The following is a 281,947-nucleotide window of genomic DNA, read 5'->3' as shown; positions in this document are numbered from 1 at the left end:
TCCATGTTATTAGCACATAATCTCGTCCTGGAATGTAAAACGCTACTGAAATGTTATGTTTAGTATGTTTCACCATTATATTTCACATGGGATCTATAGTACTGGTATTTGGTTATACTGTAGCAAATGCAATGTAATATTGAAGGAATTAATTTTTTTAAAGATTAAGGAATTTTCTAGAATCACCAACACATCTGAGAGGTATACTACAAAGCAGGCTCAATGAGTTGGCCAAGCTAACTTTGATAAAACAACTTATATTACTATTAAATAAATATTGAAAGCTAAGCTTAAATATGTGTTTTTGGTTTTTAATCAATTAGACCATGCCCTTGTCAAGCTTATCTTTCCAAAAAATAAGTAGGTAGTTCAGAATATTTTGGCAAGTTAGCTGGCTAACTCATTGATCCTGCTTTGTAGTATACCCCTCAGGATATCTTGTCAAGAGTCCATTAAGCCCCAGCCGGACCTAGGCTTTAAACCACACCCATCTGTGGTTTTTGGTTCCTCCCTGGTCCCCATTTACTCAATAGCACCACTCCTGTTTGTTAAACAGTGCTCACCCAATAGCACAATGCCAAAAGTTGGATAGCCATCAGCTACCTCTGATAAACTTTGATACAAACTGATATACTTTATTAATCTGGTCTGTTCTATCACAGCTGTAGAATCAAATAGGAGGGGAAGCCCACATGAACATGCACAATTTCAGACACATCCACTACACGTGTTTCTCAATAGCACATGATACGATCCCCAAGCACGTGTGGAAATTCAGTATAGGCTTACTTGCACACAATCTTATATTTGCTTCCATAAAAACATACATTAAAGGCCCAGTGCAGTCAAAAACGTGATTTCCTGTATTTTAAATACACTTAAGTGTTCAACATATTTGTAATATAAAATATATAGCCTCAATTTGTCAGGGCATGGACTCTACAAGGTGTCGAAGGCGGTCCACTGGAATGCTGGCCGATGTTGACTCAAATACTTCCCACGGGTGTCAATTTGCCTGTGAAAAACCCAGCAGCGTCGCAGTTCTTAACACAAACCGGTGTGCTTGGCACCTATAACCATACCCCGTTTAAAAGGACTTAAATATTTTGTCTTGCCAATTCACCCTCTGAATGGCACACATTCACAATCCATGTCTCAAGGCGTAAAAATCCTTCTAGATTGATTTAAAGAGGATTTTAACAAGTGACCCCAATAAGGGATCAAAGTTTTCTCCTGGATTCACTTGGTCACTCTGTCATGGAACGAACAGGTGTCTTTAATATTTTGTACACTCTGTATATTTCCACACTATGAGGTTGGAATAACACTGAAATTGTACGAATTATAATGCCCTTTAGGTTTAAGAGCGGTTTGAAAAGACAACCTGAAATTTCAGCCTGTTTTGGTGGGATGGAGTTTTGGCGTTTGATGGTGATATCATCATGCGGTAAATTACACTGAACAAAAATATAAACGCAACATGCAACAATTTTAGATTTATTTCAGATTTGACTGAGGTACAGTTCATATAAAGAAATCAGGCATTTGAAATAAATTCATTAGACACTAATCTATGGATTTCACATGACTGGGAATAGAGATATGCATCTGTTTTTGGTCACTGATACTTAAAAAAAAAAGTAGTGCATGGATCAGAAAACCAGTCAGTATCTGGAGTGAACACCATTTTCCTCTTGCAGCACGACACATCTCTTTCTCATAGAGATGATCAGGCTGTTGGTTGTGGCCTGTGGAATGTTGTCCCACTCAATGGCTGTGCAAAGTTGCGGGATATTGAAGGGAACTGGAATACGCTGTGGTACACGTCGATCCAGAGCTTCCCAAACATGTTCAATGGGCCGTGCATTATCATGCTGCAACATGAGCTGATGGCGGCGGATGAATGGCAGGACAATGGGCCTCAGGATCTCATCATGGTATCTCTATGCATTCAAATTGCCATTGATAACATGCAATTGTGTTTATTGTCTGTACCTTATGTCTGCCCATACCATAACCCCACCGCCACCATGGGGCACTCTGTTCACAACGTTGACATCAACAAACCACTCCCCCACACAATGTCTGCTATCTGCCCGGTACAGTTGAAACTGGGATTCATCTGTGAAGAGCACACGTCTTCAGTGTACCAGTGGCCATCAAAGGTGAGCATTTGCCTACTGACATCGGTTACGAAGCTGAACTGCAGTCAGGTCAAGACCCTGGTTACACAGGGAACAGCTCTGGTGGACATCCCTGCAGTCAGCATGCCAATTGCACACTCCCTCAACTTGAGAGATCTGTGGCGTTGTGTGACAAAACTGCACATTTCCATGTGACTTTTTATTGTCCCCAGCACAAGGTATACTTCTTGATATGCCACACCTGTAAGGTAGTTGGATTATCTTGGCAAAGGATAAATGCTCACTAACGGATGTAAACAAATTTGTGCCTATATTTTTGAATGAAATAAGCTTTTTGTGCGTATGGAAAATTTCTGGAATATTTTAATTCGGCTGATGAAACATAGGACCAAGACTTGTTGCGTTTATGTGTTACGTTTATATTTTTGTTCAGTATAGGTAATCCACCAACGTTTAGAACGCTTTTACAACATGGCTGAAAAATGCTGAAACTATGGATACAACTTTTTTTGCCAGTGGGGGAGGCTGCCATGCAGATTATATTTGTTTTGCCCTCCTACAGACGTCTATATTTGTCTGCTAATACAGGACTAGTAAAGGCCAAGTGCACTACTTTGTGAAAAACATGTAAACTAAATGTATTTGTTTATGAGTGGTTACCAGCATTTGGAGGCATGCTGAGGTCATATTGAGCTTCTTACTGCATTGCTGTGGCAACCCAAATTTTGTTGCAATGTGGAGGGCTCCGTATAGAAATTATTGGTTGATGGTAGGTAGAGGCGGGAGGTCCAGTATAAATACAAACTCACTTCCTTGACAACAGCTCTGACTTCTGCAGAGGCCGTATCCCAGTAAATGCTGTACGGCCACTGCAGACATCGGATTGACCACCTTTTATTCAGAGAAACATAAAACGTAGTGAGTGCATACTTTTTCGTACTGATGCCACATGGGAGTCGAACCGAAACCCATAGCATTGCAAGCACCATGCTCTACCAACTGAGCCACATCATCACAAACCACTTTATGTGTCAATGTACTCAATTACTGTATTGTGCATTGTTCTTCTTCATGCTGATGGAAAGTCTACAGGGACAAACCTTGATGACCAGCCTATGTACTATACAGTAATGTACATTTACATTAAGTGAGTTGTAAGGATGGTAAATTAATAATGCACATAAAGTGGTTGTTTTCCATGTTATTTGATCAAGAACAAATATTTGATGTGGATGTTTTGGGTCTTTGCCATAACCTTGCACCTTTTGATGTACATTTTTGAGGACAGGGTTTTGTTCTTTCTGGATTCCATTAGAATGATGATCGCAGAGAAACGGAGAGAGCAACAACTCTTACAAATCCGACTATTGAATCCTGCAAGATACTGTTCTTAATTGTACATCTGCCTTTTTTTTTACCAAAACGGAGATGCTGATTAAAAATAAAAATAAATCTATGCTACAGACATGTATATCACTCAGCTAATACAGGACTAGTAATATATTTTTCATTCCGATTTTTCAGGGGGTACTGCAGCACCCTCAGCACACCTACTTCCAGCAGCTATGTGTGTGCCACTAGAAATCCCTGTATTAGCATGTTTCTGTTAGCTGATAAATCATGACAAAATACACACCATATTACTGTCCTGCTAATGTGACCTTGTAGGCTAACTGATCCAAATGGTTTCCCAATAAGGCAGACAAGATGCAGTTATTTAGAAATTAATATGCATTCAAAACACCAGGTTTTTGAGCTAAATGTTTTTTTTTACATTTTTTTAATTTAACTCTTATTTTACCAGGTAAATTGACTGAGAACACATTCTCATTTACAGCAGTGACCTGGGAAATAGTTACAGGGGAGAGGATGGGGGATGAATGAGTCAATTGTAAACTGGGGATGATCAGGTGACAGTGATGGTATGAGTGCCAGATTGGGAATTTAGCCAGGACACCGGGGTCTTACGATAAGTGCTATGGGATCTTTAGTGATCACAGAGAATCAGGACACCCATTTAACATCCTATCCGAAAGACGGCAACTTACACAAGGCAATGTCCCCAATCAAATCAAGTCAAATGTATTTATATAGCCCTTCGTACATCAGCTGATATCTCAAAGTGGTGTACAGAAACCCAGCCTAAAACCCCAAACAGCAAGCAATGCAGGTGTAGAAGCACGGTGGCTAGGAAAAACTCCCTAGAAAGGCCAAAACCTAGGAAGAAACCTAGAGAGGAACCAGGCTATGTGGGGTGGCCAGTCCTCTTCTGGCTGTGCCGGGTGGAGATTATAACAGAACATGGCCAAGATGTTCAAATGTTCATAAATGACCAGCATGGTCGAATAATAATAAGGCAGAACAGTTGAAACTGGAGCAGCAGCACGGTCAGGTGGACTGGGGACAGCAAGGAGTCATCATGTCAGGTAGTCCTGGGGCATGGTCCTAGGGCTCAGGTCCTCTGAGAGAGAGAAAGAAAGAGAGAATTAGAGAGAGCATATGTGGGGTGGCCAGTCCTCTTCTGGCTGTGCCAGGTGGAGATTATAACAGAACATGGCCAAGATGTTCAAATGTTCATAAATGACCAGCATGGTCGAATAATAATAAGGCAGAACAGTTGAAACTGGAGCAGCAGCACGGCCAGGTGGACTGGGGACAGCAAGGAGTCATCATGTCAGGTAGTCCTGGGGCATGGTCCTAGGGCTCAGGTCCTCCGAGAGAGAGAAAGAAAGAGAGAAGGAGAGAATTAGAGAACGCACACTTAGATTCACACAGGACACCGAATAGGACAGGAGAAGTACTCCAGATATAACAAACTGACCCTAGCCCCCCGACACATAAACTACTGCAGCATAAATACTGGAGGCTGAGACAGGAGGGGTCAGGAGACACTGTGGCCCCATCCGAGGACACCCCCGGACAGGGCCAAACAGGAAGGATATAACCCCACCCACTTTGCCAAAGCACAGCCCCCACACCACTAGAGGGATATCTTCAACCACCAACTTACCATCCTGAGACAAGGCTGAGTATAGCCCACAAAGATCTCCGCCACGGCACATCCCAAGGGAGGGCGCCAACCCAGACAGGATGACCACATCAGTGAATCAACCCACTCAGGTGACGCACCCCCTCCAGGGACGGTATGAGAGAGCCCCAGTAAGCCAGTGACTCAGCCCCCGTAATAGGGTTAGAGGCAGAGTATCCCGGTGGAAAGAGGGGAACCGGCCAGGCAGAGACAGCAAGGGCGGTTCGTTGCTCCAGAGCCTTTCCGTTCACCTACCCACTCCTGGGCCAGACTACACTCAATCATATGACCCACTGAAGAGATGGGCCTTCAGTAAGGACTCAAAGGTTGAGACCGAGTTTGCGTCTCTGACATGGGTAGGCAGACCGTTCCATAAAAATGGAGCTCTATAGGAGAAAGCCCTGCCTCCAGCTGTTTGCTTAGAAATTCTAGGGACAATTAGGAGGCCTGCGTCTTGTGACCGTAGCGTACGTGTAGGTATGTACGGCAGGACCAAATCAGAGAGATAGGTAGGAGCAAGCCCATGTAATGCTTTGTAGATTAGCAGTAAAACCTTGAAATCAGCCCTTGCTTTGACAGGAAGCCAGTGTAGGGAGGCTAGCACTGGAGTAATATGATCACATTTTTTGGTTCTAGTCAGGATTCTAGCAGCCGTATTTAGCACTAACTGAAGTTTATTTAGTGCTTTATCCGGGTAGCCGGAAAGTAGAGCATTGCAGTAGTCTAACCTAGAAGTGACAAATGCATGGATAAATGTTTCTGCAACATTTTTGGACAGAAAGTTTCTGATTTTTGCAATGTTACATAGATGGAAAAAAGCAGTCCTTGAAATGGTCTTGATATGTTCTTCAAAAGAGAGATCAGGGTCCAGAGTAACGCCGAGGTCCTTCACAGTTTTATTTGAGACGACTGTACAACCATTCAGATTAATTGTCAGATTCAACAGAAGATCTCTTTGTTTCTTGGGACCTAGAACAAGCATCTCTGTTTTGTCCGAGTTTAAAAGTAGAAAGTTTGCAGCCATCCACTTCCTTATGTCTGAAACACATGCTTCTAGCGAGGGCAATTTTGGGGCTTCACCATGTTTCATTGAAATGTACAGCTCTGTGTCATCCGCATAGCAGTGAAAGTTAACATTATGTTTTCGAATGACATCCCCAAGAGGTAAAATATATAGTGAAAACAATAGTGGTCCTAAAACGGAACCTTGAGGAACACCGAAATTTACAGTTGATTTGTCAGAGGACAAACCATTCACAGAGACAAACTGATATCTTTCCGACAGATAAGATCTAAACCAGGCCAGAACTTGTCCGTGTAGACCAATTTGGGTTTCCAATCTCTCCAAAAGAATGTCGTGATCGATGGTATCAAAAGCAGCACTAAGGTCTAGGAGCACGAGGACAGATGCAGAGCCTCGGTCTGATGCCATTAAAAGGTCATTTACCACCTTCACAAATGCAGTCTCAGAGCTATGATGGGGTCTAAAACCAGACTGAAGCATTTCGTATACATTGTTTGTTTTCAGGAAGGCAGTGAGTTGCTGCGCAACAGCCTTTTCAAAACATTTTTAGAGGAATGGAAGATTCGATATAGGCCGATAGTTTTTTATATTTTCTGGGTCAAGGTTTGGCTTTTTCAAGAGAGGCTTTATTACTGCCACTTTTAGTGAGTTTGGTACACATCCGGTGGATAGAGAGCCGTTTATTATGTTCAACATAGGAGGGCCAAGCACAGGAAGCAGCTCTTTCAGTAGTTTAGTTGGAATAGGGGCCAGTATGCAGCTTGAAGGTTTAGAGGCCATGATTATTTTCATCATTGTGTCAAGAGATATAGTACTAAAACACTTGAGCGTCTCTCTTGATCCTAGGTCCTGGCAGAGTTGTGCAGACTCAGGACAACTGAGCTTTGAAGGAATACGCAGATTTAAAGAGGAGTCTGTAATTTGCTTTCGAATAATCATGATCTTTTCCTCAAAGAAGTTCATGAATTTATCACTGCTAAAGTGAAAGCCATCCTCTCTTGGGGAATGCTGCTTTTTAGTTAGCTTTGCGACAGTATCAAAAAGGAATTTCGGATTGTTCTTATTTTCCTCAATTAAGTTAGAAAAATAGGATGATCGAGCAGCAGTAAGGGCTCTTCGGTACTGCACGGTACTGTCTTTCCAAGCTAGTCGGAAGACTTCCAGTTTGGTGTGGCCATTTCCTTTCCAATTTTCTGGAAGCTTGCTTCAGAGCTCGAGTTTCTGTAAGGCACTTTGTGACATCTGCTGACGTAATAAGGGCTTTATAAATAAATGTGATTGATTGAGTGAATATATCCAGTCAATTTACACGGCGAAAGAAAAAAAGGTGTATCACGTAACGACATAGGGAGCCTAAACTATGTGCGCTCCCGAGGTTGAGCTAATTGCGCACATTCCCAGTCCCCGGTACACAAATGTAAAAGCTACTTTATTGTAAAAAAAAATTTAGGGACAAGAAATGTATCCTACCTAGGCTACAACAACACAATGTAATAAAGAACGTTATTGTTTTCAAGTGAGCACAAAACTCTAGTCTAGGCTATAAACTGCAGTGAATGTGTGAGTGGCTATTCAAATTAGCCTACATCAGTTTACAATAATTATGTATTATATAACAATAATACATTCCTCATTGCACTGTGTTGTTGTAGCCCAGGTTTAATAATTTTATTTTCTAAAAAAGTAAGCCTAGGCCTAATCAATTGTGAAGCTTTGAGCGCAGCCTGGAGGAACGCCCTACAAATTTGTAATTTCATAATCTGTTAACTGTTATTTTTCTTGGATTTTGACAGGTAAATGTTTAGCCTATAGCCCTAATATTTAGTTAACGAATAGCCTAATATCTAGATCATATTTAGCTTCTTACTTCGGCTACACATCTCTAGCCACTCTCTTCCAACTGTTCCCGTGCCCAACAGGCTATAGGCTATGCAAGCCTTTCCAATAGGCATTCCTCTTCTCGTGAAATCCCAGGAAAAGCTATAGGCTGCAAAAGCTACAGGACATTTATTTGTATATTTTTTTAATACTAGGCCTAATAGCCTATTTGGGGAAAGAAGCAGGCTTGCTCTTGCTAATTGCTGAATGTGGCCGCAGCATAGAACATGTATGTTGGGGAAAGTTAAGGAGAGAACGTGTATTGGTGTGATCACTTTTGTCAGGTTATGATAACATTGTTTTTTTTATAAAGGGGTGGATCAACTTAATATTGCAGAAAGAATGTTGCTTCCAATGTAATTGTCTGCATCATTTCCAATCCCCCATATTTTTTTGCTAAATATATATATCCATACACACATGCATACATATACACATATACACATACCTATATAGACATACATACATACTTTTTAAAAGAATATACCTTTATTATTATTCCCCACAAACCCTACCGCCGATCCCCCAAATGGAGTAAACTAATAAACACTTTTACCTTCAATTTCTACATCTTATACACATTTTACAGACACAGTCTACTTTACAATAGTTCTCTCTTGTTTGTTCTTAGTCCTTCCTCTATTTCTGATGTCCACCCAGTTTGATTTCAATTTGTAACTGTGCTATTTCACAGAAGTTCCGAACCTATATACATTTTACAGATCCCGTATGCTTTACATTGTTTATCTTGTTATTAGTATATTTTTCAACTGTGCTGTGATGCTTCACAAAATAATTGAACCTTCCTATTCTCATAGCTTCTACAGATTGTAAATTAAAAATAATACAGATTGTAAATTGCTAAAATAATTATATTATTGATTGATTGACTATGGCTTTTCAAATCACCCAGTATTGCTATCTGTAGCGTTAGTTCTAGGCAAATGTTGCCCCCATATATATAACATTCTATTAGTTGCAAGAATTTTGTATAGTAATTTAAATTGAAAAACTCAAAGTTTTGAATCCGGCGTTGTTTTGCGTATCAATTCATAAACCATTTGCCATGGAATGGGTACATCGAAAATCTCTTCCCAACTATTTTGCAATTTATATGACACATCTGTCAGTTTTTTGGTCCTTAAATGAAATTGGTATATGTTTTTATTTATCACACTTCTTTAACCATTTATGTACTTTAATACAGTGCCGACATACAAGTTCCTTACTTTTTCCCCCTTCTATGATAACATTGTTGCACTGATGCATTGCAAATATTCTGAACAAAAATATAAACACAAGTTTTGGTCCTATTTTTCATGAGCTGAAATAAAAGATCCCAGAAATTGAGCATTTCTCCTTTGTCAAGATAATCCATCCACCTGACAGGTGTGGCATATCAAGAAGCTGATTAAATAGCATGCTCCTTACACAGGTGCACCTTGTGCCAGGGCCAATAAAAGGCCTACCTAAAACATGCCGTTTTGTCACACAACACAATGCCACAGATGTCTCAAGTTTTGAGGGAGCCTGCAATTGGCATGCTGACTGCAGGAATGTCCACCAGAGCTGTTGGCAGTGAATTGAATGTTGAATTATCTACCAAAAGCTGCCTACCAAAAGCTGCCTCCAATGTTATTTTAGAGAGTTTGGCAGTACGTCCAACCGGGCTCACAACCACAGACTACAAGTAACCACGCCAGCCCAGGACCTCCACATGAAGCATCTTCATCTGTGAGATCATCTATGATCAGCCACCGCTGACAGCTGATGGAACTGTGGATTTGCACAACCAAAGAATTTCTGCACAAACTGTCAGAAACCGTCTCATGGAAGCTCATCTGTGTGCTCAATGTCCTCACCAGGGTCTTGACCTGACTTCAGTTCGGCGTCGTGGCCGACTTCAGTGGACAAACACTCACCTTCGAGGGCCACTGGTACACATTGGAGAAGTGTGCTCTTCACAAATAAATCAATTTATTGCCTTACATAACTTATCCTACCTCATTTGCACATGTTGTATATAGACTTCTACTGTATTATTGACTGTATGTTTGTTTATTCCATGTGTAACTCTGTGTTGTTGTATGCGTCAAACTGCTTTGCTTTATCTTGGCCAGGTCGCAGTTGCAAATGAGAGCTTGTTCTCAACTAGCCTACCTGTGTAAATACAGGTTAAATAAAAAAATAAAAATCCCTGTGTCAACTGTTCAGGGCAGATGGCAGACAGTGTAAATGGCGTTGTGTGGGAGAGCAGTTTTCTGATGTTGTAAACAGAGTACCTTTATGGTATGGGCAGGCATAAGCTACAGACAACAAACACAATTGCAGGTTATCGATAGCAATTTGAATGCACAGAGATGTCGTGATGAGATTCTAATGCCCATTGTCGTGCCATTCATCCGCCGCCATCACCTCATGTTTCAGCATGATAATGCACAGACCCATGTTGCAAGGATCTGTACACAATTCCTGGAAGCTGAAAATGTGGCCTGCATACTCAACAGACATCAAATCAAATGTTATTTGTCAAATGCGCTGAATACAACCTTACAGTGAAATGCAAACTTACAAGCCCTTAACCAACAATGCAGTTTTAAGAAAAGAACCCAAAAAAGTAAGAGATAAGAATAAGAGTACAGAGTCTATGTGTGGGGGCGCCGGTGTAGAGATAATTGAGGTAATATGTACATGTAGGTAGAGTTATTTAAGTGACTGTGCATAGATAATAACAGAGCGTTCCAGAGGGGTTGGCAATGCAAATAGTCTGGGTAGCCATTTGATTAGCTGTTCAGGAGTTTTATGGCTTGGGGGTAGAAGCTATTTAGGAGCCTCTTGGACCTAGACTTGGAGCTCCGGTACCGCTTGCCGTGCGGTAGGGAGAGAACAGGAGCACCCCCCATCAACATCGACGGGGCAGTAGTGGAGAAAGTGGAAAGTTTTAAGTTCCTCGGAGTACACATCACGGACAAACTGAAAATGGCCCACCCACACAGATAGCGTGGTGAAGAAGGCGCAACTGGGACCAAGAGACTCAAAAACAGCATATATCTCAAGGCCATCTGACTGTTAAACAGCCAACATTAACATAGAGAGGCTGCTGCCAACATACAGACTTAAATCTCTGGCCACTTTAAGACATGGATTTAATTAAGGTATAACTAGTCACTTTAAATAATGCTACTTTAATCATGTTTACATATCCTCCATTACTCATCTCATATGTATATACTGTATTCCATACCATCTACTGCATCTTGCCTATGCCACACAGCCATCGCTCATCCATATATTTATATGTACATATTCTTAATCATACCAATACATTTGTGTGTATAAGGTAGTCATTGTGAATACGATAGATATTACTGCAATGTCGGAACTAGAAGCATAAGCATTTCGCTCCACTCGCATTAACATCCGCTAACCATGTGTATGTGACCAATAAAATTTGATTTGATTCGATGACTAGGGTGGCTGGAGTCTTTGACAATTTTTAGGGCCTTCCTCTGACCCCACCTGGTATAGAGATCCTGGATGGCAGGAAGCTTGGCCCGGTGATGTACTGGGCCATATGCACTACCCTCTGTAGTGCCTTGCGGTCGGAGGCTGGGCAGTTGCCTTACCAGGCAGTGATGTAACCAGTCAGGATGTTCTCGATGGTGCAGTTGTAAAACCTTTCTAGGATCTGAGGATCCATGCCAAATATTTTCAGTCTCCTGAGGGGGAATAGGTTTTGTCATGCCCTCTTCACGACTGTCTTGGTGTGCTTGGACCATGTTAGTTTGTTGGTGATGTGGACGCCAAGGAACTTGAAGCTCTCCAAACGCTCCACTACAGCCACGTCGATGAGAATGGGGGAGTGCTCGGTCCTCCTTCTCCTGTAGTCCACAATCCTCTCCTTTGTCTTGATCACGTTGAGGGAGAGGTTGTCGTTACTGCACCACACGGTCAGGTCTCTGATCACTTCCCTATCGGCTGTCTCATCGTTGTCGGTGATCAGGCCTACCACTGTTGTGTCATCAGCAAACTTAATGATGGTGTTGGAGTCGTGCCTGGCCGTGCAGTCATGAGGGAACAGACAGTACAGGAGGGGCTGAGCATGCACTTCTGAGGGGCCCCCGTGTTGAGGATCAGCGTGGCGTATGTGTTGTTACCTACCCTTAACACCTGGGGGTGGTCCATCAGGAAGTCCAGGATCCAGTTGCAGAGGGAGGTGTTAGCTTAGTGATGAACTTTGAGGGCAATATGGTGTTGAACACTGAGCTGTAGTCAATGATCAGCATTCTCACTTAGGTGATCCTTTTGCCAAGGTGTGAAAGGGCAGTTTGGAGTGCAATAGAGATTGCATCATCTGTGGATCTGTTGGTGCGGTATGCAAATTGGAGTGGGTCGAGGGTTTCTGGGATAATGGGGTTGATGTGAGCCATGACCATCCTTTCAAAGCAGTTCATGGCTACAGACGTGAATGCTACGGGTCTGTAGTCATTTAGGCAGGTTACCTTACTGTTCTTGGGCACAGGGACTATGGTGGTCTGCTTGAAACATGTTGGTATTACAGACTCAGACAGGGAGAGGTTGAAAATGTCAGTGAAGACACTTGCCAGTTGGTTAGCGCATGCTCAGAATATACGGCCTGGTAATCAGTCTGGCCCTGCGACCTTGTGAATGTTGACCTGTTTGAAGGTCTTACTCACATCGGCTGTGTGATCACACAGTCGTCCAGAACAGCTGAGCCTCTCAAGCATGTTTCAGTGTTACTTGCCTTCGAAAGCGAGCATAAAAGGGATTTAGCTCGTCTGGTAGGCTCGCGTCACTGGGCAGCTCATGTCAGGGTTTCCCTTTGTAGTCCGTAATAGTTTTCAAGCCCTGCCACATCCGACGAGCGTCAGAGCCGGTGTTTTTTGATTCAATCTAATCCTGTATTGATGCTTTGCTTGTTTGATGGTTCGTCTGAGGGCATAGTGGGATTTCTTATAAGCATCCAGATTAGTCTCCCGCTCCTTGAAAGCGGCAGCTCTAGCCTTTAGCCCGATGTGGATGTTGCCTGTAATCCATGGCTTCTGGTTGGGATATGTACGTACAGTCACCGTGGAGACGACGTCCTCGATGCACTTACTGATAAAGCCAGTGACTGATGCAGTGTACTCCTCAATGCTATCAGTAGAATCCCAGAACATCTTCCAGTCTGTGCTAGCAAAGCAGTCTTGTAGTTTAGCATCTGCTTCATCTGACCTCTTTTTTAATGACCGAGTCACTGGTGCTTCCTGCTTTAATTTTTGCTTGGAAGCAGGAATCAGGAGGATAGAATTATGGTCAGATTTGCCAAACGGAGAGCAGGGGAGAGCTTTATATGTGTCTCTGTGTGTGGTGTAAAGGTGTTCTAGAGTTTTTTTTCTTCTCTGGTTACACATTTATCATGCTGATAGAAATTAGGCAAAACTGATTTAAGTTTCCCTGCGTTAAAGTCCCTGGCCACTAGGAGCTGTGTGGTCTACAGCTTATCATGAGATACTCTACCTCAGGCGAGCAAAACATAGATATCGTGCACCAGTTGTTGTTCACAGGAAGGAAGGCAGGGGCAGATTAGCCACCCGTCACCTGATCCTCGCAAGGCACCCTGATCTTTTTCCAGTACATCTCAGTTTCCTACTCCAGGGAATCACAGGGATCTGGGCCTGGTCGTGTATCTGTAGTAGTATATCCCTCCCGTCCGACTCATTGAAGAAGAACTCGTCGTCCAGTTTGAGGTGAGCAATCGTAGTTCTGATGTCCAGAAGCTCTTTTCGGTCATAAGAGATGTTCCATGTCACCCATTGAGCATGCTTTGAGCATGTTTGCTCTGGAACAAAGTGTACGACAGCGTGTTCTAGTTTCTGCCAATATCCAGCAACTTCGCACAGCCGTTGAAGAGGAGTGTCACATCTACCCTGATTTCTCCCCCTTTATTTAGCCCTCAGTTGTCCTCAGTCCTTAGATGTTATTGGTTTTCTCTCACGTTCAGCACACTTCCCATGTTTGTTCTTTTGTATCTGTTCAGTTTTGAACTCACCTTCTGCACCTGCTTTCTGACTCCCGGTGTATACGTTATACCTACCTTTTTTTAAGGTATCTGTGACCAACAGATGCATATCTGTATTCCCAGTCATGTGAAATCCATAGATTAGGGCCTAATGAATTTATTTCAGTTGCTTAAGTTGCTTAAGTTCCTTATATGAACTGTAAAATCTTTGAAATTGTTACTTGTTGCTTTTACATTTTTCTTCAGTCTATAATTTCCCAATATCACTTGTTTGAAGGAGTTTATCATTGTCCCAACTGAGCTTGAGAGAGAAAATCCCAGCAACATGCAAAATCCACATTTCCAAGCATCATATATAGTGGGGCAAAAAAGTATTTAGTCAGCCACCAATTGTGCAAGTTCTCCCACTTAAAAAGACGAGAGAGGCCTGTAATTTTCATCATAGGTACACTTCAACTATGACAGACAAAATGAGAAGAAAAAAACAGAAAATCACATTGTAGGATTTTTAATGAATTTATTTGCAAATGATGGTGGAAAATAAGTATTTGGTCAATAACAAAGTTTATCTCAATACTTTGTTATATACCCTTTGTTGGCAATGACAGAGGTCAAACGTTTTCTGTAAGTCTTCACAAGGTTTTCACACACTGTTGCTGGTATTTTGACCCATTCCTCCATGCAGATCTCCTCTAGAGCAGTGATGTTTTGGGGCTGTTGCTGGGCAACAGGGACTTTCAACTCCCTCCAAAGATTTTCTATGGGGTTGAGATCTGGAGACTGGCTAAGCCACTCCAGGACCTTGAAATGCTTCTTACGAAGCCACTCCTTCGTTGCCCAGGCTGTGTGTTTGGGATCATTGTCATGCTGAAAGACCCAGCCACGTTTCATCTTCAATGCCCTTGCTGATGGAAGGAGGTTTTCACTCAAAATCTCACGATACATGGCCCCATTCATTCTTTCCTTTACACGGATCAGTCGTCCTGGTCCCTTGGCAGAAAAACAGCCCCAAAGCATGATGTTTCCACCCCCATGCTTCACAGTAGGTATGGTGTTCTTTGGATGCAACTCAGCATTCTTTGTCCTCCAAACACGACAAATGTAATTTTTACCAAAAAGTTATATTTTGGTTTCATCTGACCATATGACATTCTCCCAATCTTCTTCTGGATCATCCAAATGCTCTCTAGCAAACTTCAGACGGGCCTGGACATGTACTGGCTTAAGCAGGGGGACACGTCTGGCACTGCAGGATTTGAGTCCCTGGCGGCGTAGTGTGTTACTGATGGTAGGCTTTGTTACTTTGGTCCCAGCTCTCTGCAGGTCATTCATTAGGTCCCCCCGTGTGGTTCTGGGATTTTTGCTCACTGTTCTTGTGATCATTTTGACCCCACAGGGTGAGATCTTGCGTGGAGCACCAGATCGAGGGAGATTATCAGTGGTCTTGTATGTCTTCCATTTCCTAATAATTGCTCCCACAGTTGATTTCTTCAAACCAAGCTGCTTACCAATTGCAGATTCAGTCTTCCCAGCCTGGTGCAGGTCTACAATTTCGTTTCTGGTGTTCTTTGACAGCTCTTTGGTCTTGGCCATAGTGGAGTTTGGAGTGTGACAGTTTGAGGTTGTGGACAGGTGTCTTTTATACTGATAACAAGTTCAAACAGGTGCCATTAATACAGGTAACGAGTGGAGGACAGAGGAGCCTCTTAAAGAATAAGTTACAGGTCTGTGAGAGCCAGAAATCTTGCATGTTTGTAGGTGACCAAATACTTATTTTCCACCATAATTTGCAAATAAATTCATAAAAAATCCTACAATGTGATTTTCTGGATTTTCTTGCACATTTTGTCTGTCATAGTTGAAGTGTACCTATGATGTAAATTACAGGCCTCTCTCATCTTTTTAAGTGGGAGAACTTGCACAATTAGTGGCTGACTAAATACTTTTTTGCGCCACTGTATGATAAGTCAAGATAGTAAGGGGTTCATTGTAACAATGAGACCTATTTTTTGTTAGTTTTCTTCAACATAAGACTGTTGTTGTAGAGTATGTATATGTAAAAGTGTGTGTGAGGTCCTGTGTGAGGTCCTAGCCACATGACCCTTGCCCTGACTCCCACAATGCTCCAGGGATGAGATCTGTCTGTTGGTTGTACGGTCTATCCAGCTGTCCAGTTGTTACAAATTATGTACATGTTTAAAATTTTTTTTTTATAGATAATGTTGGACTGTAATTTTGGCAAAGTGGTGTATATTAATATTAGTGTGAGAGATTGGAAGTTTTTTTGTCTCACCAAGTGTAATTCATGTGTATCTTGGAGGGTACCAATGAACTACAAATATTTGCAGAAGAAAAGGGCTGACAAATATTGAAGTATGGACACCCAGCGGAGACTGTGTAATTGCATACGCAAACAGACGTATATGTTAAGTGTTTCACCACATAAGGTCTAATGTCCAGAACTGTTGCAACAAATCTGAGTCACTGCTTCCTGACTCTCCCTGCGGGCAGCCACTCCACCTGTGTATCTAGAGGTAGGTAGAACCAGTACCTTGTCATTAGTGATAGAAGCCAAAGTACGAACATGTGCTCGAACATTCCACAATTCCTCAAACAATTTGAGGTTTCTAAATTCTTTATAGCTACATATAAGTATGTATAGCAAAAACTCTTTTAAAAAAACGAACATTTGAAGAATATTGTTACTTCTTGGGAGATTAACAAAGCCTTGCATAGTATTACTAATTAATTTTCTGCATACTAATTTAGGTAACAGCAAAGTGGGAATGAAAAGCTCCCCCTTGTAAAGTTAAGATACTTTTTCAGTTGTGAACATCATAACTGGGAACATCATAACATCATAACATCACACCAAATGTAGCGTATGTAGCTACCACACTTTGTTTAGTTATGGCTACACATTGTTTTGTCTGCTTGGTTACAATAAAGACATAGACTAACGCCCAGGTTTGTCTGGCTCTCAGTGACACGCAATGTACACTGACAATCTCCTCCCAGAAAGCAATCCCCACTCCACCCATTCTAACCACAGACCTATGGGTTCTAACTGTAAAATGAAAAGCTCTGCGTGCAAAATATCGGAGAGAGGGACACAGTGCTAATAATTCCTAAACTGTAAAACAAATATGTATGAAAATACCCTCAAGGTGACATTCTGTACTATTGCCTCATGTAAAACATTTGATCTCAAATCCAGAATGCTGGAGTATAGAGCCAAATTAACAATTTTAGCTTCACTGTACAAATAAATACAAAGGGGAGTGTAAATACACTACCAGTCAAAAGTTTTAGAACACCTACTCATTCAAGGGATTATCTTTTTTGGTTACTACATGATTCCATGTGTTATTTCATAGTTTTGATGTCTTCACTATTATTCTACAATGTAGAAAATAATAAAAAGAAAGAAAAAACATTGAGTAAGTAGGTGTTCGTAAACATTTGACTGGTAGTGTATATCTTTTTTGCTTTACAGCAGAATTGATTAAATAATTATCCTTTGCACTGCTCTTGAGAAATTGTTGTTCTAATAACTCATGGCTAAATATAAGGCCTACTGACCTACATATAAGGGAGGACTCCCATCAAATTATTAATTTCAAATTATAATTATATCACATAAATGACATTAACTACAGCTTTATTACGTATTAAATGGACATGTATTCATGAGTGCCTGGATCCAGATCCTGTTCTTGGAAACGTAATGCTTACACGTTCTGGCACCGCAACCATTGCTATGACCAGCGTAAATATTTACCCTGGTGAGTCTGAGTGGCAGTGAATGAAGTGGGAATGACCATTTAATGGCCATTTTTCAGGTGATTAATGAGCTGTAGATTGCTACACCTTTCAATTAAGAGGTTAGGGCGTCATTGCAGAGTCCAAATTCTCTTGTCTTACATGGCTAGATGGGCTGACATTTCCTCCTATTGATTAAATTAAAATGTTGATATAATTTCAAGATTAATTGAAAGCTGCAATACAGTACATACAGCAAGACATAAAGTTGTTAGATGGTTCCTCATCCAAATAGTAGTCTGTGGGCCAGGAGAAACTGTAATCCATTCTCTAAACAGCCACTGTAAATGTCAGCTAACTTTTCTGGTGTCCTTTTTGCAAGCCACTGCTTGCAAAAAAATTGATGGAACTGGTGGGTGCATGTGTGCAATTGTCAAAATGTCACAGTCAAATAAACGGAAATAATCATCATATTTGGTTTGATGTTAATAAAAGGGGATTTGGGTCATATGAGGCTCAAACCCAGGACTTTGTGAACCTGCCTTTCAGGAGGTTCAGCTGCCTTGTGAACCTCCTGAAATGTGAACCTCCTGAAATGCATTACCGTGCAACTGAGGACACTTCAGGCTGAGGAGTAAGTTTCACACAACCCCATGTGCCTTACACATGTCTCTTCCATTGATTGTTAGTTAGTGGTGGCTAATGTTAGCTGAAGTTTGTAGTGGCTGTTTAAAGAAAACCGAAGCATGAAATACATTTTCTCCTGGCCCATAGACTACAGTTACATTTGGGTATGTCTTCATGCGGAAATTGAAATTGAAAAAAGTAACGGGGTAGCTGTAAGAGGCAAATTATAGTTTTGGCAAGTCTACTTTGTGCATGACACAAGTAATTTTTCTAACAATTGCTTACAGACAGATTATTTAATCTATAATTCACTGTATCACAATTCGAGTGGGTCAGAAGTTTACATACACTAAGTTGACTGTACCTTTAAAAAGCTTAGAAATTTCAAAAATATTATGTCATGGCTTTAGAAGCTTCTACTTGACTCAATTGGAGGTGTACCTGTGGATGTATTTCAAGGCCTACCTTAAAACTCAGTGCCTCTTTGCTTGACATCATGGGAAAACAAAAGAAACCATACAAGACCTCAGAAGAAAAACTGTAGACCTCTACAAGTCTGGTTCATCCTTGGGAGCAATTTCCAAACGCCTGAAGGTACCATGTTCATCTGTACAAACAATAGTACGCAAGTATAAACACCATGGGACCACGCAGCCGTCATACCGCTCAGGAAGGAGACGTGTTCTGTCTCCTAGAGATGAACGTATTTTGGTGCGAAAAGTGCAGATCAATCCCAGAACAACAGCAAAGGACCTTGTGAAGATGCTGGAGGAAACAGCTACAAAAGTATTATATCCACAGTAAAATTAGTCCTGTATCGACATAACCTGAAAGGCCTCTCAGCAATGAAGAAGCCACTGCTCCAAAACCGGCATAAAAAAGCCAGACTACGGTTTACAACTGCACATGGGGACAAAGATCGTACTTTTTGGAGAAATCACCTCTGGTCTGATGAAACAAAAATAGAACTGTTTGGTCATAATGACCATCGTTAAGTTTGGAGGGAAAATGGGGAGGCTTGTCATCCAAAGAACAGCATCCCAACCATGAAGCACGTGCGTGGCAGCGTCATGTTGTGGGGGTGCTTTGGTGCAGGAGGGACTGACGCACTTCACATTATAGATGGCATCAAGAGGAAGGGAAATTCTTTGGATTTATTGAAGCAACATTTCAAGACATCAGTGTTAATCAATGTTAAAGCTTGGTCGCAAATGGGTCTTCCAAATGGACAATGACCCCAAGCATACTTCCAAAGTTGTGGCAGAATGGCTTATGGACAACAAAGTCAAGGTATTGGAGTGGCCATCACAAAGCCCTGACATCAATCCCATAGAAAATTTGTGGGCAGAACTGAAAAGCTTGTGCGAACAAGGAGGCCTACAAACCTGACTCAGTAACACCAGCTCTGTCAGGAGGAATTGGCCACAATTCACCCAACTTATTTTGGGAAGCTTGTGGAAGGCTACCTGAAACATTTGACCCAGGTTAAACAATTTAAAGGCAATGCTACCAAATACTTATTGAGTGTATGTAAACTTGTAACCCACTGGGAATGTGATAAAAGAAATAAAAGCTGAAGGTGTACCTGTGGATGTATTTCAAGGCCTACTTTAAAACTCAGTGCCTCTTTGCTTGACATCATGGGAAAACAAAAGAAACCATCCAAGACCTCAGAAGAAAAACTGTAGACCTCTACAAGTCTGGTTCATCCTTGGGAGCAATTTCCAAACGCCTGAAGGTACCATGTTCATCTGTACAAACAATAGTACGCAAGTATAAACACCATGGGACCACGCAGCCGTCATACCGCTCAGGAAGGAGACGTGTTCTGTCTCCTAGAGATGAACGTATTTTGGTGCGAAAAGTGCAGATCAATAACAGAACAACAGCAAAGGACCTTGTGAAGATGCTGGAGGAAACAGCTACAAAAGTATTATATCCACAGTAAAATTAGTCCTGTATCAACATACCCTGAAAGGCCTCTCAGCAATGAAGAAGCCACCAGTGTTAATCAATGTTAAAGCTTGGTCGCAAATGGGTCTTCCAAATGGACAATGACCCCAAGCATTCTTCCAAAGTTGTGGCAGAATGGCTTATGGACAACAAAGTCAAGGTATTGGAGTGGCCATCACAAAGCCCTGACATCAATCCCATAGAAAATTTGTGGGCAGAACTGAAAAGCTTGTGCGAACAAGGAGGCCTACAAACCTGACTCAGTTACACCAGCTCTGTCAGGAGGAATTGGCCACAAATCACCCAACTTATTGTGGGAAGCTTGTGGAAGGCTACCTGAAACATTTGACCCAAGTTAAACAATTTAAAGGCAATGCTACCAAATACTTATTGAGTGTATGTAAACTTGTGACCCACTGGGAATGTGATAAAATAAATAAAAGCTGAATTGAATCATTCCCTCTACTATTATTCTGACATTTCACATTCTTAAAATAAAGTGTTGATCCAAACTGACCTAAAACAGGACATTCTTACTAGGATTAAAAGTCAGGAATTGTGAAAAACTGAGTTTGAATGTATTTCGCTAAGGTGTATGTAAACTTCCGACTTCAACTGTATGTCCTGTTTTGTTTCATGCCAAATTAACTGCATAGGCCAACAGCCTAGGACTGATTTTGCAACCATTTGGTTCAGTTTGGGTGTATTCTCGACAGTTTAGGTCTGTCCAGAAAGGTACATTAGCAGGCCACTCATATCGTGTAGACCTATTTTGTCAGGATTTAGTCCGTGTGTTAAGAAAGGCCTACTGTAGGTAAATATGGACCTCTCCTTCAACTTCCCGCCCATTAATGCGTATCTTGGAGGGTACCAATGAGCAACAAATATTTGCAGAAGAAAAGGGCTGACAAATATTGAAGTATGGACACCCAGCAGAGACTGTGTAATACACTAACAGATGTATATGTTAAGTGTTTCACCATGTCTTCTGTCCAGAACTGTTGCAACAAATCTGAGTCACTGCTTCCTGATGCTCCCTGCGGACAGCCACTCCACCTGTGTATCTAGCGGTGGGTAGAGCTTTTGAACCAGTACCTTGTCATTGGTGATAGAACCCAAAGTTTGAACTGATGCTCGGACGTTCCACAATTCATCAAACACTTGTTTGAGGTGTCATGGCGTTGGCCTGGGGGATAGGTTTATGTCATAAATACCTCTTCCCCCCTTTTCCTCTCTCTACCCTACTGATGTTACATTTGCAAACCCCTTTGATTAACATAGAGATTCTGGGAGCATCAGAAGGTGAGGGGAAATTAACTATATTCTGGTAATCCGACCAATTGAACATATGCGGTGGTACTTAATGAATATGATGTCAGTTCGGTTGTCATCTGAGACATTCTCATCAATGATAAGATGACATAAACTCTACAGTGGAAAGTCTACACATCAGAGTTATCGGATTCACATGGAAATGTTGTTCAATTTAAATGTTTGAATATGAATTTATTCGTGATGGGATGAAATATGATTTTAGATTCTAAAATGTGAGATTTGGGTTTTCATAAGGTTAGGGCTATGCCCCTGTGAAGGGACATGGACTATAAAACTTCTGGGCAGCACGGCCTTCCATCTACCACCAACCTACTGCAGCACAGCTCAGAGTAAATATTTATTACATTTTCCTTTTCCAAATGGGCGGTAATTTAGAATGCATAAGATACTGTATTTACGATAGCACAGCTTCTCCCTGTGTCCCTCAGTCTTCCCGCTCTTTCACTCAACCCCAGCCCCTTTTCTTTTGCGTAACCAGCTGTCATATCTGTTCTGCCCGCTAGGGACGTTTTCCTTTATGATGTAATGTGTAATGAAGTTATGATTAATTATGTGTATGTGTAATTCTGTGTGAGTTAAACCCAATTTTGTATTTCTGATTCAACTTGTTAGCCAGGGTTCGTGCAGATAACCAAGAATTTACAACTTTCAGATGAGACTGAATTAAGGTGAGGATTAATATTGACTGCTTTTGATGTAAAATATTACTAGGTCTTTAAGAGTTTATTCGGAAGATAACAGCTCTATAAATATTATTTCATGGTGCCCCGACTCTCTAGTTAATTACATTTACTTGATTAGCTCAGTCATGTCATATTAATTACGGATAAATTATTTTATAGAAAAGCATGTCATAACACTTAATCCGGCATAGCCAAAGACACGACAGAGGTTTTTAAATTCTTTATAGCTACACATATGTAAAGAAAATCTTTTCACACATTTTTTTAGGATATTGTTACATCTTGAGAGGTAAACAAAGCCTTGCATTGTATTATTAATTTATTTGCTCAGAATTAATATAGGCAACGGCATTAACATCTAAAGTGGTAATGAAAAGCTCCCACTTGTAAAGTTAAGATATGCAAGCAAACAGAGTTTTTTTTAGATGTCAACATCATAATAACATCACACCAAATGTAGCATAGTTAGCTACCACACTTTGTTTAGTTATGGCTACATATTGTTTTGTCTGCTTGGTTACAAAAAAGTCGTAGACAAACGCCCAAGTTTGTCTGGCTCTCGGTGACACACAATGTACACTGACAATCTCCTCCCAGAAAGAAATCCTCACTCCACCCATGGAGATCTAGCCACAGACCTATGGGTTCTAACTGTAAAATGAAAAGCTCTGTGTGTAAAATATCGACATGGTGTGATGAGAGGGACACATTGCTGATCAGGGTTTTCACTTAGCAAATGTTGTATTAGGCTGAATTTATACTCCCCTAGACATTCTCAGTAGAGACTTTGTGACATCACCTTTCACTACACAGAGGGCTAAGTACAGAGATTTTGGTGCATGCCGTAAGTTAAAGCTTTAAGTACTGGTGTCTTGCTACGGTGAACGTTTGGTGTATAAAGTATAAACCCAGCCTCAGTCACATATTTGTTTAAAATACTTACGAAACCTTCAAATGGGGGGACAATATACATCAAGTTATTTAATTTCTAAACTGTTAAACAGATATGTATGAAAATACCCTCAAATAGAAGGTGACATTCTGTAGGCTGGACAATAGAACGAGTCAAAATTCACCCAAGGCTGAAAAACGGCATTAGAACGTTGGCTAAGCTGTAACACTAGCGTGAGCCTTGGAATCGAAAGTTCGCAGAACCTGTTTTGACTGGAATGATTCTTAGATTTCCATTTAGCCTAAATGGCACAAAAACATTTAGCCCTTTTTATTTTACCAGTAAAATCTGTTCGCTGGACAAAACTGGAAAAAAACAACTTGTGAAGAAAGTGAACATCCGCACTTTGATGGTGTCAACTGTGCTTCTGCCTGCGTAATGAGTTGGGAAAAAGGAAAACTTCTGACTATTTCTGGTCTCGCTGCCCAGACTTACAGAATTACAAAGAGGAGATTCTCTTGATTAGAATTGTGCCAGACTTGAAAAAATCAAAATATATACATTCTGAGATATTTGGCGAAATACACCGGCATGCCTCTCCATAGGAAAACAATGGGGGGAGCTCAGCGTTCCAAGGGCAAAAAGTATTTGGGGGCTAGCATTTGATGTCAACCGAGCTCGCTGCCCAGACCTACATAATCAGAAAGAGGAGATTCTCATGATTATAATGGCGTCCAACTTGAAAAAATCTAAATATACACATTGCTATATTTCCCCTATAGGAATTAATGGGACGACCTCAGAGTTCCATGTGTCATTTTTTGTTTTTGTTTACATTTTAACTATAAACAACGTGAGCAGGTCTCATTCCCAACAATAGCGAAGCAGGCATTGTGACGTAGAACAATAAGTTGGGAATAGAATGTTCGGAATGCAAGTTGGTGCCACGGTGCTCAAATGAACTAATAGGAGCTGGCAGGGTGAAAAATACCCTAAAATAAGGCCTGTTTTTAAGTAATTACTTCAAAATGACGGCAAGCAGCAGGGAATATGGTCATATTATGAAACTGGGCTCCATGGCGGATGCAATGAACTAGTTTTTATCAGAAAAATGTCACATGTCCAGCCTACATTCCGTACTGTTGCCTCATGTAAACATTTGATCTCAAATCCAAAGTGCTGGAGTATAGAGTTAATTTAAACATTTTAGCTTCACTGTACAAATAAATACGAAGGGGAGTGTATGTCTATATATTTTGATTTACAACAGGATTGATTGAGTCTCTGTAAGACTGCCAAAGCGATTCTCCTTTGAACTGCTCTTGAGAAATTGTTGTTCTGATAACTCATGGCTAAAAATAAGGCCTGCTGACCTACATATAAGGGAGGTCTCCCATCAAATGATTAGTTTCAAATTATAATTATATCACATCAATGACATTAAATACAGCTTTAATACTTATTAAATGGACATGTATTCATGAGTGCCAGGATCCAGATCCTGTTCTTGGAAACGTAATGCTTACACATTTTGGCACCGCAACCATTGCTATGACCAGTGTAAATATTTACCCTGGTGAGTCTAAGGAGTGGCAGTGAATGAAGTGGGAATGACCATTTAATGGCCATTTTTTCAAGTGATTAATAAACTATGGTATGATTATATTGCTATATCATTCAAATAAGAGGTTAGGGCGTCAGTGCAGAGTCCAATTTCTCTGGTTAGATGGGCTGACATGTCTTCCTGTTGATGGAATTAAAATGTTGATATAATTTCAAGATTAATTGAAAGCTGCAGTACAGTACAATCCGTTTTGTCACCAAAGCCCCATATACTACCCACCATTGCGACCTGTACGCTCTCTTTGGCTGGCCCTCGCTTCATACTCGTCGCCAAACCCACTGGCTCCATGTCATCTACAAGACCCTGCTAGGTAAAGTCCCCCCTTATCTCAGCTCGCTGGTCACCATAGCATCTCCCACCTGTAGCACACGCTCCAGCAGGTATATCTCTTTAGTCACCCCCAAAACCAATTCTTTCTTTGGCCGCCTCTCCTTCCAGTTCTCTGCTGCCAATGACTGGAACGAACTACAAAAATCTCTGAAACTGGAAACACTTATCTCCCTCACTAGCTTTAAGCACCAACTGTCAGAGCAGCTCACAGATTACTGCACCTGTACATAGCCCACCTATAATTTAGCCCAAACAACTACCTCTTTCCCTACTGTATTTCATTTATTTATTTATTTTGCTCCTTTGCACCCCATTATTTTTATTTCTACTTTGCACATTCTTCCATTGCAAAACTACCATTCCAGTGTTTTACTTGCTATATTGTATTTACTTTGCCACCATGGCCTTTTTTGCCTTTACCTCCTTTCTCACCTCATTTGCTCACATCGTATATAGACTTGTTTATACTGTATTATTGACTGTATGTTTGTTTTACTCCATGTGTAACTCTGTGTCGTTGTATCTGTCGAACTGCTTTGCTTTATCTTGGCCAGGTCGCAATTGTAAATGAGAACTTGTTCTCAACTTGCTGGATGGATCCTCATCCTAATAGTAGTCTGTGGGCCAGGAGAAACTGTAATCCATTATCTAAACAGCCACTGTAAATGTCAGCTAACTTTAGCCACCGCTTACAAAAAAATTATGTAACTGATGGTGGCATGTGTGCAATTGTCAAAATGTCACAGTCAAATAAACTGAAATAATCATCATATTTGGTTTGATGTTAATAAAAGGGGATTTGGCTCATATTGAGGCTCAAACCCAGGACCTCTGCTTTGCCAGCCCTCCCGAAGTGCATTTCCGGTCGGTACCATGCAAAAAGCTGACTATTTGCTTGTGCAAGTGGCGACACTTCTAGCTGAGGAGTAAGTTTCACACAACCCCATGTGCCCTTCACATAGGCTTCCATTGATTGTTAGCTAGTAGTAGCTAAAGTTAGCTGAAGTTTGTAGTGGCTGTTTAAAGAAAACTGAAGTAAGAGTTACATTTTCTCCTGGCCCACTGACTACTTTCAGGGAAAGAACCATCTAACATCAAGTTGTAAAATACCGAATTTCTAATGTGAGGTTTAGCCAAGCCTAGGTTGCACAATTGGGACTATTCCATTAGATACATTATAACAGGCAAGTTAATCTAGTGCAACTCAAATATTTGACAAATGTATTTGACCCAGGTCTGGTATTTTTCTTGCTTCAACTTTGACCCAGCTAACTTTGGGATCACTAGAAATGTCCTTGTTTTCCATGAAAACATACATAAAATGAGTTGCAAAATGAATAAGAAATATAGTCAAGATGTTGACAAGGTTATAAATAATAATTTTAATTTAAATAATAATTGTGTCCTTCAAACTTTTATTTCGTCAAAGAATCCTCAATTGCAGCAATTACAGCCTTACCGACCTTTGGCATTCTAGTTATCAATTTGTTGAGGTAATCTGAAGAGATTTCACCCCATGTTTCATGAAGCACCTCCCACAAGTTGGATTGGCTTGATGGGCAGTTCTTACATACCATATGGTCAAGCAGCTCCCACAACAGCTCAATAAGGTTGAGATCCAGTGATTGTGCTGACCACTTCATTATAGACAGAATACCAGCTGACTGCTTCTTGCCTAAATAGTTCTTGCATAGTTTGGAGCTGTCCTTTGGGTCAATGTCCTGTTGTAGGAGGAAATTGTCTCAAATTAAACGCCGTCCACAGGGTATGGCATGGCGTTGCAAAATGGTGAATTTCCTTCCTTCTTCAAGATCCCTTTTACCCTGTACTAATCTCCCACTTTACCACCACCAAAGCACCCCCAGACCCTCACATTGCCTCCACCATGCTTGACAGATGGCGTCAAGCACTCATCCAGCATCGTTTCATTTTTTCTGCGTCTCACGAATGTTCTTCTTGTGATTCGAACACCTAAAACTTAGATGTGTCTGTTCATAACACTTTTTCCCCCCAATCTTCATCTCACCAGTGTCTGTGTTCTTTTGCCCATCTTAATCCTTTCTTTTTATTGACCAGTCTGAGATATGGCTTTTTCTTTGCAACTCTTTGCAACATCCCGGAGTCGCCTCTTCACTGTTGTTGCTGAGACTGGTGTTTTGCGGGCACTATTTAATGAAGCTGCCAGTTGAGGACTTGTGAGCCGTCTGTTTGTCAAACGAGACACTGTAATGTACTTGTCCTCTTGCTCAGTTGTGCACCGGGGCCTCCCACTCCTCTTTCTATTCTGGTTAGAGCCCGTTTGAGCTGTTCTCTGAAGGGAGTAGTACACAGCGTTGTATGAGATCTTCAGTTTTTTTGGCAATTTCTCACATGGAATAGCCTTAATTTCTCAGAACAATTATAGACATGAGTTTCAGAAAAAAGGTATTTGTTTCTGGCCATTTTGAGCCTGTAATCAAACCCACAAATGCTGGTGCTCCAGATACTCAACTAGTCTAAAGAAGGCAAGTTTTAATGCTTCTTTAATCAGAACAACAGTTTTCAGCTGTGCTAACGTAATTGCAAAAGGGTTTTCTAATGATCAATTAGTCTTTTAAAATAATACACTTGGATTAGCTAACACAACATGCCATTGGAACACAGGAGTGATGGTTGCTGATAATGGGCCTCTGTACGCCTATGTAGATATTCCATAAAAAAATCTGCCGTTTCCAGCCACAATAGTCATTTACAGCATTAACAATGTCTACACTGTATTTCTGATCAATTTGATGTTATTTTAATGGACAAAAAATTTGCTTTTCTTTCACAAACAAGAACATTTCTAAGTGACTCCAAACTTTTGAACGGTAGTGTATATGTTGTATATGTTAGGGATGCAATGGTACAGTGGGCCCACGGTTCGGTATGTATCATGGTTTGTGGGCCACGGTATGGTTTTGGTGTCTTTATATTTAAGAAAAGTGTGTGCTTGTATGAATCTCATACGAGTTTGCAACACGTAGCTCTTCATCTCCCAATCCAGTACATAGTGAACGGTCACAGTGAGGTAGGTTCCAGTACATTGTGAACCATCACAGTGAGATAGCTTCCAGTACATAGTGAACCATCACAGCTTTGAGTTGCTCTGGAGGTCCAACTATCAATGGTGTGAGCTAGATAGGGTGTCTGTGTCAATTCGTTTTCAATTTCTCTTTGTGATGTTTCATAGAGTTTGGGAATTACTTTGCTGTTGAAATGTGTACTGGAGAGGACATTGTAACGCGTTTACATTTTTAGCATCAGGTGATGAAATCCCGAGTCAGTAAACCACGAATAGGGCTGCAAATCTTTGGCTATGAATACTCCCACTGCTTTCGTTATTTTATTATGTTTTTCTGAACTTGTTGGAAATTGTTGTTGGAAGGCAGCAGCGAGAAATTGTTGTGTTTTCGCTATCGAGTGAACTCTCCTAGCTCCAGCTCCACCTGCAAGGGATATGGCCGGGTGATGGTGACGTAAATGACACATTATGTTAGAAGTGTTTCCACTCGAGTAGAGGACAGCGTCAAAGCAATGCTTGCAGACTGTACTTTGTTTGTTTACGGTCTTTTTACCCTCGTCATCGTATTGAACGCTGAACGCTGAATCCAAAATGTTCCCACACAGCGGACTTGAAAGACGGCGGTGCCTCTTCAAATTTGCTTCTCTCTGTCTCGCTAGCACTCGCCATTGTCACGTTGGAGCTGAGAGAATATTTGTTTTTAGTTTCCCATATCTTCATGGGGCCCCTTTAGGGAGGTTTCCTACTGAGATATCATTGCACGTCGTCCATTGGTTGTTTAATGGGGAAGGGGTTGTGGTCACTGCGGTTGCCACATTTTGAGACATTGCTGTGGAGTAAAGTTTGTCACCCCTCAGGAGACCCCTAACGGCCTGTGGCCCCAAGCAGTTGCCTGCCAAGCCTGTTCACAAACTCTGCTTCTGGTTCTGTGGATCTGAATGTACAAAGTGTATGTAGTCTGCAATGCAATAAGCAAGTTTTGGAAATTATCGGAAAATGACAGGCATAACGTAATTCCGTGGTTCATGTGTGCGTATTGAACCGTAGGAGGCGTACAGAACGGTCCGACTACATACTGTGTACCGTTGCATCCCTAGTATAAGTACCGTCCTGGATATCTGTACCGTTGACCCAAAATAATTATTAAGTTCATTATTGGCCATAGGGATATACAGCACAGAGCTCTCTGGTTGTTGTGTCCAGTTCTAAATGACGCTTCTAGTGTGTCGTCTCCATGGCACTGTGCGCTAATGACTAAAAACCAATTATTTTGCAACATGTTATGGGGTAATTACGCATTATTCTTCTTGTGGCGTTAAAAATGAATACTGGTATAATGTACAAACTGATTTATTTGGTAACACTTTACTTTAAAGTAGGCTACACATACAGTATAAATCAATTATTTGTAGTTTATAAGTGTGTATATAAGTAGTTAAAATGCCTTTATTGTGTCTTATTAGCGATATATTAGGCTCTGGTTAAGTGTTTTCTAATTCAAGTATTATAAGTCATGTGTTAGCCATAATAAAGACAATATTATTTAATAAAGAGAAAGTTACACAAGAAACATACTTTTTGTAGACCTTCTCCCATTCCTCTCTTCCCTCATCAACTCCTAACCCTAACCCACCCCTCTGACTTCAAAATGGCCCGAGTTGCTTTCCTCCTCAAGAAACCATCACTCATCTAACGTCAAAAACTATATACCTGTATCCCTACTTTCTTTTCTTTCCAAAACACATGAGTGTGCTGTCTCTGATCAACTTTCTCGTTATTTCTCTCCGAACGACCTTCTCGACCCTAACCAGTAAGGCGTCAAGACGGGTCACTCAACCGCGAATGCTCTCTCTTCTCTGTTTCACGGAGGCTCTCCGCACTTCCAAAGCTGACTCTCTCTCCTCTGTTCTCATCCGCCTAGGTCTATCTGCTGCCTTCAACATCGTGAACCATCAGATCCTCCTCTCCACCCTCTCAGGGCTGTGGGTGTCAGGATCTGCACACTCTTGGATTGCATCCTACCTGGCAGGCCGCTCCTACCAGGTGACATTAAGAGGATCTGTGTCTGCATCACATACTCTCACTACTGGTATCCCCCAGGGCTCGGTTCTAGGCCCTCTCCTCTTCTCTCTATACGCCAAGTCACTCGGCTCCGTAATATCCTCACATGGTCTCTCCTATCATTGCTACGTTATGACACTCAACTACTTTTCTCCTTCCCCCTTCTGACACCCAGGTGGGGGCACGCATCTGTGCATGCCTGGCAAATATCTCAACGTGGATATCAGCCCACCACCTCAAACTCAACTCAACAAGATGGAATTGCTCTTCCTCCAGGGGAAGGCCTGCCTGCTCAAACACTTCTCCATTACGGTTAACAACTCCGAAGTGTCGCCCTCTCAGAGTGCAAAGAACCTTGGCGTGACCCTGGACAACATCCTGTCGTTCTCTGCAAACATCAAAGCAGTGACCCGCTCCTGCATGCTCTACAACATCTGTAGAGTATGACCCAAGTTCTCTCATGTTACCCCGCTCCTCCGCACACTCCACTGGCTTCCAGCAAAGCTTGCATCCACTACAAGACCATGGTGCTTACCTACGGAACAGCAATAGGAACTGCCCCTCCCTAACCTCAGGCTATGTTCAAAACTTACACACCAACCCAAGCACTCCGTTCTGCCACCTCAGGTCTCTTGACCCTCCCATCCCTACGGGAGGGCAGCTCCTGCTCTGCTCAGGCCAGTCCAAGCTCTTCTCCTCCCCACTGAAAGCTATGTTATTGAGGAAAATGTTACTTTCTATGCCTGTGATATGTGGTTGTCCCACTGAGCTATCTTAAGATGAATGCAGTAACTGTAAGTCGATCTGGATAAGAGCGTCTGCTAAATGACAAAAATGTAAAAAATATGCAAATCTATTAGCTGTCTCAATGTGGAAATGATAATGACATAGTGTGCTACTTGCAGAAATATTGTCCAGAAATTACCTCAATGGGCAGATCAAATACATATGAAGAGCATCACTGTACATCACTGTACACTAGCAGCAAATGCTAATACATAGAGGTCATTCTAATTTAAAGATTCTATCAAAGTTGTTTGCTAATTGTTATTAGATTCTTATGTACATGCTTTTGAGTACTTAAAAATAACTTGTTACCATTTACTTTCAAGGATACGACTGTATGTTTAAATTACAAGATGGTATCAATATCCTTAATAATCTTGGCAAAGGTCTAGTTGGGGATACAGTTTATGTAGAATCTTTCTAACCCTTGTGTGAAATTCATGAATAGCTCAGTGACAATTGCATTTTCAAATCATCAATCACATGATGCTTTGCAACAAGAACACAGTTTTCAACAATACCTTCCGTTCAATCACAGTTTTAATGGCTGTATTTTTAATCCTAAAGGGGGTTTTCATGCCAAAACACTCATTTTGAACCTCAGTTCTGGGTCGTTCCATTTGATTTCATTCACTTTTTGTCCATACCCCTTTTGATTTGAACAAAACCTTCCATAAATATTTGCCCATGGTAGAAGTGGTCAGAAAGTGGAGCTAGAATTGCTCAAAGTTGACCTATTTTGCATACCCCATCTTACCATGTCTTCAGCACTGGAAAGGGTAAATGGTTGAGTATGTCATCATTTAAAACCTTGCAGACAGTGTTGTAAGACTATTTCAACTGAAATAGGAATGACTGTTCTATTATCTATATTTCTATGATTTCAATAGGTTTGTATGGAAGATTGACAAAACAATTTAAAACAACTGATGTTCCCATTCAAGTCAACATTCTCTGATGTGGGGACCTCTAACCATCTTTGTGCTGCCATTTGAAAGTAGAAATGTTGATTTTATCAGTAACAACATAAACACCTCAGATGTTCTAAAATACACTCTTAAGCTACAACATATGCGTAGATTGGAGTACATGCATTTTTAGATAATTGATGTTAGAGGTAAAAAATGTATTAAAATATTTTTTTAAATATATTTTTACATATTGCCTCTTTCTGTGCAATAATAAAATAGTTTGACTACCCTGTTTGCAAGCTTTTAAATAATATCAAACTAAACCGTTGATCTTTTCCAGTGATGAAGACATGGATGTCTCATGGTAGGGTGGGGTATGAAAAAGGGGTCAACTTTGAGCATCTCTATCTCCTAAATGTTTTGGCATTCAGGTCCAAAGGGTTACTTTCTGACTACTTCTACGATGGGCAAAAATGTATAGAAAGTTTTGTTCAAGTTAAAAGAGGTGCAGTCAAAACGTTATTGAAATCAAATGGAATGACCCTTATACAAGAATATTGATATAAGGACATGAGGTGGTGGAGCTACATTCCACAGCACCACATTGTGGATTACAACAATACTAATGGCATTTTGAAAACGTTTCATGTTTATAAAACAATTCATTAGTAATGTAACCAAGGGTTTTCCTTCATATCAAGTCATGAGCAGCATTGCCATTGTGTGTAAAAACTCTTTGTGATAAGAGAAACAATAAGAAATCGTAGCCTCAGTGTAAGGACAATAGATTGAGTCAGTAATCACTCTTATCAGAGGAACACACCTGCAGCGTGTTATGTTGGTCTGTTGAATGAGTCATCAAAATATAAACAAAACATATTAACACAAACACTTTTTGACCTGTTTTGGTGTTTATTCAGTCCATATATATATTTTAATAAATAAATAAAATAATTCTAATAGATAACTAATGCAACAATAATGGTTATGGACAGTGTCTCCTGAATGATGGGTCAGGGATATATCCTCCTGGGTTGTGGCTCAACTCAAGACTAGGTTGACACATACATTTGGTTTATTTGGTTGGTCTCAATAAATATTGGAACTTGGTCACAAGGTAAACAAATCTAGGAACCACTTGTTGATGACACCTCTTTCTGTGCAATGAGCAAATGGGGTTTAAACCTCTTATACTGAATTGAGAGGGCCATGAACTCCTTTGGATGGAGCCAATCCTTCTGCCACACCTTGACGTCTATTAGAACTTAAGACCCTCCTTTCACTCAGGTGGTATAAAACCAAGCTAAATACCTTTCTCATACCACCTGTGTTCACTACCCAGAGGATGACCATGGGGACAACACAAACACCCACATGGGTGTTAATATGGATGTCTCTGGCGATTGGTTTAACTGCCTCTCAAAGTGGTAGGTAGAATCCGTGATTTTGATTTACATGAAACCTTGTACTTTAGTGTTGACAGGGCTAAACTGTATGTTACTGTATGTCATAGCGCTCTCATAATAGCTCCAATGTTTATCTCATTGGACAGCCTAACAATGAGGCAATATGCTCATTCCTGCCTTTATGTGCCTTTTAAGCATGGGTTATGATTGATGAACAGGTAAATTTAGGATTGGCAAGAGAACTATACATAACAGAGCCTGAAATACACAGGATTCCATAATGATTTACAGTAAAACTTCATGTAACGTAATAACATATACTTTATTTCAGAGGATACATCAAAGGCCACAGTTAACATCATCCCCTCAATGTCAAGGATACCTGAGATTGCAGGTAAGCTTCATAATACATGTGCTATACAGATGCATGAGCCCTGAGGATGGTGACAATGATTAACACTGCAGCCTTACATATCCACAGACAATGGTGAAAGGACAATAACCATGATGGAGACAGTCATAACAAGTAGTGCAACAGGTTTTGTGGATTAGCTGCGGTTTAAAAGCAAGAAGTAGGCTAGCTCATTCATTTATGTTTCAAGTTCATAAACATAATAGACATTGGATGTACTTTGAAAAGTCTTGGTATTTTAGTTGATTAAATATTGAATTTGGCATTTACTACTATAGCCCATAGAAACGCATTGAATAACACATTTATAAATGCCATAAATCTCTGGAGACATAAGAAATCTCAGGAAACATTTGTGTTTTTTTTACAAATATTTAACCCCTTATATTTTGTTGGCACAAAACTACCTCCATACTTCCATTAAGTTGTATGGGTTAACTTCAGACGAGTCCCGTGACACTTGTGGGGGTCGTAGACCAAACGGTTCGAACGAAGTTGGCACATCGGCGGTACCGACATCAGATGAGTTCTGTGACACCATAGAGTGGTTATATTAGCTAGTAGGCAAAATCGTTTGGACGCTAAAGACGTTTCGGTGAGAATACCGATTTTCAGGATGTCCCCTGGTGTGACAAACAGCTCTGTGCCTCTGCTACTTTCAACCGCAGATGCGGAAGGTTGACATATGTGGATGCGGTGGATTGAGACTCAGACCCATGCAAAACAGATATCCTTAGCTTAAACTGACAGATTTTTATGAGGATTTTGTTATTATGTTAATTAGATTGACACACTGGTGCGTCAGTAGACTCTTTTGTGAGTGAGTAAAGCATATCTAGCAGTCAACCAATGGACTCCTAGTTAAAAGCAAGGTTTTACAAGGGGCAAAAATGGGAAATAATATCTGCTCCCCGTTACCTATTCATTTCTTTCTAAATATCTAAAGATTAAACCTGCTGAATTGTATGCTATCATAACTGAAATGGTTGCCCTTTCCCCCAGGAGTGAGTCCTATACATAATGGCCAAGTCTGCAGTACGTGGGGTAACTACCACTTCAAGACCTTTGATGGAGACATCTTTCAGCTCCCCTCCACCTGCAACTATGTTGTGACCTCACTGTGCCATAGCAGTTATGAGGATTTCAACATCCAGATGAGACGGCAGGTGGTGGACAACCAGCCCACCATTAGCAAGATCACCATGAAGCTGGATGGCACAGTGGTGGAGCTATCCAAGGGTTCCATTGTTGTTAATGGGAATAAGTAAGTTCCTCAATAATTTCTCATGGAACTGTATTTTTTAATCAGTGTTCAAGTAGTTGGATGTCTTATTGTTGTCCCAGTCGCATTGATTTAACAGATTAGACTCAACCTTATACTGTGTAATTATGCTCAAGCACATATTTACAGTGAAAGAGATGATAATGTTGTTTTTAAAGTACCAATGAAAATGTCTCGAAATGAAGTCAATTGAGCTAATGTAAAATTGGTTGGTCTGACTAAGTTCTAGTTGAATCTAGTGCTTTGTCTTCCTCTTCTTCCAGTGCCACCTTACCATTCAGCCAGTCTGGTATTCTCATTGAAGAGACTCCCTCCTACATCAAGATCAAAGCAAAACTGGGATTGGTAGCCATATGGAACCAGGATGATTCCTTGTTGGTAGTACAACAATTATGCATTTATGAATATTTCTAGGTGGAGTTAGGTTTTTGCGGTGTGGTCAATGTCTACATTTGAAGGCCTGTGCTGTGGTGGGCACTGTGTTAACAACAGTTAAGGTAGTCCTAATCTATAGTTATTTTAATAAGGAATAGGTTGTCACTCCTGTTAAATCTTTGTTTTGTTACAGTCATTTCCCGTTTTTGTCGAGTGTTATGCGGTTATGGAGGGAAAATGTCGCCCTAAAATGTCTAATGGTCTTCTATTTCAGGTGGAGATGGACATCAAATTCAGAAATAAGACCTGTGGTCTATGTGGAGATTTTAATGCAATTCAGCAATTTGATGAGTTCTATAGCCATGGTACATTTTCACTGACAATATATCAAAAATGGCCTATTATTTGGAATACAGTTGACATTTAACAATAATTGGATGTATTTTTATGCCAAAGGTATGAAATTGTCCCCTGTCGACTTCGGAAACTTCTGGAAATTGGATGGTCCCACTGAAAGCTGTACTGAAAACACACTACCTTCAAATCAGAAATGCCCCAATCTGGTAGGTTACACTTTATTGCTTATGATAAGAACAGGGATATTGGCTAGGCTGCTGTGTACTTAACAACATGTGGGGTCCGAAATGACTGACTCCCTTGATAAAGATTTGCAAAAATGACTGTATACTGCTACAGTATATTGTGTGCTCCATTTCTTTGAAAATTATATTATTTTATACTAATACAATTGCTCTGAGAAAGAGATTTTGTTTAAATATTTTCATATTTTCTTTCTCTCCAGTCAAAATTATTGACACCCATGTTTTCAATACCTTTCAATACCACACCTTGCAAATAATGGCACTGAGCCTTTTTCTAAAATGTTTTATGAGTTGGAGAACACATTCTGAGGGATTTTAGACCATTCCTCCATACAGAATCCTTCAAAATCCTTGATATCCTTTGTCTGTGCTTATGGACGGCCCTCATTCAAACCACAGATTTTCAATGGGTGTCAAGTTCGGAGACTGAGTTGATTTATATAAATATATATAAATATATATTTATTTGGGGATTTTGACGTGTGCATGGGGTTATTGTATTGCTGGAAGATCCACTGAAGGCCAGGTGGCAGTGGCAACAAGGTTTTGGCAAAAATGTCCAGGTACTGGGTAAAGTTCATGATTGATCTTTACAAGAGCCCCCAGACCAGTGGAAGCAAAATAGCCCCTTTTTGCAATGGCCATCTCAGTCTCTCTTTGAAACCCATTGAAAATCTGGGGTTTGAATTAAAGAGGGCAGTCCATAAGAACAGACAAAGGACATCAAAGATCCTAAACAGTGAAGGCTGCTGAGGGAAAGACGGCTCGTAATAATATCGGGAACGGAGTAAAGGGAATACCATTCCACTAATTCCGCTCCAGCCATGACCACGAGCCCGTCCTCCCCAATTAAGTTGCCACCAACCTCCTGTGGTCCTAATTTGTTCTCCAACTCCTAAAACATTTTGGAAAAAGGATTATTGCAGTTGTCCTCACAAGATGAAGTACTGAAAAAGACAGTGAAAATAGGGATGTCAATCATTTTGACCCCTACCTTTCTGAGATTATTTTTATTTACTTTTTAAACAAAATCTCTTTCTAGAAGCAATCGTATAAATATAAAATAATATATTTGACCAAATCTGTTTTGCATTTATTTTATACAGTAATTTCTGCTCTTCTTTATCAAGGGTGTCAATAATTTCAGACCTAATTATAACATCTCTCTGTTTTTGTTTGATAGAAACCAGTTTGTGAGCAGTTGCTCTCCGGTCCTGCCTTCAGCAGCTGTAAGGACTTGTTGGCCATCGACTCATTTGTTGAGGCCTGTGTATCTGACCTGTGCCACTGTGATAACAGCACCAACTCCTTCTGCCTGTGCAACACTATCTCAGAGTACTCCCGTCAGTGTGTTCATGCAGGGGGGAAGCCCAAACAATGGAGGACTGAACAGTTCTGCTGTAAGCATGCCCTTACTCCCCGTATCAACATTCAAATCGCACATTGGTTGGTTGCAACAGAGTACTCATATTTTGACATAACCTTACCTTTGCAGATAAGACATGCCCCTTCAACATGGAGTACCAGGAGTGTGGAAATCCCTGTGTTGACACCTGCTCCAACCCTGAGAGAGGCCAGCTGTGTGAGGAACACTGCTCAGATGGCTGCTTTTGTCCTCCAGGTAGGCAGACATATTTAAACGTTCTCTGCACATCCTCTTCTTCAAAGAGATGTAATAAAAATCCATTGGAATGGAGCAGACTGTATACTGATAGAATGCAAAGCAATTGATTCCATATTGTAGACTGGAGTCTGTTGCGTTACAAAGGCAATTACAAGTTTGTTTTTTTGTAATGGCCAGGTATACTATCTGAATCATGTGGTATTTAGTTCCTGACACAAGAACAAGCCAGTTGATCATAATAAACACATGTATGCTCTCACCCAAAGGAACCGTTTTTGATGACGTCAACAAGAATGGTTGTATCGCCTTGAGTCAATGCTCCTGCCGCCACAATGGAAAAACCTACGCACCCGGAGAGACTTATTCAAGAACTTGTAAAGATTGGTAAGAAAACCAGGCTAAGAATTCTGACTTGAGTCTAAAAGTTATTCCAGGGGTGACAATTTGTAAGTTCCATTGAATAATTTATATTTCGACCCTTAGTTCTTGTGCTGGTGGTCAGTGGAACTGTGTGGACAAGGACTGTCCTGGCACCTGTGCTGTGGAGGGAGGATCCCACATCAACACCTATGATGGAAAAACCTACACCTTCCATGGGGACTGCTCTTATGTTCTGACCAAGGTACAGTACAGATTCCTCACGAAAGCTCTGTGTGCATGAATCTAATTCACATAAAATACATTTGGAAACTTGCTACCTTCTTTGTAGTTATTATGTCTGTATTACAGCTTTGCCTCCATCTTCTTTACTTTTCTTCTGATATATCCAGTTTTTATGATGAAAATTGTAATATAGAAAAGGGCTTTCCAACCATGTTCCCGGAGTGCTACCTCCCTGTAGGTTTTCACTCCAACCCTAATTTAGCATACCTCATTCTAATATTAAGCTGGTTGATGAGCTGAATCAAGTTAGTTACAACTGCGGAATGAGCTAGAACCCACAGGAGAGTAGCTCTCCAGGAACAGAGTTGGGGAGCCCTCATATAGAGCAGTACTAGTCATCTTGCATTGATACATTTATCTATGGAGAAATGTGGGTTGTTCATGTTTACTCTGTCTCTTGTTTTACACTGAGATATTCCTTTTTCAAAAGAATTCGAAGGATATTTCCTTTCATGAAGGGAAATATTTGTAACAACTTATTTATGTTTTTTTCAGGACTGTGATGGGATGCAATTCACTGTACTGGGTGATCTGGTGCAGTGTGGGCTTTCTGACAGTGAGACTTGTCTAAAGGCTGTTACCCTGTCCCTCTCAGAAGGAGCCACTGTAAGTATTCTTTGACTGAAATGCTATCAGCCTTTGACTGCAGTAAATGTTTTTTCCCTAGTGTTGTTAGGTTTTAGACTTGAATGTATAATTTGAATATCATGAATAAGCATATGGTTAAACAATGACCCTCTATGCAGGTGATCAACATACAACCCAATGGAAAAGCCTTTGTAAATGGAATCTATTCTCAGCTGCCCTTTTCTGCTGGTAAGTTACAGTTGCACATTAAACATACAGTACAATCAATGTAGTCATGACTAGGCATACATGAAACTTGTGTCCTACAGTTAAAGCACATCATTGTATGGGGAATACATAATGATACATGGGAATGTTGTGATGGTGATGCAGCTTTATCATTCAACACTGACACATATATATTACTTAAAATTAAATTCTGAATCTTACTCATTCCTTCCTCTTCCCTTTGTTCCTTATAGCTGGAGTAACTATTTTCAGAGCCTCCTCATTTTTCATCATTGTCCAGACCACCTTTGGCCTCCAGTTGGAAATCCAACTCTCACCAATCATGCAGGTCTATATTGCTGCAAGCACCGTTTGGCAGCAGAGAACTTGCGGTATGTCTCATCATCCATTGACCAACCACCAGAGTCCACTGAGGTGTTCATGTTCTGGGAATGATTTATTTTCCCTGTATATAAATACATGTTCACCCTACAGGTCTTTGTGGAAACTTCAACAACAACCAAGGAGATGATTTCAAGGTCCTGAGCGGAGTGACTGAGGGCACAGCCATTGGTTTTGCAAACACCTGGAAAACACGAGCCAGCTGCCCAGACATCAAGAGTAGCTTTGAAAGCCCCTGCAGTTTAAGTCTTGACAATGGTATCTGCATGGTTTATCACCTTTCCATGTCTGTTTTAATTGTTATGGAGAACGGTGCAAGTGTTTCTTAAAGTTGGCCTAACTGTGGTTTATTTTTTCACTTTTTCAGAGAAATATGCCCAGCACTGGTGCTCTCAGCTGGCTGATCCTAAAGGGTTGTTTGCTAAATGCCACACAGCAATAAGCCCAGACATATACAAAGAAGTGAGACCATTTCACCATACTATTCATTTCACACAATTTCCTGAGCATAACTAATTCACAAATGTATGTAACGTGATGCCAGCTGTTATGGGGAATTTGAGAATTACGTTGCTTGCTGTTAGTTATTGTGTATCTGCACAGAATTTGTGCATATTATACACACACAATTAATTAAAACTATTGTACAGTATAATATGGATGCTGTTCTGACTGTGGTTTTCTATTCAGAACTGCATGTATGACAGCTGTAACTGTGAGAAGAGTGAGGACTGCATGTGTGCTGCCGTCTCCTCTTATGTCCACGCTTGTGCTGCCGAGGGTATCCAACTCAGCGGCTGGAGAGACACTATCTGCAGTGAGTGACAATCACACCATAATACCTAAGAAGATGTGTCAATTGTGGGAGAATAAGATACAAATATTATAAATATTTACATCAAACACTAATTGCTGCCTTCCCCAGACAAATACTCCACCTCGTGCCCTAGCACCATGGTCTACAGCTACAGCATAAAAAGCAGTGATCGCTCCTGCCGCTGCTACAGCGACTCTGACTTTACCTGTTCAATCACCTTCGAGCCTGTGGATGGGTGTGTCTGTTCTGAGGGTTCCTACCTGGATGATGAGGGCAAGTGTGTTCCACCAGCCAGCTGCCCTTGTTATTACAAGGGCTCAGTGGTGTCCCCTGGAGAGGTCATCAGCAAGGATGGAACCATGTGGTATGGACCAAGTTATTTACCTACCTATACTCAAGCTGTATATCAATGTAATTCACTACACATTTTATTGCATATTTTTGAAACTTTATGAACCAAGAGCCTTGGGCCTTGCTTTCCCGTAGTGAGCATAGCGACATTCAAGTACCATTAACAACATTTTATTTCAGCACCTGCAAGGAGGGAAAACTCCGTTGCATTGGAGATTCACCCGATCAGCCATGTAAGTTCATGTATATTAATTGTCAAAACAACTCACAATTCTGAGCTATTGTACTGTGCCAGGCAACACTGAATTTGAAATAAGTCCATTCTTTGAAAATGTCCACACAAACAAAAATGTATGTTAAGGATCAATGCACAATAAACAGTGATTGTATAAAGCTGAATAATGACACTAAATTCAGGACTTGCGCAATATAGGCCTTATACTTGGTACATGAAACATACCGTAATCAACAGTAAGTGCAGACTCAAGACAGACTCCACGCATTTGAGCGGAAGTTAACACAATGGCAATCTTCCAAATCCTATATACATTTATGGTGTGTGGTAATAGTATGCCATTGGCAACAGAATCAGGCTATGTGCATTTTGAAATATTATCTCTCCATCCTAGTACACATTGTACAGAGCATATTGATTTGGTGAAAGACACAACAGAGTCATGACACATGAATTCCCTTTATTTTCACAGCATGTGTTGCACCAATGGTTTTCTTTAACTGCTCCAATGCAAGCCCAGGAGTGAGAGGGTTAGAGTGTCAGAAGAGCTGCAACATTCTGGATATGGCCTGTGTAAGTCCCCTATTCACCTCGTCTCCAGGCCATTCTGCACAGCGGATATAAGCTTGTGTACAAAACATTAAAAACACCTTCCTAATATTGATATTAATACGCAATCCGTCTCAATTGTCTCAAGGCTTGAAAAATCTTCTTTAACTTTCTCCTTCTCTTCATCTACACTGATTGAAGTCGATTTAACAAGTGACATCAGTAAGGGATCAATGCTCTCAACTGGATTCCCCTGGTCAGTCTATGTCATGGAAAGAGGAGGTGTTCTTAATGTTTTCTACACTCAGTGTATAGTCATATAATGCCCGTAGGATTGTGAATAGAAATTGAGTGTAAAATATAAACTTTCATTTTTTTTTAATATATATTTTTATATTAACATACAGGTAACCTCATATCCAAGCTATTGCACACAGAACATTTAAGCTTGGTACATCAATGATTTAATGTTGTCCTTAGTGGGAGTAACCATATACTTCCATGGGAGTAGCTTTACTGAGTAAAGTATTTGTTATCATTTAATTTGAGCGAACCATACGACTGCTAGGCGTAGCTCTGTGCTTGTGGTGTGCTAACGTATGGGGGAGGGTTAGGGGGAAGGTGTTGTGGGAGATGATTGGTTGGTAGATTAAGCTGAATAAGCCAATGCCTATGCCCTGGGAGTTTCTCCTGGTCTTTCTGTATTGGCTAATGGCTAATGAAGTTTGACCTTCTGGTCCACCAGACTCCACGCATTTGAGCGGAAGTTAACACAATTTTTACACAGCAGATTTTCAAATCAATAATTTTCACTTTACAGATCAGCACAGAGTGCATATCAGGCTGTATGTGTCCCTCTGGACTGGTATCCGATGGAAAAGGAGGCTGCATCAAGCCAGACCTTTGTCCTTGTTCTCACAATGGAGCTACTTACCAACCAGGAGACAGAATCAAGGTCGACTGCAATACCTGGTAAGGTTATCTTGCCTCAATTGGGGTTTTAAACCAATTAAGACTTCAGTCTGATATATCTGTTTTTGCCACTTTCAGCACTTGTAAAGACAGAAAATGGCAGTGCACAACTAACCTGTGCCTTGGAACCTGTGCCATTTATGGAGATGGACACTACATTACTTTTGATGGGAAACGATTCACTTTTGAAGGAGACTGTGAATACACACTTACAAAGGTATGCTTGCAGGGTTTCTTGATAGTCTAAGTGATCATCACCAATATTACATGCTGAACAATAAGGGTTTGTGTTAATTGTTTTAAGGTATATACTGTAGGTGTTTCTGGGGAGTCTGAAAAGCAATATTTGAAACTGTTTGGCCATGATCTGCTGTTGCTTTGTAGATGTTGCTGTAGCATTCCCAACAAGCTGAACCTTTTCACTATTTCAGTGATTGACTTACAACATGTATTGTTGGAGATAATGCTCCATCCACCAAAATACTATGTTGGCTGTTGTTACATTTATGACTGAAACCTTAAACAGGACTACTGTGGTAGCAACAATGCCAACGGCAGCTTCAGAGTCATCACTGAGAACATCCCTTGTGGAACGACAGGCACCACCTGCTCCAAGGCCATTAAGCTCTTCCTGGGGGTAACTAGATTCCTGCTTTCTGCCTGGCACATACCATTAATGAAGCCAAGACTACTAATATTCAGTCATACATATATACATACATACACACACACACACACACACACACACACACACACACACACACACACACACACACACACACACACACACACACACACACACACACACACACACACACACACACACACACACACACACACACACACACACACACACACACACATACACACACACATACACACATACACACATACACACATACACACATACATACATACATACATACATACTATAAAGCACACAATATACACATAAATCAAAGCTTCATGAGGCCTGGCAAAAAAATGAACATTATGGCATACATTATAACATGATGAGTAATTACATAAATTAATATCTTAACTGCATACTCAAACTATTAAAAAAAATATATATTTCAGAACAATGAACTAATTCTGACAGAAGGGAACTACCAAGTCGTTGAGAGAAATACAGGGGAGGCGGTTCCTTACCAGATTCGCACAATGGGCATCTACCTTGTGATTGAAGCCAATAATGGGTTGATTCTCATGTGGGACAGGAAAACAAGCATGTTCATCAAACTGAACCCACAGTTCAAGGTACATTTAAACTTTGATTGGATGACAAATTAGATATAAAAATATGAGTGTAGTGTTCCATCAACTGAAATGCACAAGTCTGTTATGACTCCTTTTTAACACTCAACTGAATCTTTTGCTATGTCCTCTTCAGGGACATGTCTGTGGTCTGTGCGGAAACTATGATGGCAATGCAAACAATGACTTCACTACCAGGAGCCAGGCAGTAGTTGTCAACCCTCTAGACTTTGGAAACAGCTGGAAAGTCTCTGCAAGCTGCCCCGATGCAAAGAACAAAAGGAGCCCCTGTACTGCCAACCCTTACAGGCAGTCTTGGTCACAGAAGCAGTGCAGCATCATACAGAGCAAAGTTTTCACAGACTGCCATTCTAAAGTAGGTTTAGACTTTAGTGGTTCACTGAATGTTTTGGAATTTGATGTGATCATGTCAAATAAGATTTGTTTTCCAATTAGGTGGACCCCTCTCCTTTCTACGATGCTTGTGTGACAGACTCGTGTGCTTGCGACAGTGGTGGAGACTGTGAGTGTTTCTGTACTGCTGTGGCAGCTTATGCAGAGGCCTGTAATGAGGCTGGAGCCTGCATAGCCTGGAGAAGCCCACAAATCTGCCGTGAGTTTCTAAATGTTCCATTCATTTAAGTGCTGACATAAAAACAGGCTTAATCCAGTCAGTTTAAACCGGATTGAAGATAATACTTACAGAGAGCTTTTGTCCACCACATACAGCACTGTTCTGTGATTACTACAACCCCCCTGGAGAATGTGAGTGGCACTACAAGGCCTGTGGAGCTCAGTGTATGAAGACCTGCAGGAATCCCTCCGGGAGCTGCTCAACTCAGATACCACCTCTTGAAGGTACAGTAGACATTCATTTAGGATCTATTTTGGGTAAGTACAATTTTCTATAACAGGTACTTAGTATAACTGTAGTATAAACTTGATCTCTAGAGAACTTGATCTGTAGTCTATTCATTTATTTTGTCTTTTTGTTGGACTATTCCAGTTTTACAATCATCAAGTATTTAGAAGAATAACTGTCTGAGGTCATTTTTAGATATTCTTACATTTTCACTCCCTTTCTATTCACTGTGTTTCTTCACCATATCCCTCTATCAATAAATAGCTTTTTGATCATTAATATTTGAATATTTTTCTTCTTCTTTAGGTTGCTATCCAAAATGTCCTCCTGCTCAACCCTTCTTTGATGAAGATATAATGAAGTGTGTGGAGAAGGAGCAGTGTGGCTGCTATGGCAGAGATAGAAAACACTACAATAATGGAGAAAAAGTACCGACCACAGAAAACTGTCAGACATGGTATGCCTTTTGTAATACAGATAATCTTGGTCTTGGCTAAAATTGTGAACACTGTAACTGTGTTCGAGTGTCAAGAATGAAACTAAGTAGAATTGTAAATGCTTCTTTTTCCAAAGCTATTGTAATTCTGTGACAGTGGACTGCAAATACGATGTACAAGGTATGAACAGATCCTTCAACCAAAACAACAACACATACATGATTTCTGCAACATTCCAGTACCCTAAAATATATCTTACCCTTTCAGCTTGCACTTGCACCTACAATGGGAACAAATACCCCAATGGGCATATCATCTATAACACCACAAATGGGCACGGCAGTTGTATCACAGCCATCTGTGGGAAGAATGGAACCACTCAGAGGGACATTTACCCATGTTCAACTCCAACTCCAACTTTAACTCCATCTGTTCCTAACTCTACTCCATCCTCTACAGTGACAACAACTGTCTTTACTTTCTCAACACCCACAACTGGTGGGTACTTGAGACTAAGACTTGAATGACTGTGAATTATTTGATGTGTGAAATGTAAAAACTACAGCAGGTATCTTTTGTGATCAAAATGGCTAAGAACATTGCTAATTATGCCCCATAATTAAATGTTTTTACATCATTTAAAATTGTTTGTTTGTTTTAAGTTTAACTAAATAACTGTAATGTAATCCCTGATTCTATAGCGCCAACCACAACTTCAACAGAGACAACAGTGTCTCCAACAACATTTACTACTACATGTGGCTATCCATGTGTGTGGTCACAGTGGTTTGATACCACATTCCCTACACTTGGTACTCCAGGAGGAGACTCTGAAACCTACAACAACATAAGAGCAGAGGGACACGATATATGTGAGAAGCCAAGCAAGATCCAATGCAGAGCCGAGAAGTACCCAAATGTTAGCATAAGCCAAGTAGGCCAAGTGGTGCAGTGTAATGTAGCAGAAGGGTTGACTTGCAGAAATGAAGACCAGTCAGGCCCATTCCCACTGTGCTTTAACTACCAAGTCCGAGTCCTCTGCTGTGATGAAGATCTTTGTACATCTAAGCCTACAACCATTTCACCAACAACTACAAGACCACCTGTTACAACAACAACTACAAACGCAATCACCTTCACTATATCAACGACTACGTTGAATACAAAACCCCCTAACTGCACAGTTTGTGAGTGGTCACCTTGGTATAATGTGGACTATCCTCAATTTGGTCCTGGGGGTGGCGACAATGAATCAATTAAAAAGATTCTAGAATCTGGAAAACATATTTGTGAAAAACCAGTGGATGTCAAGTGCCAAGCAGTGCGATATCCAGGGATCCCATTGTCTGAATTACGACAGAATGTAGAATGTAATACGAAGGTTGGACTAATATGCCAGAACAAAGATCAAGGCATTCCTCCAATATGCCTTGACTATGAAATTAAGGTGAAGTGTTGCAAGACTGTGAAATGTCACACTACAACACCAGTCCAAACAACTAAACCTACTGTCACAACAACAACAATGTCAGCATCCACATTACCTACAACAACAAGTAAACCAACAACAATCACTACTCCTCCAACCTCAACTCTACCTCTAACCACAACTACAACTCCTACCACTACTCCAACACCAAGAACCACAATCTTAACATCGACTGCACCTCCTACCACATTAACAACAGTTACTCCCATCACTACTCCAACACCCACTACAAAGACATCGACAGCTCCACCTACAACAAAAACAACAACTCAGACTCCCAGCCCTAGTACAACTCCAACCACTACTCCTACATCAACCTCAACAGGAGTAACACCTACCCAATGCAGTGGTAAAGAAACTTGTGTGTGGTCAGACTGGATCAACCTTGGTCAGCCAACGTCTGGCTCTGAAGGTGGAGATAATGAATCCATTAAGAACATCATTGCTGCTGGTTATCACATTTGCTCAGCTCCAGAGGCAGTTGAATGTAGAGCAAAACAATTCCCTGGAATTCAGATCTCTCAGCTTGGCCAAGACGTGACTTGCAATCCATCCGTTGGCCTAGTTTGTCAAAACAATGAGCAAGGTCTTCAGCAAAAGTGCTTCGATTACGAGATTCGAGTAAAATGTTGTCAATGTGGAACCACAACACACATCCCAACCACCGCAACAACAACAGTTCCTCACATCACTACTCCTACACCCACGACTACAACCTCAACATCGACAGCTCCACCTACAACAAAAACAACAACTCAGACTCCCAGCCCTAGTACAACTCCAACCACTACTCCTACATCAACCTCAACAGGAGTAACACCTACCCAATGCAGTGGTAAAGAAACTTGTGTGTGGTCAGACTGGATCAACCTTGGTCAGCCAACGTCTGGCTCTGAAGGTGGAGATAATGAATCCATTAAGAACATCATTGCTGCTGGTTATCACATTTGCTCAGCTCCAGAGGCAGTTGAATGTAGAGCAAAACAATTCCCTGGAATTCAGATCTCTCAGCTTGGCCAAGACGTGACTTGCAATCCATCCGTTGGCCTAGTTTGTCAAAACAATGAGCAAGGTCTTCAGCAAAAGTGCTTCGATTACGAGATTCGAGTAAAATGTTGTCAATGTGGAACCACAACACACATCCCAACCACCGCAACAACAACAGTTCCTCACATCACTACTCCTACACCCACGACTACAACCTCAACATCGACAGCTCCACCTACAACAAAAACAACAACTCAGACTCCCAGCCCTAGTACAACTCCAACCACTACTCCTACATCAACCTCAACAGGAGTAACACCTACCCAATGCAGTGGTAAAGAAACTTGTGTGTGGTCAGACTGGATCAACCTTGGTCAGCCAACGTCTGGCTCTGAAGGTGGAGATAATGAATCCATTAAGAACATCATTGCTGCTGGTTATCACATTTGCTCAGCTCCAGAGGCAGTTGAATGTAGAGCAAAACAATTCCCTGGAATTCAGATCTCTCAGCTTGGCCAAGACGTGACTTGCAATCCATCCGTTGGCCTAGTTTGTCAAAACAATGAGCAAGGTCTTCAGCAAAAGTGCTTCGATTACGAGATTCGAGTAAAATGTTGTCAATGTGGAACCACAACACACATCCCAACCACCGCAACAACAACAGTTCCTCACATCACTACTCCTACACCCACGACTACAACCTCAACATCGACAGCTCCACCTACAACAAAAACAACAACTCAGACTCCCAGCCCTAGTACAACTCCAACCACTACTCCTACATCAACCTCAACAGGAGTAACACCTACCCAATGCAGTGGTAAAGAAACTTGTGTGTGGTCAGACTGGATCAACCTTGGTCAGCCAACGTCTGGCTCTGAAGGTGGAGATAATGAATCCATTAAGAACATCATTGCTGCTGGTTATCACATTTGCTCAGCTCCAGAGGCAGTTGAATGTAGAGCAAAACAATTCCCTGGTCTTCAGATCTCTCAGCTTGGCCAAGACGTGACTTGCAATCCATCCGTTGGACTAGTTTGTCAAAACAATGAGCAAGGTCTTCAGCAAAAGTGCTTCGATTATGAGATTCGAGTGAAATGTTGTCAATGTGGAACCACAACACACATCCCACCCACCGCAACAACAACAGTTCCTCACATCACTACTCCTACACCCACGACTACAACCTCAACATCGACAGCTCCACCTACAACAAAAACAACAACTCAGACTCCCAGCCCTAGTACAACTCCAACCACTACTCCTACATCAACCTCAACAGGAGTAACACCTACCCAATGCAGTGGTAAAGAAACTTGTGTGTGGTCAGACTGGATCAACCTTGGTCAGCCAACGTCTGGCTCTGAAGGTGGAGATAATGAATCCATTAAGAACATCATTGCTGCTGGTTATCACATTTGCTCAGCTCCAGAGGCAGTTGAATGTAGAGCAAAACAATTCCCTGGAATTCAGATCTCTCAGCTTGGCCAAGACGTGACTTGCAATCCATCCGTTGGCCTAGTTTGTCAAAACAATGAGCAAGGTCTTCAGCAAAAGTGCTTCGATTACGAGATTCGAGTAAAATGTTGTCAATGTGGAACCACAACACACATCCCAACCACCGCAACAACAACAGTTCCTCACATCACTACTCCTACACCCACGACTACAACCTCAACATCGACAGCTCCACCTACAACAAAAACAACAACTCAGACTCCCAGCCCTAGTACAACTCCAACCACTACTCCTACATCAACCTCAACAGGAGTAACACCTACCCAATGCAGTGGTAAAGAAACTTGTGTGTGGTCAGACTGGATCAACCTTGGTCAGCCAACGTCTGGCTCTGAAGGTGGAGATAATGAATCCATTAAGAACATCATTGCTGCTGGTTATCACATTTGCTCAGCTCCAGAGGCAGTTGAATGTAGAGCAAAACAATTCCCTGGAATTCAGATCTCTCAGCTTGGCCAAGACGTGACTTGCAATCCATCCGTTGGCCTAGTTTGTCAAAACAATGAGCAAGGTCTTCAGCAAAAGTGCTTCGATTACGAGATTCGAGTAAAATGTTGTCAATGTGGAACCACAACACACATCCCAACCACCGCAACAACAACAGTTCCTCACATCACTACTCCTACACCCACGACTACAACCTCAACATCGACAGCTCCACCTACAACAAAAACAACAACTCAGACTCCCAGCCCTAGTACAACTCCAACCACTACTCCTACATCAACCTCAACAGGAGTAACACCTACCCAATGCAGTGGTAAAGAAACTTGTGTGTGGTCAGACTGGATCAACCTTGGTCAGCCAACGTCTGGCTCTGAAGGTGGAGATAATGAATCCATTAAGAACATCATTGCTGCTGGTTATCACATTTGCTCAGCTCCAGAGGCAGTTGAATGTAGAGCAAAACAATTCCCTGGAATTCAGATCTCTCAGCTTGGCCAAGACGTGACTTGCAATCCATCCGTTGGCCTAGTTTGTCAAAACAATGAGCAAGGTCTTCAGCAAAAGTGCTTCGATTACGAGATTCGAGTAAAATGTTGTCAATGTGGAACCACAACACACATCCCAACCACCGCAACAACAACAGTTCCTCACATCACTACTCCTACACCCACGACTACAACCTCAACATCGACAGCTCCACCTACAACAAAAACAACAACTCAGACTCCCAGCCCTAGTACAACTCCAACCACTACTCCTACATCAACCTCAACAGGAGTAACACCTACCCAATGCAGTGGTAAAGAAACTTGTGTGTGGTCAGACTGGATCAACCTTGGTCAGCCAACGTCTGGCTCTGAAGGTGGAGATAATGAATCCATTAAGAACATCATTGCTGCTGGTTATCACATTTGCTCAGCTCCAGAGGCAGTTGAATGTAGAGCAAAACAATTCCCTGGAATTCAGATCTCTCAGCTTGGCCAAGACGTGACTTGCAATCCATCCGTTGGCCTAGTTTGTCAAAACAATGAGCAAGGTCTTCAGCAAAAGTGCTTCGATTACGAGATTCGAGTAAAATGTTGTCAATGTGGAACCACAACACACATCCCAACCACCGCAACAACAACAGTTCCTCACATCACTACTCCTACACCCACGACTACAACCTCAACATCGACAGCTCCACCTACAACAAAAACAACAACTCAGACTCCCAGCCCTAGTACAACTCCAACCACTACTCCTACATCAACCTCAACAGGAGTAACACCTACCCAATGCAGTGGTAAAGAAACTTGTGTGTGGTCAGACTGGATCAACCTTGGTCAGCCAACGTCTGGCTCTGAAGGTGGAGATAATGAATCCATTAAGAACATCATTGCTGCTGGTTATCACATTTGCTCAGCTCCAGAGGCAGTTGAATGTAGAGCAAAACAATTCCCTGGTCTTCAGATCTCTCAGCTTGGCCAAGACGTGACTTGCAATCCATCCGTTGGCCTAGTTTGTCAAAACAATGAGCAAGGTCTTCAGCAAAAGTGCTTCGATTATGAGATTCGAGTGAAATGTTGTCAATGTGGAACCACAACACACATCCCACCCACCGCAACAACAACAGTTCCTCACATCACTACTCCTACACCCACGACTACAACCTCAACATCGACAGCTCCACCTACAACAAAAACAACAACTCAGACTCCCAGCCCTAGTACAACTCCAACCACTACTCCTACATCAACCTCAACAGGAGTAACACCTACCCAATGCAGTGGTAAAGAAACTTGTGTGTGGTCAGACTGGATCAACCTTGGTCAGCCAACGTCTGGCTCTGAAGGTGGAGATAATGAATCCATTAAGAACATCATTGCTGCTGGTTATCACATTTGCTCAGCTCCAGAGGCAGTTGAATGTAGAGCAAAACAATTCCCTGGAATTCAGATCTCTCAGCTTGGCCAAGACGTGACTTGCAATCCATCCGTTGGCCTAGTTTGTCAAAACAATGAGCAAGGTCTTCAGCAAAAGTGCTTCGATTACGAGATTCGAGTAAAATGTTGTCAATGTGGAACCACAACACACATCCCAACCACCGCAACAACAACAGTTCCTCACATCACTACTCCTACACCCACGACTACAACCTCAACATCGACAGCTCCACCTACAACAAAAACAACAACTCAGACTCCCAGCCCTAGTACAACTCCAACCACTACTCCTACATCAACCTCAACAGGAGTAACACCTACCCAATGCAGTGGTAAAGAAACTTGTGTGTGGTCAGACTGGATCAACCTTGGTCAACCAACGTCTGGCTCTGAAGGTGGAGATAATGAATCCATTAAGAACATCATTGCTGCTGGTTATCACATTTGCTCAGCTCCAGAGGCAGTTGAATGTAGAGCAAAACAATTCCCTGGTCTTCAGATCTCTCAGCTTGGCCAAGACGTGACTTGCAATCCATCCGTTGGCCTAGTTTGTCAAAACAATGAGCAAGGTCTTCAGCAAAAGTGCTTCGATTATGAGATTCGAGTGAAATGTTGTCAATGTGGAACCACAACACACATCCCACCCACCGCAACAACAACAGTTCCTCACATCACTACTCCTACACCCACGACTACAACCTCAACATCGACAGCTCCACCTACAACAAAAACAACAACTCAGACTCCCAGCCCTAGTACAACTCCAATCACTACTCCTACATCAACCTTAACAGGAGTAACACCTACCCAATGCAGTGGTAAAGAAACTTGTGTGTGGTCAGACTGGATCAACCTTGGTCAGCCAACATCTGGCTCTGAAGGTGGAGATAATGAATCCATTAAGAACATCATTGCTGCTGGTTATCACATTTGCTCAGCTCCAGAGGCAGTTGAATGTAGAGCAAAACAATTCCCTGGAATTCAGATCTCTCAGCTTGGCCAAGACGTGACTTGCAATCCATCCGTTGGCCTAGTTTGTCAAAACAATGAGCAAGGTCTTCAGCAAAAGTGCTTCGATTACGAGATTCGAGTAAAATGTTGTCAATGTGGAACCACAACACACATCCCAACCACCGCAACAACAACAGTTCCTCACATCACTACTCCTACACCCACGACTACAACCTCAACATCGACAGCTCCACCTACAACAAAAACAACAACTCAGACTCCCAGCCCTAGTACAACTCCAACCACTACTCCTACATCAACCTCAACAGGAGTAACACCTACCCAATGCAGTGGTAAAGAAACTTGTGTGTGGTCAGACTGGATCAACCTTGGTCAGCCAACGTCTGGCTCTGAAGGTGGAGATAATGAATCCATTAAGAACATCATTGCTGCTGGTTATCACATTTGCTCAGCTCCAGAGGCAGTTGAATGTAGAGCAAAACAATTCCCTGGTCTTCAGATCTCTCAGCTTGGCCAAGACGTGACTTGCAATCCATCCGTTGGACTAGTTTGTCAAAACAATGAGCAAGGTCTTCAGCAAAAGTGCTTCGATTATGAGATTCGAGTGAAATGTTGTCAATGTGGAACCACAACACACATCCCACCCACCGCAACAACAACAGTTCCTCACATCACTACTCCTACACCCACGACTACAACCTCAACATCGACAGCTCCACCTACAACAAAAACAACAACTCAGACTCCCAGCCCTAGTACAACTCCAACCACTACTCCTACATCAACCTCAACAGGAGTAACACCTACCCAATGCAGTGGTAAAGAAACTTGTGTGTGGTCAGACTGGATCAACCTTGGTCAGCCAACGTCTGGCTCTGAAGGTGGAGATAATGAATCCATTAAGAACATCATTGCTGCTGGTTATCACATTTGCTCAGCTCCAGAGGCAGTTGAATGTAGAGCAAAACAATTCCCTGGAATTCAGATCTCTCAGCTTGGCCAAGACGTGACTTGCAATCCATCCGTTGGCCTAGTTTGTCAAAACAATGAGCAAGGTCTTCAGCAAAAGTGCTTCGATTACGAGATTCGAGTAAAATGTTGTCAATGTGGAACCACAACACACATCCCAACCACCGCAACAACAACAGTTCCTCACATCACTACTCCTACACCCACGACTACAACCTCAACATCGACAGCTCCACCTACAACAAAAACAACAACTCAGACTCCCAGCCCTAGTACAACTCCAACCACTACTCCTACATCAACCTCAACAGGAGTAACACCTACCCAATGCAGTGGTAAAGAAACTTGTGTGTGGTCAGACTGGATCAACCTTGGTCAGCCAACGTCTGGCTCTGAAGGTGGAGATAATGAATCCATTAAGAACATCATTGCTGCTGGTTATCACATTTGCTCAGCTCCAGAGGCAGTTGAATGTAGAGCAAAACAATTCCCTGGAATTCAGATCTCTCAGCTTGGCCAAGACGTGACTTGCAATCCATCCGTTGGCCTAGTTTGTCAAAACAATGAGCAAGGTCTTCAGCAAAAGTGCTTCGATTATGAGATTCGAGTGAAATGTTGTCAATGTGGAACCACAACACACATCCCACCCACCGCAACAACAACAGTTCCTCACATCACTACTCCTACACCCACGACTACAACCTCAACATCGACAGCTCCACCTACAACAAAAACAACAACTCAGACTCCCAGCCCTAGTACAACTCCAACCACTACTCCTACATCAACCTCAACAGGAGTAACACCTACCCAATGCAGTGGTAAAGAAACTTGTGTGTGGTCAGACTGGATCAACCTTGGTCAGCCAACGTCTGGCTCTGAAGGTGGAGATAATGAATCCATTAAGAACATCATTGCTGCTGGTTATCACATTTGCTCAGCTCCAGAGGCAGTTGAATGTAGAGCAAAACAATTCCCTGGAATTCAGATCTCTCAGCTTGGCCAAGACGTGACTTGCAATCCATCCGTTGGCCTAGTTTGTCAAAACAATGAGCAAGGTCTTCAGCAAAAGTGCTTCGATTACGAGATTCGAGTAAAATGTTGTCAATGTGGAACCACAACACACATCCCAACCACCGCAACAACAACAGTTCCTCACATCACTACTCCTACACCCACGACTACAACCTCAACATCGACAGCTCCACCTACAACAAAAACAACAACTCAGACTCCCAGCCCTAGTACAACTCCAACCACTACTCCTACATCAACCTCAACAGGAGTAACACCTACCCAATGCAGTGGTAAAGAAACTTGTGTGTGGTCAGACTGGATCAACCTTGGTCAGCCAACGTCTGGCTCTGAAGGTGGAGATAATGAATCCATTAAGAACATCATTGCTGCTGGTTATCACATTTGCTCAGCTCCAGAGGCAGTTGAATGTAGAGCAAAACAATTCCCTGGAATTCAGATCTCTCAGCTTGGCCAAGACGTGACTTGCAATCCATCCGTTGGCCTAGTTTGTCAAAACAATGAGCAAGGTCTTCAGCAAAAGTGCTTCGATTACGAGATTCGAGTAAAATGTTGTCAATGTGGAACCACAACACACATCCCAACCACCGCAACAACAACAGTTCCTCACATCACTACTCCTACACCCACGACTACAACCTCAACATCGACAGCTCCACCTACAACAAAAACAACAACTCAGACTCCCAGCCCTAGTACAACTCCAACCACTACTCCTACATCAACCTCAACAGGAGTAACACCTACCCAATGCAGTGGTAAAGAAACTTGTGTGTGGTCAGACTGGATCAACCTTGGCCAGCCAACGTCTGGCTCTGAAGGTGGAGATAATGAATCCATTAAGAACATCATTGCTGCTGGTTATCACATTTGCTCAGCTCCAGAGGCAGTTGAATGTAGAGCAAAACAATTCCCTGGAATTCAGATCTCTCAGCTTGGCCAAGACGTGACTTGCAATCCATCCGTTGGCCTAGTTTGTCAAAACAATGAGCAAGGTCTTCAGCAAAAGTGCTTCGATTACGAGATTCGAGTGAAATGTTGTCAATGTGGAACCACAACACACATCCCAACCACCGCAACAACAACAGTTCCTCACATCACTACTCCTACACCCACTACTACAACCTCAACATCGACAGCTCCACCTACAACAAAAACAACAACTCTGCCTCCCACCACTACTATTATTCCTACAACTCCTTTTTTTGTAATAACTGGTGAAACAGCGAAACCATCGATTCCAGTCACATTACCCCATTATTGTTCTTTTTGCCATTTCAATCATACTGATTTCCTCATTGGTAAGTTTTACTTTTCTTCTTTCCAAGTTTTAAACCTTTTGTACTATTAGTTCAGCTATTAGTGATGTTCAATTTGTATGTCATTTTACATGTTAATTTGGAAAACTTGCTTAATGATTACACCTCAAATTACTTTCAGGCTCAATTGTTTATAATGTCTCTGACCATGATGGATGGTGCTACATTGGTCTCTGCAACAAGACTTGTGAAATAGAAACACATTTGACCAGCTGTGGTACATCAACTACCCCAGTTACTCCTACTTCACCAACCACTTCACAGCCCCCAACAACAACAGTTCCACATGTAACATATCCATCTGAGAAGAACTGTGACCATGACCATCCTCCAAGACAGGTTTTACTCTGCTATAGATAATAACTTTTGTTCCATAGGAATTATTATTTACAAAGGGATGATTACATTACAAAAATAATTGAATGATTTTATAGACATTTCCCGTAGGCCTAATATATTTCTGTGTTTGTAGAATGGTGACAGATGGATACATAACCAATGCACCAACGGAACATGCGCCAACGGGAAAGTTAGTTATGAGCATGTACATTGTGAGACTCCGAAGCCTATATCATGTGAAAATAACTATCCTCCAATCCAAGTGTTTGATGAATCTGGATGCTGTTTCCACTATGAGTGTCAATGTAAGTTTACCACCTCCCACCCCAAAAATAGATATGTTTATTCTTTGTGTCACAAAATCCACTTTAGCCATTGATTTTAGATCAAAATTAGTCTTACTATTTGACTTGTTTAGGTTTATCTAATAGTTACCAGCAGTAAATGTATATGAATGTCTAACATTGGAAAACGTTCAGCACAGCACCATTCATTTTGCATAAAACATTCCACATCCGTGTCCTTTTAAATGCTAATCATTCTCTTCTTACAAAGGTATCTGCTATGGTTGGGGAGACCCTCACTATGTCACCTTTGATGGAACATACTATGGCTTCCAAGGAAATTGTTCTTACGTCTTGGTCAAAGAAATCCTGCCAAAGTACAACTTCAGTGTTGTAATCGACAATTACTATTGTGATGCCCCAGATGGACTTTCCTGTCCTCAGTCTCTGACAATTTATTATCAATCTTACAAGATATTCATGACCAAGAAGGACGTTGATGGAGTTTTCACAAGTCTGGTAATTAAAATATCTCAAATACTGTATGTTCAAGAGATTTTCAGTCGTTTTTTCATTTAAGAGTGATTCGTTTTTGGATTAGCTTAGATATTGATTAGTTTCCATTTAAGATTGATATACTTCCTTTATGTATTAGATATAGGATACAGTTCTAGAATACTATTGGGTATAAAAATATTGAATTATTGTAACCATTTTGTCCATCTCTTAATATTTTTGTCCTAGATTTATGTAAACCAGAAACGCATCATCCCAGCATATGATACCAAGGACTTCCGCATCACAGACAACGGAATTGAAACCCTTTTAGTCATACCAGCAATTAATGCCAAGGTGTCTTTCACTGGTCTTATGTTTAGCATATACCTGCCCTGGGACAAGTTCAGTGGCAACACTGAGGGACAGTGTGGTGAGTACAGGAGTTTTATGGTCACTTTGTTACGATGATTACCCCATGATGTCTCATTGTCTAACAATGGTTTTCAATCTTATTCAGGTACATGTGACAACAACCGGACAGATGACTGCCGCTTGCCAAATGGGACTATCGATTCATCTTGTCCTGACATGGCACACCAATGGCATGTTGCTGACCACAATAACAGTCAGTGCACACCACCACCAACACCAGAGCCGATACCAACACCACCACGAGGCTGTGATCCACCCATTTGTCATCTCATTCAAAGCAAGTAAGTAGCCATTAGTATTTACAGTAAACCTAGCTCTTCTGTAGGATCGATAACCTCCCAATCATAAAATTCTCAGTGCCAACAGTAACTTGACATACTAAAACACGGCAATCATTTGACAAAGCCTGATGACAAAACAAAGTGAATTATCATATTTAAGTATCTACTCTAACTGAAGCGTGACATCTTTTCTAGGGTCTTTGAGAGTTGCCATAAAATAATCCCCTACGAGCCATTCCTTGTGGCATGTATCTTTGATGCGTGTTATATGGATGATGTTACCATTGGCTGCACCAGCTTGCAGACCTATGCTGATGTATGTGCACAAGCAGGAGTCTGTATTGAGTGGAGAAATTATACAAATGGACAATGTGGTAAGTAGGTCACTCCTCAAGACCATAAAGCTCAGATAGCCTCTCTATGATGTTGCTTATTGGTTATTAACCTTTTTATCTCCCCCTCTACAGACTTCACATGTGAGAAACCCAAGGTTTATAAAGCCTGCGGTCCACAAGTTGAACCAACCTGTAATGCCTGGTATGTATAATGCTGTTGTTGTTCAGTGGATGGGTATAATGATGGGCAAAAGTCTCTCAGCTATTGAAACATTTTTTGAACATCTCTGCAGGTACAATTTCAAATTCATCCAGACTCAAAATGAGTTCAGTGTCATGGGAGATATACAATTGGAGGGATGTTATTGTCCCCCTGGGACCACTCTTATGAGTTCCAGCTCAAACTACTGTATCCCCAGCTGTGGTAAGAATTGTCAAATAACAGCATTGTATAATGAGGGTGTGGTGACTTACTGTATGGTGCTGTGATAGTAGCTACATCCTGCTGACCTTCACTTTGGGAAGCACAAAGTGTTAATTGTTCGTTGCTACTGTAGTGGTCTTTTGAAAGCTGGTTCAGCTTTTTGTATAACAAACAAAAAATATCCACAGCATTTTTCTCAGATATTTCAATTGTGCGGGTTTTGGTTTATTTTGATTGATATTGATTTCATCAAGTGCTTCCGGTATATAAAATGCATTATCAAAATGAAGTTGTGGAATGTATTTCAATTACTTAGTTTTTGTAATGTATTTTTTTCTCTTTGGTTCATTAGATATTTGCCCATTGCCAAATGGAGAATGGAAAGAGGTAAAATTGTGTTTGAATTTCACTCACAGGTTTAAGCAGGGAAGAGAAACTATTCATTTCTGATATACACATTAACTTAAGGATCGGCGTCCCATCAATGGGACAGTTGTAAATCATGCAGCTTGTTATGTCAAGATCGCAGATTTTAGAGAAACAACAAACGTCGGTAAATATAAGTGTCTTAAATCGGCTGAAAGCTTAAATTCCTGTTAATATTACTGCACTGTCCAACTTACAGTAGCTATTACTGCAAAAAAATGCCATGCAATTGTTTGAGGAGAGCTCCTAACAACAAAAAATGTTTTCACCGTGATAGGTTTGATAAATTCACCTCTGAAGGTAAAACGTATACTTATATTCTGAAATCTTGCTCTGATTTACTATCCAAAGGGTCCCAGAGATAACATGAAGTGTCGTTTTGTTTAATAAAATCCCTTTTCCTATCCTAAAAAGGTCCATATAGCACGCGCAATCTATTTTGTATTTCCACTCATTCAATTTGCAAAGAAAGGAATCTGTGAAAATCTCACCTTAAACGTTGTTTCAACGAGTCAAATCACGTTCGTATGTATTCCTCAGAGATCCTAGAAGGTAACAAGACTTCACTATATCATTAGGGGTGTAGTATATCCTATAGAACACCATATTTGGTCAGAGAGCGACGCCTTCATGGCACGCCAATGACTCGGGCGGCCATCACTTGAACAACTGTATCTTTGTCAAATAAGCACCAATCGGGGTCAAACAAAGCTAGCTAGATAGCCAATGAGCTGGGCTTAATGGGAGTATCCGGAAACCATGTATATTTCGTAAACTGTAGCTACTAACCTTGCACGACAGCATGCCTTTTTCATTTTTGAATTTTTTTTCCATAAACTTCAAAGTGTTTCCGTTCAAATGGTACCAAGAATATGCATATCCTTGCTTCAGTGACTGAGCTACAGGCAGTTAGATTTGAGTATGTAATGTAAAAATTGAAAAAAAAAGGTAATGTAGCTTGTATTTCACTTTTGGCAATCATGTATAGTAATGTATGCAATAATAATAATTATTATAATAATAATGTATTACAATTCTATAGTGTTTTCATAAAACCTCAAAGCGCTTCACTAATTACTAATTCCACACACTGAATGATTGAACTTTGTACTGGTAGTGTCCATACAAACCTTAGTGTACTTAAATTGTTCCTCCTTGCAGGCTAATGAGACCTGGGTGAGCAACTGCCAGGAGTGTGTGTGTGACCCGTACAGTCTGGAAATCCAGTGCCAGCCTATGGCATGCCAACATCAGCCTCCTCTCACCTGTGATCAGGAGGGCCAAGTTAAGGTCGTAGAAACCGTTGACTGTTGTCAAAAGGACAAATGCGGTGAGTGACTTGTTTGGATAATGTGCTTTATATGTGTGCTTTTTAACATATCGGTAAAAACGTTAACATTTTCGGTGATTACCTAATATATCCAACCACTGTGGCCATTCGCATAGTTTTTAAAACAATCGTTTTTTCTTTCCAAACAGAGTGTGATGTCACACGATGCTCTACTTCCAAGATAACTTGCCCAGTCGGATTCGAGACAGAGGCAACTATGGGAGTCTGCTGCCTAACTTATCAATGCGGTGAGTTTGCGTCTGCATGTGTTTGAGTGTGCGTGTACAGTATTTGTGCATATCCTAGAAATCCCAACATGTTAGTTGCATTATTGAATGATTATCCATGTTCTTTGCCCCACAGTGCCAACGGATGTCTGTGTGTTTAACAACACTGAATATCAGGTGAGAATGCATTCTATGCTATTTTCATTTTGGCCAGTCCCACCACTTCTAAATTATCAACTTAATAAAAGAGTATAATGTTACTCGTTTTTTACTTGCATACATTAATTAAAAAACAAGTTAAACTATGCAAATTCCTCCTTTAAGCAATTAGAGGCCTCTATCAGGGTGCCAACAATGTTTTTTGGTCAATCCATTTATGAGATTAAGAGGACAAAAAAAGTGTCTCAATTCATAGACTTTCGATAGAAATATTATATTTTCTCATTCCAGCCTGGTGCCAATGTTCCTGGGGACAAGTGTAAGAATTGTGTGTGTGGTGACAGTGTAGATGCCCAAAGCCATCTACATATCATTGAGTGTCATCCTACTGAATGTGACACTCACTGCCAGCAGGTAAGTGATCTCCATTGACGCATCGTCACCCTTTGGCCTCATTATGTAATTCAACATACTTACTGTAATGTGAGTTCTTATCCATGTCAAAATATTATAATAACACTGATTCCTCTGTGTCCACTATTGGACTACTACTGGATAAGTGTAATTACTAGTGAGTTACAAGGATCACACATTGGTATAAGAGAGATCATGTGCACATCATAAAGGTTTTCTCCTCTCTGGTCTGTCTTCTTCCTTTCAGGGCTATGATCATCAAGCCGTTCCTGGGCAGTGTTGTGGGAAGTGTGTACAGACAAGCTGTGTGGTTATGCTGCCAGATAACACCACACACACTATTCAGGTAAAATAGCATCAAGATGCATTATTTATCTCTCACAGATTCTCAAATTGTATTTTTTATTTATTTTACAATTCGTAAAACATATCAGTCCTATTTCACTTGATTATTTAAAAACATCAACATGTAATATTACTGTAGCAATAAAGTTTTATGCAAAATAACTATCTTAGCAATGATACAGTATATCGTATATAATTTGAAGAATCTCCTGTTGATATCTTTCATATTCTCACCTCTACAGCCTGGTTCCGTCTGGATACCATCGGGAGACAAGTGTCTCAAGTATGAGTGTGTAAAGATTCAGGACCAACTCATCCCAATCGAGGCTAAGACTGTGTGCCCTGTCTTCCACCCAGAAGACTGCATACCCGTGAGTTACAATAACCATCTGGCAAATTATCTGGGCCCGGATAACTGGCCCATTTAAAAACAACTGGACAATGTGCAAAATCATATTCGTGAAATAAAGTTTAAACATGCCCAGTCACTCAGACCAAGGCCTGTTGCTTAATATAGTATGCCTACTGTGTATTTATGTGAGGTTATTGACACCTGTTGCTTAAAGTGAACAATACAAGAACACTGCACTGAAAAACATGTGGAGACAGTTTGGTAAATGCTACGTCAGTGACTTAAAAATGTTCTTGTTTTTTCTTCCATTTCCTTGTTTTTAAGGGAACTGAAGTCATTGCTCCAGATGGTTGCTGCCATGTCTGTGAGTGTCTTTTTAACACCATCCTTTTTGATAGACATTTGTAAATCTTTCTTTCCCTTTATCAGGCATTGGGGAAAGTGTTTTAGCTATTACCATGGTCCTCAGGATGATTAACGTTAATTCATTTGAAAATGTCACTTTTATGTGCAGGTATTCCAATAACTAAGCCATGCAATGTGACAAAGAGCAAAGTGTACCTGGACAGCAATGGCTGCAAGTCTGCAAACAAGGTGGAAGTGACAACATGCAGTGGATCCTGTGTCACCTACGCCATGTGAGTATTTTGATCATTCCTGAAATATTTCAGGAACACTAACACATTATTCCTCCCAATAAAACAGAATTGGGCTGCCTGTCTAAATGCAAACTACAAATTATATTTTCAGCAATATGTTATGTTACAATGGCTGTGTTTACAAAGGCAGCTCAACTCTGATATTTATTGGCAAAAGAGCTCATCTGATTGGTCAAAAGATCAGAATTAGGTAGCCTGTGTAAATGCAGCCAATGTTATATAATTACAACTGCTACAATAATTACTTCCACATAATGACATCATCTCTCCTTTCTGTTTTCAGGTATTCTCTTGAGGCCAACATGATGGAGCGCTCTTGTACCTGCTGTCGGGAAGAATCTACCATCAAGAAGGAAGTGGAGATGATCTGCCCAGACGGGTCAAAGTTCAACCACCCCTACATTCACATCAATAAATGTGGCTGCCAGAGGACAGAGTGCGTGACCCTGGAGGAAACCCAGGTCACAAGGTCACGACGCAGGAGAAGATGAATGACTCTCCACTACCATCCCTTTACTGCTTAGATTCGTTTTCTATTTATGTTCAACTTGTTCATGTTCCTGCAAAGTAATCTGCTAAACATAGGAGAAATCATTTCAGCTTCTTATTACATTTTTATTTTATTTTAGCCATTCAAAACAATTAAATAAAGTTGGCAATAGGCTGTGCATATATACCGCGTTCTTGTTTTCATTCCTTTTGATACTCTATTGAGAAATATTTGATTTCAGACACCCAGTTCAACAATGGCCTATCCTCTTCCAGATAAACAACTACAATTCAAAGTTTCAAACACTTTTTTTATTTGGAGCTGGTGTTAGGTTAGAGAAACGGATCAGTAATCAGAAGGTTGCTGGTTTCAGATCCCTGGCACCACTTCCTACTGTTGTTCTTGAGCAACACACTTAGTTAACCTCTACATATCTCCAGGGGCAGCACTGAGGCTGACACTGTGCTCCTCCCTATACAGTACTAAAGACACATTTTCCACTTTGATGGACAAATAAAGTAATCAAATATTTGTCCTAACTCATCTATCATATTAAATACTATACAAAATAGTATACAAAATAGAAACTGTATTGTCCGGGCAATAATTGACCTTCGGCTTCACCGAAAATAAAAATCAGATAATTTAATTTTAACTGTACCAAGTGTACAAAGTACAAAATGTACAAAATGCAAAGGGAAATACATGGGCCATGTGTGATTATATAAAACAAAGGGAATTACATGGGCCATGTGTGATTATATAAAACAAAGGGAATACATGGGCCATGTGTGATTATATAAAACAAAGGGAAATACATGGGGCTTGTGTGATTATATAAAACAAAGGGAAATACATGGGGCTTGTGTGATTATATAAAACAAAGGGAAATACATGGGCCATGTGTGATTATATAAAACAAAGGGAATTACATGGGGCTTGTGTGATTATATAAAACAAAGGGAAATACATGGGGCTTGTGTGATTATATAAAACAAAGGGAAATACATGGGCCATGTGTGATTATATAAAACAAAGGGAATTACATGGGGCTTGTGTGATTATATAAAACAAAGGGAAATACATGGGCCATGTGTGATTATATAAAACAAAGGGAAATACATGGGGCTTGTGTGATTATATAAAACAAAGGGAATACATGGGCCATGTGTGATTATATAAAACAAAGGGGAACACATGGGCCATGTGTGATTATATAAAACAAAGGGGAACACATGGGCCATGTGTGATTATATAAAACAAAGGGGAACACATGGGCCATGTGTGATTATATAAAACAAAGGGGAACACATGGGCCATGTAGATTATATAAAACAAAGGGGAACACATGGGCCATGTGTGATTATATAAAACAAAGGGGAACACATGGGCCATGTAGATTATATAAAACAAAGGGAAATACATGGGCCATGTGTGATTATATAAAACAAAGGGGAACACATGGGCCATGTGTGATTATATAAAACAAAGGGGAACACATGGGTCATGTGTGATTATATAAAACAAAGGGGAACACATGGGCCATGTGTGATTATATAAAACAAAGGGGAACACATGGGCCATGTGTGATTATATAAAACAAAGGGGAACACATGGGCCATGTAGATTATATAAAACAAAGGGGAATACATGGGCCATGTGTGATTATATAAAACAAAGGGGAACACATGGGCCATGTAGATTATATAAAACAAAGGGGAACACATGGGCCATGTGTGATTATATAAAACAAAGGGAAATACATGGGCCATGTGTGATTATATAAAACAAAGGGAATTACATGGGGCTTGTGTGATTATATAAAACAAAGGGAAATACATGGGGCTTGTGTGATTATATAAAACAAAGGGAAATACATGGGCCATGTGTGATTATATAAAACAAAGGGAATTACATGGGGCTTGTGTGATTATATAAAACAAAGGGAAATACATGGGCCATGTGTGATTATATAAAACAAAGGGAAATACATGGGGCTTGTGTGATTATATAAAACAAAGGGAATACATGGGCCATGTGTGATTATATAAAACAAAGGGGAACACATGGGCCATGTGTGATTATATAAAACAAAGGGGAACACATGGGCCATGTGTGATTATATAAAACAAAGGGGAACACATGGGCCATGTGTGATTATATAAAACAAAGGGGAACACATGGGCCATGTAGATTATATAAAACAAAGGGGAACACATGGGCCATGTGTGATTATATAAAACAAAGGGGAACACATGGGCCATGTAGATTATATAAAACAAAGGGAAATACATGGGCCATGTGTGATTATATAAAACAAAGGGGAACACATGGGCCATGTGTGATTATATAAAACAAAGGGGAACACATGGGCCATGTGTGATTATATAAAACAAAGGGGAACACATGGGCCATGTGTGATTATATAAAACAAAGGGGAACACATGGGCCATGTGTGATTATATAAAACAAAGGGGAACACATGGGCCATGTAGATTATATAAAACAAAGGGGAATACATGGGCCATGTGTGATTATATAAAACAAAGGGGAACACATGGGCCATGTAGATTATATAAAACAAAGGGGAACACATGGGCCATGTGTGATTATATAAAACAAAGGGGAATGCATGGGCCATGTAGATTATATAAAACAAAGGGGAACACATGGGCCATGTGTGATTATATAAAACAAAGGGGAACACATGGGCCATGTAGATTATATAAAACAAAGGGGAACACATGGGCCATGTGTGATTATATAAAACAAAGGGGAACACATGGGCCATGTAGATTATATAAAACAAAGGGGAACACATGGGCCATGTGTGATTATATAAAACAAAGGGGAACACATGGGCCATGTGTGATTATATAAAACAAAGGGAATTACATGGGGCTTGTGTGATTATATAAAACAAAGGGAATTACATGGGGCTTGTGTGATTATATAAAACAAAGGGGAACACATGGGCCATGTGTGATTATATAAATCACATCATTCTTTCCTTTACACGGATCAGTCGTCCTGGTCCCTTGGCAGAAAAACAGCCCCAAAGCATGATGTTTCCACCCCCATGCTTCACAGTAGGTATGGTGTTCTTTGGATGCAACTCAGCATTCTTTGTCCTCCAAACACGAAGAGTTGAGTTTTTACCAAAAAGTTATATTTTGGTTTCATCTGACCATATGACATTCTCCCAATCTTCTTCTGGATCATCCAAATGCTCTCTAGCAAACTTCAGACAGGCCTGGACATGTACTGGCTTAAACAGGGGGACACGTCTGGCACTGCAGGATTTGAGTCCCTGGCGGCGTAGTGTGTTACTGATGGTAGGCTTTGTTACTTTGGTCCCAGTTATCTGCAGGTCATTCACTAGGTCCCCCCGTGTGGTTCTGGGATTTTTGCTCACCGTTCTTGTGATCATTTTGACCCCACGGGGTGAGATCTTGCGTGGACCCCCAGATCGAGGGAGATTATCAGTGGTCTTGTATGTCTTCCATTTCCCAATAATTGCTCCCACAGTTGATTTCTTCAAACCAAGCTGCTTACCTATTGCAGATTCAGTCTTCCCAGCCTGGTGCAGGTCTACAATTTTGTTTCTGGTGTCCTTTGACAGATCTTTGGTCTTGGCCATAGTGGAGTTTGGAGTGTGACTGTTTGAGGTTGTGGACAGGTGTCTTTTATACCGATAACAAGTTCAAACAGGTGCCATTAATACAGGTAACGAGTGGAGGACAGAGGAGCGTCTTAAAGAAGAAGTTACAGGTCTGTGAGAGCCAGAAATCTTGCTTGTTTGTAGGTGACCAAATACTTATTTTCCACCATAATTTGCAAATAAATTCATTAAAAATCCTACAATGTGATTTTCTGGATTTTTTTTCTAATTTTGTCTGTCATAGTTGAAGTGTAACTATGATGAAAATTACAGCCCTCTCTCATCTTTTTAAGTGGGAGAACTTGCACAATTGGTGGCTGACTAAATACTTTTTTGCCCCACTGTATGTTGCTCAAATGTGTACTCCACACTGGATAGTTAATTATGATTAATCTCTCCCACTCTATTCAGCATGTTTTAATATTACACTTACTTTTACATAAAGGTTCCTCTTTCAACCTCTGTACCTCAATCTAACCTGTAGTTACACTTAACATTAAGCTGTCACCCATAAATCATCACAGTTGGTTTGAGTTATTCAGAGTGCTCATCAGCTTGCTCTGTATGATATTACTTCTGTATGCTGAACTGAGTTTACTCTCAACCTCAGTCTATTTACCCAGAGCTTGTGTAATAATGGTTCTATACAAAAACCAAGTATAGCTATGATGATAGAAAAGCCAAATATGTAACACAGAGCTGCTAAAATCATCAAGCCTTTGGGTAAGGTTGAACTGCACACAGCCTCTGGCAAGACCTAGGTGGAGATGCGTGGGGAAGGGTGGATAGGCTATTCAGTCAGCAAAGGCTTTGTTAAGAAAGAAACCACCTGGGGTGTAGACACAAGGGCATATGACATAGCCTAGGCAGTGTGAAAGACATTGAAAGGTTGGGCCAATTATCAGGCATAAATCAGTCAATAGCATTTTGGAAGAGCGCCCTAGGTACGGTAGTGAGGTTTGAGCTCTGTATGAATTCCAGACTGACCACTATGAATATTCCATTGTCAATGTAAAGATGGGTCAGATACAAAAAGTACTAACCTACAAACCTGTAACAGATTCTTCCCTTTAGCAGATTAATGTAGACATGATCATATACAGATATACTCTGTCAGCAATGGATCATAGAATTCCTGTTAGGCAAGTTAGATGATTGACTTAATAAGAAAAGGCAATTCTTCAACAAAGATGAATCAACTGACAGTACAATATTTCATGTCATGTGTTACATTCATATCAGGAAAACCAAGCAGGATTTGGCTTGGTTTGAACACAGAACTGCTAAAATGATGGAAACTCCGACATAAAGTGTCTTAATAGGGCATTGGGCCACCATGAGCTGCCAGAACCGCTTCAATGCACCTTGGCATAGATATTTAAAGTGTCTGGAACTTTATTGGAGGGATGCAACAACATTTCTATCATGCCAAGGTGGCGTCACCCCGAACTAGCGGAGGATTCTCTACAACGAGTAGAACCAGCGAGCCACTACGCCAGCCTATCCATCAGTCCGCCCAGGTCAGTGATGGCCGATTGTGCCTCCCGGACAAATATGACGGGACGCCATCTAAATCCTATGGCTTTCTATTCCAGTGCTCCCTCTATATCGACCATCAGATGGGATCCCCCACCACCGAGAGGTCCAAGGTTGCCACGGTTATTTCCCTGTTGACCGGACGGGCGTTGGAGTGGGCTACGACCATCTGGGAGAAGATGAGCTGGGTTCCTATGAGAGGTTCATGGCTCTGTTCAGGGGTTTCTTCGATCATCCACCGGAAAGTAGAGAGGGGGGTGAGCTCCTACTCCAACTACAGCAGGGTGGCCAGATCGCTGCGGAGTACCCACTCACTGTCCGGACAGTGGAAGCATCCAGAGGATGGAATGAGCCGGCGCTCTACACCCTATTCAGAAGGGGACTGCACGAAGAGGTCCAGACAGAGTTGGCCTGCCAAGACGACACCCTCTCCTTGGATGCATTCATCACGATGGCCAGCTGTCTGGAAAACCTCCTTTGGGAGCGTCAACACCTCCATCGCCTCTCTCCTTCCTCCATTGACCATTCTGAGTCAGAGCCTGAACCAATGGAGGTAGGCATACACCTCCCCGCGGCTGAGTGACAACATCGGAGACAGCTTTTGGACTGTCCCTATTATGGTCAGGAGGGGCACCAGCTTCAACGGTGTCCGGTATGTTCCAACCTGGGGTTCATGAGAGGCAGAGGGACAGCCCCATGATCATCTGTCTCCTGGGTTAGGAGTGAATATTCCATCACTTTCTGCCAAACCCTTTCTAGTATTGATTTCACTGGCTGCCTGTCCCTCATTTGTTGTTTCTACAGCTCTAGTGGACTCCGGTGCCGCAGGGAATTTTATAGACCAGGTCCTTGCCTCCTCCCTGAGCATCACCTCATATCTGCTTTCCTCTCCTTTTCCGGTTCAAGTGCTGGATCGTGGGCCACTGGGATCTGGGACTAACACACACATCACAGCACCACTCAGCCTCACTGATGACCTGCTTTCTCTTCCTCTGTGGTTCCATGTCGGTCAAGAGTCCTGTGGTTGCCCTTCAGCCCAACATCCCAGAGGTATACCAAGAGCTGCGGGAGGTTTTCTCCAAGACCCGTGCCACCTGTCTCCGTCCTCATTGCCCCTTGGGACTGTGCCGTTGATCTGCATGCAAGCTCTGCGCCTCCGTGCAGCCGCATCTACCCTCTGTCGGTGGCTGAAACCAAGGCTATGGAGGAATACATCCATGAGGCTCCAACAGGGTTTCATTCGCAGTCCTTCTTTTTCATGGCCAAGAAGGATGGAGGGTTATGCCCATGCATTGATTACAGAGGTCTGAATTCCATCACCACAAGGTACCGCTACCATCTCCCGTTGGTGCTGGCCACGATCGAACAACTCTTTACCAAATTGGACCTGCGGAGTGCCTACAATCTTATATGCATTCAGGAGGATGAATGGAAAATGGCTTTCAGCACAATGTCTGGTCACTACGAGTACTTTGTGATGCCTTATGGATTAGCCAATGCTCCGTCAGTGTTCCAGGCATTAGTCAACGAGGTGTTCTGGGGCATGCTCGGAAACCAGGTGGTCATGTATATCGATGACATCCTGGTCTACTCGGCTAACTTGGAGGATCACATCGCTCAAGTCCAAGTAGTCCTGGAACGCTCCTGGCCAACCATCTGTAAGTCAAAGCGAAGTGCCATTCCATCAGGAGGTCTCCTTTTTGGGTTACCAGATCGGCCTTCAAAGAGTGGTGGATGGTAAAAAGGTCGATGCTGTCAGGTCATGGCCAGTCCTAACCACCATAAAGGTGTTACGACGGATTTTGGGGTATGCCAACTTCTATCGCTGTTTCATACAGAACTTTAGCTCTATCGCCTCTCCTCAAGGGTGGTCCCCGTAAGTTGGGGTGAAGTAATGCAGCCAATGAAACCTTCCACCTACTGAAGGGATGTTTCACGTTGTTCAAACACCCAAATCATATGCTGCCCTTCGTGGTGGAGTTGGACGCTTCAGAAGTGGATGTGGGGGCTGTCCTGTCACAATGACAAGGTAATCCACAGAAATTGTATCAATGTGCATATTACTCAAAAAACTGTCTCTTGCTAAGAGGAACTATGATGTCGGAGATCGGGACCACCTGGTGATGACGTTGGCATTAGAGGAGTGGAGACACTGGCTGGAGGGCGCCAAGGATTTCTCGTCCTCACTGACCATCGGAACCTGGAGTACATATGGACAGCGAGGCGGCTGAACCCGCGACAAGCAAGGTGGGCGCTTTTCTTCACTAGAGTCTACTTCACTCTGACATATTGCCCAGCTTCAAAGAACATCAAAGCCAATGCCCTGTCCCTTCTCTACGATTCAGGAGAGGTTCCTGTCCTGAGTGCACCCATAATTCCGCCCTCTTGAGTCGTAGGCCCTGTGCTCTGGGACATAGATGTAGACATTCGCCAGGCCAAGGAAATGGAACCCGCTACCTATCCTCCTGAGCGAACCTATGTTCCCACAGGGATAATGGATCGGCTGTGGACCTGGGCGCACACAGCTGTCATTGCTGGACATCCAGGTATCACCCGCACTATTCAATCTCTGGAAAGTACTGGTGGCACACCTTGGCGCAGAACATCACTCGCTATGTCAACTCCTGTTCCGTATGTGCCCAAACTAAATCTCCCAGTCACGCCATGATCGGTTTCACCTGTCCTTGTGATTGTCTCCAGCCCCTCCAGGTGTCGCTTATTTTCCCCAGTGTATTTATCCCTGTTTCCGGTCTCTCTGTGCAAGTTTGTCTTGTGTGTTTCCAAGTCAACCAGCATTTTCCTGTTCTCCTGCTTTTCACATTCTCCTTTTTGTAGTCTCCGATTTTTTACCCTTGCCTGTTTCTGAACTTTGTACCCGCCTACCTGACCATTCTGCCTACCTGGACCACGATCCTGTCTGCCACTCTGTACCTCCTGGACTCTGATCTGGTTTTGACCTTTTTGCCTTTCCACGACCATTCTCTTGCCTACCCCTTTGGGATTAATAAACATTGTAAGACTCCAACCATCTGACTCCTGTGTCTGCATTTGGGTCTTGCCTTGTGCCTTGATACTCCCCGGCATGCCCTAGCAGGGAAACTCCTTCCCCTTCCTGTGCCTCAGCGTACCTGGTCTCATCTATTGATTTGTCACTGACCTCCCCTCTGATGGTTTCACCACCCATTTGGTGGTTGTGGACAGATTCTCTAAATCCTGCGGTTTTATCCCTCTTTCTGGTCTCCCTGCCTCTCTCCGGGTTGCTGCGGGACTGTTCCAGCAGGTCTTCCAGCAATGACATTCCGGAGGACATCATCTCCGACCGTGGCCCCCAATTCACGTTAAGGGTATGGAAAGCCTTCATGGAGAAGCTGGGGATCATGGTCAGCCTCACTTCTGGGTACCGGCCTCCATCTAAAGGGCAGGTGGAGAGGATGAACCAGAAGCTGGGGAGGTTCCTGAGGAGTCACTGCCAGGACCGGTAGGGGGAGTGGGCCCAATTCCTTTCCTGGGCGGAGTACGCCCACAATTCATTGCGTCACTCCTACAACGGGCTGACTGCCTTCCAGTGTGTTCTGGGATACCAGCCAGCCCTGGCTCCATGGACCCTGAGCCAGATCAAAGCTCCTGTGGGGAATGAGTGAGTGGTTCAGGCGCACTGAGGAGGTTTTGAACGATGCCCAGGTGAGGCCCTCCGCAGACAAAAGGAGCAGGCAGATCGCCACCGCAGTGAGGCTCCCGTGTTCGTGTCTGGCTCTCCACCAGGAACCTCCCACTCTGCCTGCCCTGTATGAAGCTGAGCCCCCAGTTTGTGGGGCTGTTCAAGGTTCTCCGGAGGGTCAACAAGGTAACATATAAATCACAGCTCCCCACGAACTACCGGCTCTCACCCTTTTCATGTTTCCTCCCTCAGGCTGGTGGTTCCTGGTCCCCTGGCTGATGCAGTCCTCCATAACAGTAAAATGTCTACTTTTTGGTCATTTAGTAAAAGAAAATGGAGCATATTTCAATTTTTTTTCATGTATGCTTAAAGTGAGGGTTTAAAGGTGTGTCTAAACTTAACAATAACCAATGACAACCACCAATTGAACAGGGATGGTTTGGTTTGACATAAAAAATTAAAGTTACATTTTCAAACATAAATGTGGAAAATGTAGATAGTCCCTATGCTGTTGCAAAAGGAACGTATGCTACTAAAGCTATGTGCTACATACCAACAAGTAATTCCTGTTGAATTTAAACATTTTTCAACCAAAAATAAGACTTAGACTTAGTGGTCATATATGAAAGCTAAAATGATTAACATAGTTGTGAAGAAATGCACATCAGTGTGTCAAAATTATTTTGAAAACAATGGCTCATCTTTTTTTAATCAGGATGCAGTTCCTGGATCAGCATGGTGAGTCACACTAGCCTATGAATACTAACTATGCATACAATTAGTATGATCACTCCTTTAAGCAACAGCAGAGAGACAAATGTTTGCATTTGGACAATGTGTGCTCAAGCTACTGAGCCAATAAAGTGGATGAATGTATTATTAATCCGTTATACATTGCCAGAGTTTGGGATGGCCATGGAGATGGTCATACACCTTTTTGTTCTAACAAACCTCACTACTTATTATGAATGTATCTGTAATTATACATTAATATATACATTACATAAAGAAAAAGCATGTATTGTGTTGTGGACACCAGGAGGAGTATCTGCTCCTTTCGGAATAATGGGGATCCTAATACAATACCAAATACCAAAAGCTCAAACCACTGGAGTGGAGATGCTGCCTGAGATAGATACTGAATGAGGAAGGGAAGGAAATCACATAAGACTAAGTAAATTATCTTGTGCAATATAGATGTATAGGAGAATAATAAAGGACATTATGAACCACCTGAGTTTATAATAACAATAGGGGTACACAACGATTCCCAATGATAGAATACTTAATGAACAGCTAAATCTGTATGTAAATGCTCATGCTTAACGTACTGTTGATGTACTTAAAAACCTCATAAGATAGAACATTGAAGTCTTAAAGTCATCATTGAGTCATGTTTAACCTTTGGCCCCACCTTTGTTTTAACCTTTAAGGCCCCTCCTCAAATACAGGTGGTTATAAAGACCAGATCCATCCTAAGCACCTCTCTCATATCACCTGTGCAGGACCTGTTCACTACCCACAGGATCACCATGGGGACAACCAAGGATAAACCGATATGGAGGCTGATATGCCTGGTACTACTGATCAGATCAACACAAACAGGTTGGTAGAATATTCATTAATTTGCCTATATCAGAAACTGTTCTGATTATTACTATAATATAATTATTCAAAATTTTTTTAAGTCTGACAAATCTGTAAAATCTACATAAATCAGACTGAATGTTAATTACAAATAGTAAGTATTCAGGACAACACCAAATTATTATGATTATTGATGCTTGGAATGTATGTATGGAAGAATGTCATCGACATGTTAATTCAGCAGGTAGGTTTCAAATCTATAGGTTTCAAATCTGTAACCACAAGTTTAGTTTACAAATATACCCTATCAATATATGATTTGGTGACTTTCAGATTTAATAATATATCTATATATATTTTATGCAAAATCTCATTATCAAAGAAATGTATGTATTAGCTACTCATAAATGTACTAACACACAGAACATTGATTAAATGTATTAGAAAAGCATTTTGAAGAATTTGACAGTAGGCATACAGTAGCAGTTGTTACGCAATCAGTAATAACGGTTCTCCTGTTTTCTACTTTAGGGCAGCAAACACATTTACTACGATCATATGATTACATTATTCATCATATTTCTGTTCCTTATACACATTTGTTTATGAGATTGTTTCCATCTAAATTTGAAAATGTGTAAACTTATAGAAATTGTTATCATTAGTGATTGTTATCATGAGTGGTTGTAACATAGTTTGTAGTGTTATAAATACATAAAGCACTCCCCACACTGGGTGTGTGTTTGTACTTTTGAAAAAAAAACGTTTGATCGGGAACGAAAACAAGAACAGAATACAAACTCAAATGTATATCTTTAAAATAACAGTTGTCGTAAGTCTGATGTCTGATATTACTCAAATAACAGGACAGGAAACTGACAGGATACTGACAGAAAACATCTGATGCCTAAATATGTAAAATAGGAACTGAACAGTCATCGGAATTCAATATGTTTAGTTTACAAAGCAGATGACACTTGATTATGGAATCTTTAGGTCGGTTTTATTTGTTGGATGACCTGCAGGGCTGAGCTTTCCAAAAGCTTGGACCACACCTATGCGATTCAAAGAACATCAAAGTACTGTAGTTCAGGCACAGAATACTCCGCTAACGCAGGAACATTCCCTTTAAAATTAAATTGCATGATAGCGCTGAACTTTGGCAATACGGTTTGAATTGAGCCTTAGGTTCGCTTTAAATATTGAATGGGTCACATCATGCCTCAAATGTTCCTTGGTCTGGACATACTGCTGTGTAAATCAAATACACTTCTAAAAGAGCAGTGCAACAATCTATATCTGCAATGATTGAATTCCATCCGTAATGTACATATAATATTGTAAAATACTCATGAATTGCTTTTATTTCAGTGAGCCCCACCACAAGTGTAACAATCATCCCGACTATGATCACGACTATACCCACACTTTCAGGTAAATGACTGACAGAATGCACACCAAATAAATGACTGGGTATCCATCAATAAGCTAAGAAGGAACTGACATTTGTATTCCTTGTCCCTCAGGAGTGAATGCCTCACACAATGACCAGGTCTGCAGCACATGGGGTAACTATCACTTCAAGACCTTCGATGGGTACTTTTTCCAGCTCCCCTCTACCTGCAACCATGTTGTGACCTCACTGTGTAAGAGCAGCTATGAGGCTTTCAACATCCAGATGAGGCGGCAGGTGGTGGACAACCAGCCCACCATTAGCAAGATCACCATGAAGCTGGATGGTGTAGTGGTGGAGCTATCCAAGGGTGTTGTTGTGGTCAATGGGCAGACGTGAGTTTCTCTGTCATTTGACTTATACGCCATTCTGCAAGCACCTCTCTTGAGGATTTGATGTGCTACATTCTGGAGTTTAATAAAAATTACAATCATAACGACGACCTTTAAGTATCTTCTTCCTCCTGAAGGGTGACCCTGCCGTTCAGCTTGTCTGGAGTCAGCATCATGAAGACTACATCCAATGTGAAGGTCGTAGCCAAACTGGGGCTGGTTGCTGTTTGGAACAAGGATGACTCCCTAATGGTAAAATACCTGCTTTTCTAACTTTCCTCTTCAATGGTTGATTAGTTAATAATACTACATTTTTCTTCAGATCAAAAGCATAAAATCTTTGTTATCATTGGCAATGATCAGCAGTTAATCGTGAGTGAGAGACACCTATTTTTGGCTGCACCTTCTCTCATGTTGGTTGAATCACTGTCTACTCACCTCGAGATATGTTAACATTGAAAGGCAGAATTACCTGAAGAACCAGGATGAATTTAACAGGATCTGTGAAGATGTATAGGTTATACACACACAGGACAATGTTCCAATGTTTATTTGATGAAGTGTTTGCAAATACTTGTAGATTTGAATGAGATTTTCTGTCACTCCCTAATATAAAGACGAATAAAAAGAAAGGTTTTAAATGTGGAGGATAGCCAAGACTTAGAACACGTGAATGGTGCTGAACAGGATGAGATGTTTTGTTTTACTAAACACCTTGTGTCTGATCATTCTACAGATTGAAATGAACGAGAAGTACAGAAACCAGACCTGCGGACTGTGTGGTGACTTCAATGAAGTCCAAACATACAATGAGTTCATCATCAATGGTAAAATAAAAAATCTGACCAAACTATTGAAATTTAACTACATTACATACTGTAGGTGGAAAAGCTAATTGTCAATGTCTGTGTTGTTGCAGGTGGGAAACTCTCTAGCTCTGACTATGGAAACCTCTGGAAACTGGATGGTCCTCTGGAAGTCTGTGAGGAGCCTACACTAACTTCTGAGGAGAGTTGTGGAGATGAGGTATTACAATTCAAACCACAGAAGAAGAATACAAAAACAATATTAATAGAAGTTAGAAATGGCAATTATTCCATATGATCCATCAAATGTTTTCTATATGGGAACCTTTTATGGTTTGTCTCTATTTGTAGGAATTTTGTCAGCAGCTGTTCTCCAGCGCAGCTTTCAGTAGCTGCACTAATTATTTGGACAAGGACGCCTTCGTCGAGACCTGCCTGGCTGACCTGTGCCACTGTGATAACAGCACCAACTCCTTCTGCCTGTGCAACACCATCTCAGAGTACTCCCGTCAGTGTGTTCATGCAGGGGGGAAGCCCCAGCAATGGAGGACTGAACAGTTCTGCTGTAAGCATGCAGATACTCTTCAACATGACCACCAAACACTTAATGATCATGTTCACAATCTATTTTAAGCAAACTGTTAATCACAATGTTTATTTTCTCAGATAAGACATGCCCCGACAACATGGAGTACCAGGAGTGTGGAAACCCCTGTGTTGACACCTGCTCCAACCCAGAGGCCAGACAGTTGTGTGAAGACCACTGTACAGGCGGCTGCTTCTGTCCTCTAGGTAACACATAGGTTCAACTCTGTTGTACAAGTTAACCTTAAGCACATCATGAAAACACCACACTTTTACCCATTCTGCCTTTTATGTCAATGTGTGCAAAGTCTTTGATAATGATATAAATAAATATTTGATGTTTCTCTCAGTTACTTCCTGGAGTCAATGAAGTTCTCTGTGTAAAGAACACATTATAATAACTGAAATCTACTGAATTCTGCCTGATCTCTCACCAAAAAGGTACTGTTTTTGATGACGTCAACAACAGTGGCTGTATTCCAGTGAGAGAATGCCTTTGTGTCCACAATAGACAAGTATACAAATCTGGAGAATCTTACACCAGCAACTGTAAAGAATGGTAGGCCACGTACATTATCTGATTTAAACATCACATATCCCATGCCTCATTTTCATGAATCATGCCAAAACTATATCCATGTAAATATTTCTAAAATACTGTATGAATGCAGTTGTGAGATGAGTATACATGTATAAATGTTCCCTTTAGCACCTGTGCTGGTGGTCAGTGGACCTGTACAGACAAGGACTGTCCTGGGACCTGCTCTGTGGTGGGAGGATCCCACATCAACACCTATGATGGGAAAGCCTACACCTTCCATGGGGACTGCTCTTACATTCTGACCAAGGTCAGTGCATGTGGTGCAGCATAGCAAAGCAATAGAAGCAAGAAGAAACTCTTGATAAGTTTTCAGTGCAAACTAAGGTGAAACGGTGAGGTAAAATAGCTTTTCCTCAAGCCATATGTTTATGTAGAAATAGGTTCAAACGAGTCACTATCGTTACATATTTCTGCCTTCAAACTCATGCTTGATTTCTTTCAGCAATGCAATGGAACTGAATTCACCGTGCTGGGAGACATTGTGAAGTGTGGGTTGACTAACACTGAGACGTGTATGAGGGCTGTTACCCTTGCCCTCTCCAGCAGATCCACCGTAAGGCAACTCTCCAAATATGTTTCAGAGCAAATAACACAATGACCTGTCATCTCATTCCAAAGCAAAACCGCTTTTAGTCAACCTTTTTGACTAAACAGACAATAACCTTCTTTAAAATTGCCCTGATTAGGCAAATATTGCTGTGCTGTATGGAAACAAATGCGAATTTAATAAAATATATTATCTTATTTAATTCACAGGTGATCCGAGTCCAGTCATGTGGAAGTGTTTTTGTAAATCAGATTCTTTCTCAGGTCCCACTCTATACAGGTGAGATAATCCAAGTTAAACTGTAGTGTGGACTCAGTGTATAAACACCATATCAATTATATTCACTAGATGAAGCATTGATGGTTTCCCTCTATTTATTTCATGTATTGCAGCTGAAGTGACCGTCTTCAAGCCCTCCTCATTCTACATTGTTATCCAGACAACTCTTGGAGTTCAACTTCAGATCCAGCTTTCACCAGTTATGCAGATCTACATAACTGCCATCTCATCCTACAAAGGAACAACCTGTGGTATGCTTCAGATTCATCCACCAGTTTCATACCTTTTTCTTCAGTATCTCTATTTATAAAAATCGAATACATCATACGGCTTCAATTATTTTTCCACAGGCCTTTGCGGAAACTACAATAATGTTCAGGCAGATGATTTCAGAGTCATCAGTGGATTGGTGGAGGGCACAGCTGTAGCTTTTGCCAACACATGGAAGACCATGTCTAGCTGCCCTGATGTCAAGACTAGCTTTGAAAACCCCTGCAGTTTGAGCATTGAAAATGGTACATATTTATTAAGCCTACAGATTAATCACTTGTTGAATGATTATAACAAATTTATATGAGATAGTATATGCGTATGTTGAAATTATGACTGTCTTTTTCACAGAGAAATATGCCCAGCACTGGTGTTCCATGTTATCAGATCCTAAAGGAGTGTTCTCGCCTTGCCATTCTGAAATAAGACCTGACACCTACAAAACCGTAAGTTAGTTAAGAAGGATACAATCACAAAGTAAAACAATTAAACTCTTATGTGATGAGGTTTTAGTCCTGAAACACTTTGACTCTTTTTATCCAACAGAATTGCATGTATGACAGCTGTAACTGTGAGAAGAGTGAGGACTGCATGTGTGCTGCCGTCTCCTCTTATGTCCACGCTTGTGCTGCCGAGGGTATCCAGCTCACTGGCTGGAGAGACACTATCTGCAGTGAGTAGACAATGCGGCATCAATGTGTCATTTTAATGAGTGCTGCAAATTGATTAGAATAGAATGATTTACTGAAACAACAACTGTAGGGTTGAGTTACTAAATACAAATAACCTGAGGAAATAACTGCCCAAATACAAAGATATAAGGAAAACAAAAATGGTCTTGCTAATACTAATCATATCTAATGACTTTTCTCAGATACATTTGCCACTTGCCCCAGTCAAACAGTTTATACCTACAACATGACCAGCTGTGGACGCACCTGCCGCTCCCTGAGCATGACAGACCAATCTTGCCAGGTGGAGTTTGTTCCAGTGGACGGATGTGGCTGTGCAGAGGGCACCTACATGGACGAGGCTGGCCAGTGTGTTGCCCCCACCAACTGTCCCTGCTATGACAAGGGCTCGGTGGTCCCTGCAGAAGAGACTATCAGCAGAGACGGTGCCACCTGGTAAGCACCTCCCTCATACGTATAAAGCTAGGAGACCAAAATAAATACAAGTACTAATGAAACTTGATGGATATATTCAAAGCTGTGAATTCAATTATGTCATAATGATATTTGCTGTTAATTTGATTATCTAACTATAACTATTAATACTGTAACTATTTAACAGCACTTGCAGACAAGGGACACTGAGTTGCACTGGGGGAGCAAGACTATTTAGTAAGTTTTATGTTCTTTGCTTCCAATGTAGTAGCTATTTATAAAATATATGGCTCGATATTAGGTAACCCTTTACATGCATCCTTCACAAAACAGGTACATATGAAATTAACCAAGAGAATTCAAGCAATCCATTTAAGACAATGTGATTAATTATGATGAATGTAGATATTTCTGGATATATGACAATTATATTCTTATTGTTTGAGAATTGAAAATCGTTTTTTAAAACTTGTATTCTCATATATCCCCAGTATGCACACTGCCAATGGTTTTCTTCAACTGCTCAACTGCACCTCCAGGAGCGTCAGGTTCAGAGTGTCAAAAGAGCTGCAAAACTCTGGACATGAGCTGTGTGAGTCCCTTATTCACTCTAAATGGGATTGTCACATACTGTCACTATTATACAGATTCGTGTTGAATGAACAAAAACCCGGGAAAACATGGTCCACATCTCTTTCATTTGCCATGACTTATTTATGTACTTTCTTTTGTTAAATCCCTTTAGATTAGCACAGAGTGCACATCAGGTTGTATGTGCCCCAACGGACTGGTGTCTGATGGGAACGGAGACTGCATCAAGGAGGAACTTTGTCCTTGTTCTCACAATGGAGCTACTTACCAAGCTGGAGAGACCCTTAAGGTTGACTGCAATACATGGTATGCCTGTTTTGTTGTCTTACATCTCATGGGGGAGAAAACATAAAGAACACAGACTTACAATTAATGAAAAACCTAACATTATGTGTGTGTTGTTCACAGTACTTGCAAGGACAGACAATGGCAGTGTACCACACATCTCTGTGATGGAGTTTGTGCAATCTATGGAGAGGGTCACTATATCACTTTTGATGAGAAAAGGTTCAACTTTAATGGAAACTGTGAATACACTCTCATTCAGGTTTGTGTCTCTTTATTTGGTAGAATTGTAACAGCATCGAAAAGTGTGAATTTGAACCATATTAATAATATTTTTCATTCTTACAGGACTACTGTGGCAATACTAATGGCAGTGGCAGCTTCAGAGTCCTCACTGAGAACGTTCCTTGTGGAACTAAAGGCACCACCTGCTCCAAGACCATCAAGCTCTTCCTGGGGGTAATGAGCAACTTGACTTCACACAATACTGTACATTCCATCCCTCGTGTAAAGAACAATCAACAAATCATCAACTTAACATCAGGTTGAGATCCGATTTCAGACCAAGTTATGTATGAAAACATATTTCTCTTCTTCAGACCAGTGAGCTCATATTGGCAGATGGGAACGCTCAAGTTGTCAGGAGTACTCCAGAAGAGCAGTTTCCTAAACAGATCAGCCTTCTGGGGAATTATCTGGTCATTGAAGTCAAAAGTGGTCTAATCCTCATGTGGGACAAGAAGACCAGTCTCTTTATCAAGCTTAGCCCACAATACCAGGTACATTAAGATACTCTGATGAAGAAATTAATTCAGTATTCAGTCAAAACTGATATTACCAAGACTTTTGTAGAACCCTGCCAAATCAGTCATTTTAATTCATGATCTATTTTCTTCAGGGGCTGGTGTGTGGTCTGTGTGGAAACTATGACGGCAACGCAAACAATGACTTCACCACTAGAGCCCAAGCGACTGTTGTTGATCCGGTGGAATTTGGAAACAGCTGGAAAGTTTCATCAAGCTGTCCAAGTGTATCCGCTGTAGCACACCCATGTGCCTCCAACCCGTACAGAGCGTCTTGGGCCCAGAAACAGTGCAGCATCATTAACAGTGATGTCTTCACAGCCTGCCAGAACCAGGTATGGATATATTCAACTAGGATATATTAGTAGTGTGGTGGCTTATTTCTGCTTTACCAAATGAGGATAGTTACAAACGTCACATACCAGTCAGATTTATGCTTAAACTACATGTTTAATAATAATAAGCTTTGCAATAGCATTTGACCTTCAATGATGCGTGACTACAGAAAAGTACAACGATCTTTTATAGCCAAGATACACCCCTCTCAAATTACATGACGAACCACAGATCTTACAAACAGTTCGCAAAGAAAGACTTTTACTTGAGAGAGAGAGGAGTATCCCATAGCCAGATAGCATTCGCTATAAATTATCGTTCAGTTTGGTCCCTAAGACGAGGTTCTAATCTCGTTCCTGGTACTTCATAGCACAGACCCATTACCTCATCCAATGGCATAACTCAATTGTCAACTCTAGATACACCCATCTCAAGTAAATCCCCTCTTGACCCCTCTCCTGGACAAACTCACTGAGGGGAGTGACTTGCGCACAGACAAGTAATTGGTTCCCCCTTAATCACGCCATCCCTTCACATGGTTTAACAGATACATTCACATATGAAGACAATGTTCCATCCTGTCCTCTTCCCTTTCTGATATTCTGCATAGCACCAGGGATATGTGAAAGACAAGTCTGACCTCTCCCCTCTCTGGGCCGCAAGTGACTGAGCCCCAGCTGAGGGAAGAAATGCAACTGCCAACACTAGTCTATTAGAAATACATTCTAATAAAAAGTATATCCCATAGGAATATTATGCAGATATCAGATCAAATTTATTTATATAGCCCTTCGTACATCAGCTGATATCTCAAAGTGCTGTACAGAAACCCAGCCTAAAACCCCAAACAGCAAGCAATGCAGGTGTAGAAGCACGGTGGCTAGGAAAAACTCCCTAGAAAGGCCAAAACCTAGGAAGAAACTTAGAGAGGAACCAGGCTATGTGGGGTGGCCAGTCCTCTTCTGGCTGTGCCAGGTGGAGATTATAACAGAACATGGCCAAGATGTTCAAATGTTCATAAATGACCAGCATGGTCAAATAATAATAATCACAGGCAGAACAGTTGAAACTGGAGCAGCAGCACGGCCAGGTGGACTGGGGACAGCAAGGAGTCATCATGCCAGGTAGTCCTGAGGCATGGTCCTAGGGCTCAGGTCCTCCAAGAGAGAGAAAGAAAGAGAGAAAGAGAGAATTAGAGAGAGCATACTTAAATTCACACAGGACACCGGATAGGACAGGAGAAGTACTCCAGATATAACAAACTGACCCTAGCCCCTCGACACATAAACTACTGCAGCATAAATACTGGAGGCTGAGACAGAAGGGGTCAGGAGACACTGTGGCCCCATCCGATGACACCCCCGGACAGGGCCAAACAGGAAGGATATAACCCCATCCACTTTGCCAAAGCACAGCCCCCACACCACTAGAGGGATATCTTCAACCAGCAATTTACCATCCTGAGACAGGGCCGAGTATAGCCCACAAAGATCTCCGCCACAGCACAACCCAATGGGGGGGGGGGGGGGGGGGGGGGGGCCTAGACAGGAAGATCACATCAGTGACTCAAACCACTCAAGTGACGCACCCCTCCTAGGGACGGTATGAAAGAGCCCTAGTAAGCCAGTGACTCAGCCCCTGTAATAGGGTTAGAGGCCGAGAATCCCAGTGGAAATAGAGGAACCGGCCAGGCAGAGACAGCAAGGGCGGTTCGTTGCTCCAGAGCCTTTCCGTTCACCTTCACACTCCTGGGCCAGACTACACTCAATCATATGACCCACAGAAGAGATGAGTCTTCAGTAAAGACTTCAAGTTGAGATTAAGATTCAACAGAAGATCTCTTTGTTTCTTGGGACCTAGAACAAGCATCTCTGTTTTGTCCGAGTTTAAAAGTAGAAGGTTTGCAGCCATCCACTTCCTTATGTCTGAAACACATGCTTCTAGCGAGGGCAATTTTGGGGCTTCACCATGTTTCATTGAAATGTACAGCTGTTTGTCATCCGCATAGCAGTGAAAGTTAACCTTATGTTTTCGAATGACATCCCCAAGAGGTAAAATATATAGTGAAAACAATAGCGGTCCTAAAACGGAACCTTGAGGAACACCGACATTTACAGTTGATTTGTCAGTGGACAAACCATTCACAGAGACAAACTGATATCTTTCCGACAGATAAACCAGGCCAGAACTTGTCCGTGTAGACCAATTTGGGTTTCTAATCTCTCCAAAAGAATGTGGTGATCGATGGTGGATAGCAGCCTGTAATATGACATCTTAATTACTTATGTTGCCCAAGTAATTCTGATTCATCCACCACACTAGTAAGATATGTGGATTTGTCTTTTGTGGACAAAGAAATGTACTTCACCATGCAACTTCTGTATATCTTACAACACATTTCTGTGCTTTTAAGGTGGACCCCTCTCCTTACTACGATGCTTGTGTGAGAGACTCATGTGCTTGTGACAGTGGTGGAGACTGCGAGTGCTTCTGTACCGCAGTGGCAGCTTATGCAAAGGCCTGTAATGAAGCTGGAGCATGCGTAGCCTGGAGAACCCCTCGAATTTGCCGTAAGTTTCTTCACAATCAACAGTGAATGTGATTTTCAAACTACATTAAGGCGCTTGTCAATTCAATACTGGACTAGGTTGACACATTATCATATAGGAGAGTTGATCATGGAAAGGCATCATTATTCTAGTTCAAATAATGACAACTTTTTTCCCACCATATTTTGTACACCACATACAGCACTGTTCTGTGATTACTACAACCCTACTGGAGAATGTGAGTGGCACTACAAGGCATGTGGAGCTCAGTGTATGAAGACCTGCAGAAACCCTTCCGGAGACTGTTCTAGTTTAATTCCAGCATTGGAAGGTAGGGATATGACCGTCCAACTCATATTTTGTCTCATTTTGGATATTATTTCTGAATAACAATTGTAATTGAAACTGACCTCAACAATTGTTATACATCTACATGCTGTGTGTCTGAGCAGCCTCAGGCTACATTTACACTGACTCTAGTGTTATCCATAACAATACTTTTTGTAACCTCTTGGCTTTTGTGCTTATTACAGGCTGCTATCCTAACTGTCCTGCGGCACAACCTTACTTCAATGAGGAGACAATGAAGTGTGTGGAGAGGGAACAATGTGGCTGTTATGACTATGAAGGAAACCAGTACACCAATGGACAGAATCTTCCGGCACAAAATTGTGAAACATGGTATGTTTGAATAATTCAGTTCACAGTACGTGTACTATTTCAGAGCATATTCTGAATGTTACAACTGTGAAAGTATTAGGTACTCTGTGCTATGTTAATTCTGGGGAAGAGGGTAAGAGTTCGTCAAAGATTGGAAGGGTCATGCTAGTTTTTCCATAGTGATGCTAACTATGGTTGTATGACAATCTGAAAATGTGCCCTGCTCCCCATGCATTTCACAACTTACTTAATTACCAAGTCCTGAATAGTCTTACCTCTTTACTGGTATTTTGAACAAAACATTTTTATCTATATAATTTGAACCTCTGAATAATTTCAATGTTTAAATATTTTTTCTTCTTTTAAAGCACCTGCACAATGACTGGAGTGAGCTGTAGTTATGATGTAAATGGTAAGGATGACATCCCCAAATAAAAGTAACATATTTAGCAATAACCAAAGCAACATTGATTAAATCTAATTGTAAAATACTTTCCCCCCTGCAGATTGTACATGCTTGCATAATGGTAAACAACACCCATATGGAGAAACCCTCTACAATACAACAGATGGGATTGGTAACTGCATAGTTGCTGTTTGTGCCTCGAACGGAACCATTACCAGGAACATTTCGCCTTGTAAAGTGACCACAACTCCAGTACCAACCACAACATCCCCTCTGACCACAACAACTGTCCATGCAACTACAACACAGACCTCTACAACAACACTAAAGCCCACAACTGTCTTCCACTTCTCAACACCTGGTAAGCAGAGAAGCTCTTGACTGATTCAAGTGCAGCCAGATGTTTATATCATAGTGATGAATGGCAATTATGATGGCAATTAATAGAAATGGGTATGTAACGTGTTAGTAAATGCCTTTTCGGGTCCCAAAAAGTTGAGGACAATCAAACTCGGACAAGAACGGACCCAAGAACAATTATACTCAAACCCGAAGACAACCAGACCTAGACCCATACTCTGTCTAGACCAAACCCGATTGGACCCTATTTAAAAAAAAATACATTTATCAGTCAAGTTCCTCCACTGGTTAACAAAAAGGACTTTATATTTTGCTTTCTATAAGTATGTAATTTAAACTTATTAGCATAATTTAAATATGCTATAGGCTATGCAGAGCTTTGAATGGGTAATTTCGGGTCCACTCAGGTTTATCAGCTGTACTTACAATTGACTCGAGACCTGATGACAATCAAACAGGAATCGACCTGAACCCGGGTAAAACTTTGCATTTTGGTGGGGTCGTGAGTATTCGGGATTGGGTGGACCCGTGAAGACCTCTAGGTGGTAATGAAACGTTTAATTCATATTAACAATATGTTAAAATTTAGAATTGTAAATACGAGCTATTTGGTAAACTAAGAAGTTATTTTTCTGGCCGGGTTAACGAAATAAATATATTTTTCAAAAACAGAACCAACATCAACATCAACGTCAACAACAATGGAGACCACAACAACTACGGTACCCTCAACAAGTGGAGAAGAATCTACATCAACCACAGCTGAAACTTCAACAAAGGAAGAAACAACAACTGAGACCATTGCATCCACAAAGCCACCTAAAGAAGTCCCCACAGGCCCAACAACCACTTCCACAACTGTAAATGTTGAAACTTCTACTTCAACATCACAGCCCACAACAACAGGTGAAGAAACAACAGGGCCAGTTGTCATTACATCAAATCCCACTACTTTAACAACAACTACAGAGGTAACAACACCTACCACAGGTGTAACGACAACAGTTGAAGAAACCACAACGGAGACTATTTCATCTACATCCACAAAGTCACCGAAAGAAGTCACCTCTGGCACAACAACAGCTTCCACCACTGTAATTGTTGAAACCTCTACTTCAACATCACAGCCTACAGCAACAGGTGAAGAAACAACAGGGCCAGTTGTCATAACTTCCAATCCCACGACATCAACCACAACTTCAAAGGCACCCACTACACCTACCACAGGTGGAACTACAACAGTTGAAGAAACCACAAATGAGACAAGTCCATCTACAAAACAACCTAAAGAAGTCACCTCCGGCCTATCAACAACTTCCACCACTGTAATTGTTGAAACCTCTACTTCAACATCACAGCCCACAGCAACAGGTGAAGAAACATCAGGGCCAGTTGTAATTACATCCAATCCCACTACTTTAACAACAACAACAGAGGTAACTACACCTACCACAGGTGTAACGACAACAGTTGAAGAAACCACAACTGAGACAATTTCATCTACAAAACCACCTAAAGAAGTCACCTCCGGCCCAACAACAACTTCCACCACTGTAATTGTTGAAACCTCTACTTCAACATCACAGACCACAGCAACAGGTGAAGAAACATCAGGGCCAGTTGTCATTACATCCAATCCCACTACTTTAACAACAACAACAATTGCACCCACAACAACGACACCTACCACAGGTGGAACGACAACAGTTGAAGAAACCACAACGGAGACAATTTCATCTACAGCCACAAAGCCACCTAAAGAAGTCCCCACGGGCCCAACAACCACTTCCACCACTGTAATTGCTGAAACCTATACTTCAACATCACAGCCCACAGCAACAGGTGAAGAAACAACAGGGCCAGTTGTCATAACTTCCAATCCCACTACTTTAACAACAACAACAATTGCACCCACAACAACGACACCTACCACAGGTGGAACGACAACAGTTGAAGAAACCACAACGGAGACAATTTCATCTACAGCCACAAAGCCACCTAAAGTAGTCCCCACGGGCCCAACAACCACTTCCACCACTGTAATTGTTGAAACCTCTACTTCAACATCACAGACCACAGCAACAGGTGAAGAAACATCAGGGCCAGTTGTCATAACTTCCAATCCCACTACTTTAACAACAACTACAATTGCACCCACAACAACGACACCTACCACAGGTGGAACGACAACAGTTGAAGAAACCACAAATGAGACAAGTCCATCTACAAAACCACCTAAAGAAGTCACCTCCGGCCCATCAACAACTTCCACCACTGTAATTGTTGAAACCTCTACTTCAACATCACAGCCCACAGCAACAGGTGAAGAAACATCAGGGCCAGTTGTAATTACATCCAATCCCACTACTTTAACAACAACAACAGAGGTAACTACACCTACCACAGGTGTAACGACAACAGTTGAAGAAACCACAACTGAGACAATTTCATCTACAAAACCACCTAAAGAAGTCACCTCTGGCCCAACAACAACTTCCACCACTGTAATTGTTGAAACCTCTACTTCAACATCACAGACCACAGCAACAGGTGAAGAAACATCAGGGCCAGTTGTCATTACATCCAATCCCACTACTTTAACAACAACAACAATTGCACCCACAACAACGACACCTACCACAGGTGGAACGACAACAGTTGAAGAAACCACAACGGAGACAATTTCATCTACAGCCACAAAGCCACCTAAAGAAGTCCCCACGGGCCCAACAACCACTTCCACCACTGTAATTGCTGAAACCTCTACTTCAACATCACAGCCTACAGCAACAGGTGAAGAAACAACAGGGCCAGTTGTCATAATTTCCAATCCCACGACATCAACCACAACTTCAAAGGCACCCACTACACCTACCACAGGTGGAACTACAACAGTTGAAGAAACCACAACGGAGACAATTTCATCTACAGCCACAAAGCCACCTAAAGAAGTCCCCACGGGCCCAACAACCACTTCCACCACTGTAATTGCTGAAACCTATACTTCAACATCACAGCCCACAGCAACAGGTGAAGAAACAACAGGGCCAGTTGTCATAACTTCCAATCCCACTACTTTAACAACAACAACAATTGCACCCACAACAACGACACCTACCACAGGTGGAACGACAACAGTTGAAGAAACCACAACGGAGACAATTTCATCTACAGCCACAAAGCCACCTAAAGTAGTCCCCACGGGCCCAACAACCACTTCCACCACTGTAATTGTTGAAACCTCTACTTCAACATCACAGCCCACAGCAACAGGTGAAGAAACATCAGGGCCAGTTGTCATAACTTCCAATCCCACTACTTTAACAACAACTACAATTGCACCCACAACAACGACACCTACCACAGGTGGAACAACAACAGTTGAAGAAACCACAAATGAGACAAGTCCATCTACAAAACCACCTAAAGAAGTCACCTCCGGCCCATCAACAACTTCCACCACTGTAATTGTTGAAACCTCTACTTCAACATCACAGCCCACAGCAACAGGTGAAGAAACATCAGGGCCAGTTGTAATTACATCCAATCCCACTACTTTAACAACAACAACAGAGGTAACTACACCTACCACAGGTGTAACGACAACAGTTGAAGAAACCACAACGGAGACAATTTCATCTACAGCCACAAAGCCACCTAAAGTAGTCCCCACGGGCCCAACAACCACTTCCACCACTGTAATTGTTGAAACCTCTACTTCAACATCACAGACCACAGCAACAGGTGAAGAAACATCAGGGCCAGTTGTCATAACTTCCAATCCCACTACTTTAACAACAACTACAATTGCACCCACAACAACGACACCTACCACAGGTGGAACGACAACAGTTGAAGAAACCACAACGGAGACAATTTCATCTACAGCCACAAAGCCACCTAAAGTAGTCCCCACGGGCCCAACAACCACTTCCACCACTGTAATTGTTGAAACCTCTACTTCAACATCACAGCCCACAGCAACAGGTGAAGAAACATCAGGGCCAGTTGTCATTACATCCAATCCCACTACTTTAACAACAACAACAGAGGTAACTACACCTACCACAGGTGTAACGACAACAGTTGAAGAAACCACAACTGAGACAATTTCATCTACAAAACCACCTAAAGAAGTCACCTCCGGCCCAACAACAACTTCCACCACTGTAATTGTTGAAACCTCTACTTCAACATCACAGACCACAGCAACAGGTGAAGAAACATCAGGGCCAGTTGTCATTACATCCAATCCCACTACTTTAACAACAACAACAATTGCACCCACAACAACGACACCTACCACAGGTGGAACGACAACAGTTGAAGAAACCACAACGGAGACAATTTCATCTACAGCCACAAAGCCACCTAAAGAAGTCCCCACGGGCCCAACAACCACTTCCACCACTGTAATTGCTGAAACCTATACTTCAACATCACAGCCCACAGCAACAGGTGAAGAAACAACAGGGCCAGTTGTCATAACTTCCAATCCCACTACTTTAACAACAACAACAATTGCACCCACAACAACGACACCTACCACAGGTGGAACGACAACAGTTGAAGAAACCACAACGGAGACAATTTCATCTACAGCCACAAAGCCACCTAAAGTAGTCCCCACGGGCCCAACAACCACTTCCACCACTGTAATTGTTGAAACCTCTACTTCAACATCACAGCCCACAGCAACAGGTGAAGAAACATCAGGGCCAGTTGTCATAACTTCCAATCCCACTACTTTAACAACAACTACAATTGCACCCACAACAACGACACCTACCACAGGTGGAACAACAACAGTTGAAGAAACCACAAATGAGACAAGTCCATCTACAAAACCACCTAAAGAAGTCACCTCCGGCCCATCAACAACTTCCACCACTGTAATTGTTGAAACCTCTACTTCAACATCACAGCCCACAGCAACAGGTGAAGAAACATCAGGGCCAGTTGTAATTACATCCAATCCCACTACTTTAACAACAACAACAATTGCACCCACAACAACGACACCTACCACAGGTGGAACGACAACAGTTGAAGAAACCACAACGGAGACAATTTCATCTACAGCCACAAAGCCACCTAAAGTAGTCCCCACGGGCCCAACAACCACTTCCACCACTGTAATTGTTGAAACCTCTACTTCAACATCACAGCCCACAGCAACAGGTGAAGAAACATCAGGGCCAGTTGTCATAACTTCCAATCCCACTACTTTAACAACAACTACAATTGCACCCACAACAACGACACCTACCACAGGTGGAACAACAACAGTTGAAGAAACCACAAATGAGACAAGTCCATCTACAAAACCACCTAAAGAAGTCACCTCCGGCCCATCAACAACTTCCACCACTGTAATTGTTGAAACCTCTACTTCAACATCACAGCCCACAGCAACAGGTGAAGAAACATCAGGGCCAGTTGTAATTACATCCAATCCCACTACTTTAACAACAACAACAGAGGTAACTACACCTACCACAGGTGTAACGACAACAGTTGAAGAAACCACAACGGAGACAATTCCATCTACAGCCACAAAGCCACCTAAAGAAGTCACCTCCGGCCCAACAACCACTTCCACCACTGTAATTGTTGAAACCTCTACTTCAACATCACAGCCCACAGCAACAGGTGAAGAAACAACAGGGCCAGTTGTCATAACTTCCAATCCCACTACTTTAACAACAACAACAATTGCACCCACAACAACGACACCTACCACAGGTGGAACGACAACAGTTGAAGAAACCACAACTGAGACAAGTCCATCTACAAAACCACCTAAAGAAGTCACCTCCGGCCTAACAACCACTTCCACCACTGTAATTGTTGAAACCTCTACTTCAACATCACAGCCCACAGCAACAGGTGAAGAAACATCAGGGCCAGTTGTAATTACATCCAATCCCACTACTTTAACAACAACAACAGAGGTAACTACACCTACCACAGGTGTAACGACAACAGTTGAAGAAACCACAACTGAGACAATTTCATCTACAAAACCACCTAAAGAAGTCACCTCCGGCCCAACAACAACTTCCACCACTGTAATTGTTGAAACCTCTACTTCAACATCACAGCCCACAGCAACAGGTGAAGAAACATCAGGGCCAGTTGTCATTACATCCAATCCCACTGCTTTAACAACAACAATTGCACCCACAACAACGACACCTACCACAGGTGGAACGACAACAGTTGAAGAAACCACAACGGAGACAATTTCATCTACAGCCACAAAGCCACCTAAAGAAGTCCCCACGGGCCCAACAACCACTTCCACCACTGTAATTGTTGAAACCTCTACTTCAACATCACAGCCCACAGCAACAGGTGAAGAAACAACAGGGCCAGTTGTCATAACTTCCAATCCCACTACTTTAACAACAACAACAATTGCACCCACAACAACGACACCTACCACAGGTGGAACGACAACAGTTGAAGAAACCACAACGGAGACAATTTCATCTACAGCCACAAAGCCACCTAAAGAAGTCCCCACGGGCCCAACAACCACTTCCACCACTGTAATTGTTGAAACCTCTACTTCAACATCACAGACCACAGCAACAGGTGAAGAAACATCAGGGCCAGTTGTCATAACTTCCAATCCCACTACTTTAACAACAACTACAATTGCACCCACAACAACGACACCTACCACAGGTGGAACGACAACAGTTGAAGAAACCACAAATGAGACAAGTCCATCTACAAAACCACCTAAAGAAGTCACCTCCGGCCCATCAACAACTTCCACCACTGTAATTGTTGAAACCTCTACTTCAACATCACAGCCCACAGCAACAAGTGAAGAAACAACAGGGCCAGTTGTCATAACTTCCAATCCCACTACTTTAACAACAACAACAATTGCACCCACAACAACGACACCTACCACAGGTGGAACGACAACAGTTGAAGAAACCACAACGGAGACAATTTCATCTACAGCCACAAAGCCACCTAAAGAAGTCCCCACGGGCCCAACAACCACTTCCACCACTGTAATTGTTGAAACCTCTACTTCAACATCACAGCCTACAGCAACAGGTGAAGAAACAACAGGGCCAGTTGTCATAACTTCCAATCCCACGACATCAACCACAACAACAATTGCACCCACAACAACGACACCTACCACAGGTGGAACGACAACAGTTGAAGAAACCACAACTGAGACAAGTCCATCTACAAAACCACCTAAAGAAGTCACCTCCGGCCCATCAACAACTTCCACCACTGTAATTGTTGAAACCTCTACTTCAACATCACAGCCCACAGCAACAGGTGAAGAAACATCAGGGCCAGTTGTAATTACATCCAATCCCACTACTTTAACAACAACAACAGAGGTAACTACACCTACCACAGGTGTAACGACAACAGTTGAAGAAACCACAACTGAGACAATTTCATCTACAAAACCACCTAAAGAAGTCACCTCCGGCCCAACAACAACTTCCACCACTGTAATTGTTGAAACCTCTACTTCAACATCACAGACCACAGCAACAGGTGAAGAAACATCAGGGCCAGTTGTCATTACATCCAATCCCACTACTTTAACAACAACAACAATTGCACCCACAACAACGACACCTACCACAGGTGGAACGACAACAGTTGAAGAAACCACAACGGAGACAATTTCATCTACAGCCACAAAGCCACCTAAAGAAGTCCCCACAGGCCCAACAACCACTTCCACCACTGTAATTGCTGAAACCTCTACTTCAACATCACAGCCCACAGCAACGGGTGAAGAAACATCAGGGCCAGTTGTCATTACATCCAATCCCACTACTTTAACAACAACAACAATTGCACCCACAACAACGACACCTACCACAGGTGGAACGACAACAGTTGAAGAAACCACAACTGAGACAAGTCCATCTACAAAACCACCTAAAGAAGTCACCCCCGGCCTAACAACAACTTCCACCACTGTAATTGTTGAAACCTCTACTTCAACATCACAGACCACAGCAACAGGTGAAGAAACAACAGGGCCAGTTGTCATAACTTCCAATCCCACTACTTTAACAACAACAACAATTGCACCCACAACAACGACACCTACCACAGGTGGAACGACAACAGTTGAAGAAACCACAAATGAGACAAGTCCATCTACAAAACCACCTAAAGAAGTCACCTCCGGCCCATCAACAACTTCCACCACTGTAATTGTTGAAACCTCTACTTCAACATCACAGCCCACAGCAACAAGTGAAGAAACAACAGGGCCAGTTGTCATAACTTCCAATCCCACTACTTTAACAACAACAACAATTGCACCCACAACAACGACACCTACCACAGGTGGAACGACAACAGTTGAAGAAACCACAACGGAGACAATTTCATCTACAGCCACAAAGCCACCTAAAGAAGTCCCCACGGGCCCAACAACCACTTCCACCACTGTAATTGTTGAAACCTCTACTTCAACATCACAGCCCACAGCAACAGGTGAAGAAACATCAGGGCCAGTTGTCATAACTTCCAATCCCAGTACTTTAACAACAACAACAATTGCACCCACAACAACGACACCTACCACAGGTGGTACGACAACAGTTGAAGAAACCACAACGGAGACAATTTCATCTACAGCCACAAAGCCACCTAAAGAAGTCCCCACGGGCCCAACAACCACTTCCACCACTGTAATTGTTGAAACCTCTACTTCAACATCACAGCCCACAACAACAGGTGAAGAAACATCAGGGCCAGTTGTCATAACTTCCAATCCCACTACTTTAACAACAACAACAGAGGTAACTACACCTACCACAGGTGTAACGACGACAGTTGAAGAAACCACAACTGAGACAATTCCATCTACATCCACAAAGCCACCTAAAGAAGTCACCACAGGCCCAATTACATATTCCACAACTGCTGAAGTTGTAACTTTGACATCACAGCCTTCAACAACAAGTACAGAAACAACAGAGCCAGTTGTCATCACAGGCCCATTAGAAACAACAAGAAATCCTTCAACATCGCCACAAGTGATTATTACACCAACATCACAAGTAGTCACCACCAGCCAGTGTATGTGCATTGTTAATGGGACACAATATCTACCAGGTAACATGTTATAAATGTCATTTAGACAATCAAAATCATTTTCATTTCACTAATCTTTTAATTAATTTTCATTTGTAAAAGGAAATGTTGTAACACTTGCCTTTCTTAACAATCAGGGAACCTAGTGTATAATGTGACTGATGGTTCAGGGTGGTGCTTCACCGCTTACTGCAAAGCAACGTGTCAAGTTGAAGTGGAATCAAATCCATGTCCTTCCTCTACACCACCCACTGTTTCACCCACAACGTCAGAAGAGACAACGACCACACCACCAACAACTCAATCCTCCCCAGACTGCACTAGCATTCAGCCACCAAGAAAGGTCATTTTAATAAGGTTTTTAATAATAAAATGGGTGAATGGGTATATTTGTCTTTGTGGTGTAATGCTTGTGTGTTCAACCCTGTGTGTGCATGTTTGAGTAATTGCTTTCCCTTATCAAATCAATGGCAGAATGGAGAGTCTTGGCAGCTGAATAGCTGTACCACAGCAATTTGCCAGGACGGCATTGTTGTCCATCTACCAGTAAAATGCAAGCCAGTGGAGCCACTACAGTGTGAGAATGGTCGTCCACCTGTCAAGGTCTATGATTCAACTGGATGCTGCTTTACATATGAATGTGAATGTAAGTGACAACATACAACGCAACAATCTGAGTGAAAATAAGACATTAATGCTCATTAGTTTTCATTGTCCTGTGTCAATAGCTTAGATTATTATCAACTCATATTTTAACATGTTGCAGGTGTATGCAGTGGATGGGGTGGATCTCACTACATGACATTTGATGGAGTATATTACAATTTCCAGGAGAACTGCTCATACATCTTAGTGAAAGAAATCAACTTCAAATACAACCTTACCATTATTGTTGATAATCACTACTGTGGAAACGCCGACAGTGGATTCTGTCCTCAGTCCCTTATCATTCACTACAATTCCTATGAAGTGATTCTTACCCAGCAGAGATCTAGTGAAACAACAGAAAACGTGGTAACTATTTTAAAAATATCATTCCCATTGCTTGTATTTTTCTATGCTGCTGCGTTTCTATGCTGCTGCCTTATCATGCATTATTAAAATCCCATAACTTTAAATTAAAACCAATAACGGGGTTAATATTGTCATGTTACTACTTTCAAGATAACACATGACTCAACCATCTAAATGTGTATCCATTTTTGCACAAATGCAGGTATATGTCAACAGTAAACGAATCTACCCAGCTTACAGAATGGGTGACATTGCTCTAACAAGTACTGGTGTGGAGGTTGTGCTGGAGATCCCTGATCTTAAGGTTCAGGTGTCTTACAAGGGGTCATCATTTAGCATCAACCTTCCTTACTCCCTCTTCCAAAGCAGCACAGAGGGCCAGTGTGGTGAGTATTATAAAAGAGGGTCAATATACATTTCACAGTTTCAAACTGTCAGTAGATGCTCCTATCGAGACCACCCTATAGAAATTGCATACAACAAAAAACTATGGCCTGGCCTTGCTAACTAGGTTTTACACTATGCAATATCCCTATTTTTCAAGGTACCTGTGATAATTCCCAGAAGAATGACTGCCAGTCACCTAATGGTCAGATACAGAGCTGCTCAGTCGCAGCTAGCCAGTGGCTAATTCCAAACCAGGACTGTCCAACTCCTCCAACAGCACCACCCGCAAGCACATCCCCTACCCCCTGCAAGACAGCCGTTTGTGAAATCATGAACAGCAAGTAAGGAACATATCAAACTAAGTTTGAGAAAGGGAACAAGCACACAATAGGAATGGCTAAATGATAATTCACTTCCTAATGTGTTTTATCAATTGTAATGTACATTTTCTGTCATGTTAATTTGCTTGTATTTGAAACTTGTTTCTATCATAATACAGGTACTGTTCCATTGGCATTTCTGGTTAAAGGTTGCACTCCATGCATCTCTCTAAACCACTATGTTCTTTTCTGTCGAAGGGTCTTTGAGGAATGCCATAAAGCGGTTTCTCCTGATGCCTTCGTTCAGGCCTGTAGATCAGATGTCTGCTACAATGCTAATTCTAGCTGCTCTAGTCTGGAGGCGTATGCATCTGAATGTGCAAATAAAGGGATCTGCATTGAATGGAGGAAGTTCACCCATGGAGAATGTGGTGAGCTATGAATCCAAGCATAGTAGTTATGCCACAAATTCATAGGCAGCAACGTAATTTTTTTTTGCTGGTGTTTAGCATAACTGTGACCTATTTTTGTCCTGCAGAGCATACATGCCCAGCCACGAAGGTGTACATGCCATGTGGTCCAGCAGTTGAACCAACATGTAATACCAGGTAAGCTTTAGTCTGATTGGATGTCAAATGAATTTCCTTCATATTCTTTTAAATAAATGATCTCCTGTATAATCCCAAACCTATTTTGTACGCAGATATAATGAGAAGTATTTGAACAACCAAACCCAAATGATCAATAAGACGAAGGAGGGTTGCTTCTGTCCATCTAAAACCGTCTTGTTCAGCACCTACTCTGATACTTGTGTGGTCTCCTGTGGTAAGAATGGGTTAGTTATGGATCATTTTGCAGGTAGCTATCAATATAAGAATTAGACATTTCTGTACTTTTAAAAGTTGAATTCAGCATGAATCACGTTTTACTGGCTTTATTTGTCATGGAAGAGTTAAAAAATGTGGAGGTGTGAAGAACTTGACCCCAACTTGACCCCAACTACAAACATTTTAAACACACCCTGTATTTATTTCAGGCTGCACCGGACCTGATGGCAACCCCCAAATGGTAATAATTTCCCCCATCTAAATATTCTCCAGATATTCATTCTCACGTAGACATATCATGAGATGCATTTCACGTGAGTCAGGGAAACTCACATACTTAGGATGGATACTTTTCATTGATAGGTCTTGTCCTCTTTATTCCTTCCAAAGAACAGACCAGAAAACATTTAATCTCTGATTCACTTCCAACCCAGTCCTTCTCACCTTATGATGGTTCATCTTAACTGCCATGGTTAAATCCAGTTCATTGCAGAACAACAACATTTGAGTTCGTCTTTTCTATCTATGTATTGACCTGACATTACCCTGTTTTTCCATTAAGCCTGGTGATACATGGGAGAGTGGTTGCCAGCAGTGCACCTGTGACATGGACTCCATGATTGTCCAGTGCCAGCCTATCACCTGCCCCACACCAGCCACACCCATATGCAATGAGACTGGTTACAGACTGGTGAACAAGACAGAAGGCTGCTGCCAGAAATATACATGTGGTGAGTGATGGAACAGACCCTTCGGTAAATCATTAGAAAGCCAACTCTTATTCATACAGTACTAGACCAAGATCATCTGAAGTGTTGTGTAGGGTCATAGGGGTTATTTGACCCTCTATCGGCGTGTCTTTTAATCACTTCTCATTGGTTACCTCTGTAACAGAGTGTGATGCACTGCTTTGCCCCAAAGTCATGATGGACTGCCAGCCAGGGTGGGAGGCAATTATAAGCACATCCAACTCAAGCTGCTGTCCAGAGTATACCTGTGGTAAGACCCTTTGATTTTCTTCATCAGCGGTTTAGTTAGTTCATTGACTTTGTAATTCCCAGGTATCACTGGTTTGAATTACATTTGTGTTAACTATGACATGAATCACTGGTATCACTGACTGATTCCTTCTCAATGTGTGTCTGTTCAGTTCCTAAGGGTGTATGTGTCTACAATAACATTGAGTACCAGGTGAGAATAAATCATTTCAAATAAATGTAATTCAACAAGCTTCTGAAAGACACCCACACACATAGCTTGAGATAAGCTGTATTGTGTTTGCTGCCCTCATAATTGGCCACATTCTACTATAGAACTGCTCCCTTTGCACTCTGACCCTCCTCTACTCAAACAGTCTGTTATTGTAGATTATAACGTGTGTCTCTCCCTTTCACTCCAGCCTGGTGCTGAAGTTCCCAAAGGAACATGTGAGAATTGTATCTGCAGCTCGACCATGGATCTTAGCACCAAGCTCAACAACATTGTGTGCACAAATATCTCCTGCGACACTACATGTTCACAGGTAGTCATGTCTCTCTTAACAAACATGATACATGGATTTACGTATTTATAAGAAACTTGCAGTAGCCTACTCTGAAGGCTTATGAAGTAGGTTACCAATGATTTACTAATATACTCTCCATGCTCGTATTAGGGCTTCCAGTATCAGGCCATACCTGGTCAGTGTTGTGGGAAATGTGTACAGACAAGCTGTGTGGTTAATATGCCAGATAAGACCAAACACACTATGCAGGTGAGTACCACAAGAGTGTATGAGGATGCATAATCTGTCTGCATGATCTGAAACTCCATCATAATTCTTCATCTTCTCCTTGTGCGAAAGGTGAACGAAACATGGTCACCACCTGGTGACAAATGTGTGATGTACACGTGTGACAAAAGTGATGACCAATATATACCAGTAGAGGTGAAGACTGTGTGCCCTGATTTCAGCCCAGAGATCTGTGTCCCAGTGAGTTTCTGTCCTATCTCACCTCCGTCTTGGGGACAATCAACACTGTAGTTACACTGTTTCCCAATCTCACTCAGAATGTTACTATAATTTGTAGCGCTCTTGGGTCATAGAGATAGATGTTTCAGTAACATTTAGAATGGAAGGGAGCTCACATAATGTATACAATCTACCGCTTATAAATCATCTCTCCTATTTTTCACTGCAGGGCACAGAAAAGACAGATGCAAATGGATGCTGCAAGACCTGTAAGTAACACGTCCAGCCAAAGCATTCCTAATAACCACATATCTACTGGTTAATAATAGCATGCTATGTCACCAAAATAAGACCAACAGGAAACATTGTGTGCCTACATACTGCCCAACAATGTATATATCGGATGTTTCTGCTTCATCTACTGTCATACTGTTTCAAACAATAACTCTTGATGCATCTTTCCTGACCAGGCACAGAACGCAGGAATGTCTGTGAGATGAAGTACACCTCCACTAGCATTGTCATCAGTGGCTGTGTGACCGCTGAGCCTGTGGAGATCAATTCCTGCTCAGGAAACTGTGGAACCTCTTCCATGTAAGTACTACGGATATTGAACGCAGCACTAGTCAATGTCACGCAGGCCCCAGTCAGTCATCACCTATTCACTGTCTAGTGTGCCCTTTATGAACTAGAAGCCAATTTGACTTACTTATTGTTCCTGTGCTCATCTTGTCAAGACAACCCAGGGAATTCAAGCCCACTTTTCAACTTGTCTTGGGTTTCTGTGAATGTGCAGGTACTCAGCAGAGGCGAACACCATGATGCACTACTGCTCCTGCTGCCAAGAGGCGACCACTAGCCAGAAAGAGGTGGAGCTGCTCTGCCCTGATGGGTCAAAGGTCAAGCACTCCTACATCCACGTTGAGTCGTGCGGATGTCATGTCACAGACTGTGACACAGGCACGACTGCCACCCCGGGAACAACCAGACAGCGCAGGAGGAGGCGCTAAACGTCTAGGGAGACAACATCGGAATTGTTCTCATGACATTGAATGTTTTAGTGCGAATTTGTTTTCTTGTTACGTTTTAATTCAATCTGTCATGTCAGTGTATTTCTACAATCGGCAGCACTTAGTATTATGTTCTTATACCTTCATTGTAGAATGAAAGTATTTTCTATGATAAATGTAGAGGGTGATCTTTTTTCTAATTTGTAGTGATTAATAAACAACAGCAACATCATGTGCTTCTGCATGTTCCTTTTGCTCTTTGAGCAATTCTCACAATCCTTCAAGCTATTCACAGTGACCACTATAAGTAACATTGTGCTAATTAGAAGTATGTACAGGTAACTGGCAAAAAACCAGTAACAACATAAAGTGTCCTCATACGGCTATGGGCCAACACGAGCCGCCAGAACAACTTTAATGCAGCTTGGCATAGATTCATCAAGCGTCTGAAGCTCTATGTTGAGGTATGCGACTCCATTTTTCCACGAGAAATTCCATAATTTGGTGTTTTGTTGATTGTGGTGGAAAATGCTGTCTGAGGCTTCCCTCTAGTATCTCCCATACATGATCAATTGGGTTGAGATCTGGTGATAGACAGCCACTGCATATGGTTTACATCGTTTTCATGCTCATCTAACCATTCAGTGACCACTCGTGCCCTGTGCATGAGGGCATTGTCATCTACTCCCATCAGGATATACATTTTTCACCATACTTTAGGTTGGAATATTGATGCAACAAAACCACCAGTAAGCCACAAGTTAAGAAGGTATAGAAAATATGTAGACAGAATAGGGTAGTGATGTTCCTGTATCATTGACAACATGGTGAGGTGTAAAGGGGGGATCTGCAGTTCAGACAAAAACAAAGTGAATACCCCGCCTCTGTTTTATTAAAAGCTGGGGGATGGGGCTGTAGAAATGTAACCACTCTCAAATTCACAAACAGCTATGGATGTAAGGACCGACCATCCATGAGATCAAAATGATTCTTTAAGGGCCAGACTCAATCCGACCACTTTTTGCCCACTATATGCAAGTTATGAAGGCAATGTTCCAGCGATCGCAAAGACCACAATAACGTTAAACGCAGCATATGTCGGCTTAATCGAAAATGACCTTTATGTCAATTGCTCTGTAACACAGATCTTCCACAGTCCAGATTTAATATAGGCCTTAATCATGTTGAGTCTATGCATGGTTTGTTTACAATTATATTGTTTATAAACAAAGAAGTAAAACAAGCTTATATTTTGTGTTCTGTTGGGGTATGACAGTTGATCTAAGATCATAAGTCATTTTTTAGTTATATTCTTCAAAAACCAATGGGTAAATTTAAATTATTTTAAAGTCCAAAAATGGCATGGAAACAAACCAGTAGGTTGAGATATACACTACAAGACCAAACAAATGCAGATAAAACATTTATTTCCATAATGTGTCATTTGTAAAGGAAACATTGGAATTAACTGCAAATATAATGTAATACCCATTCAAACCAGATAACCAATTAAATTGCTGTAGCACATAGCATTACAACAGAATCAGAACAACCTTCCTAACTTACGCTAAAGTGCCTTTGAACATAATTGTGCACATTGATCTAAAAGGACTGCAAATGTGAAATAAATTATATGCTTTCTTTAGCTTAGGAAGGTACATTTAAGTAGAAATAAGTAGACTGGCTAAATGTGTAAGAGTTAAATGGACATGTCTGGCTAACCATGACACATTCATGTTCAACATATGTCTATGATAATGGTATATGTGTGAGAAAAACTGAGAATTATACAGTACTGTGTAAAAGGTTTAGGCGGGTGTGAAAAAATGCTTTAAAGTAAGAATGCTTTCAAAAATAGACATGTTAATAGATTATATTTATCAATTAACAAAATACAAAGTGGGTGAACAGAACAATCAAATCCTTCAAAACAGCATCAATTCTTCTAGGTACACTTGCACAAAGTCAGATATTTTGTAGGCATACAGTTGGAAGTCGGAAGTTTACATACACCTTAGGCAAAAACATTTGGCTAAGGTGATGCCATCTATTTGGCTAAGGTGATGCCATGATGCCATCTATTTTGTGAAGTGCACCAGTCCTCCTGCAGCAAAGCACCCCCATAACATGATGCTACCACAACGTGCTTTACGGTTGGGATGGTGTTCTTCGGCTTGCAAGCCTCACCCTTTTTCCTCCAAACATAACGATGGTCATTATGGCCAACCAGTTCTATTTTGGTTTCATCAGACCAGATGACATCTCTCCAAAAAGTACGATCTTTGTCCCCATGTGCAGTTGCAAACCGTAGTCTGGCTTTTTTTATGGCGGCTTTGGAGCAGTGGCTTCTTCCTTGCTGAGCGGACTTTTCGCACCAAAGTACGTTCATCTCTAGGAAACAGAACGCATCTCCTTCCTGAACGATGTGACGGCTGCGTGGTCCCATGGTGTTTGTACCTGCATATTATTGTTTGTACAGATAAAAGTGGCACCTTCTGGCATTTGGAAATTGCTCCCAAGGATGAACCAGACTTGTAGAGGTCTACAATTTATTTTCTGAGGTCTTGGCTGATATCTTTTGATTTTCTCATGATGTCAAGCAAAGATGCACTGAGTTTGAGGTAGGCCTTGAAATATATCCACAGGTACACCTCCAATTGACTCAAATTATGTCAATTAGACTATCAGAAGCTTCTAAAGCCATGACCTAATTTTCTGGAATTTCCCAAGCTGATTAGTTGCACCGTCAACTTAGTGTATGTAAACTTATGATCCACTTGAATTGTGATACAGTGAATTATAAGTGAAATAATCTGTCTGTAAACAATCGTTGGGAAAATTACTTTAGTTTGTTAACAAGAAATGTGTGGAGTGGTTGAAAAATGAGTTTTAATGACTCCAACCTAAGTGTATGTAAACTTCCGACTTCAACTGTATAGTCAGGTGTATTAAACAATTATACCAAACAGGTGCCAATGATCATCAATTCAATATGTTGATAGAAACACAATCATTAACTTAAACAGAAACAGCTGTGTAGTAGTAGGAATAAAACTGGGTGAGGAACAGCCACTCAGCTAACACTCAGCTAACACTCAGCTAACACTCAGCTAACACTCAGCTAACACTCAGCTAACACTCAGCTAACACTCAGCTAACACTCAGCTAACACTCAGCTAACACTCAGCTAACACTCAGCTAACACTCAGCTAACACTCAGCTAACACTCAGCTAACAAGGTGAGGTTGCTGAAGACAGTTTACTGTCAAAAGTTATACACCATGGCAAGACTTAGCACAGCATCAAGACACAGGGTAGTTATACTGCAGCAGCAAGGTCTCTCCCAGGCAGAAATTTCGAGGCAGACAGGGGTTTCCAGATGTGCTGTCCAAGCTCTTTTGAAGAAACACAAAGAAACGGGCAACGTTGAGGACCATAGACGCAGTGGTGAGCCAAGGAAACTTACTGCAGCAGATGAAAGACACATCATGCTTACTTCCCTTCACAATCGGAAGATGTCCAGCAGTGCTATCAGCTCAGAATTGGCAGAAAACAGTGGTACCCTGGTATACCCATCTACTATCCGGAGAAGTCTGATCAGAAGTGGCCTTCATGGAAGACTTGTGGCCAACAAGCCATACCTCCGACGTGGAAACAAGGCCAAGCGACTCAACTATGCACAAAAACACAGGAACTGGGGTGCAGAAAAATGGCAGCAGGTGCTCTGGACTGATCAGTCAAAATGTGAAATATTTGGCTGTAGCAGAATGCAGTTTGTTCATCGAAGGGCTAGAAAGTGGTACACGAATGAGTGTCTGCAGGCAACAGTGAAGCATGGTGGAGGTTCCTTGCACGTTTGGGGCTGCATTTCTGCAAATGGAGTTGAGGATTTGGTCAGAATGAATGGTCTCCTCAATGCTGAGAAGTATAGGCAGATACTTATCCAAAATGCAATACCATCAGGGAGGCATCTGATTGGCCCCATATTTATTCTGCAGCATGACAACGACCCCAAAACATACAGTGAAAATCATTAAGAACTATCTTCAGCGTAAAGAAGAACAAGGAGTCCTGGAAGTGATGGTATGGCCCCCACAGAGCTCAACATCATTGAGTCTGTCTGGGATTACATGAAGAGAGAAGCACTTGAGGCTGTCTAAATCCACAGAAGAACTGTGGTTAGTTCTCCAAGATGTTTGGGCCAAACTACCTGCCAAGTTCCTTCAAAAGCTGTGTGCCATTAATACAGGTAACGAGTGGAGGACAAAGGAGCCTCTTAAAGTTACAGGTCTGTGAGAGCCAGAAATCTTGCTTGCTTGTAGGTGACCAAATACTTATTCTCCACCATAATTTGCTAATAAATTCATTACAAATCCTACAATGTGATTATATGGATTTTCTTTTCTCATTTTGTCTGTCATAGTTGAAGTGTACCTATGATGAAAATTACAGGCCTGTGGGAGAACTTGCACAATTGGTGGCTGACTAAATACTTTTTTGCCCCACTGTACAAGTGATGGCTCCAATAAATAACAAACTAAAAATGCAAAATATGACCATACGTTTTTGTGTGTGTCACATATGGCAAATGCTTGACATCTCTGATCTGCTTGCATCAATAAATTAATGCTAGAACATTGGTAGCCTGTGTTAGCTATTTGTATTTAGTGTCTTGATAATTGCATAACGTTGCAAGTTCTACAAATGTTATCTTTTGTTTGCATGTAAACATGTCTTTTTTTGTCGGTCCTGTCAGTGTTGAGTGATCACATGCCTCAGCACGCATAGAAGGCTACTTTGCCTGCTTGCAAATGTGTACTCAAAGTGGGGATGTTTCATAGTTTTTCTGATTATCTTATCTACCCACCACCAATTAACCACTTTTTTTTATTTTTACAGAAAACCACAGAGCCACCATTGCAATATACGCCTACACTCAGGAAAAAGTGCCATCTAAAATGTAAAAGGATTCTTCCGCTGTACCCATAGGAGAACACTTTTTGGTTACAGGTAGAACTCCTTCTATGCCTAGGTAGAACCCTTTTGGCATCTGTTCAACAGCGGGTTCTACGAACCAAAAATACTTCTACCCGCATCTTCTACCTGGTGACAGCCAAAGAACCCTGTTGGAACCCCTTTTTCAAAGAGTGTAGTCAACAAGTTCAACCTGTTAAGTTTACACCATTTAATTCTGTACTCAAACATTTTCCTGATATTCAAGATAGCACCACCATCTTTGAAGGTTTTCGTCAACCTCTGCCCAGACTTAAATAGCAGTGTTCTAAGAACCTCCACCAGGGGTGACTGTAGTTTCCTAAAACTGACAAAAAGGAGACACAAGAGGGCACCCAACACTCATTTTAGATCCCAATGGGTCTTTATTTTCATACTGTACGCTCTCACGCTCATCACTATCTCCTTTGTTATCGTCTCTCTGTGGATACATGATCTCGTTCTATTAACTGTAGGCTACAACATAGCTCAAGGTGGCTACATTGGAATGTTGGACTGCACGGGGAAAGTGATACGTTTCTGACATTTATGGTTGATATTTAATTTATATAAATATAGATGTTTTATTTATTTTTCTTTAACCTTTATTTAGGTAGGCAAGTCAGTTAAGAACAAATTCTTATGTACAATGACGGCCTAACAAAAGGCAAAAGGCTTCCTGCGGGGACGGGATTGGGATTTTAAATATATAAATATAGGACAAAACACACATTATGACAAGAGACAGCACAACACTACATGAAGAGAGACCTATAAGACAACAACATAGCAAGGCAACAACACATGACGACAAAGCATGGTAGCAACACAAAATGACAACAACATGGTAGCAACACAACATGGTAGCAGCACTATACTTTGAACAAACATTATTGGGCACAGACAACAGCACAAAGGGCAAGAAGGTAGAGACAACAATACATCAAGCAAAGCAGCCACAACTGTCAGTAAGAGTGTCCATGATTGAGTCTTTGAAAGAAAATATAAAACTGTCCAGTTTGAGTGTTTGCTGCAGCTCGTTCCAGTCGCTAGCTGCAGTGACCTGAAAAGAGGAGCGACCCAGGAATGTGTGGTCTTTGGGGACCTTTAACAGAATGTGACTGCCAGAACAGGTGTTGTATGTGGAGGATGCGGGCTGCAGTAAATATCTCAGATAGGGGGGAGTGAAGCCTAAGAGGGTTTTATAAATAAGCATCAACCAGTGGGTCTTGCAACGGGTATACTGAGATGACCAGTTTACAGAGGAGTATAGAGTGCAGTGATGTGTCCTATAAGGAGCATTGGTGGCAAATCTGATGGCCGAATGGTAAAGAACATCTAACCGCTCGAGAGCACCCTTACCTGCCGATCTATAAATTATAGATCCGTATTCTAGCATGGGTAGGATGGTCATCTGAATCAGGTTTAGTTTGTAACCTGGGGTGAAAAAAGAGCGATTACGATAGAGGAAACCAAGTCTAGATTTAACTCTAGCCTACAGCTGTGATATATTCTGAGAGAAGGACAGTGTACCGTCTAGCCATACTCACAAGCACTTGAATGAGGTGACTACCTCAAGCTCTAAACCCTCAGAGGTAGTAATCACACCTGTGCGGAGAGGAGCATTCTTCTTACCAAGCTACATGACCTTTGTTTTGGAGGTGTTCAGATCAAGGTTAAGGGTAAAGCTTGTTGGACACTAAGAAAGCTTTGTTGTAGAGCATTTAACACAAAATCCGGGAAGGGGCCAGCTGAGTATAATATCAGTATAGTATCATCTGCATATAAATGGATGAGAGAGCTTCCTACTGTCTGAGCTATGTTGTTGATGTAAATTGAGAAGAGCGTGGGGCCTAGAATCAAGCCTCTGGGTACTCCCTTGGTGACAGGCAGTGGCTGAGACAGCAGATTTTCTGACTTTATACACTGCACTCTATTTGAGAGACACCAATACTCCTTAGCCGACCCACAAGAATGGAATGGTCTACCGTATCAAAAGCTTTGGCCAATAAAGTCAATAAAAATAGCAGCACAACATTACTTAGAATCAAGGGCAATGGTGACATCATTGAGGACTTTTAAGGTCGCAGTGACACATCCATAACCTGAGGGGAACCAGATTGCATACCAAGATATCAAATATAAACTATGCACCATATGACTTTCATTAACACAAAAGTGTCGTGCAGACGTTTGTAAGGCGTTGGTATCGTCATGTCAGTCAGACATTCAATGGTAGGCGATAGCAACCCGGTGGCCTAGGCTGAATTTAGGCCTTTATCCCCCCTCATAGGTACTCACTAAGCAAGCCGCTGTCTGCCCTCCTGAAGCATTTTACCAGTGGTGCCACGCAAAAAAACGATCCATTTGCTGGTGCGAGTGGGGACACTTCAGGCTGAGGAGTAAGTTTCACACATACCCACATGCTACAAAGTCAATATTATCATTTGATTTCTCCTCCTTGTAAAATGTTGTGGGTAACAGTGCAACGCATCAGATTAGTGGTGACCGGGCTCGTCTAAATTGCTAGTTGGGTCATAGGGTGGGGGCAATCCAATGAGTTGATTCTGATGCTGGTTGTCAGTTGTATTTAAATTGAGCTTTTGCGTCACCTCATAGTCATAGCACAGCACATAATACTCTGTGTGCATATTCTTTAGCTACGTTATAGTCTCTCTGTGGATACATTATCACTTTCTATTAACAGTTAACAGCAACCTGGAGATCATCTAGACTAGCCCTGTTATCACTCATATGGAGAGAAAAAGAGAGAGAGTATGAATAAGAAAGTGGTGCACTGTGCCATAAGACCGCCTCCTCCACTTAATATTCTTTATTCCGTTAATGGACCCTGCCTCAGTAATTGATGGCCAGTTTGTGGGTGAAGGTTGACTTTGGCGTAACCCGGCACAGGGGAGAGAAGGATATAGAAACATACAGACCTTCTTATGCTGGTGTAATCACTTCACTTAATCATATTTAACCATATTAAAAGTGCCAATCTGCATGAAAAGGAGATTTCTCGCTGTGGGTACACATGGGCTTTTATTGCCAAAGGTGTACTCTGAGCTACATGTAGAACTACACTTCCACTTTATAACCAGTAAGTGGAGCTCCGAGTCTCTAGAAATCCAAAGGTTTGCATTGTTTTTATCTGTTCAAGTGATAAGTGCCTTTTCCACTAGGAGTTGAGCAGAACTAGCGTATCAAAAGTGTGTGTGTGTGTGTGTGTGTGTGTGTGTGTGTGTGTGTGTGTGTGTGTGTGTGTGTGTGTGTGTGTGTGTGTGTGTGTGTGTGTGTGTGTGTGTGTGTGTGTGTGTGTGTGTGTGTGAGTGTGTGTGTGTGTGCGTGTGTTTGTGTGTGTACTCTGATTTATAACAAGTGTGTGCATGCAGTGCAGCAGGGATTCTATTCAAGTGTGTGTTCAGTACAGAACAAGTCAACAAATCAATCCTGGGCAGGAAGCTGTGTGATTGTCCCCTATCTCCTCCAATCTCTCTGTAGTCTCTGTAATCTGTACAGTTCCACAGTAAAGTCCCTCTATCAGTGTTATGCACATATTTAGGCTTATACAGCTCTCTGATTAACTCAGTGAAATGATGGTATATCTGTTATATTGAAATGACACAAGGCCATGTGTCTTTGCCTTTATACTGTGAGGTAATGATTATGTTGACATCTGCGGAGCCACCCCTAAACTTTCACAGACACACCCAACAACATACACTCACACACACTAGTGTTCACTCCGGGGGTAATTGACTGTCTGTGCTCAGCTGAAGAGGTCTGATGGTGCCTCCAAGGTGTCTCTCATCAGTCTGGGTAAATAGGAGGAGATGGAGAGAGAGAGCAACAGGGCTAAAAGGCAAGGGATGGATGGATGGATGGATGGATGGATGGAAAGATGGAGTGAGTATAATCAAACCATAGGGAGAAGGTCAATGGAGGAAAGCCCACTCACTGCATCCCAATCTCTCACTCACCTTCTCTCTCTCTACCCATTCGGGAGTCATTGAAAACAGAATTACTAGACCTAGAAATAATTCATTGCTCACAAGCCATTGTCCTCATATTAACGTCTACCAGGGTAAACAATAAGAGAATACATTTTTTCAGCACTTGGAGAGGAATGGAAAAGGGTCACTGCAGAAGAAACGGAGGAAGAGGAACACAGAGAAGAGTGGGATAGGGAGAAGAACACACACACACACACACGCTGAGCCAAGTGTTGCCCTGCCTTCACTACTCTTACTCCAGTTCAGCTAGAATCAGACTGGGGAAATTCATAGTGAGAGAGAAAGAAAGAATAAGAGAATAAGAGCCTTTTTACTGTATTTTAAAGGTCAGAAAGGAGGATATTACCTTCTGAATCAAATCTTTAGAAAATTGGGCTGGAGATTGTGAGTGTATTCTGAAGGCAGAGTGGAGTGAAGAGAGATATGAATGATTTAGACCGGAAACCCATAAATGAGTGAAATAATGCAGAGAAACTGAGTCTCAAGATGGAAGCTAAAAATTCTAACCAAATAAAACAGGTGAATGGTCGTGAAAAAGCAGGGACGGTTGTGATTCACTGCTGTTTTAATTAGGCTTTTGTTAGACATCGCTCAGAAAGATGACCTTCTCTCCTCAATCTTAAATGTAGTCTTTTTTCCTCGATTATATTTCTCAACATCCATTCCCAAGACATGCTTTCTCATTCAGTTTCTCTAGTCTCTGTCACTGCCACCCAGCAGTATGTGGATATCTGTCTTGCAGAGTTATTTTAGGATGTGCTCCTGTATCTGTTGTACATTGAGCAGTAACAGGTTGCGTTGAGGCGAAAAGAGAGAGGATAACTCAGCCTCATCCCACATTGCAAGATGGAGAGACACATTTATCATCCTCTACATGGGTGCTTGGGAGTGAACATGTCATATTCGTCTGCTAGGCTCTCAAAATACACTACATGACCAAAAGTATATGGACACCTGCTTGTAGAACATCTCTTTCCAAAATAATGGCCATTAATATGAAGTTGGTCCCCCCTTTGCTGCAATAACTCTTCTGGGAAGGCTTTCCACTGGATGTTGGAACATTGCTGTGGGGACTTGCTTCCATTTGGCCACAAGAGCATTAGTGAGTTTGGGCACTGATGTTGGACAATTAGACCTGGCTCGCAGTCAGCGTTCCAATGGTGTTTGATGGGGTTGCGGTCAGGGCTCTGTGCAGGCCAGTCAAGTTCTTCCACACCGATCTCGACAAACCATTTATGTATGGATCTGGCTTAGCATGGGGGCATTGTCATGCTGAAACAGGAAAGGGCCTTCCCCAAACTGTTGCCACAAAGTTGGAAGCACAGAATCATCTAGAATGTCATTGGAACTAAGGGGCCTAGCCTAAACCATTATTCCTCCTCCACCAAACTTTTCCGGCAAACCCATATTCGTCCGTCGGACTGCCAGATTGGGAAGCGTGATTCATCACTCCAGAGAACGTGTTTCCACTGCTCCATAGTCCAGTGGCGGCGAGCTTTACATCACTCCAGCCCTCGCTTGGCATTTCGCATGGTGATCTTAGGCTTGTGCGGCTACTCGGCCATGGAAACCCATTTCATGAAGCTCCAGACGAACAGTTCTTGTGCTGACGTTGCACAAGGCTCAGCGCTCTGCAATTTTTACCTGCTACACACTTCAGCACTCGGCGGTCCCGTTCTTTGAACTTGTGTGGCCTACCACTTCGAGGCTGACCCGTTGATGCTTCTAGACGTTTGCATTTCACAATAACAGCACTTACATTTGACCTGGGCAGCTCTAGCAGGGCAGAAATTTGACGAACTGACTTGTTAGAAAGGTGGCATCCTATGATGGTGCTATGTGTGTGTGTGTCTGTGTGTGTGTGTGTGTCTTCCGGAGTCTGAGCTTATCTTTGGTATTTGTTCCGTAGTGTTGTACCGATAAAGATCCAATCAGGAACTAATTTACATCCTGATATGAACAATAAAATGTACACTGTTTGATTTTTGTCAGCAGAGCAGTGAGGATAAAATTAGACTATTCCTGAGAACGATTCCTGAACTATTCCTGAGAATCACCTGGAACACTGAGGAAGGAGGACATGATGACCTTTCAAGTGATTCAAGGCACATACTGTACTGTATATGGAATGGCAGCAAAAGCAAGTACATGGCTTCCAATCCTTCTTTGTTAAATAAACAACTTTATATAGTAGTTCTTTAATCCTAGTTAAATACAGTAAAATGTAACCGTTTCAGTGGATATAGTTGAATGTAAATGAGTTAAGTAAAACATTTAAAAAACATTCAAAAGGTGATATGCAGTGCACCTGCTACAAGTGCTCCCAGAGTGTTGTGTTAATCTATTGCCATAAATATGTATTTGTACTGGGTCACTTCTCATCACTCTTCTTATCTCTCATGTTGCTATGGTGGTAAATTCCCAACGTTCTCTTTAAGGACAATATGTTTTTGTCCCAGTGCTGTTGCTTGGCAGCTGGACAGGTCTGTGATGGACTCACCAGGAGTCCTAATTCACTTTACTGGGTAATAGGCCCAGTTGGCTGACAAACACTTGAGGAAGCATTCCGCCCAATCAGAGCAAAGCTGTTTTGATTGTCTGGAAATCAATTTATGTTCCCTGTAATTTCATCAAAGGACTGATGAGTGTCTAATTAGCCATCATTGCAGCGCACGCTCACACACATGTGCACACACACACAACATGTATTGACCCAGGGGGTTGAATATTGTATCTTGTCAAGATACATTAGTGTTTTATTTGTAAAATTACACACATTTCAAACCGAAATAATTTGTTTTCCGTGTTCAATACAAACTATAATGTCCCATTGCCAATATCACTTGGTTGAAGAAGTTTATCATTGTTTGGTAATGCTGTATCCTGATGTTGTCCCATTTGAGCTTGAGGAAGAAAATCCCAACATGACGCAAATTCCACATATCAAGATAGAAAAGGGTTAATTGTAGCAATGAGGCACATTTTACGTTCTATTTACAACATTAGATTATTTTTTTACCGTACATACGTAAATGCAGCCACATACACTTGAGGCAGAGAGGTTTTGAACCTCATTATCTGAGGTCTTAGCCCTGACTTCTAGATTGTTCCAGGGGTGGGGGTGAGATCTGTCTTTCAGTCGGTCATGTTATACATGTTATACTTTTTCAGCTAATGATGGACTGTAATTTTGGCAAAGTGGTTGTATGCTAATCTTAGCGTGAGAAAGACTGGCAGGTTTTTTGGTTGCTTACCAATGTGTAACTTGGATGGCACCAATGAGTTGCAAATATTTGCAGAAGGGCTGACAAATATTGAGTTATGGACACCCAGCAAGGACTGTGTAATTGCATACGCAAACAGAAGTGTTAAGTGCCTGTGTTTCACCACATAAGGTCTTTCCATCCAGAACTTTTTTCACAAATCCGAGTCACTGCTTCTTGACACTCCCTGCGGGCAGCCACTCCACCTGTGTATATAGAGGTGGGTAGGGCTTTTGAACCAGTACCTTGTCATTGGTGATAGAACCCAAAGTATGAACTGATGCACAATTCATCAAACACTTTTTTGAGGTTTCTAAATTCTTTAGCTACAAGTATGTATAAAAACAACGATTCAAAAAACATTTGAAGAATATTGTTACATCTTGGGAGACTTGCATAGTATTATTCAATCATTTGCTCAGAACTAATACAGGTAACAGCATTAGCATATCAAGTGGGAATGAAAAGCTTAAGCAAACAGAAAAACATTTATTTTGGAAGCTTTTTTGTTGTTGTTGTCAGCAGCACAACAACACACCAAATAAATGTACAGTATACAGTATGTAGTTACCACACTTTGTTTAGTTATGTTTGCATATTGTTTTGTCTGCTTGGTTACAATAAAGACGTAGAATAACGCCCAGGTTTGTTTGGCTCTTAGTGACACGCAATGTACACTGACAATCTCCTCCCAGAAAGAAATCCATCCCCCCACAGACGAAGTTCTAACCACAGACCTATGGGTTCTAACTGTAAAATGAAATGCTCTGTGTGCAAAATATCAACACGGTGTGGAGAGAGAGACACTTTACTAATCAGGGTTTTCACTTTTATACTTTATACTCCCCTAGACATACTCAGTAGAGGCTTTGTGACATCTCCATTCACCACACAGAGGGCTAAGTACAGAAATGTTGGTGCATTTAAAATGTTACCTTTATTTAACTAGGCAAGTCATTTAAGAACAAATTCTTATTTACAATGACGGCCTACCGGGGAACAGTGGGTTAACTGCCTTGTTCAGGGGCAGAACAGCAGATCTTTAACTTGTCAGTAACCTTTCGGTTACTGGCCCAACTCTCTAACCACTAGGCTACCAGCCACCCCGACTTGCATGCAGTAAGTTAAAGCTTTAAGTACTGGTGTCTTGCTACGATGAACGTTTGGTGTAGAAAAACCCAGCCTTAGCTAGACGTCATTCTCACTAGCATGGGCTTTGCATTTTCCCTTTGGACTAAATAGCCCTGTCACATATATGGATTGAGACATTTCCAAATCAGGAAGGAGGAGGTGATAGTCATTTTTGGAAGGTATTGTTTGATGCATGTATATGTCCTTCTTCGAAATGGAGTTGGGGATTATCAATCATTCACAAACCTTATGGTTTAAAGAAATAAATACTTTTAGCTGTTGATGTTGCAACTTTACTTTTTCTGAGATTTTGCATCTTTGGGACCTTGTCTAAGTTACTAATGTTGTTTTTGACTAGAATAATTGACTTGAAAAAGTCTAAAACAACATATATACAGAGACATAAGACACATTCAATCCCATGCAGTTATGTACAGTTGAAGTCGGAAGTTGGAGTCATTATAACTTGTTTTTCAACCACTCAACAAATGTCTTGATAACAAACTATAGTTTTGGGAAGTAAGTTAGGACATCTACTTTGTGCATGACACAGGCACTTTTTCCAACAATTGTTTACAGACAGATTTCTTTCACTCATAACTCACAATTTCAGTGGGTCAGAAGTTTACATACACTAAGTTGACTGTGCAATTAATCAGCTTGGAAAATTCCAGAAAATGATGTCATGGCTTTAGAAGCTGCTGAAAGGCTCATTTAAATAATTTGAGTCAATTGGAGGTGTACCTGTGGATATATTTCAAGGCCTACCTTCAAACTCAGTGCCTCTTTGCTTTACATCATGGGAAAATCAAAAGAAATCAGACAAGACCTCCACATGTAGACCTCCACAAGTCTGGTTCATCCTTGGGAGCAATTTCCAAACGTCTGAAGATATCACGTTCATCTGTACAAATAATAGTACGCAAGAATAAACACCATGGGACCACGCAGCCGTCAAACCGCTCAGGAAGGAGACATGTTCTGTCTCCAAGAGATGATCGTACTTTGGTGCGAAAAGTACAAATCTATCCCAGAACAACAGCAAAGGACCTTGTGAAGATATTGGAGGAAACAGGTACAAAAATATCTAGATCCACAGTAAAACGAGTCCTATATCAACATAACCTGAAAGGCCGCTCAGCAAGGAAGAAAGCACTGCTCCAAAACTGCCTTAAAAAAGCCAGATAACAGTTTCCAACTGCACATGGGGACATAGATCGTACTTTTTGGAGAAATGACCATTGTGATGTTTGGAGGGAAAAGGAGGAGGCTTGCAAGCCAAAGAACACCATCCCAACCGTGACGCACGGGGTGGCAGCATCATGTTGTGGGGGTGCTTTGCTGCAGGAGGGACTGGTGCACTTCCCAAAATAGATGACATCATGAGGATGGAAAATTATGTGGATATATTGAAGCAACATCTCAAGACATCAGTCAGGAAGTTAAAGCTTGGTCACAAATGGGTCTTCCAAATGAACAATGACCCCAAGCATACTTCCAAAGTCGTGGCAAAATGCCTTAAGGACAACAAAGTCAAGGTATTGGAGTGGCCATCGCAAAGCCCTGACCTCAATCCTATAGAAAATGTGTGGGCAGAACTGAAAAAGCATGTGCGAGCAAGGAGGCCTACAAACCTGACTCAGTTACACCAGCTCTGTCAGGAGGAATGGGCCAGAATTCACCCAACTTATTGCGGGAAGCTTGTGGAAGGCTACCCAAAACATTTGACCCAAGTTAAACAATTTAAAGGCAATGCTACCGTATACTAATTGAGTGTATGTCAACTTCTGACCCACTGGGAATGTGGTGAAAGAAATAAAAGCTGAAATAAATAATTCTCTCTACTATTACTCTGACATTTCACATTCTTAAAATAAACTGGTTATCCTAACTGATCTAAGACAGGGATTTGTACTAGGGTAAAATGTCAGGAATGGTGAAAAAAATGTATTTGGCTGAGGTGTATGTAAACTTCCGACTTCAACTGTATGTACTCTCCCCTACATTTATTTGTACAGGGAAGCTGAAACGTTTATCTCTATACTCCAGCATTTTAGATGTGAAGTCAAATGTTTTATATGAGGCAACAGTACAGAATGTCACCATTTATTTATTCACTATAAGTGAATTTATCAAAATACTTATATCACTTCAAATGGGGGGACTAGATACCTAAAGTGCTTTCATTTATAAATGGTAAAACAAATACAGTATGTATGAAAATACCCTCAAATAAAAGGTGACATTCTTCTGTCGGCTCATATAAAACATTTGATATCACATCCAAAGTGTTGTAGTATAGAGCCAAATGTAACATTCTAGCTTCACTATCCAAATAAATATGATGGGGAGTGTATGTATAGCAAGATCAATTGCAGGATTGATTGAATAGCTAAGTCCCTATGAGACTGCCGAATGATACTCCTTTGCGCTGTGCTTGAGAAATTTTGTTCTGATATCACTCATGGCTAAATGGAAGGCCTGCTGACCTCTCAGGGAGGTCCTCCATCAAATGATTCTATGATACTTCTATCACATCAAGGTCGTCAAATACAGCTGTATTACTTTTTAAATTGGCGCATATTCATGAGATCCAGGATCCAGATCCTGTTCTTTATAGCGTAATGCTGACTAATTTTGGCAGTGCAACCATTCCTATGACCAGCCAACATATTGGTGAGTCTAAGGCGTGGCAGTGCATGAAGTGGGAATGACCAATCAATGACAACAGGTTAGTTCATCAGTGCAGAGTCCAATTTCGCTGGTCTTATATGGCTAGATGGGCTGACATTTCTCCCTGTTGGTTAAATTGATTTTTGTATATAATTTCAAGATTAATTGAAAGCTACAATACAGTACATACAGTAAGACATACATCAAGACAGGCTTTATTAAAGGGGAAGTTCAGGATTTTACAACTTGTTGTTAGATGGTTCCTCATCCTAAAAGTAGTCTGTGGGCCAGGAAAAACTGTTATCCATTCACTGAACAGCCACCACAAATGCTAGCCACTGCTAGCTAAAAATCTATGGAAGTTATGAGGGCATGTGTGCAATTGTCAAAATGTCAAATAAACTGAAAACAACTTCATATCTGGTTTGATGTTACTAAAAGGCGATTAAGATTTTTTCTTAAACATGCACATGTGAAGGACGTCACTCTGCTTAGCGAGTGCCACCTCCTGATTTGGCTCACACCGAGGCTCAAACCCAGGACCTCTGCCTTGCCAGTACGCTTGACTGCCCTCCTGTTTGACCCAAGTCTGGTATTTTTTTTTGCTTCAACTCTGACCCAACTACGTTTGATGAATGGGACAGTTGAAGTCGGAAGTTTACATATACCTTAGTCAAATACATTTAAACTGAGTTTTTCACAATTCCTGACATTTTATCCTAGTAAAAATTCCCTGTCTTAGGTCAGTTAGGATCACCACTTTATTTTAAGAATGTGAAATGTCAGAATAATAGTAGAGAGAGAGTGATTTATTTCAGCTTTTATTTCTTTCATCCCATTCCCAGTGGGTCATCAGTTTACATACACTCAATTAGTATTTGGTAGCATTGCCTTTAAATTGTTTAACTTGAGTCAGACGTTTTGGGTAGCCTTCCACTGTAACGTTCGTCTGAAGAAGTAGACCAAGGTGCAGCGTGGTAAGTGTTCATGATCTTTAATACTCAGAACACCAAACAAAAACAACAAAAGGAATAACGAATGTCACGTTCTGCCGGCTTCACAGAGCTAACAAAAAAAACAAGATCCCTCAACATAGGTGGGAAAACAGGCTACCTAAGTATGATTCCCAATCAGAGACAACGATAGACAGCTGCCTCTGATTGGGAACCACACTCGGCCAAAACCAAAGAAATACAAAACATAGAATGCCCACCCCACAACGGCTCTCTATGGTCAGGGCGTGACATCCACAAGCTTCCCACAATAAGTTGGGTGATTTTTGGCCCATTCCTCCAGACAGAGCTGGTGTAACTGAATCAGGTTTGTAAGCCTCCTTGTTCGCACATGCTTTTTCACCATAATTTGAAAATTAATTCCTAAAAAATCCTACAATGTGATTTTCTGGATTTTTTTTCTCATTTTGTCTGTCATAGTTGAAGTGTACCTATGATGAAAATTACAGGCCTCTCTCATCTTTTAAGTGGGAGAACTTGCACAATTGGTGGCTGACTAAATACTTTTTTTGCCCCACTGTATAAGGCCTTGTTTTAGTGTTTTCCTATTCAAAGTAATAGAAGGTGGATATCCTATCATTGCCGCCTGTTTTAGACCACATTCTGCCCCCAGCTGTGCCCAGGACACCATATGTGAATTGATTGATCTATCTTCAGAGCTCATACTGTTAGGTGACCTAAACTGGGACATGCTTAACACCGCCTGCCATCCTACAATCTAAGCTATATGCCCTCAATCTCACACAAATGATCAATGAACCTACCAGGTACAACCCCAAATCTGTAAACACGGGCACCCTCATAAATGTCATCCTGACAATCCTGCCCTCTAAATACACCTCTTCAACCAGGATCTCAGTGATTACTGCCTCATTGCCTGCATCCGTAATGGGTCTGCAGTCAAACGACCACCCCTCATCATTGTCAAATGCTCCTAAAACACTTCAGCGAGCAGGTCTTCCTAATGGACCTGGCCCGGGTATCCTGGAAGGATATTGACCTCATTCCGTCAGTAGAGGATGCCTGGTTGTTCTTTAAAGGTGCTTTCCTCACCATCTTAAATAAGCATGCCCAATTCCAAAAATGTAGAACCAGGAACAGATAAAGCTCTTGGTTCACTCCAGACCTGACTGCCCTTGACCAGTACAAAAACATCCTGTGGCGTACTGCATTAGCATCAAATAGCACCCACGATATGCAACTTTTCAGGTAAGTTAGGAACCAATATACACAGGCAGTTAGGAAAGCAAAGGCTAGCTTTTAAAAACAGAAATTTGCATCATGTAGCACCAACTCCAAAAAGTTCTGGGACACTGTCAAGTCCATGGAAAATAAGAGCACCTACTCCCAGCTGCCCACTGCACTGAGGCTAGGAAACACTGTCCCCACCGAAAAATCCACGATAATTGAGAATTTCAATAAGCATTTTTCTACGGCTGGCCATGCTTTCCACCTGGCTACCCCTACCCTGGTCAACAGCCCTGCACCCCCCCACAGCAACTTCCCCAAACCACCCCCATTTCTCCTTCACCCAAGTCCAGATAGCTGATGTTCTAAAAGAGCTGCAAAATCTGGACCCCTACAAATCAGCTGGGGTAAACAATCTGGACCTTCTCTTTCTAAAATAATCCACCGCAATTGTTGCAAACCACATTAGTAGCCTGTTCAACCTCTCTTTCATATTGTCTGAGATCCCCAAAGATTGGAAAGCTTCCACAGTCATCTCTGTCTTCAAAGGGGATACACTCTAGACCCAAACTGCTACAGACCTATATCTATCCTACCCTGCCTTTCTAAGGTCTTCGAAAGCCAAGTTAACAAACAGATCACCAACCATTTCGAATCCCACCGTACCTTCTCCACAATGCAATCTGGTTTCTGAGCTGGTCATGGGTGCACCTCAGCCACTCTCAAGGTACTAAACAATATCATAACGTCCATCGATAGAAGACAGTACTGTGCAGCCATATTCATCGACCTGGCCAAGGCCTTCGACTCTGTCAATCACCACATTCTTATCGTCAAACTCAACAGCCTTGGTTTCTCATATGACTGCCTCTTCTGGTCCAACTACTTCTCAGACAGAGTTCAGTGTGTCAAATCGGAGGGCCTGTTGTCCAGACCTCTGGCAGTCTCTATGGGGGTGCCATAGGGTTCAATTCTCGGGCCGACTCTTTTCTCTGTGTACATCAATGATGTCGCTCTTGCTGCAGGTGATTCTCTGATCCACCTCTACGCAGACAAAACCATTCTGTATACTTCTGGCCCTTTTTGGACACTGTGTTAACAAACTTCAAAAAAAGCTTTGTTGCCATACAACTCTCCTTCCGTGGCCTCCAACTGCTCTTAAATGCAAGTAAAACTAAATGCATTCTCTTCAACCGATCGCTGCCCGCACCTGCCTGCCCATCCAGCGTTACTACTCTGGACGGTTCTGACTTAGAATATGTGGACAACTACAAATACCTAGGTGTCTGGTTAGACTAAACTCTCCTCCCAGACTCACATTAAACATCTCCAATCCAAAATTAAATCTAGAAATGGCTTCCTATTTCGAAACAAAGCATCCTTCACTCATGCTGCCAAACATACCCTCGTAAAACTGACTATCCTACCGATCCTTGACTTCGGTGATGTAATTTACAAAATAGACTCCAACACTCTACTCAGCAAATTGGATGCAGTCTATCAAATTGGATGCAGTCTATCAAATTGGATGCAGTCTATCAAATTGGATGCAGTCTATCAAATTGGATGCAGTCTATTTTTTTTTTGCTCCTTTGCACCCCAGTATCTCTACTTGCACATTCATCTACTGCACATCTATCACTACAGTGTTTAATTGATCAATTGTAATTACTTCGCCAGTACGGCCTATTCATTGCCTTACCTCCCTAATCTTACCTCATTTGCACACACTGTATATAGATTTTTTTCTATTGTGTTATTGACTGTACGTTTGTTTATTCCATGTGTAAGTCTGTGTTGTTGTTTGTGTCACACTGCTTTGCTTTATCTTGGCCAGGTCGCAGTTGTAAATGAGATCTTGTTCTCAACTGGTTAAATTAAATCAAGGTGAAATAAAATAAAAACAAAAAGATCAGAAGTCAAAAGAAGAGTTAGCCATAATAAAGACATTACTATTTAATAAAGAGCATAGTACACAAGTAGCTGTTTGACCATAGTTCTTTTGTGTTTTCTTTGTTTTAGTGTTGGTCAGGACGTGAGCTGAGTGGGCATTCTATGTTGTGTGTCTAGTTTTCCCATTTCTATGTTTGGCCTGATATGGTTCTCAATCAGAGGCAGGTGTTAGTCATTGTCTCTGATTGGGAACCATATTTAGGTAGCCTGTTTTGTGTTTGGTTTTGTGGGTGGTTGTCTTCTGTCTTTGTGTCTATGCACCAGATAGGACTGTTTCGGTTTTTCACATTTGTTGTTTTGGTATTTTGTAGTGTTCATGTTTATGGTCTTTATTAAACATGTTGAACTCTAACCACGCTGTGCTTTGGTCCGATCCTTCGTCCACAGAAAACCGTTACAGCTATACATTGTTGCCTTTCATATTTGATGACCTCATTGGACACATTAAATACATATGGAGAGCATCACTGTCCAAATTCACATGGAGACCTCTGTACAGTACACTAGTAGCAAGTGATAATACATAGTGGTCATTCTAATTTAAAGATGCTATGGAAAGAAGTTTAGTTGCTAATTGTTACTAGATACTTATGTACTGTACATGCTTATGAACTACACATTAGTGGCTAATATGTGTGCCAAAATATAAAATGTTACCATTTTTTTACATTCAAGGATATGACTGTATGTTTGAATCACAAACTGGTATCAATATCCTTAATAGTCTTGTCAGACTATTAATCTTTCTAACCCTTGTGTGAAATTAATGAATAGCGCAGTGACAATTGCATTTTCTAATCTCAAGTCAAGTGATGATTTGCAACAGGAACACAGCTTTAACAATACATTCTATTCATTAACAGTTTTAATGGGCGTATTTTGAAGACAAAAAGGGGTTTTCATGCCCAAATGTTTTGAACCTTAGTCCTGGGTTGTTCCATTTGATTTCAATCAGTTTTTGACCGCACCCCTTTTGATTTGAACAACACTTTCCATAGCTATTTGCTGTGGTAGAAGTGGTCAGAAACATTTATGAGATAGAAGTTCTCAAAGTTGACCCATTTTGCATACCACACCCTACCATAAGACATCCATATCTTCAGCACTGGAAAAGATAAACGGTTTAATTTTAAATCATTTAAAATCTTAAAAACAGGATTGTAAAGCTACTTTATAATATCTTGAACATCTATTTTAAAATAAAACTAGATTTTTTTTGATCCACCAAGATGGCTTCCGGTCTACACTGTCGAACGTCAACTTAAATAGGAATGGCTATTCAATTATCTATATTTTTATCATTTCAATCGGTTTTGTGTGGAAGATTGACAGTATAATTTAAAACAACTGATATTCCCATTCATGTCAACATTCTCTGATGTGTGGACCTCCAACCATGTTTGTGCTATCCTTTAAAAATTGACATTTTGATTTCTTCAGCCAAAACATTACACACAACCTGGGATTCAAGAAACCGATATCGGGCACAACACAAACACCTCAGATGATGTAGAATAGGGTCAAGCTACAACATATACAGCAACAAAACATTGCATCAGTTCATGCATTTTTTTTAAACAATTTATGTCATTTTTTCAAGAAATTATCAAAAAGTTTGACTACCATGTTTGCAAGCTTTTAAATTCTATCAATCTCAACAGTTTGTCTTTCCATTGACAAAGACATGGATGTCTCATGGTAGGGTGGGGTATGAAAAAGGGGTCAACTTTGAGCACCTCTATCTCCTAAATGTTTGGTATTCAGGTCCAAAAAGTTTGTTTCTGACTACTTCTACGATGGGCAAAAATGTATAGAAAGTTTTGTTCAAGTTAAAAGAGGTGCAGTCAAAACGTTATTGAAATCAAATGGAATGACCCTTATACAAGAATATTGATATAAGGACATGAGGTGGTGGAGCTACATTCCACAGCACCACATTGTGGATTACAACAATACTAATGGCATTTTGAAAACGTTTCATGTTTATAAAACAATTCATTAGTAATGTAACCAAGGGTTTTCCTTCATATCAAGTCATGAGCAGCATTGCCATTGTGTGTCAATATTCTTTGTGATAAGAGAAACAATAAGAAATTGTAGCCTCAGTGTAAGGACAATAGATTGAGTCAGTAATCACTCTTATCAGAGGAACACACCTGCAGCGTGTTATGTTGGTCTGTTGAATGAGTCATCAAAAGATAAACAAAACATATTAACACAAGCACTTTTTGAACTGTTTTGGTGTTTATTCAGTCCATATATATATATAAATGTATAAATACAATCAATCTAATGGAAAACTAATGCAACAATAATGGTTATGGACAGTGTCTCCTGAATGATGGGTCAGGGATATATCCTCCTGGGTTGTGGCTCAACTCAAGACTAGGTTGACACATGCGTTTGGTTTATTTGGTTGGTCACGATAAATATTGGAACTTGATCACAAGGTAAACAAATCTAGGAACCACTTGTTTATTCTACCTTTTTCTGTGCAATGAGTTTATTAAATTTAACAGGCAAGTCAGTTAAGATCAAATTGCTTTTTACAATGACGGCCTACCGGGGAACAGTGGGTTAACTGTCCTGTTCAGGGGCAGAATGACAGATTTTTACCTTGACAGCTCGGGGATTCTTTCAGTTACTGGCCCAACACTCAAACCACTAGGCTACCTGCCAACCCACCTACTGTTTAAACCTCTCATATTGGTATGAGAGGGCCATGAAATCCTTGGAACGGAGCCAGCCCTTCTGCCACACCTTCACATCCAGAAGGACCAAGGACCTTCCGTTCACTCAGGTGGTATAAAGCTAAGATCCAAGCAAGTACCTTTCTCATACCACCTGTGTTCACTACCCAGAGGATGACCATGGGAACAACACAAACACCCACATGGGTGTTAATATGGATGGCTCTGGCGATTGGTTTAACTGCCTCTCAAAGTGGTAGGTAGAATCCGTGATTTTGATTTACATGAAACCTTGTACTTTAGTGTTGACAGGGCTAAACTGTATGTTACTGTATGTCATAGCGCTCTCATAATAGCTCCAATGTTTATCTCATTGGACAGCCTAACAATGAGGGAATATGCTCAGTCCTGCCTTTATGTGCCTTTTAAGCATGGGTTATGATTGATGAACAGGTAAATGTAGGATTGGCAAGAGAACTATACATAACAGAGCCTGAAATATACAGGATTCCATAATGATTTACAGTAAAACTTCATGTAACGTAATAACATACACTTTGATTTCAGAGGATACATCAAAGGCCACAGTTAACATCATCCCCTCAATGTCAAGGATGCCTGAGATTGCAGGTAAGCTTCATAATACATGTGCTATACAGATGCATGAGCCCTGAGGATGGTGACAATGATTAACACTGCAGCCTTACATATCCACAGACAATGGTGAAAGGACAATAACCATGATGGAGACAGTCATAACAAGTAGTGCAACAGGTTTTGTGGATTAGCTGCGGTTTAAAAGCAAGAAGTAGGCTAGCTCATTCATTTATGTTTCAAGTTCATAAACATAATAGACATTGGATGTACTTTGAAAAGTCTTGGTATTTTAGTTGATTAAATATTGAATTTGGCATTTACTACTATAGCCCATAGAAACACATTGAATAACACCTTTAAAAATGCCATAATTCTCTGGAGACATAAGAAATCTCAGGAAACATCTGTGTTTTCTTTACACATATTTAACCCCTTTTATTTTGTTGGCACAAAACTACCTCCATACTTCCATTAAGTTGTATGGGTTAACTTCAGACGAGTCCCGTGACACTTGTGGGGGTCGTAGACCAAACGGTTCAAACGAAGTTGGCACATCGGCGGTACCGACATCAGATGAGTTCTGTGACACCATAGAGTGGTTATATTAGCTAGTAGGCAAAATCGTTTGGACGCTAAAGACGTTTCGGTGAGAATACCGATTTTCAGGATGTCCCCTGGTGTGACAAACAGCTCTGTGCCTCTGCTACTTTCAACCGCAGATGCGGAAGGTTGACATATGTGGATGCGGTGGATTGAGACTCAGACCCATGCAAAACAGATATCCTTAGCTTAAACTGACAGATTTTTATGAGGATTTTGTTATTATGTTAATTAGATTGACACACTGGTGCGTCAGTAGACTCTTTTGTGAGTGAGTAAAGCATATCTAGCAGTCAACCAATGGACTCCTAGTTAAAAGCAAGGTTTTACAAGGGGCAAAAATGGGAAATAATATCTGCTCCCCGTTACCTATTCATTTCTTTCTAAATATCTAAAGATTAAACCTGCTGAATTGTATGCTATCATAACTGAAATGGTTGCCCTTTCCCCCAGGAGTGAGTCCTATACATAATGGCCAAGTCTGCAGTACGTGGGGTAACTACCACTTCAAGACCTTTGATGGAGACATCTTTCAGCTCCCCTCCACCTGCAACTATGTTGTGACCTCACTGTGCCATAGCAGTTATGAGGATTTCAACATCCAGATGAGACGGCAGGTGGTGGACAACCAGCCCACCATTAGCAAGATCACCATGAAGCTGGATGGCACAGTGGTGGAGCTATCCAAGGGTTCCATTGTTGTTAATGGGAATAAGTAAGTTCCTCAATAATTTCTCATGGAACTGTATTTTTTAATCAGTGTTCAAGTAGTTGGATGTCTTATTGTTGTCCCAGTCGCATTGATTTAACAGATTAGACTCAACCTTATACTGTGTAATTATGCTCAAGCACATATTTACAGTGAAAGAGATGATAATGTTGTTTTTAAAGTACCAATGAAAATGTCTCGAAATGAAGTCAATTGAGCTAATGTAAAATTGGTTGGTCTGACTAAGTTCTAGTTGAATCTAGTGCTTTGTCTTCCTCTTCTTCCAGTGCCACCTTACCATTCAGCCAGTCTGGTATTCTCATTGAAGAGACTCCCTCCTACATCAAGATCAAAGCAAAACTGGGATTGGTAGCCATATGGAACCAGGATGATTCCTTGTTGGTAGTACAACAATTATGCATTTATGAATATTTCTAGGTGGAGTTAGGTTTTTGCGGTGTGGTCAATGTCTACATTTGAAGGCCTGTGCTGTGGTGGGCACTGTGTTAACAACAGTTAAGGTAGTCCTAATCTATAGTTATTTTAATAAGGAATAGGTTGTCACTCCTGTTAAATCTTTGTTTTGTTACAGTCATTTCCCGTTTTTGTCGAGTGTTATGCGGTTATGGAGGGAAAATGTCGCCCTAAAATGTCTAATGGTCTTCTATTTCAGGTGGAGATGGACATCAAATTCAGAAATAAGACCTGTGGTCTATGTGGAGATTTTAATGCAATTCAGCAATTTGATGAGTTCTATAGCCATGGTACATTTTCACTGACAATATATCAAAAATGGCCTATTATTTGGAATACAGTTGACATTTAACAATAATTGGATGTATTTTTATGCCAAAGGTATGAAATTGTCCCCTGTCGACTTCGGAAACTTCTGGAAATTGGATGGTCCCACTGAAAGCTGTACTGAAAACACACTACCTTCAAATCAGAAATGCCCCAATCTGGTAGGTTACACTTTATTGCTTATGATAAGAACAGGGATATTGGCTAGGCTGCTGTGTACTTAACAACATGTGGGGTCCGAAATGACTGACTCCCTTGATAAAGATTTGCAAAAATGACTGTATACTGCTACAGTATATTGTGTGCTCCATTTCTTTGAAAATTATATTATTTTATACTAATACAATTGCTCTGAGAAAGAGATTTTGTTTAAATATTTTCATATTTTCTTTCTCTCCAGTCAAAATTATTGACACCCATGTTTTCAATACCTTTCAATACCACACCTTGCAAATAATGGCACTGAGCCTTTTTCTAAGATGTTTTATGAGTTGGAGAACACATTCTGAGGGATTTTAGACCATTCCTCCATACAGAATCCTTCAAAATCCTTGATATCCTTTGTCTGTGCTTATGGACGGCCCTCATTCAAACCACAGATTTTCAATGGGTGTCAAGTTCGGAGACTGAGTTGATTTATATAAATATATATAAATATATATTTATTTGGGGATTTTGACGTGTGCATGGGGTTATTGTATTGCTGGAAGATCCACTGAAGGCCAGGTGGCAGTGGCAACAAGGTTTTGGCAAAAATGTCCAGGTACTGGGTAAAGTTCATGATTGATCTTTACAAGAGCCCCCAGACCAGTGGAAGCAAAATAGCCCCTTTTTGCAATGGCCATCTCAGTCTCTCTTTGAAACCCATTGAAAATCTGGGGTTTGAATTAAAGAGGGCAGTCCATAAGAACAGACAAAGGACATCAAAGATCCTAAACAGTGAAGGCTGCTGAGGGAAAGACGGCTCGTAATAATATCGGGAACGGAGTAAAGGGAATACCATTCCACTAATTCCGCTCCAGCCATGACCACGAGCCCGTCCTCCCCAATTAAGTTGCCACCAACCTCCTGTGGTCCTAATTTGTTCTCCAACTCCTAAAACATTTTGGAAAAAGGATTATTGCAGTTGTCCTCACAAGATGAAGTACTGAAAAAGACAGTGAAAATAGGGATGTCAATCATTTTGACCCCTACCTTTCTGAGATTATTTTTATTTACTTTTTAAACAAAATCTCTTTCTAGAAGCAATCGTATAAATATAAAATAATATATTTGACCAAATCTGTTTTGCATTTATTTTATACAGTAATTTCTGCTCTTCTTTATCAAGGGTGTCAATAATTTCAGACCTAATTATAACATCTCTCTGTTTTTGTTTGATAGAAACCAGTTTGTGAGCAGTTGCTCTCCGGTCCTGCCTTCAGCAGCTGTAAGGACTTGTTGGCCATCGACTCATTTGTTGAGGCCTGTGTATCTGACCTGTGCCACTGTGATAACAGCACCAACTCCTTCTGCCTGTGCAACACTATCTCAGAGTACTCCCGTCAGTGTGTTCATGCAGGGGGGAAGCCCAAACAATGGAGGACTGAACAGTTCTGCTGTAAGCATGCCCTTACTCCCCGTATCAACATTCAAATCGCACATTGGTTGGTTGCAACAGAGTACTCATATTTTGACATAACCTTACCTTTGCAGATAAGACATGCCCCTTCAACATGGAGTACCAGGAGTGTGGAAATCCCTGTGTTGACACCTGCTCCAACCCTGAGAGAGGCCAGCTGTGTGAGGAACACTGCTCAGATGGCTGCTTTTGTCCTCCAGGTAGGCAGACATATTTAAACGTTCTCTGCACATCCTCTTCTTCAAAGAGATGTAATAAAAATCCATTGGAATGGAGCAGACTGTATACTGATAGAATGCAAAGCAATTGATTCCATATTGTAGACTGGAGTCTGTTGCGTTACAAAGGCAATTACAAGTTTGTTTTTTTGTAATGGCCAGGTATACTATCTGAATCATGTGGTATTTAGTTCCTGACACAAGAACAAGCCAGTTGATCATAATAAACACATGTATGCTCTCACCCAAAGGAACCGTTTTTGATGACGTCAACAAGAATGGTTGTATCGCCTTGAGTCAATGCTCCTGCCGCCACAATGGAAAAACCTACGCACCCGGAGAGACTTATTCAAGAACTTGTAAAGATTGGTAAGAAAACCAGGCTAAGAATTCTGACTTGAGTCTAACAGTTATTCCAGGGGTGACAATTTGTAAGTTCCATTGAATAATTTATATTTCGACCCTTAGTTCTTGTGCTGGTGGTCAGTGGAACTGTGTGGACAAGGACTGTCCTGGCACCTGTGCTGTGGAGGGAGGATCCCACATCAACACCTATGATGGAAAAACCTACACCTTCCATGGGGACTGCTCTTATGTTCTGACCAAGGTACAGTACAGATTCCTCACGAAAGCTCTGTGTGCATGAATCTAATTCACATAAAATACATTTGGAAACTTGCTACCTTCTTTGTAGTTATTATGTCTGTATTACAGCTTTGCCTCCATCTTCTTTACTTTTCTTCTGATATATCCAGTTTTTATGATGAAAATTGTAATATAGAAAAGGGCTTTCCAACCATGTTCCCGGAGTGCTACCTCCCTGTAGGTTTTCACTCCAACCCTAATTTAGCATACCTCATTCTAATATTAAGCTGGTTGATGAGCTGAATCAAGTTAGTTACAACTGCGGAATGAGCTAGAACCCACAGGAGAGTAGCTCTCCAGGAACAGAGTTGGGGAGCCCTCATATAGAGCAGTACTAGTCATCTTGCATTGATACATTTATCTATGGAGAAATGTGGGTTGTTCATGTTTACTCTGTCTCTTGTTTTACACTGAGATATTCCTTTTTCAAAAGAATTCGAAGGATATTTCCTTTCATGAAGGGAAATATTTGTAACAACTTATTTATGTTTTTTTCAGGACTGTGATGGGATGCAATTCACTGTACTGGGTGATCTGGTGCAGTGTGGGCTTTCTGACAGTGAGACTTGTCTAAAGGCTGTTACCCTGTCCCTCTCAGAAGGAGCCACTGTAAGTATTCTTTGACTGAAATGCTATCAGCCTTTGACTGCAGTAAATGTTTTTTCCCTAGTGTTGTTAGGTTTTAGACTTGAATGTATAATTTGAATATCATGAATAAGCATATGGTTAAACAATGACCCTCTATGCAGGTGATCAACATACAACCCAATGGAAAAGCCTTTGTAAATGGAATCTATTCTCAGCTGCCCTTTTCTGCTGGTAAGTTACAGTTGCACATTAAACATACAGTACAATCAATGTAGTGATGACTAGGCATACATGAAACTTGTGTCCTACAGTTAAAGCACATCATTGTATGGGGAATACATAATGATACATGGGAATGTTGTGATGGTGATGCAGCTTTATCATTCAACACTGACACATATATATTACTTAAAATTAAATTCTGAATCTTACTCATTCCTTCCTCTTCCCTTTGTTCCTTATAGCTGGAGTAACTATTTTCAGAGCCTCCTCATTTTTCATCATTGTCCAGACCACCTTTGGCCTCCAGTTGGAAATCCAACTCTCACCAATCATGCAGGTCTATATTGCTGCAAGCACCGTTTGGCAGCAGAGAACTTGCGGTATGTCTCATCATCCATTGACCAACCACCAGAGTCCACTGAGGTGTTCATGTTCTGGGAATGATTTATTTTCCCTGTATATAAATACATGTTCACCCTACAGGTCTTTGTGGAAACTTCAACAACAACCAAGGAGATGATTTCAAGGTCCTGAGCGGAGTGACTGAGGGCACAGCCATTGGTTTTGCAAACACCTGGAAAACACGAGCCAGCTGCCCAGACATCAAGAGTAGCTTTGAAAGCCCCTGCAGTTTAAGTCTTGACAATGGTATCTGCATGGTTTATCACCTTTCCATGTCTGTTTTAATTGTTATGGAGAACGGTGCAAGTGTTTCTTAAAGTTGGCCTAACTGTGGTTTATTTTTTCACTTTTTCAGAGAAATATGCCCAGCACTGGTGCTCTCAGCTGGCTGATCCTAAAGGGTTGTTTGCTAAATGCCACACAGCAATAAGCCCAGACATATACAAAGAAGTGAGACCATTTCACCATACTATTCATTTCACACAATTTCCTGAGCATAACTAATTCACAAATGTATGTAACGTGATGCCAGCTGTTATGGGGAATTTGAGAATTACGTTGCTTGCTGTTAGTTATTGTGTATCTGCACAGAATTTGTGCATATTATACACACACAATTAATTAAAACTATTGTACAGTATAATATGGATGCTGTTCTGACTGTGGTTTTCTATTCAGAACTGCATGTATGACAGCTGTAACTGTGAGAAGAGTGAGGACTGCATGTGTGCTGCCGTCTCCTCTTATGTCCACGCTTGTGCTGCCGAGGGTATCCAACTCAGCGGCTGGAGAGACACTATCTGCAGTGAGTGACAATCACACCATAATACCTAAGAAGATGTGTCAATTGTGGGAGAATAAGATACAAATATTATAAATATTTACATCAAACACTAATTGCTGCCTTCCCCAGACAAATACTCCACCTCGTGCCCTAGCACCATGGTCTACAGCTACAGCATAAAAAGCAGTGATCGCTCCTGCCGCTGCTACAGCGACTCTGACTTTACCTGTTCAATCACCTTCGAGCCTGTGGATGGGTGTGTCTGTTCTGAGGGTTCCTACCTGGATGATGAGGGCAAGTGTGTTCCACCAGCCAGCTGCCCTTGTTATTACAAGGGCTCAGTGGTGTCCCCTGGAGAGGTCATCAGCAAGGATGGAACCATGTGGTATGGACCAAGTTATTTACCTACCTATACTCAAGCTGTATATCAATGTAATTCACTACACATTTTATTGCATATTTTTGAAACTTTATGAACCAAGAGCCTTGGGCCTTGCTTTCCCGTAGTGAGCATAGCGACATTCAAGTACCATTAACAACATTTTATTTCAGCACCTGCAAGGAGGGAAAACTCCGTTGCATTGGAGATTCACCCGATCAGCCATGTAAGTTCATGTATATTAATTGTCAAAACAACTCACAATTCTGAGCTATTGTACTGTGCCAGGCAACACTGAATTTGAAATAAGTCCATTCTTTGAAAATGTCCACACAAACAAAAATGTATGTTAAGGATCAATGCACAATAAACAGTGATTGTATAAAGCTGAATAATGACACTAAATTCAGGACTTGCGCAATATAGGCCTTATACTTGGTACATGAAACATACCGTAATCAACAGTAAGTGCAGACTCAAGACAGACTCCACGCATTTGAGCGGAAGTTAACACAATGGCAATCTTCCAAATCCTATATACATTTATGGTGTGTGGTAATAGTATGCCATTGGCAACAGAATCAGGCTATGTGCATTTTGAAATATTATCTCTCCATCCTAGTACACATTTTACAGAGCATATTGATTTGGTGAAAGACACAACAGAGTCATGACACATGAATTCCCTTTATTTTCACAGCATGTGTTGCACCAATGGTTTTCTTTAACTGCTCCAATGCAAGCCCAGGAGTGAGAGGGTTAGAGTGTCAGAAGAGCTGCAACATTCTGGATATGGCCTGTGTAAGTCCCCTATTCACCTCGTCTCCAGGCCATTCTGCACAGCGGATATAAGCTTGTGTACAAAACATTAAAAACACCTTCCTAATATTGATATTAATACGCAATCCGTCTCAATTGTCTCAAGGCTTGAAAAATCTTCTTTAACTTTCTCCTTCTCTTCATCTACACTGATTGAAGTCGATTTAACAAGTGACATCAGTAAGGGATCAATACTTTCAACTGGATTCCCCTGGTCAGTCTATGTCATGGAAAGAGGAGGTGTTCTTAATGTTTTCTACACTCAGTGTATAGTCATATAATGCCCATAGGATTGTGAATAGAAATTGAGTGTAAAATATAAACTTTCATTTTTTTTAAATATATATTTTTATATTAACATACAGGTAACCTCATATCCAAGCTATTGCACACAGAACATTTAAGCTTGGTACATCAATGATTTAATGTTGTCCTTAGTGGGAGTAACCATATACTTCCATGGGAGTAGCTTTACTGAGTAAAGTATTTGTTATCATTTAATTTGAGCGAACCATACGACTGCTAGGCGTAGCTCTGTGCTTGTGGTGTGCTAACGTATGGGGGAGGGTTAGGGGGAAGGTGTTGTGGGAGATGATTGGTTGGTAGATTAAGCTGAATAAGCCAATGCCTATGCCCTGGGAGTTTCTCCTGGTCTTTCTGTATTGGCTAATGGCTAATGAAGTTTGACCTTCTGGTCCACCAGACTCCACGCATTTGAGCGGAAGTTAACACAATTTTTACACAGCAGATTTTCAAATCAATAATTTTCACTTTACAGATCAGCACAGAGTGCATATCAGGCTGTATGTGTCCCTCTGGACTGGTATCCGATGGAAAAGGAGGCTGCATCAAGCCAGACCTTTGTCCTTGTTCTCACAATGGAGCTACTTACCAACCAGGAGACAGAATCAAGGTCGACTGCAATACCTGGTAAGGTTATCTTGCCTCAATTGGGGTTTTAAACCAATTAAGACTTCAGTCTGATATATCTGTTTTTGCCACTTTCAGCACTTGTAAAGACAGAAAATGGCAGTGCACAACTAACCTGTGCCTTGGAACCTGTGCCATTTATGGAGATGGACACTACATTACTTTTGATGGGAAACGATTCACTTTTGAAGGAGACTGTGAATACACACTTACAAAGGTATGCTTGCAGGGTTTCTTGATAGTCTAAGTGATCATCACCAATATTACATGCTGAACAATAAGGGTTTGTGTTAATTGTTTTAAGGTATGTAGGTGTTTCTGGGGAGTCTGAAAAGATAAAATAAAGATAAAGATAAAATATTTGAAACTGTTTGGCCATGATCTGCTGTTGCTTTGTAGATGTTGCTGTAGCATTCCCAATTTCACTATTTCAGTGATTGACTTACAACATGTATTGTTGGAGATAATGCTCCATCCACCAAAATAATATGTTGGCTGTTGTTAAATTTATGACTGAAACCTTAAACAGGACTACTGTGGTAGCAACAATGCCAACGGCAGCTTCAGAGTCATCACTGAGAACATCCCTTGTGGAACGACAGGCACCACCTGCTCCAAGGCCATTAAGCTCTTCCTGGGGGTAACTAGATTCCTGCTTTCTGCCTGGCACATACCATTACTGAAGCCAAGACAACTAATATTCAGTCATACATATATACATACATACATGCACACACACACACACACACACACACACACACACACACACACACACACACACTCACACACACACACACACACACACACACACACACACACACACACACACACACACACACACACACACACACACACACATACATACATACACTCACATACACTCACATACACACACACACACACACACACACACACACACACACACACACACACACACACACACACACACACACACACACACACTCACACACACACACACATACATACATACATACATACATACATACATACATACATACATACATACATACATACATACATACATACATACATACATACTATAAATCACATAAATCAAAGCTTCATGAGGCCTGACAAAAAAATTAACATTATGGCATACATTATAACATGATGAGTGATTACATAAATTAATATCTTAACTGCATACTCAAACTATTTAAAAATATATATATTTCAGAACAATGAACTAATTCTGACAGAAGGGAACTACCAAGTCGTTGAGAGAAATACAGGGGAGGCGGTTCCTTACCAGATTCGCACAATGGGCATCTACCTTGTGATTGAAGCCAATAATGGGTTGATTCTCATGTGGGACAGGAAAACAAGCATGTTCATCAAACTGAACCCACAGTTCAAGGTACATTTCAACTTTGATTGGATGACACATTAGATATTAAAATATGGGTGTAGTGCTCCTGATATTCACAAGTCTGTTATGACTCCTTTTTATCACTCAACTGAATCTTTTGCTATGTCCTCTTCAGGGACATGTCTGTGGTCTGTGCGGAAACTATGATGGCAATGCAAACAATGACTTCACTACCAGGAGCCAGGCAGTAGTTGTCAACCCTCTAGACTTTGGAAACAGCTGGAAAGTCTCTGCAAGCTGCCCCGATGCAAAAAACAAAAGGAGCCCCTGTACTGCCAACCCTTACAGGCAGTCTTGGTCACAGAAGCAGTGCAGCATCATACAGAGCAAAGTTTTCACAGACTGCCATTCTAAAGTAGGTTTAGGCTTTAGTCGTTCACTGAATGTTTTGGAATTTGATGTGATCATGTCAAATAAGATCTGTTTTCCAATTAGGTGGACCCCTCTCCTTTCTACGATGCTTGTGTGACAGACTCGTGTGCTTGCGACAGTGGTGGAGACTGTGAGTGTTTCTGTACCGCGGTGGCAGCTTATGCAGAGGCCTGTAATGAGGCTGGAGCCTGCATAGCCTGGAGAAGCCCACAAATCTGCCGTGAGTTTCTAAATGTTCCATTCATTTAAGTGCTGACATAAAAACAGGCTTAATCCAGTCAGTTTAAACCGAATTGAAGATAATACTTACAGAGAGCTTTTGTCCACCACATACAGCACTGTTCTGTGATTACTACAACCCCCCTGGAGAATGTGAGTGGCACTACAAGGCCTGTGGAGCTCAGTGTATGAAGACCTGCAGGAATCCCTCCGGGAGCTGCTCAACTCAGATACCACCTCTTGAAGGTACAGTAGACATTCATTTAGGATCTATTTTGTTAACTACAATTTTCTATAACAGGCACTTAGTATTTATTTAATGTTGAAGCTAGAGTCCTTAATTGAAACAATAACAAAGTCGCCACCCCGCCTCTGTTTAGGTAAAAAGCTGAGGGAAGGCCCAGGAAAATTGTAACCACTCTCAAATCCATAGACAGAGCTATGGATGCAAGGGCTGACAATTCATGACATAAAACGTATTGTTTTACCCATGTTTTGAGGGTACACAGTGTTTGATTTAATTTGTTTTGTTTACAAACATTGGGGTAAAACAAGTGTATATTTTAGGTTCTTTTATGGGGCACGACATGCTTTCGTGACAAAGGATTCTAGCTTTAAATTACTATCAATTTTATCTGAACGGAATTGGCAGTGTGAAAGAAATGCAGGCTACATCTTTTACCAAACCATGCTAACAGAAAAGTGATTCAGCAAGTATATGGCTCAGCTTGATAGTAAAGAGTTTGTGTACCTGGTGTTGGTGGTATAACTGTAGTATAAACTTGATCTCTAGAGAACTTGATCTGTAGTCTATTCATTTATTTTGTCTTTTTGTTGGACTATTCCAGTTTTACAATCATCAAGTATTTAGAAGAATAACTGTCTGAGGTCATTTTTAGATATTCTTACATTTTCACTCCCTTTCTATTCACTGTGTTTCTTCACCATATCCCTCTATCAATAAATAGCTTTTTGATCATTAATATTTGAATATTTTTCTTCTTCTTTAGGTTGCTATCCAAAATGTCCTCCTGCTCAACCCTTCTTTGATGAAGATATAATGAAGTGTGTGGAGAAGGAGCAGTGTGGCTGCTATGGCAGAGATGGAAAACACTACAATAATGGAGAAAAAGTACCGACCACAGAAAACTGTCAGACATGGTATGCCTTTTGTAATACAGATAATCTTGGTCTTGGCTAAAATTGTGAACACTGTAACTGTGTTCGAGTGTCAAGAATGAAACTAAGTAGAATTGTAAATGCTTCTTTTTCCAAAGCTATTGTAATTCTGTGACAGTGGACTGCAAATACGATGTACAAGGTATGAACAGATCCTTCAACCAAAACAACAACACATACATGATTTCTGCAACATTCCAGTACCCTAAAATATATCTTACCCTTTCAGCTTGCACTTGCACCTACAATGGGAACAAATACCCCAATGGGCATATCATCTATAACACCACAAATGGGCACGGCAGTTGTATCACAGCCATCTGTGGGAAGAATGGAACCACTCAGAGGGACATTTACCCATGTTCAACTCCAACTCCAACTTTAACTCCATCTGTTCCTAACTCTACTCCATCCTCTACAGTGACAACAACTGTCTTTACTTTCTCAACACCCACAACTGGTGGGTACTTGAGACTAAGACTTGAATGACTGTGAATTATTTGATGTGTGAAATGTAAAAACTACAGCAGGTATCTTTTGTGATCAAAATGGCTAAGAACATTGCTAATTATGCCCCATAATTAAATGTTTTTACATCATTTAAAATTGTTTGTTTGTTTAACTAAATAACTGTAATGTAATCCCTGATTCTATAGCGCCAACCACAACTTCAACAGAGACAACAGTGTCTCCAACAACATTTACTACTACATGTGGCTATCCATGTGTGTGGTCACAGTGGTTTGATACCACATTCCCTACACTTGGTACTCCAGGAGGAGACTCTGAATCCTACAACAACATAAGAGCAGAGGGACACGATATATGTGAGAAGCCAAGCAAGATCCAATGCAGAGCCGAGAAGTACCCAAATGTTAGCATAAGCCAAGTAGGCCAAGTGGTGCAGTGTAATGTAGCAGAAGGGTTGACTTGCAGAAATGAAGACCAGTCAGGCCCATTCCCACTGTGCTTTAACTACCAAGTCCGAGTCCTCTGCTGTGATGAAGATCTTTGTACATCTAAGCCTACAACCATTTCACCAACAACTACAAGACCACCTGTTACAACAACAACTACAAACGCAACCACCTTCACTATATCAACGACTACGTTGAATACAAAACCCCCTAACTGCACAGTTTGTGAGTGGTCACCTTGGTATAATGTGGACTATCCTCAATTTGGTCCTGGGGGTGGCGACAATGAATCAATTAAAAAGATTCTAGAATCTGGAAAACATATTTGTGAAAAACCAGTGGATGTCATGTGCCAAGCAGTGCGATATCCAGGGATCCCATTGTCTGAATTAGGACAGAATGTAGAATGTAATACGAAGGTTGGACTAATATGCCAGAACAAAGATCAAGGCATTCCTCCAATATGCCTTGACTATGAAATTAAGGTGAAGTGTTGCAAGACTGTGAAATGTCACACTACAACACCAGTCCAAACAACTAAACCTACTGTCACAACAACAACAATGTCAGCATCCACATTACCTACAACAACAAGTAAACCAACAACAATCACTACTCCTCCAACCTCAACTCTACCTCTAACCACAACTACAACTCCTACCACTACTCCAACACCAAAAACCACAATCTTAACATCGACTGCACCTCCTACCACAATAACAACAGTTACTCCCATCACTACTCCAACACCCACTACAAAGACATCGACAGCTCTACCTACAACAAAAACAACAACTCAGACTCCCAGCCCTAGTACAACTCCAACCACTACTCCAACATCAACCTCAACAGGAGTAACACCTACCCAATGCAGTGGTGAAGAAAAATGTGTGTGGTCAGACTGGATCAACCTTGGTCAGCCAACGTCTGGCCCTGAAGGTGGAGATAATGAATCCATTAAGAACATCATTGCTGCTGGTTATCACATTTGCTCAGCTCCAGAGGCAGTTGAATGTAGAGCAAAACAATACCCTGGACTTCAGATCTCCCAGCTTGGCCAAGACGTGACTTGCAATCCATCCGTTGGACTGATTTGTCAAAACAATAAGCAAGGTCTTCAGCAAAAGTGCTTCGATTACGAGATTCGAGTGAAATGTTGTCAATGTGGAACCATAACACACATCCCAACCACCACCACAACAACAACAGTTCCTCATATCACTACTCCTACACCCACTACTACAACCTCAACATCGACAGCTCCACCTACAACAAAAGCAACAACTCAGACTCCCAGCTCTAGTACGACCCCAACCACTACTCCTACATCAACCTCAACAGGAGTAACACCTACCCAATGCAGTGGTGAAGAAAAATGTGTTTGGTCAGACTGGATCAACCTTGGTCAGCCAACGTCTGGATCTGAAGGTGGAGATAATGAATCCATTAAGAACATAATTTCTGCTGGTTATCACATTTGCTCAGCTCCAGAGGCAGTTGAATGTAGAGCAAAACAATACCCTGGACTTCAGATCTCTCAGCTTGGCCAAGACGTGACTTGCAACCCATCCGTTGGACTGATTTGTCAAAACAATAAGCAAGGTCTTCAGCAAAAGTGCTTCGATTACGAGATTCGAGTGAAATGTTGTCAATGTGGAACCATAACACACATCCCCACCACCACAACAACAACATTTCCTCATATCACTACTCCTACACCCACTACTACAACCTCAACATCGACAGCTCCACCTACAACAAAATCAACAACTCAGGCTCCCAGCTCTAGTTCGACCCCAACCACTACTCCTAAATCAACCTCAACAGGAGTAACACCTACCCAATGCAGTGGTGAAGAAAAATGTGTGTGGTCAGACTGGATCAACCTTGGTCAGCCAACGTCTGGCTCTGAAGGTGGAGATAATGAATCCATTAAGAAAATTATTTCTGCTGGTTATCACATTTGCTCAGCTCCAGAGGCAGTTGAATGTAGAGCAAAACAATACCCTGGACTTCAGATCTCTCAGCTTGGCCAAGACGTGACTTGCAACCCATCCGTTGGACTGATTTGTCAAAACAATAAGCAAGGTCTTCAGCAAAAGTGCTTCGATTACGAGATTCGAGTGAAATGTTGTCAATGTGGAACCATAACACACATCCCAACCACCACAACAACAACAGTTCCTCATATCACTACTCCTACACCCACTACTACAACCTCAACATCGACAGCTCCACCTACAACAAAAACAACAACTCAGGCTCCCAGCTCTAGTTCGACCCCAACCACTACTCCTACATCAACCTCAGCAGGAGTAACACCTACCCAATGCAGTGGTGAAGAAAAATGTGTGTGGTCAGACTGGATCAACCTTGGTCAGCCAACGTCTGGCTCTGAAGGTGGAGATAATGAATCCATTAAGAAAATAATTTCTGCTGGTTATCACATTTGCTCAGTTCCAGAGGCAGTTGAATGTAGAGCAAAACAATACCCTGGACTTCAGATCTCTCAGCTTGGCCAAGACGTGACTTGCAACCCATCCGTTGGACTGATTTGTCAAAACAATAAGCAAGGTCTTGAGCAAAAGTGCTTTGATTACGAGATTCGAGTGAAATGTTGTCAATGTGGAACCATAACACACATCCCCACCACCACAACAACAACAGTTCCTCATATCACTACTCCTACACCCACTACTACAACCTCAACATCGACAGCTCCACCTACAACAAAAACAACAACTCAGACTTCCAGCTCTAGTACGACCCCAACCACTACTCCTACATCAACCTCAACAGGAGTAACACCTACCCAATGCAGTGGTGAAGAAAAATGTGTGTGGTCAGACTGGATCAACCTTGGTCAGCCAACGTCTGGCTCTGAAGGTGGAGATAATGAATCCATTAAGAAAATTATTTCTGCTGGTTATCACATTTGCTCAGCTCCAGAGGCAGTTGAATGTAGAGCAAAACAATACCCTGGACTTCAGATCTCTCAGCTTGGCCAAGACGTGACTTGCAACCCATCCGTTGGACTGATTTGTCAAAACAATAAGCAAGGTCTTCAGCAAAAGTGCTTTGATTACGAGATTCGAGTGAAATGTTGTCAATGTGGAACCATAACACACATCCCCACCACCACAACAACAACAGTTCCTCATATCACTACTCCTACACCCACTACTACAACCTCAACATCGACAGCTCCACCTACAACAAAAGCAACAACTCAGACTCCCAGCTCTAGTACGACCCCAACCACTACTCCTACATCAACCTCAACTGGAGTAACACCTACCCAATGCAGTGGTGAAGAAAAATGTGTGTGGTCAGACTGGATCAACCTTGGTCAGCCAACGTCTGGCTCTGAAGGTGGAGATAATGAATCCATTAAGAACATAATTTCTGCTGGTTATCACATTTGCTCAGCTCCAGAGGCAGTTGAATGTAGAGCAAAACAATACCCTGGACTTCAGATCTCTCAGCTTGGCCAAGACGTGACTTGCAATCCATCCGTTGGACTGATTTGTCAAAACAATAAGCAAGGTCTTCAGCAAAAGTGCTTCGATTACGAGATTCGAGTGAAATGTTGTCAATGTGGAACCATAACACACATCCCCACCACCACAACAACAACAGTTCCTCATATCACTACTCCTACACCCACTACTACAACCTCAACATCGACAGCTCCACCTACAACAAAAACAACAACTCAGATTCCCAGCTCTAGTACGACCCCAACCACTACTCCTACATCAACCTCAACAGGAGTAACACCTACCCAATGCAGTGGTGAAGAAAAATGTGTGTGGTCAGACTGGATCAACCTTGGTCAGCCAACGTCTGGCTCTGAAGGTGGAGATAATGAATCCATTAAGAACATCATTGCTGCTGGTTATCACATTTGCTCAGCTCCAGAGGCAGTTGAATGTAGAGCAAAACAATACCCTGGACTTCAGATCTCTCAGCTTGGCCAAGACGTGACTTGCAACCCATCCGTTGGACTGATTTGTCAAAACAATAAGCAAGGTCTTCAGCAAAAGTGCTTCGATTACGAGATTCGAGTGAAATGTTGTCAATGTGGAACCATAACACACATCCCCACCACCACAACAACAACAGTTCCTCATATCACTACTCCTACACCCACTACTACAACCTCAACATCGACAGCTCCACCTACAACAAAAACAACAACTCAGACTCCCAGCTCTAGTACGACCCCAACCACTACTCCTACATCAACCTCAACAGGAGTAACACCTACCCAATGCAATGGTGAAGAAAAATGTGTGTGGTCAGACTGGATCAACCTTGGTCAGCCAACGTCTGGCTCTGAAGGTGGAGATAATGAATCCATTAAGAAAATAATTTCTGCTGGTTATCACATTTGCTCAGCTCCAGAGGCAGTTGAATGTAGAGCAAAACAATACCCTGGACTTCAGATCTCTCAGCTTGGCCAAGACGTGACTTGCAACCCATCCGTTGGACTGATTTGTCAAAACAATAAGCAAGGTCTTGAGCAAAAGTGCTTTGATTACGAGATTCGAGTGAAATGTTGTCAATGTGGAACCATAACACACATCCCCACCACCACAACAACAACAGTTCCTCATATCACTACTCCTACACCCACTACTACAACCTCAACATCGACAGCTCCACCTACAACAAAAACAACAACTCAGACTCCCAGCTCTAGTACGACCCCAACCACTACTCCTACATCAACCTCAACAGGAGTAACACCTACCCAATGCAGTGGTGAAGAAAAATGTGTGTGGTCAGACTGGATCAACCTTGGTCAGCCAACGTCTGGCTCTGAAGGTGGAGATAATGAATCCATTAAGAAAATCATTTCTGCTGGTTATCACATTTGCTCAGCTCCAGAGGCAGTTGAATGTAGAGCAAAACAATACCCTGGACTTCAGATCTCTCAGCTTGGCCAAGACGTGACTTGCAACCCATCCGTTGGACTGATTTGTCAAAACAATAAGCAAGGTCTTCAGCAAAAGTGCTTCGATTACGAGATTCGAGTGAAATGTTGTCAATGTGGAACCATAACACACATCCCCACCACCACAACAACAACAGTTCCTCATATCACTACTCCTACACCCACTACTACAACCTCAACATCGACAGCTCCACCTACAACAAAAGCAACAACTCAGACTCCCAGCTCTAGTACGACCCCAACCACTACTCCTACATCAACCTCAACTGGAGTAACACCTACCCAATGCAGTGGTGAAGAAAAATGTGTGTGGTCAGACTGGATCAACCTTGGTCAGCCAACGTCTGGCTCTGAAGGTGGAGATAATGAATCCATTAAGAACATAATTTCTGCTGGTTATCACATTTGCTCAGCTCCAGAGGCAGTTGAATGTAGAGCAAAACAATACCCTGGACTTCAGATCTCTCAGCTTGGCCAAGACGTGACTTGCAATCCATCCGTTGGACTGATTTGTCAAAACAATAAGCAAGGTCTTCAGCAAAAGTGCTTCGATTACGAGATTCGAGTGAAATGTTGTCAATGTGGAACCATAACACACATCCCCACCACCACAACAACAACAGTTCCTCATATCACTACTCCTACACCCACTACTACAACCTCAACATCGACAGCTCCACCTACAACAAAAATAACAACTCAGATTCCCAGCTCTAGTACGACCCCAACCACTACTCCTACATCAACCTCAACAGGAGTAACACCTACCCAATGCAGTGGTGAAGAAAAATGTGTGTGGTCAGACTGGATCAACCTTGGTCAGCCAACGTCTGGCTCTGAAGGTGGAGATAATGAATCCATTAAGAACATCATTGCTGCTGGTTATCACATTTGCTCAGCTCCAGAGGCAGTTGAATGTAGAGCAAAACAATACCCTGGACTTCAGATCTCTCAGCTTGGCCAAGACGTGACTTGCAACCCATCCGTTGGACTGATTTGTCAAAACAATAAGCAAGGTCTTCAGCAAAAGTGCTTCGATTACGAGATTCGAGTGAAATGTTGTCAATGTGGAACCATAACACACATCCCCACCACCACAACAACAACAGTTCCTCATATCACTACTCCTACACCCACTACTACAACCTCAACATCGACAGCTCCACCTACAACAAAAGCAACAACTCAGACTCCCAGCTCTAGTACGACCCCAACCACTACTCCTACATCAACCTCAACTGGAGTAACACCTACCCAATGCAGTGGTGAAGAAAAATGTGTGTGGTCAGACTGGATCAACCTTGGTCAGCCAACGTCTGGCTCTGAAGGTGGAGATAATGAATCCATTAAGAACATAATTTCTGCTGGTTATCACATTTGCTCAGCTCCAGAGGCAGTTGAATGTAGAGCAAAACAATACCCTGGACTTCAGATCTCTCAGCTTGGCCAAGACGTGACTTGCAATCCATCCGTTGGACTGATTTGTCAAAACAATAAGCAAGGTCTTCAGCAAAAGTGCTTCGATTACGAGATTCGAGTGAAATGTTGTCAATGTGGAACCATAACACACATCCCCACCACCACAACAACAACAGTTCCTCATATCACTACTCCTACACCCACTACTACAACCTCAACATCGACAGCTCCACCTACAACAAAAACAACAACTCAGATTCCCAGCTCTAGTACGACCCCAACCACTACTCCTACATCAACCTCAACAGGAGTAACACCTACCCAATGCAGTGGTGAAGAAAAATGTGTGTGGTCAGACTGGATCAACCTTGGTCAGCCAACGTCTGGCTCTGAAGGTGGAGATAATGAATCCATTAAGAACATCATTGCTGCTGGTTATCACATTTGCTCAGCTCCAGAGGCAGTTGAATGTAGAGCAAAACAATACCCTGGACTTCAGATCTCTCAGCTTGGCCAAGACGTGACTTGCAACCCATCCGTTGGACTGATTTGTCAAAACAATAAGCAAGGTCTTCAGCAAAAGTGCTTCGATTACGAGATTCGAGTGAAATGTTGTCAATGTGGAACCATAACACACATCCCCACCACCACAACAACAACAGTTCCTCATATCACTACTCCTACACCCACTACTACAACCTCAACATCGACAGCTCCACCTACAACAAAAGCAACAACTCAGACTCCCAGCTCTAGTACGACCCCAACCACTACTCCTACATCAACCTCAACAGGAGTAACACCTACCCAATGCAGTGGTGAAGAAAAATGTGTGTGGTCAGACTGGATCAACCTTGGTCAGCCAACGTCTGGTGCTGAAGGTGGAGATAATGAATCCATTAAGAACATCATTGCTGCTGGTTATCACATTTGCTCAGCTCCAGAGGCAGTTGAATGTAGAGCAAAACAATACCCTGGACTTCAGATCTCTCAGCTTGGCCAAGACGTGACTTGCAACCCATCCGTTGGACTGATTTGTCAAAACAATAAGCAAGGTCTTCAGCAAAAGTGCTTCGATTACGAGATTCGAGTGAAATGTTGTCAATGTGGAACCATAACACACATCCCCACCACCACAACAACAACAGTTCCTCATATCACTACTCCTACACCCACTACTACAACCTCAACATCGACAGCTCCACCTACAACAAAAACAACAACTCAGACTCCCAGCTCTAGTACGACCCCAACCACTACTCCTACATCAACCTCAACAGGAGTAACACCTACCCAATGCAATGGTGAAGAAAATGTGTGTGGTCAGACTGGATCAACCTTGGTCAGCCAACGTCTGGCTCTGAAGGTGGAGATAATGAATCCATTAAGAAAATAATTTCTGCTGGTTATCACATTTGCTCAGCTCCAGAGGCAGTTGAATGTAGAGCAAAACAATACCCTGGACTTCAGATCTCTCAGCTTGGCCAAGACGTGACTTGCAACCCATCCGTTGGACTGATTTGTCAAAACAATAAGCAAGGTCTTGAGCAAAAGTGCTTTGATTACGAGATTCGAGTGAAATGTTGTCAATGTGGAACCATAACACACATCCCCACCACCACAACAACAACAGTTCCTCATATCACTACTCCTACACCCACTACTACAACCTCAACATCGACAGCTCCACCTACAACAAAAACAACAACTCAGACTCCCAGCTCTAGTACGACCCCAACCACTACTCCTACATCAACTCAACAGGAGTAACACCTACCCAATGCAGTGGTGAAGAACAATGTGTGTGGTCAGACTGGATCAACCTTGGTCAGCCAACGTCTGGCTCTGAAGGTGGAGATAATGAATCCATAAGAAAATCATTTCTGCTGGTTATCACATTTGCTCAGCTCCAGAGGCAGTTGAATGTAGAGCAAAACAATACCCTGGCCTTCAGATCCTCTCAGCTTGGCCAAGACGTGACTTGCAACCCATCCGTTGGACTGATTTGTCAAAACAATAAGCAAGGTCTTCAGCAAAGTCTCTTCGATTACGAGATTCGAGTGAAATGTTGTCAATGTGGAACCATAACACACCATTCCCCCACCACCACAACAACAACAGTTCCTCATATCACTACTCCTACACCCACTACTACAACCTCAACATCGACAGCTCCACCTACAACAAAAACAACAACTCAGACTCCCAGCTCTAGTACGACCCCCAACCACTACTCCTACATCAACCTCAACAGGAGTAACACCTACCCCAATGCAATGGTGAAGAAAAATGTGTGTGGTCAGACTGGATCAACCTTGGTCGGCCAACGTCTGGCTCTGAGGTGGAGATAATGAATCCATTAAGAGCAATAATTTCTGCTGGTTTATCACATTTGCTCAGCTCCAGAGGCAGATTGAATGTAGAGCCAAAACAATACCCCTGGACTTCAGATCTCTCAGCTTGGCCAAGACGTGACTTGCAACCCATCCGTGGACTGATTTGTCAAAACAATAAGCAAGGTCTTAGAGCAAAGGCTTTGATTACGAGATTCGAGTGAAATGTTGTCAAGTTGTGGAACCATAAACACCATCCCCACCACCCACAACAACAACAGTTCCTCATATCACTACTCCTACACCCACTACTACAACCCTCAACATCGACAGCTCCACCTACAACAAAAACAACAACTCAGACTCCCAGCTCTAGTACGACCCCAACCACTACTCCTACATCAACCTCAACAGGAGTAACACCCTACCCAATTGCAGTGGTGAAGAAAATGTGTGTGGTCAGACTGGAATCAACCCTTGGTCGGCCCACGTCTGGCTCTGAAGGTGGAGATAATGAATCCATTAAGAAATAATTTCTGCTGGTTATCACATTTGCTCAGCTCCAGAGGCAGTTGAATGTAGGCAAAACAATACCCTGGACTTCAGATCTCTCTCAGCTTGGCCAAGACGTGACTGCAACCCATCCGTTGGACTGATTTGTCAAAACCATAAGCAAGGTCTTCAGCAAAAGTGCTTCGATTACGAGATTTCGAGTGAATGTTGTCAATGTGGAACCATAACACACATCCCCCACCACACAACAACAACAGTTCCTCATATCACTACTCCTACACCCACTACTACAACCTGCAAACATCGACAGCTCCACCTACAAACAAAAGCAACAACTCAGACTCCCAGCTCTAGTACGACCCAACCACTACTCCTACATCCACCTTCAACTGGAAGTAACACCTCCCAATGCAGTGGTGAAGAAACATGTGTGTGGTCAGACTGGATCAAACCTTGGTCAGCCAAAGTCTGGCTCTTGAAGGTGGAGATAATGAATCCATGAAGAACATCATTCTGCTGGTTATCACATTTGCTCAGCTCCAGAGGCAGTTGAATGTAGAGCAAAACAATACCCTGGACTTCAGATCTCTCAGCTTGGCCAAGACGTTGACTTGCAATCCTCCGTTGGACTGATTTGTCAAAACAATAAGCAGGTCTCAGCAAAAGTGCTTCGATTACGAGATTCGAGTGAAATGTTGTCAATGTGGAACCATAACACAACATCCCCACCACCACAACAACAACAGTTCCTCATTATCACTACTCCTACACCCACTACTACAACCTTCAACATCGACAGCTCCACCTACCAACAAACAACAACTCAGATTCCCCAGCTCTAGTACGACCCCCAACCACTACTCCTAATCAACCTCAACAGGAGTACACCTACCCAATGCAGTGGTGAAGAAAATGTGTGTGGTCGACTTGATCAACCTTGGTCAGCCAACGTCTGGCTCTGAAGGTGGAGATAATGAATCCATTAAGAACATCATTGCTGCGGGTATCACATTTGCTCAGCTCCAGAGGCAGTTGAATGTAGAGCAAAACAATACCCCTGGACTTCCAGATCTCTCAGTCTTGGCCAAGACGTGACTTGCACCCATCCGTGGACTGATTTGTCAAAACAATAAGCAGGTCTTCAGCAAAGTGCTTCGATTACGAGATTCGAGTGAAATGTTGTCAATGTGGAACCATAACACACATCCCCACCACCACACACCAACGTTCCTTCACTATCACTACTCCTAACCCACTACTACAACCTCACATCGACAGCTCCACCTAAAACAAAAGCAACAACTCAGACTCCCAGCTTAGTACGACCCCAACCACTACTCCTACATCAACCTCAACAGGAGTAACACCTACCCAATGCAGTGGTGAAGAAAAATGTGTGTGGTCAGACTGGATCAACCTTGGTCAGCCAACGTCTGGTGCTGAAGGTGGAGATAATGAATCCATTAAGAACATCATTGTCTGCTGGTTATCACATTTGCTCAGCTCCAGAGGCAGTTGAATGTAGAGCAAAACAATACCCTGGACTTCAGATCTCTCAGCTTGGCCAAGACGTGACTTGCAACCCATCCGTTGGACTGATTTGTCAAAACAATAAGCAAGGTCTTCAGCAAAAGTGCTTCGATTACGAGATTCGAGTGAAATGTTGTCAATGTGGAACCATAACACACATCCCCACCACCACAACACAACAACAGTTCCTCATATCACTACTCCTACACCCACTACTACAACCTCAACATCGACAGCTCCACCTACACAAAAGCAACAACTCAGACTCCCAGCTCTAGTACGACCCCAACCACTACTCCTACATCAACCTCAACTGGAGTAACACCTACCAATGCAGTGGTGAAGAAAAATGTGTGTGGTCAGACTGGATCAACCTTGGTCAGCCAACGTCTGGCTCTGAAGGTGGAGATAATGAATCCATTAAGAACATAATTTCTGCTGGTTATCACATTTGCTCAGCTCCAGAGGCAGTTGAATGTAGAGCAAAACAAACCCTGGACTTCAGATCTCTCAGCTTGGCCAAGACGTGACTTGCAACCCATCCGTTGGACTGATTTGTCAAAACAATAAGCAAGGTCTTCAGCAAAAGTGCTTCGATTACGAGATTCGAGTGAAATGTTGTCAATGTGGAACCATAACACACATCCCCACCACCCCACAACAACAACAGTTCCTCAACAAAACAGTCAACCACTATCTATTAACCCAAGATATACAAAACAGTCAACCCCTATGTATTAACCCAAGATATACAAAACAGTCAACCCACTATCTATTAACCCAAGATATACAAAACAGTCAACCCACTATCTATTAACCCAAGATATACAAAACAGTCAACCCACTATGTATTAACCCAAGATATACAAAAAGTCAACCACTATCTATTAACCCAAGATATACAAAACAGTCAACCCACTATCTATTAACCCAAGATATACAAAACAGTCAACCCACTATGTATTAACCCAAGATATACAAAACAGTCAACCCACTATCTATTAACCCAAGATATACAAAACAGTCAACCCACTATCTATTAACCCAAGATATACAAAACAGTCACCCACTATCTATTAACCCAAGATATACAAAACAGTCAACCCACTATGTATTAACCCAAGATATACAAAACAGTCAACCACTATCTATTAACCCAAGATATACAAAACAGTCAACCCTACTGTATTAACCCAAGATATACAAAACAGTCAACCCACTATCTATTAACCCAAGATATACAAAACAGTCAACCCACTATGTATTAACCCAAGATATACAAAACAGTCAACCCACTATGTATTAACCCAAGATATACAAAACAGTCAACCCACTATGTATTCCCAAGATATACAAAACAGTCAACCCACTATCTATTAACCCAAGATATACAAAACAGTCAACCCACTATGTATTAACCCAAGATATACAAAACAGTCAACCACTATGTATTAACCCAAGATATACAAAACAGTCAACCCACTATGTATTAACCCAAGATATACAAAACAGTCAACCCACTATCTATTAACCCAAGATATACAAAAGTCAACCCACTATGTATTAACCCAAGATATACAAAACCCAGTTCAACCCACTATCTATTAACCCAAGATATACAAAACAGTCAACCCACTATCTATTAACCCAAGATATACAAAACAGTCAACCCACTATGTATTAACCCAAGATATACAAAAAGTCAACCCACTATGTATTAACCCAAGATATACAAAACAGTCAACCCATATCTATTAACCCAAGATATACAAAACAGTCAACCCACTATCTATTAACCCAAGATATACAAAACAGTCAACCACTATGTATTAACCCAAGATATACAAAAAAAAAAATTATTAAAAGATATACAAAACAGTCAACCCACTATTATTAACCCAAGATATACAAAACAGTCAACCCACTATGTATTAACCCAAGATATACAAAACAGTCAACCCACTATGTATTAACCCAAGATATACAAAACAGTCAACCCACTATCTATTAACCCAGATATACAAAACAGTCAACCCACTATCTATTAACCAAAGATATACAAAACAGTCAACCCACTATCTATTAACCCAAGATATACAAAACAGTCAACCCACTATCTATTAACCAAAAAAAACCAACCATTCCTCCAAATATCTAAAAAAAAACAGAATAAAATTAAAAAAATATAAAAAAAAATCTTATACCCAAAATATAAAAAACAGTCAACCCAATCTTATTAACCAAGATATACAAAACAGTCAACCCACTATCTATTAACCCAAGATATACAAAACAGTCAACCCACTATCTATTAACCCAAGATATACCAAACAGTCAACCCACTATGTATTAACCCAAGATATACAAAGTCAACCCACTATCTTTAACCCAAGATATACAAACAGTCAACCCACTATCTATTAACCCAAGATATACAAACAGTCAAACCACTATCTATTAACCCAAGATATACAAAACAGTCAACCCACTATCTATTAACCCAAGATATACAAAACAGTCAACCCACTATCTATTAACCCAAGATATACAAAACAGTCACCCTATCTATTAACCCAAGATATAAAACAGTTCAACCCACTATCTATTAACCCAAGATATACAAAACAGTCAACCACTATCTATTAACCCCAAGATATACAAAACAGTCAACCCACTATCTATTACCCAAGATATACAAAACAGTCAACCCACTATCTATTAACCCAAGATATACAAAACATTTTACCCACTAATCTATTAACCCAAGATTAAAAACAGTCAACCCACTATCTATTAACCCAAGATATACAAAACGTCAACCCACTATCTATTAACCCAAGATATACAAAACAGTAACCACTATCTATTAACCCAAGATATACAAAACAGTCAACCCACTATCTATTAACCCAAGATATACAAAACAGTCAACCCACTATCTATTAACCCAAGATATACAAAACAGTCAACACCACTATCATAACCAAACATACAAAAAACAGTCAACCCACTTAAAACACCACAACATACAAAAGTCAACCCACTATCTATTAACCAAGATATACAACAGTCAACCCACTATCTATTAACCCAAGATATACAAAAAGTCAACCCACTATCTATTAACCCAAGATATACAAAACAGTTCAACCCACTATCTATTAACCAAGATATACAAAACAGTCAACCCACTATCTATTAACCCAAGATATACAAAACAGTCAACCCACTATCTATTAACCCAAGATATACTGATTGATGAACAGGTAAATGTAGGATTGGCAAGAGAACTATACATAACAGAGCCTGAAATATACAGGATTCCATAATGATTTACAGTAAAACTTCATGTAACGTAATAACATACACTTTGATTTCAGAGGATACATCAAAGGCCACAGTTAACATCATCCCCTCAATGTCAAGGATGCCTGAGATTGCAGGTAAGCTTCATAATACATGTGCTATACAGATGCATGAGCCCTGAGGATGGTGACAATGATTAACACTGCAGCCTTACATATCCACAGACAATGGTGAAAGGACAATAACCATGAGGAGACAGTCATAACAAGTAGTTGCAACCAGGTTTTGTGGATAGATGCGTTTAAAAGCAAGAAGTAGGCTAGCTCATTCATTATGTTTCAAGTTCATAACATAATAGACATTGGATGTACTTGAAAAGTCTTGGTATTTTAGTTGATTAATATTGAATTGGCATTTACTACTATAGCCCATAGAAACACATTGAATAACACCTTTAAAATTGCCATAATTCTCTGGAGACATAAGAAATCTCAGGAAACATCTGTGTTTTCTTTACACATATTTAACCCCTTTTATTTTGTTGGCACAAACTACCTCCATACTTCCATTAAGTTGTATGGGTTAACTTCAGACGAGTCCCGTGACACTGTGTGGGGTCGTAGACCAACGGTTCAAACGAAGTTGGCACATCGGCGGTACCGACATCAGATGAGTTTCTGTGACACCATAGAGTGGTTATATTAGCTAGTAGGCAAAATCGTTTGGACGCTAAAGACGTTTCGGTGAGAATACCGATTTTCAGGATGTCCCCTGGTGTGACAACAGCTCTGTGCCTCTGCCTACTTTCAACCGCAGATGCGGAAGGTTGACATATGTGGATGCGGTGGATTGAGACTCAGACCCATGCAAAACAGATATCCTTAGCTTAAACTGACAGATTTTATGAGGATTTTTGTTATTATGTTATTAGATTGACACACTGGTGCGTCAAGTAGACTCTTTTGTGAGTGAGTAAAGCATATCTAGCAGTCAACCAATGGACTCCTAGTTAAAAGCAAGGTTTTTACAAGGGGGCAAAAATGGAAATAATATCTGCTCCCCGTTACCTATTCATTTCTTTCTAAATATCTAAAGATTAAACCTGCTTGAATTGTATGCTATCATAACTGAAATTGGTTGCCCTTTCCCCCAGGAGTGAGTCCTATACATAATGGCCAAGTCTGCAGTTACGTGGGGTAACTACCAGCTCAAGACCTTTATGGAGCACATCTTTCAGCTCCCCTCCACTGCAACTATGTTGTGACCTCACTGTGCCATAGCAGTTATGAGATTCAACATCCAGATGAGACGGCAGGTGGTGGACAACCAGCCCACCATTAGCAAGATCACATGGAAGCTGGATGGCACAGTGGTGGAGCTATCCCAGGGTTCCATTGTTGTTAATGGAGATAAGTAAGTTCCTCATATATTTCTCATGGAACTGTATTTTTAATCAGTGTTCAAGTAGTTGGATGTCTTATTGTTGTCCCAGTCGCATTGATTAACAGATTAGACTCAACCTTATACTGTGTAATTATGCTCCAAGCACATATTTAAGTGAAAGAGATGATAATGTTGTTTTTAAAGTACCAATGAAAATGTCTCGAAATGAAGTCAATTGAGCTAATGTAAAATTGGTTGGTCTGACTAAGTTCTAGTTGAATCTAGTGCTTTGTCTTCCTCTTCTTCCAGTGCCACCTTACCATTCAGCCAGTCGGTATTCTCATTGAAGAGACTCCCTCCTACATCAAGATCAAAGCAAAACTGGGATTGGTAGCCATATGGAACCAGGATGATTCCTTGTTGGTAGTACAACATTATGCATTTATGAATATTTCTAGGTGGAGTTAGGTTTTGCGGTGGTGGTCAATGTCCTACATTTGAAGGCCTGTGCTGTGTGGGCACTGTGTTAACAACAGTTAAGGTAGTCCTAATCTATAGTTATTTTAATAAGGAATAGGTTGTCACTCCTGTTAAATCTTTGTTTTGTTACAGTCATTTCCCGTTTTGTCGAGTGTTATGCGGTTATGGAGGGAAAAATGTCGCCCTAAAATGTCTAATGGTCTTCTATTTCAGGTGGAGATGGACATCAAATTCAGAAATAAGACCTGTGGTCTATGTGGAGATTTTAATGCAATTCAGCAATTTGATGAGTTTCTATAGCCATGGTACATTTTCACTGACAATATATCAAAAATGGCCTATTATTTGGAATACAGTTGACATTTAACAATAATTGGATGTATTTTTATGCCAAAGGTATGAAATTGTCCCCTGTCGACTTCGGAAACTTCTGGAAATTGGGATGGTCCCACTGAAAGCTGTACTGAAAACACACTACCTTCAAATCAGAAATGCCCCAATCTGGTAGGTTACACTTTATTGCTTATGATAAGAACAGGGATATTGGCTAGGCTGCTGTGTACTTAACAACATGTGGGGTCCGAAATGACTGACTCCCTTGATAAAGATTTGCAAAAATGACTGTATACTGCTACAGTATATTGTGTGCTCCATTTCTTTGAAAATTATATTATTTTATACTAATACAATTGCTCTGAGAAAGAGATTTTGTTTAAATATTTTCATATTTTCTTTCTCTCCAGTCAAAATTATTGACACCCATGTTTTCAATACCTTTCAATACCACACCTTGCAAATAATGGCACTGAGCCTTTTTCTAAAATGTTTTATGAGTTGGAGAACACATTCTGAGGGATTTTAGACCATTCCTCCATACAGAATCCTTCAAAATCCTTGATATCCTTTGTCTGTGCTTATGGACGGCCCTCATTCAAACCACAGATTTTCAATGGTGTCAAGTTCGGAGACTGAGTTGATTTATATAAATATATATAAATATATATTATTTGGGGATTTTGACGTGTGCATGGGGTTATTGTATTGCTGGAAGATCCCTGAAGGCCAGGTGGCAGTGGCAACAAGGTTTTGGCAAAAATGTCCAGGTACTGGGTAAAGTTCATGATTGATCTTTACAAGAGCCCCCCAGACCAGTGGAAGCAAAATAGCCCCTTTTTGCAATGGCCATCTCAGTCTCTCTTTGAAACCCATTGAAAATCTGGGGTTTGAATTAAAGAGGGCAGTCCATAAGAACAGACAAAGGACATCAAAGATCCTAAACAGTGAAGGCTGCTGAGGGAAAGACGGCTCGTAATAATATCGGGAACGGAGTAAAGGGAATACCATTCCACTAATTCCGCTCCAGCCATGACCACGAGCCCGTCCTCCCCAATTAAGTTGCCACCAACCTCCTGTGGTCCTAATTTGTTCTCCAACTCCTAAAACATTTTGGAAAAAGGATTATTGCAGTTGTCCTCACAAGATGAAGTACTGAAAAAGACAGTGAAAATAGGGATGTCAATCATTTTGACCCCTACCTTTCTGAGATTATTTTTATTTACTTTTTAAACAAAATCTCTTTCTAGAAGCAATCGTATAAATATAAAATAATATATTTGACCAAATCTGTTTTGCATTTATTTTATACAGTAATTTCTGCTCTTCTTTATCAAGGGTGTCAATAATTTCAGACCTAATTATAACATCTCTCTGTTTTTGTTTGATAGAAACCAGTTTGTGAGCAGTTGCTCTCCGGTCCTGCCTTCAGCAGCTGTAAGGACTTGTTGGCCATCGACTCATTTGTTGAGGCCTGTGTATCTGACCTGTGCCACTGTGATAACAGCACCAACTCCTTCTGCCTGTGCAACACTATCTCAGAGTACTCCCGTCAGTGTGTTCATGCAGGGGGGAAGCCCAAACAATGGAGGACTGAACAGTTCTGCTGTAAGCATGCCCTTACTCCCCGTATCAACATTCAAATCGCACATTGGTTGGTTGCAACAGAGTACTCATATTTTGACATAACCTTACCTTTGCAGATAGACATTGCCCCTTCAACTGGAGTACCAGGAGTGTGGAAATCCCTGTGTTGACACCTGCTCCAACCCTGAGAGAGGCCAGCTGTGTGAGGAACACTGCTCAGATGGCTGCTGTTTGTCCTCCAGGTAGGCAGACATATTTAAACGTTCTCTGCACATCCTCTTCTTCAAAGAGATGTAATAAAAATCCATTGGAATGGAGCAGACTGTATACTGATAGAATGCAAAGCAATTGATTCCATATTGTAGACTGGAGTCTGTTGCGTTACAAAGGCAATTACAAGTTTGTTTTTTTGTAATGGCCAGGTATACTATCTGAATCATGTGGTATTTAGTTCCTGACACAAGAACAAGCCAGTTTGATCATAATAAACACATGTATGCTCTCACCCAAAGGAACCGTTTTTGATGACGTCAACAAGAATGGTTGTATCGCCTTTGAGTCAATGCTCCTTGCCGCCACAATGGAAAAACCTACGCACCCGGAGAGACTTATTCAAGAACTTGTAAAGATTGGTAAGAAAACCAGGCCTAAGGAATTCTGACTTGAGTCTAACAGTTATTTCCAGGGGTGACAATTTGTAAGTTCCATTGAATAATTTTTATTTCGACCCTTAGTTCTTGTGCTGGTGGTCAGTGGAACTGTGTGGACAAGGACTGTCCTGGCACCTGTGCTGTGGAGGGAGGATCCCACATCAACACCTATGATGGAAAAACCTACACCTTCCATGGGACTGCTCTTATGTTCTGACCAAGGTACAGTACAGATTCCTCACGAAAGCTCTGTGTGCATGAATCTAATTCACATAAAATACATTTGGAAACTTGCTACCTTCTTTGTAGTTATTATGTCTGTATTACAGCTTTGCCTCCATCTTCTTTACTTTCTTCTGATATATCCAGTTTTTATGATGAAAATTGTAATATAGAAAAGGGCTTTCCAACCATGTTCCCGGAGTGCTACCTCCCTGTAGGTTTTCACTCCAACCCTAATTTAGCATACCTCATTCTAATATTAAGCTGGTTGATGAGCTGAATCAAGTTAGTTACAACTGCGGAATGAGCTAGAACCCACAGGAGAGTAGCTCTCCAGGAACAGAGTTGGGGAGCCCTCATATAGAGCAGTACTAGTCATCTTGCATTGATACATTTATCTATGGAGAAATGTGGGTTGTTCATGTTTACTCTGTCTCTTGTTTTACACTGAGATATTCCTTTTTCAAAAGAATTCGAAGGATATTTCCTTTCATGAAGGGAAATATTTGTAACAACTTATTTATGTTTTTTTCAGGACTGTGATGGGATGCAATTCACTGTACTGGGTGATCTGGTGCAGTGTGGCTTTCTGACAGTGAGACTTGTCTAAAGGCTGTTACCCTGTCCCTCTCAGAAGGAGCCACTGTAAGTATTCTTTGACTGAAATGCTATCAGCCTTTGACTGCAGAGTAATGTTTTTTCCCTAGTGTTGTTAGGTTTTAGACTTGAATGTATAATTTGAATATCATGAATAAGCATATGGTTAAACAATGACCCTCTATGCAGGTGATCAACATACAACCAATGGAAAAGCCTTGTAAATGGACTCTATTCTCAGCTGCCCTTTTCTGCTGGTAAGTTACAGTTGCACATTAAACATACAGTACAATCAATGTAGTGATGACTAGGCATACATGAAACTTGTGTCCTACAGTGTAAAGCACTATCATTGTATGGGGAATACATAATGATACATGGGAAGTTGTGATGGTGATGCAGCTTTATCATTCAACACTGACACATATATATTACTTAAAATTAAATTCTGAATCTTACTCATTCCTTCCTCTTCCCTTTGTTCCTTATAGCTGGAGTAACTATTTTCAGAGCCTCCTCATTTTTCATCATTGTCCAGACCACCTTTGGCCTCCAGTTGGAAAATCCAACTCTCACCAAGTCATGCAGGTCTATATTGCTGCAGCACCGTTTGGCAGCAGAGAACTTGCGGTATGTCTCATCATCCATTGACCAACCACCAGAGTCCACTGAGGTGTTCATGTTCTGGGAATGATTATTTTCCCTGTATATAAACATGTTCACCCTACAGGTCTTTGTGGAAACTTCAACAACAACCAAGGAGATGATTTCAAGGTCCTGAGCGGAGTGACTGAGGGCACAGCCATTGGTTTTGCAAACACCTGGAAAACACGAGCCAGCTGCCCAGACATCAAGAGTAGCTTTGAAAGCCCCTGCAGTTTAAGTCTTGACAATGGTATCTGCATGGTTTATCACCTTTCCATGTCTGTTTTAATTGTTATGGAGAACGGTGCAAGTGTTTCTTAAAGTTGGCCTAACTGTGGTTTATTTTTTCACTTTTTCAGAGAAATATGCCCAGCACTGGTGCTCTCAGCTGGCTGATCCTAAAGGGTTGTTTGCTAAATGCCACACAGCAATAAGCCCAGACATATACAAAGAAGTGAGACCATTTCACCATACTATTCATTTCACACAATTTCCTGGAGCATAACTAATTCACAAATGTATGTAACGTGATGCCAGCTGTTATGGGGAATTTGAGAATTACGTTGCTTGCTGTTAGTTATTGTGTATCTGCACAGAATTTGTGCATATTATACACACACAATTAATTAAAACTATTGTACAGTATAATATGGATGCTGTTCTGACTGTGGTTTTCTATTCAGAACTGCATGTATGACAGCTGTAACTGTGAGAAGAGTGAGGACTGCATGTGTGCTGCCGTCTCCTCTTATGTCCACGCTTGTGCTGCCGAGGGTATCCAACTCAGCGGCTGGAGAGACACTATCTGCAGTGAGTGACAATCACACCATAATACCTAAGAAGATGTGTCAATTGTGGGAGAATAAGATACAAATATTATAAATATTTACATCAAACACTAATTGCTGCCTTCCCCAGACAAATACTCCACCTCGTGCCCTAGCACCATGGTCTACAGCTACAGCATAAAAAGCAGTGATCGCTCCTGCCGCTGCTACAGCGACTCTGACTTTACCTGTTCAATCACCTTCGAGCCTGTGGATGGGTGTGTCTGTTCTGAGGGTTCCTACCTGGATGATGAGGCAAGTGTGTTCCACCAGCCAGCTGCCCTTGTTATTACAAGGGCTCAGTGGTGTCCCCATGGAGAGGTCATCAGCAAGGATGGAACCATGTGGTATGGACCAAGTTATTTACCTACCTATACTCAAGCTGTATATCAATGTAATTCACTACACATTTTATTGCATATTTTTGAAACTTATGAACCAAGAGCCTTGGGCCTTGCTTTCCCGTAGTGAGCATAGCGACATTCAAGTACCATTAACAACATTTTATTTCAGCACCTGCAAGGAGGGAAAACTCCGTTGCATTGGAGATTCACCCTGATCAGCCATGTAAGTTCATGTATATTAATTGTCAAAACAACTCACAATTCTGAGCTATTGTACTGTGCCAGGCAACACTGAATTTGAAATAAGTCCATTCTTTGAAAATGTCCACACAAACAAAAATGTATGTTAAGGATCAATGCACAATAAACAGTGATTGTATAAAGCTGAATAATGACACTAAATTCAGGACTTGCGCAATATAGGCCTTATACTTGGTACATGAAACATACCGTAATCAACAGTAAGTGCAGACTCAAGACAGACTCCACGCATTTGAGCGGAAGTTAACACAATGGCAATCTTCCAAATCCTATATACATTTATGGTGTGTGGTAATAGTATGCCATTGGCAACAGAATCAGGCTATGTGCATTTTGAAATATTATCTCTCCATCCTAGTACACATTTTACAGAGCATATTGATTTGGTGAAAGACACAACAGAGTCATGACACATGAATTCCCTTTATTTTCACAGCATGTGTTGCACCAATGGTTTTCTTAACTGCTCCAATGCAAGCCCAGGAGTGAGAGGGTTAGAGTGTCAGAAGAGCTGCAACATTCTGGATATGGCCTGTGTAAGTCCCCTATTCACCTCGTCTCCAGGCCATTCTGCACAGCGGATATAAGCTTGTGTACAAAACATTAAAAACACCTTCCTAATATTGATATTAATACGCAATCCGTCTCAATTGTCTCAAGGCTTGAAAAATCTTCTTTAACTTTCTCCTTCTCTTCATCTACACTGATTGAAGTCGATTTAACAAGTGACATCAGTAAGGGATCAATACTTTCAACTGGATTCCCCTGGTCAGTCTATGTCATGGAAAGAGGAGGTGTTCTTAATGTTTTCTACACTCAGTGTATAGTCATATAATGCCCATAGGATTGTGAATAGAAATTGAGTGTAAAATATAAACTTTCATTTTTTTTAAATATATATTTTTATATTAACATACAGGTAACCTCATATCCAAGCTATTGCACACAGAACATTTAAGCTTGGTACATCAATGATTTAATGTTGTCCTTAGTGGGAGTAACCATATACTTCCATGGGAGTAGCTTTACTGAGTAAAGTATTTGTTATCATTTAATTTGAGCGAACCATACGACTGCTAGGCGTAGCTCTGTGCTTGTGGTGTGCTAACGTATGGGGGAGGGTTAGGGGGAAGGTGTTGTGGGAGATGATTGGTTGGTAGATTAAGCTGAATAAGCCAATGCCTATGCCCTGGGAGTTTCTCCTGGTCTTTCTGTATTGGCTAATGGCTAATGAAGTTTGACCTTCTGGTCCACCAGACTCCACGCATTTGAGCGGAAGTTAACACAATTTTTACACAGCAGATTTTCAAATCAATAATTTTCACTTTACAGATCAGCACAGAGTGCATATCAGGCTGTATTTGTCCCTCTGGACTGGTATCCGATGGAAAAGGAGGCTGCATCAAGCCAGACCTTTGTCCTTGTTCTCACAATGGAGCTACTTACCAACCAGGAGACAGAATCAAGGTCGACTGCAATACCTGGTAAGGTTATCTTGCCTCAATTGGGGTTTTAAACCAATTAAGACTTCAGTCTGATATATCTGTTTTTGCCACTTTCAGCACTTGTAAAGACAGAAAATGGCAGTGCACAACTAACCTGTGCCTTGGAACCTGTGCCATTTATGGAGATGGACACTACATTACTTTTGATGGGAAACGATTCACTTTTGAAGGAGACTGTGAATACACACTTACAAAGGTATGCTTGCAGGGTTTCTTGATAGTCTAAGTGATCATCACCAATATTACATGCTGAACAATAAGGGTTTGTGTTAATTGTTTTAAGGTATGTAGGTGTTTCTGGGGAGTCTGAAAAGATAAAATAAAGATAAAGATAAAATATTTGAAACTGTTTGGCCATGATCTGCTGTTGCTTTGTAGATGTTGCTGTAGCATTCCCAATTTCACTATTTCAGTGATTGACTTACAACATGGTATTGTTGGAGATAATGCTCCATCCACCAAAATAATATGTTGGCTGTTGTTAAATTTATGACTGAAACCTTAAACAGGACTACTGTGGTAGCAACAATGCCAACGGCAGCTTCAGAGTCATCACTGAGAACATCCCTTGTGGAACGACAGGCACCACCTGCTCCAAGGCCATTAAGCTCTTCCTGGGGGTAACTAGATTCCTGCTTTCTGCCTGGCACATACCATTACTGAAGCCAAGACAAACTAATATTCAGTCATACATATATACATACATACATGCACACACACCACACACACACACACACACACACACACACACACACACAACTCACACACACACACACACACACACACACACACACACACACACACACCACACACACACACACACACACACACAACACATACATACATACACTCACATACACTCACATACACACACACACACACACACACACACACACACACACACACACACACACACACACACACACCACACACACACACACACACACTCACACACACACACACATACATACATACATACATACATACATACATACATACATACATACATACATACATACATACATACATACATACATACATACTATAAATCACATAAATCAAAGCTTCATGAGGCCTGACAAAAAAATTAACATTATGGCATACATTATAACATGATGAGTGATTACATAAATTAATATCTTAACTGCATACTCAAACTATTTAAAAATATATATATTTCAGAACAATGAACTAATTCTGACAGAAGGGAACTACCAAGTCGTTGAGAGAAATACAGGGGAGGCGGTTCCTTACCAGATTCGCACAATGGGCATCTACCTTGTGATTGAAGCCAATAATGGGTTGATTCTCATGTGGGACAGGAAAACAAGCATGTTCATCAAACTGAACCCACAGTTCAAGGTACATTTCAACTTTGATTGGATGACACATTAGATATTAAATATGGGTGTAGTGCTCCTGATATTCACAAGTCTGTTATGACTCCTTTTTATCACTCAACTGATCTTTTGCTATGTCCTCTTCAGGGACATGTCTGTGGTCTGTGCGGAAACTATGATGGCAATGCAAACAATGACTTCACTACCAGGAGCCAGGCAGTAGTTGTCAACCCTCTAGACTTTGGAAACAGCTGGAAAGTCTCTGCAAGCTGCCCCGATGCAAAAACAAAAGGAGCCCCTGTACTGCCAACCCTTACAGGCAGTCTTGGTCACAGAAGGCAGTGCAGCATCATACAGAGCAAAGTTTTCACAGACTGCCATTCTAAAGTAGGTTTAGGCTTTAGTCGTTCACTGAATGTTTTGGAATTTGATGTGATCATGTCAAATAAGATCTGTTTTCCAATTAGGTGGACCCCTCTCCTTTCTACGATGCTTGTGTGACAGACTCGTGTGCTTGCGACAGTGGTGGAGACTGTGAGTGTTTCTGTACCGCGGTGGCAGCTTATGCAGAGGCCTGTAATGAGGCTGGAGCCTGCATAGCCTGGAGAAGCCCACAAATCTGCCGTGAGTTTCTAAATGTTCCATTCATTTAAGTGCTGACATAAAAACAGGCTTAATCCAGTCAGTTTAAACCGAATTGAAGATAATACTTACAGAGAGCTTTTGTCCACCACATACAGCACTGTTCTGTGATTACTACAACCCCCCTGGAGAATGTGAGTGGCACTACAAGGCCTGTGGAGCTCAGTGTATGAAGACCTGCAGGAATCCCTCCGGGAGCTGCTCAACTCAGATACCACCTCTTGAAGGTACAGTAGACATTCATTTAGGATCTATTTTGTTAACTACAATTTTCTATAACAGGCACTTAGTATTTATTTAATGTTGAAGCTAGAGTCCTTAATTGAAACAATAACAAAGTCGCCACCCCCGCCTCTGTTTAGGTAAAAAGCTGAGGGAAGGCCCAGGAAAATTGTAACCACTCTCAAATCCATAGACAGAGCTATGGATGCAAGGGCTGACAATTCATGACATAAAACGTATTGTTTTACCCATGTTTTGAGGGTACACAGTGTTTGATTTAATTTGTTTTGTTTACAAACATTGGGGTAAAACAAGTGTATATTTTAGGTTCTTTTATGGGGCACGACATGCTTTCGTGACAAAGGATTCTAGCTTTAAATTACTATCAATTTTATCTGAACGGAATTGGCAGTGTGAAAGAAATGCAGGCTACATCTTTTACCAAACCATGCTAACAGAAAAGTGATTCAGCAAGTATATGGCTCAGCTTGATAGTAAAGAGTTTGTGTACCTGGTGTTGGTGGTATAACTGTAGTATAAACTTGATCTCTAGAGAACTTGATCTGTAGTCTATTCATTTATTTTGTCTTTTTGTTGGACTATTCCAGTTTTACAATCATCAAGTATTTAGAAGAATAACTGTCTGAGGTCATTTTTAGATATTCTTACATTTTCACTCCCTTTCTATTCACTGTGTTTCTTCACCATATCCCTCTATCAATAAATAGCTTTTTGATCATTAATATTTGAATATTTTTCTTCTTCTTTAGGTTGCTATCCAAAATGTCCTCCTGCTCAACCCTTCTTTGATGAAGATATAATGAAGTGTGTGGAGAAGGAGCAGTGTGGCTGCTATGGCAGAGATGGAAAACACTACAATAATGGAGAAAAAGTACCGACCACAGAAAACTGTCAGACATGGTATGCCTTTTGTAATACAGATAATCTTGGTCTTGGCTAAAATTGTGAACACTGTAACTGTGTTCGAGTGTCAAGAATGAAACTAAGTAGAATTGTAAATGCTTCTTTTTCCAAAGCTATTGTAATTCTGTGACAGTGGACTGCAAATACGATGTACAAGGTATGAACAGATCCTTCAACCAAAACAACAACACATACATGATTTTCTGCAACATTCCAGTACCCTAAAATATATCTTACCCTTTCAGCTTGCACTTGCACCTACAATGGGAACAAATACCCCAATGGGCATATCATCTATAACACCACAAATGGGCACGGCAGTTGTATCACAGCCATCTGTGGGAAGAATGGAACCACTCAGAGGGACATTTACCCATGTTCAACTCCAACTCCAACTTTAACTCCATCTGTTCCTAACTCTACTCCATCCTCTACAGTGACAACAACTGTCTTTACTTTCTCAACACCCACAACTGGTGGGTACTTGAGACTAAGACTTGAATGACTGTGAATTATTTGATGTGTGAAATGTAAAAACTACAGCAGGTATCTTTTGTGATCAAAATGGCTAAGAACATTGCTAATTATGCCCCATAATTAAATGTTTTACATCATTTAAAATTGTTTGTTTGTTTAACTAAATAACTGTAATGTAATCCCTGATTCTATAGCGCCAACCACAACTTCAACAGAGACAACAGTGTCTCCAACAACATTTACTACTACATGTGGCTATCCATGTGTGTGGTCACAGTGGTTTGATACCACATTCCCTACACTTGGTACTCCAGGAGGAGACTCTGAATCCTACAACAACATAAGAGCAGAGGGACACGATATATGTGAGAAGCCAAGCAAGATCCAATGCAGAGCCGAGAAGTACCCAAATGTTAGCATAAGCCAAGTAGGCCAAGTGGTGCAGTGTAATGTAGCAGAAGGGTTGACTTGCAGAAATGAAGACCAGTCAGGCCCATTCCCACTGTGCTTTAACTACCAAGTCCGAGTCCTCTGCTGTGATGAAGATCTTTGTACATCTAAGCCTACAACCATTTCACCAACAACTACAAGACCACCTGTTACAACAACAACTACAAACGCAACCACCTTCACTATATCAACGACTACGTTGAATACAAAACCCCCTAACTGCACAGTTTGTGAGTGGTCACCTTGGTATAATGTGGACTATCCTCAATTTGGTCCTGGGGGTGGCGACAATGAATCAATTAAAAAGATTCTAGAATCTGGAAAACATATTTGTGAAAAACCAGTGGATGTCATGTGCCAAGCAGTGCGATATCCAGGGATCCCATTGTCTGAATTAGGACAGAATGTAGAATGTAATACGAAGGTTGGACTAATATGCCAGAACAAAGATCAAGGCATTCCTCCAATATGCCTTGACTATGAAATTAAGGTGAAGTGTTGCAAGACTGTGAAATGTCACACTACAACACCAGTCCAAACAACTAAACCTACTGTCACAACAACAACAATGTCAGCATCCACATTACCTACAACAACAAGTAAACCAACAACAATCACTACTCCTCCAACCTCAACCTCTACCTCTAACCACAACTACATACAACTCCTACCACTACTCCAACACCAAAAAACCACAATCTTAACATCGACTGCACCTCCTACCACAATAACAACAGTTACTCCCATCACTACTCCAACACCCACTACAAAGACATCGACAGCTCTACCTACAACAAAAACACAACTCAGACTCCCAGCCCTAGTACAACTCCAACCACTACTCCAACATCAACCTCAACAGGAGTAACACCTACCCAATGCAGTGGTGAAGAAAAATGTGTGTGGTCAGACTGGATCAACCTTGGTCAGCCAACGTCTGGCCCTGAAGGTGGAGATAATGAATCCATTAAGACATCATTGCTGCTGGTTATCACATTTGCTCAGCTCCAGAGGCAGTTGAATGTAGAGCAAAACATACCCTGGACTTCAGATCTCCCAGCTTGGCCAAGACGTGACTTGCAATCCATCCGTTGGACTGATTTGTCAAAACAATAAGCAAGGTCTTCAGCAAAAGTGCTTCGATTACGAGATTCGAGTGAAATGTTGTCAATGTGGAACCATAACACACATCCCAACCACCACCACAACAACAACAGTTCCTCATATCACTACTCCTACACCCACTACTACAACCTCAACATCGACAGCTCCACCTACAACAAAAAGCAACAACTCAGACTCCCAGCTCTAGTACGACCCCAACCACTACTCCTACATCAACCTCAACAGGAGTAACACCTACCCAATGCAGTGGTGAAGAAAAATGTGTTTGGTCAGACTGGATCAACCTTGGTCAGCCAACGTCTGGCTCTGAAGGTGGAGATAATGAATCCATTAAGAACAATAATTTCTGCTGGTTATCACATTTGCTCAGCTCCAGAGGCAGTTGAATGTAGAGCAAAACAATACCCTGGACTTCAGATCTCTCAGCTTGGCCAAGACGTGACTTGCAACCCATCCGTTGGACTGATTTGTCAAAACAATAAGCAAGGTCTTCAGCAAAAGTGCTTCGATTACGAGATTCGAGTGAAATGTTGTCAATGTGGAACCATAACACACATCCCCACCACCACAACAACAACAGTTCCTCATATCACTACTCCTACACCCACTACTACAACCTCAACATCGACAGCTCCACCTACAACAAAATCAACAACTCAGACTCCCAGCTCTAGTACGACCCCAACCACTACTCCTAAATCAACCTCAACAGGAGTAACACCTACCCAATGCAGTGGTGAAGAAAAATGTGTGTGGTCAGACTGGATCAACCTTGGTCAGCCAACGTCTGGCTCTGAAGGTGGAGATAATGAATCCATTAAGAAAATTATTTCTGCTGGTTATCACATTTGCTCAGCTCCAGAGGCAGTTGAATGTAGAGCAAAACAATACCCTGGACTTCAGATCTCTCAGCTTGGCCAAGACGTGACTTGCAACCCATCCGTTGGACTGATTTGTCAAAACAATAAGCAAGGTCTTCAGCAAAAGTGCTTCGATTACGAGATTCGAGTGAAATGTTGTCAATGTGGAACCATAACACACATCCCCACCACCACAACAACAACAGTTCCTCATATCACTACTCCTACACCCACTACTACAACCTCAACATCGACAGCTCCACCTACAACAAAAACAACAACTCAGGCTCCCAGCTCTAGTATCGACCCCAACCACTACTCCTACATCAACCTCAACAGGAGTAACACCTACCCAATGCAGTGGTGAAGAAAAATGTGTGTGGTCAGACTGGATCAACCTTGGTCAGCCAACGTCTGGCTCTGAAGGTGGAGATAATGAATCCATTAAGAAAATAATTTCTGCTGGTTATCACATTTGCTCAGCTTCCAGAGGCAGTTGAATGTAGAGCAAAACAATACCCTGGACTTCAGATCTCTCAGCTTGGCCAAGACGTGACTTGCAACCCATCCGTTGGACTGATTTGTCAAAACAATAAGCAAGGTCTTGAGCAAAAGTGCTTTGATTACGAGATTCGAGTGAAATGTTGTCAATGTGGAACCATAACACACATCCCCACCACCACAACAACAACAGTTCCTCATATCACTACTCCTACACCCACTACTACAACCTCAACATCGACAGCTCCACCTACAACAAAAACAACAACTCAGACTTCCCAGCTCTAGTACGACCCCAACCACTACTCCTACATCAACCTCAACAGGAGTAACACCTACCCAATGCAGTGGTGAAGAAAAATGTGTGTGGTCAGACTGGATCAACCTTGGTCAGCCAACGTCTGGCTCTGAAGGTGGAGATAATGAATCCATTAAGAAAATAATTTCTGCTGGTTATCACATTTGCTCAGCTCCAGAGGCAGTTGAATGTAGAGCAAAACAATACCCTGGACTTCAGATCTCTCAGCTTGGCCAAGACGTGACTTGCAACCCATCCGTTGGACTGATTTGTCAAAACAATAAGCAAGGTCTTCAGCAAAAGTGCTTCGATTACGAGATTCGAGTGAAATGTTGTCAATGTGGAACCATAACACACATCCCCACCACCACAACAACAACAGTTCCTCATATCACTACTCCTACACCCACTACTACAACCTCAACATCGACAGCTCCACCTACAACAAAACAACAACTCAGACTCCCAGCTCTAGTACGACCCCAACCACTACTCCTACATCAACCTCAACAGGAGTAACACCTACCCAATGCAGTGGTGAAGAAAAATGTGTGTGGTCAGACTGGATCAACCTTGGTCAGCCAACGTCTGGCTCTGAAGGTGGAGATAATGAATCCATTAAGAACATAATTTCTGCTGGTTATCACATTTGCTCAGCTCCAGAGGCAGTTGAATGTAGAGCAAAACAATACCCTGGACTTCAGATCTCTCAGCTTGGCCAAGACGTGACTTGCAACCCATCCGTTGGACTGATTTGTCAAAACAATAAGCAAGGTCTTCAGCAAAAGTGCTTCGATTACGAGATTCGAGTGAAATGTTGTCAATGTGGAACCATAACACACATCCCCACCACCACAACAACAACAGTTCCTCATATCACTACTCCTACACCCACTACTACAACCTCAACATCGACAGCTCCACCTACAACAAAAACAACAACTCAGACTTCCCAGCTCTAGTACGACCCCAACCACTACTCCTACATCAACCTCAACAGGAGTAACACCTACCCAATGCAGTGGTGAAGAAAAATGTGTGTGGTCAGACTGGATCAACCTTGGTCAGCCAACGTCTGGCTCTGAAGGTGGAGATAATGAATCCATTAAGAACATCATTGCTGCTGGTTATCACATTTGCTCAGCTCCAGAGGCAGTTGAATGTAGAGCAAAACAATACCCTGGACTTCAGATCTCTCAGCTTGGCCAAGACGTGACTTGCAACCCATCCGTTGGACTGATTTGTCAAAACAATAAGCAAGGTCTTCAGCAAAAGTGCTTCGATTACGAGATTCGAGTGAAATGTTGTCAATGTGGAACCATAACACACATCCCCACCACCACAACAACAACAGTTCCTCATATCACTACTCCTACACCCACTACTACAACCTCAACATCGACAGCTCCACCTACAACAAAAACAACAACTCAGACTCCCAGCTCTAGTACGACCCCAACCACTACTCCTACATCAACCTCAACAGGAGTAACACCTACCCAATGCAATGGTGAAGAAAAATGTGTGTGGTCAGACTGGATCAACCTTGGTCAGCCAACGTCTGGCTCTGAAGGTGGAGATAATGAATCCATTAAGAAAATAATTTCTGCTGGTTATCACATTTGCTCAGCTCCAGAGGCAGTTGAATGTAGAGCAAAACAATACCCTGGACTTCAGATCTCTCAGCTTGGCCAAGACGTGACTTGCAACCCATCCGTTGGACTGATTTGTCAAAACAATAAGCAAGGTCTTGAGCAAAAGTGCTTTGATTACGAGATTCGAGTGAAATGTTGTCAATGTGGAACCATAACACACATCCCCACCACCACAACAACAACAGTTCCTCATATCACTACTCCTACACCCACTACTACAACCTCAACATCGACAGCTCCACCTACAACAAAAACAACAACTCAGACTCCCAGCTCTAGTACGACCCCAACCACTACTCCTACATCAACCTCAACAGGAGTAACACCTACCCAATGCAGTGGTGAAGAAAAATGTGTGTGGTCAGACTGGATCAACCTTGGTCAGCCAACGTCTGGCTCTGAAGGTGGAGATAATGAATCCATTAAGAAAATCATTTCTGCTGGTTATCACATTTGCTCAGCTCCAGAGGCAGTTGAATGTAGAGCAAAACAATACCCTGGACTTCAGATCTCTCAGCTTGGCCAAGACGTGACTTGCAACCCATCCGTTGGACTGATTTGTCAAAACAATAAGCAAGGTCTTCAGCAAAAGTGCTTCGATTACGAGATTCGAGTGAAATGTTGTCAATGTGGAACCATAACACACATCCCCACCACCACAACAACAACAGTTCCTCATATCACTACTCCTACACCCACTACTACAACCTCAACATCGACAGCTCCACCTACAACAAAAGCAACAACTCAGACTCCCAGCTCTAGTACGACCCCAACCACTACTCCTACATCAACCTCAACATGGAGTAACACCTACCCAATGCAGTGGTGAAGAAAAATGTGTGTGGTCAGACTGGATCAACCTTGGTCAGCCAACGTCTGGCTCTGAAGGTGGAGATAATGAATCCATTAAGAACATAATTTCTGCTGGTTATCACATTTGCTCAGCTCCAGAGGCAGTTGAATGTAGAGCAAAACAATACCCTGGACTTCAGATCTCTCAGCTTGGCCAAGACGTGACTTGCAATCCATCCGTTGGACTGATTTGTCAAAACAATAAGCAAGGTCTTCAGCAAAAGTGCTTCGATTACGAGATTCGAGTGAAATGTTGTCAATGTGGAACCATAACACACATCCCCACCACCACAACAACAACAGTTCCTCATATCACTACTCCTACACCCACTACTACAACCTCAACATCGACAGCTCCACCTACAACAAAAACAACAACTCAGACTCCCAGCTCTAGTACGACCCCAACCACTACTCCTACATCAACCTCAACAGGAGTAACACCTACCCAATGCAGTGGTGAAGAAAAATGTGTGTGGTCAGACTGGATCAACCTTGGTCAGCCAACGTCTGGCTCTGAAGGTGGAGATAATGAATCCATTAAGAACATCATTTCTGCTGGTTATCACATTTGCTCAGCTCCAGAGGCAGTTGAATGTAGAGCAAAACAATACCCTGGACTTCAGATCTCTCAGCTTGGCCAAGACGTGACTTGCAACCCATCCGTTGGACTGATTTGTCAAAACAATAAGCAAGGTCTTCAGCAAAAGTGCTTCGATTACGAGATTCGAGTGAAATGTTGTCAATGTGGAACCATAACACACATCCCCACCACCACAACAACAACAGTTCCTCATATCACTACTCCTACACCCACTACTACAACCTCAACATCGACAGCTCCACCTACAACAAAAGCAACAACTCAGACTCCCAGCTCTAGTACGACCCCAACCACTACTCCTACATCAACCTCAACTGGAGTAACACCTACCCAATGCAGTGGTGAAGAAAAATGTGTGTGGTCAGACTGGATCAACCTTGGTCAGCCAACGTCTGGCTCTGAAGGTGGAGATAATGAATCCATTAAGAACATAATTTCTGCTGGTTATCACATTTGCTCAGCTCCAGAGGCAGTTGAATGTAGAGCAAAACAATACCCTGGACTTCAGATCTCTCAGCTTGGCCAAGACGTGACTTGCAATCCATCCGTTGGACTGATTTGTCAAAACAATAAGCAAGGTCTTCAGCAAAAGTGCTTCGATTACGAGATTCGAGTGAAATGTTGTCAATGTGGAACCATAACACACATCCCCACCACCACAACAACAACAGTTCCTCATATCACTACTCCTACACCCACTACTACAACCTCAACATCGACAGCTCCACCTACAACAAAAACAACAACTCAGATTCCCAGCTCTAGTACGACCCCAACCACTACTCCTACATCAACCTCAACAGGAGTAACACCTACCCAATGCAGTGGTGAAGAAAAATGTGTGTGGTCAGACTGGATCAACCTTGGTCAGCCAACGTCTGGCTCTGAAGGTGGAGATAATGAATCCATTAAGAACATCATTGCTGCTGGTTATCACATTTGCTCAGCTCCAGAGGCAGTTGAATGTAGAGCAAAACAATACCCTGGACTTCAGATCTCTCAGCTTGGCCAAGACGTGACTTGCAACCCATCCGTTGGACTGATTTGTCAAAACAATAAGCAAGGTCTTCAGCAAAAGTGCTTCGATTACGAGATTCGAGTGAAATGTTGTCAATGTGGAACCATAACACACATCCCCACCACCACAACAACAACAGTTCCTCATATCACTACTCCTACACCCACTACTACAACCTCAACATCGACAGCTCCACCTACAACAAAAGCAACAACTCAGACTCCCAGCTCTAGTACGACCCCAACCACTACTCCTACATCAACCTCAACAGGAGTAACACCTACCCAATGCAGTGGTGAAGAAAAATGTGTGTGGTCAGACTGGATCAACCTTGGTCAGCCAACGTCTGGTGCTGAAGGTGGAGATAATGAATCCATTAAGAACATCATTGCTGCTGGTTATCACATTTGCTCAGCTCCAGAGGCAGTTGAATGTAGAGCAAAACAATACCCTGGACTTCAGATCTCTCAGCTTGGCCAAGACGTGACTTGCAACCCATCCGTTGGACTGATTTGTCAAAACAATAAGCAAGGTCTTCAGCAAAAGTGCTTCGATTACGAGATTCGAGTGAAATGTTGTCAATGTGGAACCATAACACACATCCCCACCACCACAACAACAACAGTTCCTCATATCACTACTCCTACACCCACTACTACAACCTCAACATCGACAGCTCCACCTACAACAAAAGCAACAACTCAGACTCCCAGCTCTAGTACGACCCCAACCACTACTCCTACATCAACCTCAACAGGAGTAACACCTACCCAATGCAGTGGTGAAGAAAAATGTGTGTGGTCAGACTGGATCAACCTTGGTCAGCCAACGTCTGGCTCTGAAGGTGGAGATAATGAATCCATTAAGAACATAATTTCTGCTGGTTATCACATTTGCTCAGCTCCAGAGGCAGTTGAATGTAGAGCAAAACAATACCCTGGACTTCAGATCTCTCAGCTTGGCCAAGACGTGACTTGCAACCCATCCGTTGGACTGATTTGTCAAAACAATAAGCAAGGTCTTCAGCAAAAGTGCTTCGATTACGAGATTCGAGTGAAATGTTGTCAATGTGGAACCATAACACACATCCCCACCACCACAACAACAACAGTTCCTCATATCACTACTCCTACACCCACTACTACAACCTCAACATCGACAGCTCCACCTACAACAAAAACAACAACTCAGACTCCCAGCTCTAGTACGACCCCAACCACTACTCCTACATCAACCTCAACAGGAGTAACACCTACCCAATGCAGTGGTGAAGAAAAATGTGTGTGGTCAGACTGGATCAACCTTGGTCAGCCAACGTCTGGCTCTGAAGGTGGAGATAATGAATCCATTAAGAACATCATTGCTGCTGGTTATCACATTTGCTCAGCTCCAGAGGCAGTTGAATGTAGAGCAAAACAATACCCTGGACTTCAGATCTCTCAGCTTGGCCAAGACGTGACTTGCAACCCATCCGTTGGACTGATTTGTCAAAACAATAAGCAAGGTCTTCAGCAAAAGTGCTTCGATTACGAGATTCGAGTGAAATGTTGTCAATGTGGAACCATAACACACATCCCCACCACCACAACAACAACAGTTCCTCATATCACTACTCCTACACCCACTACTACAACCTCAACATCGACAGCTCCACCTACAACAAAAGCAACAACTCAGACTCCCAGCTCTAGTACGACCCCAACCACTACTCCTACATCAACCTCAACAGGAGTAACACCTACCCAATGCAGTGGTGAAGAAAAATGTGTGTGGTCAGACTGGATCAACCTTGGTCAGCCAACGTCTGGCGCTGAAGGTGGAGATAATGAATCCATTAAGAACATAATTTCTTCTGGTTATCACATTTGCTCAGCTCCAGAGGCAGTTGAATGTAGAGCAAAACAATACCCTGGACTTCAGATCTCTCAGCTTGGCCAAGACGTGACTTGCAACCCATCCGTTGGACTGATTTGTCAAAACAATAAGCAAGGTCTTGAGCAAAAGTGCTTTGATTACGAGATTCGAGTGAAATGTTGTCAATGTGGAACCATAACACACATCCCCACCACCACAACAACAACAGTTCCTCATATCACTACTCCTACACCCACTACTACAACCTCAACATCGACAGCTCCACCTACAACAAAAACAACAACTCAGACTCCCAGCTCTAGTACGACCCCAACCACTACTCCTACATCAACCTCAACAGGAGTAACACCTACCCAATGCAGTGGTGAAGAAAAATGTGTGTGGTCAGACTGGATCAACCTTGGTCAGCCAACGTCTGGCTCTGAAGGTGGAGATAATGAATCCATTAAGAAAATCATTTCTGCTGGTTATCACATTTGCTCAGCTCCAGAGGCAGTTGAATGTAGAGCAAAACAATACCCTGGACTTCAGATCTCTCAGCTTGGCCAAGACGTGACTTGCAACCCATCCGTTGGACTGATTTGTCAAAACAATAAGCAAGGTCTTCAGCAAAAGTGCTTCGATTACGAGATTCGAGTGAAATGTTGTCAATGTGGAACCATAACACACATCCCCACCACCACAACAACAACAGTTCCTCATATCACTACTCCTACACCCACTACTACAACCTCAACATCGACAGCTCCACCTACAACAAAAGCAACAACTCAGACTCCCAGCTCTAGTACGACCCCAACCACTACTCCTACATCAACCTCAACTGGAGTAACACCTACCCAATGCAGTGGTGAAGAAAAATGTGTGTGGTCAGACTGGATCAACCTTGGTCAGCCAACGTCTGGCTCTGAAGGTGGAGATAATGAATCCATTAAGAACATAATTTCTGCTGGTTATCACATTTGCTCAGCTCCAGAGGCAGTTGAATGTAGAGCAAAACAATACCCTGGACTTCAGATCTCTCAGCTTGGCCAAGACGTGACTTGCAACCCATCCGTTGGACTGATTTGTCAAAACAATAAGCAAGGTCTTCAGCAAAAGTGCTTCGATTACGAGATTCGAGTGAAATGTTGTCAATGTGGAACCATAACACACATCCCCACCACCACAACAACAACAGTTCCTCATATCACTACTCCTACACCCACTACTACAACCTCAACATCGACAGCTCCACCTACAACAAAAACAACAACTCAGATTCCCAGCTCTAGTACGACCCCAACCACTACTCCTACATCAACCTCAACAGGAGTAACACCTACCCAATGCAGTGGTGAAGAAAAATGTGTGTGGTCAGACTGGATCAACCTTGGTCAGCCAACGTCTGGCTCTGAAGGTGGAGATAATGAATCCATTAAGAACATCATTGCTGCTGGTTATCACATTTGCTCAGCTCCAGAGGCAGTTGAATGTAGAGCAAAACAATACCCTGGACTTCAGATCTCTCAGCTTGGCCAAGACGTGACTTGCAACCCATCCGTTGGACTGATTTGTCAAAACAATAAGCAAGGTCTTCAGCAAAAGTGCTTCGATTACGAGATTCGAGTGAAATGTTGTCAATGTGGAACCATAACACACATCCCCACCACCACAACAACAACAGTTCCTCATATCACTACTCCTACACCCACTACTACAACCTCAACATCGACAGCTCCACCTACAACAAAAGCAACAACTCAGACTCCCAGCTCTAGTACGACCCCAACCACTACTCCTACATCAACCTCAACAGGAGTAACACCTACCCAATGCAGTGGTGAAGAAAAATGTGTGTGGTCAGACTGGATCAACCTTGGTCAGCCAACGTCTGGCGCTGAAGGTGGAGATAATGAATCCATTAAGAACATAATTTCTTCTGGTTATCACATTTGCTCAGCTCCAGAGGCAGTTGAATGTAGAGCAAAACAATACCCTGGACTTCAGATCTCTCAGCTTGGCCAAGACGTGACTTGCAACCCATCCGTTGGACTGATTTGTCAAAACAATAAGCAAGGTCTTGAGCAAAAGTGCTTTGATTACGAGATTCGAGTGAAATGTTGTCAATGTGGAACCATAACACACATCCCCACCACCACAACAACAACAGTTCCTCATATCACTACTCCTACACCCACTACTACAACCTCAACATCGACAGCTCCACCTACAACAAAAACAACAACTCAGACTCCCAGCTCTAGTACGACCCCAACCACTACTCCTACATCAAACTCAACAGGAGTAACACCTACCCAATGCAGTGGTGAAGAAAAATGTGTGTGGTCAGACTGGATCAACCTTGGTCAGCCAACGTCTGGCTCTGAAGGTGGAGATAATGAATCCATTAAGAAAATCATTTCTGCTGGTTATCACATTTGCTCAGCTCCAGAGGCAGTTGAATGTAGAGCAAAACAATACCCTGGACTTCAGATCTCTCAGCTTGGCCAAGACGTGACTTGCAACCCATCCGTTGGACTGATTTGTCAAAACAATAAGCAAGGTCTTCAGCAAAAGTGCTTCGATTACGAGATTCGAGTGAAATGTTGTCAATGTGGAACCATAACACACATCCCCACCACCACAACAACAACAGTTCCTCATATCACTACTCCTACACCCACTACTACAACCTCAACATCGACAGCTCCACCTACAACAAAAGCAACAACTCAGACTCCCAGCTCTAGTACGACCCCAACCACTACTCCTACATCAACCTCAACAGGAGTAACACCTACCCAATGCAGTGGTGAAGAAAAATGTGTGTGGTCAGACTGGATCAACCTTGGTCAGCCAACGTCTGGCTCTGAAGGTGGAGATAATGAATCCATTAAGAACATCATTGCTGCTGGTTATCACATTTGCTCAGCTCCAGAGGCAGTTGAATGTAGAGCAAAACAATACCCTGGACTTCAGATCTCTCAGCTTGGCCAAGACGTGACTTGCAACCCATCCGTTGGACTGATTTGTCAAAACAATAAGCAAGGTCTTCAGCAAAAGTGCTTCGATTACGAGATTCGAGTGAAATGTTGTCAATGTGGAACCATAACACACATCCCCACCACCACAACAACAACAGTTCCTCATATCACTACTCCTACACCCACTACTACAACCTCAACATCGACAGCTCCACCTACAACAAAAGCAACAACTCAGACTCCCAGCTCTAGTACGACCCCAACCACTACTCCTACATCAACCTCAACAGGAGTAACACCTACCCAATGCAGTGGTGAAGAAAAATGTGTGTGGTCAGACTGGATCAACCTTGGTCAGCCAACGTCTGGTGCTGAAGGTGGAGATAATGAATCCATTAAGAACATCATTGCTGCTGGTTATCACATTTGCTCAGCTCCAGAGGCAGTTGAATGTAGAGCAAAACAATACCCTGGACTTCAGATCTCTCAGCTTGGCCAAGACGTGACTTGCAACCCATCCGTTGGACTGATTTGTCAAAACAATAAGCAAGGTCTTCAGCAAAAGTGCTTCGATTACGAGATTCGAGTGAAATGTTGTCAATGTGGAACCATAACACACATCCCCACCACCACAACAACAACAGTTCCTCATATCACTACTCCTACACCCACTACTACAACCTCAACATCGACAGCTCCACCTACAACAAAAACAACAACTCAGACTCCCAGCTCTAGTACGACCCCAACCACTACTCCTACATCAACCTCAACAGGAGTAACACCTACCCAATGCAATGGTGAAGAAAAATGTGTGTGGTCAGACTGGATCAACCTTGGTCAGCCAACGTCTGGCTCTGAAGGTGGAGATAATGAATCCATTAAGAAAATAATTTCTGCTGGTTATCACATTTGCTCAGCTCCAGAGGCAGTTGAATGTAGAGCAAAACAATACCCTGGACTTCAGATCTCTCAGCTTGGCCAAGACGTGACTTGCAACCCATCCGTTGGACTGATTTGTCAAAACAATAAGCAAGGTCTTGAGCAAAAGTGCTTTGATTACGAGATTCGAGTGAAATGTTGTCAATGTGGAACCATAACACACATCCCCACCACCACAACAACAACAGTTCCTCATATCACTACTCCTACACCCACTACTACAACCTCAACATCGACAGCTCCACCTACAACAAAAACAACAACTCAGACTCCCAGCTCTAGTACGACCCCAACCACTACTCCTACATCAACCTCAACAGGAGTAACACCTACCCAATGCAGTGGTGAAGAAAAATGTGTGTGGTCAGACTGGATCAACCTTGGTCAGCCAACGTCTGGCTCTGAAGGTGGAGATAATGAATCCATTAAGAAAATCATTTCTGCTGGTTATCACATTTGCTCAGCTCCAGAGGCAGTTGAATGTAGAGCAAAACAATACCCTGGACTTCAGATCTCTCAGCTTGGCCAAGACGTGACTTGCAACCCATCCGTTGGACTGATTTGTCAAAACAATAAGCAAGGTCTTCAGCAAAAGTGCTTCGATTACGAGATTCGAGTGAAATGTTGTCAATGTGGAACCATAACACACATCCCCACCACCACAACAACAACAGTTCCTCATATCACTACTCCTACACCCACTACTACAACCTCAACATCGACAGCTCCACCTACAACAAAAGCAACAACTCAGACTCCCAGCTCTAGTACGACCCCAACCACTACTCCTACATCAACCTCAACTGGAGTAACACCTACCCAATGCAGTGGTGAAGAAAAATGTGTGTGGTCAGACTGGATCAACCTTGGTCAGCCAACGTCTGGCTCTGAAGGTGGAGATAATGAATCCATTAAGAACATAATTTCTGCTGGTTATCACATTTGCTCAGCTCCAGAGGCAGTTGAATGTAGAGCAAAACAATACCCTGGACTTCAGATCTCTCAGCTTGGCCAAGACGTGACTTGCAACCCATCCGTTGGACTGATTTGTCAAAACAATAAGCAAGGTCTTCAGCAAAAGTGCTTCGATTACGAGATTCGAGTGAAATGTTGTCAATGTGGAACCATAACACACATCCCCACCACCACAACAACAACAGTTCCTCATATCACTACTCCTACACCCACTACTACAACCTCAACATCGACAGCTCCACCTACAACAAAAACAACAACTCAGATTCCCAGCTCTAGTACGACCCCAACCACTACTCCTACATCAACCTCAACAGGAGTAACACCTACCCAATGCAGTGGTGAAGAAAAATGTGTGTGGTCAGACTGGATCAACCTTGGTCAGCCAACGTCTGGCTCTGAAGGTGGAGATAATGAATCCATTAAGAACATCATTGCTGCTGGTTATCACATTTGCTCAGCTCCAGAGGCAGTTGAATGTAGAGCAAAACAATACCCTGGACTTCAGATCTCTCAGCTTGGCCAAGACGTGACTTGCAACCCATCCGTTGGACTGATTTGTCAAAACAATAAGCAAGGTCTTCAGCAAAAGTGCTTCGATTACGAGATTCGAGTGAAATGTTGTCAATGTGGAACCATAACACACATCCCCACCACCACAACAACAACAGTTCCTCATATCACTACTCCTACACCCACTACTACAACCTCAACATCGACAGCTCCACCTACAACAAAAACAACAACTCAGACTCCCAGCTCTAGTACGACCCCAACCACTACTCCTACATCAACCTCAACAGGAGTAACACCTACCCAATGCAGTGGTGAAGAAAAATGTGTGTGGTCAGACTGGATCAACCTTGGTCAGCCAACGTCTGGCTCTGAAGGTGGAGATAATGAATCCATTAAGAAAATCATTTCTGCTGGTTATCACATTTGCTCAGCTCCAGAGGCAGTTGAATGTAGAGCAAAACAATACCCTGGACTTCAGATCTCTCAGCTTGGCCAAGACGTGACTTGCAACCCATCCGTTGGACTGATTTGTCAAAACAATAAGCAAGGTCTTCAGCAAAAGTGCTTCGATTACGAGATTCGAGTGAAATGTTGTCAATGTGGAACCATAACACACATCCCCACCACCACAACAACAACAGTTCCTCATATCACTACTCCTACACCCACTACTACAACCTCAACATCGACAGCTCCACCTACAACAAAATCAACAACTCAGGCTCCCAGCTCTAGTTCGACCCCAACCACTACTCCTACATCAACCTCAACAGGAGTAACACCTACCCAATGCAGTGGTGAAGAAAAATGTGTGTGGTCAGACTGGATCAACCTTGGTCAGCCAACGTCTGGCTCTGAAGGTGGAGATAATGAATCCATTAAGAAAATAATTTCTGCTGGTTATCACATTTGCTCAGCTCCAGAGGCAGTTGAATGTAGAGCAAAACAATACCCTGGACTTCAGATCTCTCAGCTTGGCCAAGACGTGACTTGCAACCCATCCGTTGGACTGATTTGTCAAAACAATAAGCAAGGTCTTGAGCAAAAGTGCTTTGATTACGAGATTCGAGTGAAATGTTGTCAATGTGGAACCATAACACACATCCCCACCACCACCACAACAACAGTTCCTCATATCACTACTCCTACACCCACTACTACAACCTCAACATCGACAGCTCCACCTACAACAAAACAACAACTCAGACTCCCAGCTCTAGTACGACCCCAACCACTACTCCTACATCAACCTCAACAGGAGTAACACCTACCCAATGCAGTGGTGAAGAAAAATGTGTGTGGTCAGACTGGATCAACCTTGGTCAGCCAACGTCTGGCTCTGAAGGTGGAGATAATGAATCCATTAAGAAAATCATTTCTGCTGGTTATCACATTTGCTCAGCTCCAGAGGCAGTTGAATGTAGAGCAAAACAATACCCTGGACTTCAGATCTCTCAGCTTGGCCAAGACGTGACTTGCAACCCATCCGTTGGACTGATTTGTCAAAACAATAAGCAAGGTCTTGAGCAAAAGTGCTTCGATTACGAGATTCGAGTGAAATGTTGTCAATGTGGAACCATAACACACATCCCCACCACCACAACAACAACAGTTCCTCATATCACTACTCCTACACCCACTACTACAACCTCAACATCGACAGCTCCACCTACAACAAAAGCAACAACTCAGACTCCCAGGTCTAGTACGACCCCAACCACTACTCCTACATCAACCTCAACTGGAGTAACACCTACCCAATGCAGTGGTGAAGAAAAATGTGTGTGGTCAGACTGGATCAACCTTGGTCAGCCAACGTCTGGCTCTGAAGGTGGAGATAATGAATCCATTAAGAAAATCATTTCTGCTGGTTATCACATTTGCTCAGCTCCAGAGGCAGTTGAATGTAGAGCAAAACAATACCCTGGACTTCAGATCTCTCAGCTTGGCCAAGACGTGACTTGCAACCCATCCGTTGGACTGATTTGTCAAAACAATAAGCAAGGTCTTCAGCAAAAGTGCTTCGATTACGAGATTCGAGTGAAATGTTGTCAATGTGGAACCATAACACACATCCCCACCACCACAACAACAACAGTTCCTCATATCACTACTCCTACACCCACTACTACAACCTCAACATCGACAGCTCCACCTACAACAAAAACAACAACTCAGATTCCCAGCTCTAGTACGACCCCAACCACTACTCCTACATCAACCTCAACAGGAGTAACACCTACCCAATGCAGTGGTGAAGAAAAATGTGTGTGGTCAGACTGGATCAACCTTGGTCAGCCAACGTCTGGAACTGAAGGTGGAGATAATGAATCCATTAAGAACATCATTGCTGCTGGTTATCACATTTGCTCAGCTCCAGAGGCAGTTGAATGTAGAGCAAAACAATACCCTGGACTTCAGATCTCTCAGCTTGGCCAAGACGTGACTTGCAACCCATCCGTTGGACTGATTTGTCAAAACAATAAGCAAGGTCTTCAGCAAAAGTGCTTCGATTACGAGATTCGAGTGAAATGTTGTCAATGTGGAACCATAACACACATCCCCACCACCACAACAACAACAGTTCCTCATATCACTACTCCTACACCCACTACTACAACCTCAACATCGACAGCTCCACCTACAACAAAAGCAACAACTCAGACTCCCAGCTCTAGTACGACCCCAACCACTACTCCTACATCAACCTCAACAGGAGTAACACCTACCCAATGCAGTGGTGAAGAAAAATGTGTGTGGTCAGACTGGATCAACCTTGGTCAGCCAACGTCTGGCTCTGAAGGTGGAGATAATGAATCCATTAAGAAAATCATTTCTGCTGGTTATCACATTTGCTCAGCTCCAGAGGCAGTTGAATGTAGAGCAAAACAATACCCTGGACTTCAGATCTCTCAGCTTGGCCAAGACGTGACTTGCAACCCATCCGTTGGACTGATTTGTCAAAACAATAAGCAAGGTCTTCAGCAAAAGTGCTTCGATTACGAGATTCGAGTGAAATGTTGTCAATGTGGAACCATAACACACATCCCCACCACCACAACAACAACAGTTCCTCATATCACTACTCCTACACCCACTACTACAACCTCAACATCGACAGCTCCACCTACAACAAAAGCAACAACTCAGACTCCCAGCTCTAGTACGACCCCAACCACTACTCCTACATCAACCTCAACTGGAGTAACACCTACCCAATGCAGTGGTGAAGAAAAATGTGTGTGGTCAGACTGGATCAACCTTGGTCAGCCAACGTCTGGCTCTGAAGGTGGAGATAATGAATCCATTAAGAACATAATTTCTGCTGGTTATCACATTTGCTCAGCTCCAGAGGCAGTTGAATGTAGAGCAAAACAATACCCTGGACTTCAGATCTCTCAGCTTGGCCAAGACGTGACTTGCAATCCATCCGTTGGACTGATTTGTCAAAACAATAAGCAAGGTCTTCAGCAAAAGTGCTTCGATTACGAGATTCGAGTGAAATGTTGTCAATGTGGAACCATAACACACATCCCCACCACCACAACAACAACAGTTCCTCATATCACTACTCCTACACCCACTACTACAACCTCAACATCGACAGCTCCACCTACAACAAAAACAACAACTCAGACTCCCAGCTCTAGTACGACCCCAACCACTACTCCTACATCAACCTCAACAGGAGTAACACCTACCCAATGCAGTGGTGAAGAAAAATGTGTGTGGTCAGACTGGATCAACCTTGGTCAGCCAACGTCTGGCTCTGAAGGTGGAGATAATGAATCCATTAAGAACATAATTTCTGCTGGTTATCACATTTGCTCAGCTCCAGAGGCAGTTGAGTGTAGAGCAAAACAATACCCTGGACTTCAGATCTCTCAGCTTGGCCAAGACGTGACTTGCAACCCATCCGTTGGACTGATTTGTCAAAACAATAAGCAAGGTCTTCAGCAAAAGTGCTTCGATTACGAGATTCGAGTGAAATGTTGTCAATGTGGAACCATAACACACATCCCCACCACCACAACAACAACAGTTCCTCATATCACTACTCCTACACCCACTACTACAACCTCAACATCGACAGCTCCACCTACAACAAAAGCAACAACTCAGACTCCCAGCTCTAGTACGACCCCAACCACTACTCCTACATCAACCTCAACTGGAGTAACACCTACCCAATGCAGTGGTGAAGAAAAATGTGTGTGGTCAGACTGGATCAACCTTGGTCAGCCAACGTCTGGCTCTGAAGGTGGAGATAATGAATCCATTAAGAACATAATTTCTGCTGGTTATCACATTTGCTCAGCTCCAGAGGCAGTTGAATGTAGAGCAAAACAATACCCTGGACTTCAGATCTCTCAGCTTGGCCAAGACGTGACTTGCAATCCATCCGTTGGACTGATTTGTCAAAACAATAAGCAAGGTCTTCAGCAAAAGTGCTTCGATTACGAGATTCGAGTGAAATGTTGTCAATGTGGAACCATAACACACATCCCCACCACCACAACAACAACAGTTCCTCATATCACTACTCCTACACCCACTACTACAACCTCAACATCGACAGCTCCACCTACAACAAAAACAACAACTCAGACTCCCAGCTCTAGTACGACCCCAACCACTACTCCTACATCAACCTCAACAGGAGTAACACCTACCCAATGCAGTGGTGAAGAAAAATGTGTGTGGTCAGACTGGATCAACCTTGGTCAGCCAACGTCTGGCTCTGAAGGTGGAGATAATGAATCCATTAAGAACATAATTTCTGCTGGTTATCACATTTGCTCAGCTCCAGAGGCAGTTGAGTGTAGAGCAAAACAATACCCTGGACTTCAGATCTCTCAGCTTGGCCAAGACGTGACTTGCAACCCATCCGTTGGACTGATTTGTCAAAACAATAAGCAAGGTCTTCAGCAAAAGTGCTTCGATTACGAGATTCGAGTGAAATGTTGTCAATGTGGAACCATAACACACATCCCCACCACCACAACAACAACAGTTCCTCATATCACTACTACTACACCCACTACTACAACCTCAACATCGACAGCTCCACCTACAACAAAAACAACAACTCAGACTCCCAGCTCTAGTACGACCCCAACCACTACTCCTACATCAACCTCAACAGGAGTAACACCTACCCAATGCAGTGGTGAAGAAAAATGTGTGTGGTCAGACTGGATCAACCTTGGTCAGCCAACGTCTGGCTCTGAAGGTGGAGATAATGAATCCATTAAGAACATCATTGCTGCTGGTTATCACATTTGCTCAGCTCCAGAGGCAGTTGAATGTAGAGCAAAACAATACCCTGGACTTCAGATCTCTCAGCTTGGCCAAGACGTGACTTGCAACCCATCCGTTGGACTGATTTGTCAAAACAATAAGCAAGGTCTTCAGCAAAAGTGCTTCGATTACGAGATTCGAGTGAAATGTTGTCAATGTGGAACCATAACACACATCCCCACCACCACAACAACAACCGTTCCTCATATCACTACTCCTACACCCACTACTACAACCTCAACATCGACAGCTCCACCTACAACAAAAACAACAACTCAGACTACAAGCTCTAGTACGACTCCAACCACTACTCCTACATCAACCTCAACAGGAGTAACACCTACCCTATGCAGTGGTGAAGAAAAATGTGTTTGGTCAGACTGGATCAACCTTGGTCAGCCAACATCTGGCTCTGAAGGTGGAGATAATGAATCCATTAAGAAAATAATTTCTGCTGGTTATCACATTTGCTCAGCTCCAGAGGCAGTTGAATGTAGAGCAAAACAATACCCTGGACTTCAGATCTCTCAGCTTGGCCAAGACGTGACTTGCAACCCATCCGTTGGACTGATTTGTCAAAACAATAAGCAAGGTCTTGAGCAAAAGTGCTTTGATTACGAGATTCGAGTGAAATGTTGTCAATGTGGAACCATAACACACATCCCCACCACCACAACAACAACAGTTCCTCATATCACTACTCCTACACCCACTACTACAACCTCAACATCGACAGCTCCACCTACAACAAAAACAACAACTCAGACTCCCAGCTCTAGTACGACCCCAACCACTACTCCTACATCAACCTCAACAGGAGTAACACCTACCCAATGCAGTGGTGAAGAAAAATGTGTGTGGTCAGACTGGATCAACCTTGGTCAGCCAACGTCTGGCTCTGAAGGTGGAGATAATGAATCCATTAAGAACATCATTGCTGCTGGTTATCACATTTGCTCAGCTCCAGAAGCAGTTGAATGTAGAGCAAAACAATACCCTGGACTTCAGATCTCTCAGCTTGGCCAAGACGTGACTTGCAATCCATCCGTTGGACTGATTTGTCAAAACAATAAGCAAGGTCCTCAGCAAAAGTGCTTCGATTACGAGATTCGAGTAAAATGTTGTCAATGTGGAACCACAACACACATCCCAACCACCGCAACAACAACAGTTCCTCACATCACTACTCCTACACCCACTACTACAACCTCAACATCGACAGCTCCACCTACAACAAAAACAACAACTCTGCCTCCCACCACTACTATTATTCCTACAACTCCTTTTTTTGTAATAACTGGTGAAACAGCGAAACCATCGATTCCAGTCACATTACCCCATTATTATTGTTATTTTTGCCATTTCAATCATACTGATTTCCTCATTGGTAAGTTTTTCTTTTCTTCTTTCCTAGTTTTAAACCTTTTGTACTATTAGTTCAGCTATTAGTGATGTTCAATTTGTATGTCATTTTACATGTTAAGTTGGAAAACTTGCTTAATGATTACACCTCAAATTACTTTCAGGCTCAATTGTTTATAATGTCTCTGACCATGATGGATGGTGCTACATTGGTCTCTGCAACAAGACTTGTGAAATAGAAACACATTTGACCAGCTGTGGTACATCAACTACCCCAGTTACTCCTACTTCACCAACCACTTCACAGCCCCCAACAACAACAGTTCCACATGTAACATATCCATCTGAGAAGAACTGTGACCATGACCATCCTCCAAGACAGGTTTTACTCTGCTATAGATAATAACTTTTGTTCCATAGGAATTATTATTTACAAAGGGATGATTACATTACAAAAATAATTGAATGATTTTATAGACATTTCCTGTAGGCCTAATATATTTCTGTGTTTGTAGAATGGTGACAGCTGGAAACATAACCAATGCACCAACGGAACATGCGCCAACGGGAAAGTTATTTATGAGCATGTACATTGTGAGACTCCGAAGCCTATATCATGTGAAAATAACTATCCTCCAATCCAAGTGTTTGATGAATCTGGATGCTGTTTCCACTATGAGTGTCAATGTAAGTTTACCACCTCCCACCCCAAAAATAGATATGTTTATTCTTTGTGTCACAAAATCCACTTTAGCCATTGATTTTAGTTCAAAATTATTCTTACTATTTGACTTGTTTAGGTTTATCTAATAGTTACCAGCAGTAAATGTATATGAATGTCTAACATTGGAAAATGTTCAGCACAGCACCATTCATTTTGCATAAAACATTCCACATCCGTGTCCTTTTAAATGCTAATCATTCTCTTCTTACAAAGGTATCTGCTATGGTTGGGGAGACCCTCACTATGTCACCTTTGATGGAACATACTATGGCTTCCAAGGAAATTGTTCTTACGTCTTGGTCAAAGAAATCCTGCCAAAGTACAACTTCAGTGTTGTAATCGACAATTACTATTGTGATGCCCCAGATGGACTTTCCTGTCCTCAGTCTCTGACAATTTATTATCAATCTTACAAGATATTCATGACCAAGAAGGACGTTGATGGAGTTTTCACAAGTCTGGTAATTAAAATATCTCAAATACTGTATGTTCAAGAGATTTTCAGTTGTTTTTTCGTTTAAGAGGGATTAGTTTGGGGTTTAGCTTAGATATTGATTAGCTTCCATTTAAGATTGACATACCTCCTTTATGTTTTAGATATAGGATACAGTTCTAGAATACTATTGGGTATAAAAATATTGAATTATTGTAACCATTTTGTCCATCTCTTAATATTTTTGTCCTAGATTTATGTAAACCAGAAACGCATCATCCCAGCATATGAGACCAAGGACTTCCGCATCACAGACAACGGAATTGAGACCCTTTTAGTCATACCAGCAATTAATGCCAAGGTGTCTTTCACTGGTCTTATGTTTAGCATATACCTGCCCTGGGACAAGTTCAGTGGCAACACTGAGGGACAGTGTGGTGAGTACAGGAGTTTTATGGTCACTCTGTTACGATGATTACCCCATGATGTCTCATTGTCTATCCTTTCAATCTTATTCAGGTACATGTGACAACAACCGGACAGATGACTGCCGCTTGCCAAATGGGACTATCGATTCATCTTGTCCTGACATGGCACACCAATGGCATGTTGCTGACCACAATAACAGTCAGTGCACACCACCACCACCACCAGAGCCGATACCAACACCACCACGAGGCTGTGATCCACCCATTTGTCATCTCATTCAAAGCAAGTAAGTATCAATTAGTATTTACAGTAAACCTAGCTCTTCTGTAGGATCGATAATCTCCCAATCATAATAATCTCAGTGCCAACAGTAACTTGACATACTAAAACACGGCAATCATTTGACAAAGCCTGATGACAAAACAAGGTGAATTAACATATTTAAGTATCTACTCTAACTGAAGCGTGACATCTTTTCTAGGGTCTTTGAGAGTTGCCATAAGATAATCCCCTACGAGCCATTCCTTGTGGCATGTATCTTTGATGTGTGCCATATGGATGATGTTACCATTGGCTGCACCAGCTTGCAGACCTATGCTGATGCATGTGCACAAGCAGGAGTCTGTATTGAGTGGAGAAATTATACAAATGGACAATGTGGTAAGTAGGTCACTCCTCAAGACCATAAAGCTCAGATAGCCTCTCTATGATGTTGCTTATTGGTTATTAACCTTTTTATCTCCCCCGCTACAGACTTCACATGTGAGAAACCCAAGGTTTATAAAGCCTGCGGTCCACAAGTTGAACCAACCTGTAATGCCTGGTATGTATAATGCTGTTGTTGTTCAGTGGATGGGTATAATGATGGGCAAAAGTCTCTCAGCTATTGAAACATTTTTTGAACATCTCTGCAGGTACAATTTCAAATTCATCCAGACTCAAAATGAGTTCAGTGTCATGGGAGATATACAATTGGAGGGATGTTATTGTCCCCCTGGGACCACTCTTATGAGTTCCAGCTCAAACTACTGTATCCCCAGCTGTGGTAAGAATTGTCAAATAACAGCATTGTATAATGAGGGTGTGGTGACTTACTGTATGGTGCTGTGATAGTAGCTACATCCTGCTGACCTTCACTTTGGGAAGCACAAAGTGTTAATTGTTCGTTGCTACTGTAGTGGTCTTTTGAAAGCTGGTTCAGCTTTTTGTATAACAAACAAAAAATATCCACAGCATTTTTCTCAGATATTTCAATTGTGCGGGTTTTGGTTTATTTTGATTGATATTGATTTCATCAAGTGCTTCCGGTATATAAAATGCATTATTAAAATGAAGTTGTGGAATATATTTCAATTACTTGTATTTTCAATTAATGTATTTTTTTCTCTTTGGTTCATTAGATATTTGCCCATTGCCAAATGGAGAATGGAAAGAGGTAAAATTGTGTTTGAATTTCACTCACAGGTTTAAGCAGGGAAGAGAAACTATTCATTTCTGATATACACATTTAACTTAAGGATCGGCGTCCCATCAATGGGACAGTTGTAAATCATGCAGTGTGTTATGTCAAGATCGCAGATTTTAGAGAAACAACAAACGTCAGTAAATATAAGTGTCTTATATCGGCTGAAAGCTTAAATTCCTGTTAATATAACTGCCCTGTCCACTTTACAGTAACTATTACTGCAAAAAAATGCCATGCAATTGTTTGAGGAGAGCTCCTAACAACAAAACAATTTTTTCACTGTGATAGGTTTGATAAATTCACCTCTGAAGGTAAAATGTATACTTATATTCTGAAATCTTGCTCTGATTTACTATCCAAAGGGTCCCAGAGATAACATGAAGTGTCGTTTTGTTTAATAAAATCCCTTTTCCTATCCTAAAAAGGTCCATATAGCACGCACAATCTATTTTATATTTCCACTCGTTCAATTTGCAAAGAAAGGAATCTGTGAAAATCTCACCTTAAATGTTGTTTCAATGAGTCAAATCACATTCGTATGTATTCCTCAGAGATCCTAGAAGGTAACAAGACTTCACTATATCATTAGGGGTGTAGAATATCCTATAGAACACCATATTTGGTCAGAGAGCGACGCCTTCATGGCACGCCGATGACTCGGGCGGCCATCACTTGAACAACTGTATCTTTGTCAAATAAGCACCAATCGGGGTCAAACAAAGCTAGCTAGATAGCCAATGAGCTGGGCTTAACGGGAGTATCCGGAAACCATGTATATGTCGTAAACTGTAGCTACTAACCTTGTACGACAGCATGCCTTTTTCATTTTTGACAAAAATTTCCACAAACTTCAAAGTGTTTCCGTTCAAATGGTACCAAGAATATGCATATCCTTGCTTCAGTGACTGAGCTACAGGCAGTTAGATTTGAGTATGTAATATAGACGAAAATTGAAAAAAAAGGTAATGTAGCTTGTATTTCACTTTTGGCAATCATGTATAGTAATGTATGCAATAATAATAATTATTATAATAATAATAATGTATTACAATTCTATAGTGCTTTCATAAAACCTCAAAGTGCTTCAGTAATTACTAATTCCACACACTGAATGATTTAACTTTGTACTGGTATTGTCCATACAAACCTTAGTGTACTTAAATTGTTCCTCATTGCAGGCTAATGAGACCTGGGTGAGCAACTGCCAGGAGTGTGTGTGTGACCCGTACAGTCTGGAAATCCAGTGCCAGCCGGTGGCATGCCAACATCAGCCTCCTCTCACCTGTGATCAGGAGGGCCAAGTTAAGGTCGTAGAAACCGTTGACTGTTGTCAAAAGGACAAATGCGGTGAGTGACTTGTTTGGATAATGTGCTTTATATGTGGGCTTTTTAACATCTCGGTACATTTTCGGTGATTACCTAATATATCCAACCACTGTGGCCATTCGCATAGTTTTTAAAACAATCGTTTTTTCTTTCCAAACAGAGTGTGATGTCACACGATGCTCTACTTCCAAGATAACTTGCCCAGTCGGATTCGAGACAGAGGCAATTATGGGAGTCTGCTGCCTAACTTATCAATGCGGTGAGTTTGCGTCTGCATGTGTTTGAGTGTGCGTGTACAGTATTTGTGCATATCCTAGAAATCCCAACATGTTAGTTGCATTATTGAATGATTATCCATGTTCTTTGCCCCACAGTGCCAAAGGATGTCTGTGTGTTTAACAACACTGAATATCAGGTGAGAATGCATTCTATGCTATTTTCATTTTGGCCAGTCCCACCACTTCTAAATTATCAACTTAATAAAAGAGTACAACGTTATTTTTACTTGCATACATTAATTAAAAAACAAGTTCAAATCAAATCAAATGTATTTATATAGCCCTTCGTACATCAGCTGATATCTCAAAGTGCTGTACAGAAACCCAGCCTAAAACCCCAAACAGCAAGCAATGCAGGTGTAGAAGCACGGTGGCTAGGAAAAACTCCATAGAAAGGCCAAAACCTAGGAAGAAACCTAGAGAGGAACCAGGCTATGTGGGGTGGCCAGTCCTCTTCTGGCTGTGCCGGGTGGAGATTATAGCAGAACATGGCCAAGATGTTCAAATGTTCATAAATGACCAGCATGGTCGTATAATAATAAGGCAGAACAGTTGAAACTGGAGCAGCAGCACGGTCAGATGGACTGGGGACAGCAAGGAGTCATCATGTCAGGTAGTCCTGGGGCATGGTCCTAGGGCTCAGGTCCTCCGAGAGAGAGAAAAAAAGAGAGAATTAGAGAGAGCATATGTGGGGTGGCCAGTCCTCTTCTGGCTGTGCCGGGTGGAGATTATAACAGAACATGGCCAAGATGTTCAAATGTTCATAAATGACCGGCATGTTCGAATAATAAGAAGGCAGAACAGTTGAAACTGGAGCAGCAGCACGGCCAGGTGGACTGGGGACAGCAAGGAGTCATCATGTCAGGTAATCCTGGGGCACGGTCCTAGGGCTCAGGTCCTCCGAGAGAGAGAAAGAAAGAGAGAAGGAGAGAATTAGAGAACGCACACTTAGATTCACACAGGACACCGAATAGGACAGGAGAAGTACTCCAGATATAACAAACTGACCCTAGCCCCCCGACACATAAACTACTGCAGCATAAATACCGGAGGCTGAGACAGGAGGGGTCAGGAGACACTGTGGACCCATCCGAGGACACCCCCGGACAGGGCCAAACAGGAAGGATATAACCCCACCCACTTTGCCAAAGCACAGCCCCCACACCACTAGAGGGATATCTTCAACCACCAACTTACCATCCTGAGACAGGGCCGAGTATAGCCCACAAAGATCTCCGCCATGGCACAACCCAAGGGGGGGCGCCAACCCAGACAGGATGACCACATCAGTGAATCAACCCACTCAGGTGACGCACCCCTTCCAGGGACGGCATGAGAGAGCCCCAGTAAGCCAGTGACTCAGCCCCTGTAATAGGGTTAGAGGCAGAGAATCCCAGTGGAAAGAGGGGAACCGGCCAGGCAGAGACAGCAAGGGCGGTTCGTTGCCACAGAGCCTTTCCGTTCACCTTCCCACTCCTGGGCCAGACTACACTCAATCATATGACCCACTGAAGAGATGAGTCTTCAGTAAAGACTTAAAGGTTGAGACCGAGTTTGCGTCTCTGACATGGATAGGGAGACCGTTCTATAAAAATGGAGCTCTATAGGAGAAAGCCCTGCCTCCAGCAGTTTGCTTAGAAATTCTAGGGACAATTAGGAGGCCTGCGTCTTGTGACCGTAGCGTACGTGTAGGTATGTACGGCAGGACCAAATCAGAGAGATAGGTAGGAGCAAGCCCATGTAATGCTTTGTAGGTTAGCAGTAAAACCTTGAAATCAGCCCTTGCTTTGAAAGGAAGCCAGTGTAGAGAGGCTAGCACTGGAGTAATATGATCAAATGTTTTGGTTCTAGTCAGGATTCTAGCAGCCGTATTTAGCACCAACTGAAGTTTATTTAGTGCTTTATCCGGGTAGCCGGAAAGTAGAGCATTGCAGTAGTCTAACCTAGAAGTGACAAAAACAATTCTACATCATTTTTGGACAGAAAGTTAAGTTAAGTTAAGTTATTTGAGTTTGAGTTTATTTTTATTTTTTACAGGGACAGTGCACATTAATCAACATTTCAGTAAAAGTGCCGGTTTTAGCCAGCCGGCTAATTTTCAACCGCAGTCCCTGGGCAGGTTATTAAAAACAATTACAATATAGACAATAGCAACATAGAACAAGCAAGACATAGCAACATAGGACAAGCAAGACATAGCATACAGACAGAGCAACATAGGACAAGCAAGACGTAGCATACAGACAGAGCAACATAAAACAAAAAGCAGCAAGACAAAATTCATAAGAGCAACAAAGTGTTTCCACACCTCACAAGCTACAGACAACAGACAACATGGAGAGCGGCAACACACAGCTAGGGACCATGTTCACAAATCTGATTGACCTTTAGCCATGTCTTCAAGCATTTTGTGAAAGGGTGATATGTGGTGCAGTTATGTGTGTCTGATGGCAGTGTATTCCAGACATGGGAAGCTCTCACAGAGAATGCAGATTTACTAAAGGTGCTTTTCCTTAGGGGAACTATACAGTCACCTCTCATGGCAGACCTTGTGGATCTGCTGCCATATGTCTGGGTTTTCTGTTTAACAAAAATATTGAGTGGAGGGGGAGCCAGGCCATTGAGGATCTTGAATACAAGACATGCGTCGGTGTATTGCACAAGATTTTCCCAACTCAAGAGCTCATGCTTTCTAAGGATGTGACAATGATGATGGCTATTGGGCTTCCTATCAAGCACTTTGAGAGCCTGTTTGTAGACAGACTGAATAGGTTTTAATGTTGTACAGCACGCTTGGGCCCAACTAGTCAAGCAGTATGTTAAGTGGGGGAGTATCATAGATTTGAGTTAAAGTTAAACTATGCAAATTCCTCCTTTAAGCAATTAGAGGCCTCTATCAGGGTGCCAACAATGTTTTTTGGTCAATCCATTTATGAGATTAGATAGGACAAAACAAGTGTCTCAATTCATAGACTTTCGATATAAATATTATATTTTCTCATTCCAGCCTGGTGCCAATGTTCCTGGGGACAAGTGTAAGAATTGTGTGTGTGGTGACAGTGGAGATGCCCAAAGCCATCTACATATCATTGAGTGTCATCCTACTGAATGTGACACTCACTGCCAGCAGGTAAGTGATCTCCATTGACGCATCGACACCCTTTGGCCTCATTATGTAATTCAACATACTTACTGTAATGTGAGTTCTTATCCATGTCAAAATATTATAATAACACTGATTCCTCTGTGTCCACTATTGGACTACTACTGGATAAGTGTAATTACTAGTGAGTTACAAGGATCACACATTGGTATAAGAGAGATCATGTGCACATCATAAAGGTTTTCTCCTCTCTGGTCTGTCTTCTTCCTTTCAGGGCTATGATCATCAAGCCGTTCCTGGGCAGTGTTGTGGGAAGTGTGTACAGACAAGCTGTGTGGTTATGCTGCCAGATAACACCACACACACTATTCAGGTAAAATAGCATCAAGATGCATTATTTATCTCTCACAGATTCTCAAATTGTATTATTTTTTTATTTTACAATTCGTAAAACATATCAGTCCTATTTCACTTGATTATTTAAAAACATCAACATGTAATATTACTGTAGCAATAAAGTTTTATGCAAAATAACTATCTTAGCAATGATACAGTATATCGTATATAATTTGAAGAATCTCCTGTTGATATCTTTCATATTCTCACCTCTACAGCCTGGTTCCGTCTGGATACCATCGGGAGACAAGTGTCTCAAGTATGAGTGTGTAAAGATTCAGGACCAACTCATCCCAATCGAGGCTAAGACTGTGTGCCCTGTCTTCCACCCAGAAGACTGCATACCCGTGAGTTACAATAACCATCTGGCAAATTATCTGAGCCCGGATAACTGGCCCATTTAAAAACAACTGGACAATGTGCAAAATCATATTCGTGAAATAAAGTTTAAACATGCCCAGTCACTCAGACCAAGGCCTGTTGCTTAATATAGTATGCCTACTGTGTATTTATGTGAGGTTATTGACACCTGTTGCTTAAAGTGAACAATACAAGAACACTGCACTGAAAAACATGTGGAGACAGTTTGGTAAATGCTACGTCAGTGACTTAAAAATGTTCTTGTTTTTTCATCCATTTTCTTGTTTTTAAGGGAACTGAAGACATTGCTCCAGATGGTTGCTGCCATGTCTGTGAGTGTCTTTTTAACACCATCCTTTTTGATAGACATTTGTAAATCATTCTTGCCCTTTATCAGGCATTGGGGAAAGTGTTTTAGCTATTGCCATGGTCCTCAGGATGATTAACGTTAATTCATTTGAAAATGTTACTTTTATGTGCAGGTATTCCAATAACTAAGCCATGCAACGTGACAAAGAGCAAAGTGTACCTGGACAGCAATGGCTGCAAGTCTGCAAACAAGGTGGAAGTGACAACATGCAGTGGATCCTGTGTCACCTACGCCATGTGAGTATTTTGATCATTCCTGAAATATTTCAGGAACACTAACACATTATTCCTCCCAATAAAATAGAATTAGGCTGCCTGTCTAAATGCAAACTACAAATGATATTTTCAGCAATATGTTATGTTACAATGGCTGTGTTTACAAAGGCAGCCCAATTCTGATATTTTTCCCAATTATTGGCAAAAGAGCTCATCTGATTGGTCAAAAGATCAGAATTAGGTAGCCTGTGTAAATGCAGCCAATGTTATATAATTACAACTGCTACAATCATTACTTCCACATAAATGACATCGTCTCTCCTTTATGTTTTCAGGTATTCTCTTGAGGCCAACATGATGGAGCGCTCTTGTACCTGCTGTCGGGAAGAATCCACCACCAAGAAGGAAGTGGAGATGATCTGCCAAGACGGTTCAAAGTTCAACCACTCCTACATCCACATCAATAAATGTGGCTGCCAGAGGACAGAGTGCGTGACCCCGGAGGAAACCCAGGTCACAAGGTCACGACGCAGGAGAAGATGAATGACTCTCCACTACCATCCCTTTACTGCTTAGATTAGTTTTCTATTTATGTTCAACTTGTTCATGTTCCTGCAAAGAAATCTGCTAAAAGTAGGAGAAATTGTTTCAGCTTCGTATTCATTTTTAATTTAGATTTTTGCCAAAATAAAGTTGGCAATAGGCTATGCATATATACCACATTCTCGTTTTCATTCCTTTTTGAAATTCTGTTGAGAAATATTTGATTGCAGACACCCAGTTCAACAATGGCCTATCCTTTTCCAGACAAACAACCACAATTCAAAGTGTCAAACACTTATTTCAATTTGAGATGGTGTTAGGTTAGAGAAATGGATCAGTAATCAGAAGGTTGCTGGTTTCAGATCCCTGACACGACTTCCTACTGTTGTTCTTGAGCAACACACTTAGTTAACCTCTACATATCTCCAGGGGCAGCACTGAGGCTGACACTGTGCTCCTCCCTATACAGTACTAAAGACACATTTTCCACTTTGATGGACAAATAAAGTAATCAAATATTTGTCCTAACTCATCAATCATATTAAATAAAGTATACAAAATAGAAACTATTTTGTCCGGGCAATATTGTCCTTTGGTTTCACTGAAAACAAAAAACAGATAATTTCATTTGAGATAAGGCGAGGCTTTACCTAGCAAAGACTTATAGATGACCTGGAGCCAGTGGGTTTGGTGATGAATTTGAAGTGAGGGCCAGCCAACGAGAGCATACAGGTCGCAGTGGTGGGTAATAAATGGGGCTTTGGTGACAAAACGGATGGCACTGTGATAGACTGCATCCAATTTGCTGAGTAGAGTGTTGGAGGCTATTTTGTAAATTACATCGCCGGAGTCAAGGATCGGTAGGATAGTCTGTTTTACGAGGCTATGTTTGGCAGCATGAGTGAAGGATGCTTTGTTGAGAAATAGGAAGCTGATTCCAGATTTAATTTTGGATTGGAGATGCTTAATGTGAGTCTGGAAGGAGAATTTACAATCTAACCAGACAACTAGGTATTTGTAATTGTCCACATATTCTAAGTCAGAACCGTCCAGAGTAGTGATGCTAGATGGGCAGGCAGGTGCGGGAAGCGATTGGTTGAAAAGAATGCATTTAGTTTTGCTTGCATTTAAGAGCAGTTGGAGGCCACGGAAGGAGTGTTGAATGGCATTTTAGCTTTTTTTAGGTTTGTTAACACAGTGTCCAAAGAAGGGCCAGAAGTATACAGAATGGTGTCGTCTGCGTAGAGGTGGAGCAGAGAATCATCAGCAACAAGAGCGACATCATTGATGTATACAGAGAAAAGAGTCGGCCCGAGAGTTGAACACAGTGTTATTTCCATAGTGCCTGCCAGAGGTCTGGACAACAGGCCCTTCGATTTGACACACTGAACTCTATCTGAGAAGAAGTTGGTGAACCAGACGAGGCAGTCATTTGAGAAACCAAGGCTGTTGAGTTTGCCAATAAGAATGCGATGATTGACAGAGTAGAAAGCCACGTCAATAAATACGGCTGCAAAGTATTGTCTTTTATCGATGGCAGTTATGATATCATTTAGGACCTTGAGCGTAGCTGAGGTGCACCCATGATCAGCTCGGAAACCAGATTGCATAGCGAAGAAGGTACGTGGGATTCGAAATGGTCAGTGATCTGTTTGTTAACTTGGCTTTCGAAGAAAGCTTACAAAGGCAGGGTAGGATAGATATAGGTCTGTAACAGTTTGGGTCTAGATTGTCTCCCTCTTTGAAGAGGGGGATGACCGCGGCAGCTTGCCAATCTTTAGGGATCCCAGACGATACGAAACAGAGGTTGAACAGGCTAGTAATAGGGGTTGCAACAATTGAGGCAGACAATTTTAGAAAGAGAGGGTCCAGATTGTCTAGCCTAGCTGATTTGTAGGGGTCCAGATTTTGCAGCTCTTCAGAACATCAGCTATCTGGATTTGGGTGAAGGAGAAGTGGGGGAGGCTTGGGCAAGTTGCTGTGGGGGGTGCAGAGTTGTTGGCCGGGGAAGGGGTAGCCAGGTGGAAAGCATGGCCAGACGTAGAAAAATGCTTATTGAAATTCTCAATTATCGTAGATTTATTGGTGGTGACAGTGTTTCCTAGCCTCAGTGCAGTGGGCAGCTGGGAGGAGGTGCTCTTATTCTCCATGGACTTTACAGTGTCCCAGAACTGTTTGGAGTTTGTGCTACAGGATGCACATTTCTGGATGAAAATTCTAGCCTTTGCTTTCCTAACTGCCTGTGTATATTGGTTCCTAACTTCCCTGAAAAGTTGTATATCGCGGGGGCTATTTGATGCTAATGCAGTACGGCACGGGATGTTTTTGTGCTGGTCAAAGGCAGTCAGGTCTGGAGTGAACCAAGGGCTATATCTGTTCCTGTTTTTTTTTATGAATGGGGCATGTTTATTTAAGATGGTGAGGAAAGCACTTTTAAAGAATAACGGCATGAGGTCAATATCCTTCCAGGATATCCGGGCCAGGTCGATTAGAAAGGCCTGCTCGCTGAAGTGTTTAAGGGAGCGTTTGACAGTGATGAGGGGTGGTCGTTTGACCGCATACCCATTACGGACGCAGGCAATGAGGCAGTGATCGCTGAGATCCTGGTTGAAGAAAGCAGAGGTGTACTATGAGGGTTTGAGGTTATACCTGGTAGGTTCCATGAGAATTTGTGTGAGATTGAGGGCATCTAGCTTAGATTGTAGGACTGCTGGGGTGTTAAGCATATCCCAGTTTAGGTCACCTAACAGTACAAACTCTGAAGATAAATGGGGGGCAATTAATTCACATATGGTGTCCAGGGCACAGCCTGGGGCAGAGGGGGGTCTGTATGTGGCATGTGTGATTATATAAAACAAACACAGTTTTTTATGCGCTTAAATTATTTATTTCAAATGATTTTGATAGTGTTTGTCAAACTGCGTGAACAGAAATGGGAGGGTTCCCACCTTAGTTGGAGGGAATTATAAACCTATTTTGCTATTATAACCAGTCCTCTGTTACAGATGACTTATCTTACTGATGTTGTAGCCTCACAACAGTCACACAAAAAGTGGATCAATATACTCATTCAAATCAAAACTAATATTGCAGAAAAGAGCACTCTGCCTGCTTTATAGCATGATCATGTTATACTGACTTGTCTACAACTGGCACAAGTGTTGGTGTCCAAAGGGACATTTTGCTGACAGCTTTTGGTTAGTTGAGGCTTCAATGGCTCTTTAAAATGAGAAATACTCTCTACAGTTTCTTGAAATCCCTTATCATAAACAGAATGATGGATAATGGAATAATGGGCCCTTCAATAGACCACCACAGTCAAAGCACTTGACAAACATAAAATCGATTTCAATCAAAGTCAGTGTAGTGCCAATTGCTATGTACAGGACATTACAGATATTTAGAAGATTATGCCTTGAGGTGCCACAGTGGATTAGATATGCATTTAAATTGTAATTAGATCAACAACTGTATTGACTCTGAATCAACATTGAAAGTCCCACCTAAGAAGCTAAACAACATTGTGTGCTCCACACTGGATAGTTAATTATGATTAATCTCTCCCACTCTATTCAGCATGTTTTAATATTACACTTACTTTTACACAAAGGTTCCTCTTTCAACCTCTGTACCTCAATCTAACCTGTAGTTACACTTAACATTAAGCTGTCACCCATAAATCATCACAGTTGGTTTGAGTTATCAGCTTGCTCTGTATGATATTACTTCTGTATGCTGAATTGAGTTTACTCTCAACCTCAGTCTATTTACCCAGAGCTTGTGTAGTAATGGTTCTATACAAAAAACAAGTGTAGCTATGACGATAGAGCAGCCAAATACACAACCCGGAGCTGCTAAAATCATCAAACATTGTTGAAGTCTTTGGGTAAGGTGGAGCCGCACACAGCCTCTGGCAAGACCTAGGTGGGGATGCGTATGGAAGGCTATTCAGTCAGCGAAGGCTTTGTTAGGAAAAAAACACCTGGGGTGTAGACACAAGGGCATATGACATAGCCTAGGCAGTGTGAAAGACATTGAAAGGTTGGGCCAATTATCAGGCATAAATCAGTCAATAGCATTTTGGAAGAGCGCCCTAGGTACGGTAGTGAGGTTTGAGCTCTGTATGAATTCCAGACTGACCACTATGAATATTCCATTGTCAATGTAAAGATGGGTCAGATACAAAAAGTACTAACCTACAAACCTTCAACAGATTCTTCCCTTTAGAAGATGAATGTAGACATGATCATATACAGATATAATCGGCTCTGGTCGGCTGTCGGCTCTTTTTTTATCATCCATTGCTGACAGAGCCTGGTCGGCTCTGTCAGCAATGGATGATAAAAAAAAGTTAGATGATTGACTTAATAAAAAAGGCAATTTTTCAACAAATGTTGATCACCTGACGGTACAAAATTTAATGTCATGTGTTTACATTCATGGCAGGAAAACCACTAAAACCAATCAGGATTTGGCTTGACCGAACTGCCAAAATGAAGGAAACACCAACATAAAGTGTCTGAATAGGGCGTTGGGCCACCATGAGGCGCTATATAAGCTTCAATGCGCCTCAGCATAAATTCTACAAGTGTCTGGTGGTACTCCATTGGAGGGATGACAAATTCCATAATTTGTGGTTTTGTTGATGACGGTGGAAAACACTGTCTCAGGCTCCAGAATATCCCATAGGTGTTCAATTGTGTTGAGATCTGGTGACTGAAACACACACACACAAACCATACACACAATCTAAACATGATGGAATGTTAATTGCTTAATTAACTCAGGATCCACATCTGTGTGGAAGCACCTGCTTTCAATTTGCACCCCTCATTTATTCAAGTGATTTCTTTATTTTGGCAGTTACATGTACATCGGTGGTAAAATAAATTATTATCAAAGTAAAATGAAATGTAGAAAGGCATGCCGGTATATCAAACTTGTTTAAATGGGTTTTTAGTCAAATGTGTACTTTCTGGTCGTTTAGCGTGATATTTTATATGTCGTAAAGAAAAGCCACCTTTTATGTTGAGACACGTAACATATTGCCGTTTTTAAAATGTATGCTTCAAATGAGGGTTTGAAGGTGTGTCTAACCTTAACAATAACCATAAGCAATTGTGCAAGTTCTCCCACTTAAAAAAGATGAGAGAGGCCTGTAATTTTCATCATAGGTACACTTCAACTATGACAGACAAAATGAGAAAAAAAATCCAGAAAATCACATTGTAGGATTTTTAATGAATTTATTTGCAAATTATGGTGGAAAATACTTTTTTTGCCCCACTGTATGCTATGAAACATTTAAAAAAGGCTAATATTTTACTGAAGCTAAGTTAATTTTGCAACAGCATGGGCTGTATGTGCTATATACAAACTAGTTATCCTGTTGAGTTTAAAAACACCCCAAAACGAATAGGTTGATACTGTTGATAGACTTAGTGGCCATATGAGAAAGCTGAAGTGACAATAGTTGTGAAATAATACTTACAATAGTTGTGCAAAATTGCACATTATTGTGTTAAAACAAATGTAAAATTATTTTCAATTATGTTTTTTATTATTTTTTATCAGGATGCAGTTCCTGGATCAGCTTGGTGAGTCACACTAGCCTATGAATACTAACAATTAATACAATTAGCCTGATGGCTCCTTCGAGCAACAGCAGAGAGACAAATGTTTGCATTTGGACAATGTGTGCTCAAGCTACTGAGCCAATAGAGTGGATGAATGTATAATTAATCCGTTATACATTGGCAGACTTTACGATGGCTGTGGAGATACACCATTTTGTTCGATCAAACCTCACTACTTATTTATTATGAATATATCTGTAATTATACATTAAAATATATATTACATAAAGAAAAAAACATGTTTTGTGTTTTGGACACCAGGAGGAGTATCTGCTGCTTTTGGGATAATGGGGATCCTAATACAATACCAAATACCAAGAGCTCAAACCACTGGAGTGGAGATGATGCCTGAAATAAATAGATATTGAATGAAAGAAGTAAGGCACCTCTCCTTGTAAAAAAGGAAATCACATACAGTGAGGGGAAAAAAGTATTTGATCCCTTGCTGATTTTGTATGTTTGCCCACTGACAAAGAAATGATCAGTCTATAATTTTAATGGTAGGTTTATTTGAACAGTGAGAGACAGAATAACAACAACAAAAAAATCTAAAATTGTATAAATTGATTTGTATTTTAATGAGGGAAATAAGTATTTGACCCCTCTGCAAAACATGATTTAGTACTTGGTGTCAAAACCCTTGTTGGCAATCACAGAGGTCAGACGTTTCTTGTAGTTGGCCACCAGGTTTGCACACATCTCAGGAGAGATTTTGTCCCACGCCTTTTTGCAGATCTTCTCCAAGTCATTAAGGTTGGCAACATTTGGCAACTCGAACCTTCAGCTCCCTCCACAGATTTTCTATGGGATTAAAGTCTGGAGACTGGTTAGGCCACGCCAGGACCTTAGTTAATGTGATTCTTCTTGAGCCACTCCTTTGTTGCCTTGGCCGTGTGTTTTGAGTCATTGTCATGCTGGAATAGCAATCCACAACCCATTTTCAATGCCCTGGCTGAGGGAAGGAGGTTCTCACCCAAGATTTGACGGTACATGGCCCTGTCCATCGTCCTTTTGATGCGGTGAAGTTGTCCTGTCCCCTAAGCAGAAAAACACCCCCAAAGCATAATGTTTCCACCTTCATGTTTGACGGTGGGGATGGTGTTCTTGGGGTCATAGGCAGCATTCCTCCTCCTCCAAACACGGCGAGTTGAGTTGATGCCAAAGAGCTCCATTTTGGTCTCATCTGACCACAACACTTTCACCCAGTTGTCCTCTGAATCATTCAGATGTTCATTGGCAAATTTCAGACGGGCATGTATATGTGCTTTCTTGAGCAGGTGGACCTTGCGGGAGCTGCAGGATTTCAGTCCTTCACGGCGTAGTGTGTTACCAATTGTTTTCTTGGTGACTACGGTCCTAGCTGCCTTGAGATCATTGACAAGATCCTCCCGTGTAGTTCTGGGCTGATTCCTCACCGTTCTCATGATCATTGCAACTCCACGAGGTGAGATTTTGCATGGAGCCCCAGGCCGAGGGAGATTGATAGTTCTTTTGTGTTTCTTCAATTTGCGAATAATCGCACCAACTGTTGTCACCTTCTCACCAAGCTGCTTGGCGATGGTCTTGTAGCCCATTCCAACCTTGTGCAGGTCTACAATTTTGTCCCTGACATCCTTGGAGAGCTCTTTGGTCTTGGCCATGGTGGAGAGTTTGGAATCTGATTGATTGATTGCTTCTGTGGACAGGTGTCTTTTATACAGGTAACAAACTGAGATTAGTAGCACTCACTTTAAGAGTGTGCTCCTAATCTCAGCTCGTTACCTGTATAAAAGACACCTGGGAGCCAGAAATCTTTCTGATTGAGAGGGGGTCAAATACTTTTTTCCCTCATTAAAATGCAAATCAATTTATAACATTTTTGACATGCATTTTTCTGGATTTTGTTGTTGTTATTCTGTCTCTCACTGTTCAAATAAACCTACCATTAAAATTATAGACTGATCAGTTCTTTGTCTGTGGGCAAACATACAAAATCAGCGGGGGATCAAACACTTTTAAGTAACTTATCTTGTGCAATATAGATGTATAGATAGGTCTATAATAAAGGACATTATGAACCACCTATGAACCACCTGAGTTTATAATCCCAATAATAGAAGACTTAATGAACAGCTAAATCTGTATGTAAATGCTCATGCTTAACGTACTGTTGATGTACATAAAAACCTCATAAGACAGAACATTGAAGTCTTAAAGTCATCATTGAGTCATGTTTAACCTTTGGCCCCACCTTTGTTTTATCCTTTAAGGTCCCTCCTCAAATACAGGAGGTTATAAAGACCAGATCCATCCTAAGCACCTCTCTCATATCACCTGTGCAGGACCTGTTCACTACCCACAGGATCACCATGGGGACAACCAAGGATTCACCGATATGGAGGCTGATATGCCTGGTACTACTGATCAGATCAACACAAACAGGTTGGTAGAATATTCATTCATTTGCCTATATCAGAAACTGTTCTGATTATAATTATAATACAATTATTCTACATGTTTAAAGTCTGACAAATCTGTAAAATCTACATATTATTTCATAAATCAGACTAATTGTTAAGTACAAATAGTAAATATTCAGGACAATACCAAATGATTATGATGATTGACACTCAGCAGGTCGATAGGTTTTAAAAGCTGTAACCATAAGTTTAGTATGATTAGGTCACTTTCAGATTTGATAACATATATATTTTGTGTAAAATCTCATTATGTAAAAAAAAAATGTATTAGCTACTCAGAAATGTACTAACACACAGAACATAAATTAAATGTATTAGAAAAGCATTTTGAAGAATTTGACAGTAGGCATACAGTAGCAGTTGTTACGCAATCAGTAATAACGGTTCTCCTGTTTTCTACTTTAGGGCAGCAAACACATTTACTACGATCATATGATTACATTATTCATCATATTTCTGTTCCTTATACACATTTGTTTATGAGATTGTTTCCATCTAAATTTGAAAATGTTACACATTTGTGGTAAAAAATCTGTAACTTTGTATCATTATCATTAGTGATTATTATCATGAGTGGTTGTAGCATAGTTTGTAGTGTTATAAATACATAAAGCACTCCCCACACTGGGAGCGAGTTAATACTTTTCAAACCAAATTTAGATCGTGAAAAAAAAAGAACAGAATACAGTCAAAAACGTATGTATATCGTTCAAATAATAGTTGTGGTAAGTATGTCTGATATTATTCAAAAATTTGATGCCTAAATATGTAAAATAGGAACTGAACTGTAATCGGAATTCAATGTGTTTGGTTAAGACAGCAGATGGCACTTGATTAAGGAATCTTCAGGCCTGTTGCATGTGTCAGCCAGGGCTGAGCATTTCATAAGATTTGACCCCACCTACGCAATTCATAGAACATCAAAGTAGTTCAGGCACAGAAGACCATGAAACATTGATTTTACAATTGTTAGCCCCTTGCAGCTGTTTGACTCAATTGTCAAGTGAAATGAAGCACCACAATAACCATGCAGCTTTTGGTAAACTAGGGGCTCGATTCAATCCCTATCGCCGTACTTGAAATGGGAAGGTAATTTCCGATTGAGCCGACATATGCAGCGTTTACCATGAACACAAACTCTGTGAACGCAAGAACAGTCCCTTTAAAATTCAATTGCACGATAGCGCTGAACTTTGAATATACGGTTTGAATTGAGCCTTAGGTTCCCCGTAAATATTGAATGGGTCACATCATGCCTCAAATGTTCCTTGGTCTGGACATACTGCTGTGCAAATCAAATACACTTCTAAAAGAGCAGTGCAACAATCTATATCTGCAATGATTGAATTCCATCCGTAATGTACATATAATATTGTAAAATACTCATGAATTGCTTTTATTTCAGTGAGCCCCACCACAAGTGTAACAATCATCCCGACTATGATCACGACTATACCCACACTTTCAGGTAAATGACTGACAGAATGCACACCAAATAAATGACTGGGTATCCATCAATACGCTAAGATGGAACTGACATTTGTATTCCTTGTCCCTCAGGAGTGAATGCCTCACACAATGACCAGGTCTGCAGCACATGGGGTAACTATCACTTCAAGACCTTCGATGGGTACTTTTTCCAGCTCCCCTCTACCTGCAACCATGTTGTGACCTCACTGTGTAAGAGCAGCTATGAGGCTTTCAACATCCAGATGAGGCGGCAGGTGGTGGACAACCAGCCCACCATTAGCAAGATCACCATGAAGCTGGATGGTGTAGTGGTGGAGCTATCCAAGGGTGTTGTTGTGGTCAATGGGCAGACGTGAGTTTCTCTGTCATTTGACTTATACGCCATTCTGCAAGCACCTCTCTTGAGGATTTGATGTGCTACATTCTGGAGTTTAATAAAAATTACAATCATAACGACGACCTTTAAGTATCTTCTTCCTCCTGAAGGGTGACCCTGCCGTTCAGCTTGTCTGGAGTCAGCATCATGAAGACTACATCCAATGTGAAGGTCGTAGCCAAACTGGGGCTGGTTGCTGTTTGGAACAAGGATGACTCCCTAATGGTAAAATACCTGCTTTTATAATTTTCTAATCTTCAATGGTTGATTAGTTAACCACGTTAAATTTGTCTTTAGATTAAAAGCATAGCATCTTTGCCATTTTGCAATGATCAGCAGTTGATTGTGAGTGAAAGACACCTATTTTTGGCTGCACTTTGTCTCATGTTGGTTGAACCACTGTCTACTCCCCTCCTAAAATGTTAACATTGAAAGGATCTGTGAAGATGTACACCCTATACACACAGAGGCTCATACTCCAATGTTTATTTGATGAAGTGTTTGCAAATATTTGTACATTTGAATGAGATTTTCTGTCACTCCCTAATACAAAGACGAATCAAAATAAAGTTTGGTAACGTGGAGGATAGCCAAGACTGAACATGTGAATAGTGCTGAAAAGGATGAGATTTTGTTGAGTAAACACATTGTGTCTGGTCATTCTACAGATTGAAATTAACGATAAGTACAGAAACCAGACCTGCGGACTCTGTGGTGACTTCAATGAAGTCCAAACATACAACGAATTCATCATCAATGGTAAAATAATTTCTGAAACTACCCAAACTATTGAAATGTAACTGTATTAGTGGAAAAGCTAATTGTCAATGTCTGTGTTGTTGCAGGTGGGAAACTCTCTAGCTCTGACTATGGAAACCTCTGGAAACTGGATGGTCCTCTGGAAGTCTGTGAGGAGCCTACACTAACTTCTGAGGAGAGTTGTGGAGATGAGGTATTACAATTCAAACCACAGAAGAAGAATACAAAAACAATATTAATAGAAGTTAGAAATGGCAATTATTCCATATGATCCATCAAATGTTTTCTATATGGGAACCTTTTATGGTTTGTCTCTATTTGTAGGAATTTTGTCAGCAGCTGTTCTCCAGCGCAGCTTTCAGTAGCTGCACTAATTATTTGGACAAGGACGCCTTCGTCGAGACCTGCCTGGCTGACCTGTGCCACTGTGATAACAGCACCAACTCCTTCTGCCTGTGCAACACCATCTCAGAGTACTCCCGTCAGTGTGTTCATGCAGGGGGGAAGCCCCAGCAATGGAGGACTGAACAGTTCTGCTGTAAGCATGCAGATACTCTTCAACATGACCACCAAACACTTAATGATCATGTTCACAATCTATTTTAAGCAAACTGTTAATCACAATGTTTATTTTCTCAGATAAGACATGCCCCGACAACATGGAGTACCAGGAGTGTGGAAACCCCTGTGTTGACACCTGCTCCAACCCAGAGGCCAGACAGTTGTGTGAAGACCACTGTACAGGCGGCTGCTTCTGTCCTCTAGGTAACACATAGGTTCAACTCTGTTGTACAAGTTAACCTTAAGCACATCATGAAAACACCACACTTTTACCCATTCTGCCTTTTATGTCAATGTGTGCAAAGTCTTTGATAATGATATAAATAAATATTTGATGTTTCTCTCAGTTACTTCCTGGAGTCAATGAAGTTCTCTGTGTAAAGAACACATTATAATAACTGAAATCTACTGAATTCTGCCTGATCTCTCACCAAAAAGGTACTGTTTTTGATGACGTCAACAACAGTGGCTGTATTCCAGTGAGAGAATGCCTTTGTGTCCACAATAGACAAGTATACAAATCTGGAGAATCTTACACCAGCAACTGTAAAGAATGGTAGGCCACGTACATTATCTGATTTAAACATCACATATCCCATGCCTCATTTTCATGAATCATGCCAAAATCTACAGTGTGATTATCAAAACTATATCCATGTAAATATTTCTAAAATACTGTATGAATGCAGTTGTGAGATGAGTATACATGTATAAATGTTCCCTTTAGCACCTGTGCTGGTGGTCAGTGGACCTGTACAGACAAGGACTGTCCTGGGACCTGCTCTGTGGTGGGAGGATCCCACATCAACACCTATGATGGGAAAGCCTACACCTTCCATGGGGACTGCTCTTACATTCTGACCAAGGTCAGTGCATGTGGTGCAGCATAGCAAAGCAATAGAAGCAAGAAGAAACTCTTGATAAGTTTTCAGTGCAAACTAAGGTGAAAAGGTGAGGTAAAATAGCTTTTCCTCAAGCCATATGTTTATGTAGAAATAGGTTCAAACGAGTCACTATCGTTACATATTTCTGCCTTCAAACTCATGCTTGATTTCTTTCAGCAATGCAATGGAACTGAATTCACCGTGCTGGGAGACATTGTGAAGTGTGGGTTGACTAACACTGAGACGTGTATGAGGGCTGTTACCCTTGCCCTCTCCAGCAGATCCACCGTAAGGCAACTCTCCAAATATGTTTCAGAGCAAATAACACAATGACCTGTCATCTCATTCCAAAGCAAAACCGCTTTTAGTCAACCTTTTTGACTAAACACACAATAACCTTCTTTAAAATTGCCCTGATTAGGCAAATATTGCTGTGCTGTATGGAAACAAATGCGAATTTAATAAAATATATTATCTTATTTAATTCACAGGTGATCCGAGTCCAGTCATGTGGAAGTGTTTTTGTAAATCAGATTCTTTCTCAGGTCCCACTCTATACAGGTGAGATAATCCAAGTTAAACTGTAGTGTGGACTCAGTGTATAAACACCATATCAATTATATTCACTAGATGAAGCATTGATGGTTTCCCTCTATTTATTTCATGTATTGCAGCTGAAGTGACCGTCTTCAAGCCCTCCTCATTCTACATTGTTATCCAGACAACTCTTGGAGTTCAACTTCAGATCCAGCTTTCACCAGTTATGCAGATCTACATAACTGCCATCTCATCCTACAAAGGAACAACCTGTGGTATGCTTCAGATTCATCCACCAGTTTCATACCTTTTTCTTCAGTATCTCTATTTATAAAAATCTAATACATCATACGGCTTCAATTATTTTTCCACAGGCCTTTGCGGAAACTACAATAATGTTCAGGCAGATGATTTCAGAGTCATCAGTGGATTGGTGGAGGGCACAGCTGTAGCTTTTGCCAACACATGGAAGACCATGTCTAGCTGCCCTGATGTCAAGACTAGCTTTGAAAACCCCTGCAGTTTGAGCATTGAAAATGGTACATATTTATTAAGCCTACAGATTAATCACTTGCTGAATGATTATAACAAATTTATATGAGATAGTATATGCGTATGTTAAAATTATGACTGTCTTTTTCACAGAGAAATATGCCCAGCACTGGTGTTCCATGTTATCAGATCCTAAAGGAGTGTTCTCGCCTTGCCATTCTGAAATAAGACCTGACACCTACAAAACCGTAAGTTAGTTAAGAAGGATACAATCACAAAGTAAAACAATTAAACTCTTATGTGATGAGGTTTTAGTCCTGAAACACTTTGACTCTTTTTTTCCAACAGAATTGCATGTATGACAGCTGTAACTGTGAGAAGAGTGAGGACTGCATGTGTGCTGCCGTCTCCTCTTATGTCCACGCTTGTGCTGCCGAGGGTATCCAGCTCACTGGCTGGAGAGACACTATCTGCAGTGAGTAGACAATGCGGCATCAATGTGTCATTTTAATGAGTGCTGCAAATTGATTAGAATAGAATGATTTACTGAAACAACAACTGTAGGGTTGAGTTACTAAATACAAATAACCTGAGGAAATAACTGCCCAAATACAAAGATATAAGGAAAACAAAAATGGTCTTGCTAATACTAATCATATCTAATGACTTTTCTCAGATACATTTGCCACTTGCCCCAGTCAAACAGTTTATACCTACAACATGACCAGCTGTGGACGCACCTGCCGCTCCCTGAGCATGACAGACCAATCTTGCCAGGTGGAGTTTGTTCCAGTGGACGGATGTGGCTGTGCAGAGGGCACCTACATGGACGAGGCTGGCCAGTGTGTTGCCCCCACCAACTGTCCCTGCTATGACAAGGGCTCGGTGGTCCCTGCAGAAGAGACTATCAGCAGAGACGGTGCCACCTGGTAAGCACCTCCCTCATACGTATAAAGCTAGGAGACCAAAATAAATACAAGTACTAATGAAACTTGATGGATATATTCAAAGCTGTGAATTCAATTATGTCATAATGATATTTGCTGTTAATTTGATTATCTAACTATAACTATTAATACTGTAACTATTTAACAGCACTTGCAGACAAGGGACACTGAGTTGCACTGGGGGAGCAAGACTATTTAGTAAGTTTTATGTTCTTTGCTTCCAATGTAGTAGCTATTTATAAAATATATGGCTCGATATTAGGTAACCCTTTACATGCATCCTTCACAAAACAGGTACATATGAAATGAACCAAGAGAATTCAAGCAATCCATTTAAGACAATGTGATTAATTATGATGAATGTGGATATTTCTGGATATAAGACAATTATATTCTTCTTGTTTGAGAATTGAAAATCGTTTTTTAAAACTTGTATTCTCATATATCCCCAGTATGCACACTGCCAATGGTTTTCTTCAACTGCTCAACTGCACCTCCAGGAGCTTCAGGTTCAGAGTGTCAGAAGAGCTGCAAAACTCTGGACATGACCTGTGTGAGTCCCTTATTCACTCTAAATGGGATTGTCACATACTGTCACTATTATACAGATTCGTGTTGAATGAACAAAAACCCGGGAAAACATGGTCCACATCTCTTTCATTTGCCATGACTTATTTATGTACTTTCTTTTGTTAAATCCCTTTAGATTAGCACAGAGTGCACATCAGGTTGTATGTGCCCCAACGGACTGGTGTCTGATGGAAACGGAGACTGCATCAAGGAGGAACTTTGTCCTTGTGCTCACAATGGAGCTACTTACCAAGCTGGAGAGACCCTTAAGGTTGACTGCAATACATGGTATGCCTGTTTTGTGTCTTACATCTCATGGGGGAGAAAACATAAAGAACACAGACTTACAATTAATGAAGAACCTGACATTATGTGTGTGTTGTTCACAGTACTTGCAAGGACAGACAATGGCAGTGTACCACAAATCTCTGTGATGGAGTTTGTGCAATCTATGGAGAGGGTCACTATATCACTTTTGATGAGAAAAGGTTCAACTTTAATGGAAACTGTGAATACACTCTCATTCAGGTTTGTGTCTCTTTATTTGGTAGAATTGTATCAGCATTAAAAAGTGTGAATTTGAACCATATTAATAATATTTTTCATTCTTACAGGACTACTGTGGCAATACTAATGGCAGTGGCAGCTTCAGAGTCCTCACTGAGAACGTTCCTTGTGGAACTAAAGGCACCACCTGCTCCAAGACCATCAAGCTCTTCCTGGGGGTAATGAGCAACTTGACTTCACACAATACTGTACATTCCATCCCTCGTGTAAAGAACAATTAACAAATCATCAACTAAACATCAGGTTGAGATCCGATTTCAGACCAAGTTATGTATGAAAACATATTTCTCTTCTTCAGACCAGTGAGCTCATACTGGCAGATGGGAACGCTCAAGTTGTCAGGAGTACTCCAGAAGAGCAGTTTCCTAAACAGATCAGCCTTCTGGGGAATTATCTGGTCATTGAAGTCAAAAGTGGTCTAATCCTCATGTGGGACAAGAAGACCAGTCTCTTTATCAAGCTTAGCCCACAATACCAGGTACATTAAGATACTCTGATGAAGAAATGAATTCAGTATTCAGTCAAAACTGATATTACCAAGACTTTTGTAGAACCCTGCCAAATCAGTCATTTTAATTCATGATCTATTTTCTTCAGGGGCTGGTATGTGGTCTGTGTGGAAACTATGATGGCAACGCAAACAATGACTTCACCACTAGAGCCCAAGCGACTGTTGTTGATCCGGTGGAATTTGGAAACAGCTGGAAAGTTTCATCAAGCTGTCCAAGTGTATCCGCTGTAGCGCACCCATGTGCCTCCAACCCGTACAGAGCGTCTTGGGCCCAGAAACAGTGCAGCATCATTAACAGTGATGTTTTCACAGCCTGCCAGAACCAGGTATGGATATATTCAACTAGGATATATTAGTAGTGTGGTGGCTTATTTCTGCTTTACCAAATGAGGATAGTTACAAACTTCACATACCAGTCAGATTTATGCTTAAACTACATTTTTAATAATAATAAGCTTTGCAATAGCATTTGACCTTCAATGATGCGCTATCTCTAATGAACCATTGAAAGTGACTACAGAAAAGTACAAAGATCTTTTATAGCCAAGATACACCCCTCTCAAATTACATGACGAACCACAGATCTTACAAACAGTTCACAAAGAAAGACTTTTACTTGAGAGAGAGAGGAGTATCCCATAGCCAGATAGCATTCGCTATAAATTATCGTTCAGTTTGGTCCCTAAGACGAGGTTCTAATCTCGTTCCTGGTACTTCATAGCACAGACCCATTACCTCATCCAATGGCATAACTCAATTGTCAACTCTAGATACACCCATCTCAAGTAAATCCCCTCTTGACCCCTCTCCTGGACAAACTCACTGAGGGGAGTGACTTGCGCACAGACAAGTAATTGGTTCCCCCTTAATCACGCCATCACTTCACATGGTTTAACAGATACATTCACATATGAAGACAATGTTCCATCCTGTCCTCTTCCCTTTCTGATATTCTGCATAGCACCAGGGATATGTGAAAGACAAGTCTGACCTCTCCCCTCTCTGGGCCGCAAGTGACTGAGCCCCAGCTGAGGGAAGAAATGCAACTGCCAACACTAGAGTCTATTAGAAATACATTCTAATAAAATGTATATCCCATAAGAATATTATGCAGATATCAGATCAAATTGATTTATTCGTACATCAGCTGATATCTCAAAGTGCTGTACAGAAACCCAGCCTAAAACCCCAAACAGCAAGCACTGCAGGTGTAGAAGCACGATGGCTAGGAAAAACTCCCTAGAAAGGCCAAAACCTAGGAAGAAACTGGGTGGCCAGTCCTCTTCTGGCTGTGCCGGGTGGAGATTATAACAGAACATGGCTAAGATGTTCTAATGTTCATAAATGACCAGCATGGTCAAATAATAATAATCACAGGCAGAACAGTTGAAACTGGAGCAGCAGCACAGCCAGGTGGACTGGGGACAGCAAGGAGTCATCATGCCAGGTAGTCCTAAGGCATGGTCCTAGGGCTCAGGTCCTCCGAGAGAGAGAAAGAAAGAGAGAAAGAGAGAATTAGAGAGAGCATACTTAAATTCACACAGGACACCGGATAGGACAGGAGAAGTACTCCAGATATAACAAACTGACCCTAGCCCCTCGACACATAAACTACTGCAGCATAAATACTGAGACAGAAGGGGTCAGAAGACACTGTGGCCCCATCCGATGACACCCTCGGACAGGGCCAAACAGGAAGGATATAACCCCACCCACTTTGCCAAAGCACAGCCCCCACACCACTAGAGGGATATCTTCAACCACCAACTTACCATCCTGAGACAAGGCCGAGTACAGGCCACAAAGATCTCCGCCACAGCACAACCCAAGGGGGGGCGCCAACCCAGACAGGAAGATCACATCAGTGACTCAACCCACTCAAGTGATGCACCCCTCCCAGGGACGGTATGAAAGAGCCCTAGTAAGCCAGTGACTCAGCCCCTGTAATAGGGTTAGAGGCAGAGAATCCCAGTGGAAATAGGGGAACCGGCCAGGCAGGGACAGCAAGGGCGGTTCGTTGCTCCAGAGCCTTTCCGTTCACCTTCACACTCCTGGGCCAGACTACACTCAATCATATGACCCACAGAAGAGATGAGTCTTCAGTAAAGACTTCAAGTTGAGATTGAGATTCAACAGAAGTTCTCTTTGTTTCTTGGGACCTAGAACAAGCATCTCTGTTTTGTCCGAGTTTAAAAGTAGAAGGTTTGCAGCCATCCACTTCCTTATGTCTGAAACACATGCTTCTAGCGAGGGCAATTTTGGGGCTTCACCATGTTTCATTGAAATGTACAGCTGTTTGTCATCCGCATAGCAGTGAAAGTTAACATTATGTTTTCGAATGACATCCCCAAGAGGTAAAATATATAGTGAAAACAATAGTGGTCCTAAAACTGAACCTTGAGGAACACCGACATTTACAGTTGATTTGTCAGAGGACAAACCATTCACAGAGACAAACTGATATCTTTCCGACAGATAAACCAGGCCAGAACTTGTCCGTGTAGACCAATTTGGGTTTCCAATCTCTCCAAAAGAATGTGGTGATCGATGGTGGATAGCAGCCTGTAATATGACATCTTAATTACTTATGTTGCCCAAGTAATTCTGATTCATCCACCACACTAGTAAGATATGTGGATTTGTCTTTTGTGGACAAAGAAATGTACTTCACCATGCAACTTCTGTATATCTTACAACACATTTCTGTGCTTTTAAGGTGGACCCCTCTCCTTACTACGATGCTTGTGTGAGAGACTCATGTGCTTGTGACAGTGGCGGAGACTGCGAGTGCTTCTGTACCGCAGTGGCAGCTTATGCAAAGGCCTGTAATGAAGCTGGAGCATGCGTAGCCTGGAGAACCCCTCGAATTTGCCGTAAGTTTCTTCACAATCAACAGTGAATGTGATTTTCGAACTACATTAAGGCGCTTGTCAATTCAATACTGGACTAGGTTGACACATTATCATATAGGAGAGTTGATCATGGAAAGGCATCATTATTCTAGTTCAAATAATGACAACTTTTTTCCCACCATATTTTGTACACCACATACAGCACTGTTCTGTGATTACTACAACCCTACTGGAGAATGTGAGTGGCACTACAAGGCATGTGGAGCTCAGTGTATGAAGACCTGCAGAAACCCTTCCGGAGACTGTTCTAGTTTAATTCCAGCATTGGAAGGTAGGGATATGACCGTCTAACTCATATTTTGTCTCATTTTGGATATTATTTCTGAATAACAATTGTAATTGAAACTGACCTCAACAATTGTTATACATCTACATGCTGTGTGTCTGAGCAGCCTCAGGCTACATTTACACTGACTCTAGTGTTATCCATAACAATACTTTTTGTAACCTCTTGGCTATTGTGCTTATTACAGGCTGCTATCCTAACTGTCCTGCGGCACAACCTTACTTCAATGAGGAGACAATGAAGTGTGTGGAGAGGGAACAATGTGGCTGTTATGACTATGAAGGAAACCAGTACACCAATGGACAGAATCTTCCGGCACAAAATTGTGAAACATGGTATGTTTGAATAATTCAGTTCACAGTACCTGTACTATTTCAGAGCATATTCTGAATGTTACAACTGTGAAATAATTATGTTTTCTGTTTTCTGTATTGCATTCATTTTAGAAGAGGTTGGGTAGGGGTTTGTCTAAGATGGGAAGGTCATATGCTAGTTTTTCCATAGTGATGCCAATTATGGCTATATGGCAATCTCAAAACGTGCCCTGCTCCACAACCATTTCACAACTTACAGTACTGTATTACCAAGCCCTTACTAGTTTAATCTCTATAATGGTATTTTGAACAAAACATTTATATCTTATTCATTTGAAACTGGGAATAATTCAAATGTTAACATTATTTTTCTTCTTTTAAAGCACCTGCACAATGACTGGAGTGAGCTGTAGTTATGATGTAAATGGTAAGGATGACATCCTCAAATAAAAGTAACATATTTAGCAATAACCAAAGCAACATTGATTAAATCTAATTGTAAAATACTTTCCCCCCTGCAGATTGTACATGCTTGCATAATGGTAAACAACACCCATATGGAGAAACCCTCTACAATACAACAGATGGGATTGGTAACTGCATAGTTGCTGTTTGTGCCTCGAACGGAACCATTACCAGGAACATTTCGCCTTGTAAAGTGACCACAACTCCAGTACCAACCACAACATCCCCTCTGACCACAACAACTGTCCATGCAACTACAACACAGACCTCTACAACAACACTAAAGCCCACAACTGTCTTCCACTTCTCAACACCTGGTAAGCAGAGAAGCTCTTGAATGATTCAAGTGCAGCCCAATTTTTGCTAACTACCATACTGATAAATGGAAATCTTGATGGAAATTAATAGCAATTTGTATTTAAGATGGTAGTAGAGGTCTTCACGGGTCCAAACAGTTGGACCCGGAACCGAACGGACCCAAGGACAATCAGACACGGACCTGAACGGACACGATCATTTAAAATAAAGTGGGACCTGGACCCGAACAGACCCGAGAACAATCAGACCCAAACACTAGACCTAGACCCGGCCCATACCCTAATGGGTCCAGGTCTAGACCAGACCTGATTGGACCCAAGTGACAAACTAATTATATTTATCAGCCAAGATGCTCCTCTGGTTAATTAATAGGTCTTTATATATTGCCTAGGCCTTCTATAAGTCAATAAATTTACCATATTAGCGTAAAATAAATATGGTACAGGCTATGCAGAGCTGTGGTCGGGTCCATTCAGGTCCACTCAAGTCAATCACCTGTAATTACATAGACCCAAGACCCGATGACAATTAAACATGACTCGACCCGGACCCGAAGGAATAGTTAGAAATTTGGACCCGTACCAGCCTGGGCCCCTAGTGGGGTCTCGGGTATTCGGGTTCGGGTGGACCCTAGGTGGTATTGATGAGTTTAATTCATATTGACGATATGTTCAAATTAAATATGGATGGTAAGTATTGTAAATACGAGCTATTTGGTAAATTCAAATGTTATTTTTCTGGACTAGTTAACAAAATATATATATTTTTCAAAAACAGAACCAACATCTACTTGGTCATCCACAACAATGGAGACAACACCTGAAATCACTATTAGCACCATAACTTCATCATTAAATCCTTCAACTACAACATCTGGAGCAAGTACAGTCACAATTCACAACCCGACAACTGTAACTACAACAACTACGGTACCCTTGACCACAGCTACGTTGACCACAGCTGAAACTTCAACTATGGAAGAAACCACAACTAAGACCATCATATCTACAAAGCCACCTAAAGTAGTCACCACTGGTACCAGAACAACGACATCACATGTCACCACCAAACCTTCAGTGACTTCGATTGAGTCAATTACAAAAACACTACCTTACTTTACAGGTACAATGTGGCCTTTAACATCAACAACACAGCCCTCAACAACAACAGAATCAGTCATCACAGGTGGAATATTGACAACAGAGCCTACCTCCCAGATTACCAATACAACTACATCTGGGATATTCACACACAACACAGTGTCATCATCTACAACTGTAAATGTTGAAGACTCTACCTCAACATCCCAGCCATCAACTTCAACTTACACTAAAAAGGCACCCACAACAAATGCAGAGGTAACTACATATACTACTACTGAAAGATCTACACAGCCGCCTAAAATTGTCACCGCCGGCCCAACAACCACTTCCACCACTGTAATTGTTGAAACCTATACCTCAACATCACAGCCCACAACAACAAGTGAAGAAACAACAGGGCCAGTTGTAATAACTTCCAATCCCACGACATCAACCACAACAACGACAGAGGTAATTACACCTACCACAGGTGGAACAACAACAGTTGAAGAAACCACAACGGAGAATTTTCCATCGACATCCACAAAGCTACCTAAAGAAGTCCCCACAGGCCCAAAAACCACTTCCACCACTGTAATTGTTGAAACCTCTACCTCCACACCTCAGCCCACAATAATAGGTGAAGAAACAACAGGGCCAGTTGTCAATGATTACAATCCCACGACGTCAACCACAACAACTACAGAGGTAACTACACCTACCACAGGTGGAACTACAACAGTTGAACAAACCACAAATGAGACAAGTCCATCTACAAAACCACCTAAAGAAGTCACCTCCGGCCGAACAACAACTTCCACCACTGTAATTGTTGAAAGCTCTACTTCAACATCACAGCCCACAACAACAGGTGAAGAAACATCAGGGCCAGTTGTCATAACTTCCAATCCCACTACTTTAACAACAACAACAGAGGTAACTACACCTACCACAGGTGTAACGACAACAGTTGAAGAAACCACAACTGAGACAATTTCATTTACATCCACAAAGCCACCTAAAGAAGTCCCCACGGGCCCAACAACCACTTCCACCACTGTAATTGTTGAAACCTCTACTTCAACATCACAACCCACAGCAACAGGTGAAGAAACATCAGGGCCAGTTGTCATTACATCCAATCCCACTACTTTAACAACAACAACAGAGGTAAATACACCTACCACAGGTGTAACGACAACAGTTGAAGAAACCACAACTGAGACAATTTCATCTACATCCACAAAGCCACCTAAAGAAGTCACCTCCGGCCCAACAACCACTTCCACCACTGTAAATGTTGAAACCTCTACTTCAACATCACAGCCCACAGCAACAGGTGAAGAAACATCAGGGCCAGTTGTCATAACTTCCAATCCCACTACATCAACCACAACTTCAAAGGCACCCACTACACCTACCACGGGTGGAACTACAAGAATTGAAGAATCCACAACGGAGACAAGTCCATCTACATCCACAAAGACACCTAAAGAAGTCCCCATGGGCACAACAACCACTTCCACCACTGTAATTGTTGAAAGCTCTACTTCAACATCACAGCCCACAACAACAGGTGAAGAAACAACAGGGCCAGTTGTCATAACTTCCAATCCCACTACTTTAACAACAACAACAATTGCACCCACAACAACGACACCTACCACAGGTGGAACGACAACAGTTGAAGAAACCACAAATGAGACAAGTCCATCTACAAAACCACCTAAAGAAGTCACCTCCGGCCTAACAACAACTTCCACCACTGTAATTGTTGAAAGCTCTACCTCCACACCTCAGCCCACAAGATTAGGTGAAGAAACAACAGGGCCAGTTGTCATTGATTACAATCCCACGACTTCAACCACAACAACTACAGAGGTAACTACACCTACCACAGGTGGAACGACAACAGTTGAAGAAACCACAAATGAGACAAGTCCATCTACAAAACCACCTAAAGAAGTCACCTCCGGCCCAACAACCACTTCCACCACTGTAATTGTTGAAACCTCTACTTCAACATCACAGACCACAGCAACAGGTGAAGAAACATCAGGGCCAGTTGTCATAACTTCCAATCCCACTACTTTAACAACAACTAAAATTGCACCCACAACAATATCACCTACCACAGGTGTAACAACAACAGTTGAAGAAACCACAACGGAGACAATTTCATCTACATCCACAAAGCCACCTAAAGAAGTCCCCACGGGCCCAACAACAACTTCCACCACTGTAATTGTTGAAACCTCTACTTCAACATCACAGCTCACAACAACAGGTGAAGAAACAACAGGACCAGTTGTCATTACATCCAATCCCACTACTTTAACAACAACAACAGAGGTAACTACACCTACCACAGGTGTAACAACAACAGTTGAAGAAACCACAACTGAGACAATTTCATCTACATCCACAAAGCCACCTAAAGAAGTCCCCACGGGCCCAACAACCACTTCCACCACTGTAATTGTTGAAACCTCTACTTCAACATCACAACCCACAGCAACAGGTGAAGAAACATCAGGGCCAGTTGTCATTACATCCAATCCCACTACTTTAACAACAACAACAATTGCACCCACAAAAACGACACCTACCACAGGTGTAACTACAACAGTTGAAGAAACCAAAACGGAGACAATTTCATCTACATCCACAAAGCCACCTAAAGAAGTCCCCACGGGCCCAACAACCACTTCCACCACTGTAATTGCTGAAACCTCTACTTCAACATCACAGCCCACAGCAACAGGCGAAGAAACATCAGGGCCAGTTGAAATAACTTCCAATCCCACTACTTTAACAACAACAACAATTGCACCCTCAACAACGCCACCTACCACAGGTGGAACGACAACAGTTGAAGAAACCACAAATGAGACAAGTCCATCTACAAAACCACCTAAAGAAGTCACCTCCGGCATAACAACAACTTCCACCACTGTAATTGTTGAAACCTCTACCTCCACACCTCAGCCCACAAGATTAGGTGAAGAAACAACAGGGCCAGTTGTCATTGATTACAATCCCACGACTTCAACCACAACAACTACAGAGGTAACTACACCTACCACAGGTGGAACGACAACAGTTGAAGAAACCACAAATGAGACAAGTCTATCTACAAAACCACCTAAAGAAGTCACCTCCGGCCGAACAACAACTTCCACCACTGTAATTGTTGAAACCTCTACTTCAACATCACAACCCACAGCAACAGGTGAAGAAACATCAGGGCCAGTTGTCATTACATCCAATCCCACTACTTTAACAACAACAACAGAGGTAACTACACCTACCACAGGTGTAACGACAACAGTTGAAGAAACCACAACTGAGACAATTTCATCTACATCCACAAAGCCACCTAAAGAAGTCACCTCCGGCCCAACAACCACTTCCACCACTGTAAATGTTGAAACCTCTACTTCAACATCACAGCCCACAGCAACAGGTGAAGAAACATCAGGGCCAGTTGTCATAACTTCCAATCCCACTACATCAACCACAACTTCAAAGGCACCCACTACACCTACCACGGGTGGAACTACAAGAATTGAAGAATCCACAACAGAGACAAGTCCATCTACATCCACAAAGACACCTAAAGAAGTCCCCATGGGCACAACAACCACTTCCACCACTGTAATTGTTGAAAGCTCTACTTCAACATCACAGCCCACAACAACAGGTGAAGAAACAACAGGGCCAGTTGTCATTACATCCAATCCCACTACTTTAACAACAACAACAATTGCACCCACAACACCGACACCTACCACAGGTGGAACGACAACAGTTGAAGAAACCACAAATGAGACAAGTCCATCTACAAAACCACCTAAAGAAGTCACATCCGGCCCAACAACCACTTCCACCACTGTAATTGTTGAAACCTCTACTTCAACATCACAGACCACAGCAACAGGTGAAGAAACATCAGGGCCAGTTGTCATAACTTCCAATCCCACTACTTTAACAACAACAGAGGTAACTACACCTACCACAGGTGTAACGACAACAGTTGAAGAAACCACAACTGAGACAATTTCATCTACATCCACAAAGCCACCTAAAGAAGTCCCCACGGGCCCAACAACCACTTCCACCACTGTAATTGTTGAAAGCTCTACTTCAACATCACAGCCCACAACAACAGGTGAAGAAACAACAGGGCCAGTTGTCATTACATCCAATCCCACTACTTTAACAACAACAACAATTGCACCCACAAAAACGACACCTACCACAGGTGTAACAACAACAGTTGAAGAAACCACAACGGAGACAATTTCATCTACATCCACAAAGCCACCTAAAGAAGTCCCCACGGGCCCAACAACAACTTCCACCACTGTAATTGTTGAAACCTCTACTTCAACATCACAGCTCACAACAACAGGTGAAGAAACAACAGGGCCAGTTGTCATTACATCCATTCCCACTACTTTAACAACAACAACAGAGGTAACTACACCTACCACAGGTGTAACAACAACAGTTGAAGAAACCACAACTGAGACAATTTCATCTACATCCACAAAGCCACCTAAAGAAGTCCCCACGGGCCCAACAACCACTTCCACCACTGTAATTGTTGAAAGCTCTACTTCAACATCACAACCCACAGCAACAGGTGAAGAAACATCAGGGCCAGTTGTCATTACATTCAATCCCACTACTTTAACAACAACAACAGAGGAAACTACACCTACCACAGGTGGAACGACAACAGTTGAACAAACCACAAATGAGACAAGTCCATCTACAAAACCACCTAAAGAAGTCACCTCCGGCCTAACAACAACTTCCACCACTGTAATTGTTGAAACCTCTACCTCCACACCTCAGCCCACAAGATTAGGTGAAGAAACAACAGGGCCAGTTGTCATTGATTATAATCCCACGACTTCAACCACAACAACTACAGAGGTAACTACACCTACCACAGGTGGAACGACAACAGTTGAAGAAACCACAAATGAGACAAGTCCATCTACAAAACCACCTAAAGAAGTCACCTCCGGCCGAACAACAACTTCCACCACTGTAATTGTTGAAAGCTCTACTTCAACATCACAGCCCACAACAACAGGTGAAGAAACAACAGGGCCAGTTGTCATTACATCCAATCCCACTACTTTAACAACAACAACAATTGCACCCACAAAAACAACACCTACCACAGGTGTAACTACAACAGTCGAAGAAACCACAACGGAGACAATTTCATCTACATCCACAAAGCCACCTAAAGAAGTCCCCACGGGCCCAACAACCACTTCCACCACTGTAATTGCTGAAACCTCTACTTCAACATCACAGCCCACAGCAACAGGCGAAGAAACATCAGGGCCAGTTGTCATAACTTCCAATCCCACTACTTTAACAACAACAACAATTGCACCCTCAACAACGCCACCTACCACAGGTGGAACGACAACAGTTGAAGAAACCACAAATGAGACAAGTCCATCTACAAAACCACCTAAAGAAGTCACCTCCGGCATAACAACAACTTCCACCAATGTAATTGTTGAAACCTCTACCTCCACACCTCAGCCCACAAGATTAGGTGAAGAAACAACAGGGCCAGTTGTCATTGATTACAATCCCACGACTTCAACCACAACAACTACAGAGGTAACTACACCTACCACAGGTGGAACGACAACAGTTGAAGAAACCACAAATGAGACAAGTCTATCTACAAAACCACCTAAAGAAGTCACCTCCGGCCGAACAACAACTTCCACCACTGTAATTGTTGAAACCTCTACTTCAACATCACAACCCACAGCAACAGGTGAAGAAACATCAGGGTCAGTTGTCATTACATCCAATCCCACTACTTTAACAACAACAACAGAGGTAACTACACCTACCACAGGTGTAACGACAACAGTTGAAGAAACCACAACTGAGACAATTTCATCTACATCCACAAAGCCACCTAAAGAAGTCACCTCCGGCCCAACAACCACTTCCACCACTGTAAATGTTGAAACCTCTACTTCAACATCACAGCCCACAGCAACAGGTGAAGAAACATCAGGGCCAGTTGTCATAACTTCCAATCCCACTACATCAACCACAACTTCAAAGGCACCCACTACACCTACCACGGGTGGAACTACAAGAATTGAAGAATCCACAACAGAGACAAGTCCATCTACATCCACAAAGACACCTAAAGAAGTCCCCATGGGCACAACAACCACTTCCACCACTGTAATTGTTGAAAGCTCTACTTCAACATCACAGCCCACAACAACAGGTGAAGAAACAACAGGGCCAGTTGTCATTACATCCAATCCCACTACTTTAACAACAACAACAATTGCACCCACAACAACGACACCTACCACAGGTGGAACGACAACAGTTGAAGAAACCACAAATGAGACAAGTCCATCTACAAAACCACCTAAAGAAGTCACATCCGGCCTAACAACAACTTCCACCACTGTAATTGTTGAAACCTCTACCTCCACACCTCAGCCCACAAGATTAGGTGAAGAAACAACAGGGCCAGTTGTCATTGATTACAATCCCACGACTTCAACCACAACAACTACAGAGGTAACTACACCTACCACAGGTGGAACGACAACAGTTGAAGAAACCACAAATGAGACAAGTCTATCTACAAAACCACCTAAAGAAGTCACCTCCGGCCCAACAACCACTTCCACCACTGTAATTGTTGAAACCTCTACTTCAACATCACAGACCACAGCAACAGGTGAAGAAACATCAGGGCCAGTTGTCATAACTTCCAATCCCACTACTTTAACAACAACAACAGAGGTAACTACACCTACCACAGGTGTAACGACAACAGTTGAAGAAACCACAACTGAGACAATTTCATCTACATCCACAAAGCCACCTAAAGAAGTCCCCACGGGCCCAACAACCACTTCCACCACTGTAATTGTTGAAAGCTCTACTTCAACATCACAGCCCACAACAACAGGTGAAGAAACAACAGGGCCAGTTGTCATTACATCCAATCCCACTACTTTAACAACAACAACAATTGCACCCACAAAAACGACACCTACCACAGGTGTAACTACAACAGTTGAAGAAACCACAATGGAGACAATTTCATCTACATCCACAAAGCCACCTAAAGAAGTCCCCACGGGCCCAACAACCACTTCCACCACTGTAATTGCTGAAACCTCTACTTCAACATCACAGCCCACAGCAACAGGTGAAGAAACATCAGGGCCAGTTGTCATAACTTCCAATCCCACTACTTTAACAACAACAACAGAGGTAACTACACCTACCACAGGTGTAACGACAACAGTTGAAGAAACCACAACTGAGACAATTTCATCTACATCCACAAAGCCACCTAAAGAAGTCCCCACGGGCCCAACAACCACTTCCACCACTGTAATTGTTGAAAGCTCTACTTCAACATCACAGCCCACAACAACAGGTGAAGAAACAACAGGGCCAGTTGTCATAACTTCCAATCCCACTACTTTAACAACAACAACAATTGCACCCACAACAACGACACCTACCACAGGTGGAACGACAACAGTTGAAGAAACCACAAATGAGACAAGTCCATCTACAAAACCACCTAAAGAAGTCACCTCCGGCCGAACAACAACTTCCACCACTGTAATTGTTGAAACCTCTACTTCAACATCACAGCTCACAACAACAGGTGAAGAAACAACAGGACCAGTTGTCATTACATCCAATCCCACTACTTTAACAACAACAACAGAGGTAACAACACCTACCACGGGTGTAACGACAACAGTTGAAGAAACCACAACTGAGACAATTTCATCTACATCCACAAAGCCACCTAAAGAAGTCCCCACGGGCCCAACAACCACTTCCACCACTGTAATTGTTGAAACCTCTACTTCAACATCACAACCCACAGCAACAGGTGAAGAAACATCAGGGCCAGTTGTCATTACATTCAATCCCACTACTTTAACAACAACAACAGAGGAAACTACACCTACCACAGGTGGAATGACAACAGTTGAACAAACCACAAATGAGACAAGTCCATCTACAAAACCACCTAAAGAAGTCACCTCCGGCCTAACAACAACTTCCACCACTGTAATTGTTGAAACCTCTACCTCCACACCTCAGCCCACAAGATTAGGTGAAGAAACAACAGGGCCAGTTGTCATTGATTACAATCCCACGACTTCAACCACAACAACTACAGAGGTAACTACACCTACCACAGGTGGAACGCCAACAGTTGAAGAAACCACAAATGAGACAATTTCATCTACATCCACAAAGCCACCTAAAGAAGTCACCTCCGGCCGAACAACAACTTCCACCACTGTAATTGTTGAAACCTCTACTTCAACATCACAACCCACAGCAACAGGTGAAGAAACATCAGGGCCAGTTGTCATTACATCCAATCCCACTACTTTAACAACAACAACAGAGGTAACTACACCTACCACAGGTGTAACGACAACAGTTGAAGAAACCACAACTGAGACAATTTCATCTACATCCACAAAGCCACCTAAAGAAGTCACCTCCGGCCCAACAACCACTTCCACCACTGTAAATGTTGAAACCTCTACTTCAACATCACAGCCCACAGCAACAGGTGAAGAAACATCAGGGCCAGTTGTCATAACTTCCAATCCCACTACATCAACCACAACTTCAAAGGCACCCACTACACCTACCACGGGTGGAACTACAAGAATTGAAGAATCCACAACAGAGACAAGTCCATCTACATCCACAAAGACACCTAAAGAAGTCCCCATGGGCACAACAACCACTTCCACCACTGTAATTGTTGAAAGCTCTACTTCAACATCACAGCCCACAACAACAGGTGAAGAAACAACAGGGCCAGTTGTCATTACATCCAATCCCACTACTTTAACAACAACAACAATTGCACCCACAACAACGACACCTACCACAGGTGGAACGACAACAGTTGAAGAAACCACAAATGAGACAAGTCCATCTACAAAACCACCTAAAGAAGTCACCTCCGGCCTAACAACAACTTCCACCACTGTAATTGTTGAAACCTCTACCTCCACACCTCAGCCCACAAGATTAGGTGAAGAAACAACAGGGCCAGTTGTCATTGATTACAATCCCACGACTTCAACCACAACAACTACAGAGGTAACTACACCTACCACAGGTGGAACGACAACAGTTGAAGAAACCACAAATGAGACAAGTCTATCTACAAAACCACCTAAAGAAGTCACCTCCGGCCCAACAACCACTTCCACCACTGTAATTGTTGAAACCTCTACTTCAACATCACAGACCACAGCAACAGGTGAAGAAACATCAGGGCCAGTTGTCATAACTTCCAATCCCACTACTTTAACAACAACAACAGAGGTAACTACACCTACCACAGGTGTAACGACAACAGTTGAAGAAACCACAACTGAGACAATTTCATCTTCAAAACCACCTAAAGAAGTCACCTCCGGCCGAACAACAACTTCCACCACTGTAATTGTTGAAACCTCTACTTCAACATCACAGCCCACAACAACAGGTGAAGAAACATCAGGGCCAGTTGTCATAACTTCCAATCCCACGACTTCGACCACAACAACTACAGAGGTAGCTACACCTACCACAGGTGGAACGACAACAGTTGAAGAAACTACAAATGAGACAAGTCCATCTACAAAACCACCTAAAGAAGTCACCTCCGGCCGAACAACAACTTCCACCACTGTAATTGTTGAAAGCTCTACTTCAACATCACAGCCCACAACAACAGGTGAAGAAACATCAGGGCCAGTTGTCATAACTTCCAATCCCACTACTTTAACAACAACTAAAATTGCACCCACAACAATGACACCTACCACAGGTGTAACTACAACAGTTGAAGAAACCACAACGGAGACAATTTCATCTACATCCACAAAGCCACCTAAAGAAGTCCCCACGGGCCCAACAACCACTTCCACCACTGTAATTGTTGAAAGCTCTACTTCAACATCACAGCCCACAACAACAGGTGAAGAAACAACAGGGCCAGTTGTCATAACTTCCAATCCCACTACTTTAACAACAACAACAATTGCACCCACAACAACGACACCTACCACAGGTGTAACGACAACAGTTGAAGAAACCACAACTGAGACAATTTCATCTTCAAAACTACCTAAAGAAGTCACCTCCGGCCGAACAACAACTTCCACCACTGTAATTGTTGAAACCTCTACTTCAACATCACAGCCCACAACAACAGGTGAAGAAACATCAGGGCCAGTTGTCATAACTTCCAATCCCACGACTTCGACCACAACAACTACAGAGGTAGCTACACCTACCACAGGTGGAACGACAACAGTTGAAGAAACTACAAATGAGACAAGTCCATCTACAAAACCACCTAAAGAAGTCACCTCCGGCCGAACAACAACTTCCACCACTGTAATTGTTGAAAGCTCTACTTCAACATCACAGCCCACAACAACAGGTGAAGAAACAACAGGGCCAGTTGTCATTACATCCAATCCCACTACTTTAACAACAACAACAATTGCACCCACAAAAACGACACCTACCACAGGTGGAACGACAACAGGTGAAGAAACATCAGGGCCAGTTGTCATAACTTCCAATCCCACTACTTTAACAACAACTAAAATTGCACCCACAACAATGACACCTACCACAGGTGTAACTACAACAGTTGAAGAAACCACAACGGAGACAATTTCATCTACATCCACAAAGCCACCTAAAGAAGTCCCCACGGGCCCAACAACCACTTCCACCACTGTAATTGCTGAAACCTCTACTTCAACATCACAGCCCACAGCAACAGGTGAAGAAACATCAGGGCCAGTTGTCATAACTTCCAATCCCACTACTTTAACAACAACAACAGAGGTAACTACACCTATCACAGGTGTAACGACAACAGTTGAAGAAACCACAACTGAGACAATTTCATCTACATCCACAAAGCCACCTAAAGAAGTCCCCACGGGCCCAACAACCACTTCTACCACTGTAATTGTTGAAAGCTCTACTTCAACATCACAGCCCACAACAACAGGTGAAGAAACAACAGGGCCAGTTGTCATAACTTCCAATCCCACTACTTTAACAACAACAACAATTGCACCCACAACAACGACACCTACCACAGGTGGAACGACAACAGTTGAAGAAACCACAAATGAGACAAGTCCATCTTCAAAACCACCTAAAGAAGTCACCTCCGGCCGAACAACAACTTCCACCACTGTAATTGTTGAAACCTCTACTTCAACATCACAGACCACAGCAACAGGTGAAGAAACATCAGGGCCAGTTGTCATTACATCCAATCCCACTACTTTAACAACAACAACAGAGGTAACTACACCTACCACAGGTGGAACGACAACAGTTGAAGAAACTACAAATGAGACAAGTCCATCTACAAAACCACCTAAAGAAGTCACCTCCGGCCGAACAACAACTTCCACCACTGTAATTGTTGAAAGCTCTACTTCAACATCACAGCCCACAACAACAGGTGAAGAAACAACAGGGCCAGTTGTCATTACATCCAATCCCACTACTTTAACAACAACAACAATTGCACCCACAAAAACGACACCTACCACAGGTGGAACGACAACAGGTGAAGAAACATCAGGGCCAGTTGTCATAACTTCCAATCCCACTACTTTAACAACAACTAAAATTGCACCCACAACAATGACACCTACCACAGGTGTAACTACAACAGTTGAAGAAACCACAACGGAGACAATTTCATCTACATCCACAAAGCCACCTAAAGAAGTCCCCACGGGCCCAACAACCACTTCCACCACTGTAATTGCTGAAACCTCTACTTCAACATCACAGCCCACAGCAACAGGTGAAGAAACATCAGGGCCAGTTGTCATAACTTCCAATCCCACTACTTTAACAACAACAACAGAGGTAACTACACCTATCACAGGTGTAACGACAACAGTTGAAGAAACCACAACTGAGACAATTTCATCTACATCCACAAAGCCACCTAAAGAAGTCCCCACGGGCCCAACAACCACTTCTACCACTGTAATTGTTGAAAGCTCTACTTCAACATCACAGCCCACAACAACAGGTGAAGAAACAACAGGGCCAGTTGTCATAACTTCCAATCCCACTACTTTAACAACAACAACAATTGCACCCACAACAACGACACCTACCACAGGTGGAACGACAACAGTTGAAGAAACCACAAATGAGACAAGTCCATCTTCAAAACCACCTAAAGAAGTCACCTCCGGCCGAACAACAACTTCCACCACTGTAATTGTTGAAACCTCTACTTCAACATCACAGCCCACAACAACAGGTGAAGAAACATCAGGGCCAGTTGTCATAACTTCCAATCCCACGACTTCAACCACAACAACTACAGAGGTAGCTACACCTACCACAGGTGGAACGACAACAGTTGAAGAAACTACAAATGAGACAAGTCCATCTACAAAACCACCTAAAGAAGTCACCTCCGGCCGAACAACAACTTCCACCACTGTAATTGTTGAAAGCTCTACTTCAACATCACAGACCACAGCAACAGGTGAAGAAACATCAGGGCCAGTTGTCATTACATCCAATCCCACTACTTTAACAACAACAACAGAGGTAACTACACCTACCACAGGTGGAACGACAACAGTTGAAGAAACTACAAATGAGACAAGTCCATCTATAAAACCACCTAAAGAAGTCACCTCCGGCCGAACAACAACTTCCACCACTGTAATTGTTGAAAGCTCTACTTCAACATCACAGCCCACAACAACAGGTGAAGAAACAACAGGGCCAGTTGTCATTACATCCAATCCCACTACTTTAACAACAACAACAATTGCACCCACAAAAACGACACCTACCACAGGTGGAACGACAACAGGTGAAGAAACATCAGGGCCAGTTGTCATAACTTCCAATCCCACTACTTTAACAACAACTAAAATTGCACCCACAACAATGACACCTACCACAGGTGTAACTACAACAGTTGAAGAAACCACAACGGAGACAATTTCATCTACATCCACAAAGCCACCTAAAGAAGTCCCCACGGTCCCAACAACCACTTCCACCACTGTAATTGCTGAAACCTCTACTTCAACATCACAGCCCACAGCAACAGGTGAAGAAACATCAGGGCCAGTTGTCATAACTTCCAATCCCACTACTTTAACAACAACAACAGAGGTAACTACACCTATCACAGGTGTAACGACAACAGTTGAAGAAACCACAACTGAGACAATTTCATCTACATCCACAAAGCCACCTAAAGAAGTCCCCACGGGCCCAACAACCACTTCCACCACTGTAATTGTTGAAAGCTCTACTTCAACATCACAGCCCACAACAACAGGTGAAGAAACAACAGGGCCAGTTGTCATAACTTCCAATCCCACTACTTTAACAACAACAACAATTGCACCCACAACAACTACACCTATCACAGGTGTAACGACAACAGTTGAAGAAACCACAACTGAGACAATTTCATCTACATCCTCAAAACCACCTAAAGAAGTCACCTCCGGCCGAACAACAACTTCCACCACTGTAATTGTTGAAACCTCTACTTCAACATCACAGCCCACAACAACAGGTGAAGAAACATCAGGGCCAGTTGTCATAACTTCCAATCCCACGACTTCAACCACAACAACTACAGAGGTAGCTACACCTACCACAGGTGGAACGACAACAGGTGAAGAAACATCAGGGCCAGTTGTCATAACTTCCAATCCCACTACTTTAACAACAACAACAGAGGTAACTACACCTACCACAGGTGTAACGACAACAGTTGAAGAAACCACAACTGAGACAATTTCATCTACATCCACAAAGCCACCTAAAGAAGTCCCCACGGGCCCAACAACCAGTTCCACCACTGTAAATGTTGAATCCTCTACTTCAACATCACAGCCCACAGCAACAGGTGAAGAAACATCAGGGCCAGTTGTCATAACTTCCAATCCCACTACTTTAACAACAACAACAGAGGTAACTACACCTACAAGAGGTGAAACTACAACAGTTGAAGAAACCACAACTGAGACAATTCCATCTACATCCACAAAGCCACCTAAAGAAGTCACCACAGGCCCAATTACATATTCCACAACTGCTGAAGTTGTAACTTTGACATCACAGCCTTCAACGACAAGTACAGAAACAACAGAGCCAGTTGTCATCACAGGCCCATTAGAAACAACAAGAAATCCTTCAACATCGCCACAAGTGATTATTACACCAACATCACAAGTAGTCACCACCAGCCAGTGTATGTGCATTGTTAATGGGACACAATATCTACCAGGTAACATGTTATAAATGTCATTTAGACAATCAAAATCAATTTAATTTCACTAATCTTTTAATTAATTTTCATTTGTAAAAGGAAATGTTGTAACACTTGCCTTTCTTAACAATCAGGGAACCTAGTGTATAATGTGACTGATGGTTCAGGGTGGTGCTTCACCGCTTACTGCAAAGCAACGTGTCAAGTTGAAGTGGAATCAAATCCATGTCCTTCCTCTACACCACCCACTGTTTCACCCACAACGACAGAAGAGACAACGACCACACCACCAACAACTCAATCCTCCCCAGACTGCACTAGCATTCAGCCACCAAGAAAGGTCATTTTAATAAGGTTTTTAATAATAAAATGGGTGAATGGGTATATTTGTCTTTGTGGTGTAATGCTTGTGTGTTCAACCCTGTGTGTGCATGTTTGAGTAATTGCTTTCCCTTATCAAATCAATGGCAGAATGGAGAGTCTTGGCAGCTGAATAGCTGTACCACAGCAATTTGCCAGGACGGCATTGTTGTCCATCTACCAGTAAAATGCAAGCCAGTGGAGCCACTACAGTGTGAGAATGGTCGTCCACCTGTCAAGGTCTATGATTCAACTGGATGCTGCTTTACATATGAATGTGAATGTAAGTGACAACATACAACGCAACAATCTGAGTGAAAATAAGACATTAATGCTCATTAGTTTTCATTGTCCTGTGTCAATAGCTTAGATTATTATCAACTCATATTTTAACATGTTGCAGGTGTATGCAGTGGATGGGGTGGATCTCACTACATGACATTTGATGGAGTATATTACAATTTCCAGGAGAACTGCTCATACATCTTAGTGAAAGAAATCAACTTCAAATACAACCTTACCATTATTGTTGATAATCACTACTGTGGAAACGCCGACAGTGGATTCTGTCCTCAGTCCCTTATCATTCACTACAATTCCTATGAAGTGATTCTTACCCAGCAGAGATCTAGTGAAACAACAGAAAACGTGGTAACTATTTAAAAAATATCATTCCCATTGCTTGTATTTTTCTATGCTGCTGCCTTATCATGCATTATTAAAATCCCATAACTTTAAATTAAAACCAATAACGGGGTTAATATTGTCATGTTACTACTTTCAAGATAACACATGACTCAACCATCTAAATGTGTATCCATTTTTGCACAAATGCAGGTATATGTCAACAGTAAACGAATCTACCCAGCTTACAGAATGGGTGACATTGCTCTAACAAGTACTGGTGTGGAGGTTGTGCTGGAGATCCCTGATCTTAAGGTTCAGGTGTCTTACAAGGGGTCATCATTTAGCATCAACCTTCCTTACTCCCTCTTCCAAAGCAGCACAGAGGGCCAGTGTGGTGAGTATTATAAAAGAGGGTCAATATACATTTCACAGTTTCAAACTGTCAGTAGATGCTCCTATCGAGACCACCCTATAGAAATTGCATACAACAAAAAACTATGGCCTGGCCTTGCTAACTAGGTTTTACACTATGCAATATCCCTATTTTTCAAGGTACCTGTGATAATTCCCAGAAGAATGACTGCCAGTCACCTAATGGTCAGATACAGAGCTGCTCAGTCGCAGCTAGCCAGTGGCTAATTCCAAACCAGGACTGTCCAACTCCTCCAACAGCACCACCCGCAAGCACATCCTCTACCCCCTGCAAGACAGCCGTTTGTGAAATCATGAACAGCAAGTAAGGAACATATCAAACTAAGTTCGAGAAAGGGAACAAGCACACAATAGGAATGGCTAAATGATAATTCACTTCCTAATGTGTTTTATCAATTGTAATGTACATTTTCTGTCATGTTAATTTGCTTGTATTTGAAACTTGTTTCTATCATAATACAGGTACTGTTCCATTGGCATTTCTGGTTAAAGGTTGCACTCCATGCATCTCTCTAAACCACTATGTTCTTTTCTGTCGAAGGGTCTTTGAGGAATGCCATAAAGCGGTTTCTCCTGATGCCTTCGTTCAGGCCTGTAGATCAGATGTCTGCTACAATGCTAATTCTAGCTGCTCTAGTCTGGAGGCGTATGCATCTGAATGTGCAAATAAAGGGATCTGCATTGAATGGAGGAAGTTCACCCATGGAGAATGTGGTGAGCTATGAATCCAAGCATAGTAGTTATGCCACAAATTCATAGGCAGCGACTTACATTTTATTTTGCTGGTATTTAGCATAACTGTGACCTATTTTTGTCCTGCAGAGCATACATGCCCAGCCACTAAGGTGTACATGCCATGTGGTCCAGCAGTTGAACCAACATGTAATACCAGGTAAGCATTAGATGTCATATGAATTTCCTTCATATTCCTTCATATTCTTTTAAATAAATGATCTCCAGTATAATCCCAAACCTATTTTGTATGCAGATATAATGAGAAGTATTTGAACAACCAAACCCAAATTACCAATAAGACGAAGGAGGGTTGCTTCTGTCCATCTAAAACCGTCTTGTTCAGCACCTACTCTGATACTTGTGTGGTCTCCTGTGGTAAGAATGGGTTAGTTATGGGTCATTTTGCAGGTAGCTATCAATATAAGAATTAGACATTTCTGTACTTTTAAAAGTTGAATTCAGCATGAATCACAGTTTACTGGCTTTATTTGTCATTGAAGAGTTAAAAAATGTGGAGGTGTGAAGAACTTGACCCCAACTTGACCCCAACTACAAACATTTTAAACACACCCTGTATTTATTTTCAGGCTGCACCGGACCTGATGGCAACCCCCAAATGGTAAGAATTTCCTCCATCTAAATATTCTCCAGATATTCATTCTCACATAGACATATCATGAGATGCATTTCACGTGAGTCAGGGAAACTCACATACTTAGGATGGATACTTTTCATTGATAGGTCTTGTCCTCTTTATTCCTTCCAAAGAACAGACCAGAAAACATTTAATCTCTGATTCACTTCCAACCCAGTCCTTCTCACCTTATGATGGTTCATCTTAACTGCCATGGTTAAATCCAGTTCATTGCAGAACAACAACATTTGAGTTTGTCTTTTCTATTTATTGATCTGACATTACCCTGTTTTTCCATTAAGCCTGGTGATACATGGGAGAGTGGTTGCCAGCAGTGCACATGTGACATGGACTCCATGATTGTCCAGTGCCAGCCTATCACCTGCCCCACACCAGCCACACCCATATGCAATGAGACTGGTTACAGACTGGGGAACAAGACAGAAGGCTGCTGCCAGAAATATACATGTGGTGAGTGATGGAACAGACCCTTCGGTAAATCATTAGAAAGCCAACTCTTATTCATACAGTACTAGACCAAGATCATCTGAAGTGTTGTGTAGGGTCATAGGGGTTATTTGACCCTCTATCGGCGTGTCTTTTAATCACTTCTCATTGGTTACCTCTGTAACAGAGTGTGATGCACTGCTTTGCCCCAAAGTCATGATGGACTGCCAGCCAGGGTGGGAGGCAATTATAAGCACATCCAACTCAAGCTGCTGTCCAGAGTATACCTGTGGTAAGACCCTTTGATTTTCTTCATCAGCGGTTTAGTTAGTTCATTGACTTTGTAATTCCCAGGTATCACTGGTTTGAATTACATTTGTGTTAACTATGACATGAATCACTGGTATCACTGACTGATTCCTTCTCAATGTGTGTCTGTTCAGTTCCTAAGGGTGTATGTGTCTACAATAACATTGAGTACCAGGTGAGAATAAATCATTTCAAATAAATGTAATTCAACAAGCTTCTGAAAGACACCCACACACATAGCTTGAGATAAGCTGTATTGTGTTTGCTGCCCTCATAATTGGCCACATTCTACTATAGAACTGCTCCCTTTGCACTCTGACCCTCCTCTACTCAAACAGTCTGTTATTGTAGATTATAACGTGTGTCTCTCCCTTTCACTCCAGCCTGGTGCTGAAGTTCCCAAAGGAACATGTGAGAATTGTATCTGCAGCTCGACCATGGATCTTAGCACCAAGCTCAACAACATTGTGTGCACAAATATCTCCTGCGACACTACATGTTCACAGGTAGTCATGTCTCTCTTAACAAACATGATACATGGATTTACGTATTTATAAGAAACTTGCAGTAGCCTACTCTGAAGGCTTATGAAGTAGGTTACCAATGATTTACTAATATACTCTCCATGCTCGTATTAGGGCTTCCAGTATCAGGCCATACCTGGTCAGTGTTGTGGGAAATGTGTACAGACAAGCTGTGTGGTTAATATGCCAGATAAGACCAAACACACTATTCAGGTGAGTACCACAAGAGTGTATGAGGATGCATAATCTGTCTGCATGATCTGAAACTCCATCATAATTCTTCATCTTCTCCTTGTGCGAAAGGTGAACGAAACATGGTCACCACCTGGTGACAAATGTGTGATGTACACGTGTGACAAAAGTGATGACCAATATATACCAGTAGAGGTGAAGACTGTGTGCCCTGCATTCAGCCCAGAGATCTGTGTCCCAGTGAGTTTCTGTCCTATCTCACCTCCGTCTTGGGGACAATCAACACTGTAGTTACACTGTTTCCCAATCTCACTCAGAATGTTACTATCATTCCTAGTGCTCTTGGGTCATAGAGATAGATGTTTCAGTAACATTTAGAATGGAAGGGAGCTCACATAATGTATACAATCTACCGCTTATAAATCATCTCTCCTATTTTTCACTGCAGGGCACAGAAAAGACAGATGCAAATGGATGCTGCAAGACTTGTAAGTAACACGTCCAGCCAAATCATTCCTAATAACCACATATCTACTGGTTAATAATAGCATGCTATGTCACCTAAATAAGACCAACAGGAAACATTGTGTGCCTACATACTGGCCAACAATGTATATGTTGGCTGTTACTGCTTCATCTACTGTCATACTGTTTCAAACAATAACTCTTGATGCATCTTTCCTGACCAGGCACAGAACGCAGGAATGTCTGTGAGATGAAGTACACCTCCACTAGCATTGTCATCAGTGGCTGTGTGACCGCTGAGCCTGTGGAGATCAATTCCTGCTCAGGAAACTGTGGAACCTCTTCCATGTAAGTACTACGGATATTGAACGCAGCACTAGTCAATGTCATGCAGGCCCCAGTCAGTCATCACCTATTCACTGTCTAGTGTGCCCTTTATGAACTAGAAGCCAATTTGACTTACTTATTGTTCCTGTGCTCATCTTGTCAAGACAACCCAGGGAATTCAAGCCCTCTTTTCAACTTGTCTTGTGTTTCTGTGAATGTGCAGGTACTCAGCAGAGGCGAACAACATGATGCACTACTGCTCCTGCTGCCAAGAGGTGACCACTAGCCAGAAAGAGGTGGCGCTGCTCTGCCCTGATGGGTCAAAGGTCAAGCACTCCTACATCCACGTTGAGTCATGCGGATGTCATGTCACAGACTGTGATGCAAAAACGACCGCCGCCCCGGGGACGACGAGAAAGCGCAGAAGGAGGCGCTAAACGTCTATGGAGACAACATGCACACTGATATAGGAATTATCCTCATGACATTGAATGTTTTACTCCAAATTTATTTTCTTGTAACATTTGACTTAAATCTGTCATGTCACTGTATTTCCACAATCGGCAACACTTACTATTATGTTCTTATACTTTCATTGTAGAATGAATGTATTTTCTATGATAAATGTAGTGGGTAATCTCTTTTCTCATTTGTAGTGATTAATAAACAACAGCAACATCATGTGCTTCTGCATGTTGCTTTGCTCTTTCAGCAATTCTCACAATCCTTCAAGCTATTCACAGTGACCACTATAACAGTAACATTATGCTACTTAGAAGTATGTACGGGTAACTGGCAAAATAACAGTAACAACAGAAAGTGTCCTAATAAGGCATTGGGCCAACAGGAGCTGCCAGAAGAGCTTCAATGCACCTTGGCATAGATTATTAGTATCTGAAACTCTACTGGAGGGATGCGACACCATTCTTCCAAGAGAAATTTTATCATGTGGTGTTTTGTTGATGGTGGTGGAAAACGCTGTCTCAGGCGCTGATGGGAGATTCTGAATAAGTGTTCAATTTGGTTGAGATCTAGTGACTGAGACGGCCATGGCATATGGTTTAAATAGTTTTTATGCTCATCAAACCATTCAGGGACCACTCGTGCCCTGTGGATGGCGGCATTGTCATCCACTCCCATCAGGATAGAAATTATTCATCAGAAATTGAAGGTGACCACTCAGAATGGTTGTGTATGTACAGTACTGGTGTTTATCTTGCCCTCTAGGGCAGTGGTATTCAAAGTCAGGGTTGCGACAGAACTGCAGTGGGGTCGCCAAAATGTCAACAAAAAATAGGATACCAACGATATACAAACGTTTTAAGTAAATAGTTTTTTTTCTTCATTTTGATAAGAGATGAAAATGCAATGAATATAAGGTTATTTGTTGATGTAAAAATCTGGCTGAAGAAATTGGAGGTTTGCGCTGAAATAATGTGAATACCACTGCTCTATGGGTTGAGTGGTCATTAACCATGGCAGGAAAATGCACCACACACCATAAAAGAGCAACCAGAACCCTCATTTACTCAAGATTTTCTATTATTTTGGCAATTACTTGTAACTAGCTACTAGTGACTTTTGAAAATATATTGACGCAACAAAACTTGCCAAGCAGTAAGTCACAAGATAGTAAAGGTATAATAAAATATGTAGCTAGACTAGGGTAGTGATGTTCTTGTATCATTGACAACATGGTGAGGTTTAAAGGGGCAATCTGCAGTTCAGACAGTCTCTGTCTCTATTGATGTACCATCCATGAGTACAAAATTATAGTTTAAGGGCCAGATTCAATCCAATCACGTTTTGTCCACTATATGTACATTTTAAAGGCAATGTTCCAGTGATCGCAGAGACCACATTAACGGTAAACGCAGCACATGTCGGCTCAATCGAAAATTACTTTTATATGTCAATTGCGCTGTAACACAGATCTTCCATAGTCCGGATTGAATGTTGGCCTTAATCATGTTTTGAGTCTATACAGTGTTTGTTAACAATTTCATTGTTTACAAAGATGTAAAACAAGCTTATATTTTGGGTTATGGCAGTTGAACTAAGCTCATGAGTCATTTTTAACTGATATTCTTCAAAAGTCTATGGTATATTTCAATTATTAAGTCCAAAGATGGCTTAGCAAACAAACCAGGATGAGATCTACACTACAAGACCAAACACGTGCAGATAAAACATTTATTTCCATAATGTGTAATGTGTCATGAGTAAAAGAAACAAACATAATTTGATGCCAAAAAAGTGTTGTACATTCAAACCAGATAAACTGCTGTATCACGTAGCCTAGCCATTCCATTGCAACAGAATCAGAACAACCTTCGAGTGCCTTCGAACATCCTTGTGCACATTGATCTATCTAAAAGGACTGTAAAAGTGAAATAAATGTTATGGTCTCTTTAGCTTAGGACGGTACATTGACTTATGGACTACCACCAACAAACAAGTAGAATGGCTAAACGTTGGAAGTGTTAGGGATTATACAGATGTCTGGCTAAACACGACACAATCATGTTCAAAATATGTCTATGAGAATGGGACATGTGGGAAAACACAGAAGAAAACCTAATATTTAAAATGAAAGTGCTTGCTGTGTCTTCACGAAAGTGAACGGTAGAGGAATGTGTTAAATCAAGAGGGGATAGAGTGCTAAATCAAACACAAGTGCCCAGAATTGGGTCTTTTAAATTTAAACAAGAAGTATTTTTTACATACTGTATGACACTCATGGAGATGGCCTAAGCATAAAGAAATGCACTATATATTTTCTTTAATGAATCACACCAAAACAGAGGATCTTTCCTTGGAAAAATATATGCACATCTTTGAAGATTAAGCGAATACAAATAGAAAATGAAAACCCCATGTTAAAATCAGACGGAGGGGGGGAGGCAACATTCAATACCTCATGTCAATGGATCTTTACAAGTCTCCTCTTTATGTGTGGGCCTATATATGGTAGGACATTACATTTCATCTGTAAGATAGTCATACCAACAATTTTCTGAATATCATGGTATTGGGCTGTGCACACAATTTTGTTTATTAAACCAGCAGGGATTTTCACAGCCTATAACGGTTTGAAAATAAAACCTGTGAATTCAGATAGGGTGAAGGGAAAGGATGATATCAATAATATGTTTATTTCTTCACTGCATTCAATCATTTTGTATTACCATGTCATTGTTTGATTTTGGATTACCATGATATATTCTTCAACCATAGTTACCCACTCTTAAACAACTGACCAGTGATATTGAAACATTCGGAGGCATTTTTGGTTGGAGAAGTACAAAATCATATGGCATTATCCAGAGTAGAGTGGAATGGTGGCAAATGAACCTCAACATTTGAGAGGTTGATAGGCATTGGCTGTGTGGCTATGTGGGAATTTTCACTTGTCCTAAGTCATCGCGGTTTGTTATATTGTGACAAGTCCTCTTTCTGCTCTGAACCGCTGCATACCTAAATCTCTTGTCTTCATAATTTATCATATTTTGAATATATATATATATATAACTATATTTATACAGATTGATTGATATATATCAATCAATCTCAATCAAATACAGATCAGCTCAGGACAGTACTGGTCAATACACATATACAGAGAAGACAGGTTAGGGAGCTCTCAACAATGTCTCACAACAACTACTTTCATAAAGATCTAAAGCTTCTGCAGGATCAATTCCTTTCTTTATTCCACATACAGTAGCACTGCATCAACATCAATTGTACATAACCCATTCTGAGTGAAGTGGAATGTAACCTTGAGAAGCCAACCAGCCATCACAGCACTTATCAATAGGTAAACCAATTTGTCCCAATCCCAGATGTGGACTGGGAACAAAGCTATACATTGTTTCATAATACAGATGGTAATGTATACAGATGTATAAATGTGTGACACCTCAGATATGAACATCTGCTTATGGTAAAAAAAAAAAACAGCTGGATTTGATTTAGTGTGAGTGACAGTTGAGAGCTCGCAGGCCTAAGTGCATATTTACAGACTGTGCAGGGTGCTGTTGCTGTGAATGGGCAATGTTCTGGCAGCCACAGTGGATTTATTTGTGGCTCCACTGTTACAGCTCTTCTGTCATCTGGAGCAGAGAGTTGATGGCGGCATCCTTGTTACCTTGCTGGGCCTCAATTACAGTGCGGATCACTTCCCTGTCCAGATTGGGGAACATGTCCTGCAGTGCCTTAAGATCCTCCTCACTACAGGGAGCCTCTTGTGGGGCGACTGTGGGTGCTGCAGGCATACCCATGGGCACCATTCCCTGGTTGTATACAGTGGGCACTCCTGAGAAGAGCAAACCAGAGAGAAATGGGTAAGCAACAATCTCCTATTATTAATGTAGAAACAGGTCAACAGTTCTTAAGGGCAACACACACTAATAAACATCTCCCGTGCACAGTAAGTAGATCACTTGCTGGGTGCCGATGAGCAGTGGTGATTCAACATGTACAATAGTCAGAAAAATGTACAGAAAATTACAATGTTCTGTGGTCAGTCAGCGTGGTCTATTTCGTCCTTTAGTTTCACTTACATAAGGCACACTATGCCCACTTCCATTTGGAAAGTAGACTAGCAATCAAAATAGAATTGGGCCAGATGGCTGCAGTGTCTCTGTCTAAGATTGCCAACTGTTGAAGACTGACATGAGCCCATTTTAATCTGTTTGTAATTGTATAATTAGCCTAGCATTAGTAATTATTATTTTATGGGTTAGATGGAAAGATCTATGTGCATTGTATTTGGGAAGAGGGAAAGGGGGCCTGTCTCTGAGGGCAAGAATGATTCCATAAGGGTGGAATAGAGCTGATGGAGTTTGAGCTGATAGATCATAATTACTGTTCTATAACACTGTCTTGTATCTTTACTGTTTTATATACTCTGAATATGAATATACAGTTTTTATATATTCTTGGAGATCAAAAGTAGTGTTAGATTTAGGCTCTTTGTGTATGAGGAGTGTAATTATCTAGTGGATTGCAGTAGCTTGTAGTCGTGTTATGACCGGTATGTGAGCTTTTGCAGCTGCAACACCCAGTGAGGTGAATTAATCTAGCTCGAGTTTTCTTGGAGTCTGTTTGGATTATTGTATCAAAAATTCAACCTAACACTACATCACAGTATGATTCTACTCACCTGCAATGGGTACGTATCCTACCCCCTGCTGATAGACTGTGGGCATGAGGACAACGGGTGGAGACATATGCATACCTGCTGGCATGTTCTGAAAGCATGAGAGCCAAGAGGAATATCAATCAATCACTTTCAAACTGTCCTACAATGACAATGTGAGCATGTGTGTTTTATGAACTCACAGCATAAGACATGACCAGGTTGATCATGCCCTCCTTGTCGTCGCCTTGTCTGCCACTGAGGCTGTACCACTCATCAACCACACTGCCCTCTCGCAGGCCTTCCGGGATGGTGACATGTGTCCATGCAATTCTGTCATCCATGGAGAATGCCCTCTGGAAAAGTGACCAGCACAAACACCTCAAATCAGTAACTTGTCCCTAAAATCAAGGATGATCATCAAGAAGAAACACTCAAAGTAGATTGCTATCAATAACTCCAGACAGGACTAGTTGTCGAGCCAATAAGTTACGATCTTCCTCACCCACCGCCCCCTAATTCCTTCTTTCTCACCTCATCAAAGATCTCCAGGTAGAAGGAGTCTACTCCAGGTGGGACAGTGCACTGGATAACTTTGTTCCATCGTGGATTCTTGGCACCATTATGGGCTGTGGGTGTTTCATAAACAGCATACCCTAATCGGACCCTGCAGTAAGGGTCCATGCGTGTCATACCATAGTTTTTAGCTAGCTTGGCCTGGAGAAAAGAGGGACATAACAGTGATTCACAGGAAAACATTCCCACTGCATTAATAACCTTGTGTTCTGCAATAAGTCTTGACTATAGGGAAAGACCAAGCAGATGCACAGTTAAAAACAACTTACCTGCACTACAGTGATGCTAAGCCGTCCTACAGTGCCCAGGGATCCCCCATACTGCAACTGCTGCGCTGCTTGGGCATCCAACTGAACTTGTTGCTGCTGCTGGGTGGGAGTAATACGCAGGAAGTCTTGAGGCAACTCCCCAATGTATACCTAAAAAGAAAACGAGCAGAGGAATTGTAAGAGTGAGGACAGGTAAACCACACTAGAGGAAGAAATGGGTCACAATATGCAGCGATTTCACGGACACACCATTGATATGGTGTTAATGGACGCTAGACCTAGACAGGTTAATGGACACTATGTGAGAATTCTACAAAGAAATTCTACAAATCTACTTTCACTAAATGTCAATAATGTGGTTGTCAAAATACATGAATCATTTGAAAACATTAATGTGGCAGTTGTTAACAATGTCTAAAAATCCCAATACTGTATGTTATGATATTTATGAGCCGAAATCTAAAGCAAGTGCCATGCTAAGAATTCTGTGGGGCAGCCCTTTTTGTGAAACCCGCAAAATCAGCTTGTTCATATTTGGCGTAAGTATTCCTCAACCTACCAGAGTAAGATCAATGTGACATTGTATTGCTAAGAAGTATTGGAAAGTCCTGAGGGTGTTTCATGAGTATTGGACACCCTTGGACTGAAATATAAGGTAAAACTACATTATTTTGGATCTATCATTAGATGTTTTCCTCAGATACACCAAAAAAACATAACAGGTTACAAAGTAGAGCGTCATAGCCAGTGTTGGCAACTATTTTTCAGTGAGATTAACTAGCGGCTCCTTGATTTGTCGCTAGTTGACGTTTTGCCTTGCGGCACAGCTGCGGTCCCTGACGAAGCATTTTCGCCCCCTCTCCCGGTGCAAACCCCCTCCCCTTGTGCCTCTGATGTGACTTCTGTTGCAGACAGCTTCTCCCACTCTTGTTTTCAGAAGAATTGATTGGGAAAAGATGCTAAATGCCATCAAAACTATAGAGAACCGGGCGGCAGGTAGCATAGTGGTTAGAGTGTTGGACTTGCAACCGAAATCGAATCCCCGAGCTGACAAGGGAAAAATCTGTCGTTCTGCCCCTGAACAAGGGAGTTAACCCACTGTTCCTAGGCCATCATTGAAAATAACAATTTGTTCTTAACTGACTTGCCTAGATAAATAAAAGGTTAAATAAAAATAAATAAAAAACTGTGTCAAAACTCTGCAAAAGGTAGCCTGAAAAGTAGCTGAATTTGTCGCTAGAACATTTTACCAATAAGTCACTGGATGGGTCTGAAAACTTGCTAAATATAGCGACCAAGTCACCAAATTGTCAACATTGTATCATAGCTACAATTTAATGTATGGGTTGTCAGGGATTGCTCCAAATTCTTGTTCCCCCACCCCCATTTCCATGATGAGTGCTAGCTTACTAGATGTGTGGGAGTCCTTGACACTGTTCCCTGAGGCAACTGGGGCGAGAGGCAGCATTATGCTACTAGCGATTTTTGTGATAAATGGTTTTATTCTTTCAAGTAAAACTACAAGAATTCAGTGGCAACAGGCCTACAACCGATAACAACATAGCTATGTGAATTGAAAATGTGTCCCATCTATCTTTCTGTGCAGCTGGCTAGCAGGCAGCTCACTGTCTCTTCTGAGTCTAGGCTAATCATTGGTTGGAAATGGTGCAGTTTATCCTCCCTTCGCCAGAGAAAATGATCTAAAACCAAAAAATAACATTACAATGTAACCCAACTCAGGCGTAGGCCTACCTTAGAAGTAAGCTATGTTATTAGACTAATAGATTTCTGTGTAACAGTTCAGACTTAGCCTAACACAGGCACACACTTCTCACTATGTGTGACGTGGTGTGTATGTGTTGGTGGGTGCTTTGTGAAGATTCTGAGAAATGTGTGTGGGGATGCTGTGTGTGGGGGATATGCATAGTGTGTATGCAGGTGGCACAGGGTTGGACCTAAAACAGTTGCTAATTGGTAAATACTAAATAGTAAGCCTGCTTTTTGTATTAATCCCAATTACATGTACTCTTGACACCCCTGGTTATGTGTACACACACGCATGGGCTCCACCTTACACAGAACCCAAACCAGCGTGTTTGCGTGCGCCATCGTGCACAATAATGCATACATTTATTTTGTCCCCCCACACCAAACGTGATCACGACGCGCAGGTTAAAATATCAAAACAAACTCTGAACCAATTACATTAATTTGAGGACAGGTCGAAAAGCATTAAACATTTATGGCAATTTAGCTAGCACTTGCTAGCTAATTTGTCCTATTTAGCTAGCTTGCTGTTGCTAGATAATTTGTCCTGGGATATAAGCATTGAGTTGTTATTTTACCTGAAATGCACAAGATCCTCTACTCCGACAATTAATCCACACATAAAACGGTCAACCGAATCGTTTCTAGTCCTCTCCTCCTTCCAGGCCTTTTTTTCTATGAACTTTATATTGCGATTGGCAACTTTCATAAATTAGGTGCTTTACCGCCACCAACCTCGTTCGTCTTTCAGTCACCCACGTGGGTATAACCAATGAGGAGATGGCATGTGGGTACCTGCTTCTATAAACCAATGAGAAGATGGAAGAGGCAGGAGTTGCAGCGCGATCTGCGTCACAAATAGAAAGGACTTATATTTTAGCCCTTGGCAAAGCAGACGCTCGTTGACGCACACGAGCAGTGTGGGTGCAATAATTGAATAATATGGATTTCTACATTTATTTTGCAATGCTCGCGCACGCGATGCGAGCGGTGTTGTCAGGGTATTACTCCTCAGTGTAAACTCCCAGTTCTGCATAAAACATCAATATATGTTAACAATGGCCACCTTAGTTTAAATGAACGGTCTTAACTTGTTGTATTTTGTGTTCAGTCAATTAGCATATTAAGTATCACATTTTTATAAATCGTACAAAAAGTTGTTCTAATTTCATAAATTGTTACAAACTCTTTTGCATTAAACATTAAGATTTGTTAATATGACAATCCCTACTTTAAATGATTGGGATTTATTTACTGTAATTGTGTTTTCCTACAGACTAATTTGTGTATTAGGTGTCACATTTGCATAATATGGCTTTTTAATTTCATACATTACATTTTATTTGAAAATATCATAACAATATGACCAACCTATCTTCAGTTATTGGACAAAAAGTGTCAGATGATTTGGTCAGGGTTTAATCAGTCTGGGAAACCAGTCCAACATCATCAGATCTTGCTCGTCTCTGCCTCTCCATCACTGCCCTATAGAGGTAGTTCAGTAAAATGGCTAACAGAGGACACTGGTTTAGCTGTGTTCTGATAAACTCAAGCAAGTTTAAATCTGGGCGAGTAACGTTAGCTAAACTGGCCATATAGACGCAAGCTACAGCCATTTGCCTCACATGCTGACCACTCCGCTCGAGTCGCGTCGCATGCATTGCAAAATAAAATGTCCAAATACATGTTATTCAATCATTGCGCACACACTGCTAGCGAGCGTCTGCGTAGCCAGACGCTAAATATAACTTGGTTCTATTTGTGACGTATAATGCGCTGCAAGTCCCGCCTCTCCCATCTCCTCATTCGTTATTAGGAGCATATACCACGTGGGTGATTGAAAGATGAACTGAGGTCCACACTTAAGTCGGTAGTGGCATTACACCTTAGTTGGTTGCCAACCGCCATATGAAGTCAGAAGAAGCAGCCTGAAGGAGAGATTACTAGAAAAACGTGTACCCTTTTATCTGTGGATTAGAGGAACTTGTGCATTTCAGGTAAAATAACAGCCCAATGTTTATATCCCAGGTCAAATTAGCTAGCAATAGCAAGTTAGCTAGCTAAATTGCCATAAATGTTTAATGCTTTTTGACCTGTCCCCAAATTAATATAGTTGGTTCAGAGTTGGTTTTGATATTTCAATCTGCGTGTCCTGATCGTGTCTGGGGAGGGGGGACAAAATCAACTCCTGTGAATACAGTAGTTAGCTAGACGGAAGATGGCAGAAACTGAGGTTTTGTTTGAAACTGCTAGTGAGTCAAGTGAAACTAATAGTACAGAAAGTGAGAATGAGTGGGTTACTGTGGCAAAGAAAAAGAGAAACAAGAGAAGTAAAGCTATGTTGGAAAATAGGAAACCACTAGACTCATTTTTGGTCCGAATCAGGGTTTTGGATCAGTTTTGGATCATTGCTACTTGGGAAATCCATTTAACATCTCCAGGAAAATATGGAATGTGTTGGAAGAATGTATGGAGTCGGTGAGTCACAATAACTGGTCTTGTTTAGATTTGTTTGTGTCTGCGGAGCAGAAGAAGCGTGTGTTAGAAGCATGTGTTAAGAGTCAAAAAGATATCGGCGTGGAATGTATCCTGCATGGATTTCCATAGCAGGACGCCTATCAAGGGGGTTATTTCTGGTGTGGCGCAAGAAATAAGGGCAGAGGATATAACTGAAGACTTTGATGGAGTGGTTGGTGCACATCGATTGCCCTGTATGGTGGACGGAGGAAAGAAGTTAACTTCATCAATACTACTCTTCTTTGATAAAGAGTCTCTCCCTAGATACCCTGTAAGAGCTTTTGTGCACAAGCCACTTCAGTGTCATAAATGTAAAAGATTTGGTCTTGTGTCAAGTGTGTGCAGAAGGGAAGAATATCATATGCCAGATGAAGGGAAATGCTGCAACTGTGGAGGTGAACATGCGCCTGAATTCTTGGAGTGCCCTGTTAGGGTGAAGGAGAATGAGGTGGAAAGGAGAATGAGGTGGAAAGGGTAAAAAGTGGCCAGCGTATCTCCTATCTGGAGGTGGTGAGAAAATTGGAAGGAACAAGTGGCGGGGGGGAAGCAATGGTAGAGCCACCACCACCAGTGAAGGTTTCTCATCAACCGAGAGATAGTGAAATGCTACATGTTAAAAAGGTGGACTTTGTATTATTTATCGCAATGGTCATAAACTGTACAGCACAAGTGGAGAAGACATCTAAAACAAATTGGAATCATTGTGAATGCTGCTGAACGTTTGTCTTTGATTTCACAGCCATGCAAGAAATCCTGTCAGTGTATGTAGCACCATCACAGGGATGTATTTTTGAGTGGACTGTGATTGGAGAAGTATGATGTTTTTTTTTTTGTTTACGTGTTTTATTTTATGTCGTTTTCTCCCTTTCCCGGGATGTTTTCTTGTTATTTTCTTATTCAATACCCCATCCAGCTGGAGGCGGTAATGGACCATTAACATTGGAGACCAATCGCCGTTAAACCCCATCGAAGAAGTAGTTAGCTAGATAACTGGCTAGTGGACTTTAGATTAACCAGTAAGTAGCTCATTTTCATAGCTAGTTAGCCGAATGCTAACTACGCCTTTGTGGTTATTGCTCCTGGCAAGCTCTAGCTAAGGAGCGCAAGCTAGCTATATGGCTATATCCAGAGAGACCGGGCAAACTTTAGGCTTCTAAATTAGCTGGCTGTCGTAAAAACGACCCAGCAAGCTAGCCTGAAGTTAGTAAACTACTGTAGCTAGCTAACGTTAGTTAATTTAACAAACGTTACGGTGTTGTTTGCATTAAAACGTTGTAGCTAGCTACAGCTAATCTGGCCAATTTGGGTTCAAATGAAAACGATTGATTATTGAAGCTAACGTTAGCTAAAATGGTGTTTATCCGTGTTCGTTAGCTAATTTAACATTAGCTAGCTTCTATAGCTTGTTATCTAACATTAATCGTTATATTTACCTGTCCTCGTTGGGTGCTAATGGTAGTACTCATTCCGTTTTGAAGTGTGTCAGTTTACAAATAACGAAAGCCTACTGCAACCGTATACAGTTAGAAAGAAGAGGGGAAATGTTACTCGCAAAAAAAGTAAACAACTCAAGCTCGCCAGTTATCCAATCGTGTCAAGCCAAGAATCCTTATCCGGGCAGGTTTGATAATCAGCTGACTTGACCTCTTTCCGCTTCTGATGGGTGCGTTGCAGGACATCGGTAAGCGTGAGGTCGCAATTCTGTCTGATTTGGGCGAGAGAAACATAGTGCCTCTCAATCGTCCATAATAGTTAATCGTCCATTAAAGTCCATATCTTTTCTCCTTAATTTTCACAAAATAACAGGACAGCCAGAATTTGCTTTAACCGGTCTTATTTCTTTACCAACATGTGCATAGAGGAAAAGCAGATGACGACAGGAAGGCATAGGCTATGCACTCATGGTCTCGAGTTCATCCATCAAATCTATTATGTTCCTCCTATTAGATTGTGGCGGGTTGTGAGTATAAACTCGTATTCACACTGCAGGGCTTAATGCTCAAATCAGTTTAGATTTTCAAATCCATTTAGGAATACTGACTGTCCAAACAGCAAGTTATAGTGACCAAATCGGATTTCAGACAGCAGTCATTAGTTGACGTGGCCAAGCTAGTTGTCATAGTAACGATTGGTGTGCGCACTAGCAGTGGTGTAGGCTGATTGGTGGTGGTGCTCTTATTTCTTCCTATCAATCAGAAGTTATGTAGCAAGCTAAGGTGACAACAGTGCATGCCATATACGTTTCACAGTTGAAGAACACTTTTAAAGCTTCGAAGGATAAGATGATCCAACATTCAAAACAAGCCATTTTTGGCCACAGTAGTCAACTAGCTAGCTAGCCATTTAGCTTTCTAGCACATTCACTAATTTGTTTGCAAACAATTAACAAGCTAGTTAGCTACCACATGTTCTTGGTAAACTGTCTACAAAGCAGCTATCAAGCAACAAGATATGCCAATTAACAGTCTAAAAACTAGTTGAGGGAAAATCCACAAGAATTTACCGTTCAGACACAAGGTACATGGACAGATTTGTATCTGACTTCAAACCACCTTCATGTGGTTTGATATCTGATTCTATGTGCTTTTTGGCTGTTCAGACTCAGTAGCGGTACATGGGTAGAATCTCTGGGGAAGCCATATTACAACCTGTGTGTTGTGATAACTGTGTTGTTTGATCTTTAACCTGTTAGTTCATATGTTCATATGCCTTGCCACCATGATATATAGGCCTACAGCCGAAACATTAAGAGGACACAGTGGGTGTGTTCGTAAATTCAATCTGGAGTGCCAGAGTGAGCTGTTCGTAAATTCAATCTGGAGTGCCAGAGTGAGCTGTTCGTAAATTCAGAGTGTGGTCAGATTGTCCTTTCCTAAATTCAGACCATTTTCTGACTTCACAATGGCATCCAAGCTAACTGGCTAATGTTGGCTAGCTTGCTAGCTTCTTCCAGACACAAATGAGAGTACACCTCACTCTGACCATTTTACTCCCCCTAGTAGAGCTGGTTAGGCTATGTTATCTAGAGCATTGGTGACTGCAACTGTGCTGCTGGTAACAATTTAATTACACTTTTTTGTCAACGTTTAATGACACTGGCCATATTCAACTGGTGTTGAGCGTTGGTAAATTCATCAGTTATTCTGCGCTCTTGCACACTCAGAGAGAATGCTCTGAAATCGGAGTAGATAGCCACAACGAATTTATGAACACACCCAATGGCAGAATAAATTCAACCACACTTTTGTTTCATCACAAAACCGGAGAGCAACTGTCAGATGAAGTCCACAAAGCATTTTGGATGTAACAAACAGCTACATTGCCTTTTATTTTTATTTCTTTTATTTAACCTTTATTTAACTAGACAAGTCAGCATTGTCAATCAAGTTAATGTTTTCAACATTTTCAGACTACTAAACAACTATTGATTTAGAACACTGGAGAGTAGCTGCAAGTCGCAAAGAAAACATGAGCTTCCACGCTATTCCAGCATTATTTCAACTTCAACATTTCAATATCATGAAATCACCTACAGTATATTCGTCTAATACAGTGACAACTAAAAGATTACAAAACCAAATTAGTCCAATCAACATAAGCTAAATATAATGTGGCTGTTTCCAGTGTGTGTGTGTGTGTGTGTGTGCGTAAGTAGAAAAATCATGTTGATTCACCCTACCTGTAGAGAAATACCAATGTGATCTTCCTCTGTTTTTCGGGCTCGCTCGCCTAACTTCCTTTCATGGGCAATGATGAGCCAGATAGTTAACATTAACCTACTACATCTAGCTACACTGAACAAAAATGTAAACGCAACATGTAAAGTGTTGGTCCCATGTTTCATGAGCTGAAAGATCTCTGATATTTTTCATACGCACAAAAAGCTTATTTCTCTCAAATTTTGTGCACAAATGTGTTTACATCCCTGTTAGTGAGCATTTCTCCTTAGCCAAGATTATCCATCCATCTGACAGGTGTGGCATAGCAATAATCTGGATAAACATTGTGATCATTACACAGGTGCACCTTGTGCTAGAGACAATAAAAGGCCACTCTAAAATGTGTAGTTTTGTCACACAACACAATGCCATAGGTGTCTCAAGTTTTTAGGGAGCATGTAATTGGCATGCTGACTGCAGGAATGTCCACCAGAGCTGTTGCCAGATAATTGTAAATATTAATTTCTCAACCATAAGCCATAATGTTGTTTTAGATCATTTTGCAGTACGTCCAATCAGCCTCATAACCGCAGAACACATGTAATCATGCCAGCCCAGGACCTCCACATCTGGCTTCTTCACCTGCGGGATTGTCTGAGACCAGCTGTGGGATTGCACAAACGAAGAATTTCTGCACAAACTGTCAGAAACCTTCTCAGGCAAGCTCATCTGCGTGCTCGTCGTCCTCACCAGGGTCTTGACCTGACTGCAGTTCGTAGTCGTAACCGACTTCAGTGGGAAACTGCTCACCTTCGATGACCACTGACACGCTGGAGAAGTGTGCTCTTCACAGATGAATCCCGGTTTCAACTGTACCGGGCAGATAACGTTGTGTGGGCGAGCAGTTTGTTGATGTCAACATTGTGAACAGAGTTCCCCAAGGTGGAGGTGAGGTTATGGTATGGGCAGGCATAGGCTACGGACATCGAACACAATTGCATTTTATCAATGCCAATTTGAATGCACAGATATACCGTGACGAGATCCTGAGGCCATTCATCCCTGCCATCACTTCATGTTTCAGCATGATAATGCATGTCGCAAGGATCTCTACACAATTCCAGGAAGCTGAAAATGTCCCTGTTCTTCCATGGCCTGCATACCCACCAGACATGTCACCCATTGAGCATGTTTGGGATGCTCTGGATCAATGTGTACAACAGCATGTTCCAGTTCCCGACAATATCCAGCAACTTTGCACAGCCATCAAAGAGGAGTGGGACAACATTTTCCAGGCCACAATTAACAAACAGCCTGATCAACTCTAAGCGAAGGAGATGTGTTGCGCTGCATGACCAAATCTCATCTTATTCCTTCGCTAATTTAGCAAAAGGGCCAATGTTAGCTAGCTAGCTAGCCACCGGAGGACAAGAACACACCAAGATGAAACAATTAATATTTTTTTCTGTCAAATGATGTTTGGCTTGATGTGAAGTGATTGGTGTGAAGTCAAATCCAAATGGGCTTCCTTTGCATTCACTACTATGGCGGCAACAATATCATAGTCTTTTTGACCAGACAACATCAGAAAGATGGGTTACACATACAGAGACAGAGGGGCGCTGTTTCCCGCGCTCGGATGCTTTCTCAGGTGAGATACAGTCAGCCTCTTGCGAATTGAAGGAAAAGTACGAAATACAGAAATGAAACAAAGTGCCTATGCAAAGCTTCACTCGGTCACTCAGAAACTTATTCCAGTGTCTGCCTGCAAAGTGATAATCTTTGCTTGTGGATGATTAGGCTACCTGCCCATTTCCCCTTTCAAAGCATAGGCTACTGTACTGAAGTTACAAGCTTGATTCAGAAGATAGGGAGAGAGATTTGTACTTACAGTGGTTCCTCCTTTAAAAGTTGCGAGGTACCCAGTGTCACGGCTTCATTGCTCCAGGCCACCACAAGGGGGAGTTAGAGCACTCATTATGCATTTGCGTCCCAAGGTTTTTATATGACCAATCATATCGAGTGGTTCCAATGACGAATTTGACGCAAGCCACCCGTCCCTGGTGGCTTTCTTCAACAAAGATGGCTGACAAAACATTACGGGGAAGCAGATGTAAGTAGTTATAATGTCTTAACGAGTCAAGCTAAAAAGTACAATTGAGAGGAATATGTTAGTTAATGTAGAGACAAACGATTGTGCATATTTTTTTGTCAAAGTTAATTTACGAAAAGCACAACTATGAAATAACACATAAAATCAGTTAAGAACTCATTCTTATTTACAAGGACAGCCTACTCCGTCCTCCCTGTTGGGGGATTGAACCCCGGTCTCCCATATGCAGGACACAGGGATTCTTTAGCTAAATAGCCCACTACTGTACTGCCGACCGTCACATTGTACAGCGCTATATTTTCCGTTCCATCCTAACAGAAACCCAGAGGGTTTTTCGTTTTTCATGGAATAAAACAACCATAAATCAATCAAATGAATTAAGCAAGTACCAGTCAAAAGTTTGGACACACCTACTCATTCCAGGATGTTTCTATATTTGTACTATTTTCTACATTGTAGAAAGGTGAAGACACCACAACTATGAAATAACACATGGAATCAGTTAAGAACTCATTCTTATTTACAAGGAAAAGTTGGGACACCGGGGTTCAATCCCCCGTGTGTCTGCAATATGGAAGACTATCAAATGCTTCTGAAAGATGCCCTCTGGTGTTCAAACTAGCAATAACTTGCAGTAACAGAAAAAATGGCTGAGAATTAAAGCCACATAATTTTGAGGCAGCACGCAAGGTGTGCTGCAGTATGACGCAACTTTTGAAGGAGGAACCACTGTAGAAGAATGGATGAACTTTTTCAGTGCTAGTGAAGGATACTCTAGGCCTCGTTATCACATTTCAATATTATCAATATTTTTAAAATTTAACTAGACAAGTCAGTTAAGAACATTCACAACAACAACAAAAGGATTGGAAAATAATTTGTTCCAACCCCTGGTTGTCAACTAACCTGAATTCAATGTGAAATCAACAAACAATGTCACCATGTTAGATGACAAAAATATTACATTTTATAATGCCTTTTTACAATGAGTTTCTCACATTGATTCACCGTTATGACATTGAAGTTTTTGGTTGAAATGACGTGGAAACAATGTTGATTCAAACAATTTGTGTTTGTGTGTGATGTCGGTAGCCTGTAGTTAGTGAATTTATCTTTCCAGCAGGGCTGTCAAGTGTCAGTTGTGCAGAGGTGAGGACAGAGTCAGGCTCAGGACGGGGCGGCAGTGTAGCCTAGTGGTTAGATCATTGGACTAGTAACCGAAAGGTTGCAAGTTCAAATCCCCGAGCTGACAAGGTACAAAATCTGTCGTTCTGCCCTTGAACAGGCAGTTAACCCACTAGGCCGTCATTGAAAATAAGAATTTGTTCTTAACTGACTTGCCTAGTAAAAGAAAGGTAAAAAAAAAAAGACACAGAACTGAGTAAAATAATGTACTTTACTTTAACAAACCCTAACACAAAAGACTAACACAAAACCAGGAACAATCACGCACAAAACATAATGAGAACCAGAGGGTTAAATAGGGAAATAATAATAATGTAATGGGAACCAGGTGTGTACAATCAAGACATAACAAATGGAAAAAGAAACGTGGATCGGTGGCAGCTAGAAAGCCGCTGACGACGAACGCCGCCCGAACAAGGAGAGGCACCAACTTTAGCGGAAGTCGTGACAAGGGCTCAGCAAAGAGTTGCCCTGGATCTTTCCCTTTAGTAACCGATAGAGAAGGAACAATCCATTCTTTTGAGTAATTTGATAGTCCTGGAACTGATTTGGGAATGATCATCATCATTCAGCTATATAAGTTGATACATTGACTGAGCTTATAAAATTGAGTTTAATATTTTTCCCTTAGTAAACCCCAAATCATAATGTTATGACACCCAGTGGAGCCTGAGCCCCTTGCTCTTCTCAGTGTGTGATTGGGTGTGGGCCTGAGGAGTGTGACTCTGGGTGCTCTTTAACAGCTTCCCCATGGCCCTTATAAGCTTTTCAATTAGGGGCGGTGTAGGGTTTAGCGGGCCATGACGCTGGTTCTAGCCTGCCCAAGAGCACTCATGTCACATGGGGAGATACGAAGCCCCCCCACCTCTACTCTCTCTACCATTTACTCAATTAGGACAGATTGCATGGCAGCTTTGACTAACATCTCCAGACATTTCAGAGAGGGCTAACGATTCTGAGAAATCCTTATTGTTCCACCAATGGGAATTACCATGCAATGATATTATATATAGTGCATCACAGAGAAATGCAGAGACAAAGAAAGCGAAAGATGAAAGATAATCCTTTTCATAACACAGCAGGAGGACATGGCTAAGCCGGAGTGGGTGAAGAAATGATTTTCAATGTTATTCAAAGATGTGTTGAGAAAGAGAAACTGTCATAACTAAAGAGTACGTTGGACCTGTATCTAACACAGCACATTGAGCCATAGAAACAACTGTGCTTTGAATATATGTTGTGCTTAAACTGTATAATAGGAACATATAATTCAGTATGTTGTGTATGTTGCACTATTTCACCAGAAGAGGGCACATATTTTATCAACTCATTGGCATATCATCAAGTGTGTGTGTGTGTGTGTGTGTGAGGGAGAGGAGGTAACATGGACGCAGACACAGCAGGGGGTGTGGGTCCCTGAGGATTCTGGGCTAGGGAAAGGCTGCATGACCTCTGACCCTGCAGAGGACTTGACCTATCAGAACCATAAGCCCACGATCACTCCTACACAAGGTGAGCGGGAAAGGAGGAAGAGGGGGAAAGAACAAAAATTCAAACAAAGAAGGGCGAGTATGAGTCCCAGCAGAGCCAACACATACTCGAGAAAGTCAGGAAGAAAGAGAGGTGGAGAAAGGGAGAAGGAACTCTGTCAACCCTGTCAAATATGTAATCTCTCACACTCAGTTTACAGTGCATCTATTACACTCAGCCTACAATGTATTGCTTGACCCCAAACAAGACCTTTTCCAAAAATAAATGCTTTCATAAGATCTTTTCAGGTCTTGGAGAAAGTCAAGTTTTGTAATTCTCCATGTTGGCTCTTGGAAATGGTCCGTGAGATGTACTGGGTGGTTAAAAATCCTGCTCTCTTTACAATTAAAAAATAATAATAATGTTTTGTTATCTTAGTCACAATGTGGCTGAAGATGCCGATCGGCATTTTTTGGGATGACTCATGTACTGGAGGCAGCCACAGCTCTGCAGGGTAGTCACAACAGGCACAGCCACAAAGTTATAAAATCTGATTTGAAACCTAACCCTTACCGTAACCCTAACCTTAACAGCACTGCTAACGTGCAAGATGGCACCGACAGAGATGAGCGCCTCACTTCAGGTCCTTAGAAAACGATGAAGTTATTTGTTTTTATATTTATTATTTCTTACATTGTTAGCCCAGAAAATCTCAAGTGTTATTACATACAGCCGGGAAGAACTATTGGATATAAAAGTGATGTCAACTTACCATCATTACGACCAGGAATACGTCTTTCCCGAAGCGGATCCTTTTTTGGACCTCCACCCTGGACATGTGATCTTATCCCAGAAGCCAACCCAAAACAACGCGGTGGACGCAGGGGAGGCAGACGGTGCGGCCTACTGGTCAGACTCAGAAGGCGAGCAGACCATCCACCATTTCCGAGGATATTACTCGCCAATGTCCAATCTCTAGATAACAAGGTGGACGAAATTAGGGCACGAGTTGCCTTCCAGAGAGACATCAGAGATTGTAACATTCTCTGTTCCACGGAAACATTGCAAATTCAGGATATGTTGTGAGAGTCAGTACAGCCACCCGGTTTCTTCATGCATCACGCCGACAGAAACAAACATCTCTCTGGTAAGAAGAAGGGTATCAGCACAGCACCCAATGTCACAGGAAGGCCAAATCGGTGTATGCCTTTATTATTAACGACTCATGGTGTAATTACAACAACATACAGGAACTCAAGTCCCTTTGTTCACCCGACCTAGAATTCCTTACAATCAAATGCCGACCGCATTATCTTCCAGGATAATTCTCTTCGATCATAGTCACAGCCGTGTATATCCCCCTCCCCTCAAGCAGATCCCCCGTCGGCCCTGAAAGAACTTCACTGGACTCTATGTAAACTGGAAACCATACACCCTGAGGCTACATTTATTGTAGCTGGGGATTTTAACAAAGCTAACCTAAGAACTATACTTCCTAAATTCTATCAGCATATCGTATGCGTGACAAGAGCTGGTAGCTTTCTGGATCATTGCTACTTGAACTTCCGCGATGCGTACAAAGCCCTCCCCCGCCCTACCTTCGGAAAATCTAACCATTACTCAATTTTGTTGCTACCAGCCTATAGACAGAATCTAAAACAGTAAACGCCAGGGGCTCAGGTCAATACAACGCTGGTCTGACCAATCGGATTGTACGCTTCAAGATTGCTTTGATCACGTGGAATGGGATATGTTCCGGATAGCCTCAGACAATAACATTGATGTATACGCTGACTCTGTGTTGATGGAATTTATATGAATGACTAGAATATTCCACCCTGAAGCCATATAATTGTATGAAATTGATTATAATTATGTGTAACCATAATCTGTACAATATGTCTATAATAGTATCTTAACAACAGACTGTCTGGGCAAGATTCGGTGCCGACCTTGGCTGGGGCCACTGAGAGTACTTCCCAGGGTCTCGGTCTCCCTATCTTGAGGGAGGGAGTTTCACGGATTCCCCTAATCTTTGTCGGCTGGGTAGCAGGACATGTTGTGCTAATGTTAGTGTGAATGTGTGTGCGTATATTTGTGTGAATGTGTGAGAAGCCAGTGTAAAATGAATTGTTTTGTACAACAGACTAGTGCTCTCGGGAATAAATCTTATTGACTATTTCAGCTGGGCCTCTGTCTGTTTCATTTCAATCAGTATCTTACAAATCCTGATTTAGCAGACTGAGTAGTTTAATTGAATTGGTTTATGAACATTGAGAACATAATTCTCATATCACTCTGTGAGCGAGTTTATTAGCAAGTGCATCAGAGATGTCGTACCCTCTGTGGCCATTAAAACCTTCCCGAACCAGAAACTGTGGATTAATGGCAGCATTTCAGCGAAACTGAAGGCACGAACCACCGCTTTTAACCATGGCAAGGCGACCGGAAACACGACAGAATACAAACAGTGTAGCTATTCCCTCCACATGGCAATCAAACAAGCAAAGTGTCAGTATAGTGACAAAGTAGAGTCGCAATTCACCGGCTCAAACATGAGACGTATGTGGCAGGGTCTACAGTCAATCACGGATTACAAAAGGAAAACCAGCCCCGTCGCGGACACCAATGTCTTGCTCCCAGACAAATTAAACAACTTCTTTGCTCGCTTTGAGGACAATACAGTGCCACTGACACGACCTGCTACCAAAGCCTGTGGGATCTCTTTCTCCATGGCCAATGTGAGTAAAACATTTAAATGTGTTAACCCTCGCACGACTGTCGGCCCAGACAGCATCCCTAGCCGCATCCTCAGAGCATGTGCAGACCAGCTGGCTGGTGTGTTTACAGACATATTCACCCAATCCCTATCCCAGCCTGTTGTCCCCACATGTTTCAAGATGGCCACCATTGTTCCTGTTCCCAAGAGAGCTAAGGTAACTGAACTAAATAACTAATCGCCCCATTGCACTCAATTCTGTCACCATGAAGTGCTTTGAGAGACTAGTCAAGGACCATATCACCACCACCCTACCTGATACCCTAGACCCACTCCAATTTGCTTACCACCCCAATAGGTCCACTGCTGATGCAATCACCATCACACTGCACACTGCCCTATCCCATTTGGACAAGAGGAATACCTACAGTATGTAAGAATGCTTTTCATTGACGACAGCTCAGCATTTAACACCATAGTACCCTCCAAACTCGTCATTAAGTTTGAGACCTTGGGTCTCGACCTCGCCCTGTGCAACTAGGTCCTGGACTTTCTGACGGGCTTCCCCCAGGTGGTGAAGGTGGAAAACAACATCCCCACCCGCTGATCCTCAGCACTGGGGCCCCACAAGGGTGCGTTCTTAGCCCTCTCCTGTACTCCCTGTTCACCCACGACTGCGTGACCATGCACGCTTCCAACTCTATCATCAAGTTTGCAGACGACACTACGGTGGTAGGCCTGATTACCAACAACGATGAGACAGCCTACAGGGAGGAGGTGAGGGCCCTCAGAGTTTGGTGTCAGAAAAAAAACCTCTCACTCAACGTCAACAAAACAAAGGAGATAATCGTGGACTTCAGGAAACAGCAGAAAACAGCAAAGGGAGAACCCCCTCCCCCCTATCCACATTGACGGGACAGTAGTGGAGAAGGGAGAAAGTTTTAAGTACCTCGGCGTAAACATCAAGGATGAACTCGCCTCTTCAACCTCAGGAGGCTGAAGAAACGTGTCTTGTCATCTAAAACACTCAAACTTTTACAGATGCACAATCGAGAGTATCCTGTCGGGCTGTATCACCGCCTGGTACGGCAATTGCACCCCCCTCAACTGAAAGGCTTTCCAGAGGGTAGTGAGGTCTGCACAATGTATCACCGGAGGCAAACTACCTGCCCTCCAGGACATCTACAGCACCCAATGTCACAGGAAGGCCAAAAAGATAATCAAGGACAACAACCACCCGAGCCACTGCCTGTTCACCCCGCTTTCATCCAGAATGCGAGATCAGTACAGATGCATCAAAGCTTATGGCGAGAGACTGAAAAAACAGCTTCTATTTCAAGGCCATCAGACTGTTAAACAGCCATCACTAACACAGACTCAAATCTCTGGCCACCTAAATAACCTTTATTAAGTGAGTTATCACTAGTCACTTTAAATAACGCCACTTTAATAATGTTTACATAGAGGGATCACTAGTCACTTTAAATAACACCACTTTAAAAATGTTTACGTATCCTACATTACTCATCTCATATGTATATACTGTATTCTACACCATCTACTGCATCTTGCCTATGCAGCACGCCATCGCTCATCCATATATTTAAATATTCTTATTCATCCCTTTACATTTGTGTGTATAATGTAGTTGTTGTGAATTTGTTTGATTACTTGTTAGATTTTACTGCATGGTCGGAACTAGAAGCACAAGCATTTCACTACACTCGCATTAACATCTGCTAACCATGTGTATGTGACCAATACAATTTGATTAAATTAAATTAAACATTAAATGAATACCAAAAAGCATATTTTATGACAGTGGAAATCATTTGGCTTAGCCTCCAGGACCAGATTCATCCCAATAAACATTAACCTGCGTTAAAGGTGCTGTTTTGTTTATAGGGTTGATTTGTTAGCTCATTCTTATGCAAGTCTTGTTCTATGCTGTACGACTCCCCTGGGAATGGCTCTGCAAGGAACGAAAACTCTGGGAATCTACTCAGAGTATGTATTATCTTGAATCTTTATTCTATATCTCACACACGTGTTTGGGAATTTCCACATTATTGCTCCTATCAGGTGACTGTAGACCTGTCTAGTGGGTCAGGGCTAGGGACGCTGAGCTAGAGGTTCAGCTAGATGGTCAGGGCTAGGGGTCTTGGCTAGAGGGTCTGGGATAGATGGTTATGGCTAGGGGGTCAGGGCTAGGAGGTTTTGACTAGGGACTCTGGGCTGGAGGGTCAGGGCTAGGGATTCTGGGCTTGAGGGTCAGGGATAGGGGCTAAGGTTGAATTCTGGATATGTTCATCTCACACGTGTAAGGTTTGTTTCTCAGTGTGTTCTTTCTCGCAGGTAGGTTGTTCAGGCCTAATTTGGCAGACTTAATGAGGTATGATGTGCCTCTGAAGGTCCATTATCTCTTAATAAGGCCTAGTTTAAGTAATTATGGTACAGGGGTCCTGAGCAGTCGACAGGCCTCATCATTACACTGATGAAGGTGGGCAGTCCAAGGACGGGTTGAGGAAAAAAGACACGTGAACATGTGTGAGTGAATAAACTTTTGGAAGGAACTTTATCTGATGCATTCCGTTGTACTCTGTTGAGGGAATGAAATGTAGGAGCACTGAGGTTTCAGATACTCATAATACTGTCTGATGATGATGGTGTTCTGTTGCCTGCGGATTTGTCTCCCCCTGCTGGTGGTTTTCTATAAGAAGTTTCTTCCTATTGTGACTGTGATCACAGTAAACAGGAAGTTTGTTTCTCTAATGGAAGAGGCAAAGCCGTTTACCATTGAACAAAACATCATAATTTCTGGGGGGTGGCTCTCCCATAGTCACCAATGCAATAGCAGCTGAGTCTAACTAGTTAATTGACATCCATTGAAACAGAAAAAATGAGGCAGTGGGATGTCCTCGCTTCCTCTTCTGTCTCTGGAAGAGGGTGGTTGATTCTGCATACAGCATATTTGTAATCGTCATCAAGTGGCGCAGCGTTCTAAGACACTACAGTCCCTGGCTCAAATCCAGGCTGTATCACATCCGGCTGTGATTGGGTGTCCCATAGGGTGGCGCACAATTGGTCCAGCGTCGGCCGTCATTGTAAATAAGATTTTGTTCTTAACTGACCTGCCTAGTTAAATAAAGGTTAAATAAATAAAAACCGGCATTGTGTGTTATGCCTTTGGTAGCATTGTTGGTATGTAACATATTCTTTAAAGGTGTATCATGCAGAATTCGCTCCGCCATTTCCTGGTTGTTAAAGTTCAAATAGTTGTAGAATAGTGTAGAAAATCATTGTACCATCTAAACCGCTGTGCAATGTCTTATATTGTATGTTCAGCTGTTTGAAGCTGGTGTACAAAACCTAAAGTAAAATACGCAAAAACTAAACTTAATAATGAGAAGCACAGAAATAGTGCACATTGAAGAGATCTACTGCTTCTTAGACTTGCTTTCAATGAGAATGACATATTTATAACTCACATTTATATGTGAATTTGGTTGGGTTTCCCCAAAAGTGACATATTGCAGCTTTAACTACTTACCTTATGTAGTGGATAGTCATTTTGGTGAACTTTGATATTATATATAATGTGATAACTTTATAAAAAAGCGATGACATGGCGAACCATGCTAGCTATGGATCTATTGGTGTACATGCTAATTCTGTATACTTCCTGTTCTTTTCTGATGCAAGACTATGCTAGCTTTGTACACTGCTCAAAAAAATAAAGGGAACACTAAAATAACACATCCTAGATCTGAATGAATGAAATATTCTTATTAAATACTTTTTTCTTTACATAGTTGAATGTGCTGACAACAGAATCACACAAAAATGATCAATGGAAATCAAATTTATCAACCCATGGAGGTCTGGATTTGGAGTCACACTCAAAATTAAAGTAGAAAACCACAATACAGGCTGATCCAACTTTGATGTAATGTCCTTAAAACAAGTCAAAATTTGACTCAGTAGTGTGTGTGGCCTCCACGTGCCTGTATGACCTCCCTACAACGCCTGGGCATGCTCCTGATGAGGTGGCGGATGGTCTCCTGAGGGATCTCCTCCCAGACCTGGACTAAAGCATCCGCCAACTCCTGGACAGTCTGTGGTGCAACTGTTGGTGGATGGAGCGAGACATGATGTCCCAGATGTGCTCAATTGGATTCAGGTCTGGGGAACGGGCGGGCCAGTCCATAGCATCAATGCCTTCCTCTTGCAGGAACTGCTGACACACTCCAGCCGCATGAGGTCTAGCATTGTCTTGCATTAGGAGGAACCCAGGGCCAACCGCACCAGCATATGGTCTCACAAGGGGTCTGAGGATCTCATCTTGGTACCTAATGGCAGTCAGGCTACCTCTGGCGAGCACATGGAGGGCTGTGCGGCCCCCCAAAGAAATGCCACCCCACACCATGACTGACCCACCGCCAAACCGGTCATGCTGGAGGATGCTGCAGGCAGCAGAACGTTCTCCACGGCGTCTCCAGACTGTCACGTCTGTCACATGTAATCAGTGTGAACCTGCTTTCATCTGTGAAGAGCACAGGGCGCCAGTGGCGAATTTGCCAATCTTGGTGTTCTCTGGCAAATGCCAAACGTCCTGCACGGTGTTGGGCTGTAAGCACAACCCCCACCTGTGGACGTCGGGCCCTCATACCACCCTCATGGAATCTGTTTCTGACCGTTTGAGCAGACACATGCACATTTGTGGCCTGCTGGAGGTCATTTTGCAGGGCTCTGGCAGTGCTCCTCCTGCTCCTCCTTGCACAAAAGGCGGAGGTAGCAGTCCTGCTGCTGGGTTCTTGCCCTCCTACGGCCTCCTCCACGTCTCCTGATGTACTGGCCTGTCTCCTGGTAGCGCCTCCATGCTCTGGACACAACGCTGACAGACACAGCAAACCTTCTTGCCACAGCTCGCATTGATGTGCCATCCTGGATGAGCTGCACTACCTGAGCCACTTGTGTGGGTTGTAGACTCCGTCTCATGCTACCAAAGCACCGCCAGCATTCAAAAGTGACCAAAACATCAGCCAGGAAGCATAGGAACTGAGAAGTGGTCTGTGGTTATCACCTGCAGAAACACTCCTTTATTGGGGGTGTCTTGCTAATTGCCTATAATTTCTACCTGTTGTCTATTCCATTTGCACAACAGCATGTGAAATTTATTGTCAATCAGTGTTGCTTCCTAAGTGGACAGTTTGATTTCACAGAAGTGTGATTGACTTGGAGTTACATTGTGTTGTTTAAGTGTTCCCTTAATTTTTTTGAGCAGTGTATAATCATTCATCTGAGCTAACTAGATTTAAAAACACATCGATATGCATTTTTGCATTGTGGGATAATAAGGAGTACAGCAACACTTTCCATGCTTGGTTTTCCTATCTTTTTGAGTCTGTGTCCACGGAGGTGCTCATGTGTTGACCTAGGACCGTTACTAGGAGATGGGAGAACAAGCCTTCTCAACATTATATTAAGGTTAAAGGAGAACAGCCCTTATCATCATTATATTAAAGCTAAAGGAGAACAGGACAGTGATTATCAAAGGCATGATGATGAGGAGGAGTTCAACCCCTAGAGATAAAGATACAGGCAGACTCTTATACACTGCCCTGTTTTCTGACAGTCAGCCTCTTCACTCTAGTCCGCCCTCTCTGAAACTCCAGGAATACTCTGAACACTTCCACAGTTGGGGAAGCTGGGGAGTCACAGAGTGTTTGTGTAATGGAGCGCTACATCAGTCTCTGTAGTATTAGACAATGTAGACAGAGTCGGGAGGTCTCACTTAAAAGAGATAAATGATGAACCATTAGTCCTTTACATAATCTGACGGCTGTGGTTTCCATTTTTAAATACAGTTTAATTCAACTCATCTACCTCTCATTTGGGTTTAAGTAGACAGAGGGCTCCTCTTCTTTTTTCTTCTACAACTTTTTACCCCTGAGTTAACTTACCGTGAAATGAGAGCCACCCTCATCTCAGTATCATTGAGTAGACTATCCCCACACTATCAGTGGTTGAAGATGCTATCATTTAAGAAGAAAAGGTGAAGCTGCACACTCTAATAGCTCAAATTCAATCAATTGCAGATAAAGGAACACACCATTTCAGGTTCACCACTGATTACTCTGAAATCATCACTGTTACTTTAAAATATACAAATGAAGTCCAGCAGACGGAACAAATTAGCAGTGCATTTATTATTCAACTAGTAGGAGAATATCGCCATGCCAGCTCATTATCCATGTATGGTAACGGATGGTCACTTAAGAGTCTATTTAAGTACCGAAGGTGCACAGCTCCTTCAACTGTCAACACATTCAAATGAATAGTGGATGCGTACCAAAATACTCATTGGTTGGGAATTGTGGTAAGGTGCGTGTTCGGGCTGTGCGTCCCACATGGATGGTGGTCTAGCTACAGTGCATTCAGAAAGTATTCACACCCCTCCACGTGTTACAGCCTGAATGTAAAATGGATTACATTGAGATTTTGTCACTGGCCTGCACACAATACCCCATAATGTCAAAGTGGATTTATTTGTATTTTTACAAATTAATAAGAAATGTACAGCTGAAATGTCTTGAGTCAATAAGTATTCAATCCCTTTATGGCAAGCCTAAATAAGTTCTGGTGAAAATGTGCTTATCAAGTCACATGATTCGTTGCATGGCCTCACTCGGTGTGCAATAATAGTGTTTAACATGATTTTTTAATTACTACCTTATCTCTGTACTCCACACATACGTAAGGTCCCTCAGTTGAGCAGTGCATTTCAAACACAGATTCAACCACAAAGAACAGAGCGGTTTTCCATTGCCTCGCAAAGGAGGGCACCTATTGGTAGATGGGTAAAACTGAAACAAAGCAGACATTGAATATGCCTTTGAGCATGGTAAAGTTATGAATTACACTTTGGATGGTGTATCAATACACCCAGTCACTACAAAGAGACTGGTGTCCTTCCTAACTCCTTTGCCAGAGAGGAAGGAACCAGATTTCACCATGAGTCCAATGGTGACTTTAAAACAGTTAGAGTTTAATGGCTGTGATAGGAGAAAACTGAGGATGTATCAACAACATTGTAGTTACTCCACAAATACTAATTTAAATGACAGTGTGAAAAGAAGGAAGCCTGTGCAGAATAAAAAATATTCCAAAACATGCATCTTGTTTGCAATAAGACAGTAAAGTAAAACTGCAAAAAATGTGGCAAAGCAATTAACTTTTTGTCCTGAATACAAAGCCTTACGTTTGGGGCAAACCCAATGCAACACATCACTGAGTACCACCCTTCATATTTTCAAGCATGGTGGTTGCTGCATCATGTTATGGGTATGCTTGTTATCCGCAAGGACTAAGGAGTGTTTTAGGATGTAAAGAAACAGAATAGAGCTAAACACAGGCAAAATCCTAGAGGAAAACCTGATTTCCAAAAGACAGTGGAACACAAATTCACCTTTCAACAGGACAATAACCTAAAACTCAAGTCAAACACAAAGCTCTTAGCGACTTACCCAGAAAGACTCAGTTGTAATCACTGCCAAGGGTGATTCTAACATACTGACTCAAGGGTGTGAATACTTATGTATATTTGATATTTCTGTATTTCACTTTCAATACATTTGCAACATTTTTAAAAACATGTTTACACTTTGTCATTATAGGGTATTGTGTGGAGATGGGTGAGCAGTTTGTTTATTTAATCAATTTTGAATTCAGGCTGTAACATAAAATGTGAACTAAGTGTGAACGGATCAGCTTGTCCGAAGCACCCTAACACAGGCGGGGAGGCAAAACATGAACAGGACAGAAGCAGTGGTTGTGGTTCCTTTTCTTTTTGTATCGTTTACTAAACCGGTCTTCTTTCGCCCGACAAAAATAACTCCAGTACAGGGAAAGTCCAACGCTGAAACACCAGCATAACAAAACAAATAAACATAAACTAAGCCATTGACCAAAAGGCCGTGACCAAAAAGGGAAAGCAAAACAACAAATGCCTACTCCTGTCTTTGGACTATCGTCTACACATAATAGTTACAGGAACGCTTCTCTCTACCAATAGCCTGCCTTGGTTAACAGAGAGACAAGGTGCCACATACAGAAGCTTTCTCTGAGGCGGGGAAGAACAAACCCACTGTCCTAACAGGTCCTTGTCTCTACTCCCAATTCTACCCCTGCTCCTCTCCTGGCACACCTATATAGAGTATAGAGGAAGACACAAAGCAATTAGTGAGTCCAGCTGTGTACTAATTGGCTGTACACTGAATACCTATCCCCTGAGGAGGGTGCTATCGTATCGTCTTCCTCTGGCTGGTCACTGAACTCTCACATAAGTCAGTGATCTAGAATATTGGACCTTTGGCTTTCATACTTTTCAAATTCTCAGAGCAGCTCAAGCAATTTCTCCAACAGTCAACACATTCAAATGAATAGAGGACGAGTACTGGAGACATATTGGTTGGGAATGATGTATCTCCTGCAGATTGTGGGGAGGTGAGTGTTCCAGCTGTGTGTCCCCTGTGGATGGTAGTCTCAGAGACAAGTAACTGTCACAATGGGACGCTGAACTATCGCATCTCAGTGTCCATGCACGCAGTGACGCGATAGTCCAGCATCCCATTGTGACAAAGCTACTTGGCTCAGACAACCATCCGCAGGACGTGTTCCCAACCAACATGTCTCTGGTACATGTTCTCTATTTATTAGAATGTGTTGACAGTTGGAGAGATTACTTGAGCTACACTGAGAATTTGAAAAGTATGAAAGGCAACGGTCCAAGTCCAACATTCTAAAACACTGCTGTGCATACATGTACACGTTTTGTACTATGATAAACCTTTTAGTTAAGCAACACCCATGCCCCCACCCACCTGAGGATCTATCTTTTTCAGCTGTTTGTTTCCTGTGTTTGAGGGGTGCAAAATTAACTCGTCACTTAAATCTCGCTGGATTGATTGTTTTCATTTTAAACCTGCGACTCTTTCATACTCTCACTCACTTCATACTCTCTCCTGCGACTCTTTCACACTCACAAGATTGTTAATGTTGTAAATGACTATTGTAGCTGGAAATGGCAGATTTTTTATGAAATATCTACATAGGCGTACAGAGGCCCATTATCAGCAACCATCACTCCTGTGTGCCAATGGCACGTTGTGTTAGCTAATCCAAGTTTATAATTTTAAAAGGCTAATTGATCATTAGAAAACCCTTTTGCAATTATGTTAACACAGCTGAAAACTGTTTGTCCTGATTAAAGAAGCAATAAAACTGGCCTTCTTCAGACTAGTTGAGTATCTGGAGCATCAGCATTTGGGGGTTCGATTACAGACTCAAAATGGCCAGAAACAAAAACTGTCTTCTGAAACATGTCAGCCCATTCTTGTTCTGAGAAATGAAAGCTATTCCATGCGAGAAATTGCCAAGAAACTGAAGATCTCGTACAACGCTGTGTACTACTCTCTTCACAGAACAGCGCAAACTGGCCAGAATAGAAAGAGGAGTGGGAGGCCCCAGTGCACAACTGAGCAAGAGGACAAGTACATTAGAGTGTCTAGTTTGAGAAACAGACACCTCACAAGTCCTCAACTGGCAGCTTTATTAAAAAGTACCCGCAAAACACCAGTCTCAACGTCAACAGTGAAGAGGCGACTCCGGGATGCGTGCCTTCTAGGCAGAGTTGCAACGAAGAAGCCGTATCAGACTGGGCAATAAAAATAAAAGATTAAGATGGGCAAAAGAACACAGAGACTGGACAGAGGAAGATTGGAAAAAAGTATTATGGACGAAGGTGAATCTAAGTTTGAGGTGTTCGGATCACAAAAAAGAACATACATGAGAAGCAGGAAAAAAAGATGCTGGAGGAGTGCTTGACGCCATCTGACAAGCATGGTGGTGAACTTTGATGTCAAGAACTTTGAAAGTTTCTTCAAATGCACTTGCAAAAACCATCAAGCGCTATGATGAAACTGGCTCTCATGAGGATCGCCACAGGAAAAGAAGACCCAGAGTTACCTCTGCTGCAGAGGATAAGTTCATTAGAATTATCAGCCTCAGAAAGTACAGCCCAAATAATTTCTTCAGAGGTCAAGTAACAGATACATCTCAACATCAACTGAGATTGTGTGAATCAGGCCTTCATGGTCAAATTGCTGCAAAGAAACCATTACTAAACGACACCCATAAGAAAAAGAGACTTGCTTGGGCCAAGAAACACGAGCAATGGACATTAGACATTAGAGTCCAAATTTAAGATTTTTGGTTCCAACTACCGTTTCTTTGTTAGACGCAGAGTAGGTGAATGGATGATCTCTGCATTTGTGGTTCCCACCGTGAAGCTTGGAGGAGGAGGTGTGATGGTGCTTTGCTTTGATTTAGTGATTTATTTCTAATTCAACATACACTTAACCAGCATGGCTACCACAGCATTCTGCAGCGATACACCATCCCATCTGTTTTGCACCTAGTGGGACTATCAATTGTTTTTCAACAGGACAATGACCCAAAACAACTCCAGGTTGTGTAAGGCATATTTTACCAAGAAGGAGAGTGATGGAGTGCTGCATCAGATGACCTGGCCTCCACAATCACTCAACCTCAACCCAGTTGAGAATGTTTGGGATGAGTTGGACCTCAGAGTGTTGAAAAGCGTTCTAGGTGAAGCTGGTTGAGAGAATGCCAAGAGTGTGCAATGCTGTCATCAAGGCAAAGGGTGGCTACTTTGATTTTATTTGTTTAACACTTTATTCTACAATGTAGAAAATAGTAAAAGTAAAGAAAAACCCTTGAATGAGTAGGTGTGTTCAAACTTTTAACTGGTACTGTATGTGTTTAATACACTATCCAGATAAGAAATTGTCTGATCACGGAACATTCATATAATTCTAGAAAAATGCCACTGTTCACTGTTCACTAAAATAGCTGTAACTCATCCATGGTAAAAGGTATTACTATTCTGATTTCAGATGTCCTGTCCTCACACAACCTGGAAGACTCAATATCCTCTATGTTCTTCTCTAATGGCAGTTGTTGGGAAACAAGCGTTGATTTTCATATAACATACACATTTTGACAGTGTCACGCCCTGGTCTTAGTATTTTGTGTTTTCTATATTTATTTGGTCAGGCCAGGGTGTGACATGGGTTTATTTTGTGTTGTGTTTATGTATGGGGGGTTTTCGTAGGTTTTGGGATTGTGGCTTAGTGGGGTGTTCTAGCAAAGTCTATGGTTGCCTGAGGCGTTCTCAATCAGAGGAAGGTGATTCTCGTTGTCTCTGATTGGGAACCATATTTAGGCAGCCATATTCTTTGAGTGTTTTGTGGGTGATTGTTCCTGTCTCTGTGTTAGTTGTCGCCAGATAGGCTGTATAGGTTTTCACGGTCCGTTTGTTGTTTTGTATTATCGTGTTTTTTCGTTTATTTAAGATCTATATTATTAACCACGCTGCATTTTGGTCCTCCTCTCTTTCGACGGAAGAAAACTGTAACAGACAGGTGTTTTTTCTTGACTGATTACCATTTGATTGATGTGGTGTATGTCATATCATTTGAAAGAGCTGTTTCTCAGCTTTCAAAATATGTATAATGTTTTCATATATGGTTTGACACCAACAAATTATGCTAATAAATGCACTCATTGGTCATGTTCTCAGTCAATTCAGGTATTCCAAAACTCTCCTGCCAGTGATGTAACAATGCCAATATGGCGATTTTAAAATTACAACAGGTCGTTATCAACACAATTTCGATTTGGCAGCTGGGGGGCAAAGAGACCACCAGCACCTCTAAAACCATTGACAACTACATGCCTTTTTCAAGAGATTGTTAAATAAATGTTTTATTTGGTTTTACTATCATCCCCTTTTGAAGAGCATAGTCAGAACTACACATGTAGCTCTATGATCAGCAAGTTACTGCTTGGTTTTTATGAGATGTTAACATCAATTGATCATCTATTTTCAGATAAGTGAGGATAGCCGATCAGATAAGTGAGGATAGCCGATCAGATAAGTGAGGATAGCCGATCAGATAAGTGAAGGTAGCATATCCAACGTGTCATTTAGCTTGCCTCAGAGATTAGGCTTTTGGAAAGAGCTTGACATCGGCCTGGTTAAATTGTCAGTCAGACTACTCTCATCACCACTGTAGATGGCAAGCAAATCAAACAATATTTGGATATTGCCATCTATATATCCTTAGTTTCTCTCCAAATTGGTATACTATGTCACACGTTTCCTCCAGAAAGCATATCATTGTTGCTCTTTGCTTTCCTCCTCTGGTGGTCATTGTCATAACAGTATTGAACTGTCCATGGTACCTGTACCGACAGCATCTGTCACAACCTGAGAACAAGCTGAGAACAGTAGGTGTTGTTTGGCACTTTTAATATGTTTAATATGGTCAATCTGCATGAAAAGGAGATTTCTCGCTGTGGGTACACATGCTTTTATTGGTATTCAGCAAAAGGTGTACTCTGAGCTACATGTGGAACTACACTTCCACTTTATAACCAGTAAGTGGAGCTATGAGTCTCTAGAAATCCAGAAGTTTGCATTGTTTTTATCTGTGCCTTTTCCACTGGGAGTTGAGTAGAACAGTGTAGTGTGTTTATTTGTGTGTACTCTAGAACAAGTGTGTGCATGCAGTGCAACAGGGATTCTATTCAAGTGTGTGTTCAGAACAGGTAAACAAATCAATCCTGGGCAGGAAGCTGTGTGATTATCCCCTACCTCCTCCAATCTCTCTGTAGTCTCTGTAATCTGCACAGTTCCACAGTGTAATGTACATATTTAGTCTTATATTGGCTTATACAGCTCTCTGATTCACTTATGGTATAGCTGTTATATTGAAATGACACAAGGCCATGTGACACAAGTACATCTGCAGAGCCACCTTTCACAGACACAGACACACCCACACACACACTAGCTGTCCTAATGTTCACCCAGGGGGTAATTGACTGTCTGTGCTCAGCTGCAGAGGTCTGATGGTGCCTCCATGTTGTCTCTCATCAGTCTGGGTAAATAGGAGGAGATGAAGAGAGAGAGCAACAGGGATAAAAGGCAAGGGATGGATGGAAAGATGGAGTGAGTATAATCAAACCATAAGGTCAATGGAGGAAAGCCCACTCACTGCATCTCAATCTCTCACTCACCTTCTCTCTCTCTACCCATTCGGGAGTCATTGAAAACATAATTACTAGACCTAGAAATCATTCCTTTGCTCACAAGCCATTGTCCTTATGCCTACCAGGGTAAACAATAAGAGAGTACATTTCTTCAGCACTTGGAGAAGGGTGGAAAAGGGTCACCACAGATGAACCAGAAGAAGAGGAACACAGAGAAGAGAGGGATATACACACACACACACACAGCCAAGTATTGCCCTGCCTTCACTACTCTTACTCCAGTTCAGCTAGAATCAGACTGGGGAAATTCATAGAAAAGAAAGAATAAGAGAATAAGAGCCTTTTTACTGTATTTTAAAGGTCAGAAAGGAGGATATTACCTTCTGAATCAAATCTTTAGAAAATTGGGCTGGAGATTGTGAGTGTATTCTGAAGGCAGAGTGAAGAGAGAGATACACATGCTTTTAGTGGTATTATGAGTGATTTAGACCAGCAAGCCCATAAATGAGTGAAATGTGGCAGAGAAATTGAGACTCAAGATGGAAGCCACAAATTCTAACCAAATAAAACAGGTGAATGGTCGTGAAAATGCAAGGACGGTTGTGATTAATGAGGATGTTGTTAGAGACCACTCAGAAAGATAGAAGAGAGAAGGTAATATTTCTGGAGCCCCATCTTAAATGTAGTCTCTTTTCCTCCCGTGTACTTCTTAACATCCCTTCCCAAGACATCCTTTCTCATTCACCCAGGCCCAGGCTTCACCATGCTGCCACCCAGCAGCATGTGGGCATCTGTCTTGCAGAGTTATTTTAGGATGCGCTCCTGTATCTGTCGTACATTCAGCAGTAACAGCTTGCATTGAGCTTTAAAGAGAGAGGATAACTCAGCCTCATCCCAAATTGCAAGATGGAGAGACATTTATCCTCTACATGGGTACTTGGGAGTGAACATGTCCTATTTCTCTGCTAGCCTCTCAAAATAGTTTTAGATAGATTTCAAATAAGAGCGAGCTCTGTCGACGCATTTGCCTGAATTGAATTTGTGTGTGTGTGTGTGTTTTGAAGTGAAAACAAGAGTCTATCCATCAATATCTATCCATTCATCTCATCTGCCCTACTGTAGCCTCATCTGTTTCTTTCACAAGATTAATATGGTGTGTCAGGGAAGGGTTATGTGTTGTTTCATTTAACTTAAACTTTCAAGGTCTCTGATTGTTCTATGTGTTTAAAAGCTGTAGGGTAGATAGTGTGTCTCCCGGAGTCTGAGTTTGTCTTTGGCATCTGTTCCATAGTGTTGTACCGAACAAATTTGCATCCTGATAAGAATAAGGAAAAGTACATCAGTTGATGTTTGTCAGCAAAGCAGTGAGGACACAATCAGACTTTTTCTGAGAACTTCAACCTGGAACACTGAGGAAGGAGGACATGATGACCTTTCAAGTGATTCAAGGCACATACTGTATATGGAATGACAACAATGAAATGATCACGTTTGAAGGTAAGACCCAGGTGCAGACAGTGTCGAAGTAACAAAAGTTTATTAATTCGAACACGGGACGGCAGGCAGACTCAGGGTCAGGGCAGGCAGAAAGGACAAAACTAGAAAATAGACAAGGAAGGAGCAAGGGGAATACCGCTGGTAGGTTTGAGGAACAAAACAAACTCGCACAGACAGACAGAAAACACATAAGTATCAGAGGATAATGGGGAAGATGGGTGACACCTGGAGGGGGTGGAGACAAGCACAAGGACAGGTGAAACAGGGTGTGACAGTAGCCCCCCCGCCCCCCTCTGTAGGGGCACCGCTTGGAATCCTACCTGGGTGCATACCTGTTTGAGCGGGGTGCTGGCGTTGGAACTCAGCGATGAGGCCTGGGTCCAGCATGTCCCTAGTGGAGACCCAGCACCTCTCCTCTGGGCCATAACCCCCCCAGTCAACCAGGTACTGGAATCCGTTGCCCCGAGGGCAAACCTTCAGGAGACGTCTCACCATGTACACCAGTTGGCCATCGATGAGACGGGGGAGAGCGGTGGGCCTGGAAACAGGAGACAAGGGGCAGTCAGACATGGTTTTAACTCTAGACATAGAAAAGGTATGAAAAATACAGAGGGTACGGGGCAACAGAGGACAAACAGCAGAGGGGCTAAGGATCTTAGAGTGGGGAGGGAAGGCCTCGGCTTCCGGGGGTGTAGCCTCGGCACCATAGCGGCCTCAGGCTTGACCTTCTTGGATACCGGGCAGTGCTGCGGAAGCGAACTGAACCCCTCCCGGAGGTCCTGGTACTCCGTGGGACTGGTGGAGAGGTAAGGGGCAATTTCCAAGCTCCCAGGAAGACGTCCCAGGGCAGGCAGAGCTGACTTCAGGCAATGTGGCAGGACGGGCTCCAGCCCACGATGGCACCAGTAGCCCAATCAATAGAGGGATTGTGTTGCTGGAGCCAAGAGAATCTCAATACCACGGGAACCTGTGGAGACTCAACCAGTTTGGAGTTTGCCAAAAGACACCTAAAGGACTCTCAGACCATGAGAAACAATATTCTGTTGTCTGATGAAACCAAGATTGAACTCTTTGGCCTGAATGCCAAGCGTCACAATGGCAGGAAACCTGGTACGATCCCTATGGTGAAGCATGATGGTGGCAACATCATAGGAGACTCGTCAGGATCGAGGGGAAGATGAACGGAGCAAAGTACAGAGAGCTCCTTGATGAAAATCTGCTCCAGAGCGTTCAGGACCTCAGACTGGGGAGAAGGTTCACCTTCCAATAGGACAACGATCCTAAGCACACAGCCAAGACAACACAGGAGTGTCTTTGGGACAAGTGTCTGAATGTCATTGAGTGTCCCAGCCAGAGCCCGGACTTGAACCCGATTGAACTTCTCTGGAAAGAGCTGAAAATAGCTGTTTAGCAATGCTCCCCATCCAACATGACAGAGCTTGACAGGATCTTCAGAGAAGAGTGGGAGAAACTCCCCAAGACAGGTGTACCGAGCTTGTTGCGTCATGCCCAAGAAGACTCGAGGATGTAATCGCTATCAAAGGTGCTGCAACAAAGTACTCAGTAAAGGGTCTGAATACTAACAATACCAGTCAAAAGTTTGGACACACTTACTCATTCAAGGGTTTTTCTTTATTTTTACAATGTTCTGCATTGTAGAATAATAGTGAAGACATCAAAACTATGAAATACACATATAGAATCATGTAGTAACCAAAAGAAGTGTTAAACAAATCCAAATATATCTTATATTTGAGATTCTTCAAAGTTGCCAACCTTTGCCTTGATGACAGCTTTGCACACTCTTGGCATTCTCTGAACCAGCTTCACCTGGAATGCTTTTCCAGCAGTCTGGTTAAGTGTGACTTGAATTCTAAATAAATGACCGACAGTGTCACTAGCAAAGCACCCCCACACCATCTCACCTCTTCCTCCATGCTTCATGGTGGGAACATCACATGCAGAGATCATCCTTTCAACCTACTCTGCATCTCCCAAAGACCCAGAAGACCAAAGGACATATTTCCACTGCTCTAATGTCCATTGCTCGTGTTTCTTGGCCCAAGCAAGTCTTTTTTTATTATTGGTGTCCTTAGTAGTGGTTTCTTTGCAGCAATTCGACCATGAAGGCCTGTTTCATGCAGTCTCTTCTGAAAAGTTGATGTTGAGATATGTCTGTTACTTGACCTCTGTGAAGCATTTATTTGGGCTGCAACTTGGTTTTTGCAAACTGCACTTGAAGAAACTTTCAGAGGTCTTGAAATGTTCTATATTGACTGACCTTCATGTCTTAAAGTAGTGATGGACTGTTGTTTCTCTTTGCTTATTTGAGCTGTTCTTGTCATATTATGGACTTTCATAATATGTCATAATATGGTATACTTTCTGTATACCACCCCTACTTTGTCACAACACAAATGATTGGCTCAAACTCATTAAAAAGGAAATAAATTCCACAAATTAACTTTTAATACAGGATCGGTGTTCCTATACCGGGATGGTTGAGCTAACATGCGTTAATGTGATTAGCATGAAGTTGTAAGTAACAGCAAACTTTCTGCCCATATAGACATGTCTAATATGGGCAGAAAGATTAAATTCTTGTTAATCTAACTGCACTGTCCAATTTACAGTAGCTATAACAGTGAAAAAATACCATACTATTGTTTGAGGAGAGTGCACAACATCAACAAAAACTTAGCACGGCAACTGGTTTGATGCATTCACTTGAAGGTGAATAATGTACTTACATTCAATAATCTTTCTCTGATTTGTCATCCTGAGGGTCCCAGAGATAAAATGTAGCATAGTTTTGTTTGATCAAATAAATTTTTATATTCAAATGTTGGAACTGCGTTCTACAGTTTGAACCCATGCTGTCTCTGGCTCCACACCCACCCCGCCATCTAGATATGTGAAAGTCAGTGTATAAGCCAATGATCCATCATGTATGACATTCCTGGGAGTGTGTACAACTAAATGTTGTATTACCATATCATTTTTGTATGTTCTTCATAGTTATGTAATTGAAAATGTATCAATTGACCAACTCGGCACATTTGGGCAGACTTATTTACAAAATATTTACCAGTATTGCAATGCTTCACTGGGTCAATCTGAAACTTTGCACACACACTGCTGCAATCTATTGGAAAAATCTAAATTGCGCCTAAACTGCAATATTCTCTTGCATTTCAAAGATGATGGAACAAAAAAGAAAAATAGAAAACAAATGTTTTTTTGTTTGTATTATCTTTTAACAGATCTAATGTGTTAAATTCTCCTACATTAATTCCTGAGCTACAGGCAGTTAGATTTGCGTATGTCATTTTAGGCTAAAATTTTGGGAAAAAAGGGTCCGATCCATAAGAGGTTTAATCAGTTTCTTGATATGCCACACCTGTCAGGTGGATGGATTATTTTGCCAAAGGAGAAATGCTCACTAAACAATTTGTGCACAAACTTTGAGAAAAATAAGCTTTTTGTGCATATGGAACATTTCTGTGATTTTGTAAACAGGTGCCATTAATACAGGTAACAAGTGGAGGACAGAGGAGCCTCTTAAAGAAGAAGTTACAGGTCTGTGAGAGCCAGAACTCTTGCTTGTTTGTTATTGACCAAATACTTATTTTCCACCATAACTTCCAAATAAATTCATAACAAATCCTACAATGTGGTTTTCTGGATTTTTTTTCCTCTCATTTTGTCTGTCATAGTTGAAGTGTACCTATGATGAAAATTACAAGCCTCTCTCATCTTTTTAAGTGGGAGAACTTGCACAATTGGTGGCTGACTAAATACTTTTTTGCCCCACTGTATATATTTTTTCAGTGTAGATACAGTTTATACTGTATATGTATTTGCACTAGATCACTTCATCACTCTTCTTACCTCTAATATTGCTATGGCAGTAAATTTCTCTTGCACCAAAATTCTCTTTAAGAACCATTTTTTGTCCCACTGCTGTTGCTTGGCAGCTGGACAGGTCTTTGATGGTCTAGGAGTCCTTATTCACTTTACTGGGTAATGGGCCAAATTGGCTGACAAACACTCGAGGAAGCATTCCGCCCAATCAGAGCAAAGCCTTCCTGATTGTCTGGAAATCCATTTCTGTTCCCTGTAATTTGAGAAAAGGACTGAGGAGAGCCATTATTGCAGTAGGGACACACGCTAACACTCACACACTCATGCGCACACACGCACATACACACACTCACACAGTCCATCCCTGAAATTTCAGTTAAAATAAACTCATTTCAAAACGAAAGTGTGTTCTGTCCCTCAGAAACCTGATGAGTGAGGAGGTGTGTCGACCAACAATTTGGTCGACACACCAAACAGACTAGACAATCAGCAATACTGTCTGTGGGCTGACAGTTTCATTTCTCTGCCATGGTTCAGTGTCCAACATGACAGCTCCAATGTTGGAGGCTTAAGACACATCACAGAACACCCACTGCTACAACGTCATGTAATTTAACACTTCCTTGAGCCAGACCTCTGATCTGTGTGCTGTGTCTGTCTATTGCCCTCTATCATAGTGGATCAGCCATCTGTGGGGATGGTCAAGTCAGAGCACAGCAGCAATCAGTCCCTCTCATCCTGGCTCCTGCCGATGGTGTTCTCTCTCTCTCTCTCTATCGTTCCTCCCCTCTGACCTTCCTCTGGTCTCTTTGGCTCTAATGGAGTCTATCTTGCCTCTTCTGCTCTGCTGGATCTGTAGAGCATCAACCACTGGCTGGAGTAGCAGAGAGAGAGATGGAGAGACAGAGAGAGGGCAAGAGCAGAGAAAGCAGCCCTATCAGGATGAATTTCTTCCAGACCTGGCTTTGGGAAATTAATGGGTTTTAAGTTCTCCCCTCTTTTTTTCCCTCTCCCGCTCTGATTGGCGCTCTTCCTTCTTGTTCTCCTTCACTCTCTCCCTCTCTTCCCCTCTCTTTCTCTCCCTCTTTCCCCCACTCTCTTTGTCTCTCCCCCATTTATTCTCTCTCTCCCTTTCTCTCTCTCTCTCTGTGGATGTATTGCCCATTGTGTCTGTGCTGTTTAAATGGCCACTGTGAGGTTCCCCAACCAGCTGTTAGAAAGTGGGGCAGTCAGCAGGATCTGGCTTGCCTCTCTCGATCCCCAGCTTCCATGACTTCTCTTTCCTCTCTCTCTCCATCTCCTCTCGTACTTTCCTCTTCTCCTCTTTCTTTCTACAAGTTTTCAATTATCAATTCAAATCTGCCGCTTTGCACCATCACCCTCCTCCAGTTTTCCCGACTCACATACTCCAGCACACTGTCAGGTAGTTTGTCCAGAATAGCATTTAGTGTATAAGGTCCAATGGCACAGTACAGTGCACCACCTGACTAAAGTACAGTAGGACAATGTACTCTCACCTTTCTGGGACACCTTGCGTGGCAGTCTACTTTCCACGCTGCTGCTTTACGGAGGGGAAGGAGGGAAGTAAAAGCCAGAGACCCTTATTGAATACATAAATCACTTCCTTGTTGCGAACTGTGTTGTTTCACTGCTAATGGATCTATCCCACAGCACCGTAAATCAACGCATACACACCGAGACACAACACCCCTTCGTACTCTGTGTGTGGAAGAAACACTCCTTCACAGGTAAAGGTACTACTCTGTGCTTTCCTTTTCTCTCCATCTTTCTCTTCCTGTTCCGCTCAAGGGCTTTTTCATTCTCCAACACAACAGCACAAACACTATTCAGGTGTACTCTGTGTCTGCCTCCCACTATCCCCTTTCCCCTCTCTTGTAATGGGGCAGTTACTCAACTCAGTGGGGTGGCATTAATCCCTGACTGATGTCAAAATCACGGAAAGTTCAAAGCTGGCTGGGTGGCCTTACTTCCTCTTCACAGTACAGTAGTGTCCGGAGCACCTTGGTCCAAGATGGTATAGCAGTCGGATGTGTGTGTTTGTCTTATCCCGTGTCTTGTCCCTTGTAAATAGCCTGTTTTTTTCTGTATATATCTTAATCTCACTTTCTATCTACGAACTAAATATACTTTCCTGCAACCCGCCTCACCCAATGTGGTACGGATCTGCTATTTATATTTCTTATAACTGGAACCTCCATCAGGAGCTAGCCAGCTAAATAGCTACTAGTCTTTGCTAGCCAGGCTAGCGATCTTCACCTTTTTCTCGGTCACCAGCCAGCCTGAGCTCAGACAATACCTGCCAGTCTGCACAGCGTGATATCAACCCAGAGCATATGGGACTGCTTCCCACTACCACATCACCGGATTCCTGCAGCTCTGGATCATTACACCGGATCATCGCAGCTAGCTAGCGGCAAACGAGTGGCTACTGTTAGCTAACACCTCTGTCCCAAAGCAAGCACCAGTCAGCCTTGAGCTAGCCTCGAGCTAGGCCCATATACCAGCTAATTCTAGGGCTACAATACCTATTCTGCCAATTGGCCTGGACCCTTTTTTGTCGACACGGAGCCCCGCTGATCCATCACGACTGGACTGCCGATGTGGTCTCAACAGGCTATTCAGTTACTATGTCACCAAAGGACCATCTGCTAACCACGGCCCGCTAGCTTTCTGATTGCTGTGTCCCCTGCTCGCCCAGCGTAGTAGTGACTACCGAACGGCATGTTCATGCAGGTCCGGAGGCAGGTCCAGATCTGGTCCGGGTGGTGGATCCAGGGCTGTCTCTGGATCAGGCGGTGTTGCAGGGGAAGGACTGGACATCAGACTCAGTGCTGGTTGTGGGTCTGGCATTGATGTGTCCTTGGTAGCCGGTGAAGGCAGCGGACCCAGAACTGGTGCTGAGTCAGCCGATGGAGTTTGACCCAGGACAGGAATTGATGGCTAGAACAGGACTTGAGCCTGGTTGGCTGGTGGGTCCAGGGCAGGTCTGGACATCGGACACAGGGCCTGAGTCAGGCATATCTGCAAGTGCAGCAGGTGTAATATGGACCAGGACCGGAGTTGAGTCTGGTGATAGTTGGTCAAGGGAGACATCAGCTGTCGTTTGGGGTGCCAGCTCAGGCACCTGTGGCTGCAGGGCTGACTAAGAGTCTGTTGGCTGAGCAGGTTGGAGATCTGGCACTTGCTGAACCGGTTGGGGTGCGGAGTGGAGCTCTGCCGGCTGCTGGAATGATTTGGGCCTTGGTAGCTTTCACAGGGCAGGCTTGAGCATTCACAGTCGCCAGTCTGGCTACACTGCTGTCATCGGGTTGGCTAGCTGGAGCACTTTGGACGATATGGTTAGGTGCAGTTCTGGCCACTGCTTGGCTGGCGCGTGGACTGGTGAAGAGAGCCATGGAGGTTCCGGTGCCGAACTGGGCTTTAAAGTGATGCCCGCTGTGGCATCGGTGTGGGTGACAGGATTCAACTCTGGCAGCTGCTGGGCATACTGGCATGCTGGAGGCTGGATTGACGGCTGGACACGCTGGGGCCCGGGTGGATATCTGTTAACCAAAAGGAGCTGGTGAGGACAAATGGCTGGAGAACCTCCATGGGCATCCGTGTTCACTCCACATGAGTGAGTTGCGGCTGGACCGGCGGCCGTGACACCCAGGCTGTTTAAGGCTGGGTTGCGTCTGGTCGATCCTGTGGTACTTAGGAAGGGGAGATGAAGGCCAGGAATTGGGGTGCCTCAAGTAGCCAGACAAAGGTTTGGGAGCTGGTGAGTTCTGGACATGAGGGGGACTCAGGACCGCCACGTTTATGATCGCTATGTTTGATGTACACATGGCAAAATACCCTGGCTAATTTTAAACAGATTGAGCCTATGTTTGTTTATTTTGAAGAAAATTTGCCGCAGTACAAGCACCCAAATGCCCTCATGACTCCTTTCTATGCACACCAAAATTACAATCTGTTTTTGTAACTTGCCTTGTGAAAGCCTAACACTGTAAGATCATATTTTATAACTTTGCTAGTTATGTTGGCAATAGAACAAACTTTCAAATCATGCACACCTGTCTCAGATTGCGATTTATAATGTATTGTTTTTGGATTGCCGGCTTATCGACAGTGCAGCCTAATCAGCCACGCAAAATGGTCTTGCATGGAAACAAATCTGCCCAATAAGCAGATTTATTTTCACTACTTTCGACACACCCACTCGCTCATACTCCGGTCGCCATATTGGGTTGCAGCTACCCTCAACTAGAATGCAGCCAGTTCACATACAGCACTGGTAAATAGAGACAGATTAACAATAGCCTAAGAATCAAAATATTTACAAACATTGATAAATTAGCGACATTATAGATAAGACTCTGCAATTTGTTCTTTACAATACACAATGTTTGATGGGACTAAGAGATAGCTTAGCAAACAATGTTTGTAGCAAACACTTTAGTCTCTTGACTATAACCAAAAAAGTTGTTTTATATTACTCCAGTGCTAGCCTCTCTACACTGGCTTCCTGTTAAGTCAAGGGCTGATTTCAAGGTTTTACTGCTATCCTACAAAGCATTACATGGGCTTGCTCCTACCTATCTTTCTGATTTGGTACGGCCGTACATACCTACACGTACACTACGGTCACAAGACGCAGGCCTCCTTACTGTCCCTAGAATTTCTAAGCAAACAGCTGGAGGCAGGGCTTTCTCCAATAGAGCTCCATTTTTATGGAGACGCAGACTCGGTCTCAACCTTTAAGACTTTATTGAAGACTCATCTCTTTAGTAGGTCCTATGATTGAGTGTAGTCTGGCCAAGGAGTGTGAAGGTGAACAGAAAGGCACTGGAGCAACGAACCACCCTTGCTGTCTCTGCCTGGCCGGTTCCCCTCTCTCCACCTCTAACCCTATTACAGGCGTTGAGTCACTGGCTTACTGGTGCTCTTCCATGCCGTCCCAGGGAGGGGTGCGTCACTTGAGTGGGTTGAGTCACTGACATGATCTTCCTGTCCAGGTTGGGTTGTGCCGTGGCGAAGATCTTCGTGGGGTATACTCGGCCTCGTCTCAGGATGGTAAGTTGGTGGTTGAAGATATCCCTCTAGTGGTATGGGGCTGTTCTTTGGCAAAGTGGGTGGGGTTATATCCTGCCTGTTTGGCCCTGTCCGGGGGTATCATCGGACGTGGTCACAGTATCTCCTGACCCCTCCTGTCTCAGCCTCCAGTATTTATGCTGCAGTAGTTTATGTGTCGGGGGGCTAGGGTCAGTCTGTTATATCTGGAGTATTTCTCCTGTCTTATCTGGTGTCCTGTGTGAATTTCTCTCTCTCTCAGAGGAGGACCTGAGCCCTAGGATCATGCCTCAGGACTACCTGGCCTGATGACTCCTTGCTGTCCCCAGTCCACCTGGCCGTGCTGCTGCTCCAGTTTCAACTGTTCTGCCTGCTGCTATGGAGCCCTGACCCGTTCACCGGACGTGTTACCTGTCCCAGACCTGCTGTTTTCAACTCTCTAGAGACAGCAGGAGTGGTAGAGATACTCTGAACGATCGGCTATGAAAAGCCAACTGACATTTACTCCTGAGGTGCTGACCTGTTGCACCCTCGACAACCACTGTGATTATTATTATTCGACCATGCTGGTCATTTATGAACATTTGAACATCTTGGCCATGTTCTGTTATAATCTCCACCCGGCACAGCCAGAAGAGGACTGGCCACCCCACATATGCTCTCTCTAATTCTCTCTTTCTTTCTCTCTCTCGGAGGACCTGAGCCCTAGGACCATGCCCCAGGACTACCTGACATGATGACTCCTTGCTGTCCCCAGTCCACCTGGCCATGCTGCTGCTCCAGTTTCAACTTCCACCTGACCGTGCTGCTGCTCCAGTTTCAACTGTTCTGCCTTATTATTATTCGACCATGCTGGTCATTTATGAACATTTGAACATTTTGGCCATGTTCTGTTATAATCTCCACCCGGCACAGCCAGAAGAGGACTGGCCACCCCACATAGCCTGGTTCCTCTCTAGGTTTCTTCCTAGGTTTTGGCCTTTCTAGGGAGTTTTTCCTAGCCACCGTGCTTCTACACCTGCATTGCTTGCTGTTTGGGGTTTTAGGCTGGGTTTCTGTACAGCACTTTGAGATATCAGCTGATGTACGAAGGGCTATATAAATACATTTGATTTGATTTGATTTTGACCCTCGCCACCGACCTTGGACTGGCAACCCTACTAAAGGGCAGCTCTGGACTGAGGGGCAGCTCGGGACTGAGGGGCAGCTCGGGACTGAGGGGCAGCTCCGGACTGAAGGGTAGCTCAGGACTGGCTGGCGGCTCTGGCAGCTCCTGGCTGGCTGGCGGCTCTGGCAGCTCCTGGCTGGCTGGCGGCTCTGGCAGCTCCTGGCTGGCTGGCGGCTCTGGCAGCTCCTGGCTGGCTGGCGGCTCTGGCAGGTCCTGGCTGGCTGGCGGCTCTGGCAGGTCCTGGCTGACTGGCGGCTCTGGCAGGTCCTGGCTGACTGGCGGCTCTGGCAGGTCCTGGCTGACTGACGGCTCAGGACAGACTGGCGGCTCTAGCAGCTCAGGACAGACTGGCGGCTCTAGCAGCTCAGGACAGACGGGAGACTCTAGCAGCTCAGGACAGACGGGAGACTTTAGCAGCTCTGGACAGACGGGAGACTCTAGCAGCTCTGCACAGACGGGAGACTCTAGCAGCTCTGGACAGACGGGAGAATCTAGCAGCTCTGGACAGACGGGAGACTCTAGCAGCTCTGGACAGACTGGAGACTCTAGCAGCTCTGGACAGACGGGAGACTCCAGCAGCTCTGGACAGACGGGAGACTCCAGCAGCTCTGGACAGACGGGAGACTCCAGCAGCTCTGGACAGACGGGAGACTCTAGCAGCTCTGGACAGACGGGAGACTCTAGCAGCTCTGGACAGACGGGAGACTCTAGCAGCTCTGGACAGACGGGAGACTCTAGCAGCTCTGGACAGACGGGAGACTCTAGCAGCTCTGGACAGACGGGAGACTCTAGCAGCTCTGGACAGACGGGAGACTCTAGCAGCTCTGGACAGACGGGAGACTCTAGCAGCTCTGGACAGATGGGAGACTCTAGCAGCGCTGGAGAGGAGGACAGCTCTGGCAGCGCTGGAGATGAGGAAGGCACTGGAGACCAGATGCGTAGAGCCGGCTTCATGGCACCTTGCTTGACGTGACATTGTTGCCATAGAAATGTACCTGGCTAAAAGGTGAAACACTTTCGTATGACCGGTTATCCCAAGTTGAACTCCGAATTGAACGAAGTTATCCCGCTTACTCCTCAAACCTGATTTGTAGGATACCCCTCCGGTGAATTTCATTCTAGTCCACCTGATTGTGGTGTTATGTTTATTCATGGTTCTTAAAATGTAAATGAGGTTTTAGGAAGGGCCTTCTGTTCTGCTTTACTATTGTGTAGGCTATTTTCACCCTGCAGCATTTAGAGGATATTTTTGAATGACTGCCAATTCGGGTCAAACTCTTGGACCTTGGTTCAGAATACTCTGCTTCCATTATGACCCGTTTTAGAAGAGGCATTCTCCTGATTGTTTCCAAATTCTGGGAAACAATCAGGTGGACTAGAGGAGAAGAACACAATGAGTCTGCCCCTCCCCTGCCCCTTAATTAACTGCTGGAATAAAATACAAAATACCATGTAAAATTTCCTGCAGCCTCCTCCTGTAGAAAGACTGTAATAATGCTATTGTCGTGGTGGTAATTTGATTCATTGTAGAGAGAAAGTGTGTATTGCTTTGTATTTTGGTCCTTCTGGCAGACTAGAATTTTGTTCTTCAATTTATGGGACACCAAGGACACAATAAGATGCTGACATTGCCTGAC

General features: G+C 42.0%; 5 protein-coding genes and 2 pseudogenes across 5 annotated transcripts; 6 read left to right on the top strand and 1 right to left on the bottom strand.

Moving 5' to 3' along the window:
* The first annotated feature begins 33,478 nt into the window (after positions 1-33,478).
* Positions 33,479-62,984, top strand: muc5.1 (mucin 5.1, oligomeric mucus/gel-forming). Its single transcript, XM_031831063.1, has 48 exons — positions 33,479-33,530; positions 33,841-33,903; positions 34,924-35,185; positions 35,467-35,581; positions 35,853-35,943; positions 36,035-36,141; positions 37,364-37,580; positions 37,676-37,801; positions 38,071-38,188; positions 38,288-38,426; positions 38,963-39,073; positions 39,214-39,283; positions 39,517-39,654; positions 39,758-39,922; positions 40,032-40,126; positions 40,355-40,481; positions 40,590-40,845; positions 41,013-41,065; positions 41,540-41,640; positions 42,437-42,588; positions 42,667-42,805; positions 43,115-43,225; positions 43,669-43,848; positions 43,982-44,221; positions 44,302-44,458; positions 44,575-44,703; positions 45,014-45,164; positions 45,281-45,324; positions 45,412-45,642; positions 45,846-55,787; positions 55,927-56,144; positions 56,278-56,449; positions 56,700-56,947; positions 57,173-57,356; positions 57,444-57,639; positions 57,835-58,013; positions 58,107-58,176; positions 58,268-58,398; positions 58,751-58,785; positions 59,986-60,154; positions 60,304-60,402; positions 60,518-60,558; positions 60,832-60,954; positions 61,202-61,300; positions 61,542-61,670; positions 61,976-62,015; positions 62,166-62,289; positions 62,594-62,984. The coding sequence occupies exons 1-48, from the start codon at positions 33,494-33,496 to the stop codon at positions 62,799-62,801; spliced, it is 16,332 nt and encodes a 5,443-aa protein (XP_031686923.1). The 5' UTR covers positions 33,479-33,493; the 3' UTR covers positions 62,802-62,984.
* Positions 62,985-73,156: 10,172 nt separating this feature from the next.
* On the top strand, positions 73,157-193,763 carry LOC109895226 (mucin-2-like; annotated as a pseudogene).
* Positions 193,764-203,099: 9,336 nt separating this feature from the next.
* Positions 203,100-210,374, top strand: LOC109895228 (mucin-5AC-like). The gene is made up of 21 exons (XM_031829458.1): positions 203,100-203,147; positions 203,240-203,501; positions 203,636-203,750; positions 204,194-204,284; positions 204,371-204,477; positions 204,609-204,822; positions 204,924-205,049; positions 205,284-205,401; positions 205,573-205,711; positions 205,907-206,017; positions 206,221-206,290; positions 206,404-206,541; positions 206,641-206,805; positions 206,912-207,006; positions 207,107-207,233; positions 207,435-207,687; positions 207,854-207,903; positions 208,158-208,258; positions 208,890-209,000; positions 209,141-209,320; positions 210,315-210,374. The coding sequence occupies exons 1-21, from the start codon at positions 203,120-203,122 to the stop codon at positions 210,372-210,374; spliced, it is 2,661 nt and encodes an 886-aa protein (XP_031685318.1). The 5' UTR covers positions 203,100-203,119.
* Positions 210,375-212,119: 1,745 nt separating this feature from the next.
* LOC116374878 (mucin-5AC-like) lies at positions 212,120-215,046 on the top strand (annotated as a pseudogene).
* Positions 215,047-219,937: 4,891 nt separating this feature from the next.
* On the top strand, positions 219,938-222,779 carry LOC116374756 (salivary glue protein Sgs-3-like; the record flags this gene model as incomplete). The annotated part of the gene is made up of 2 exons (XM_031829457.1): positions 219,938-220,828; positions 221,534-222,779. A coding segment is annotated over exon 2 (936 nt), but the record flags the coding sequence as incomplete, so codon positions are not given.
* Positions 222,780-227,071: 4,292 nt separating this feature from the next.
* On the top strand, positions 227,072-234,862 carry LOC109895229 (intestinal mucin-like protein). The gene is made up of 20 exons (XM_031831064.1): positions 227,072-227,115; positions 228,160-229,119; positions 229,236-229,441; positions 229,573-229,744; positions 229,865-230,112; positions 230,299-230,482; positions 230,641-230,824; positions 231,062-231,234; positions 231,343-231,412; positions 231,509-231,630; positions 231,843-231,874; positions 232,192-232,360; positions 232,524-232,628; positions 232,780-232,820; positions 233,029-233,151; positions 233,284-233,382; positions 233,473-233,601; positions 233,810-233,849; positions 234,051-234,174; positions 234,377-234,862. The coding sequence occupies exons 2-20, from the start codon at positions 229,086-229,088 to the stop codon at positions 234,588-234,590; spliced, it is 2,469 nt and encodes an 822-aa protein (XP_031686924.1). The 5' UTR covers positions 227,072-227,115; positions 228,160-229,085; the 3' UTR covers positions 234,591-234,862.
* A 1,470-nt stretch (positions 234,863-236,332) lies between these two features.
* On the bottom strand, positions 236,333-246,248 carry LOC109895350 (toll-interacting protein). The gene is made up of 6 exons (XM_020488978.1): positions 245,859-246,248; positions 240,142-240,291; positions 239,831-240,013; positions 239,500-239,652; positions 239,321-239,408; positions 236,333-238,471 (listed from the first exon to the last, which is right to left on the bottom strand). The coding sequence occupies exons 1-6, from the start codon at positions 245,889-245,891 to the stop codon at positions 238,251-238,253; spliced, it is 828 nt and encodes a 275-aa protein (XP_020344567.1). The 5' UTR covers positions 245,892-246,248; the 3' UTR covers positions 236,333-238,250.
* Positions 246,249-281,947: the final 35,699 nt, after the last annotated feature.

Source organism: Oncorhynchus kisutch, linkage group LG8 (assembly GCF_002021735.2).
Source record: "Oncorhynchus kisutch isolate 150728-3 linkage group LG8, Okis_V2, whole genome shotgun sequence".
Taxonomy (NCBI): Eukaryota; Metazoa; Chordata; class Actinopteri; order Salmoniformes; family Salmonidae; genus Oncorhynchus; species Oncorhynchus kisutch.
This window is presented reverse-complemented; position numbering and strand designations above follow the sequence as displayed.

What these genes read in the sequence shown, in the direction of transcription:
- muc5.1 (XM_031831063.1), top strand. Translation starts at nt 33,494, where the DNA reads ATGTCTCTGGCGATTGGTTTAACTGCCTCTCAAAGTG. An exon ending in CTGCCTAACTTATCAATGCG is followed by an intron (nt 60,403 to 60,517) that starts GTGAGTTTGCGT and finishes TTTGCCCCACAG; the next exon opens with TGCCAACGGATGTCTGTGTG. An exon ending in AGATGGTTGCTGCCATGTCT is followed by an intron (nt 62,016 to 62,165) that starts GTGAGTGTCTTT and finishes TTTTATGTGCAG; the next exon opens with GTATTCCAATAACTAAGCCA.
- LOC109895228 (XM_031829458.1), top strand. Translation starts at nt 203,120, where the DNA reads ATGATCACGACTATACCCACACTTTCAG. An exon ending in AGGAGAGTTGTGGAGATGAG is followed by an intron (nt 204,478 to 204,608) that starts GTATTACAATTC and finishes CTCTATTTGTAG; the next exon opens with GAATTTTGTCAGCAGCTGTT. An exon ending in TCAGGTCCCACTCTATACAG is followed by an intron (nt 206,291 to 206,403) that starts GTGAGATAATCC and finishes CATGTATTGCAG; the next exon opens with CTGAAGTGACCGTCTTCAAG.
- LOC109895229 (XM_031831064.1), top strand. Translation starts at nt 229,086, where the DNA reads ATGTGCATTGTTAATGGGACACAATATCTACCAG. An exon ending in CTTTACATATGAATGTGAAT is followed by an intron (nt 229,745 to 229,864) that starts GTAAGTGACAAC and finishes AACATGTTGCAG; the next exon opens with GTGTATGCAGTGGATGGGGT. An exon ending in TACTTGTGTGGTCTCCTGTG is followed by an intron (nt 231,631 to 231,842) that starts GTAAGAATGGGT and finishes ATTTATTTTCAG; the next exon opens with GCTGCACCGGACCTGATGGC.
- LOC109895350 (XM_020488978.1), bottom strand. Translation starts at nt 245,891, where the DNA reads ATGAGTACTACCATTAGCACCCAACGAGGACAG. An exon ending in TTAGCACCCAACGAGGACAG is followed by an intron (nt 240,292 to 245,858) that starts GTAAATATAACG and finishes TTTTCTTTTTAG; the next exon opens with GTATACATTGGGGAGTTGCC. An exon ending in TTAGCATCACTGTAGTGCAG is followed by an intron (nt 240,014 to 240,141) that starts GTAAGTTGTTTT and finishes TCTTTTCTCCAG; the next exon opens with GCCAAGCTAGCTAAAAACTA.